The 214,165-nt window shown below is 37.4% G+C and overlaps 1 protein-coding gene and 1 non-coding gene across 3 annotated transcripts; one reads left to right on the top strand and one right to left on the bottom strand.

Annotated features, from left to right (window-relative positions):
* Positions 1–30,237: 30,237 nt before the first annotated feature.
* Positions 30,238–150,329, bottom strand: SPRED1 (sprouty related EVH1 domain containing 1). Of its 2 annotated transcripts, none has more exons than XM_027083842.1 (7): positions 149,865–150,329; positions 100,946–101,120; positions 78,811–78,979; positions 76,399–76,448; positions 61,077–61,229; positions 38,095–38,196; positions 30,238–35,979 (listed from the first exon to the last, which is right to left on the bottom strand). In XM_027083842.1, exons 2-7 carry the CDS (start codon positions 101,087–101,089, stop codon positions 35,329–35,331), a joined length of 1,269 nt encoding a protein of 422 aa, XP_026939643.1. In that variant the 5' UTR covers positions 101,090–101,120; positions 149,865–150,329; the 3' UTR covers positions 30,238–35,328. The 2 variants fall into 2 exon arrangements, with proteins under 2 accessions (XP_026939643.1, XP_026939642.1); XM_027083841.1 differs by having other exon boundaries at positions 148,991–150,328.
* LOC113608157 (small nucleolar RNA SNORA70) lies at positions 130,003–130,137 on the top strand. The gene has a single exon (XR_003428227.1). It is a non-coding gene; the product is annotated as a small nucleolar RNA SNORA70 (small nucleolar RNA).
* Positions 150,330–214,165: the final 63,836 nt, after the last annotated feature.

The following is a 214,165-nucleotide window of genomic DNA, read 5'->3' as shown; positions in this document are numbered from 1 at the left end:
GGGCCCAGCCGCTCCGCGGCATGTGGGATCTTCCCGGACCGGGGCACAAACCCGTGTCCCCTGCATTGGCAGGCGGACTCTCAACCACTGCGCCACCAGGGAAGCCCTCATCTTTTTTTTAAATTTGCATTTTTCTTCTGACACAGTTGAAATTATACCATAAAATGGATGGTAAATATTTGGCAGGTATCACACCATTCCCTACCCTGACCCCCATCCCACCCCAAACAACAACATCCCATGTCCACTTTTGTTCACACCATTCTTTCCCACTCAGCCCAGATGTGGCCTCAAAGTTTATCTGGAAAAAACCCACAAAAACAAAAACGAAAACAGCCACTCACAATCAGTTCAAGTTGACACACAGCATAAAACTACATACAATTTCTATACTATTCATCCTTATGACTCCTACATTTCGCCAGGTTGTTAAAAACCTTTTAAAACATTAGTTTTAAGACAGAGTAACTTTTCCATTTCCTAAAGATAATCATTTAAGTTATTTACAATATTTTACTATAATGAATAGTACAGAGCTATTTTTATATAGTAGATAATGCTGTAATAACATAAATTTTATCCTTTTTTTCCTTAATATAGATTCCAATAGAGAGCATACATGTCAGACCATCTATATCACAACTTCCCCAATATGCAGTTTTTTCGTTTTCACTTATTTCTCAGACAGCTGCATTTGTTGTCGGGGGGTATGCAGGAAGGAGAGGTCTGGACTGATGTAATGGGGAGGGCGGATGCCTCTCCCTTACTCCTGATGTCACAGGTGGAACACTCCTGGCTCCTTTCCCATCCCTTCACTCACTTCCCCCGGGTGAGTGGAGCAGTGACTTATCTGTTCAGCAAGTTGAGCCTAAAAACTAGTCATGTTTGGGATTGTCTCATCCTTTCTGAGCCAAGCCTGCCTTCAGGCAGCGTCTGTTCTGCTCAGCCCCTCCAGGCTGGATGTTTACAAGACAGATACCGATGTCGGGGAGACATCTGTGGGTACAGCTATCTAGTCCTAGGGTTCAGTTAGGAAAGCCAGTAGTCCATAGAGATAAGGCACATCCTCCAATATGAACTATAGCAACAACATAAGGGAATATTTTGGCCCATCTCCCCAAGTTCTGATTATTTCTAAATCAGTGCAGAACTTGGGCAGATAAGATGTGTGCTGTTTACCCCCAACCCTCAATAAGCTGGAATAGTTATAGGAATTTTCATATTTTCCAAACTCTAACATATTTTAAACTATTTTTGCACTTTTATATACAGTTGTGCTTTGTATAAGCTTACTCATTTACAACCATTTAGCTTCAAAATGTTGGCAGTTTTGCTACATTTTCATCGGGTATTTTGTTTTACAAGTGAAAATTCTGCAGCCAGCCTGGGTGCCATTTCTCTGTAGGTAATTTTTCCCCTGCGTAAACATTTTTAAATCATTGTTAAGCTTTTTAAGAGTTTTTTAAAATGTGGACCAATTTTAAAGTCTTTATTGAGTTTGTTACAATATTGCTTCTGTTTTATGTTTTGGCTTTTTGCCCACAAGGCATGTGGGATCTTAGCTCCCTGACCAGGAATCACACCCGGACCCCCCTGCATTGGAAGGCGAAGTCTTAACCATTGGACCGCCAGGGAAGTTCTGTACTGTTAGTTTTTTTAAAACATTCAGGTTATGCCTAAAGATGATTCTCTTTTCACTGATTTTGCCTGGAATGTGGTAAACTAGTTCCATGTACATATATTTATTTAATTTTTAAGCTTAGGAAATTTATCTTTGATCAAGTTTGTACTCCAATTGTCCTTGTTTTTTAATCTTTGTTTTTGTTTTGTGACCAGAAGCCTCTATTACTGCAGGAATAGATCTCTACTCCTGTCCCATCAATCATCTTCTCTCTCATTTTCATCTCTTTGTCCTCCCTGCATTTTCAAGAATCTTCTCAAATTTGTTTTCCATGTCTCTGATTCAACTTTTACCATGTTAACCCTGCTCCATCCTGCTTCTATTTTTGTGCTGGGCACATATGTGAACAGTAAATGTTTCCTGAGTAAATAACGAATGATTACTATGGAATTTTTACTTTCTCTGTTTGTTCTCTTTTCTCCTTTCATGTACTTCTTTTCATTTAGTGCCAGTGTTTTTTCATGTCAGCTACATTCTCTCTCTAGTTTTTGTTCCCATTTCATAGAGGCATGTCTTTCTGCAGTCTAGGGGCACACCAAATGATTTTCTCCTGGTTCGTATGATAAACCATTTTTCAGAGGTTTGTCCTTTCTCTGAATCTTTCTTCCTCTTATCGATTCTTGGCAATACTTTTCTCCATGGGCCCACATGTTACTCTCTCTTCTCATCCTAGAGTGAGGTGAGCTCCATTCAAATCTTGTGTTGGCTAATACATACATAGAATGCATGCTTTCCACCTGACCCCGCTCCAAGTGGGATGGTTTGAGTCACCTTCTCAGATCTGATGTCCGTGTATGAGTTGATGCACACAGTTTTCAGCTAGTTGCCAGTTTCTAGCATTCACTTTAGATTTCATCTAATAGGGATATGCTGGAATGAAACAGGCTCTTGCCCTGCCCCATTGCATGACTCTCAGATGCTCTGAACAGATGGAGTTTATAAAGCACGACAGTCCCCATGCGCCGACAATGCTTCCTGACTGCTCCCACCGCAGCACTTTACTTGTGGGAATCAAACCTCCCAGGATGAAATTCGGTCCTCTCTTACTTCCTGCCCAGTTGTTTCCTGAAAGTGTTTTATTCTGCTGAATACAGAAAAAAGAGGTACAGATGGGAAACCGGGACAACACTAGCTGCTTCAAGGGAAAGTGCCAACACAGGAGAGGGAAGACTCCATTTTTTTTCATTTGGTTCAAATCTTCTAATTCTGAATGACAGACAAAAAGGTGGGTCCACCCATGTTTGTTCTGGTTGGGACAGCACGGAATAGATCACCAGTCATTTTTTCCAAATCAGCTTCTTGGGCTTTATAATTGTTGTAAAAATCTTTCAGATTCTGGCCCTGGGTTGACTAGTGGTCAACCAATGTTTGGGGATGGTTTTCAAAGCAGGCTTCTAAAGTCAGAAAGGCTTCCGTCTGCCCCCCGCTTCTCTACTCACCAGCTCTTTGACCTTTGGAAAGATGCTTTGTATCTCCAAGCCTGCTATCCTCGTATGTAAAATGGGGATGATATAGTATCCACTCTATCAGTATGTTGTCAGAAATAATTGGGTTAAGCATCTGTCATAGAGTAAATGCAGATACTCCTAGCACTGTTGTTTTTAGTGCTATTTTAAGTTTTCATTTTTATCTGCATAGGTATTAACAAATAATTTTTATTTTTATTATGTAATTATTGAGTATTCATTTTATAACATTTGGAAAATATTGTCAAGCAAAAAGAAAAACAAAATTAAATCACCTAGACTCCTACCATCCAGAAGAACCACCTGGACATTTTGCATGTTTTTTCCATTTTCTTACCATGAGTGTGTGGTTGGGGGAGGCATGGGTGTGTGTGAAGAAAAGCAAGCTAATACTATTTTCTAACCTATTCTTTCACTGTTTTCCACAAACATGCTCCATGTTGCAAACTATTCTCTGACATTACTTCCAATGGCTGCGTAATATGCCACTGTATGGATATGTCAAAATTTATTTTATTTAACCTATCATTGGACATTCAGAACTCTGAAAATTATTTTATTACTATCAACACAGAGATGGACATTCTAATAAATAAACTTTTTCTCTTCATCTATGTTCATTTTCTTAAATAAATTCCTGGAAGTGGAAGTGTTAGGTCAAATGATGTTTCTTACATATTGCCAAATTGCCTGCTACAAAGTTCACAGCATTTGCCAGTTTGTACCACCTTCAACAGCACAAAAATGATAACTTTTTAAATGTAATTATTAGTGAGAAGGAACGTTTTAGTCAGTTTATTGGTAATTTAAGTTTCTTTTCCTTTTTTCTATGTGTTACCTACTTGTGATTTTCAAGTTTTTTAATGAAGCATTTGTTTCACTGACTTTTAAGGGAACTCTTTATTTAATAAGCATTTTAATCCTTTATCAGTATTTCTTTATCTATGAAGAAATATATTTATTAAATGTTTAGTATAATTCACTGGTGATGTTATACTGACCTGTAGTTTTCTTTGTGGAAATATTTATAATTATGGATTCAATTTCCTCACTAGATATAGATTTTTAGATCTTCTCATTCTTTTTTTTATCAGTTTTGGTAAATTATGTTTTTCTAGCAATTTGTGCACTTCATCTAAAATTTCAAATTATTTGCCAGAAAAACATTTATAATATCCTCTTTTATCTTTTTAATTTACATGTATTGATGTTCCTTTTTTTTTCATTCCTACCGTTAGTAACTTGTGATATCTCTCTTTTTCCCTTGATTGCCAGGAGACTATCCATTTTCTTAGTCTCTTTGCTTTTACATGTGTGTGTTTGTATTGGTAGCGTACTGATTTACAAAAATTTTATTCTGTTATGTAAATCTATCTTTCTTTCTCTGTGATTACTCTTCCCTCTCATAATCAGACAAATATTATATGTATTTTCTTTCAGTTATTTTTAATTTCTTCTGTGGTTGTTATTATGTTAACATTTTTAAATAAAAATAATTTAGGCACATATTTAAAGAAAATGTACCAAACAGTTCAGAAAGGTATAATATGAAAAGTTCAGTTCTCTCTCTCTTCACCCCCATTCCCAGTCTCACTTCTCAGAACTCGTATAATAAGTTCTATGCATACCTCCAGAATATATTTCTGCATGGGCCAGCATGTGTGTGTATGCACTACATATAATTATTTTAACACATTTTGGAACAGACAGTTCTAAACACTATACATATATTCCAAACATTCTATACATGTATTCACATGTTGTTATTGTTAGATATCTGCTTTCAAGAATAATGATTAGGGCTTCCCTGGTGGCGCAGTAGTTGAGAGTCCACCTGCCGATGCAGGGGACACGGGTTCGTGCCCCGGTCCGGGAAGATCCCACATGTCGCGGAGCGGCTGGGCCCGTGAGCCATGGCCGCTGAGCCTGCGCGAACGGAGCATGTGCTCCGCAACGGCAGAGGCCACAACAGTGAAAGGGGCCCACGTACCACTAAAAAATAAAAAATAAATAAAAAATAATGATTATGTCCTTCTAAATTTGTGATTTTCAAACTTTAACATGTATCAGAATCACCTGCCAGGTTTATTAAAACACAGACTGCTGGTGCTACTCCCAGTTTCTGACTCACTAAGTTCTGGGGAGGGGCCCAATATTTTGCATTTTAACAAGTTCCTTAGTGTTGCTGATCTTGCTGGTCTGAGACCACTCTTTAAGGATCACTGCTCTCATTGATTATTTCAAAGTCCCAGAGTAAAGCCCTCCATTCAAGCGTATTTAATGAAGAAGAATGGAACCCCATGAATGGGAGCAGTCACTGGTATGGCAGGACCCACTCAGGAATTCCGTCTTCTGGGGCTGCCAGCCAGCCCCTTTTCCACACAGACACCACTTTCAAAATTGACATCCTGTTGATTAATCAAGTGCTAATACGTTTCCAGAGAGACCTGAATTTAAGCCATTATTGTATGTGACCACATGTGTGTGGCTCACAGGACACGTGGCCCATCTTCAGAGGCTGCCTGTGTGCCAAGTGCAGTCCTCAGCCCTGCACCAGCATCACGCTTATTTGAGACACGGATTCCCGCTCCAGTCCTGAGAATCTGGAGCTCCTGGGATCTGCATTTTTAAAAAGCACCCAAGGCAATTTTTATGCACCCTTGCATTTTCTAACTCTGATCTGGGGAATGGAGATGTCAAGACCACTAGGGAAAAAGTTGTTAAGGAAGCCTCTGGAAGCAGGGCACGGCACAACAAAAAGGAAAAAAAAACTGAAACAGGAGTGCCTCCCAGAGCCGAATGCCATTTATTAGTCACCTCCTGTGTACCCAGCACTCTAACACTTCATCTGCATCGCCCCCTTTTATGCTCACAATACTACGGTAAGAATGAGGATGCAGAGTTGAAGGAAGAAGAACAAGGAAGTGGTGGCACTGAGATTTGAACCCAATGCCTGTGTTCTTTTTCTATTCCATACCATACCCTTCACCATTTCACCTGAGTGAAGCAGGAGGTAGGTGAGGGTGCTCCCACGCAGGTAGTGTCCTTTGAGTGGGGATGTGAGGATAGTGGCAGAATTTTTGGTGCTCCTTACATGGATGTGCCCGGTGATAAAGAGGATAGGAATGGCTGAGTCACTGGTGAATCTGGGGATACAGAGAGCCACCGTGAATGATAAGAGCTCAAGTAGAGTTTTCAGTCTGAAATGCTCAATTTGGCCATTGGCAATGCCTCATTTCTCAGACAACTATTCAGTCAACCATCCTGTGAGTCATCATCCCAAAAAAATGAGTGTGATTATGGAAACCCACCAGGCACCGAGAACAGGAAAGCATTGGGAGTCTGGGAAGGCCCCAGACTAACATTGCCAAGATCTCCTTCCTTCTGATTTTTAAATCCATGTGTGCTTCTTGGAAAATTTAATCCACATGTTTTGGGATCATTTACACTTAACCCATCAAAATGTAGTTTTATTAGAGCCATTTGATGTCTAAGAAGCTCGATGTGCTTTCTCCTTCTTTCTTTCTTGAATATAAACCTCTAAAAGCATTCTTTCCCACCCCTAGCCCCAACTTCTAAAGCTGGAATTTATATTTTGTCAATAAAAACTAGCCTAGAACCTGAAAACAGGCAACCTCAGGCCTAACCTAGCCTATGAAAAGTTACAAATATCTTCTCTCATTTCCCAGAAAAGGCCCCTAGCAGCTGTGGGAAGAAAGCCTACCATCCTGCAGATTCCACCTCCTCCACAGACAGCCTTCTGCCTGGCAGGGGAACACAAGATGTATTCCAGACCCTTGTTTTTAATTCAAAGAGAGCTTTGCCCACTTTTCTCAGGGTAGCATTCTGGAAGCCCAGTTTAGTGATTCATTCCAGTGAAATCCACAGGATACCAAACCATGGTGAAGAGACTCTAAACTGTTTCCATCTCACTCCCATGGAAGTATTTCTCTGAAAAGAGCATCCCAGCCTCTGCCAAATGCTAATCACCCAGAGCCTCTTCAGGGACACCTGAAATAGAAAATAGTGAGCATTATACACAGCACACTTCCAAGTAGGGAAAGAATAATTATATCCAAGTCCATTGTTTGTTATTTATTTCATATGCTCTATTCCCCTTTTGCTTTGCTAGGTTGGTTGCAATTTGATACAGTTTTTCCAACTTGGGGCTACCATTAAATTACTTACTAGCTTCTAGACTTTGTTTTCTGTAGTCCTTCAAAAGCAAACCCCAATCCATCCAGGGTGAATTGCTCCCTGGCATGAGATTTCTTTTTTACTTTTCTTTTTTTTTTTTTTTTTTTGGCCATGCCGTGCAGCATGAGCAATCTTAGTTCCCCCACCAGGGATCAAACTTGTGCCCCCTGCCGTGGAAGCGTGGCGTCTTATCCACTGGACCACCAGGGAAGTCCCGAGATTTCATTTTAAGTTAAGAGGCATAAATTGATATAAAACAGTATGGCAATTCCTCAAGAAATTAAACATGGAATTACCATGCAATCTAGCCATTCTATTTCTGGATATATGTCCAAAAAATGACAGAGTCTTGAAAAGATATTTATACATCAATGTTTACAGCTGCATTATTCACAGAAGCCAAATGGTGGAAGCAACCCCAAGTACCCATTGACAGATAAACAGATAAACAAAATATGGTATATATACATTTACAATGGAATGCTACAACACAGAGGAACTTGAGGACATCATGCTAAGTGAAATAAACCATCCACAAAGGGGACAATTACTGTCTAATATCACTTACATGAGGTACCTAGAGTAGACAAATTCATACACACAGAAAGTAGAATGAGGTTGCCAGAGGCTGGAGGCGAAGGCGAATGGGGAGTTATTCTTTAATGGATAGAGAGTTTCAGTTTTGCAAGATGAAAAGAGTTCTGGAGATGGACAGTGCTGATGGTTGCACAATAATGCGAATGGACTTAATGCCACTGAATTATACCCTTTAAAATGGTTAGGATGGTAAATTTTATGTTACGTCTATTTTACCATGATTAAAAAAAAAAGAATAGGTTGACCCCAAGCATGTGAAGAGTGGTAGACTTGAGGCTATTTTGCAACTCATCAGCATCCACCTTGGGAAGTTTAATCTTGTTTTGTCCTTGACCTTGGAATCGTTTTTGATTGGCTAAAAACACTAATGGATTCCATGGTCTTTTATTGTCTCTTAATTGCTATTATCTCTGCTGCTTAGCTTTAATATTAATTCAGAACTGGTAAGGTCTTATTGAGACACTGACTTTGAGAAGTAATCAGTTGAATAGTTCATTTTTTCTCCCAAAGCCTGAGGGATAATAAAGCCTTCTAGAATAGGGTGACAGGGTGAAGCTAAGTATTAAATTGTATCCCTCAAAACCCAAGAAAAATGGTCCAAAAATAAGTAAAATCAAGTGATAAATATAGGAATACAAACTCATGCTATATTCTTTAAAAGTGGTGACTAGAAAAGATATCCCATGAAGTTATACAGTGATCTATGTCAATTATTTCTCAATAAAACTGGAGAAAAAGGAAGGTAGCCGTAGACAATATGTAAAGAAACAAACATGCCTCTGTTCCAATAAAATTTTATTTACTTACTACATAATTTATGACTTTATGTATGTATTTACAGGTGGTGGGTGGGCCTGATTTGTTTGGCTTACAAGCTATAGTTTGCCAACCTCTGGTCTAGAAGAACTGAATTCTCTAGACTCTAAATCCTGTCCTCTGTTCTCTGGGCTAAGTTACAAATAAATTTAAAAAATATATATGAACTCTGGAAGTCTCCACACTAATTGGCTTGTGATCAAAAATGGGATTCAAAAGGAAGAAATGCACCATCCATGAACCAGAGCTTCCCTGCCCCATCCATCTCCATCTGGATCTACAAATGATAGGGGTGGTGTTTTCAGATCACTCTGTTCTGTGACATAGATACCATTAACATAGCACATCCTAACTGTAAATACACATGACCTCTAAGTCAAGTTGGAAAGGGGGCAGGGGGAGGAAGGAAAGATGTTTCTCGGAAACTCTTTTCTTTTCTTTCTTTTTTTTAAATTCAAACAGAAAGTCACAAAAATTATAATCATCCTCATCAGTTCACTCAGTCCCATGTAATTAATTTCTTTTTCATCTTGATCTTTTGTTGGCACTTGTATGAATTCATCAGTTTTCCATTAGAGTTCTGAAAATGCTTATTCATTCAGTTCAGCAGCATAGTCAGTTACCAGAAACCTGTACTTGTCAGAGTCTTTTCCATGAATTTGGAAACTCTTTTCAAAAGAAGACATTATCACACATTGTCCTGGACAGAATTGTTTTTAAGTCAGTCTTTTGGTTTTACATACTTCAGAAGAAATTTGATGTTCCAATTAATCTTGGTTAGTACATTAATCGACCAATATAAATAAAAGTTAGTAAAGATAATAATATCTAACATTTCATGAGCCTTAAGTTCCAGACAGGCATCCTGATACAACATGTAGTATCATATTGAATCTTGGCAAAATCTCAGTCTCCCAGAATGTATGGAGCAGCTATTTGAGGACTCTGGAAGGTAAATGGTAGCAGGTGGGATGAGGAAGAAAACCAGATTAAAATGACCACCATACTGGCGATGTTTACCACTTTTTTCCCTCTCTGGTATCCCCAGGGCCTGAACTCAAGGCAGCCTGGAACTCAGAAGTGGACATTGGTGTGAACAGAGTTACAGGAAAAGACCTCTAGATCTGGATTTGGAGCAGAAAGGGAACTCCTAAAGCTCAGAGAGGATGCAGAGGTCCCCCTCCCTCTATTTCCCTTCTATTTTCCTATGTCTGCAATCCCACGGCAGCACTGCAGAGGCTGCAATTCAACTGGAGCCAGACTTTGAGAGATGGGAGCCTTCCTGTCCAGTGGGTGGAGCTGTGATCCCAAGACAGTGGGGCGAACCTGGCTGCCTGTGTTTTTATCTCTCTCTCCAATCTTCCACCCCTTGGCCCTGTGGACAATACAGTGGTGCAACTAAAGCCACAGCATTCTGGCCAGAGGACCAAAGAGGGGAGCCCAGGGAACCAAAAACTACAGGAAAATTGCAGAGAGGAATAAGCTCAGGAAAGTGAACCCATAAAGTTTTTTTGTGAACTACCGGGCTCACCTTCTTGTTCTTACGTGGGTCTGATCCTAATGGGCATACCAAAAGCTTGGAAAACTGAACTAACGATAGACCACTGCCCAGGTTGCAGACTGACTACTAGGTGGTGCACATGCCGGCAAGTGGGCAGGCCTGCCCATAAAGAAATAGCAGGAGGGAGTTTTTCCCATTATGGAACTGTTCTGTATCCTGATTGTGGTGGTAACACAAATCTGTGGCGGTATTAACATTCATAACACTGTACACCAAAAAGAAAGCCAACAACAACAAAAAGCAATTTTGCATGATAATTTAAAAAACAGAATCAACAACAACAAAGTAAGTCACAGTGAGACAGTGTACCTCTCACATTTCTTAGATGTGTCAGAATTGACTCACGCTAACTTAGGCAGAAGAGGGTTAAATCTGAAGACTATTGATTGGCTCACAGAATTGACAGGAAGGGCAAAGAACAAGGACTGGCAACGTGATACTACAGAAGTCTCTGGTAGCACTGGGTGTTCAGTTCTGCCACAGACACTCATGTCTACCTGCTCCTTTGGCTGCCATAGAGATTCCCAGGATGGGCAGGGGGGCAACTGTAAACAGGAGAGGTGGTCAGATGTCAGGTGGCAAAAATAATTAAATAAAATACTATTGTTAGCCCCTCCTGCAGATAACTAGTTAAGCACAGTTTCTACAACTTCCTTGAGTTCATGCAATTTTACCAGGACTCAAAACTTGTGCTGCCAGAAACCACACAACAATGGCTGAGAATCTCTCCAACTGCAGGAGAGCTTTGTGGAAACAATGTTGCCTGTCTAAAAGCAAAGAGGAGAAGTAATTTGAAGCAGAAATTCCAACTTCCTCCTGGCTCTGCAATTCAAGGGAATGCTAACCCAGCTGTTTGTTTTTCTTTTTAACAGTTTGTTTTGTCTTTGAAATATAAACACTGAATTTTTTAGTATGTGCACTGCCTCTGATATATTCCCTAGAGCAGTAGCATTCGAGCTTTTTTGTTCACATACCCATCAGCAAATATTTTTGAGCATTGCCCCTAATAATATATGTAAGTTTATTTATAAGTTATATATACTACGATATTTATATATTTTGTGCATTCTAACCAACATCTTAAAAAACATGAAATAATATTTTAAAATAACATTTATTAAAACAATACAAAATCATTTTGTATTTCATTAAGACATTATTAATGTGAGCAATGGTACTGAATATGCTTCGAATATCTGATCCTAAAGTCAGCTTTTATACTTGATTTAACGGAAGCTATATTTACAAAGATATGTAAATCCAAATGAAAGAAGTACATTATTGGCTATGTTTATTAAACTATGGTTCGTATTATTTAAACTTCATCTACCAGTTTACAAAAGGGTTTTTTGGGGGGGAGAAGGGGGAAATCTGGTTAGTAAATTTCCATTTCTCCTGCTGTTGGGCAAACAATTGGAAAATGTTGCATTTTTGTATTTTTAACAAATGACTTCAAGACTCACTGAAAATTTTTTTTTAGCGAGAAAAATTTTAATAGGTTAGAAAACCATAAGAATTCTAGTTTTTAATGGCTGTGCAACTGCGAGATTTTAGAAGTGTTGACCTGATATCATTTGCAACAACAAAATCTTGAGATGATGGAAATGTTTTTCAAACATTCCTTTTCAAAATTCTCCATAGCACAAATTTCTTTTGAAAGGTGGTTCTTTGCTTACTGTTAAATATCACCTTTTACCTTGTAGGAATAGATCAAGAATGCTAATTTAAAAAAATATATGCTAGCGAGCATGCTATCAGTATGGCATCAGAGAAAACATCAGCAAATTTTGTACACTTCATCTTTCATAAAGCAAATCTCATACTTCATAGTTCCCTTTCAATGGAATTCTGCTTCCAGTTTTGGTGGACTAGGTTGTTTCAGAGCTACTTCCCCATTTATATCAACTAGAAAAATTAAACAAAAAAATTTTTAAATGTGTTTGCTACACTGTTGATGGGAATGTAAGTTGGTGCAGCCACTATGGAAAACAGTATGGACGTTCCTCAGAAAACTAAAAATAAAACTACCATATGACCCAGCAATCCCACTTCTGGGCATATATCCAGACAAAACTCTAATCCAAAAAGATAAATGCACCCCCATGTTCATAGCAGCACTATTCACAATAGCCAAGACACGGGAACAACCTAAACGTCCATAGACAGATGAATGAATAAAGAAGATGTGGTACATATATACAATGGAATACTACTCAGCCATAAAAAAGTACAAAATAATGCCATTTGCAGCAACATGGATGCAACTAGAGATTATCATACTAAGTGAAGTAAGTCAGAAAGAGAAAGACAAATACCATATGATATCACTTATATGTGGAATCTAAAATATGACACAAAGGAACCTATCTACAAAACAGAAACAGACTCACGGTCATAGCGAACAGACTTGTGGTTGCCAAGGGGAAAGAGGCTGGTGGAGGGATGGAGTGGGAGGCTGGGGTTAGCAGATGTAAGCTCTTATATATAGAAGGGCTAAACAACAACAAGGTCCTACTATATAGCATGGAGAACTATATTCAGTATCCTATGATAAACCATAATGGAAAAGAATACTACAAAAAAGAATGTATTATATATAATTGAATCACTTTGTTGTACAGCAGAAATGAACACAACATTGTAAATCAACTATACTTCAATTTAAAAAAAATGTGTTTGGAAGTATTAGAGAGCTACTAAGGTGGTGGGAAATTGTGGATCAAGATCCAAGAGAGAGGTGAGCCCAGAGAGGTAAGCCCAACATTTAGTGCTGCCTTTCCCCTCTAGGCAATTGCCAGTCTAAAAAATAATGGCTGAAAGCCTAAATAAGCTTTTAACAGATTTACAGGACTAGGGAAACAAAAATCAGAGAAGGAGCCCTGGTAGGTAGATAGATAACCAGATACAGAAATATAGATGTAAATGTATATCTCCGTATGCATATAGCTACATATATTCCTGAGGTTGTCCACTGAGAAGGTCTGTGAGCAACACCTCAATAACAGTGAAGCACTTACTGCCCAGATCTTGATCTCTAAGTACCATCCTCCACTAATAGGTACTACAGCTTAGTGGAGAAATGGCAGGTTACAGGGAAAGTACAAGATGAGCCTGGAACATCTGTTGTGCCAGAAAGTAAAAAAGTGCTCAGAAATTGATGGGGACATGTCAAAGGCACAGAAGGTGGTGTGAAAGGGCTGACACTGGCCAAATCTGGGACAATAGAGTATCAAAATAAATGATGATAAGGTGTCATAACTCTTTGAAAAACCATGAGTCCACACTTAACATAATGAAGTAAATAATAAACAAATGTGGGGAAGAGAAAGCTTCACCTTACGGTGGAATGTCAACAATGTAGAAAGGGATGTTAAAACCAGTGGGGGAAAGTCCGATGACTTTGATGAATGAATAAATAAATGGTAGTATACCACCACCACCACCAACACCAACAACAGAAGGACAATATTGGGGAAGCCAAACTACTTGAGTTCCTACTGACAAGAACAGGACAATGGGAACATCAATAAAGATAATGATGTGTAAAGGATTAAAACATGTCAAATATGTTAAATCCAGGAGTCCCTGGATTTAAAAAATACTCAAAAAAATCTCATTCACTGCTTCTGAAGGATTCTAGAAACCACCTCACTATTTTGAAAACTGATAAGTGAAATGAAAGAATCAAGCATTTATCTTGCCTGTCCTGTATGACCTAGCTACCAAATAGTTGCTGAGAGAACTTCCCTTTTATGGAGAATCTCACTTCACAAATGAAGAAGGAACAAAGGAGTTAGAAAAGCATCATTTTGTGCCCCCCTAATGAATTAATGGTACCAGATAGAACACTGTTGGCTGATGATATCACAAAAAGAAAGAAAAACAACCACACATTACGCATCTCCTAGCAGAAGCATAACCCACCACCCATGAAGTCATCTCACCAAAAACAAACAGCAAAACAAAACCCTGCATCTGACCAAGACTCTTGACTCAATTTCCAATTTACAGAAAATACCAAGAATAATATATACTGAGATATCTTATATCACCACAAAGATGTGATCAGTAAAATCCAGACTGTGGAAAACTACAAAACAACATTTCTTCAACAAAAAATTGCAAGGCAGAAAAAAGAAAAGAAATTAAAAGAGACTTAAGAGACATATCAACTAATCGCAACATATGGACTTTATTTGGGTCCTGATTCAAACAAGCAAACTTAAAATTATGACACAAACAAGAAGATATGAACATCAACTTGGATATTTGTTGGTATTAAGGAATTACTATTAACTGTTTTTAACTGTTTGTGATAATAGTATTACTTATATTTTTATAGGAGTCCTTATCTTTTAGAGACACATACTGAAATGTTTACAGATGAAATGATACAGATTCAACCCAATCCTTTTAGAATTTCCTTTAGAATACTTGATGTGGGGGAGAAAGTTAAGGTATATATAGGTAAGATTAGCTCTGAGCTGAAAATTGTTGAAGATGGGTATTTTGTATATTGAATGTTTATCTTATTCTTCTTATTCCATCTACTTTGTATAGATTTGAAATTTTTCATAAGAAAACTTTTTTTTCAAAATTAGCGTGCTGTCTCAAATACAAGGCCTCCACATATGCTGTTCATGGGGCATCGACCAGGCTAAGAGGACAAATGGGGACAGAAGTCCAGCCCTGGCCTTTCTTGCCAAGCCATTTGCCTTGGAGGGCAGGGGCATCAGCAGGAAGAAGGAACGTGTATTTTTTTAATGTTTCACTTAGAAGCCATTTTGTATTCATAATGAGAAATCCTTTTTTTTTTTTTTTGGTTGCACTGCACCACATGTGGGATCTTAGTTCCCCAACCAGGGATCTAACAGGCGCCCCCTGCACTGGAAGGGCAAAGTCTTATTAACCACTGGACCACCAGGGAAGTCCCGAGAAATCATCCTTTTAAAAATTTGCATAAAGGCGACTATCAGAGGATTCTTGTTGGGGGTTGCATTCAAGAGCTAGGATCACTGAGCATAACCTCTAATTTGGAGAAATGCAATGGAGCTATAAGAGCAGCTCAGATACCACCAGCAGAAGCAGGGAAAACCAGATGAGAGAGAACAGCACCAACCCCATTTTTCCAAGGAGCAGCAGCTGCATCAGGAGGAAAAGGGGACCTAGTTTGCACAAACTCACGGCCACTAGGAGGTGCAGAAGACTCACTGCAGCCTCAGTGACAGGAGGAGATAAAAGGCATTTAGTTCCAGTAAGTGCTTTGGATGAGGTTCAAAGCATCCACCTTGCAATTATCTTCAAGCCTGTGTCCCTAAGGTGCGGGTAGCCTCAGGAAACACAGGCCTACAGAACACAAGCGCACACACCACCCTGCCCCAAAGCATTCATAAATTCTTACAGTCCCAGGATGCTGGCTAATATCCCACGGGTGACTATTCATCGATTCTGGCCAGCTGTGTGAACCTGTATATCCCGAGGTCATTAGGCAACTAAACACCAGGAGTCCCTTTCAAAATGGTGATTGGCTTTGCTTCAGTCACTATGATTTCAATGGCTAAAAAATGTATTTAAATTGCAGGTGATCAGCTGCTTGGAAGGCAGCCTCATCACGTTGCAGCACACGCAGCATCCTTCTCGCCGCCCCCGCTTCCACTCAAGCACAGCCCTCGGCCTCCCACACATTCCCACAGCCGCGCGTGCACAGAGAGAAGAAATGCCGGTTCTCAGACGAGCCGCATGGGGAGCCTGACTCCTGGGTTTCCTCCCTGGTGATTTCCCGACTTGGCTTCTGCAGGAAGCAGAGCTGCTTTTCTCCCAGAGGAGGCCAAATGTCATAAGAGAGGAAAAGGCTGCTGGCAACAAAGGGGCCCCCGAATGAGAGAGCAGGGGAAAGGTTGGACCTAAGATCCTGCACAGATCATTTTACCGGAATGGAGAGAGAAAAATGAAGGTTTTTCTAAAGCTGATTCATGTACTCCAGACCCTTCTTGTCCTCATGCCTCTGCATTCCTTCCTGGATTCTGCCCCCCCGCCCCCGTGTATATCCCTTCATTGCTAGTTCTGGAAATCAGTGATAGGTTAGCATGCTGCTCATCCCATGTTGTCACCTAGCAACGTGATGTTCATAAATAGCCACAATCAGCTCTTCTCCAAAAACGGCTAAAACTTCTTTTAAAGACATCAGGAAAAATGCTTAGCTCTTTCCGAGCTGGTGTGAAATAGTCCCTTGTCTCAGCCCTCCTATTCCCAGTCTTCCTCTTCCCATTCTCAGTTTGACCTCCCAGCATGTTTACTGTTTATACTGTCTTTTTTTTCAAATGCACATTTCCTTCTACAGGGTCACATAACATCTGTTCATGTAAAAGCCTCCCAGTAGTTCTGTGGACTTTATTCGGCTCAAAAACAACCCAAAAGCCAAAAACATTCCTGCTTAATCCACATCCCTTGCACTTTAGAATAATTCAAACTAAAAGTCGTAGAATACTAAGGCTGAGAAAGAACTACTTCAGGTAAGTTAAGATCTTACCAATCAGAAAAGAGTTTTATACTTTTATTTAAAAGTTTAAATATACAAGAACAAAAAGTGTCCCTTTAACTAGGCCAACATCTAGCAAACATTAATTAACTCAAAAATCCAACATACATATTTCGGTCATCTACTATAGTTCAAATACTGTTCCGGGTGATGACACAAAGATGAATAAGGTTATGTCATTTAAGGGTTCACAAGGTAGTGGGAAATGGTATGAAATTCTCATTGCAAATGGACTAAACAGCATTCAGGACAAGCCCCAGACTTTGAAGTGTTACCACTACAATTGTAGTTGTTAAAGACGGAGAGTCACAGATGAACAACCTTCATATAGAAATCATGAGGACTGAGCAAAATGCCAGCATTTTTTAGTAGAATGGAGTCTCAGGGTCATGGCTGGAGCAAGGGGATGCATGCTGGTGCCATGCACTGTACTGTGATGGGAGAACTGTGAAGTTTAGGAGGGAGAGGAGTCTTATTTGGGCTATGTTAAGTTTGAGATGTCTAGTAGATGTCCATTTCCATCAGTCAGGCAAAAAGCAGACACACACTCAAACTGGAGCACTGAGGAGAGTTGACTAAAGGGACTATTATAAGAGCAGGGGCAAGGAGACCAACAAGTGGTGGGGAAACTCCCTGGACAAGCCACAGCACAGAACAGTGACTGTGACCAGCTCCAGGACTAACAGGACAAGGGGAGGAAGGGCAGGCTTATCAGAAGCCAGAAAAGATAGTGGTAGCTGGTGAGCAGGCAAAGAGGAAGACAAGGCAATGCCTGCCCCACCTCCTCTCCTTCCTATCTATCACTGATGCCTCCCATTGGGAAAGACAGCTTGGTGATGCTGCGCATAATGGTCAGCCTTGCAGGGCTCAGTACAGATGGGAGGAGAGTGAAGCTGGAAGGGGAAATGGAAAATATCCAGCACCACATCCAAATGGAGAGGTTAACTTTTTTTTTTTTTTTTTTTTTTTTTTGGTTATGCAAGTTTGGGAGTTAGGGGAGAGGTTGAAATCAGAGATACAAATTTGGGAGCCCTTCAGTTAACAGATGGTAACTAGAGCCATGTTTCCGGCTGAGATCACTCAGAGAAGATAAAAGGGCCAAGGGCCAAGACCAGGGACACAATTTAGTCGCTTAGCAGAGGAGGAGGAGCTAGCAAAGGAGCCTGAAAAGGAGAACCAAGAGTCTACTCCTTTCTGCGATAACCAGAAAGGAGTATTCCTAGAGCTAAAGCAAAAAAGTTTCAAGAAAGAAGGAAGGGTTGGCCTAGTGTCCTGAATGAAGCTGAGAGGTTGAGAAGGAGTCTCTTTCATATAGAGATAAAAGGACAAGCACAAGTGTAATCATTCTGTTGAATAAGCAGGACTTTAAAGGTACAGCAAAAACAAACTTTAATCTCTTTCTCACAGTTGCCTTGATAATTCTTTTGAGAGGGCTGATTTTGTTTCACCAACATAGATGCAATTTAAGCCAGGCCCATGATTTTTCTGGTCACTCTCAGATTAATGACTTATTCATGGCTTCCTGAATTTTCTTTCTGTTGGTTTTCAGACCTGGAAGGGCCCTTAGAGCTCAGGGACCAATGGGTGGATGCCCTCTGTCCATGTAGGACCTCCATACACAAACATGCAGAACCACTCCTGGGCACCAGGGGACACAGGTGTGTCTTACCTCATCTACAGCACTTCTCATTTCCCCTCCCAGTGTTCACTCTGCACTCGAGTTACCTGCAATGCCAAGTATGAAATGATCTCAGTGCCCCTCTAGGTGGTTATTGTCTACAATGAAAACAGATCTAATAACTTGGAGTGTTCTGGTCCGGGGGTACTTGGGCCTCAGGGGAGGACCAGGGGAAGAGGGCAATGCTTAATACTATTCATTTATTTCAAAAATATTTATTGAGCTCTCACTTTGCTAGGTGCTAGAAATTCAAATGATGGAACAAAAATAAACACAGCTCCCGATCTCATGGGAATTACAGTTTATGATTTATCAAACAATCGCACAAATAAATGTCAAGGGCGTGCAGGAAGCCACGAGAGAGTGTAACCAGTCAGGGAGTCTGGGGAAAGCTTTCCTGAGGAAATGATGCCAGGGCTTCTTGAAAGTTGAATAGGAATTCATCAGGGGAGGAGACTTGTGGGAGCTGTCAGGTTTAGGAATGCCTGAGCAAAGGTCTTGTGGCAAGAGGGAGCTTGGTCTGAAAGAAAGCCTGAATGTCTGGAGCCCTAGAGGCCAAGGGGGCTGTAGAGTGCACATGGCAGTATTAAGGGGCTGTGCTTTTGTCCTAGGGCCAATGGGGAGCCATGGAAGGGATCTGAGCAGGGGAGGCCCTCCCTCTGACTTGAAGAGTAGGGAAGGGACTGGGGGAGATGGGCCAGGGCACAGATGGATATGGGTGGAACAGACTAATGGTGACGAGAGGCAATGGCAGCTTGGACCAAGGAGGTGGTGCTGAGCAGTGGCCCTGGCAGTGGGAATGCAGGAGAGGGTGGGTCCAGAAGAGTGCTGAGTTTCTAGCTTGCAGACTGGTCAGATGGTGACGATGATCACTGATTCATGAAGCAAAGAAAGGGCAGAAGACCATAAACAATGTGAGGATCATTCTGTTCTTTATACCATCTCTCAATAGAACCTGCTTTCAGCCATTTCTCTCCTTTGTGGACTATCATTAGTATGAAATAATCACCAATTCTGTTAAGGAGATAGCAAGCTACTGAATGCAGTGTTTCACTCTTCAATGTGGGCCGCACTTCTCACAAAATGCATAGACATTTCCAAAGCACATTCACATCCAGCATTTTATTTTATCCTCACCAAAATCTCATCAGTTCCCCTACTCATCCTTATTTAAAGATCAGCGCTTTCACAATCTTGATCCAATTGTGGTGTGTATTTCTGGGCACATCATCAAAAACCTGCAGCTGCTAAATCCATTATGAAATCTTAGAATCTCAGAGGTTTAAGGGAACATTAGCTCTCAGTTACTTCTAAACCACTCATTTTGCTGAGGCTCAAAGAGCTAGCTAGAGGCAGAGTCAGGGTTATAGTCAAACAAAACAAACACAAAACAAGTAATACTCCCAATCACTGATAGTTACATTATTACTTTCTTATAGGGTTTTTATACACGGGAAACTCAAGACTCACCTAAAAGTGTCCCCATCACGCTCATGGGACAACCCAGTTCTGCTGACAAGCAGTCCGCATCAATCAGCGAAAGGTGTCGTGCTCCATACTATGTGATACACTTTCTCAATTGCCTTCTCTCAGAAAGCTGCCCCAGCTCTGACAGAGGCCCCCAAAGCGGGAGACGGTGAATCAGAAATGCCTGCTCTAGCAGAGGCCCAGGGTAGTTCTTTGAAGACGCACTAGGGTATTGTCAGTTGGGTGGTTGCCTGGAACTCACTGGTTGGGGGATTTGAGGACAAGAGGACTGCTAAAGGGAGAGGAGATAATGAGTGTTGTGGTGGTACTAAAATAAACAAACCAGCAAACAAACCAAGCTTCACATATATAAAATCAACGCCCAAACTTTTCTATGAGTCTTTTACCCTTCAAGCTTGCTCTTGATGTTTATTTGAATCTGATTTGTTCAGCAGGAAAATGCTGAAGGCAAGAAATGAGAGATTTCCAAACAGAGGGTTTGCCCCAAACTTAAATCCAGTCCCTCACCCTCAGGACTGCCTGCCTCTGTCTTGGGTCACTCTTCAACAAACGTCCCTTAAGAACTCTCAGTGCTAGGCATTGTGCGAGGGTCTGGGGACTTGATACAAACATGGAAAAGATACTCTCCCTGTACTTAAGGGGATGACAGTCTAGCAGGGGGCAAAGACTCAGAACTAGATATCACCGTACAAAGATAAGTGCTGCAGAAGTTACCAGGAAAGATTGTTGGGGAATGTTGGGGGGACCATCACAAAGGAGATGACATGAAGTTTTGAGGAGTACATATAATTTGAAAGGCAGCCAAGGGCATTCCAGGAAGAGGAAATAGAGTGTGCAAAGGGCATAGAAACATGGAAGCGCTAGGGAGAAATTGTCAGGTGATGGCAGGAGATAAGGGACCAGAAGCAATCCACTGCAATGTAGTCTATATATGCTCAGGGTCTTGGCACATAGTAGAAGCTCATTTTGCTACAGTCACACTGAGGAACAAGAAACTTCAAATTCTCAGTGGTTTGCAATAATGAAGGTGATTTGTCACTCATGTTACATATCAGCAATGAACCAGCTGGGGTTCAGCAGCTCTGTGGCTCTGAGGTTCTACCCCAGGTTGCAGGTGGACTGTGTGCAAACTCCACATCTCCCCATTCTAGGACTCAGGTAGAGCAGCAGCCCCTCTAGGAGGTGCACTATTCTCATGGCAGAGGGCATATCTCTAAAAGCTTCTGTTTAGAACCCACACTCACATCTCCATTGGCCCAAGCAAGCCAGGTGGCCAAGCCAAAGGAATGGGGAAGTATAATAGGAAGGCAATAACAAGGATGATGATGTAAAATTCTCTTCCAGGGGAGGGAACAGATGATTGGAAATGATACTGCAATGATTGAGAGGGAGCAAAGAAGAGGCTATTGTAGTAATAAAAAGTAATGGCAGTGGTTCAGTTACTTACTGCTGCATAACAAATCATCCCCAAATGTAGTGGTTTAGGCACAACAGTCATTTTAGTATTGCCCATGGTTTCTGTGGGTCTAGAATTCAAGAAGGGCTCAGCTGGACGGTTCTGGTTTGGAAGTTTATAATGCACTTGCAATGGGAGTTTGGGGACGGAGGGATGGCTGGGACGGGAGACTGGATCTGCGCTCTCCCATGGACTCTCCATGTCAGTGGGTTTGTGCATTCTCACAACATGGTGACTCCAGGGCACCCAGACTGCTTATATGATAACTGAAGGCTTCAAAGTTGAGTATTCCAGTCAACAGTGCAAAAGCTGCATCATCTGTTTTGATCTAGCTTGGGGAATCACACCAGAGTAGAGATCAACAAACCTTCTCTATAAAGGCCCAGAGAGTAAATGTTTTAGGCTTTATGAGCCACACGGTCTCTGCCACAACTACTCATAACCACTCAACTTGGCCATTGTAGCATGAAAGCAGCTACAGTCAATTAAATGAGCATGGCTATGTTCCAAGAACACTTAATTTATGGACAATGAAATCTGAATTTCACATAATTTTCACGTGTTGTGAAATATTATTCTCTTGATTTTTTTTTCAACCATTTAAAAATGTAAAGAACACTCTTAGCTTGCAGGCTGTATGAGAACAGGCATCAGGGCAGACTTGCACAGGCTATGGTTTACCAACCCCTGCTCTACCAGAGAGATATCTAGTTGGGTATGTCCACTGGCAGTCGGAAACACAAGTTTTATACTCATGAGAAATGTCTGAGCCAGAGTTATAGAGTTGGGTGTCACCTGCACAAGGGTGGCAGCTGAAGCCCCCCAAACCAATGGGATTTCCCCAGAAATGGGCACTGAGTGGGAAGTCAAGTTATCTCAGGGTGGAATCTTTGGGACTACAGCAATCAAGGGGTGATTTGAGGAGACAATGAAGAAAGGCCAGAGGAGGACCAGAGCCCAGACCCCATTTCACCTTTTACCTCAACTCTAAATGTCAATCTTCTTGTCCTCACCTCCCTTCCCTTTTCCCAACCCTAATCCCCACCCCCAGGCACTACTCTCAAAGTCAGAGGTAGAGAACAAGGTATTTAACACTTGAAATTGGAGATTTTTTCACCCTCCCTTCTGTCCATTCATTCATGCACAAAACAAAATAACTTTATTTGTGAAATCATACGTCATTTAAATACTAGGTGTCATTACTGCATTTTAAAGATTTTCTTAAAGAAAGCTGGCATAATAGATTTTTATGAACCATAATAATTTACCAAATAGAGAAACAGACCAACAAATTTAACCATATGGGTTAGTATTTGAAAACATTATTATCTGCATCTTACTGACTGAGAAGGAAAATAAATTTCTCTAAAGGAGACACTAAATTGAAGCCTTTTGTAAAGAGACTGAAAGTTGCTTAACTACATTTTCTCCACTTCTTTAGTCTTTCAAGAATCTGTTTAGAATTTCTTCGGAGAAGAGACCTTAACCCTGGGTAAATAATTGAAGTAATGAATGTATTTTTTATTCAATGTTGGGGGGCGGGGAATGATAGATCTCTTGGCACATGAAAGGTCTGTGCAGGACGCGCAATAATATTCAATGAGCAAGGTATTAGAAGTGAGTTCAGATAATTTTGTGAGTTGAGGCCAGGTTAAAAGTGACAGAAAAGCAGAAGTAGCATTGTCATGATGCAGCTCAAAAGAAGCAAGGCAAAAGCAACCCAATCACATGACAAGCTCTGAGAGGATAGATTTCTAACCGTGGTGAGGTGGGAACGTGTGGGTTGGTGGGGGGACCCTCAGGGACCTTTCTGTGATTCATTTATACAGTTTCCACATAGCCAATCATTCATTTATTTAGCAAATACTGAGCGAACTTCTAAGCAGAGATACAAGTCAAAATGAAGAGTACTCTGTGGGGTTGAAGTATAAACAACATTTAAATAGCATTCAGTCTTTGCCCAGTGGAAATTATACTTTGTTAGTGAAGATTCCTCATGTGCTTGAAAGGATGGCTCTGGATTGCAAACATAAAATTTTCTATTGACCCCCCTTCCTTTGAGATTAGTGAAGCTAGAAGCCCAGCCTAAGGAAACTGTAATTTCAAAGCCCTTTGCTTGTGGTGCCGACAGCCAATGATCAGGAGGTTGGCACCTTTATTTAAGAAAACAACTTAATGGGGTTTCCCTGGTGGCTCGGTGGTTGAAGTCCGCCTGCCGATGCAGGGGGCACAGGTTCATGTCCCGGTCCGGGAAGATCCCACATGCCACGGAGCGGCTGTGCCCGTGAGCCATGGCCGCTGAGCCTGCACGTCTGGAGCCTGTGCTCCACAACAGGAGAGGCCACAACAGTGAGAGGCTCGTGTACCACAAAAAAAAAAAAAAGAAAGAAAACAACTTAATGAGTGTTTCTGTTTTGTAAATTAGGTCCTGGGGCCCAGTGTGGAGAACTATAGCTTCCAGTCTAATAATGTAAGGCTATCTCCTTGAAGGATAGGGGAAATCTTTGCATAATTCTGTTCTGCTATTTCAGAGCTTACCTTAGAATTTGTAGTATAAATATTTATGTCTGTCTTCATGTGATAACATTTCACGTATAATCTAAGGACTTTGCAATTCCATTTCTCTCCTCCTAGCTTTTGTGCTATTGTCATACATTTTATTTCTACATCTGTTATATACCACACACTACATTGTTTTTATTATTAGTTACACCGTCAATATTCTTGTAAAAAGAATTAAATATGAGTAAAGCATTTATTTGATCATGTAGTTACTACTTCTGGTGCTCTTCATTCCTTTGTTTATACCCAGATTTCCATCTGGTATCATTTTCATTCTGGCTGAAAGACTTTTTGCATTTATTACAGTGTAGGTCTGCTAGTAATGAATTCTTTCAGCTTTCATATAACTGAACTCTCTTTATTTCAGCTTTGCTTTTGAAATATATTTTTGTTGGATATAGAATGCTGATCTTGTTTATTTGTCCTTGTTTATTTGATCCAATTTTGCCAAAAGTTTATCGACTTTATTAGCTTTTTCAAAACCAACTTTTGGCTCTATTGATCCTCTATATTGCATGTTTTCTAGTTTATTAAATTCCAACCTTATCTTCCGTAAAAATTTTAATAAACAGAAACCTCAGTTAAAGAGAGTCAGGAGACCAGAAGGGGGCACTCTCATGTCCTGTGGTGAGGGCAGAGCCCAACAAGAAGAATGAACCCTCTTCTTTCCAGGCAAGGACTCAGCCAATGAAAAGGCATGGACTCTACCTCTTTCAACTTCCTTTTCCTCTCTGTAACATTGTTCTCCTTCCCTTGCCATGCAGGACATGCACGTGGCCAACAATGGTTCCAGACCCTGAATTACAATTCTCGGCCGATCCCAAATAAATTCATTTTTGCAGGAGAAATATCTGGCAGTCTATTTATCTCAGGTCAACTCTTCTTGTTCTCTTCCTTTATAAACTTCCTTCATCTTTATTACACTATTTTTCTAACTTTTCATATTGGCTTTTTAGTAGCTCATTAGTTTTATCACTTTCTTCTTTTCTAATATTAGAATTTAAAGCTATAAATTTCTCTCCAAGTATTGCTTTAGCTGCATCTTTCATGCTTTGATATTTATTTTTATTTTTGTTCTGCTCTAAAGAATCTTAAATTTTTATTTTAAGTAACCACAAGCTATTTAGAAGTGTGATTTTAATGTTCCTTATATATATATATTTCTACTTATCTTTCTGTTTCCTAACTTCATTGAGATCAGAGATCTGTTTTTGACCGAATTTGTTTTCTGGCCCAATATATAGTCAATTTTTATAAATCTTCTAAATGTGTTTGAAAACAAAGTATGTTCTGCAATTTGGGGGTACAATATGTATTCATTAGATGAAGCTTATTTATTATGTAATTAATCCTATGAGCCCCATAAAAGGTCAAGGCAAAATAATTTATATACTAATTTTATATCTCTAAATTTGATTGCTCCTCAAATCTATATTCATATATTTAAGTCCCTAGTCAACTTCTCCACTGCAAATAGTCACTGCAAATGTGATACAGCCTCCCCACCCCCACCCCCAAGACTTGCTCCTTTCCCAGGCTTGTCTATATCAACATTTCTCCAGATTTAAGCCCCCAAATTATTCTCTTCTACTGATTCCCTTCTCCCACCCACCCCATTTAATCTATTAGGAAATCCTTTTGATGTCTCCTCCAAAACATATGTAAATTTTGTCCACTTCTTTTCATCCTTGCTATCTCTACCCTGATCCAAACAAGAGTAACTCACAAAGACTAACAGTCTCTCAGTTGGCCTTCCTCCTTTCTGTTTTGCCTCCCTCCTCCCCAATCAGTTCTCCGTACAGTTCTCAGAGTAATCTTTTAGAATTGTAAATTATAAAATGTCATCCCCCACTTAAAACCCTTCAATTATTTCCTCTCATACTTAAAATAAAATAAAAACTCCTTACCTTGGTTTAAAAAGCCTATGTGATCTGGCTTCTGACATTCTCCCCATGCTCACTCTGTTCCTGTTCTGCTCTTCTAGCTCATCCTGTAACCCATAAAGCTTGTTCCCAGCTCAGGGCCTGCATTAGACAGGATGGGGATAGGTTATGCTACTGTAAGACACAATCCCCAAATCACACAAAGTAACCCGAGGGGCTAGGTCATTCTCTAAGACAACTGTTGTCCATGAGAAGACTCAATAATTCAGGCTGCCTCAGTCTTGAGGTTCTACCATCTCAATATGTGGCCTTACCCATGATTGTTATGGTAGAGGAAGGGGGTACTAGAGGGTCTTCTGTCAGCCTGGAAATTATTTATATTACTTCATCTCACAGTCTGTTTTCCAGAACTTGTCCATAAGCCCACCCACCTGCAAGATAGTGGGGAAGTGTGTACTCCTGTGTGCCAAGAAGAAACAAGTCAGATATGAATACCAAAGTCTCTACCACAGGACTGCTCCCTCTTCCTGGGATGCACTTTCCTCTAATTTTCACATGGCTGGCTCCCTATTGACACTTGGATTTCATCTCAAAAGCCACTTTCTTAGGCTGTCATTGGCCACCCAGGTATATAACTTTCAACTCTCTGATTTAGTTGTTTGTTCATTGAATACACTCTCTCCGACCTAGAATATAGGCTCCATGAAAGCTGGTAACTTGTCTTGCTCATCCTGGAATTGCCTTAATAAATATTTGCTGAATAATTTAATAATTATTCAAAAAAGTAAATCTGATCATGGCATCCTCCTCCCGTTAATGGATTTTTATAATCATCAGGATAAAGTTTAAACTTTCTGGTAAGACATATGAGTCTTCATAATATAATGTCTGATTACCTTTCATTCATCCCCAGGGACTGCCACTGGGGATATGGCAGTAAACTTAGAATCTTTAGCTTCATATCTTGGCATGACTCTTTCCTGTACTCAGTGTTAGACAAAGTCACATAAACAACCTAAGACAGCTAACAAAGTTCTGCTTCTTCAGATAGATACTCTTTTAAAGTTTAGGATTTATTTAGTGAGGATGGGGACAGATTAATGGTCTACTGATACAAACTGTACACAGAAAGTGATTCACTTTGTAATTGCTTTCACTGGCTAAAGTTGAATCAACACTCTAAAATGATTCAGGAAAATGCTTATCACTTAGCTAAATTACGCTTATCATTTAGTTAAATACTAAATTATGTCACTGAAACAAAATAAAACAAAACAAACAACCCCAAAGCACCATGGACTTAAAGGTTTATTCCTTACTTGGGTGAAGTCCAGAGAAGTTCAGGTGGTCCTCCTCCATCATGTTACACCAGCTACACATGACTTCCAAGAAATCCTTAGCAGGGCAAGAGACAAACGAGGCCCACTGGTCTTAATTGCCTTGCCCCAACACTTCACTACCCCTCAAATCATCTGGCTAGAATTAGTCTTATGGCCTCAACCCATCCCCAGGGGAAGCTTGGAGATGTAGAGAAGCACATGGATACTGGATCAGCACTAACAATCTCTGCTTTAATCAGTTCATCAGTTATTCCTTTGATCCTTTCTATCCACACTAAGAACACAATCAATCCATTCCCAAGTGAGACAACATAAAGTACCTTCTTAGTGTTGTAACCAGCTTAATGTCCTGGATCTCCATATGACCTATGTACTTCTCTTCTTTGAGACATGTTTCTTCTCCATATATCTAGTAGTCAATTGATCTGCTCCTCCCTCTAACACATCCAATATACAATGCTGAAGCAAGAATGGGCTAATTAAAATAAAAACTCTCATTTGACAAGAGAAAGGAATAGTAGACATAAAGCAATAAATAAATCTATTAATCATTAAAAAAAATAGGCCACAGAGCAGCCAGATCATGAAATGTCTCTGTTCAAAACCTTCCAGTGGATTTTTATCACCCTCAGAATAAAATCTGAACTCCTCCCCCTGCCTTACAAGGCCCTGAGATCTGGTGCCTGGTACTCTGTGACTTGCCCTCCTTTCATGAGCTTCCTCACTCTGCCACCTCTAGTCACACTAGCCTCTTTGCTGTTCAACAAGCCAACCTCCTTCCTCTTCAGACCCTTTGCATTTGCTCTTCCTTCAACCTGGATAGTTCTTTTCCTACTTAAAATTTACATGGCCTTCCCTTACTACTCTACGTGAAATGGCACCTCCCAAACATCCTTTAAATAGTTGGCATTACCTGGAGATGTAACATTCAAAAGAGGAAGAAATCTGTACCACGATGGCTATTTCTGACATTGCTTTAGGGAAAAATGAGGTGTAAAAAGAAAACCTTTTGACTATGGGCTCACCTGATTATGGATTCCAAAGGTGTCCACTAACAGACTTCTCTTTCGCCCAGACTCTCAGAAAACCACCATCACAAGAAACAATAGACAACAAGCTTATATTACTGAAAAAAAGGGAATGGGTGTAAGGAAAGGGGAATATAGTTTAAAATTTATCATTTCTCTATGTTTGCACTCGATAGTTCAAGTTGCTCTTAACTCCCTCGTTGGTTCTAGGTGCTGAAGTATTCTTTCAAGTCACCACCATTCGATTCCTCAATCCCACACAAACCACTTCTTTTGTCTAAATCTGGGGATATCTCAACCTGAAGATCTCAATTTATCACCATTTTGTTGCAGTCTAGAGTACTTTCACCTTCCAGTCATATTTACTATCTTTTGTTAAAAATAAAGATGTTCAAGTGACTCAATGCCTAAGCCTCAACATCAGTAGTGTGAGATGACTTAAGGGAAAATGAGAAACTAAGATAATAACCAGGTTGCTGGCTCAGACTACTGGATGTACAGTGGTATCACCATCTAACAAGGCAGAGAAGAGAAAAAAGGTTTAAGGAATGGGGGAAATAAGTTTTGGACTTACTGAATTTGAGATGCATGCAAGAGATGCACTGTAGGAAGTTGGATGTATGGGTTTAAAGTACAGGCTGTGTTTCTATATAAGTTAATGACCTTAACACTAATATCTTAACCTCTTTGGACCTGTTTCTAAATTTGTAAAATAAGGGTGTTATATTGATCTCTAAGGGGCCTTCCAGTCCTAAAATGTCAGTGAACTCATTTTTTTCAGTAATCTTAAATAATTTGGTTTGGATTCCTATTTCTTTCTTAGAACTTTGGGGTTTCATGCTATCCATATATTTTACTTTGATAATTTAACAAGAACTATTAACTAGCTGGGAGCTTATACAATCATACAACCTTGTTTTCTCTTAAATTTTAAGAGAGAGTGAAACACTGTGGATTCCTCTACTGATGAAAGACACACATTTAAGCTTGCTGGTCATTCTTGGTAAGAATATAAAAATGAATTATAATACACTATTGAAATTTCTTCTCCATGAATTCTTCTCTTCATAGATTTGGAGAAGTTGGAGACATTATTCCTATAACAGGGGAGAAAAAAAAATTGAGAGCACAAAAGGGGTTTATGTTTGACAAGTAATATCCATAAGATCTCCTGTATCACATTTTTAAAAGAAAGTATCTTACAATTTGACAATGCAAAATTAGTAAGTAATGGAAATGAAAGCTAAACAGGTCTCAGTTTTATCATGCAGAAAGAATCTTACTTCAGTATTAGAAATTCTGGAATTCTTCCTGTCCTACTTCTTTCCAAACTGTACACAGAATCTTGGTTATTGTATTATTTCTAAGTTAAAATTAAGTTTGAGAAGTGGGGACAGTAAACTCATCAATCTGACACGTGTGTAAGTAGCAGCCCTGATACTAAATGCAACTCTGGTTTAAAGACAGGCTTTGTCTTTAAAGGCTTTGTACTTCACAGAATAATCATACTGTTCAACTTAAATAAAATTTCATTTTAACAGAACAATATGATTATTCTATGAAGTACATCCGTGACTCTTATAACAAAACACAAAACTGCATTGTGACTAAAAGCATGGGCTTTGGAGTAAGACAATTTGGTTCAATCCCGATACCTCTAATGTGATCTTGGGGATAGTTTTTAACCTCTTGAAACCTAAACCTCTTCTTTAAGTAAAATGAGGATAATACTTACATTATATGGTTATTTGAGGACTGTAAGTGATCATTTAAAAACATAAAATAAAGACTGCTAGACAAAAGAAAACACCATTTCAACTATGATTTTGTTAGACTTTTATTATACATTTTTTTAGCCATTATTTTAAGGATACCTCTAAAACTGCAAATCTTAAGAGTAGTTGGTTTTAAAGTTGACTCCAACTTCCATATTATTAATGCTGATGTTTTTTAAGGACTACTGTGTGCATGACACTATATTGACAGCCAAGCAGAAACCCTAGTTTCAATTTCTCTCGTGTAAAAACTATTCTACTTACTCGTGGGTATTAACTTGATGTGAAGAACATAAAGTAAATTTCTGAAAACCTGTAAATAAACACATAAGACTAACATTTCATAATTCATGGTAAAGGTATAAACAGTTAATTCTTGATTTTTCAAATAAATACAACTGTAATATAAGTAATTCAAAAGTTATTCTGGTGTTGAAATACATTATGATTTTTCAGTACTGTCCTAATAATTTTTCATTTAGATTAATTTTGCTTATATTACAAGTTAAGTGAAACTCTGATACCAAAAAAAAAAAAAAAAAAAGAGTAAGAGTAGTGGGTTAAAAATTTCCCACACATCATTTAAGGCAGTTAATCCAGACTTCGTTGTAACATGTTCCCAAACCAAATAATGTATCAGGTAACAAACTATAAAAAAAAATCTGGATACAATCAAGGGTGAATAAATAAGTCATTAAAATGAACTATACATGACCTTTTGGTTAAAAATACACCTTAAAAAATTATGATCAAAAGCTTCCATTTCTACTACTGCTTTCTGCTTTAGTAATTATTATCTCTTATGTGATAGTTTGTTATCTCTAGAAGAGTAAGAAAAAGTCCTTTTATATTTCATGATAGGTTTAATCAGGTAATTAAAACAAATTCTTATGATATCATCTGATATGTCCAATTACATGGGTATGATGTAACAAAAACAGTTACAAACTTATATATGCGTATTTACATTATATATCCAAAACTATCAAGCTAGTCAACTATATCTAAGGAGATACATTATGACATGAGTTAAACAATTTTTCATTGCTTATTGGAAAGAATGCAGTCAAGCTTTTAATGGAAATAATATACAAGTGAGGCACTTTTGAGGTCAAAAATAGAAAGCAAATGATACTACATACTGGCAATGTTCACAAAAATCTCTATGTGTATCTTTAATACAAAGGCTTTTCAACTAGATTATTCTTGAAAAATTTCAAAACTAGCAACTTATGCAATTTAAGGAGCTTTCAGGAACAATGGCTAACATCAGTGTTTCAAAGCATATCAAAGTTTTATAACCACCTGGCTGCTAGGCAAACAGTACCTTAATAACTTAAAGCCTCCCCCACCTTATTTTTTGGTTTATATAAATTATCTCAGGTTGTGATTTCTTTGTTTTGACTTACTGCAAAACACCTTATGGTGCTATTATTGTGGAGTACAGACCAATTTTTTTTTTTTAAGTGTAACAATGATGCAAGTTTCTAGTGCTTCCCCTTATACTTAGAAATGTGATCTTGGAAATCAAATTAAGAATAAGAATATTTAGTTAAGAATCTATGTTTTCCAGGTAACTAAAGTTTTCAAAGTTTCATGTAGAAAAATGTTACACTTGTTTAATATATCTTTAGGCTAAAATAAAAAACCCAATCTTACACACATATTCCAAAGTGTATCACAAAACCTAAAGTAAATTTCAACAAAATAAACATCCTTAAGATTCTTTAAATCTGGAGGAAAGTACGTATTTCCTGTATTTCTGAGACATATAGGTATTAAGAAACATCTCTGTAGTGTTCCTTTAAGGGGCACTGGGGAGAGAAAAAGAAAAGACAAGACTTACCCAAGATATCAGATGGCACTATACACATGAATTGAAAGTGCATTTGTATTACTTCAAAAGTTCATTTTAGGCACTGCTGAATAACCAATGAAAATAGGTAGTTTTAAGTTTCCCCCTTTAAATTTTAACCCCTGCCCAACATTATCCCAGAGACACACACACTCTCTGAAGTTGTCATGATGAAATACAGTGATGTTTATTTTTTCTAAAAAATTCTCCCTGACTGGTAATGGGAGGAAAAGTAAGAATACCATTTTGGTAATGGCTTTTGCAAGTTGAAAGAATTGGTTCTATAAATGCTTCGGCACATTAAGTTTGATTGCCAGTTCCAAATATCGATAAATATTTTAAAACAGGATATGTAAGAAAAAAGTGCTTAAAATCTTTCAACAAGACACATTAGGGAAAAGATTGGTTTTACAGTTCCTTTGAGATATTTCTTATTCCTGCTTTCTCCATTTGGAGGTGGCCACCACTTAAATAGCCCTTTACTGGTAGTAATGATGAATGAACCCTGTCAGATCCCAATTGCCACCTCACGTATGGTCTATAAATCATCCAGTAGGTGGTGCTGAAGTTACATACCTCATATTTCTTCCGAAATCAAATGACTCCCCTGTCAATTCAGGAGACAAATCATTTAAGGATTATCAATTCTGAACAAGCCATCAGACGAAAAGTCTTTCTTGTCATGCCATCTAGATGATTTCATTTTCAATATTTACTATTACTTAAGCAGTTTTGTTTAGCCATTTGCTTCTACTACCAGATTAAAACCAAAGAGAAAGGTTTTAGAGGACAAGCCAATTGGCAGTGATCCATATCTGTATGCAGAACAAGAAAATGTTCCTGAATATACCTATACACGTTTAAGAATGAGAAATTTAACCTAAGAATTCACATAAGAATTCTAATTTACTCAAGAGAAAATTTCCACATAGGGATTCAGGTAACATTATATTATCAGTTAGTCTTCTAGACTGATTTGGAACCTGGGTGTGTTAAACTATAAAGATCCAAGGTAAAATAAAAACCATTTCATGACCATAGTTTTTAATGAAGAAACTTGTTTAAAACTGTAAAGGAAAAATGGGGATGGGACGGAAAAATCTTAGCAGCAAAGTGGTTAAACAAATTGAAAATATTAATGCACAAACATTAAAATATTAAAGCATATATGTTGCATATAAAATACAGTACAGGACCAGGAGTTGCACTATACTGATTAGTGCTCAACAGAAGAAATGATTAAATTTGTTCTTCCCAGAAGTATATACACAGTTCATTTCCACAGCATTTTCCTATATAGCCAGCAAGTTATTTTCTTCAGTTGTTCACACCTGATCAAACCTGAATTATAAACTCAGCACTTACAAATACGAAAATTATTCACAAGGAAAACCAGTATTTCCATTTTACCAATAAAAAGTAATTTTGAAAGTTAACAGTCTATTCTAGGAAACCAAGTTTAGCTGAAAACTTCAGGGATGAAGATCATCTGGTGTAGCAGCTTCCAAATATATAAACAGTAAAAATAAGACTTAAAACTGCTGCTACGGTATCATGTTTTGGACTTAGTTCATCCAATTAATTTTTAGTACAAAACTAGAAATAACCTCTTCTTCATAACATCTATAGTTATCAATATATTTTTCTTCTTTTCAATGTGAAATAATACTTTAAGATGATCTATATACACAATGTTGTCAGTTCAAGCTGTCATATAAATATAAATGCTTTCTTAAAAAAAGTATTTTACAGACAGATAGTGTTATATACATTGTTCAGTTTGATCTGGGGCAAAAGAAGAAAGCTAACACAAGCTTAAGTGTGATATGTAAAAAGAATGATTACATAAATGACATTTAAAAACCTGCATAGAAAATGAGCTTCTAACAGTAGTGTGATTTTAATTTTTATCACTTCTGAAACTTCAAGCCATTAAAAAAAGGCACACTTCTCAACTTTTCCCTTTAAGGGAATGTTCTTAAGGAACCCCTTACTTGGTTAGAGTTTTAATGTAACACTTAAAAAAAAAAAAAAAAAAAAGACAATTTGACCCCAAAGTACTTCAAACAATTTGCTAGAACATTTATCCAACTACTTTGTAAATAAAACATCCAGTAAGACAATGCTCTGCAAAAGAAATAAATTTATATGTACAAGATATTTCATTCACAATACTGGATTAAATACTTTCTTGGGATAGTTTAGCACATCCTTTACATAAAATAATTTTGCTTTTGGCCAGTTTAAATAAAATAAAATGCAACTGAGAAAAGTTATCATTGTTATGTGATAATAAGCACTGAGAATTAAGCTAAAAAGTTAGTAACACAGCTGAACATATTCTGGTTTAGCAGAATGATAAGTGGAAATCTCAGGAGGAAACTGTTTTACTTACTCTAACTATCCAGTTACACTTTTCACCTTGTAAAACATTTGTAAATGCAATATAATTTTTTGAAGGAGGAAACTCTGAAAGAAAACAACTTGCTGGTTGAATACCACAAAAAACAAAACAACAACCCAAAGCCTTACTTTTTTCTATAATGTTTACTCAGTCTCTTTTTATATAAAAATAAGTGTTATGTTCCCATCATAACATTAGACAATTACATCTGTGCTTTAAAAAAAAGTTGGTCACTCAAGGCTATTAGAATATTTTTTAAGGATTTTAGATTACCAGAATGTACAGATATAACTCAATATAAACTGTAGCCAAAGGAAATGACAATGAAAATATCAAATCATTCACATGGAACCAAAATGTTATTAACTAGATAAGTAAAATATTCAAAATATAATGGAATGTGACAGTAGATATATGTACATCTACTTCAGAACTAGGAAGGGGAGGAAAAGTTTAATATGTAATAACTCGTACCTTATATTTAGTTAAATATAAACATTTGTTATTTATACATAAAACTGCTTTCAAAAAACAACTAATAAATGATTTAGTTGCACTTGTTTTACTTCTTACAGTTCCCAAGTGTTAACTTTTTTTAGATTGAAATCAACTGTCCCCTAGTGCACTTTAAGTTTATATCTTAATGAATTCAAACCTTTAAAAGTCCCATCACCTAATGCATAAATATACAAAAATGCCAAAAAACTAACCCCTTTTAGTTGGATCATATTTATGCTCACTTTATATAGCCAATAACCAGAAATGGTTTCCTTTTGCAAATATTCTTTAGAACCTGCAACAAAACATGCCATGCACTCCAGGGAAAAAGTTAGGCATGGCTAGCATTTGTGAAATGCCAAGAACTGATGAGTTCTGCTTCCTCCACGTGTGGCCCCAATGATACCAGGCAAGATTTCATAATGCTTGCCAAAAGCTTCCACAAATCCAAGTTAGCTAATTCCTGGACACAAAGATTTTAAGCTCATTTTGGCACTGGATGCTTTCATCCAGCAGCTTTATGTTTCCCACCACAGCACCCACACGCCTCACCACAACGATGGCACATTCTCAAAGGGACGTAGCAGCACATACATGGTACAATGAAAGACAAAGCTACTAGGGCTAACCATCGTAAGCAGAACTTGTCATCGCTAGTGTCACATGAACAGGGATCAGAAAAATCTCCCTCTGAGTCTGACATACAATGATACAACATGCTCTCTGCACAGAGCATGCAACTAACTTGATATATGCATCTTTTAATAGGGTCTGGAGCATCCTGACATTTTCCCCTGCCATTTTCTTCATGATTGAACCTTTCTTGGCAGTATACGCAGCGAGAACGTTCACCATCTTCTTTTCTTCGTTTTGACTTCTTAAATTTTAATGAGGAAGGCTGTGTCTTAAATACCACAGAGTCTTTGAGTGAACTTAACTTAGTCTCATCCCCACAAGAGTACAGATAGTCTGATTTTTTACTGTCTGGTTTAGAAAACTGAATACTGGAGTCAGTATCATCTCTCTCCAAGTCACTTTTCCACATGTCAGGATGTCTGTAGTCTGCATAGCGACGTATTAAGATATCGCGAGGGTTTATTCTGACAATCTCATCCTCATCTTGAAAGCTGACATGTCGGATTGATTTCAAAGGGACCTAAAAAGATGAAAATTGCAATAATGACTGTGAAGGTTAATTTTATGTGCCAACTTGGCTGGGCCACAGTGCCCAGATATTTGGCTAACATTATTTTACATGTTTAAGTGAAGATGTTTCTTGGACGAGATAAACATTTCAATGGGTAGACCATAAGTGTAGTAGATTATCCTCCATGACGTAGGTGGCTTTCATCCCATCAGTTGAAGGCTTTATTAGTACAAAGACTGACCTTGCTGGAACAAGAAAGAATTCTACCAGCAGTCTGCCTTTGGATACAGACTACAGCTCTTCCCTAGGTCTCAAGCCTGACAGCCTACCCTGCAGATTTTGAATATGTACCTCTACCATCACATGAGCCAATTCCTTAAAATAAGTCTCTTTCTCTTTATATATATAGATCTCTCTTGTTGGTTCTGCTTCTCTGGAGAACCCTGACTCATACAGATTTTAGTACCAAGGTGTAGGATGTTGTGCTAACAAACATCTAAAAATGTAGCAGTGCCTTTGGAACTGGGTAATGGGTAGGGGCTGAAAGAGTTTTGAGGTGCATGTTATAAAAAGGCTAGGTAGCTTTGAAGAGACTTGGTAGAAACAAGAACATTAAAGGTGCTTCTGGTGAGGGCTTGGATGGAAATGAGGAACATACTGTCGACACCAGAGGACAGTTGGTCCTTGTTATAAAGTGGCAAAGACTGCAGGTGAATTGTGTTCTAGGCTCTTGTGGGAGGCAGAATTTGTGAGTGATGGACTTGGATATTTAGCATAAATTTACAAGCAAAGTGCTGAGGGTGCAGCCTACTTCCTCCTTGCTGCTTATACTACAATATGAGAAGGAAGTGATTAATTGAAATAGTAATTTTTAAAACAAAAATGAACCAGAAGTTGAAGAGCAAGGAAATTCTCAGGAAGATGCTATCACTGATGGCCAAGGGGATGGGGTCACCTCCCTCATGAGCCCAGAGGAATTCTGCCTCAGGATGAATCAAACTTTGAGTTCACTTACACTTGAGTTAGATGGTATTTAGATGAGACTTGGGACCTAGAGGTGATGTTAGAAAGGGTTAAGTTTTTTGGGGTGTTGTGATGGGGTGAATGTATTTTGCATGTGAGAAGAGGGACCAGAGGGTGGAACGTTATAGGCTGAATTGCGTCCCCCCAAATCCATATGTTGATGCCCCAATCCCAGTATGTCAGAATATGACTGCATTTGGAAATAGGGCCTTTTAAAAAGGTGATTAAAGTATAAGGCCCTTAGGGTAGGTCTTAATCCAATTTGATTGGTATCCTTATAAGAAGAAGAAATTTGGACAGAAAGAGAGAGAGACCAGAGATGTGGGTGCACAGAGGGAAAAAAACACAGCCAGAAGGTGACCATTGGCAAGCCAAGGAGAAAGGCCACAGAAGAAACCAAATGCATCAACACCTTGAACTGGGACTTCCAGTTTCCAGAACTGTGAGCAAATAAATGTTTGTTGTTTAAGCCACTCTGTCTGTGGTATTTTGTTATGACAGCCCTGGCAAACTAATACGAAGACATACGTGTTCATAGGTTGGCTATACAAGTCTCTGAAAATGACTTAAAACACATCACACTCTCTCATCCTTCTGGGTAGCCTGTTTCCTTGAGGCCAGGGAGAAAAGTAAATTTTTCAGGCATAAATCAAAATGACGCTTCCCTTCACCCATATAAGTGGGCTTCTAGTAGTCACATTTATATCTTCTAGTGCCAGTCCCTGGACACAGTGACTACTTTATAAGTAAGCACATGAATCCACGTTGGGGCAGACTTCTATTCCACATATATTTGGAATTGTGGCTAAAAAAATTCCACGTCTGGACTAAAGGTGGAGTGATGGATGCAGACCATTATACTACAACATACGATTCCTATTGGTGATAAGTATATTGACAATCCCCCAGACTCAAACCAGAAATTTGGAGGGAATTTAAGTAATGGGGTTTAGAAGTATATATAAACAAATAGAAAATTTATACACTAAAAAACAATTCTAGTACAACTCAACTATATGGAGAATTAGAAAGACTGGAAAATTTCACTTACATGTTAATTAGTTACATTCCAAATCAGAAGATAAAACTAAGATTACTTACCTTATTTTGGGACTTTAGGCTTCCACATTCCTTGGGTATTTGCCGCTGTACATATTCTATACTTCTGCCCTGAATGTCTAGGCCTGGATGACTGAACATTATCTAAAATACAAACAATTTCTACTTAAGTGACAAAAGAATGCATTCCTTATTTTTAATAAAACTATATATGTGTATTCCAAAACTTCATAATCTATTAGCAGTAAGGGTTTTCAAAATAGTTTTAACAAAAAGCATTACTTGAGTCATCCTATTTATTATTTAAACTTAGGTCTTTCCTTATACATTTAAAATTTAATTTAAAAAGTAATACAGACTTCTGGTTTCTGTTTTGGCATATAAGGAGCTTGGAAGCTGCCATTCTGTTGTAACAAGTAAAAAAGCTGAACAACAACAAAAAATATCCACAACTCCTCTTAGATCTATGAGAGAAGAGGACACAGGGCAAACCCCACCCCTATGACTGCAGAGAGAGCAAAAAAAAGGGAGTCACTGCTTACCAGAGCAGAGACTCATGAGTGAAAATCACCATGGAAACCAGTGGGGGGGGGGATATCTCAACTGTAATTGACAAATTGCTGGAGGCTCAGGATGGACAACTCTGACAGTTAAAAAAACTCCTGGTTGGGGGTGGGGACAGTCATTGTGATGCCCCCAAACTCTTGTGAGTTTACCTCTAGGAGATCAACCAGGTTCCCACAATAAGTATCAGAAAAAGCCGAACATGCTTCCAGCAGGGGAGTGGAGAAGGAACCAATACCAAATGTGCCAGAACACTGTTCTTAACAAGGCCTGTCCTCAGGAGAAACTAGTTAAGGAGGGTCTGACCTACTGTGGTATTATCAGAGTCTGTTTGATCTGGAGGAGGGGATATACCCAACACTAGTCAACTCTAACCATCTGACACACCTAAAGGGAGAGAAAAAATGGATAAATAATTGTGATATTCACAATCCTGAGGGAAAGGCTCAGACTAAAAGACTGAGACCTAATCACAACCATAGAATACTTCCTCTTCCTATACACTTTACCACCACATCACTAAAGGCTTATTTACAGCAGTTCCTTTTACCCAGCACATCATGTCTAGCAATCAAGAAAAATGAGAAAAAAACATACCAAAAGACAAAAATACATTTTGAAATGACAGAACAAGCATCAGAACCAGATATGGCAGGGATATTGGAATCAGCAGACTAGGAATTTAAAACAACTATGATTAATATGCTAAGACTCCAATGTTTAAAGTAGATAGCGTACAAGAACAAAAGAGCAATGCAAGCAGAGAAATAGAAATCCTAATAAAGAATACCGCTCCCTGCAAAAAAATCTAGAGATCAAAAGTACTAAGAATACCTGTGATGAGCTTAGTAGACTGGACACGGCTGAGGAAAAAACCCTCTGAGCTTGAGGATTAAGCAACAGAAATCTCCAAAATTGAAAGAAAAGATAACAAAGACTGAAAAAAAAAAAGACTATTCAAGAACTGTGGGACAATTACAAAAGGTGTAACATACACAAAACAGAAAGAACAGATGAAGAAAGAGTGAAAGGAACAAAAGAAATATATGAAATAATAATGACTGAGAATTTACCCAAATTAATGTCAGATGTCCAATCACATATCCAAGAAGCTCAGAGAACAGCAAGCAGGAAAATGGAGGAAAGGAAAAAGGAGGAAAAAAAAAAAAAAAAGCACCTAAACATATCATTTTCAAACTATAAAAAAATCAAAGATAAAGAAAAAAATCCTGAAAGATGCCAGAGGAAAAAATATTTTACTTATAAAGAGTAATTACATCTGACTTCTTTGCAGAAACCATGCAAGCAAGAAGAGTGAAGTGAAATAGTTAAAGTGGTAAGAGAAAAAGTCTGCCAACCTAGAATTATGTACCCTGCAAAATTATCCTTCAGAAGTGAAGGAGACTGGTGGGAATGTATTGGTGCAACCACTGTGGAAAAGAGTATGGAGGTTTCGCAAAATACTAAAAATAGAACTACCATATGACCCAGCAATTCCACTTCTGGGTATATATCTGAAAGAAACATGAACACTAATTTGAAAAGATACATGCACCCCAATGTTTATAGCAGCATTATTTACAATTGCCAAGATATGGAAGCAACCTAAGTGTCCATCAACAGATGAATGGATAAGACGTGGTGTGTATAAACACACACACGCACACACAAATACACAATGGAATATTACTCATCCATAAAAAGAAAGAAATTTTCACCTTTCCAACAACACAGATGGACTTGGAGGGTATTTCACTAAGTGAAGTCAGACAGAGAAAGAAAAATACTCTATGATACCACTTGCATGTGAAATCTAAAAAATACAACAAACTATTGAATATAACAAAAAAGAAACAGACTCTCAGATACAGAGAACAAATTAGTGGTTATCAGTGGGTAGAGGGAAGAGGGGAGGGGCAACATGGGGGTAGGGGATTAAGAGAGACAAGCTATCATGTAAAAGAAAAATTAAATCTAAAAATAAACATTAAAAAAATGTGCAAGAAACATAAAGACTTTCTTAAGCAAAATAAAATGGAGGAAATTTGTTGCTGGTAGACCTGCCTTATAAGAAATGTTAACAGAGGTTCTTTAGAGAGAAGGAAAATAATATAGGTCAGAAACTTGGATCTACATGAGAATGCAAGAGCAGTTAAGAAGAAATAAGTGAAAATAAAATAAAACTTTTAAGTTTCTCATTCTTAACTGAGCTAACAGAAGTTTGTTCAAAAAAATAGCAACAGTGGGGGACCTCCCCAGCGGTCCAGTGGTTAAGAATCCATGCTTCCGGACTTCCCTGGTGGCGCAGTGGTTGAGAGTCTGCCTGCCAATGCAGGGGACACGGGTTGGTGCCCCAGTCTGGGAGGATCCCACATGCCGTGGAGCGGCTGGGCCCGTGAGCCATGGTCAGGGAACTAAGGTCCTGCATGCCAAGCAGCGTGGCCAAAAACAAAAACAGCAACAGTGTACTTGATCATGTATGATTATGCACATATTTACATACATATGCATATATATATATATAAAATAAGATGACTGACAGCAATGATGCAAGTGTTAGGAGGAATTAGGATTATGGTTATTATAAAGTACTCCCACTCACTGTAAAGTGGTTTAGTGTTGTTAGAGTAAAAGTAAATGGCTGGAGAAAAATACAACACACTAATACTAACCAAAAGAAAGCAGGAGTTCCTACATTAATTTCAGACAGAGCAGACTTCAAAACAAGGAAAGTTATCAGTGATAAAGAAGGCATTATATAATGATAAAGGGGTTAATTCCCCAAGAAGACATAACAATCCTCATTGTGTATGTGTTTAACAACACAGCATCAAATTATGTGAGGCAAAAACTGATAGAACCTGAAGGAAACGGATACACCCATTATCATAGCTGGAGACTTCAACATCCCTCTCTATCAGAAATGAACAGACTGATGTCTTGAGAACCAAAAGTAACTTTACAATCTCTGCATCATACCTGGAATCCATCCTTCTTGGCTTCTTCTGGCTCACTACTGGATCTTCCGCATGAAGCAGACCCAATTTTCTGTGGGTCTGAAATTTCACCAGGGGTTTGCTTTTACCATGTGTCCTAGGGTTCTGTCTGTTCATTTTTTTGGTTGTTGTTGTTTTTCTTTCTTCCTTTTTTTTCTGAGTTATGTGGCTGGGACGGTCTTGGTACTCTGGCTGGGTGTTGGGCCTGAGCCTCCATGGTGGGAGTACTGAGTCCAGGACACTGGACAACCAGAAACCTCCCGGCCCCACATAATATCAATCAGCAAGAGCTCTCTCAGAGATCTTCATCTCAACACTAAGACCCAGCTTCACCCAATGGCCAGCAAGCTCCAGTGCTGGATGCCCCATGCCAAACAACTAGCAAGACAGGAACACAACCCCACCCATGAGCAGAGAGGCTGCCTAAAGTCATACTAAGTTCATGGACACTCCAAAACACACAACGAGCTGCAGCCCTGCCCACCAGAAGGACAAGAAACAGCTCCACCCACCAGAACACAGGCACCAGTCCCCTCCACCAGGAAGCCTACACAAGCCACTGAACCAACCTCACCCACTGGGGCATACAGCAAAAAATAACAGGAAATATGAACCTGCAGCCTGTGAAAAGGAGACCCCAAACACAATAAATTAAACAAAATGAGAAAACAGAGAAATATGCAGCAGATGAAGAAGGTAAAAACCCACCAGACCAAACAACTGAAGAGGAAATAGGCAGTCTACCTGAAAAAGAATTCAGAATAATGATAGTAAAGATGATTCAAAATCTTGGAAATAGAATAGAGAAAATACAAGAAATGTTTAACAAGGACCTAGAAGAACTAAAAAGCAAACAAAGAATGATGAACAACACAATAAGTAAAATTAAAAATACTCTAGAAGGAATCAATACCAGAATAACTGAGGCAGAAGAACGGATAAGTGACCTGGAAGATAGAATAGTGGAAATAACTACCGCAGAGCAGAATAAAGAAAAAAGAATGAAAAGAATTGAGGACAGTCTCAGAGACCTCTGGGACAACAGTAAATGAACCAATATTTGATTATAGGGGTCTCAAAAGAAGAGAAAAAGAAAGGGTCTGAGAAAATATTTGAAGATATTATAGTTGAAAACTTCCCAACATGGGAAAGGAAAGAGTCAATCAAGTACAGGAAGTGCAGAGAGTCCCATACAGGATAAAGCCAAGGAGAAACATGAAAAGACACATATTAATCAAACTATCAAAAAACAAATTCAAAGAAAAAATATTAAAAGCAGCAAGGGAAAAGCAACAAATAACATACAAGGGAATCTCCATAAGATTAACAGCTGATCTTTCAGCAGAAACTCTCCAAGCCAGAAGGGAGTGGTAGGACATATTAAAGTGATGAAAGGGAAAAACCTACAACAAAGATTACTCTACACAGCAAGGATCTCATTCAGGTTCAACAGAGAAATTAAAACCTTTACAGACAAGCAAAAGTTAGGAGAATTCAGCACCACAAAACCAGCTTTACAAAAAATGCTAAAGGAACTTCTCTAGGCAGGAAAAACAAGAGAAGGAAAAGACCTACAAAAACAAACCCAAAACAATTAAGAAAACAGTAACAGGAACATACATATTGATAATTAACTTCAATGTAAAGGATTAAATGTTCCCACCAAAAGACACAGACTAGCTGAATGAATACAAAAACAAGACCCACATGTATGCTGTCTACAAGAGACCACTTCAGACCTAGGGACACATACAGACTGAAAGTGAGGGGATGGAAAAAGGTATTCCATGAAAATGGAAATCAAAAGAAAGCTGAAGTAGCAATACTCATATCAGACAAAACAGACTTTAAAATAAAGACTATTACAAGAGACAAAGAAGGACACTACATAATGATCAAGGGATCAATCCAAGAAGAAGATATAACAATTGTGAATATTTATGTACCCAACATAGGAGCACATCAATACATAAGGCAAACACTAACAGCCATAAAAGGGGGAATCAACAGTAACAATAATAGTAGGGGACTTTTAACACGCACCCCACTTTCACCAAAGGACAGATCATCCAAAATGAAAATAAAAAAGGAAACACAAGCTTTAAAAGACACATTAGACCAGACAGACTTAATTGATATTTATAGGACATTCCATCCAAAAACAACAGAATACAGTTTCTACTTAACTGCTCATAGAACATTCTCCAGGATAGATCATATCTTGGGTCACAAATCAAGCCTCCGTAAGTTTAAGAAAACTGCAATAGTAAAAAGTATCTTTTCCAACCACAGTGCTATGAGACGAGATATCAATTACAGGGAAAAAACTGTAAAAAATATAAACACATGGAGGCTAAACAATACTCTACTAAATAACCAAGAGATCACTGAAGAAGTCAAAGAGGAAACCAAAAAATACCTAGAAACAAATGACAATGAAAACCAGATGGCCCAAAACCTATCGGATGCAGCAAAAGCAGTTCTAAGACAGACATTTATAACAATACAATCCTACCTCAAGAAACAATAAAAATCTCAAATAAACAACCTAAACTTACACCTAAAGCAATTAGAGAAAGAAGAACAAAAATCCCCCCGAAAGTTAGCAGAAGGAAAGAAATCATAAACATCAGATCAGAAATAAATGAAAAAGAAAAGAAGGAAACAATAGCAAAGATCAATAAAACTAAAAAAGCTGGTTCTTTGAGAAGATAAACAAAACTGATAAACCATTAGCCAGACTCATCAAGAAAAAAAGGGAGAAAAATCAAATCAACAGAATTAGAAATGCAAAAGGAGAAGTAACAACTGAAAGTGCAGAAATACAAAGGATCATGAGAGACTACCACAAGCAACTATATGCCAATAAAATGGACAACCTGGAAGAAATGAACAAATTCTTAGAAAAGCATAACCTTCTGAAACTGAGCCAGGAAGAAATAGAAAATACGAAGAGACCAATCACAAGTACTGAAACTGAAACTGATTAAGAATCTTCCAACAAACAAAAGCCCAGGACCAGACAGCTTCACAGGTGAATTCTATTAAACATTTAGAGAAGAGCTAACACCCACCCTTCTCACACTCTTCCAAGACATAGCAGAGGGGGGAACACTCCCAAATTCATCCTACAAGGCCACCATCACCCTGATACCCAAACCAGACAAAGATGTCACAAAGAAAGAAAACTGCAGGCCAATATCACTGATGAACATAGATGCAAAAATCCTCAACAAAGTACTTGCAAACAGAATCCAGCACGTTAAAAGGACCATACACCATGATCAAGTGGGGTTTATCCCAGGAATGCAAGGATTCTTCAATATATGCAAATCGATCAATGTGATACACCATATTAACAAACTGAGGATAAAAACAGTATGATCATCTCAACAGATGCAGAAAAAGCTTTTGACAAAAATTCAAAACCCATTTATGATAAAAACTCTCCAGAAAGTGGGCATAGAGGGAACCTACCTCAACATAATAAAGGCTATATATGACAAACCCACAGCCAACAGCATTCTCAATGGTGAAAAACTGAAACCATTTCCTCTAAGATCAGGAACAAGACAAGGTTGCCTACTCTCACCACTATTATTCAACATGGTTTCGGAAGTTTTAGCCACAGCAATCAGAGAAGAAAAAGAAATAAAAGGAATCAAAATTCAAAAAGAAGAAGTAAAACTGTCACTGTTTGCAGATGACATGAAAGTATACATAGAGAACCCTAAAGATGCTACCAGAAAACTATCAGAGATAATCAATGGATTTGGTAAAGTAACAGGATACAAAATTAATGCACAGAAATCTCTGGCATTCCTATACACTAATGATGAAAAATCTGAAAAAGAAATTAAGGAAACAATCCCATTTACCACTGCAACAAAGAGAGTAAAATACCTAGGAATAAACCTACCTAAGGAGACAAAAGACCTGTATGCAGAAAACTGTAAGACACTGATGAAAGAAATTAAAGAGGATACAAACAGCTAGAGAGATATACCATGTTCTTGGATTGGAAGAATCAACCTTGTGAAAATGACTATACTACTACCCAAAGCAATCTACAGATTAAATGTAATCCCTAGCAAGCTACCAATGGCATTTTTCACAGAACTAGAACAAAAAATTTTACAATATGTATGGAAACACAAAAGACCCCAAATAGCCAAAGCAATCCTGAGAAAGAAAAATGGAGACGGAGGAATCAGGCTCCCTGACTTCACACTATACTACAAAGGTACAGTAATCAAGACAGTATGGTTGGTACTGGCTCAAAAACAGAAATATAGATCAATGGAACAGGATAGAAAGCCCAGAGAAATCCATGCACACATGGTCACCTTATCTTTGAGAAAGGAGGCAAGGATAAACAATAGAGAAAAGATAGCCTCTTCAATAAGTGGTGCTGGGAAAACAGGACAGCTACATGTAAAAGAATGAAATTAGAACACTCCCTAACACCATACACAAAAATAAACTCAAAATGGAGTAAAGACCTAAATGTAAGGCCAGACACTATAAAACTCTTAGAGGGAAACATAGGCAGAACACTCTATGACATAAATCACAGCAAGATCCTTTTTGACCCACCTCCTAGAGAAATGGAAATAAAAACAGAAATGATCAAATGGGACCTAATGAAACTTAAAAGCTTTTGCACAGCAAAGGAAACCATAAACAAGACCAAAAGACAACCCTCAGAATGGGAGAAAATATTTGCAAATGAAGCAATTGACAAAGGATTAATCTCCAAAATATACAAGCAGCTCATGCAGCTCAATATCAAAAAAACAAACAACCCAATCCAAAAATGGGCAGACCTAAATAGACATTTCTCCAAAGAAGATATACAGATTGCCAAAAAACACATGAAAGGATGCTCAACATCACTAATCATTAGAGAAATGCAAATCAAAACCACAATGAGGTATCACCTCACACCGGTGAGAATGGCCATCATCCAAAAATCTCCAAACAATAAATGCTGGAGAGGGTGTGGAGAAATGGGAACCCTCTTGCACTGTTGGTGGGAATGTAAATTGATATAGCCACTAGAGAACAGTTTGGAGGTTCCTTAAAAAACTAAAAATGTAATTACCATATGATCCAGCAATCCCACTACTGGGCGTATACCCTTAGAAAACCATAATTCAAAAGGAGACATGTACCACAATGTTCATTGCAGCACTATTTACAATAGCCAGGAAATGGAAGCAACCTAAGTGTCCGTCGACAGATGAATGGATAAAGAAGATGTGGCACATATATATAATGGAGTATTACTTGGCTATAAAAAGAAATGAAATTGAGTTATTTGCAGTGAGGTGGATGGACCTAGAGTCTGTCATACAGAGTGAAATAACTCAGAAAGAGAAAAACAAATACCGTATGCTATCACATATATATGGAACCTAAAAAAAAAAAGTGCTTCTGATGAACATAGAGGCAGGACAGGAATAAAGACACAGACGTAGAGAATGGACTTGAGGACCTGGGGAGTGGGTAGGGTAAGCTGGGATGAAGTAAAAGAGTAGCACTGACATATATACACTACCAAAGGTAAAACAGGTAGCTAGTGGGAAGCAGCTGCATAGCACAGGGAGATCAGCTCGGTGCTCTGACCACCTAGAGGTGTGGGATAGGGAGGGTGGGAGGGAGGTGTAAGAGGGAGGGGATATGGGGATATATGTATACATATAACTGATTCATTTTGTTATACAGCAGAAACTAACACAACATTGTAAAGCAATTATACTCCAATAAAGATGCTAAAAAACAATAAAGAAATGAACAGATTCAGCAAGCAGAGAATCAGTAAGGACACAGGTGAACTAAACAACACCTTCAATCAAGTGGATATAATTGACATCTGAAGACTACTTCATCCAACAACAGCAGAATACACATTTTTGCAAGCTTACATGGAAACTTAAGCAAGGTAGATCACATTCTTGAACATAAAACAAACCTTAACAAATTTAAAAGAGTAGAAATCATACAATGTCCATTCTCAGACTACAAAGGAATTAACGTATAAGTCAGTAACAGAAGGATATCTGGAAAATCACCAAATAAGTGGAAGTTAAACAACACACTTCTAAATAACGCATGGGTCAAAGAAGAAATATCAACAGAAATTAAAAATTATTTTGAAATAAATAGAAATGAAAACACAACTTATCAAATGTTGTGGGATACAGCAATAGTAGTGCATAGAGGGAAATTTATAGCATTAAATATATTAGGAAAGAATATCTAAAATCAATAATATAAGTTTCTACCTTAGAAAACTAGGAAAAGATTCAATCCACAGCAAGGAAAAGAAATAATAAGAATTAGAGTAGAAATCAATGAAACTGAAAGCAGGAAATCAACAGAGAATATTAATTAAACCAAAAGCTGGTTCTTTAAAAAGATCTGCAAAACTGATAAGTCTCTAGTCAGGACAACTAAGAGAAAAAAAAAAGAGGACATAAATCACTAACTATCAGAAAGGAAAGAGGAGGTATCACTACAGATTCCATGAACATTTAAAAGGATAATAAAGGAATGCTATGAACAACTCTACATCCACTAATCTGATAACCTAGATGAAATGTATCTATTCCTTGAAAGGCACAATCTGCCAAAACTCACACAAGAAGAAGAAAACAATCTGAATAGGTCTATATCTATTAAAGAAGTTGAATGGATAATTAATAACCTTCCAAAATAGAAAGCACACAGATCCAGCTGGGGTTTACTGGTGAATACCACAAAGCTTTAAGTAAGAAATTATACCAATTCTCTCCAATCTCTTTCAGAAGACAGAAAACAGAAAATACTTCCTAACTCATTCCAAGAGGTCAGCATTATCTTAATCCTAAAACCAGACAAAAACATTACCAAAAAGGAAAACAAACAAAAATACAGACATCTCAAATAAACACTGATGCAAAAATCCTCAACAAAATATTAGCTCATTGAATCCAACAATGTATAGAAAGAATTATACATCACGACCAAGTGGATTCAACCCCACTATGCAAGGCTGGTTTAACATTAAAATATCTATTAATGTAACACATCAAATCACATGATCTTATCGATATATTGTGAAAAAGTATTTGACAAAATCCAACACCCATTCATGATAAAAACTCTGTAAATTGGGAACAGTGGAGAACTTCTTCAACTTATAAAGAATATCTACAGAAACCCTGAAACTAATATAATTAATGGTGAGAAACTTTTAGTTTTCCCACTAAGATCAGGTACAAGGAGGCAAGGATGTCCCTTCTCTCACCATTCCTTTTCAACATCATACTGGAATTTCTAGCTAATGCAGTAAGACAAGAAAAAGACATAAACAGTATACAGATTGAGAAGAAATAAAGCTGTCCATGTTCACAGATGACATGATCATCTATATAGAAAATTTGAAAGAATCAACAAAATAACTCCTGCATCTAATAAATGATTTATAGTAAAGTTGCAGGATACAAGGCTTATACACAAAAGACAATCACTTTTCTATAAAACAACAATGAACAAGGGATTTCCCTGGTGGTCCAGGGGTTAAGACTCTGTGCTTCCACTGCAGGGGGCAAAGGTTTGATTCCTGGTCAGGGAACTAAGATTCCACATGCTATATGGTACGGCAAAAACAAACAAACAAACCAGAAGTGGAATTTGAAATTAAAAACCATTTACGTTAGCATCCCCCAAAATGAAATACTTAAGGCATAAATCTAACAAAATACGTACAAGATCTGTATGAGGAAAACTATCAAACTCTGATGAATGAAATCAAAGAAATAAATACAGATAATCCATGTTTGTAAATTGGAAGATTCAAGGCTGTCACATGTCAGTTTTTCCCCAGCTGGCCTATAGATTCAATGCAATCCCAATTAATATCCCAGCAAGTTATTTTGTGGATATTAACAAAATGGTTCTAAAGTTTACATAGACAGGCAAAAGACCCAGAATACCAAACACAGTACTGAGGGAGAATAAAAGTTAGAGGACTGACATTATCTGACTTCAAGATCTTCTATAAAGCTACACTAAGAAAGACGGTGGGGTACCAGCAAAAAAATAGGTCAGTGGAACAGAATAGAGGACTTCGGTTATGGCAGTGACTTTTAAGATATATCAAAGACTCATGAAAGAAAGCATTGATAAGCTGGGCCTCATTAAAATTAAAAACATCTACTCTGAAAAATAAAATGTCAAGAGAATGAGAAGACAAGTCACAGAGTAAGAGAAAATATTGTAAAAGATACCTGATAAAGGACTGATACCTATAATGTACAAAAACCTCTTTTTTTCTTTATATGTGTCATATTTTTCATTCATAGGTTTCTTCTTTAGATAAAATATACAAAGAACTATTAAAAAATCAACAATAAGAAAATAAACAACCTGATTTAAAAATGTGCCAAGGACCTCAACAGACACTTCCCCAAGGAAGATATACAGATGGCAAATCAGCATATTAAAAGATGCTCCACGCCATAAGTCACCAGGGAAATGCAAGTTAAAAATATGAGATACCACTACACACCCAGTAGCATGGCCAGTATCCAGAACACTGACAACACCAAGTGCTGGGGAGGACACGGAGCAACAGGAAACCTCATTCATTACTGATGGGAATGCAAAATGGTACAGCCACTTGGGAAAACAATTTGGCAGTTTCTTATAAAACTAAGCATACTCTTCCCATATGATCCAGCAAATTGTGCTCCTTGGTATTTACCCGAGGGAATCAAAAACATGTCCACACAAAAACCTGCACACAAATGTTTACAGCAGCCTTATTTATAATTGCTAAAACTTGGAAGAAACTAAGTTTGTTTATCTATTCAGTAGGCTCAATGGATACACAAACAGTGGTATATCCAGACAATGGAATATTACGCAGTATTGAAAAAAAAAAGACATGAAAAAACCTTACGTGCATATTACTAAGTGAAAGGTTACATACTGTATGATTCCAACTATATGACATTCTGGTAAAGGTAAAACTATGGAGACAGTAAAAAGATCAGTGGTTGCCAGGATCTGTGTTTGGGAGAAGGGAGAGGTAAGGAGGGAAGAACAGGCAGAGAACAGAGGATTTTTAGGTCAGTGAAAAAAGTCTATATGATACTATAATGATGGACACATATCATTATATATTTGTCCAAATCCACAGAATGCACAACACCAAGAATGAACCCTACTGTAAACTATGCACTTTGGGTGATTATATGATGTATCAATGTAGGTTCACCAACTGTAACAAATGTACCACTCAGGTGGTACTTACCACTTTTTGGCCACATATTTAATTTACACACACATGCAAGTGTGCGTATGTGTTTATACATATAGCTTTACCTAATTCTTTTAATAGCAGCTTAGTATTCCATTGAATGGATGACTTAATTTAACTAGTCTTATTTATATATATATAGGCTTTTCCCCACCTTTTGCTCTTACAAACAATACTGCATAAATTATCCTTATACATATTTATCTTTAATACACATGTCCAAGTGTATCTGTATCAGAAATTGCTAAAAGTAAAAATGCTGGATTAAAAAGTTTGTATGCTTCAATTCAAACAGCAATTTAAATGGATATATCCAACTCGAACCACCTACTCAGTATTAGTAGTGTCTTAAACAGGAAAGAAAGTTTAATAAAAATAGTTAATGACTGAAGAGGTTATCTCATTCCTGGCCTTGTTTCCTGCAGTTTTGAATTTTACTTTCATTAGCACTTTAATCACATGGTAGGAACATAAAGAGAAACAGAAGTATTTCAATTTTAATTATGTTGTAGGACTAAAGGACTGATGTGGGATGAAGTAAGATTTCTGGATTACTTTTTTTTTTTTAAAGATCTTTATTTTTGGCTGCATTGGGTCTTCACTGCTGCATGCAGGCTTTCTCTAGTGGCGGCGAGCTTGTGCTACTCTTCTTTGCAGTGCGCAGGCTTCTCATTGTGGTGGCTTCTCCTGTTGTGGAGCATAGGCTCTAGGTGCTTGGGCTTCAGTAGTTGTGGCTCGTGGGCTCTAGGGCACAGGCTGGATTACTTTTGCATGATTATAACCTCTCCAATGTTTTTTTTTTTTTTCATTTTTATTGGAGTATAATTGACTTACAATGTGTGTTAGTTTCACATGTACAGCAAAGTGAATCAGTTATACATATACATATATCCACTCTTTTTTTTAAAGTGTATTTTTGACTCATTTTGGGTCTTTGTTGCTGTGCGCAGGCTCTCTCTAGTTGCGGCGAGCAGGGGCCACTCTTAATCGTGGTGTGTGGGCTTCTCACTGCGGTGGCCTCTCTTGTTACGGAGCATGGGTTCTGAGTGCGCAGGCTTCAGTAGTTGTGGCCTGTGGGCTCAGTAGTTGTGGCTCGCAAGCTCTAGAGCGCAGGCTCAGTGGTTGTGGCGCACAGGCTTAGCTGCTCTGAGGCATGTGGGATCTTCCTGGACCAGGGCTCGAACCTGTGTTCCCTGCATTGGCAGGCGGATTCTTAACCACTGTGCCACCAGGGAAGCCCCACATATCCACTCTTTTAAAAGATATATGATATCTTTTCATGAAGAAAATACAAAGCTTTATTGAGCACTATAGATGAGCTAAATAGAAGGATATATTATATATTCATGGAAAAGAAGGCTAAATTCTTCCCCAAACTAATATACAGATTCAGTGCAATTCAAATACAGACTGCAGATGGATTTTTCAACAAACTTGATAAGCTAATTCTAATTTTTTTTTTTTTGGCCACACCCCATGGCATGTGGGATCCTAGTTCCCCAACGAGGGATTGAACCCACACCCCCTGCACTGGAAGGTGGAGTCTTAACCACTGGATCACTGGGGAAGTCCCAAGCTAATTCTAAATTCTGTGCAAGAGTAAACAGCTCCCCCACCCACCAAAAAAAAAGAGAAGAAGAAAAAAGTGGTAGATGCACTTGCTCTACAGATATTAAGACTTGCTATAGAGTTAAAACTTCCTATAGTAAAGAAGACAAGTGGCACTGGTGCCAGGACAAACAGACCAACAGATAAGAGAGACCAGAAATAGAAACTTGATATATGACAGATACGGCACTGCCTATCAGTAGGGGGAAGGATCCAATAAGTGGTGCTGTTAACAATCAGTAATCCATATGGAAAAAATAAAAGTGGAACAAAAATCAGTTTGTTTTATGAACAAAACTGCAAAACTTTTAGAATAAAATCAAGAGAAAAATCTTTCAGATAAGGGTGGGGAGGAGTTTTTAAAAACACCACCATGAAAAGAATGATAAATTCAATTGTATTAAATTTTGGAACATCTGTTCACCAAAACACCATAAAAAGAGTGAAAAACCACCATAAACTAGGAGATACTGGCCAAAAATAAAATTCAAAAAGAAGTGTCACTGAAAATTTTATTACTCAATAACAAGTTATATAAGAGTATATGGTTAAAATTAGTTTGTAATGGAATATTCAGCGTTATTTCTCTAACCTCTCAAATGCTCAAAATATCTCTCTTATAGTCACAGAACACATGAATCTTATAGACTAATTTGCCCAAGAGCCTTTTTATAGCACATCAATATCAAAGGCCCATTTCTGTACACCCTAAAGAAACTCTTGCACAAGAATAGCTGAGGGGCAAGGAAGTTTGTACTAGCAGTATGCCTAATATCAAAAATATGGAAACAACTAAAATATCTACTGGCAGAAGAAAAAGAAGTGGTAGAATTACCAAGAAAAGCATAAGAATGCTAATAAGCAAACACAGTCCAAGGTAAAGGTCACCTCTAGGATGAAGGCAAGGGAACAGGATTGGAGGTGCTCTTTTTTAAAAGTTTTTTGCTTTCTCAGGTATTCATTACATGTATTATTTTCTATGTATTAAATACATCATAAAACTTTGATTGTAAGACCATAATACATGTGGTCTTATTCATCTGCAGTGAAATGACCTCCAGGAACTTGAAAGTAAGCGAAATTGAGTAAAAGGACTATAATGGCCTCCAGGCCTACTAGATTTAACTAAAACCTGAGAGCACTAGCAGTTTGAAAGAATGTACCTAATCCATCAAAAGGATTTAAGTACTCCACCGAAGCATAGAAAATGAGCCAAAGACAAACACTGACAATACCTGTTTAAGCACTGCTAGAGGGAAAAACCTAAACTAATGTTAGGTGAGAATTCTCCATGGGTCTCACGTCTGCAGATACAGTGAGTAGAGGTACTATCTGCCTTTGCTTCAGACTATCTTTTCAAAGATGTGTGAACAGGGAAACCCTTGAAAGATATAGTATCTCTCCTTTGAAGTTAGGTTTGTTTAGTTAACGAGTATAACAAAGACACTGTGTCCCCTCCTGGCAAAAGTCAGGCAGGATTATCGCCCATTATAAAAGACTGGGGTTCCCCAAAACTCAGGGTTCCAATACTGGGATGCAAACCCACTGAGTGTGCAATATTCACCTGAGCAGCTTAGCACCACCCCCATGGGACTTGGGAAGCAAGGGGAACTGACACAAACATGAAGCTCATGCTACTCTATTGTGCTGTGAGTAACAGTCCTTTGTCTCTGACCTAGCAGTCTTATGTCTTCTGGCAGCATTCATATAACTTGCTAGCTAGGGTTAAATCTCACACTCTTCATATTTCTTGACAGCAACGAAGTAGTCTAGTCCTTTTGGTAAGGCTATTCCTCTGATGTAGGATGCTTCCAAGGTGATGCTGTTAGCATTTATTCATCTATTCTTTCATTCAACAAATATTTACTGGGTGCTTAATCTATCTTAGGAACTTCTAGATTCCTGAACGTATCAGTGAACAAACAAAAAAAGTACAAATAGGAGACAAATTATAATCAGGAAATAAGTGTTATTAACAAAAGTAAAATAGCATAAGGATACAGTGATGGAAGGGTTGGTATTTCATTTAGAGTGCTCAGGGAAGGCTTCACAGAAGAGGTGACCTGAAGTAAGGAGCAAGCTCCAGGAGCATCTGGAGGAAGAGTGTTCCAGATAAAAGGAAGAGCAGATGCAAAGCCCCTGAGGCATAGATATTCTTAATATACTTAAAACATAGGAGGTCGAGGTATTAAGGAGCTTGTGAGTGAGAAAGAATAGAAAATAAATCTGGAGAAGCCACGAACAAAATCATGCACAGCTCTGTAAAACCTCTGTATGTTGTTCTAAATAGAATGTTAGACTTTTATAAAGTTTTGAACACATTTGATTTGTATCTTTTTAAAGGATCACTTTGGTTACTGTGTGAACAGATTATTAGAGTGGATGGGAAGGATAAGAGTGGAAGTAGGGAAATTAGAAGACTATAGCAGTAAGAAATGATGAACGTCTGAGAAATATACTTTGAATGTAGTGCTTACAGGATTGCTGATTGACTGCTGATATCTACAGTATGAGATTGAGAGAGGAACGAGTCAGGATAGCTTCAAGTTTCTGCCCTGAGCAAATGTATAAGTGATATACCATTTACTTATATGGGAAACACTGGCATTAGACTTAATTAGAGTGGAGGAAGGGGGATAATCCTAACTGAAGTTCCAATTATGGGAGGACCAGAGAGGCTGAATGAATACATGCTATTAGCCTGGTACTTGCCCAGGTCATTACGATAAATCCCCACCAACGTACATAGCCTGAGAATATATGTTTCTTGCGACCTTAAGTAACCTAATTAATCGTATCTATTGGCAGGGAACCTTTCACAATCTGTGTCTAACTTGAATATTTCAAACTATATTTATTTATTTGCTGTGGTATGGCTGTATTGGGACTTGCTGGAAGAAAAATTCCCAGATGATCCAGAAGGTTTTTTATTTTCTCTTTACCCCCTGCCCCCATATTCAAGTTTTTAAGATAAAAACAATTAAATTTTAGGTTTATCCAAGAATGCGAGGGCACACACTGCTGAACTGATCAAGTCTGAATTTCATTAACCTTCTACCTCCTTTTTAATAAATCTGTAGTTCTACCTAAACTTCTCTTCAGTCTAGAAAAATGAAGTAATTCCTCTTTCAGTGTAATTCCTGTGTCCTTGATAGTCTCCTTTGGGTCTTTATCAATTATTCTCTCTGTCCCAAATCTTTAACTTCTCACTTTCTTTAACCCTTCAAATTTTAAACATATTTATTTCCTTGGCCCTCCACCTTCTAGCTCCACCTGCTGTCTAAAGGAAGGCCTCTGTAGTCAAACTTTTGAAAGGAGCTCAGACAAAAAGAAAAAAGTTGTTTCTTCTACTGTCATGAATGCCTCCTAATCCCACTGAAACTATGCTAGGGGTATCAATTACATTTACAGAGATGAATCCAGGATTCATCCAGGTCCTTTATTGGACCATGTAATTGCAATACATTAATTAACTACTCCTTCACTTACCTTTTTAACTCTCCTTCTCAGGCTTCTGAGACATTATTGCCCTTTCCTAGTTCTCCTATCTGTGTGACTGTTCTTCTTCAACACCCTGTCTTTTAACATTTAGTGATCCTCAGTGTTCCAGCTTTGAATACTATTCTTCTTACAAAGTAATTCAAACTTCTCTCATAGTTTTAATTTCCATCGTTAGATAATGACTCCCAACTTTAAGTTCAGTCCATATCTCTCCTTGAGCCTCAGATTTAGAAACAATATTTGAAGAGACAATGGTGGAGAAATTTCTAAATCTGTTCAAAGATATCAGCCAGATTCAAAAAGCTCTATAAACCCAATAAAAAAACCTAGTACCTAGGCATAGCATAATAAAACAGCGAAAAGCCAAAGATAGACAGCATTTCTCAATAGCAACGATGGAAAAGTGTAGACAATGGTGTGACATCTTTTAAAGTGGTGAAAGAAAATAAATGATAACTTAGAATGTGACAGTCAGCAAAACATCCTTCAAATATGGAGGAAATAAAAGATGTTTCCAGAAAAACGACAACGAAGATTCACCAACAGCAATAAGCAGCCAATGATCCTACATGGTAGTATGGTAATAAACAAGGGATTAAAGAACAGCCAAAAGCATAAGTAGATGGATAAACTGAAATCAATGTTGACTGTTTAAAATATTATTTTGGGAGGTTATAAATACATACACACAGAATGAATTTCATGACAACAACAACACAAACGGTAAATGAAGAAGAGATAAATGGCATTAAGGTATTGTAGGATCCATGCATTTTCCAGAAGTGGTTTAAAAAACAATCAATTTAGGGTAGATTCTAAGGAGTTAACAATGCGTATTGTGACCTCTACGATTACAATAAAAGCACTGAACTGTATTATTAATTATCTAATAAAAAGAAAAATTAAGTAGTTAAATATACCTGAATAAGGCAAGTGGAGGAAATAATGGACAAAGAAAAATGGGGCAAACAGAAAACAAGTAAGATGGTAGATTTATACTATATCAATAATTGCAGTAAAAGTAAGGAGACAAAATACTCTAAAACACAAAAACACCCTGAGAAAAAAACGAAACCCAACTGCATATGGTTTAAAAGAGACATCTTATATATGACATATAAATGTTGAAAGTACAAGGATGGGAAAACACACACTGTGTAAACGTTAGCCAAAAGAAAATATCAGACATAGTAGACTTTTAGGCAAAAAGTATTACCAGAGATAAGGAAGGATATTTCATAATGACAAGAGAGTCAATTCAACATAAAGGTATGACAATTATAAAATGACAAGCAATAGCCTCAAAATATATAAAGTAAATAACTGATGGAATTAAAACAAGATGATTCTACCATCAAAGTTGGAGATTTTTAAACATACCTTGCTCAGTTACTGACAAGCAGATTTTTTTAAAGTTAATAAGGATAACAAACCTGACCTAAATATACAGAAAGAACACTACACACAACATCTAAGAATATGAAGTCTTTTCAAGTGCACATGGCACACGGACCTTATGTTGAGTCATTAAATAAGCCTCAACAAATGTTAATGAATGAAATCATTCAGAGTATATTCTTAGAATATCTGCAATAAAAAGAAAAGTAGAAAACCCCAAATGTTTAAAAATCAATCCATTTCTGAATAATAATGAAAATATGGCATATCATCATTTTGCCAGTGACTAATGTCAGAAGCAGGGTAGTACACAGCAATTGACTGCACTATTCATTCAACTTCTAGTATGTTTGAAATTTTCCATAAAAAAGGAATAAAAACCAAAATCCTGTAAAAAGACTTTCTAAAAAGAATTAGAAAATCAGCATAGTCCTGTATCTGTTAAAGAAATCGATCTGTAGCTCAAAATCATCTGATAAAGAAAATTCTGGGCTCAGATGGCTTCACCAGGAAATTCTACCAAACATTTAAGAAAAACAACAAATTTTAAACTTTTCCACAAACTGCAAGAAAGAAACACTGCCCAATTTGTTCCATGGAGTTAGCATACCTTGATTACAACACCTGCCTGGGATTTTATGGGAAAAGAAAATTATATGCCAATCTCTTCCATGAACACAGACATAAGAATCCTAGATAAAATATTATTAAACCCAATTTTATGTGTGCATATGTTTATATGTGTATGTATAATGAGTATTATATGGCAACCAAGATGGGTTTATTCCAAGACTGCAAGGTTGCAAACCAATTATTACAATTTACCAATCAACAGAATCAACAAGGAAAAATATTAGAATCATCTCAATTACTGCAGAAGCATGTCATAAAAAACTTAGTAATGTGGGAATAATAGATAATACCTTAATCTGTTAAAAGGATCTATGAAAACATACAGCAAATATCATAGTTAATGATGAATGCAATGAATATAGAAAGCTTTCCCCTGAGATAAGGAACAAAATAAGAAAGTCAATCCCCCCTGCACTAGAAGTCCTAGCCAGTGTGACAAGAAACAGACATTTAAAAAATTTACAGATTTTAAGTAAAGAGTTAATAAATTAGTTTAACAATGTCTCTGGATATAAGGTCAATTTACAAAATATACTTATAATAATTAATAACTAAATAAACTTACAAAAATTAAATACCTAAGAATAAATCTAACAAAAGATAAATGAATGAATTTACCATTTCATGGATTAGAAGATTCAGTATTGTCAAGATGTTAACTTCCTCCAAATTAATTTATGAATGCAATACAATGTCAATCAAAATTCTAGGAGTTTTGTGGAAATTGATAAGCTGACTCTAAAATTTACATAGGTCCAAGAACAACAAGATCTTAAAGGACAAAGCTGGGGGACATAACTCCCAGATCCCAGAAATATTATATAACTACTGTTATTTTAAAAGTGTGGTACCAGTATAAAAATAGACAAATAGGCTAAGGGAACAGAACAGAGAATAGAAATAGATCCACACACATACAGTCACATGACAAAGCTGAAAATGCAATGCACTTGTTTCAGAAAGCATAGATTTTTTACTATATGGTGCTGGATCACTGGCTATCCAGATTTGGGGGTTGTGGTGCAGGGAGGGAACCCTTGACCTCCTAATCTTATACCACTTACAAAAATCAAACATGAAAGAAAAAATAATAAAGTTTCTAAAAGACAACATAAAATATCTTCATGGCTTGGTGAGGATACTCAAAGATTTCTTATACATGACACAAAAAGCACTAACCACAGAGGAAATGATCACTAAATCACTCTTCTATTAAAATTAAGAACTCTTATTCAGCAAAAGACATTATTAAGAGAGTAAAAAGACCACCAGAGAGAAGATATCTGCAATATATATATCCAACAAAGGACTTATTTCCAAAATAAACAAAAAGAAAATGGCTATAAATCAACTCAATATTAGATGTGCAAAATACTTGAATAGATGCTTTACAAAAGAGAATTTCTAAATGGTCAATAAGCATATAAAATGCTTATAAATATGCATATATGCATATAAAATGGTCAATAAGCATATAAAAAAAGGTGCTCAGGGCTTCCCTGGTGGCGCAGTGGTTGAGAGTCCGCCTGACGATGCAGGGGGCACGGGTTCGTGCCCCGGCCCGGGAAGATCCCACATGCCACGGAGCAGCTGGGCCCATGAGCCATGGCCGCTGAGCCTGAGTGTCCGGAGCCTGTGCTCCGCAATGGGAGAGGCCACAACAGTGAGAGGCCCGTGTACCAAAAAAAAAAAAAGGTGCTCAACAGCAGTAGTAATCAGGAAAGTATAAACTAAAATCACAATAAAATACTACTTTACTTCCACTAAGTGACTAAATTGGGGAAAAAAAGGGGGAGGGGGGAAAGGGGGGGTGCAATACCAAGTATTCAGGAAAATTCCCACGACTAGTGGGAATGTAAACCTGGTACAACGCTTTGGATTTTTTTGTTTGTAAGTAAAAGTGACACTCCATAAAAATGCACTGTGTTTAATCTGTGGTTCCTTGTGTCTTCTGGCACATGAATGTGTACCCAGGTTTGCGAAACAAACAAGATTTAAGCCCAAGGTGGTTTGCAGGACATAAAACCCCGACAGTCTGGCTCTTGTTCTCTTTGCCTCTCTTTTTCACCCTCCATGTTGTTTTCCCCCTAGATCATGCATACCTCTGCTCATACTGTTCCCTGCTATGGACTAAATGTTTGTGTCACCCCTGCCCCCCCCAAATTATATGAAACCCAAACCCCCAATGTGATGCTATTTGGAGATGGGGTCTTCAGGAGGTAATTAGGTCATGAAGGGTGTGGTCCTGGTAGGATTAGTGCCCTTTATAAGAGACACCAGAGAGCTTGCTCACTTGGGCGTTCTCTGGCACTGAGACAAAGCAGCTGTCTGTAATCCAAGAAGAGAGCCCTCACTAGGAATCAACCATGCTGGCACCCTAACCTTGGGACTTCCAAGCCTTCAGAACTGTGAGGAAAAAAACCTGTTATTTAACCCACCCAGTTTATGGTATTTTGTTATGGCAGACTATGCTGACTAAAATTCCCTCTGTTTAAAACATTCATTCCCTCGCTCCTCCTGTGTTTTCCCCCCCAATTTTCATCACCAGCCCCACCCTCTTCAATTAGTTAACAATTTTTCTCATCCTTGAAAAGTTCAGGTGTATCTTAAGAAAAAACACAAACTCTCATCTTCCACAACGACTTCAATACCCCTATCCTGTGCTCCCAATCACTATGAGCACGTATCTATTACGCCATCATAAACTCTTTTAGAACAGAAACTATGGTTTATATTCCTTGTATCCCTCTACTGGATAATGAAAATGTAACTAACACCTTTTCCCCTTTATCATCAAAAAATTTAAAGTCAAATTTATGACTCAATTATTAAACCTGTTTAGGACATTATGACATATATGTATTGTCTCATTCCAGATTTGATTCATTATAAATCTTATTCTCCTGGGTTTCTGTTGTTCTTTGACTGGTAAAGGGCAGATGGTCCTAATGTTCTCATCTAACACATCCGATTTCTATAAATATGAATAATATATTGAAAAATATTTATTTTCTCACCTGATTGGCTTGGCTTTGCAGGTAGACTCTTCTGGCATTCAGATCTTCAAAGGGAGAAGGTCTTGAGCTTCTGTAAGGCTCACTGGTTATAACTGTCTCTTGTTGGAAGAGATGATCTTTCACTAGAGAACTGGAAGTATCCTCTTCAGCTGCCTAATGGGAACAATCCCCAAATCATTAGTTACCAGAATGTAAAAAACAACAACAAAATAAGATACCTTTACTCTAACAAAAATTTAGCAAATCAGTAAGTATGTACCACGACCAACAATGTGTATGGCAATTCCCCAAACTCAAATGTGCGTTAGGAAGCCATGTCAAAATAAAATAATATGAATTAAAAAAAAAAATCAACTTTATAAGCAAAATGGACTTTCTTAAAAAAAAAACATAGGAAGAATTAGAAGGCTATCCATGCCAAGTGAGAAAGATATCTAATTACAATAAAGCTGTTAATTATAACTAAAAGTGATATATGTACACAGAAAATGAAGAAATTATGAGGAAAAAATACAAATCAATAAAATTGTTACTTTGCAAGTTTTTTTAAAGAACTTTTTTCTTTTTACACAGTACCAAGGATTGTGCTGTGTGATACGAGGGATCGAAGAAGGAAGACAGTAGTCCACGTAATTTTAAAAGTAACTGAATGAGTGAATTAATTAATTAGCCTGAACTTGCTGATTATTTAGAAGGATTCAAACCATATACAAGACTCAGTGAAGGAGATATGCTCAATCAATGACAGTCACTAACAAAATGCTTTTGGAATTTCATAAACAATATTTCTGTGAAATAAATGTTGAATAAGTGAAACTTAGCACATTACAAAACAGAAAGTCCTGAAAAGGTTTTGTTTCTTTTTTTTATTTTTGTAAGAAATGAGATAACTCTTTGCTATTATTTTTCCCGTTAGTATATAATTATTTGGGAAGAAAAAGTGACAGCCAACTAAAATTACAGAAATACCTTTACTGGCTCACTCTAAAGTAATTTAGAGTAATCATTATAGGGCTAATAATTTTAAAGGTACAAACATTTACAAGCTTTTTTATAAAAATAAAAAACATTAAAATTTGGTATTACTTCTAATATTAAGCAATAAAGTTCATAAAAGTTATTAAAATTTGGTATTACTTCTAATATTAAGCAATAAAGTTCATAAAAGTTATAGCTAAGATATTATAAATTTATAAATGCATGTTCTGGTCCTTGCTCTGAAACAAAGAAGCTTTGTGACATTTAATTTTTCTGGAACTCAGTTTTTTCAATTAAATAATTATAATACCTATACTGTTTTATGACATGGATTGTCATAAGGATTTAGTGAGATGGTAATATATGTGAAAATGCTCTGAAAACTAAAAGCTGTTATTTTATCAGGAAGCAATTAAACTTTAAAAAATGTATCTGAGAGTCTATTGTCACTTAAAACTACATGTGTCAAACCCAGTTAATTGCTATTTTTAGCTAATTTTCCTAATAGTTGTATCAATGTGTTATGACAGTTAATGCTTAGTTATTGGAAAGGAGGTGGCTAAATAATGGTATTCAGCAAACATTCTTTCAAAATTAATGATCAAAATTGGGGAGAGTAAAAAGAATTCAGGAAGCATATTTATTTGTTCCAGGGAGTTTTCAAAATAAATGACCCAAGTAATTGTCAAAAATCATAAGCAAACTGAACAGAAGAAAACAACAATAACAACAACAAGGTTTAGAGAAAGGGCCTAGGTTGGAACCTTGTCTTATCCAACTTGGGTATGAAATTTAAGCAATTAACTTCTCTAAATCACAGCTCCTTTTTATTATAAACTGGGTATAGTATTTGTATTAAAAATCTCAGGGTTAGTTGAGATACTCAAGAGATTAAAAACTATAAACAAGCATAAACTGTATTAGTAGTGATCATAAAGTAATTATGCTTTTAATGGTGACAACTATTTTGATCAGGTTGTCTTTACTGTATTCTAATCTAACTGAGAAGTCATTTAAGAATTGTAAAATATAATAAAGCTTACTTAAAAATCTGTATCTTAACAAATACAAAATGTTTACATGACCCAGTGTTTTACTGTACTGACTGAGGTTAATTCTACTTACATTAAACAGTAATAAATTTCATTTTGATTAAAAATAAATACATTATTTTTTAAAGGGAAATATCAAAAGTATTGTTTCATTATTAAACAAATAAAATGTGTATAGTATTTGGGTAATAAATGATTTAGTTCAACTTAAAAATGCTTACCAAAATACCTGGAATTAACCTATTAATTAGAAATACTGGGACTTCCCTGGTGGCGCAGTGGATGAGACTCTGCGCTCCCAGTGCAAAGGGTCCAGGTTCAATCTAGATCCTACATGCATGCCACAACTAAGAGTTCCCATACCACAAAGAAGGAGCCCATGAGCCGCAACTAAGACATGATGCCATCAAATAAATAAATAAATATTTTTTAAAAAAAGAAATATTTCATACTACACAGTGAATTTATAACTATACACCTAAATGTGTCTCAGCTAATAAAATAACTAAAACATCTTTCAGGTGTCTGATATGGTAAAAATAAACAAACCAACCCTCACTGTTTGAAAATGTAGAGTCTACAATCTATAATAAGGGACATATTATACATGAATTGTGAGAAACTAACATTTTTAGAGAATCCTAAACAGGAAAAGACCATTTTCCTACTACCTATGTCTCTTTCAGCAAGTTTAAATTTAGGTGTATATTAAGTTGACAAAGTATTAAAAAAAGTGGTGATAAGGAAAATGGTCATTCTCATTCACTGCTTATTCTATACACAGGAGGAAAATCCGGACCAACCATTTCTGAAAAGCAATTTTAGTAAAATGTATCAAAAGCTTTTAAAACATTCACACATTCTGACCACTTATTCAATCTAGTAAAGAAAAAAATTGTACTAAATGGAAAGAGCTTTAGGCACAAAATATTTTTCTCAGAATTTTTTTAATAGTAAAAATGAAGAAATAACCTTAATGTCCTAAATTAAGGGAATGGTTATGTAAATTATGGTATGCCCACTTAATGGAATGAGTGGTCATTTGAAATCAGGTTTATGAATAATACTTACTTTGTGGAGAAATGTTTAATGTTAAACAATCAGTATATAAAATTTTATTTATAGTATTATAACCATAAAAAGATGAAAGGTTAAAAGGATATAAAATGAATGTTAATATTATTCCTTGATGGTATGATTATGAATGATTTTCCAATTTTTCTAGAGCTTATTTACGTTTATAAGGGCGATTTCTTTTAAAATCTAGGTATATACTTTCCCCTCTTCTTTTGATATAGAGTCATAATATTTAAAAATACAATACAATTATATTCTATCAAAATAGTCAAGTAATTCAACTGACTAATGAACCAGTCACTTGCTTTTTGGCATAAGTAGATTCCTCCCTCCACCCCCCCGCCACTCTGTATTTGAGATAATAAACTGAGACATTGTTCATCCCTTGCCCTAAACCCTTCTGGATTCATGCAGAATATCTCTTTTGGTCAGTAAAATAAAATAATTTTCTAAACAAGCTAATCTTCTGAGTGTCTTTCAAATCCATTTTCTCTTTTCCATATCCACTTACCTACTCTCTTAATGCAAGCTCTCATATCCTTTTTTGCCTCTCTTATTTTAGGTTTCTAAGTGATCTCCTTGTTTCCAGTCTTGTGAAAAGGCTAGGCGTGCAAATCTGTTGGTTTTTCTACTCAGAACCCTTCTAAGGTATCCAATTATCAAAGCTCTATTGGGGAATCCTGTACACACTGGAGAATAGAGGGCCGAGAATCATTATTGTCTGAGGAACGCTTTCAAGATACATAATTTACACAATCCATAGAAATGGGCTCTCTCACCCCAGAAGCACTGAGGTACAAGATAAAGTCCAATTTTATTTCACAGGGAAAAGAAACAGACAACAAATACATGAAAAGAAGATGATGGACTTCAATTAAAGACTTAAAAATGTGATGACAATTTTTTATACGGACTAGAAAAGATGGAAAATATAATAATACTCAACACTGGCAAGGGTATGGAGAAACAGGGTATTTTGCACTGTTGGTGGGAGTGCATTTTTTCTTTGAGAACGTGATCGTATATACAGATACATACACACACAAATAATCATCGTAGCACTCTTTTTAACAAAAAAAGAAAAGGAGAAAACATCCTATGGCTGTATCAGCACAGGACTGGTTAAAAAATTATGGTATACATATATGATAGAATTCTAAAAGCCATTAAAAAGATCTGTATGCAGTACTCACAAGATATTGCTAAATGAAAAAAAGCTAGGGACAGAACTGTCAGTATGACATGATCCTATCTGTCAAATTGATAGGATGGATGAATAGGTATTTTAAAATTTTATCAGTTTAAGGAAGGATATACACCAAACCACTGATATTTCCCTTAGGAAATATTTTATATAAAGGACTATAGACATAATAATATAAAGGTAATAAAGTGAATATGTGTATACTTATCACCCAACTTAAGAAAGAGAAATAACCAAGACAACAAATAATATATTATCAAGACAACAAATAATAGCATCCCCCACCTCTACCACTTGGATAGGTAAATATTATCTTGAAGTAGTTTATTTTACAATTTCTTACTGTTCTTTACAGCTTTACCACATAAGTATTATTCCTAAACAATATTTAGTTCTAGATGCTTCTGAATTTTATTTGACTGATATCATGCTATTTGGGACATTTTGGAACTTGCTTTTTTTGCTCATTTTTTTTCATGAAACTTATTCATGTTGATATATGTAGCAATAGCTCACTCATTTTCACTTCTTTGTAGTGATGATAGCTAACACCTATTAAGCATTTTCTATGTAGCAGACATTGTCTCAAGTACTTTACATGGGTTAACTCATTTCATCCTCACAACAACCCTTTGAGCTAGTTATAGCATTATTATCTCTCTATTCCACAGGAAGAAACTAAAGCTCAAAGACATTATGTAACTTGCCTAAGATAAAACACTTAATTTTTTGCTCTTTCAAACAAGGGTGCTAAGAACATTCTTCTACAGGCCTCATGATACATATATACAAGAATTTTTCTGGTACATATCCAGGGGTGGAAATGCTAGATTATAAGATACACGTATGCTCTGATTTATAAAATAAAAATTATTTTCCAAGGTGGTTTTAACAATTCATATATCCACAAGCAATGTTCTATATTCTCACTAAGACTAGGCATTATCACAACTTTCACTCTTATTTATGGATATGCTATTTAATTTCTATGATAATGGACTAGTCTTACTAAAAATTACATAGTGTTTTCTTTTCATGAACAAGAAATTTTGAGAATGAACAAAAGAACTAACAAATGAATGCATAGGTTTGTTGCTTTACCATGGCTCCTACTCTACTGTTTCATCATCTCTTTTTGCTTCAGATGTACTGTTTCTCTCCAGTACTGTCTAACATTTCACACTTCTGATTCTTTGTACATGTCATTTCCTCTGCCCACAAAGACTATCTTCAATTTTTCCACTAGAAAAACTCCTTTTTAGAGTTTGGGATTAACATATACACACTACTATATATAAAACAGATAATCAACAAGGACCTACTATATAGCACAGGGAACTCTACTCAATATTCTGTAATAACCTATATGGGAAAAGAATCTGAAAAAGAATGAATGTATGTATATGTATAACTGGATCACTTTGCTGTACACCTGAAACTAACACAACGTAAATCAACCATACTCCAATATAAAATAAAAATTAAAAAAAAGAACTCCTTAACATCAGCCATAAACGCCTCAAAAAGTCTGTTAATCCACTCCAAAGTTACTCCCTCCTCTGAACTTCCTCAAAAATACTTATATCTATCACCCTATATTCTAAGTGTTCTCTTATTTGTATTTTTCCCGTGAGCCAGTAATGACTTTCCCTCTGTTTTATTCCTAGAGCTTAGAACTATACCTGACACACAGTGAGTACCCTATAAATAATCAGTGATATGCAAATAACCACAAGTCAGATCACATTATATTAATATAGACCCTTGGGAGTAACTTTGGCAATAGAAAAAAATGTAGAAAAAGAACTCCTTAAACAACAATGAAAAGTCTTCACCCACAAAAGAAATAATTTTAATAACTGTTAAAAGTTCAAATTACACAAAAAATTCTTCACACACCCCCCCCCGTATGGAATAGCACCTATTATTATTTGACATGTATCTTTCTAGACTTAACATATATATATATATATATATATATATATGTATGTATGTTTATAGTCTATGTATAATTTGATTCCATTTATATATTTAGGTCTATCCATGTAGTGCTTTCTTTTACCACAAAACATACCATGAACCTCTCCCTGTGTCAATATATAAAGGTGTACCCTGTGCTTCAAAATGGTTGCAAAGAAGTTCAATATTTGTATATGTTATGTATTCTGTAGGCAAAACTCTAATTAGGGGCATTTAAATAGCTTCCAATTTTTTGGTCATATACATTTCAACACACCTCCTGATAAATACATCTTGGTGCACTGGTAGTATTATTTCCTTAGGATTAATTCCCATTAATACTAGAGAGTATAAGCTACCCTCTAGCAAACTTATGTGCCCTTTGAAAACCTCTCAAGAAAGACTATTTCCTCACATCTCTACCCACACTGGGCCTTATCATTTAACTATCTCTGCCAAACTCATATAAGAAAAAAATTTTAATTGTTATTTTATAAAAAAGATTATTTGTACCATTTCCATTATTAAAATTAATAGTAGCCAAAACATTTTTTAAAACTTGGATCAGACTGAGTAAAAAGTATTCTGGCTTAGTCAAACTTGAATGTTTTTTACTGAATTAAAACTCTTTAAAGGTAACAATTACTATGGGAAAAGGGGTGTAATCTCAAGTTAGGTGGTGGAAAATGCCAAAAAATCTTCCACAAGAGCAGAAAATCTAATGCATGATACGCACAAAGGATGTACATACATTTGCATGAGCTCCAGCTTTTAAAAAGTTGTCTATAGCAGTAATATACATCCACATTCAATGCTTTTAGTACTGTGCTGGCATTGGCTCATCTGTATTACCTAAAAAGTAAACCATGCCAATATTTCATGTACAGTGGAAATCTGTTCCACTCTCAGAGGCTGGTATAATAATTATTCTTCTATGGTTGCTCAGAGATTGTTTAGCTTTTTATTTCTCCAAGACTATTACAGCAATTTTGTGTGTAGAGGCAAAAGGATGCAGTATAAAGTAATAAAATAATTCTAGCTGTAGTTCTCTTTCAGAACATAAGTCTAGATGACAGCTGTAGAGAAAATAAATACAGATTTTGCTTTTCTCCTTCCTTTGTCCCTTCTCTCTATATTAATTCTGAGGCAGAGAAAACAGCATTGTTCTGTAAACTTTTTAAAATGTATGATTCCCAATAAACCATATAGTGCGAAAAAACCTCAGTCTATCAGTTGTTCCAAACTTTCATTCTTGTAGTTGTATTATCACGAATCACAGGTTTGAATGTGTGACTGGGTCATACTCAACAAGAGAAGTTTTAAATAATTATATTATTAGTTTACTTTAGCATGATGAAAAAATTTTAGATGTTCTTTGATAAAGAAATCTTATATTCTAGCATTGCATATGTTAAAAATGCTATCAAAGCTATTGTTTTGGTATTTAAAACTATACAAATTATGCAAATTTAGAAAGCACAGAAAAGGAAAAAAATGACTAACAATTCTACAAGCCCAACAAAATCACTATTTACACTTTGATGTAGCACCCAGCAGCAATGCATTTTATATTTGACCACCAATGTCTCCTATTCTGTTTGCTAGATTTCTTTAGTTACTTTTTATTAGTTTAAGAATAAACTAAACCTTGAATTTTCAATTTTGCATGTCTATGAGCTTTGTCTAAAAATACTAATAGCATATATAGTATTTTGTTTAGGCAACCTGAACACAGTAATCAGTGATGAAATAATATGGAAGGCATACGAGAAAAGTACCAACATATAATGTCCAGCAAAAACAAAAAAGAAAAACAAGTCCTCCACCTTATTAATCAACAGAAACTACACTTTAAATGAAAAGTAAGTTTGGCTTAAATGTGGTATTAGGTTTTCAGGGATTGTTTATTGTCTGCAAATCTGTTTTTTAGTTAATAGGCAGGCAATAGTTGCATAGTTTCTGCTAACTATATAAATCTTTAGACAATCCTTTAATTGGTAAATCTATTTCTAGGATTTTATCCTAAGGTCACATTCAGAAGTACCAACAAAAATTAATGTACAAGACTGTGGAAAGTAAAGTAAATGTTCAACGAAACATGAATGGTTAAATAAACTGTAGTATAGTTACACAATATAATGGCAAAATTCAAAGACTCTGAAATCAGACTGTGTGGGTTCAAATTTTATGATTTGTACTACTTAAATTCCAACCACCACTATCACTACCATTACCAATACAAACAAAAATCAAAAACACAATCCAAATGGAGAAGAGACTGATTCTGATGGTACTTTTAAAAAGAAGTATGTGTTTGAATATAACATGCAAGAACAAAGGAAAACTTAAGCAGAAGAACCCAAAATCTTAATAGCAATTACCACTAGGTAGGGATAAATGATTCCTGATTTCTTCTTTATAATTTTCTAACTAACCAAATATCCTACATGAAGATTAGTTTAAGAGTCAAGGAAAAATTAAACAGTGACAAAATATTATGCAAAAAGATTATATAGAGTTTTTTTACTCCCTTATTAGATAATTAAACTCAATCTAAAATATATAAAGGTTACAGGAACTTAACTATAAGGTAGGATGGTGAGAGATCACAGTAATATAAAATCCATTTTGCTAGCTAAATAAAGCTCTATCCATTAACTTAGTTTTCAGATATAGAGCCTTATTAAAATGTTACTACCTCTGAAAATGAGTACATGAACAATTCATAGCGCCCTTGACTAAAGCAAATGACTTTGAACAATAAATGTAAATCACAATCCTTTTAATCATTTGGCTCAAAAATGACCTTAGTTAATTCTAAAAAAGAGTAAGTTAGTCAAGTATTTCTCAGTGGCGAAGAGAAAATATGATACCTTTTCACTTCAGATCAATTAGGTGTCACCTTTCTTCTGCCCCAAAGCATGGAATCTGAGATCTTTTCCTCTTATAATCACAAACCAATCGTGAGGTGAGTTTTATGGGTTTTGTTAGCAATCTAGCCTATCTGAACAATAAGAACTGTTACGACTAACAACTCTGGTTGGAAAAACACTGTAAAAATAATCTTAAAGCAAATGTAAGCTAACATTAAAAAAAAAAAACAACACCCCACCTAACTGGCTCATTAAAATACTTAAATAAAGAAACCAAATGAAAAGAACATTCATACCTTACTGCTGCTTGGTTTTTTTTTCCTTTTAACTCCTTAATTTTGAAGATTTTTCCTTAAAAAACCTTTCCTACCAACTATGTATATGGTCAAAATTGTACTAAACATCAGGGATAAAAGATGAGCAAGATATGATTTTAAATCCAAATAATGATGTTATAAAACCTTTCAAAGACAAGTATGAAATAGAAAGGTAAATACCTTTCTGATGATTTATGATACTGATAAAGATACTGAATTGCTGAAAGCTGAAAGTTATCTACCAGCAAATAATCAAATGTTTAGCATAGTTATTGGAACAGAACAGGTGCTCAAATATTTACTGAATGAATTAATAAGTACTCAAAATGGAGAGGATTTCCACTCTGATATTTAAAGTCTTAAAGACATTTATGATCTAACTAACAGTCATTACTTCCTTGGGGTTAAAATAATTAGAGAATGGGTTATTCTTTTAAAGCCATTTTAGTTTTCTTTGCAAATAATCACTAATAAAGTAAACCTGACATAACCACTATCATAAACTACAGTCAACTTGCACTCAAGATAATTTCAAAATGTTTATGTATGTCAAGCCCATAGGTGGTTTACAAAACAATAACGTACTTTGTTCCTAATAAAGTGGTTAACTGAATTAGAATACTTTATAACCTCCAATACATTCCAAAATAAGAATGATGTATGTGAAAACTTTAGCATATCATGAAATAAATGGTACTAAAGTAAACTTAAGAGTTTTCTTTGGCAGTTTAATTCTGTAAGTTGATTCTTTTTTAAAAATTTCACATTTTGCTAGCATCTCAGTATCCCCCAGCCCCTTTTGGTATAATTAAGGTTAATATATTATACATACATAATCGGGCTCAGAATTTTTTAAACTAATAAGAACTGTGTTTTTTTTACCTGAACATACTTTTAGTTGTAAAGGGGCTATAAAACCAAGATATAATACAATCTTCTATTGAAAAATGGAATTTAACCTAAGCTAGATGTATCATCTAAAAAAGTTGAGAATGGGAGCAAGATAAAATGAACATGACTATAAATGTTAGCTTTCATTCTACTCATCTTCCTTTTCTGCTTATGTATTGGTTAGCTGTTGGTGCATAACCACCAATTACTACAAAACTGCAGCTTCAAAGAACATTTACTACCTCATAGTTTCTTTGAGTAAGAAATTTGGGAGCAACTTAGCTGAATGGTGTTCCATAAGTACAGTTCCTCTCATTGTGAGGACCCATGAACTGAACAGACAAATTATCTGCCCTACACACAACCAAAATACAATGGTAGGACAGGCAAAGGATAACTGTTATAAAACTTCTGGTTCAGAATAAGAGAAAATGGAGTCACTGATCCAAAGTAATTCTGTAATCAAGGTGGGAACACGTTAGAAGTTCCTTGAATATGGGAATAATTCTCCATAGCTCTTGGCTCTGTCCTTTGAGATTTTGGTTCTATTTCTGAGTTATCTTTCCGTTTTATGAAAGGAAGTCCATGTTTACATGTAAAATGTTTTTCAACCTGCTTCTTGCCAGTAAAATTCTGGGGATCCAAGGGGCCGCTCCTCAGACTGGTAATATTTCTACCAATTAACTCTTTTGAAAACTTTGTGGGTCTCTTGGGAATCTTACTGGGATTCACACACTGTTAGACAAAAAGCACAGTCACAATTCTGAGACAAACTCTTCTCTACTTTAAATTTCTGCTGAGGACATACTTAATCTGCTTTAAGCCCTCTTACTTTGATTGAAAGGTTCTCTAAGGCTCACATTACATCTTTCTGAGGTTTTAACAAAGGATTTTATAGTCACACCACTGGCTTCATCTTTAGACAAACCTATTCTGAGAGTGCCCAGGATATGATCTTTGCCTGGAAGCCATTTCCTAATTTTAGCATAGTTTGACATATTGAGAGGATGAGAATTTTCCAAACCACCAAGTCCTGGTTCTTTTTGTTTGCTTAGGAGCCCTTCCTGAGCCTATTTCTCCCATCCACTGCTTTACCATAACCAGAAGTAGTACATTTTCTACTTCACTTATTACTACAGGTGACAGTGTTGCTAAACTTTCTGCTACTATATAACAGTGATTTCCTTTCTTTCAGTTTCCAATATGGTGTTCTTCATTTTCATTTAAGACCTCATCAGCAGTCTCCTCAAAGGCTTAACTTTAAGCTTCTATCTACTGTCCCCAAGTTCAAATTATATACCACATTTTGAAGTATTTGTTATGGCAGCACCACATTATTATGGGTAGCAAAATCTCTATTAGTAACCAATTACCCCAAACCTAGAGGCTTAAAATGAAATTTGTTATTTTACAGTTTCTGTAGGTCATGCATTCAGGAACAGCTTAATGAGGTGGTTCCACCTCACAGTCCCTAGGGAAGTTACAGTTAAAACATCAACCATGACTGCAGTCATCTGATGGCTCATTTGGGGGTGAATGACTTGCATCCAAGATGGCTCATTAACATGTTTATTGTCACAAAACTTCAGTTCCTCACCACAAGCACATCTCCATAGAGTTGCTTGAGTGTCCCCATGACATGGCAGTTGGCATCCTCCAGTACAGGGGATCTAAGAGAGCCAGAAAGAAGCTGCAATACCTTTTATGGCCTACCTTTGGAAGTCATATTCTTGTCATTTCTACCATATACTCCTTATTAAAAAACAACCCAGTAAGTATAGCGCCCACTCAAGGGGAGGAGAATAAGATTCCACCAAAAGGAATATAATTTAAGAATCTATTTTTAAAACACCACAGTAAGTAAAAACCAAGAACTAAAACTTGATATAAAAATTGCTCTTAGTGAAATTACACTTACATGGAAGCCTATTTTAGAGTCTCTAGTGACAATGCACATTTTCTATTTTATTATGAAAATAAATACCAAGCAAGTGCTTCAGTGTATAATGAAGCTAAAATATAAATAACTCTTTTAGGTGTGTGTGTGTACGTGTGTGTGTGTGTGGGAGAGAGAGAGAGAGAGAGAGAGAGAGAGAGAGAGAGAGAGAGAGAGAGAGAGAGAGAGAGAGAGAGAGAGAGAGAGAGAGAGTGTGTGTGTGTGTGTGTGTGTGTGTGTGTGTGTGTGTGTGTGTGTGTGTGTGTGTGTAACCTGTTGGACTGGGGGCAGTGGAGAGACCTTACTATGAAGCAGAGATCCCAAGGAGCTAAAAACAGATTAACTACTTGTTGCTTTGGTTATACAATAATTCTCTTTACTAGCCATTGATGGCAATATGCACAAAGTCTTGCAAACAATTAAGTCCTGTAAAAGTTTTTCCTCTATACAGTGCTATATATAGAAATGAAGTAAAACCAAAGCAGAATGTTAAAAGATTCTTTTTAAAGTTGAATTTTAACCAAATTTACTCTCTTCACAGGGAGCAATTCAGAAAATGTTTCCCCATTTCCAGCTCCATATTCTCATTGATACCAGAACAGAACTTTAGGAAACACTTAACTATAAAAAGTATACTTATTTTGCATTTTATTATTTATTTCTTATACCTAATTAACTGAAACTGAGTTTTTAAAATAATAATTAACCATCAAGAAAATAAATTCATATATTATTAAATGTATAATAAATATATATTAAATGTATAATAAATATACATTAAATATAAAATTAAATTATTAAAATAGATTCATATATTAAAACACAAATAAGAACTCTTAAATGTACAATAAGAACTCTTAAATGTACAAATAAGAACTCTTAAATGTACAATAAGGATAATGGGTTAGGATACATCTATTGAAAACAAATTAGATAGACACAAAAAAGATGAAAAATTGTAAACTTGAAAAAACATTTAAGGTCACAAAATATCATTATGTATTTAAGTGAAAAAAAAAGCTACAGAATAATGATATCATAGTAACACATGTGTACCCATTTATTTGTCCAGAAAAAAACTCAGAGGCTATATTTAAAAATACGTATGGGACTTCCCTGGTGGTCCAGTGGCTAAGACTCTGTGCTCCCAATGCAGGGGGCCCGGGTTCGATCCCTGGGCAGGGAACTAGATCCCACATGCTGCAACTAAGACTTTGCATGCCGCAACTAAAGATCCCATGTGCCGCAACTAAAGATCCTGCATGCAGCAACGAAGATCCTACACGTGGCAACAAAGATCTTGCGTGCTGCAGCTAAGACCTGAAGCAACCAAATAAATAAATAAATATTTTAAAAAATATGTATGATGGCTATCATGGATGGTAGCATATCTATGTTTTATTTTTTGAACTTTACTATATTTCTCAAATTTTCAGAAATAAAAACCATTTTTATTTTCTGATTATAAATGTACATAAAACATTTTGCCATGTCCTTTAGGTGATGACTATTTTTACAATAATATGAATAACTGATTATTAATACAAGGTATACATATAAATTTGGGTTCTTTCACTATTCTCCTAAAAGTATTAATACTTTCGGAAATTAAAAGTACTAAAAAGAAAGCCATATAGCTCAGAATCCCACAATCCAAAAGTAACAAATTTAACATTTTAGCTGAGTAACAATGGGTGACAACACCATATAATTATCTGTTTTTACTACTCAATACACTGCAAGTAAATTAATAATAAAAATTTTAGTGGTCGCATGACAAAGATACCTTAATTAATTCAACAATTTCCATTCCATTTAGATAGCTTATTTTTTATTATCAATATTTCATACGCACATCCCCAAAAATCTGTGTATACAAATTTTTTGTGTATCTCTATTTCCTTAAATTGATTCACTGGATTAACAGGTATGAATATTTATTTTTTTTTTTAAAGATTTTTTTTTTTAATGTGGACCAATTTTAAAGCCTTTATTGAATTTGTTACCATACTGCTTCTGCTTTATGTTTTGGCTTTTTGGCCACAAGGTATGTGGGATCTTAGCTCCCCGACCAGGGATCGAACCTGAAACATTGGAAGGGAAAGTCTTAACCATTGGACCACCAGGGAAGTCCTGTTTCCCTTTTTAAGGCTTTTAAATACATTATTACCAAACTGTTTTCTAAAAAGAATCTACCAATCTATATTTTCTAGCAGAGCATCAATCTGTCAACCTCATGGAAAGACACAGTCTGGGGTAATATTAATTTTTAAATCTTTGATAATTTCATAACTAATAAATGTTAATTTATACTACCTGCTGATTACTAGTGATATAAAACAGAAGGGTGTCCATATGCTTATTCATAATTTGAAATTACTTTTCTACGAATTTTTAATACAAGTACCTTGCCTATGCGGTGGGGTATCTGTGATGGTTAATTTTATGTCAACTTGGCTAGGCGATGGTGGCAAGTGGTTTGGTCAAACACCAGTCTAACTATTGTGAATGTAATTTTCATATGTGACTAACATCTAAATCAGAGACTCAGAGTAAAGGAGATTATCCTCCATAAAGTGGGTGGACTCATTCTGGAAAGACTTAAAGAAAAGACTGACGTCCCCCAAGGAGGAAGGAAGTCTGCCTTGAGACTGCCTTCTGACTCAAGAGCAAAACATCAACTCCTGCCAGAACTTCTGGGATGCCTGCCTACCTGCTTACTCTGTGAATTTCGGACTGGCCAGTTCCCACAGTCACATGAGTCAATTCCTTAAACAAACAAACCGAACAAAACCAAGTCCTCTTTACACATATTAATAAATACATACATATATATGTATGTGTATATATATATATATATATATATATATACACACACATACACACATTCTATTGGTTCTGTTTCCCTGTATTTCCTGACAAATACAGTGACCAGAAATTTCTTAAGAATTTATATGAATTGTTTATTTATTAAGGCTAGTGATTTCCTCCACAACCTTTATGTCTAGAAATTCCTTTTAATCCAAACTACTTACTTGTAAGTTGTCTTCTGCTCCTTCAGTTTCATTTTTAAGTGCTGGGCATCCTAAGAAAACGGGTAAAAGTTAATTAAGCATAGAATTTTTGTTTTAGATTTTAGTATTGCTGACTCATTGATAATACCACTATGATACTGTAGAAGACTAATCAGAGATCATTCTGGACTGCCTGGCAACCAGTCAGATGTTGGTCACTCATACTTGCCCCTCTGTTAGACAGAGAATAAAGCAATTGTTTTCCTCTTCTACAGGTAAATTTCCAGTTACTTACTTAAAGAGGTGTTTTCTGTGAAAGTACGCTATCTCTGGCAAGCCCTGCCTCTGATTTCTCTCAAATACTGAAACTGCCAGGAAAAGTATATGCCCCACACTCTTCTGGTGTTTAGGTAATACCCACGTGATTTATTCAATTTTTCTAAGTACTCTGACCCAGGAAACAGTATTTAGTACCCCCAACTAGGATTTTAGTAGCTTTAATAAGGCAAAAAAATGAGCCTTAATCCACTGTTGATAGTCAATAGCCAATTGTTGCTATTGACTTTTGTGTACCAATGCCTCTATGTAAGTTTTCATGGCGTTCAAGAATGCCTTTAGTTCCAATAAATTAATAAGGAAGGATTTACCTTAGCAAAGTATTCTGACTTTATGCTACCCTTGTGACATAGCTATCATGGAGATGAAGAGAAAGCTGCCCTATGGAAAGGGTGCATAGTTTATTCTTACTGTCATGGGAGGCTCAGTAAGAAAATGGGATTGCTGAAAACCTATACAGTGGCTGATAATAATGCTAACCAGTATGTTTTCAAAAATGTTCAAGAACAATGAGACAGGCTGAGTACTGTAGCCTATTCTACCTGGCTAGGTGTTTGTAAGCTTCTCATTAATTTTCTTTTAAAAGGTTAAACCCAATCTATCTGATTCTAGTGACAGAAGTATGTTCCTATGGGGGTATGAATGTGGGCATAAAAGTATTCATAACTAAATATTCCAGCAACCATGGATAATGATTTTCTTTTTAAACCACTGGTTCTTCAACACTAACAAAATATTAGAATTAACTGGGAAACTTTAAAAAAAATTATACTGATGCCAGAACACAGTCTCAAACCAATAATGTCAGAATCTCTGAGGGGTGAGGCATTGGGCATCATAAATTTTTTTATTTTTAAGTTTCTTGCAGTGGTTTGAGCTCGACAACTACTACTCGAGAATCTGAAGATCCATACTCATCTTGCCCCTCCCTAAATTCATGATATATAATCATCTGACAATTCCTCACCACATTTGAAATGAACAGGAACTTAAAAAAAAAAAAGGAATGCCTCAGCACCACTCTCCAGGCAGTTTGATTCAAGTGAGCTGGAGTGGGGACCAATTATGCTGTTTCAAAAGGCTCCCAGGTGATTCAAATGTGCAGGGAACAATGAGAACACTGATATAGGAAGAATTTATGGGTTCTTGTACTAAAAATGAGTGCTATCATTTCATGGAATTTTTTTCTGAATCAGAAATCAAAGATTGTTTGTTTACCAAATTCTAGTCTTTTAAAGTAGTTAAATACATTATTTAACTTCAGTTTCACCCACTTAGCAATACATATTTGTACTAAGCATTTCCACGTTCTTGCCTATGGTTTGTCTCGTAATTAGTTTATTTCTTCTGATTTTCCTACTAAAATGCCATCTTCAAAATATATGAGTCACAATGTTGTCAACACATTTTCATTCAGTTATGTTGTATAAGAAGGTTATTTCTACTAATAGAGATAATGTTTCTTCTTAATTAGAAAAGCAAATCAAATCTTAGTTATGACTTCTTTGGGGGAAAGAAATGGGTTTTAACGTGATTTCTTTTTGTTTAATTAAGCACAGGCCAGTCTTACATGTAAATATTCTTTCTCCCTTTAAAACCTGCAAGCTTTAGAGTTAATGATCTTAACAGATTGGTAAGATATACAAAGGGATAGATTGGGTTGAGGTCTCTGCCAATCCTTATTAATGAAATCAGATAAAGCAGTAAGGAAGGTTTTGCCACAGAATAACTGGAGTTGACATATATTTGATTATTACAAATTTTCTCTTTATAATTACCAAAACAAGGATGTGAGTAACATACTCACGAAGGATTTTCAAACTTCTACCTGACTGCTGCCCTCTTCTTTGAGCTCTTATTTTTAAAACTTTCAAATTATCTGAAGTGTGCTCTTGATGGGCTCTTCAAGATAATACATGTAACTGGTATATACTGTGATGTGACAAACATAAAACAGATTAAGCAGCCCATTATTTTATCTTCACCTACAGTCAGCTTTCAAAGCCTAATCTCATATCACAAAAGCTGACTTGCTTGAAGTCACTTCTACTACATATAACTGATAAACAAATTAAGAAAAGAGTCAAAATAACCTACCTTGAGAAATATCCTCTATAGCTCTTCGAATGCCTCTATCAAAAGCCCTAGCATCAGCAGGACTTTGAAAGGTAAGACCAAATTTCTTGTCATCAATCTTCCAGTGGTGAAATGTTGGAGTGACCTTATTGTAAATGAGGTCTTTTTTAAGCATACATTCCAAAACCACCTGCCAAAAGTTAAATGCCAAAATTACTATACATATATCAAATGCATCTAATGTAGCTCTTAAATACAAAGGTAGGTGAGAAAAGAGCTGTTATATTTTAATAAAAGCACTCCCAACCCATTAATACAGAGGTCTTGCTACTTAATCTACTCACAAAGTCACTCAATACAGAAATTAAGATGGGATTAAAGAAGATTCTGGGAAGATGGCAGGAGGCAAGAAGCACCAGGAATCTGTCTCCCTACCTAAACAAAACTGACTGGCAGAATCTGTCTGCTGTGACTATGTTAGAACTCTATAGAGTCTGTTGAAAGCTTTTAACTTCCAGGGAAGACATGGACAGTAAATTGCAGTTAATTTTGTCTATTTCAGGTAGTAGCACAGTAGTAGCACCTCCTTCATCCCAACTCCCAGCCATAGGGCAGGGAGCCCTGCACGTGCAAATTACAGAAGCCATGGTAGGTAAAAAGGACCTTATCCTCCAAGTATCAGGGATCGGTGCTCTCATCACTAATTGCTGCTTCTGATCACAGAGGTGCAGACAAGGAGGAGGGTAGCCATTTGCCACTGTTGTATCTTCCCTCATTGTTGCAAGTTCCTCTGCATCAGAATGAAGTGACTTCCAAGGTATTTAAAAAGCCAGCTCCCTTTTTTATCTGTCATTTACCACTTTTTCCCATGATGGGAGCCAGACACTGAAGACTAGGACATTCAAAAATAACTACATATACAGGAAGAATTAGAAAGTGACTATGCATATCCAGGGAAAGGCTCATCAGAAAAGACATGAAAAAACCTTAAATTTACACCTCAGGCTGATCCTTGGCACAGAGACAACCTACAACAATCAAAAAAACAAAAACAAAAAACAATAACAAAAATTAGGAAACTCCAAGGAAGGGAATAATCTGATTTCCATATTACCATATTCCAAGTTACCATATTATGATTTAAATGTCCAGTGTTCAACAGAAAAATCCCAAAGCATTCAAAGATTCTCCATATCTTATTTAGTTCTTTGAGCATCTTTACAACAGTTTTTTTTAATAAGTCTTTGTCTAATGATCTGCTGTTGGGTCTCTTCTGGGACATTTTCTGTTGATTTCTTTTTGTTTCTCTCAGTAGGTCATATAGCAAAGTATGACATAAAACAATGTATGAACAAAATGGAAATAACAATAAAGAGGTAGAAAATCTAAAAAGAAACTAAGAAATTCTGAAGCTGAAAAGTAAATAACTAAAATGAAAACTCCAATTAGAGGGATTCAAAAGCAGATTTGAGTAGGCACAAAAAATAAACAGTGAACTGGAAGATAGGACAACAGAAATTAGAGTCTGAGGAGCAGAAAGGAAAAAGACTGAAGAAACACAAACAGAGTCTAAGAGACCTACGGGCAGCATCAAGAGGACCAACATACACATCGTGGGAACTAGAAGAACAAGAAAGGGGCAGAGAGAATATGTGAAGAAAGAATGGTTGAAAACTCCCCAAATTTTATGAAAGTCATGAACATAAACATCCAAGAAGCTCAACAAACTTTGAATAGGATGAACTCAACAGGCCACACAGAGACACAAAGATTCTTCAAATTAGCAAGAGAGAAGTGAATTATCACATATAAGGAATCCTCAATAAGAACGTCAGCAGATTTCTCTTCAGAAATTTTTGAGGCTAGAAGATAGTGGGTGGACATATTCAAAGTGCTGAAAGAAAAAGCTGTCAACCAAGAATTCTATATTTGGCAAAAATATCCTTCAAAAGTAACGAAGAAATTAAGCCATTTCCAGATAAACAAAAGCTAAGGGAGTTTGTTTCCACTAGATCTGCCCTGCAAAAAATGCAAAAGGGAGACCTACACGGTGAAATAAAATGACATAAGAAAGTAAATTTAAGCCATATAAAGAAATAAAGGTAAATACAACAGCAATTATAAAAGCAATATTTTTAACATTGGTTTGAAACTCCATTTTATGTTTTCTATAAAATTTGAGAGACTATTACATTTAAAGAAAACAATGAATTATTCGTGTAAAAGCTAAGTATTGCTGTAACTGTGGTGTATAACTCCAAATATTGTTTTCTACAAAATTTGAGAGACTAATAAATTTAAAAGAAGTATTAATTTATGTTTCTGGGCAAACAGTGTATAAAGATGTAATTTATCAACAAATGAAAGGGGTGAGGTCAAAGCTGTAAAGAAACAGTTTTTGTATGTTATTGAAGTTAAGCTAGTTTAAATCCCAATTAGAGTGTTATAACTTTAGGATGTTAAGTGCAACCTCCATGGTAACCACAAAGAAAATAGCTATAGAATATAAATAAAAGGAAATTAGAAAGGAATTTAAACATTTTGTTACGATCAACTAAACACAAAGGAAGATACGAATGCAGGAAATGAGGGAGAAAAGGCTACTAGGGACATACAAAGACAGCAAAATCACAGAAGTCCCTCCTTATCAGCAATTACTTTAAACGTAAATGGATTTAACTGTCCAACCAAATGACAGAGATTGGCAGAGCAAATAAAAGCACGACCAAAGACACAAACAGGTTGAAAGTGAAAGGATGGAAAAAAACATTCCATGCAAAGAGCAACCAAAAGGGATCAGGGGTGGCTATACTAATATCAGACAAAATAGACTTTAAATAAAAAAGGACATTATAATAAAAATATTATATATTAATAAATGGTTCAATAGGGCAAAAAGATACAACAATAAACATTTAGGTACTTAGTAACAGACCATCAAAATATATAAAGCAAAAATTGACACAACTGAAGGGAGAAACACAGTTCTACAGTAATAGTTGGAGATGTCAATACCTCACTCACATAATCAACAGAAGAACCAGACAGAATATAAAGATATAGAGAATTTAACATAGTAAACCAACTAGACCAAACAGACATATACAAAACACTCTACTTAGCAACAGAACACACATTTTTCTGAAGTGCACATGGGATATTTTTCAGGACAGACCATGTTAGGCCACAAATTAATCTCAATATAATAAAAAATATGGATATCATACAAAGTATCTTTGGCCACAATAAGATGAAATTAAAAATCAATAACAAAAGGAAAACTGGAAAATTTTTAAAATTTTGGGAATTAACCAACTGATCAAAGAAGAAATCACAAGGGAAATTACAAAATACTTAGAGAGCGAAAACACAACATATCAAAACTTATAGCACACAGTGAAAGCAGTACTAAGGGGAAAATTTAGAAACACCTGCATTAAAAAAAAAAGAAAGAAAAATCTTAAATCAACAACATAACTTTACAATTTAAGGAACTAGAAAAGAAGAACAAACTAAACTCAAACCTAGCAGAAGAAAGGAAATAATAATGATGAGGGCAGAAACAAATTAGAGAACAGAAAAATAATAGAGAAAATCAATGAATCCAACACTTGGTTCTTCAAAAAGATTTTAATAAGTCCTTTAGCTAGAAGGACTAAGAAGAAAAAGAGAGAAGATGCAAATTGACACAAATTATAAAAATCAGAAATGAAAGTGGAGACATTACCATCAATTCTACAGAAATAAAAAGCATTATAAGAGAGTACTATGAACAATTGTACACCAACAAGTCAGATAACCTAGATTTAACAGACAAATTACTAGAAACATAAAACAGACCAAGACTAAATCAGAAATAAATAGAAAATTTGAATAGATGTATAGCTAGTAAGTAGACTGGATCAGTAATTAAATGTCTCTCAATAAAGAAAAACCCTGGACCTGATGGCTTCACTGGTGAATTATATCAAACATTTAAAGAACTAATACCAATACTTCAAACTTTCCCAAAAGTTTGAAGGAGTAAACACTTCCTAACTCATTCTATGAGGACAGCATTGTGCTGATACCAAAGCCAAAGACATTACAAGAAAACTATGTATCAATATCCTTTATGAATACTGATGTAAAAAATCCTCAACAAATGAATGCAAGGATGGTTTAAACACATGAAAACTGATCAATGTAATATCCTACTTGAACAGAATAAAGGGGAAAAAAATCCACATGATCATCGCAATTGATGCAGAAAAAGCACTTAACAAAATTCAACATCTTTTCATGATAAAAATACCTAACAAGAACTAGAAGGAAACTACCTCAACATATTTGACAACAGTGCCAAGACCATTCAGTGGAAGAAAGGAAAGTCTTTTCAACAAATGGTACTGGGAAACTGGATGTGCACAGGCAAAAGAATGAAGTTGGACCCTTATCTAACACCACAGGCAATAATTAACTCAAAATGTATCAAGGACCCTAAGAAGACCTAAAACGATAAAACTCCTAGAAGAAAACATAGGGCAAAAAATGTCATATGTCAATGTCAATGTCATTTGATGACATTGGATTTAGCAATGTTTTATTGGATATGACACCAAAGGCACAGGTAACAAAAGAAAAAATAATGGTGCACTACTAATCACTTCTTCCCAATTCCACATGCAGTGACGTTATATTGACTGAAAACTACCACGGTGGGAGTATGTTAAGCTATAAAGCATTTCCTCTCTCCAATCCCCCCGCCCTCCCCCACCAAAAGCTGATTGTTAAATTCTACCAGCCTGTCACTGAATATCTGTGATAGTTAAGTCTTGTTATTCTGAAATAAGTAACAAAGAAGGTAACAAAATAATGTCCTGCTTGCTTACAGGCAAAGTGTGTTAGCACCTGGCATTTAACAAAGATTTAACTATCTGTTGCAACAACCATTTTGCAATAATACTAATAAAATTCATAATTATATTAGGTTTTGGAATTCAAGAAGTTAAAATTGGCATTATGGATTACTGCAACATATTTACTGTATTCATAAACAGTGGGAAAGAGATATGTATTTTAGAAGACTGCTAAATTGCAATTGTTAAAAAAGAGAAGGACATAAAAAAATGGAGTTTGGTCCTACAGTCATTATTACATGAAAATGTCACTAAATTAATCTTTAATACATGAAAATATTGCTGAATTAGCTCCTCTGTGAAACTTCCCAAAGTTGTTTTCCAACTATTATCTGTTAGATAAATAAAATTTCAACGTGATCTATACTCATCTATACCACTTATTTACAAATGGCCATCTATTTTTTTATAGAGGTTCCAAAAACACATAGAAAAATAAATTTTTAAAATGAGCTTTAAAATCCACTGAGGAAATGGTAAGGATAATGAACTAGTTCTTTTTTTTTTGCGGTACGCGGGCCTCTCACTGTTGTGGCCTTTCCCGTTGCGGAGCACAGGCTCCGGACGCGCAGGCTCAGCGGCCATGGCTCACTGGCCCAGCCGCTCCGTGGCATGTGGGATCTTCCCGGACTGGGGCACGAACCCGTGTCCCCTGCAACAGCAGGTGGACTCTCAACCACTGCGCCACCAGGGAAGCCCTGAACTAGTTCTTTGACTCATACAAGTACCTATGCAAGAATGTGTTCCACCTAAAGTCATACAAATACTGAGGTTGCACATCATACACATCATGTTGGTACAAAAACAAAATGTCACCTAATTATGAAGTAGATGTCAATTTATGTTATTAACTTTTATCTACAAAGTAACATTAGGAAATAAAATATATCTTACTGTTCATAGTATGTATTTAACGTACCATTAAAAATAATTATCATTTAGGAAAAGGCTACTATGGCAGTAGCTCTTCTGAATTTAGGAATAGGTAATGAGAAAGAAAAGTGCAGGTAATCTACTGACATAACCACTCACCATCTTTGCAGATAATTTAAAAACTATGCTTCCTAGAACATTCTGCATCACTCAGCATTTACATAATTATCAAAGCCTCCATATCTAGGGCATAATAATTTCTCATCTAAGTCACACAATATATTAAAAAGTTGTTCCGCTTCTGACTTTAAGTAGCATTTAAAAAATAAATGCATTCTCATCACACTAAAGACAATATAAATCACACCTTTATTAAGTAATAGGGATAACAACTGTCCATCTCAAATTTTTTAAAAAGATCAATGAGATTAAAAAGGTGTTAAAAAAAAAAAAGTAGTTAAAAGGATGTCTCATAAGGCTTCTACCTACCATGTGATCAATACTAAATCTGCATTCCAGAAAAAACAGAAATAATTTTAAGAGCTAGAAGGATTCTTAAAAGTTAGTGAATTATGCTGCCTCCCATTTCCACTGCCTCTTCTCAACTATATCAGAACAATGTGCTCTGACTTTAGTTCACTGCAGTTTTCACTGTATTAATTCTGTATCTTAAGATCACAGTAATATTAACAGTAACAGGCATACAGGAAGCAGATTCAAAGTTTACCATATCTATGATTGGAATAACTAGCAAACAAACTGTAGAAAATGGCAATTACATTTTTGCCAAGAGATTACGATCAACCAATCCAGCACTGCCAGGTGAATTATTTATGCTGTTGGAAAAATAAGGTACCCTGATAAATTACTTCTGGCCAGTAGGGAGTTATATCTATTAATTACCAATAAAGTAAAGTAACAGGTGTTCTTCAGGCCTGAAGTGGTTACATCTCTCCCAGAATACAAGACCTGCACTCACTCTTAGAACTTTTTTACAAGAGAAGATCTAGTACAAAATGAAATGAATAATTTTAATTTCTGTTAAGACTACCCTAAAAGCAACTGCCAGAAGCCATTAAAAGTATAACCGTAAAAATAGTCTGTAAACAGCTGTCAAACTTGAAACACATCTCTAGCTAATTCTAATTATTAATTGACTATACTTTCCGGGGTTAAGGAGTGATGTGAATTTCATCAGACCTCCATAGTAACCATGAAGGACATGTATAAATTAGAGAAAGATAAATTTGAAAGTAGACTAGTGGCACTGCCCTTATTTCTACCCTAAAGAAGACAGGTTATATATTAAATTAATAAGCAGAAAAGATATTGAGTGTAAATAACAACTGTAAAGTGAATATTAAGTGTAAGAGTGACTCAACAAGAATAACTACAAAAGAATATGCTGCCAAAATAACTTGACATCAATAACCCCTAATGGATCCACTAAGCACGTGGCTAGTTAACGAAGAAGAAATTAAAGAGTCATGTTTTATAATCAGTACTAGAATATTTTGAACTTTTGGATCATCTACAAGTGTACTGGGATTAGAAAAGAATCACTATTTATTATAAACTATAAAAAAGAATAATGGAAAAAAATTTAACTAGAAAAAGCAACAACAAATTCAAAAGCACTTAAATGTTTTTATACTGACACCTCTAAAAGAAAAAATTTCAGACTTTTACATACCAATATACCTGACTAGGTTTGAGTAGAATATAGTCACTGCAAACAGACTGACTGGAACCACCTTTAGGAAGGGGACTATACCAAAGGGAGAATATTAAGGAGTATTTGGCAGAACAGCTTTACATTTTAATATTATAGACTCTAAATAGGTCTAAGTTGCTTACGACATACAAGTCTTTTCTAGCTAGATAAATACTTTTGGAACCATGATTAATAAGATCTTGAAGTCTTTTGAGATAGTGGTAACAAAAAGAACGAATATTCTTTGTCTTTCTTCTAAAAAGGTTAAATAGATATTATGAAAGAACAAACAGATGCACAGGTGAACTCTGAATTTAAGGAAAGCGAAACTACTATTAGCATAAATATATTAAAATCTATATAGACCAAGGGAGTCAGGGAACAGAAGTGGTTTCCTTACAGTACCAAGCTAAGAGTTAAAAGAGAAAGGAAAAGAAGAAAGATGGTTAATGAGAATGGATATTCTTCACATGAGTAAAAAATTTCCAAAATAAAATAATTAAGATATGAATAACAGAAGGAACAGGAACAGTACACATACACTTCCCAAGAAGAAAAATGTTATTAAAGCGTAAGAGGAATTTTGGTATAGAAATTAATTAAGCTTGTGGGTTCTACAGCTTAGAATAGCTGGGTCCCATCTACTCTCCACCACTCATTACCCATCTGACTTGAGAATTAAATAAGGCAATACATACAGAGAACTCAAATAGTGTCTGACAACAGAGTAGATCTTCAATACATACTAGTAGCAGTGGTGATTTTGGTCACAAGGTGATGCCACTAGCCCATAATAGTACAGTTGCTATGAAAGCCTGAGAGGTCAGTATTTACTTTTTTGAGTATGGGAGGGGGAGGAGTTTGAATGATAAATAAAGGTACTCAGGACCTCAAAGAGCTTATGAATAGATTCCGTGAAGCTTAAGTTATTTGATTCTAAAGACAGTGAAAACATAATCTCCAATGCTTTTCCTTCTTCTGAAAGAAATTCTAGGATATATTACAGAGAAAAAATTACAGAGAAAAAAAGTGGGGGAGGGGACACCACAGTTACTAAATAACTAAAACTTCTGAAGATATATTCCAAGTTATTTTGGGAAATATAGAGCAAATTACTGGACTGTTTGTCAGAAGAATTTAAAATAGACCAAGCCAAAAATGGGTATAAGTACATTTCTGTTTCACTAATAACAACTAATAATTTGGGAGAGCAAAGTTAAAAATGTACTTTCAAACTACTATGTAACTTTATTATAGATGCTACCTTACAAGTAGGTAATTACATGTTTACAAAAAGTATTATCTAAGATGTAGTAATAGGTGGTAACTAGACAAATTACTTTAGTAACTTTCTGAAATACCTTTGAATCAAGGAAAAAACATTTCATTTTTGAAATAAAAACTCCATATTCAAGTTAAATTACTTGATAACCAAAATCAATAATTGGTATCTCAAATAGTTGCCTTGTATTATGAACTTTAGTTTTCTGGATGACATAAAAACTATTATCTTTTATAAAGGACACCACTGCATTCTATGAAATATGAAACTATATTGTTATCAAATAACACATTTTTACTAATTATCTAGTAATAAAAATTTGTGTTCAAAGCTGGATTCTGAGATGAATAAGATTTTAGAAAAAATTTTAAAAGTAACAGAAGGAACAGTGGTAGTGTTTCTTCTCAAATAATAACAGTTCAGCTACCACAAAAGGAAGGGAGGGAGCCAATAGTTTAAAAATATGTCTATGTCGTGAAAGAAAGACTGAGGAACTGCTCCAGATTAAAGGAGCATAAAGACACATGACAGCTAAATGCTACATGATCTTGTACTGAGAGAACAAAAATGTTGTAAGAACATTATTAGAACAGTTGGTGAAACTGGAATATGGACTAAAGTACTACATTTATGTTAAATTTCCTAAATAGGATAATTATACCGTGACTACATAATCAAAACTGAAGGCAGAGCGAAGATTTAGAAAGTAATCAAGAGTACAGTGTGGGACTTCCCTGGTGGTCCAGTGGGTAAGACTCTGTGCTCCCAATGCAGGGGGCCCAGGTTCGATCCCTGGTTGGGGAACTAGATCCCACATGCATGCTGCAACTAAGAGTTCACATTCCGCAACTAAGAAGACTGCATGCTGCAAGTAAGAGTCCACATGCCACAAGGAAGGTCCCACGTACCGCAACTAAGACCCGGCACAGACAAAATAAATAAATAATAAAATAAATATTAAAAAACGAAGAATACAATACAATGTAAGGTTTTATGACCTCAAATTTGAAAATCTAAGTGAAATAGCAATTTCCTAGAAAAATTATAACTTACCAAAACTGATTGAAAATAGAAAACCATTAGAAACCTGTAACCATTAAAGAAACTGGATCAGTAGAAAATGATAGTGAAAGGCGACAAGGTGAGGGAACAGGAGATGAGATACAAAACAGAGGAGGGAACTGTCACAATTAGGATACTGCTCTAACTCCTGGTGGCAAATTCTTAGGCACAGGCAATATGCCCCTGCTTCTTTACTTGGCTCTTTCCCAAGTCCCCACAGGCTGTCAGAACTCTGAATTGCTAGAATAAAACTAAATAAGCTTAAACAATTCTCTTCACCCTCAACTGGGTCTGCATAATTTGGAGAGGGGCCTGTACAATTCTGATGGAATCAATCTCAGTGATCTAAGAATTTAACAGCCATGAACCTTTATTAACTGACTTACACAGCAATATCTATGTAACAAAAAACCATTTAGAAACACAAGAATATCCAAAAACATAATGATAGTTGTAGATCTTCAGCCTTTAAATTGAAGCAAACACACACACAAAAAGGATACATAAGATTTGAATAATTTAGTAAATAAGGTTAAACTTTATAAATTCAAACCTTTATATTACAGTGAATTGAAGTCTTTCAAAAGGTTATGGATGTTGGAACAAGGAAGGATCTCAAATCAATAATTGAAGTTCCTACCTCAAGAAACTAGAAAAAGGAGAGCAAAATAAACCCAAAGCAAGATGAAGGAAGAAAATATCAAATAATAGAAATGAACAGAAATAGAAATTGAAAATAGATGGGGGGGAAACTCAATGAAACAAAAAGCTGGTCTAAAAAAAAAGCAAGAAAATTGATAAATCTCTAGTAAGATTGACAAATTAAAAATGAATACACAAATCACCAATTTTAGGAATGAGACGGGATATTACTAAAGATCCTTGTAGCCTTTAAAACAGTACTTGAGATACTAAAAACAACTTTACACTCAAATTAGACAGCTTAGAAGAAATGGACCAATTCTTTGAAAATCACATTATTATCAAAACTCAACCAAGATAAAATAGATAAACCTAAACAGTTCTGTAACCATTAAAGACGCTGATTTTGTAATTTAAAAGCTCTCAAAAAGAGATCACTCTTGGGAATTCCCTGGCAGTCCAGCAGTTAAGACTCCACACTTTCACTGCCAAGGGCCCGGGGTTTGATCCCTGGTCAGGGAACTAAGACCCCACAAGCTGCAGGGCGTGGCCAAAAAAGAAAAAGAAAAAAAAAAAGAGAGAGAGAGAGAGAGAGAGAGATCTCTATACTGAGATGGTTTCACTGGAGAATTCTACCAAATATTATCAGAGGAACTAACATCAATTTAACACAAACTCTTTCAGAAAACAGAAGAGGAGGGAATACTACCCAATTCATTTTATGAGGCCACCAATATCTTGATACCAACACCATACAAAGACAGTACCAAAAAAAGAGAAAACTACAGACCAGTATCTCTCATGAATTTAAACACAAAACTTCTCCAAAAATAGTAGCATATCAAACCCAACAATATACAAAAAGATTACACACCATGATCAAGTGGGACTTATTCCAGGAATACAAGGCTGGGTCAACATTAAAAAAATCAATCAGTGTAATCTATATCAACAAGCTAAAGATGTGATCATATCAACTGACACAGAAAAAACCTTTGACAAATTCCAACACCCATTCATAATAAAAAATTATCAGCAACTCAATAAAAATCATCTATAGGGACTTCCCTGGTGGCACAGTGGTTAAGAATCCACCTGCCAATGCAGGGGATACGGGTTCAATCCCTGGTACGAAAAGATCCCACATGCCGCGAAGCAACTAAGCCTGTGTGCTACAACTACTGAGCCTGCGCTCTAGAGCCCACAAGCCACAACTACTGAAGCCTGTGCACCTACTGAAGCCCGCACACCTAGAGCCCATGGTCTGCAACAAGAGAAGCCACCGCAATGAAAAACCTACACACTGCAATGAAGAGTAGCCCCCGCTTGCCGCAACTAGAGAAAGCCTGCGCACAACAATGAAGACCCAACGCAGCCAAAAACCAAAAAAAAATCATCTATAAAAAAACTCTATAGCTAACATCATACTCAAGGGTGAAAGACTGAATATGTTTCCGTTAAAATCTGAATGAGACAAGGATGTCCACTATGACCATTCTTATTCAACACAGAACTTAAAGTTCTAGCCACTGCAATAAGGAAAAAAAAAGAAATAAAAGGTATACAGATTGAAAAGGAAGAAATAAAGCTTTTCATATTTGTAGATGACATGATTGTCTACATTAGAAAATCCCAGGGAATCTACCACAAAACCTCACAGTTCAGCAAGGTAACAGGATGCAAGATCAACACACGAAAATTAATTGAATTTCTATACACATACAATGAGCATGCACTAACCAAAATTATAAACACAATATTATCTACAATTGCTCCAAGAAAAATTAAACACTTAGGTATACGCTTAACAAAACATATCCTTAGGAGATATACATTGAAAATTATAAAATGCTAATGAAAGAATTCAAAGACCTAAACTGGAGACATACCACATTCATGGACTGGAAGATTCAACACAGTAAATATGTCAATTCTCCCCAATTGACCAACAGGTTTAATACAATTCTTGTCAAAATCCAGTAAAGATTTTTGTTGACATAGACAAGATCATTCTAAAATTTATATGGAAAGGCACAAACCCTAGAATAGCTGAAATAATATTGAAAAAGAAGAATAAAATGGGAGAAATCACTTTACCCACTATTTGGACTTACAATACAGCTACAGTAAAACAGTATGTGATACCTATTGCGGGACAGACAGAGCAATGGAACAAAATGGAGAACCTACATAAAAATGCTTAACTGATTTTTTAAGAGTACAAAAGTAATTTAATGAAATGACAACTTTTTCAACAAGTGGTTCTGGAAAAAATTGGACATTTGTAGGCAAAAGAACTGAACCTTGACCTAAGTATCACACCTGATATAAAAATTATTTAAAATGGACCACAGACTTAAATATAAAATATAAAACTATAAAACTTAAAATAGGATAAATCTTCAGGACGCAGGATTAGGGAAAGTGTTCACGAACTTGACACCTAAAATGTGATCCATGAAAGGAAGAACTGATAAAGTGAACTTCATCAATTTAAAACTCTGCTCTGCAAAATATCCCGTGAAGGTTAAAAAGACAATCTGTAGACTGGGAGAAAATATTTAGAAACCATATATCCTGAAAAGGACTAGTATCTAAAATTTAAAAAAAACTTTCAAAACTCAACAGCAAAAAAAAACTAACAATCTAATGAGAAAACAGGAAAAGGACACAAACAGATATTTCACCAAAGAAGATACAAATAAGCACATAAAAAGATATTCAACCTTAGCCATTAGGGAAATGGAAATTAAAACTACAACGAGCTACCACTACACACGTATCAACATGACTAAAATAAAAAATACTGACTACACAAATGCAGGCAAGAATCCCTAGAAACTGGATTGCTCATACACTGCTGGTAGAAATTTAACATGGTACAGCCACCCAGGAAGAAAGTCTAGCAGTTTCTTATGAAACTCAGCATAAAACTACCATACAACCCAGCAACTGTACTCTTGGTCATCTATCCCAGAGAAAAGTCAGCACCCAGATCTAGGACTTCCAAGTCTCCAGAACTGTGAGAAAATAAATTTCTGCTGTTTAAATCAGCCAGTCTGTTGTGTTTTGTTATGGCAGCCTGAGCAGACTGATACAAGAAGTCTAAATCATACCATCACAGTGTACACCTTAAACTTAAAAACAAAGAAGCCTAGTACACAGAAGGCTCTCAAACAGCTGTTGATTAATTAAAAGAATAATATCAATCAACCAATCAACTAAAAGCATGCTACATTCAGATTATAATTTAGTAAGGAAATATTTAGAAAACTATTAAGTAAGGTCAATAATTTGAGATCAAAGATTTTGGGCTTTAGCTATTAGGGAGGCTATTATCCATTATAATAGTTTAGTGGCAATGGGAATGTAATGGAAAGGTTGTGAAATATATCACAATCAGGTATAAAAGGGAAAGATGAAGCCAAGATAATCATGATGAACCTGATAGACTAGATCAACCAGTATAAATCAATAACTAAAGAATGAAATGTTAGTTCAAAACAACTGAATAATAAGTATTAAGCTGACATTTTCTAAAAAGAGGAAATAATAGCAACCAGGAAGGTAATATGGGTTACATTCTAAATCTTAATTTTCAGGAAACCGCTCACACACACACAAACACAGGAAACCGCTAACATCCCCCCCGCCACACACAGAGCTATTTTTTGCTCCAAAAGAAAGAGAATAGAAATGCAGCAGGCAGGTTTTTTTCCCCTTCAAGGAATATTAGTAGTATTAAAGAATGAACTATTTTAAAACTGCTGGGAGAAAGTCACAAAATTCATGGTTGTACAGAAAAGTAATTAATAGTATAATTTATTATCTTTTCAATGGATTGACCCTAAAATGGACAGGTGATTCTAAACTAGATGAATGTTATTATTATTAGCATTTCTTTCAATTACAGTCCTTCACAGCAAAACTGGTTTGCCCAAGGTGCTTCCTCTAACTCAATTTTCCTATTTGTCCATCTGTGAGTTACCTGTGACAATAAAAGGGAAATTGTTTCTGCCATTATTATTTCCTCAGGACTAGCAAGCTGTATGTACACATTCTCTATTCCACATACAACTTGTAGTATACTATCTTTATAGTATTTAATTAATGTAAAAGAGGGGCTAGCATTTCTCTAAGTTCAATGCATGCTTTTAGTGAACGATGAGTAACTCAGTAAGGCAACATCATGGAAGTGTTGTCTTTGGGAAACAGGTAGATAGATTCAAGGAAGTAAGAGTCAGATTATACGAGTTTATTGTGGTGAAATTAAGGAGATGAAATTGTATTTAGGAATTTTGGGGGAACTACTAAAGGAATATGAGACCCAAGCTTTAGAAAGTTCAGTATTGTAAGCAATATAAAAGTTAGAGAGAGGTGAAAACTGGGCCTTGAACAAATATTAGAAACCTTATCTGCAATAATACAGACAAGACTGAAGAGGGGTAGAGATGAAAAGGATGAAACAGAATCAAGAATAAAGAAGACCTGATTGAATAAATGGAGGAATCACTCATACCTAGGTTTATGACTATTTTTTTCTATCTATCTATCTAGTTATGACTGTGTTGGGTCTTCGTTGCTGTGCGCAGGCTTTCTCTAGTTGTGGTGAGCGGGGGCTAGTCTTTGTTTCGGTGCGCAGGCTTCTCATTGCAGTGGCTTCTCTTGTTGTGGAGCACGGGCTCTAAGTGCGCAGGCTTCAGTAGCTGCGGCACACGGGCTTCAGTAGTTGTGGGTCACGGGCTCCAGAGTGGAAGTTCAGTAGTTGTGGCACGTGGGCTTAGTTGCTCCATGGCATGTGGGATCTTCCGAGACCAGGGCTCAAGCCCATGTCCGCTGCAGTGGCAGGCAATCGGATTCTTACCCACTGTGCTACCGGGGAAGCCCTCTGACTATTATTGATGCATACTTTGATATCATTCACCAAATCCATGAAAAGTCCAAGATCTTATACAGTGTAGCATAAGAATTTAAGTAAGAATATAGATTTATCCTACTTTAAGAATACTGAAGATTTAAAAATCTGAACATATAAACTAAAATATAAGGCCTTGTTCATTATAGAAATCTTTATTCAAATGTTACCTAGATCTTCTCAGTAAGGTCTTCCTTGGTTATTCTAAGTAAAACTTTAACTAACCTCCCCACAAAAAATCCCCTACACTCTTTTTTCCCCAGCACTTAATACTTTCTAATATTATGTATAGCATAATATTCATTTACTTATTTATTTATGGTAGTATTTCTCTGGCCCTCACCACAATGTATGTTCCCTTAGGAATGGGGATTTCTGTCTTTGTCCATTTACATATCCCCAGTGCCTAGAACAGCAAATATCTAGCAAATAGTAGATGCTCAATAAATATTTGTTGCATGAAAGACTCACCTTTAAATACTGAATTTTCCCTTTTAACAATGGGTATTCAACAAAGTTCCTTTAGTGTAAGGTAAGATTAAAACTCAGCAACAGGGGCTTCCCTGGTGGTGAAGTGGTTAAGAATCCGCCTGCCAATGCAGGGGACACGGGTTCAATCCCTGGTCCGGGAAGATCCCACATGCCATGGAGCAACTAAGCCCATGTGCCACAACTACTGACCCACATGCCACAACTACTGAAACCCGTGCTCCTAGAGCCCATGCTCCACAGCAAGAAAAGCCACAGCAATGAGAAGCCCGTGCACTGCAACAAAGAGTATCCCCCACTCGCCACAACTAGAGAAAGCCCGCACGCAGCAACGAAGATCCAATGCAGCCAAAAATAAATAAATAAAACAAATAAATTTTTTAAAAAAACAACTCAGCAACATATTTTCCACTGAAATATCAATGAAAGAGCGGTTTAAATGACTGATAAGGAAAATTCAGATTGGATTTAAAAAGAAAATAATAAAAGATACTAAATATAATAAAAGAATTAAAGAATAATAATAATAAAATAATAATAAAGATAATAAAAGAAGCCAGAAGGAATCTAGTGAAATGAGTGGCACAGATAATAGAGTAAGCATCAAACTGTACAGCAAGGGATGGGAAATAAAATAGAAATGACAGGAAATTGTAAAACTCCTCAAATGGAAAAGTTCTGGTAACAACCAGATCCAGGAAAGTAGCCTGCTGAAATGAAGACCAGAAGGTCAGGCCATGCAAAGAAAAGTAGCCAAGAATGATGATGAGGCTCAGATGTGGAAAAGTTGGCATTTAGAAGGAATTGCTAAGATCAGTAGATGAAAATAAAAGCTAAAGGATGGTGTTCTGAATGGTACAGAGTATCAGTAAAAAAAAGTCTATATGTGGGTTATATAGTAACATTCTGTGAGGGGAACAAGGAACAACAAAAATGCTGACACTACCTCTACTCCCACTCCCACTTATTTCCCAACTCTGTGATATTATGGTGAACAGGAAAACCAGTATCTTTCAAGAGACAGAGCTGCTGAGTCCTAAGGGTAATGCCAGTTAACAGAATTGGTTTTTTAGTGGAGGAAGAGTACTGTAGAAGGACTGATGTTTCACAATAGAATAATTCACAGAGGCACAGTGGGAAAGGCTAAGCAGAAAATTGTTCTGTACTTTATAAAGTTCAATCCAAGGCAGAAAGATATTTCCCTGGTCTTTTGGGGTTTCCCATGGTGGAAAGGAGGATGAGTCTCATTTTTAATAAAGCTACTGCTATGCTATAGTCATTTTATTTTCTTCTTTAAAAATACTCGAGTTTTGCTTTAGGCTCTAATAACTGTAAAGAAACTCCATTTTAGAAATGTATCTTTTTAAACAACAGAACTATTATCTCATAGGCATTTTAATTTTTATAAACCACTTTTATCCACAACCTAATTACTTATTAATCCAAAACAACAATCCCTTAATCTCTTTGGCAACTTCCTAAACTTGATATCTCCTGCTTTTTCCTTTCTTTGTTTCAATTATTATACTTAGTATAAACTCTAAGTTTATAATGATAGCTATAAGTTTGCTTTGACATTGAACAGTGCCTTTTTCTATTTTCCACAGAACATCTTAAGTACAGAGGTTGTGGTTGTAAGTCTTACTGTATCTTTCTATGTAGCCCACTCGATTTTTGTCATCTCTTAGCACACAATATGCTTTAAAAAGCACAATAACATTGATTAGTAAATTTACAGTATTTTATTGTCCTACAATAAAAGCTTAAGAATGGCTAATTTAGATCCCCACAGTTATTAAAAACTTTGTTTAGTAGTAAATATTTTAGCAAAAATTTAATATCATTATTGAAAGTTTATTCAGGTACTTATAAAGACTTTAAAAGTGTATTATAGTTCAGTATTTTAGATTTTCCTATCACATACAATTCAACTAAAAATGATCAAATAATTTAACATATACATATGGTAAGATGACAAAATGTTTGCCTATAAAATAGCAATGTCACACCAATAGAGAAGAGCCACTACAGAAAAATGAATGCAAAAGAGAAAGTTTCTATCATGGGGATCTGAAGCACTACAGTAAAGATTATTTATACAAATTAACAGTTAAGTTTTAGTTAGCATTTTAAAAAATGTGATCCAAGATAACACTAATTTATATTAAAGAATTAAAGGGAGAAATCAAAGCTATAAAGATTTAGAAGGAAATGGATGATGCAACTCATACATATCAAGAAAAGGGGTTCTGAGAAGCTATCCTTGTCAAAGACCATTCCATACATCCCTAAGTATCTGGGAGAAAGTACTTTCATTATCTTGGGCTACAACACCAAAGCCTGGTGTTTTTTCAATTTCTCCTGAATTATCAATAAAGTATGAAAGCCAATTACATAAAGCAGTGCTTTCCAACTTATTTCTCAGGCATACTCAGAAAAATAACAATTATAAGGCAACCAGAAAAGAGAAGGAGCCTAGTGGTTAAGAGGCAAAGAGACTTGGAGGCTCCAGCCACTTTTACCTATTCATGGCACATAGCTTGGGAAGCTCTAATTTAGATTAGCAACTTGGGAAATAAACTCTACCTTTGTAAGTATCACAAAAACAAGCAAGTTATAGGTAAGCATCAGAGGAAATAATTTCAGGTCACTCTGAATGAATGAATACTGAGCAAATTATACAAAATACCACCTTCTTGAAAAATCCTCATCAGCCTGCTCTTGATTTGTGCTCCCTTTCTTATCAAAAAAAAAAAAAAAGAGTGAAATATAACCCTCTGGGAAGTGTAACAAGACATTTTTAGTACAAGTACTTGTAAATCTAAGACTGGAAAAATCTTCTACTAAATGCTTCGTTCACTCTTCAGAAAAGCCATCTTTCATCTTCACTACTGTAACTAGTATTTTGACTATTATAAGCCCTCTTTAAAATATTATCTAGGGCTTCCCTGGTGGCGCAGTGGTTGAGAGTCCGCCTGCCGATGCAGGGGACACGGGTTCGTGGCCCAGTCCGGGAGGATCCCACGTGCCGTGGAGTGGCTGGGCCCGTGAGCCATGGCCGCTGGGCCTGCGCGTCCGGAGCATGTGCTCTGCAGCGGGAGAGGCCACAGCAGTGAGAGGCCCGCGTACCGCAAAAAATATATATATATATTATCTAGTATTTCTTTATTAGCTACACAAGTGGCTATAGGTACCTCATTACTAATTATCCATTCTTTCTTAAAGGACACAAGTTTTTTCCTGAGGTATGAGGGGTAGGTATCTCACTTCATTTCTAGAATTCATCCAAGGTAGAGGACTCTAAGATGTGACCCACAGACAAAATGGGTAGAGAACACAGTTTGTAGCACTATCTTTTACATGATTAACTATTACATAGGAACAATATTAAAGTTCAGTTTACTCATCAAGAAGGATATTAAAGAAAACTATCATTAACTTTGTAAACTTATAGATTCAACAGTCACAGTGTACACCTGTTTTATATTACTAGAACCCAGAAAAATGGATTAAAATAAAGCCAATCAATAAAAAATATCTATAGAAATGGACATTAATGACCCCAAATGCGGTGATAATGTAAAAGAATAATACTTCAATTCTGTAATTGCTTCAGAAGTATCTTAGAAGTGTATTATGCAGCAGAAGGGGCCAATTAATCTGCTTATTTCAATGTCACTGTCCCATTTGTCTTGAGACTTCACAAGACTGCTATTTTCAATTTATGGCCATGCATTATTGCCTCTGCCTTTGATCATACAATTTCCCCATAACCTAAAATGCTTTATTATAACTATTCCCTACAAGAATTAAGACAATCCTCCAATTGAAAGTAATGTTTCCTTTATGTCTACACTGAGATATATTTATCATTCCTGTTTCACAAATAACAAGCTTCCTCAAGGAGAAATGGTTAAGTGAAACAACCGTTTTGATTCCTAGGTCAGTGCTTCTATCAAAAGAACCTATTTTCTTGTTAGTCTATTACGATTCTACACCTTAGGATTAAGTTAAGGCCCTTTTTTATGTCTCACATTAGGAAGTAAGTTTGTATTATGTCCAAATCCCAGGCTTACTCTCTCTAAGCTTATGTCAAAGCCACACTCTGAGCAACCACCTAAAACATTAATCTGAGCTTATCTCTGACCAGCCTCACTCCTAGTGATGCAGATTTGGTTCCTTATTTAATTTTCCTCAAGTAAACTGTCCATGCTCATCAATATAGCCAACAGAGTAGTCCCTTGGTATCCACAGGGGATTAGTTCCAGGACCCAGCCCCCACTGATACTAAAATCTGCAGATGCTCAAGTCCTTACATAAAATGGCATAGTATTTGCATATAACCCACACATCCTCCCTCCCATATACTTTAAGTCATCTCTAAATTATTTATAATACCTAATACAAAGTAAATGCTATGTAAATAGTTGGCAGCACAAGGAAAATTCAGGTTTTGCTTTTTAGAACTTTCTGTAATTTCTTTTCCAAATATTTTCCATCTGGGTTGGTTGAATCCAGAGATGTGAAACCCATGGATACGTAGGGTCGACTGTGTTGTTTCACTCTGATATTTTACCTCTTTTTCACATCTAGGTCATCTTTTCCTTGTTCTTATGCTTTTTCTAGCAAGCTTTTTTTTCTCCCTTTCTCCATCTTTGACTTCTTTCTTCTCTTTTTCCATCTTTACTATTAAAAAATGCCTTAGATTGTCACTATTTTATTCAGTTTCTAAAATCTACAACTTCTTCTCCAACACTCGCCAATTATCAACAGCTCAGACAAAAAGCACTACACTCCAGGACAGGTCACCATAGGCTCTCTCTTAGAAGTCTACAAGCCATATTTTAAATAAGCATCAGTATATGTTAGCTACCATGTTATCCAAGGCCAGAACCACATTTAAATATTTAAACTTTTAGAGATGACATGTTAAATTTATCATCTATACTTCTGACTTCAAATGGGGTTTCCTAGTCCTAAAACCACATTCTGGTTAATTGAGATACACAGTAGTAAATCCTAAACTCACAAAAAATTAGAGTTAGAAGGTTTTCAAGACGATTTAGGAAAACTCTCCAGTTAACTGAGACAGAAACTGGAGCACAGACAAGTTAGGCAACTTTTAAAATTACTGAAATAATTCAATAGTAAAAAATATCCAGAAACCAAGAACCAAAATTAAAAGTAGTATAAAATGTTCATGTATAAAAGAATTATTCAACACTTAATACACATTTTCAATAGAAATAATACTATAGATGCTGAATGAGCTCACAAACTAATCCACAGATATATAGTTAAAGGGAATAACAGTTATGTTCAAGAGTCTTGGAAATTTTGGGCACTTTTATTCTCTTTTTGCTTCTAAGTTGTATGCTCTCTGCTTAATGCAGGAATGACATTAACATTACTCAGCTTTTTAGATATGATTTGTTTTTGGCTCACAAATGAAATAAAAGAGAAAGAGCTTTCTACACTAATTAAGAGAGAGTAGACGTCTAACATTATCAAAGGTTAGATTCAAATTTTTAAATATATGAATGTAAGAAAACACTTGTCTGGGTGGAAGATAGTAGAGTTAAAACCTAGGATGGCCACCAGGTAGTCATATGATGAGCCTAGATTGATAGGGGATGAAGAGAAACAATCTGAGAACACAAGAGTCTAGGATAGGGGCCAGCAAAATGTTTCTATAAGGGGCCAGATATTTACAGTCTCTGTTGCAACTACTCAACTCTGTCATTGCAGCCAGAGACAAAATGTAAACAGATCAGCTTGGCTATGTTCCAATAAAACTTTACTTATGGACATAGAAATTTGAATTTCATATAATTTTCATGTTCATAAAATTATTACTCTTTGATTTTTTCCAGTCATTTCAAAATGTAAAAACCATTCTTAACTCATGGGCTGTACAAAAACACATGACAGGCCTGGATGTGGCCTGTGGACTATAGTGCCAACCTCCAGTCTAGGCAACAGTGGGGAGAAGGGGAAGATGGTGCACCTGGGTTAATAACTAGGGGGACTATTCATGAATGTTATTGCATTAAACCTAACAGAAAAGCAGCTCCCCTCTAACACATGCACATTAACGTCAGTCCCAGCTGCAAAGAAACAGGCATATTTTGCTGTCTTTAACTTTAAAAGAGCTACAGAAACAATCATTGATCCTGGACAAAAATAATTTTCATAAATAATAGTATATTAATCATAATTTTAAACAGAAAATTCATTCTATAGAATTTTTAAATTATAGCAATAGATGCATTATTCATTACCATTTTGTCCCTGAGTCGCTCTCCACGGATAAAAAAGTCAGCACAGCCATTCTCTTCCTGGTGAGGGACTTTGAAGACAGTGACGCAGCTTAGTCCACTCCCTCCAAGTGGTAACCATCCACCACTTGAGTCATCCCGGGTCATCACCACAGCTCGCACTCGTGCATAACTATTACTAAAATAGATGCAAAGATTAGAAGTTAGCTTTTCCATAAACAAAAAACAGCCAAGGTGTCAGTCTTGCTTGAGAAACCAAAGACCACATCAATTACTTCCATGACAGTCCACAGACAGTAACCTGATTGAAAAAGATCAAAAACCACAGAGTAACTGACTTAAAGGTTAACTTATTTTGAAGACCAATCTCACAATAAAAGACTACAGATCGATTATTTCAATTCATCATTTGAGTAGTTCAAGCACATCTGATTGCCATGGAACATGTAACAAAGGATCCCAGAGACAAACACGGTCGAACTACAGTCTGCCATCACGTTTATCTAATATACGTCCACCTCCTACAATATAAACAGGACAAATTACTGCTGTATCTTAGCACATTTAATTGTGACATCTGTATGTTTCTAACATATTTGAAATATAAGTAAAATGCTGAAACAAACATGTTTATTAGCTCAGACACATTTTTGATTATTTCTAACACCTGGGAATCTAAATCACAAATATATATAAACATGTTTTATTTTAGTAAGTTATCAGATAAATTGTTCTTTCATGCCCTCTTTTTGGCAGACTATTCTTAAGAGAGACCATATTCTAATTCCATTTAGAATCATTTCCCAGTATTAGCCACAACAATTTTTTACATAAAATCTAAGTAATGTTTCATATACTAATGTTCTAGATAACTGACATCTCAGCATTTTAGTTGTAAAACTTTTAATAATTATTAATGAAATCCTTTCTAAAAGTGGTATACCTTGCTGACTTCTTAGAAAATTACACTGAATATAACTTAAACATGTCTTGGTTATTACTACTATCAACTGAGGTTCAATGTAACAATTATGTGCTACTTATTGTCTCTGCACATTCTAAGTGTTAAGTTGCCAGTTGTCATTTCTGTTGTCAGAGTGCTTGTGTGAGATCTACCCCTTGCTTTTTTTCTACTTTACTCTACACATAAGGCATATTGATATTAAATATAAAGTTCAACAAATTCTGACAAATTACACATCTGTACAACCAACATGATAATCAAGATACAGAACTCCAGAAAATTCCCTGAAGCCTCCCTCCCATCAAATAGGTAACCTAGGTAACACTGCTATCCCCGGTTTCTAATATATACATTAGTTTTGCCTGTTATGGGCCTTCACATAAATGGAATCAAATAGAATCACGACTTGTACCCTTTTTGTCTCACTTCTTTCACTCATTACGCTGTTGTATTAGTACTTCATTCTTTTTTTACCACTAAGCAGAGTCCTCTCACTGAATAAATATATCACAATTCATTTATTCTTTCTTATGTTGATGGGCATTTGAAATGTTCCTAGCTGTTGGCTATTATGAATAAAGCTGTTATAAACATTCTTGTATAAGTCTTTTGTAGACGTATGTTTTCATTTCTCTTTAATAATTACCTAGGAATGGAATTGATGAGTCATAGGGTAGTAGGTTTACCTATATAAGAAACTAACAAACTGTTTTCCAAAGTGATTGGACCATTATACATTCCCATCAACAATGTATGATAGTTTCAGTTACTCCTCATCTGTGCCAACACTTGTTGTTTTCAGTTTTTTAAACTTTACTCATTGTAGTAAGTATATAAGTGGTAACCCACTGTGATTTTTATATCCATTTTCCATGATGGATGCATGATGTTGTGCGTTTTTTTCATATGCTGATTGGTCACATTTATATGCCTTCTTTTTAAGTCTTTTTTTTCTTTTTTTCTCTGCCATACCGTGTGGCACACGGGATCTTAGTTCCCCAACCAGGAATCAAACCCATGCTCCCTGCAGTGGAAGTGCAGAGTCTTAACCACCGTACCGCCAGGGAAGTCCCAGTCTTTTATTTTTTATTGTGCTGTCTTTTATTATTGATTTTTAGAAGTTCTTCATATAGTCTCGACACAAGTCTTCGGCCAGAGAGTTGTATACTTTTAAAGCTGCACTGTGTTGTTGGTAAGGAGTCTAAAGTCAAACTTTATTAAGTTGGATCCTAGCTCAGCAATGTACCTACATGTCCTTGAGAAAGTTACAATACCTACCTTTAATAAACGTAAACAATGCCTGACACATAAACACTATGTAAGTGTTATTATAAGTTAATTATTACTACAACAAAGAATTTAAAATTGAAGTAGTTGTCATACTGGTAATTCAAAGCCAGGGAGGAGCTGGGAAAAAATAAAATTTACAAGGTCAAACAAAATCCTCTATTACTAGGGTCAAAATAATTCTTTGTATAGAAGTTCTGAAAGTCTTTAGATTTACAGACGACTATTCTGTCTAAGCTTTTTATTATTCAGTTGTTTAGAGGCTCTGATTCTTGCCTGGGGCCAATTCTTACCAATCTTCAGTTCAGAAAACTGACCAGAGGAGTTATGGGTGCATAAAAACTGGGCTGAGGTAGATACCAAATTGGAATCCTCCTTCCGGGAGGAGCTGGAACAAGTTACCTCTACTATAAATAAACATGACATGCATCCCAAGAAGCTGGAGAAGATTACAGTGGAAACCATCTTGGAGGGATAGAAGTAATAGTAAATGAAGGTCATTTGGTTTATTAAGAGTTTAAATCTAAGTATATACCAGAAACATGGCACATAACTTAGACATATTAGGCTCAGATTAAATATGTGTGAATTGAACTCATGCATGTAAAGCTCAGCACATTTGAAGTTCAGTGAAGTTACGAAGTCATTAAGGTAGAACTTCGGTCAAAACCAAAATTCAAGTTCCCCATAATTATTTAAGTGTTTATTTTACTCTAGGATCCTGACTCTTCCTTCTCACTTAATTATGTAGTAAATTAGAAAATTTAAGAATTTTATACTAGATTCTACAAGACTGGGGAGACCCAAAGAGGAAAATAACCCCATTTAGAAGCTCAGTGTATATTTTAACTTCAGAGTGCAGCAGCAGTTATCCTCTTTAGAGCATATGGACTCTTATTTTATCATCTTTGAATATTACTAATTCTCACTTACAATTTGTATAATGCTTCTTAGGCATATTTTGTATTTTTAAAATATAAAACTGCTTAAGCAAGAGTATTAGAAAATACACGAAAACCCTAGTAATTTTAAAAGTTATTTTATGATGGTGATATTAGAATATTTTCCCTTCATTTTTCAGTTTCTCCAAAAATTATTTTATAATTAATATTTATAAATTAAAAGTAATTTAAATAAATTAAAAACACATTTTAACTATATCTTGGCTTTACTCAAAATACTGTAGAAACTTTAGAATGTTACTTTTAACAGTGCAGGAATATGTTTTAAACAAAAGTATCCCTAACGTAATCCTCCTCACCACTCCAATTTCTTTTTTTCTGTTTTATGAAAGTACCACCTAGAAGAGATGTGTTGCCCTTTTAGGAAAATTGAATAAAATAAAGATTTCCTTACTGGAAGAATAAGGTTGCCTGATTCATTGTTCACCTTAATACAACAAAAGAGGTTTTAAAGCTGGCCAATAATTTATATAAACTGTTTTTTGAATCTTGTGTTTTCAACCATACCAAATATATAACTGCTTCCCTTAACTATTCAAGTTGATCCTTTAAACTTTAAGGTATTCTAGAAGCTTATGTAAATAAATTTGTACTCCCTATACCACAGCCTTCATTAGTTTAGAATTTAACAACTCAGCTTTCAACTTTAAGCTCTAAGACTAGAATACTTAACACAAAAATTTTCAAGTTGTTTAATGTGGGGTTTTTTTTGAAAGACCTTCCTTCCTGCCAAGGTTAAACTTTTCACCTGTGCTTTTAATCTCATAACTTCCTTGCCTTCAAATGTCTTCTTTCCCCAAATAAAAACAGTAACTCTTGTCTAAAAACATACAACCACTCCCAAAGACATTAGTGGCAGCTCTTATAAACTTTGTTATACTCTGCTTTGTAGCATTATTAAAATCTGTAATTATAATCCCCTACTTAGATAAAAATGACTTAAGAGCAAGGAACGAAATCATAGTCTCCTACTTAAAATAACAACAAATGTTTTTTCCTGATCATGTGGACAATAGATGCCCATTCTAGTAAATGTGGAAAATAAAGAAAAATAGTATTTGCCATCATGGAATTAAAATTTAAGAATTTGTAGGATTTTTTACTCTCTCTGGGTATCATGTTTGCAATCTATTAGTCTCTAAGACAACAGCTATGTTTATATAATGACAATGTACTCTTATTGTCAAAAACTCAGCATTTCATTCTTGGTCTTCTTTAAAATAGCTGAAAGGCACTTGTTCCCAGTAATTTATCTAAAAAGTCGAAGAGGATGTGGAGAAAAGGGAACCCTTGTATACTGTTGGTAGGGATGTAAACTGGTGCAGCCACGATGGAAAACAGTATGGAGGTTCCTCAAAAAACTAAACATAGAACTACCATATAATCCAGCAATTCCACCCCTGGGTATATACCTGGAAAAAATGAAAACACTTATTCGAAAAGATACATGCAGCCCAATGTTCATAGCAGCACTGTTTACAATAGCCAAGACACAGAAGCAACCCAAGTGTGCCTGTCAACATATGACTGGATTAAGAAGATGTAGTATATATACAGTGTGTGTCTATATATAGAGAGAAGAAATAAGAACAGAGAGAAAAGGGAAGAAAAACAAAGGAAAGGTATTTTAGATGCTACTGAAACTGTGATTAAAGCACAGTTACCTACCTCCTATGAAGAAAATACATATATGGCTAAAAACTTATATTTGAACACAATTCTGGGGATTCACACTCCCCTCCAAGAGGTTCACAAACCTGAGATTAAGAACATTTAATCCCTAGGGCAAAGCTGCTCTGCAATAGGTTTTTAGGTACTATAATTTACAGATTTATCAAGATGATAATTCCTTGCAAATGTGTTATCTGAATGCTGGTTAAGAAGAGTTACATCACATTCTCTTAAGTAGACCACAAAATTATACTTCCAAGTGAATGAAATATGTTAAGTAATATTCAGAAAATGAAAATGAAACCAAAATAAGAGCAATTAAAGTAGAGAAGAGAGGCAGAAGAGGAGGTCAGAATCAGAGAGTTGAAAATGCTACACTACTTGGCTTTGAAGATGGAAGAAGGGTCGTGAGACAAGAATACGGGTTTCTAGAAGCCGGAAAAGGCAGGGAAATGAATTCTTCCCTAGATTTTCCAGGAAGAATGCAGCTCTACGAATAACTTGATTTTAGCCCACTGAGATCCATTTGGACTTCTGACCTTCAGACTACAATATAATAAATTTGTATTATTTTAAGCCACTAAGTTTGTAGTGATTTGTTACAGTAGCAACAGGAAACAATACAAAAGATGAGGGAAAAACCTTGAGGATATGAAAGCAATCCATATACAGGAGGCAAAGATAACTATTTTCCATTTCTAACTACAACTGTACCAAAACAAAATAGCCCAAAATACCCTCAAAGAACAACAACAAAAAAGAGAAGATACTTAGAATTCCTTAAGATTTGTTCAGTACAATGAGAATTTATGATATTTTCCCATAGAGGGATATTTACAGTGACAAAACATCCTATGTTCTCTACAGTATATTTTAACTAAACATTACCATCCAAAATGTTAAACATTATTACAGAGACTGGGTATAAAAAAAGGAAGCATTTAATAGAAGTAATTTATGATATAGCACCTCACAGTGTAAGTACTTACTTGCTTTCTAAGCTATAAAGAAGCAGATGATATTTAGAAGATAGCCACATTAGGACTATTCACTTATCCAGTAAGCATTTATTTATATGCTTCACACATAAACAAAATTTAAAAGTTATGGTTCTTCCCTATAGAAGCTCACAAGTTAGTGGGCAAAGATATATTAACACAAATTGGGAGTACAGGAGAGGAAATGACTAATATTCATATTTGATGTGGATTTTGAACAGCAGTATATCAGGTAGAAAAAGGCAAAGGACGCTCCATGGAGGGAGCATGACACAAGTATGTCATGTTTAAGGACGAATATTAAGTTCAAAAGAAGATGGCAGGCATAAGCAGGAGAAGGGTAAGAAATGAAATAATACTTAACTTACTGGACCTTACTGTATCAAGCCTTGCACACCACGAACAAAGTTAGTACTCTAATTTATCACAATAAAGAGACCACAGGGTGACAAAAGCAAGGGAGTAGAATACTCTGACTTGTGTTTTAACAGAACTTCACTGCATCAACCCCAATGAGATGGGTTATTTCTTCATTTTACAGATATGGAAAGTAAGGAATTAGTTTAATTAGAAAGATAAAGGTCTTGAAATACTCCTTCTGTACTGGCAACTTTTTTTTTTTGGCTGAGTTGGGTCTTCACTGCTGCACGTGGGCTTTCTCTAGTTGTGGCGAGCGGGGGCTACTCTTTGTTGCGGTGCATGGGCTTCTCATTGCAGTGGATTCTCTTGTTGCGGAGCACAGGCTCTAGGCACGCAGGCTTCAGTAGTTGCAGCACGCGGCCTCAGTAGTTGCAGCACACAGGCTTCAGCACTTGTGTCACTAGGCTCAGTAGTTGTGGCTCACTGGCTCTAGAGTGCAGGTTCAGTAGTTGTGGCGCACGGGCTTAGTTGCTCCGCGGCACGTGGGATCTTCCCAGACCAGGGCTCGAACCCATGTCCCCTGCATTGGCAGGCAGATTCTTAACCACTGTGCCACCAGGGAAGTCCCTGTACTGGCAACTTTTAAAACTATAACACTTATTATTTTCCATGCAGCAGTCATCAATCTAAAGCACCACATGGCAGTTAATAATACTGTGTTTAATAGCAAGTCAGATTTCCTAGATTCCAAAGGCAGTTGAATCACTTAAAAGTTAAAATCTTGAGCAAATTAAACTCTCTGTACCCTCATTTTCCTGATTTGTAAAATGGGGATAATAACTGCATCTACTGCAGGGTTTGAGAACTAAATGAGGAAATTATGCAAAGTGCTTATTAGCATTGTACCTGGCTCACAGTTAGGTACTCAATAAATGTTACCACTATATGGACTTTATATAATAAACTAACTCTATGATGTTACAATATCTGCATTCTGAAATGGCCTAAATTCGCCTCATTCTGTATTTATGATAGTTTTATATAACAAACTGAGGAGACAGCCCCCCATCAGAACTTTTTACTTTTAGTAAAAATTTTTAACCACAGCTAAGTATCAGCATCAGTTATCAAAATATTCCACAAACTGCTTACATGATGGAAACATTTACATCTAACCAAGTCATAGGCATCTGGGAAGTCTCCCACAAGAATGAAAACATAAAACTAAAATCTGAAGAATAAAGAGGTATTCACAAAATATTCCTTTAAAATCAACCATTCTAGTTTCTGCTAAACAGTATCATCAACCTGCCAAAGTAGTTTAAAATTTTAACACTTAGTATGTCCCTGCCTTCTGGCATGACTACTGTCCATGTCTTAGTATGCCCCCAACTCCTTGACTACCAGCACCGATCTTATGAAGTTTTCTAGTCTATGTCAGAAGAGCTGATATAAATAAAAGTATTCACTGTCAGTAAGAGATCAGAATGTAGAAGACACGGAACCAACATTAATACTAGAGTTCATAATGAGATAAAAACGTTAGAATAAAATATGGTAAGTTTTAGAATAAACTTGTAGTAGAAAAGGCTTAAGATCCAGAGGCCATTAAAAAATAAAAAGATAAATTCAACTATACAAAACACATTCCTGCATAGTAAAAAAAAAACCCGTAAAGTTAAAAAAAAAAGTAACAAATTGAGAAAAAATGTACAGCAATATGTATTAGCCTTCTATTGCTGCTATAACAAATTACTGAAAACTTAGTGGCATAAAACAACACAAATTTACACAGTTCTATGAGCTGGAAGTCCAAAGGGCTTCACAAGGCTAAAATCAAGGTGCTGGCACTGTTGCATTCCTTTTAGGAGGCCGTAGAAGAGAATGGGTTTCCTTGTCTTTTCCAAATCCTACAAGTCATCCACATTCCCTAGTTTGTGGCCTTCTTCCATCTTCAAAGCCAGGAATATTTTTTTCTCTCTGACCCTTCTGCTATAGTCACATCTCTCTCTGACTGCAGTCCCAAGGTCAGGAAAGGTTCTCCAATTTTAAGGATTTGTGTGATTCAATTGGGCCCATCCAGATAATCCAGGATAATCATCCCATATCAAAGCTCATAACCTTAATCACCTCTGCAAAGTCCTAACATATTCACAGGTTCTGAGGATGAGGGCAAGGACATCTTTGAGGTACGGGTGTTTGGGGGAGGAGGATCAACACACTGTTCTAACAGAAAACAAGCACAGTACTTCCTTAAAAATAACTTCAAAAACAATAAGAAAAAAAATCAACAACCCAGAATAAAATAGGCAAAGTTCATGAACAAAATTCACAGAAGAAAAATATAGGTGCCATGAAATACATAAATCAAAAACCCCTAACTTTATTCAAAATACGAGGACTGCAAATTAAAGACCATTATTCATTTATCAGATTGGCAAATACCAAGAAATTAGTTAACACAGAAGTTGGTGAGGAGTACGGAAGTACGTTTGGAAGGTTATTTGGAAATATCTATCAAAACTTAAGATGTACATATTTTGTGACTCAGCAAATGCTACTTCTACCCATTTTCTTTTACATGTATGAAATTAAACCTTTATAAGCAAAGTTTAAAGAAAAATGTTGTTTTTAACAGAAAAAAAGGATGAAAGCAACCTAAAGAAGACTCAATAGGAAACTAGTAAAATTATGGAACACCTATTCAATGCAATATTATGTAGCCATGATAAAAATAAGGAAGCTCTTTACATTGTCAAAGTAAGCTGATCTCTAAGTTCTATTAAGTTTTTTTTTTTAAAGGTACGTATGTATGTTTAGTATGCAACCATTTGTGGCAAAAAACACATTCACACATATGCTTGTATATGAATAGAATCTTTACATAATAAAACTGGTAACTGTTTCTCTAGCAAGGGGAAATGAGACAGAGGTACAAGGGTAATTTTCCTTTCATTAAATAACCTTTTATATTTTTTGAATTTTGTACCATGTGTATGTATTACCCATTCAAAAATACATTTACCGAACTCTTATACATACACACACACTCCCTGAAGGGCTATGATCTCAAAACAGTATTTGTCTAACAGGAGCTAGCACTTGCCATTAACAGTACAATGATGACTATTTTGCAGAATGCAGATTGATCTGAACAGCCTTGTTCCCTCCCTGATGTCAAAAGCTGCTACACCGTGCACCCCTCCCATCAACCTGAGAGAGGCAATACCTCTGGTCTGTTTCCACCTGTTTACAATTTATAGTTCTCTCCAGTCATACACACACACTTGTTCAAACATAAGGACTGGCATCCCAGCTCTCTCGACATACTTCTAAGAACATCCCACAAATCATATCATATGCATGTATTCCTTTGAAAGATGTTGGGCTCATTTTACTACACTTAAAGTAGTTGCTCTGTATAAGGGCAGAAAGCAAATAAGGTATTACCTGAAGAAAGCTGGATATTCTCATACTGGATATACAAAAAATAGGCATGGCCTAAGAGAGGAAATATAAACTCAGAAGGTGGACAGTCAGGAGAAAGGATTCCAGAGTCCTCTCACACCTTAGAACAAGGTTTCAAGAAGGAAAGGTATGCTTGAGGGGTTCCTGGGTGGTAGGAGAAAAATGATTTCTACCCTTTGAAAGCAGACATGTTTAGCAGAGAGGTATTCCTACAGATGCCAAGGTGAACATGGACAATCTCTAAATTACAACAATTATCTAGTTTTATTTATTACTCTCCAGAAAGTCTTTCCTGATGCCTATCATTGGGCTAGATATCTTTTGTAAATGCTTCCATCATGTAAAGTGTGAGCAGGAGACTCAAATAACTGATATTTGATGGTTAGCTGTGGTTGATAATTCTTATTTAAAGCAAAAAGGAAACAGTGCTCTCTTTTTCTGATTTAGGTTAGGTACATTATATCCTCATGAGTATTGCTATGTAGTTATATGAGAAGTTCCTTTTTACCAAGTAGGAAGAAGGCACAGTAGTTTATTACTCTAGTTTCTCAGGGTCTTTAGTAAATTTATTCTGCCTGATTTTATCTGTGCCACCAGAGATATTAATGAAAAAATTGTAGGTTTATGCCTGAGATGAAGTAATAATCTTTTGACTGTATCAGGGTAATGGCAAGAACATTCAGTGAGAGATCACTGTTCTCTCTGGTCAGGGAACAGACTCAGGGAAATTCAATTGACAGTACTGAAGAGGGAATTCTTTCACTGTCAATATGAGATGTTTTCGCTAATGAAGCCAAAAGAATCCCTTACATTTAATATCTACAACTTCTGAATATGTTGCCAACCCCTTCTATATGGTTCTGTACATGTTACCTTATTTTTAGTAGAGGTGAAGGGCACTCACTTTTTTAAATGCACCTGCATGCAAGTATTTAGAGTGCAGCTTTGCCCATGCTAAGAATGCATATAACATCTTGGCATTTAATGGCAAGGAACTGAGGAATAACAAGGGTAAGCTGCCAACCCTGCAAATCTAGGATGCCAATTCTTCAGGGGTCAGGCCACAAGCTGAGGATGCTAAAGATATGGAATCAGTGGCAGGGACCCAGATTAATCAGCAAAATAATCTCCTGAGAAAAAGAAAGTATCTCCACATTCAATATTAAAAATCACCAACATCTGAGAGTACGGGTTATGGCTAACACTTGAAGATAAGTCCTATGAGTACCTCCATAAAATAGGCATTTAATAAATATGTGTACAACTGAATCCAGAAATATAAAAGAAAATCCAATGAAGCAGCATGAAGACTTCTCAGCTCTTCTTATACCTATCAAGAGTGTTCAGTGGTTCTTACAATACCTATCAAGAGAAAAGTAGACAGCACGAGGTGGCTTGAACACTTAATCAAATGATAATCGAGTCAAAATTTAGGAGCCTTCAGTGATGGAGGTATATAAATACACAATGTTAATAACACTATCCTATAGAAGGAAGTTTATAGAGTTCCTCTGAAAATGCCACATTAGTCTGGGAATAGAAAGTACAATGGTAAATAGCTAATCCTAACTGTGCAATTGTGGGACCTTTGAACATTTTTTTCCTTCCAAATTCAACATAAATGGATTCAGTTTTCACTGAAAATTCAATACCCTACAGCAGTGCTGTCCAATCGAAATACAACGCAAGCCAAATACATAATCTTCAACTTTCCAGTAGTTAGAGTAAAAAAGTAAAGAGGAGGATGGCCGTGAAAATGGTAGAAAAAGGAGCTCTAAGAGCCCATCCCACAACACAAATACTAAAAAAGGAAAAGAACAAAAATTCCCAGGCAACTTTGTCAGAACTCTAGAAAACAGCCAAAGGTTTACAGTGATGAAGCAAATCCTAAATCAAAAGGCAACTTTAAAGTGGTAGGAAAGCTTTGTGGCACTTTTACTTGCCAGTGGTCTAACCTCACTTCCCACCCCTGCCTCAGCAGTGGTCTTGTTTTTTTAAAATAAATTTATTTATTTATTTATTTTTGGCTGTGTTGGGTCTTCGTTGCTGCACGTGGGCTTTCTCTAGTTGCGGTGAGCAGGGGCTACTCTTCGTTGCAGTGTGTGGGCTTCTCACTGCGGTGGCTTCTCTTGTTGTGGAGCACGGGGTCCAGGCACACAGGCTTCAGTAGTTGGGGCACACAGGCTCAGTAGTTGTGGCACACGGGCTTAGCTGCTCTGCAGCACGTGGGAACTTCCCAGACCAGGGCTCAAACCCATGTCCCCTGCATTAGCAGGCAGATTCTTAACCACTGCACCACCAGGGAAGTTTCCATCAGCAATGGTCTTAAAGATGACAGTCTGCATTCTCAGTATGGGATCCTGGTCCCTGGTTCCAGAGAGAGCACAGCAGACCTTAGTCTCAAAGAATCCTGTCTGGAGCTATGTGAAGGACTGACACAAGGCGTTTGCATTCCTCAAACACATCGGAAGACAAATGAATGACCAGCTGCTGCTGGGGGCAAAATATCACAATGAGGCCAACAATAGATGTACCAAAAGCTTGGGAGGAAAAGCTGGGGAGACAGTTTTTCTAGGGAATTAAGAAGCCATATGCATACCCAGGGCAGAACACATGTTAAGAAAAGTTCTGGGAAGACCCGAAGTTTTCATCTAGGCTCAGCACGAGCAGGAAGTAATGGGTAAGGCAAAGTTGTAAACGGCTTGTCTAAGCATTAAAGGAGTGCCATGATACAGAGATAATCTGCAAAGAACCGGAGAGTTTTCCTTCCTTCCTCCCTCCCTCCCTCTCTCTTTTTTTAAACTCCTGGTGTTTAAGAAAATCTTTGTCAAAACACAAAAGGATCACAGGCAACAAGAACAGAGACTTCAGAGACCACACGTGGCAAAGAATAAAGACTTTACAAAAATAGTTTAGAAAAACAACCTAACAACCACAGCCCACAGCCAGCAACAAAACAAACCCTGAAGAATGGGAAGAATACAAGTTCCAGAGTTATCACATTAAAATATTCAAACTTCTCAATTTTCAACAAAAATTTATGAAATATGAAGAGAAACATGAAAGTATGGCCCATTCACAGATGAAGTTAATCAAAGCTATCCCTGATGAAGCAGAGATACTGGACTTACTACACAAACATTTTAAGTCAACTGTCTTAAATATACTCAAAGAGGTAAAGGAAACCAGGAAAACAATGTATGAGCAAATAGAAAATATCAATAAAGAAACGGAAATTACAAAAAGGAACCAATATTACTCAGCCGTAAAAAGGAACGAAATTGGGTCATTTGTAGAGATGTGGATGGACCTAGAGACTGTCATACAGAGTGAAGTAAGTCAGAAAGAGAAAAACAAATATTGTATATTAACGCATACATGTGGAATCTAGAAAAATGGTACAGATGAACCAGTCTGCAAGGCAGAAATAGACACAGATGTAGAGAACAAACATATGGACACCAAAGGGGGAAAGTGGGGTGTGTGTGTGTGTGTGATGAATTGGGAGATTGGGATTGACATCTATACACTGAAGTGTATAAAATGGATAACTAATAAGAACCTGCTATATAAAAAATAAAATAAAACAAAATTCAAAAAAAAAATAGTAGCCAAATAGAAATTTGGGAGCTGGTAAGTACAGTACCTGAAATGAAAACTTCATTAAAAAGTTTCAATAGCAGATTTGAGCAAGCAGAAGAATCAGTGAGCTTAAAGATATGTCAACTGAAATGACCCAATCTTAGGTGCAGAAAGAAAAATGAATGAGAAAAAATGAGCAGAGCCTAAGAAATCTGTGGGATGCTATCAAATGTACCAATGTATGTGTAATGGGGGGGCTCAGGAGAGAAGAGAAAGGGGCAGAAAGAATATCTGAAGTGGCCAGAAAACTTTCCAAATTTGATAAAGATATAAATCTACACATCCAAGAAGTCAAACTCCAAAATGGATAAACAAAGAGATAGAAACTGGAGTTGTTGAAAGACAAAGAATCTTGAAAGCAGTGAAAGAAAAGCTACTCGTCATATACAAGGGAATCTCAATAAGATTAACAGCCGACTTATAGCAAACAATGGAGGCCAGAGGCAGTGGGATGACATATTTCAGGTGCTGAAAGAAAAAAAAATGTCAACCAATCTATACATAGCAGAAGTACCCTTCAAAAATGAAAAAGAAATTAAGACATTCTCAGATAACTAAAGGGCTGAGGGAGTTTGCCTCTATCCTTTGGGATGAAATTAAAGGACACTAGATAGTAACTCAAAGCCATATGAAGAAATAAAGAACTCTGGTAAGGGTTATTACATAGGTAAATATAAAGCTATTATTATTGTATTTTTGGTTTTTAACTTCTCTTTTTGTCTACAGTAATAATAAATCTGTATTAATGGGCCCATTAATGTATAAAGATGTAAACTGTGACAATAACAATATAAAAGGGAGTGGAGATGAACAGAAGCAGAGCCTTTATAGGCTATTAAAGCTAAGCTAGTATCAATTTAAACTATATCAACTTATATACTGTCTATAAGACACTGACTTTACATCCAAAACTACAAACAGGTTGAAAATGAAAAGATGAGAACAGTATTCCATAAAACAAGAGAGCTGGGATGAATATATTAATATTATTATAAGAAACAGAGGTCATTATATATTGATAAAAGGGTCAATTCGTGAAGAAGAAGATGTAACACTTATAAACATATAAGAGTCCCAAACTATATGAAGTAAACACTGACAAAACTGAAGGGAGAAACAGACCTACAGTAATAGTTGGAGACTTTAATACCCACCATACTTTTAATAACGAATACAACATCATCTAATAAAAAAAGAATAAAGTACTGACGTGCTGCAACATGGTACCTCACAAATATGCTAAATGAAAAAAAAATGCCATACACAAAGGTCACATACTGGCATGATTTCATTTATATGAAATACCTAAAATAGGCAAATCTATAGACAGAAAATAGATTGGTGGTTGCCAGGGGATTAGGGGTATGGTAAAGTTTTGAAAAACTGCTTAATGGATATGGGTTTGGTTTTTTGGGGGGGCGGGGGGCTACACAGCTTGCGGGATCTTAATTCCCTGACCAGGGATTGAACCAGTGCTCTCAGCAGTGAAAGCACAGAGTCCTAACCACTGCACAGCCAGGGAATTCCCATGGGTCTGTGGTTTTTTTAGGGTGATGAAATTTTTGGAACTACACAGAGATGGGGGTTGCACAGCAATATGAATGTACTAAATGCCACTAAGCTGTATGCTTTAAATGGTTAAATTTATGTTAGATATGAATTTCATCTCAATTTTTAAAAAGTGAACGCAGGTGGAATTAATGTTAATAGTATACTTTAATCCATTATATCCAACATATTTAAATAGATAATACAAAATAATCAATGAGGTATTTTATATTTTTTTCATACTAAGTCTTTGAAATTTGGTGCACATTTTACAAATACAGCATATGTCAATTCTGATTAGTGCTCAATAGTCATATGTAGCTAACAGCTACCATACTGGCCAGGGAATCTTATTAAAAGATTATAAAAATAAGTTGTCAGGTGAGCATATATTGAAAGAAGACATTCTTAAAATCTGGAATACTTACTTTCTATCTTACAACACTTGTAGGTAATCTCCAGTGCTTTCTCTTTTTTATAACTCGAAGTAGCCACCAAAGAAATAAATATATGCATAATCCTACCTTCGACCATATTTTCTCCCCTGGAATGGTCTTTACAGCTAGGTAAAAGACCACCACTTAACTCTTATCTTGTCCTTTAGAGACTATAAAGGCTTCTCCTTCTGGTGAATTCAATGTATTCATCACATCTTTCAGGCAGTTATTACCCTTTTGATTCCTCTAACATTATCTTCTATTATTCAACTTCCAATTCTCCAATTTATCACATCTTAAACTTCCCTGCCCACCTGTATGTAGTGCCTCGTATACAGCAAGAACTTAACATTCAACATCTTCCTGTTCCACCGTAACTCTCTCCCTACTACAACTAATAAATAATATTTCATATGCAGGTAATGATGATACCAAAAGGACACCTGCAACATCCTCGTAGCAATTCAGGGGCTATTCTTTAGCTCCTTAATTGATAGTTCAGTTATGAGGGGATGAAACCCCATGCGTATGAAATCATGAATGCATGGAAACACTCCTGGCTTAAAAGCCCCACATTCCATACAAGAGTCAAAATATCTCGTAACAAACAGTCCATGGACATAGCTCCTTGAACTCCTGGCAAGGGATATACCCAAGTAAACAAATACACCACGTTCAGGGCAGAGCAAAGCTCTGGCTTTCCACCAGGTATATATATTTAGTTCATTCACAATCCTCTCCATGCAGATGCCGTTTACCAATCAGCAATGTTGCCTACTAACACAACTGACATTCTATCTTCATCAGGATTCCAGACGACCAGAGCTTAACCCAAAGTCATTTTCCATAAAGGAGAATAGATTTGGTTAGGTCTTTATTATGTAAAACAGAGTAACTGCTAAGTAGATGGGGACACATTTACATACATACATAAGGAGGTGCTCGCTCAATGTAAGTCAGTTTATTAATATCAACAATCAGAATATGGATATTACCTAATTATATGTAACTTATTCATTGTAATAATATTCTGTTTAAAGTTTCTTATGTATGTATTTGTAATAATGAGTTGTAAATATGAAAACATTGCTGCTTTCAACAAGTAAAATATCCTCCAGCAACATCTCAACTAAAATGTCACTGACAGAGGCAGAAAGATATTCTAGTCACACCTTATTTAAAAAGTGGACTGCGACAGAACATTTAGAAATAGCATCAGATATGTATCCGGAGTTGTGGGGACAGAGAGCAGGTGAGGAAGTTTATGAGAACTGCCAGCCAATTTGTGCTGGCAGAGTAGATTTTAAAAGTGGGAAGACAGGACATATGCTCCTCCGAATCAAGCCTTCTGAGAAGAAAGTGTGGCAGCTGCCAATTAACCACAGGAAAAGGGATCCCTTTGGGGATCAAAACAAAGACATTCTCTTGATAACATTTCTCCAGTTAGACTAAAATAACTAAGATTCAATTTCAGAACTAGTTTTTTTTCCTTACAGTGAGATTTCTTTAACTCCTCAATTATTCCATACCCGATTACATAGATGGTAAGTGACAGAGCAAAGATTCAAACAAAGGTCTGAATAGAAAGCCTATGCTTTTTATCACTGTTACAACCAAGCAAATGCATGGTTGATACAACTCACTGATATTCTGGTATTCACGTTTATATGTATTCACTTACTCAAAAATAAAATATTTTAATCTTTCTCCACAGTTCCAAGAAGCTGTTGGATTCTTATAAAGTTAAAAAGTAATCTCTCTTGCATGTGTACATGCACACGCATGCACATGCACGCACACACACACACAGACACACACACCCCTGCCCGCATGTGGACATGACATACAAATGTCTATGTGGTACATTTAGCAGGATCCCTGCTATTGAGTTGCTTGAAGTGTACTGACAAGGCTTCAAACCAAAAGGGTTTTCATTTTAAACAAAACTGACTTCATTTTAAAGTTGACTCTGGTTAAGCTTCCTTATTTATCTCCCCCCAACCCAATTAGCTCTAGGTATGCAAAATCCTTATAGTTGCAGCAGAGAATGCCTCTTCTTATAGCTCAAAAGTCGTGGAATTGAGTCTCATGTCTCTGATTTGTCTGCCCTGAACTAATCACACCCATGGAGGGTCAACCCACTCAAGCCAAAAGGCCTAAAAGTGAAGGAATGACTTCCCCCAAGAAAAGTACTTTTCCTTGGTACTTTTTAATTGCACCTTTTAACAGAAGAATAATCAAGGTATACTTGGCATACTAAAACAATAGATGACCATTACAATATTGAAGAAGGTAATATGGGCTTGAATTCAAGATAAGGTAAAAAATTAATCAAAATGGGCTACACATCATGAAAGTGGACATACAAGTATGCAATAAAAGTTATTCTTGCTTGAGCTGGAAGATTACTGAAGACAACAAAAATGAATTACACTAAATAGGAATGCTACTGGTGAAGGCCTTGCGTATTCAAAAGGGAACTATTCTAAGCTTCTGTGTAGGGAGGATGTAATTAAATTGATATCCAAGAGTAATTATATTGAAAAATACGATCAGGAAACCTTGGAATATTCAGGAAGCAGAGCGAGAAAGGCAGCTAGGAAAGATGTTATTTGAATCCAAATGCTATTTCAATAATGAAACCTGGGAAAGCAGCAGTATCTTTACAGATAGAAGTTCAAGGTAGAATCCTCAATCCTCCTTTTAAACAAAACTCATAACAAATATTATGAAAATAAGGAGAGGATACAAAAAATACAGTAGTCAAAGATAACCTCCAATACTGTAAGCTTGTAAAGATTCAGTCCAGTGGTAGAACACAGTGTAAATGATGCAGAAAAGAATCTATCGTTATCTAGAATAAGAGTCGTCATCGATTGTGGTAAGAACACTCAAAGGAATTAACTAAAAAGCCATGGGGAGCATAAGTAATTCAACAGTCCCTAGCACATAATAGATATTTGATAAAAAATAAGATATATGGATGAATGGACTGGATGTCTTTTACAAGCCATATATCATATTAAACAGAAAGTATCCAAAGATGAATAAGACACAGTCCCTGTTCTCAAAGAAATCACAATACACTAACTTGAATAAGTAATAAGGGCAATAATTTTTTTTAATTACCATTAATTCTGGTAATGGAAGATTCAAAAATGAAACAGAAGCCTGTAAAAAAAAGAAAAGTAGAATATACTGAGACTGAGCTTTGGGAGAAATACTCCTCCTTTTAAGGAGGAAGAGAGGAGTCAGTGATAGGGGTCAGAGTACTTAAGATCAGTAGGAAAATTTGAGGAATACAGTGTAATGAAAACCAGGACAACGATTTGTCTTAAAATGCAAAAGAGAAGCCTAGTTTATTGGAAACATGATTTGAAAGCAAAAGTACTAATGGATTGATACAATAAATGTAGAACACTCATTTCTCCAGCAATAGAGAATAAAGTAATAATTAAGATTCTGCTAGTATCTTTTTGTTAAACAAATCATTTTAAGTAAGACTGTCTGTTAGAAAGGAATTAATAGCTATATATCAATGTTTGAATTTTCTATCTCTTCTCATTTCACAGAAGACTCAGCCTATAAAGATACCTCTAATAGTATCTTAGGTCTTAACGCAAAGGTTAAAAACAAACATAAATGAACAAAAATAGTAAAGTGCTTATAATACTTGTAGTGGTGGGGACTGTGGCCATCTAAAGCGAATATGTAACACTCCATTCTAGCAGCTGCCTTGCAGGAATGCAAGCTCAGTATTACGAGAATGTTTTGATCTTTTTAGAGAACCTGGAAATCCTGCCTATATGAAGTCCCCTGACTTCTTAAATACTGGCTCATTTATATGTGGACCGGCTTCACCTGCAGTTTTCATCTTTTGTTTTAAATAAATAATGAATCTTTAGTTCAACCGAAATAAAAATTGTTTTTATCCACTTTAACCACTGCATTCCTCTCTTTTTAACTAAAACACTATGCAATAAACATAGCATTTGGCATCTCCTACACAATGCGAGAAATACGAAACAACAATTAACCAATTAGTACTTTATCCTTAATTCCCTAAACTAAATGTCACTTTAATACATTTTTTCATTTCAAAGTGCTGAATACACTTTGCTCTTAAACACGAAACACAAAACATGTAAAATCCCAACAAATTCATTTAATAATGACCACATGAGTGACCAGGAATCATGGCCAAACTTGCTCCAGATAAAAATTCCACTGGTTCAGAGGTTCTTAAACTCATGTCCAAGGGTTGGCTCATTCTGTGAGTATTATCTGGAGAACTTTAAAAAAACACAGGCTGCCAAGGTCTACTGGTCTACTCCCTTGATTCCTAAAGGATGAGGCTTAGGAAAGCTGTATTTTAAATTTCTTAGAGTCCTGACATGTAGCTATATTTAGGAATAACTACTTATTCAGAATATTAATAAACTATAAAACTAATCTAATTTTGAATACATTAGAACTGAAAATCTGTCACTATAAATTCTACTTAGAATAATTTATTTCCTATCACTTCAGGCAATATAGTCAGACAGGTTACTCTAGTATTAGGCCTTAGATAATCTTAAAAACTAAAGTTCCAAAGGAAAGCACTAACTCAAGAATTCAACAGTCAGAACTAAAATACTGAGTTAAAATATCTTGGCAATCTAAAGTCCTTTAATAGCTCCTTAGCATGACTTACAAAACAACACCTCTCTGACTACCTCTCTCCAACCATAACAGCATTCTTTCCACGCTTTAAACAGTCTCCCTCTACCCCAGGTCCTCTGCACTTACTTGGAGACTCCCCTGAGATATTCTATTGGCTTCCTCCTTAAGCATTAGATAACATGAATCCTCCTCAAATTAGATTCACCCAATCTAAACTAGCCCCAACATCCAGCTTCCCTCCACCCATATCTATTACACTCTATTTCTTTTCCTGGTTTTCTTTTCCTCATAATGCTTATGACTATCTGAAATTATCTTATTTACTTCTTTCTTTCTTTTTTTTAAAGATTTTTTTTTCACATGGACCATTTTTAAAGTCTTTATTGAATTTGTGACATATTGCTTCTGTTTTACGTTTTGGTTTTTTGGCCCCGAGGGATGTGGAATCTTAGCTCCCCGACCAGGGATCGAACCCGAACCCCCTGCATTGGAAGGCAAAGTCTTAACCACTAGACTACCAGGGAAGTCCCTTATTTACTTATTTCTTTAGGTATTTATTTTCTGTCTCCTATTAATAGGACTTATGTTCCATGTGAGCAGGGACACTGTTTTCTTTGCTCACTAGAATGTTATCTGAGATATAGTAAGTGCTCAATATGTATGTAATTGTTGAATAAATGAACAGAAAAACATACAAACCCCCCCAATTTTACTTCTAACTTAAATGTGCACATTGATAAACCTCTATGAAGACAATAAAATGTTTTATACAATTTTTAGTACTAAGTAAGATTAAAATAGGAAATTTCCCTTAGCTTCCTCTACCTTCCTCCTCTGAGCTCCCTTCCTCCAGAAACGTCATTCCCCTGTACCCTTGTGGTCAAGTAATTTTGACTTGAGGCACGTAAGCCTAAGAGCCTCCGAAACCAACTCTAATGACACTGAGAGTTGCAAGCAAGTACATTCTTACAATCCTAGCAAAACCCAAAAGATATAAAATTTGTCTCAACTATGTGTCATTCAGGGAAGACTACCTCAGATCTCAGAGTGATTTGTCTACCCAGGAAATAAGTACACTCTGGATCCAATGAGAGCTGAAGGATGAACAGAGGTAAATTAGAAAGAAGGGGAACAGTGAAGGAAGGGATAGAGTGGTTTTCTTGATAGAAGACTACTTTATGCAAAGGGCACTTTTTTCTTCAAGGAGTTCACCATCTAAATTGCATTATTAAATAGCATGAGAAACAATACAAATAGCAACATAATAATGTGCACTATAAATAAAAATACATAGAAACAGAGCAGGAGCAGAGTTTTAAATATAAATTTGATAAATTTAATAAAGTAGGATGATACTATTTTTACATAGTTTGCAGCCCAAGATTCAAATGCTGAAAAGGGAACTAATCTGGGAATGAAGAAACACTGTTTCAGAAAAACTTAACTACCTTCAACAATGCTTTAAAAAAATTTTTTTTAATTCAACATTAATTCTTGAAAATATTCTTGGTAAAGAAATATTAGAAAAATACTTCCCTAACATGGTAAAAGCTATTAAAAACTCAATGATTATTACATACCTCTAAGTGAAACACCTGAGATGCTTCTATTATAGCCAGTTATAGGACATTACTGAGGAAGTTAAAAAAATTAATATTGCAGTTATATGATTAAAGAGGAGTGAGGAAGGAAAAGAGAAATGAAATACAAATATTGATTTAAAAATTATCCTTATTTGTAGATCATATGATTGCTTATCTAAAAAAACACAAGCAGAGACTTCCCTGGTAGTCCAGGGGTAAAGAATCCACCTTCCAGTGCAGGGGACGTGGGTTCTATCCCTGGTCGGGGAACTAAGATCCCACATGCTGCAGGGCAACTAAGCCCACACACCACAACTAGAGAGCCCGCGTGCCACAAACTACAGAGCCCACATGCCACAACCAGAGAGAAGCCTGAGCGCCACAACTACAGAGAAGCCAGCACACCACAACGAAGAGCTTGCATGCCACAATGAAAGATCCCGCATGCCACAATAAAGATCTCACGTGTCGCAAGTAAGACCCGACATAGCCCACCCCTCCAAAAAAACAAGCAAATTTGTTAGAAAAATAAGGAAGACTTTCTGTTTCCAGACCAGCCCATACGAAGCTTGGAAGCCACCAATCTATGCTAACAACAAGTAAAAAGCTGAACAAACTTAAAAATCAACAACACTTCTTAGGTCCATAAGAGAAGTGAGGTCACAGGGCAAACCACTGCCCTCAAACTTGGAAAGCCAGGCAGATGAATACAGAGAATGACAATTTATTGGAACAGAAACGCAAGAGCAGAGAGCTCTTTGGGAAACAGTGCTGGGGTAGGGGAACCTAAGCTATAACTGATGAATTGCTGGAGGCTCAGTGTGGACAATTCTGAGATTAAAAACTCTAAGGGGACCCAGTCATCGAAATGCCCCCCACTTTTGTGAGTTTTACCTCTTGGTACTCTACCAAGTTCTCACAGTAAATATCAGAGAAAAATCCCGTCATATTTCTAGAAGGGGGAAAGGAAGCATTCTGAAATACATGGAGCACACTGTTCTTAACAAAGTTTGCCCTTGGGAGAAATTATTTAACCAGTCTAACCTCCTAAAGTTGTATCAGAACCTAACTGACCTAAGAGAAGGTAAATAAATACCCAGCTACAGCCCACTCCAGCCATCTTGTCCTACCTAAGAGGGGTGAGGGAGAAACAAAGAAGCATTTGAGAAGTTCACAGTCCAGAGACATAGGATCACAAAAGACTAAGTTCTGGAGACCAAATGTTCAGCAATGTTATTGTAATTAACAATACTGTATTATATACTTGAAGTTTGCTAACGGTACATTTTAACTGTTTTACCACCAAAAAGAAAAAGGAAAGAAAATAAAAAAGATAACTATATGCTGTGATAAATATGTTAATTACACTGACTGTGGTGACTATTTCATAATATATGTGAATATCAACACCAAACTGTACATCTTAAGTATAACCAATTTTTATTTGTCAATTATAACTCATTAAAGCTGGAGGAAAAGAAGACCTAATAATAGAACTATAAAACACTTCCCTACCGCCCTCACATTTTACCACCACATTATTAAAGGCCTATTTACAGCAGTTCCTTTCAGCCAATACATCATGTCCGGCTATCAAGAAAAAATTACAAGGCATACTAAAAGGTAACAAACACAATTTAAAGAGACAGAGCATTAGAACCAAACTCAGATATGACAGAGATGTTGGCATTATCAAACCAAGAATTTAAAACAACTGTGATTAATACGCTACACCATCAAGAGTAATCCCTAATGTAAACTATGGACTCTGAGTAATAATGATATATCATCAACATAGATTCATCAACTGTAACAAATGTACCATTCTAGTGGGGGATGTTGACGATGGTAGCAGATAGGCATGTGTTTGCACAGGCAGTATGTGGGAAATCTGTACCTTCCACTCAATTTTGCTGTGAACCTAAAACTTCTCTACAAAAATAAAGTCTGTTAAAAAAAAAAAAGAAGTGCAGTGTAGCAGTTGGATATAAGAAATAATTAAAAAATTAACTGGCTTTCTTATTTACCAGTGAATTAAGAAATTACAATACAAAAAGAGCCAATCTACAATAAAAAAAATATAAAATTACTAAACTAAAATGTGTAGGATCAATATAAAGAAATCTGTAAAACTTTAATGAAGAGGATAAAGGACCTGAGTGAATAAAAGGACATTTTATTGTATGTTTTCTAAAGATGATAATTCTATGTAAATTCTGTTTATTTGTTGGAAATTCAGTTTAAAATATCAGTGGACTTTTTTGGGGAAAAAGAAGGTAACAAAAAAAAAGTGTCTAAGTATATTTAGAAGCCAAGAACATTTGAGTGATCTTTTAAAAACATAAGTCAGGTCACATGACTCTTGCTCAAAACCCTGCAAGAGCTACATATTTCATTCATGGTAAGAGGCTAAGCCCTAAGACTCAGTTTTAGAGAAATAAAAAGATAAAATGTGAATAATACACCTTAAAAAAAAAACCTGGAAAACTTCACAACATGATGTCATCACGGCTATCCCTTAGTAGCAGAGTTAGAGGTTACCTTTATTCTCTTCTTTTATAATCACAAAAACAATAAAAGTTACCAAAATGAAACAAAGCAATTCAAGGTCTAATAATAAACATTTAATAGCAAACATTTACGTAGCTCTTACCATATGCCTAATCTATTTGGGACTTATCTTTAATTCTGATGATAACCCTGCAAAATGGTGTTATTCTATATTACAGATAAGGAAACTAAAGTTTCAAGAGGTTAAGTAACTTACGTCACTTGGAAGTGACTGAGCAAGGATTTAAAACCCATGCTGTTCTAGTTCTGCTCCACAACTTATAGCTGTTACTAGAAAGTAAAAAAAAAAGTCGCTCTTTACCTCCAGCTTCATTTATGTTAAAGTAAGAATAGTATTTGGAATAAATATTCTTTATCAGTTATATTTTCCATTTTTCTACAATTTTATAAGTCTAAATATAAGGTCAGAGCATCTACTTAAAAAAATGATTCCACAATCATGACTCCCCCTTCTGCAGAGAAACAAGTCTCAAATCTGTAATCCTAATTTCACAAAGTAAACATGTCCACCCTGACAACATACCCTTTATATAAAGCCCAATACCACTCCATCCCCTGACCCCCAAAATGTTCAGCAACCTAGTATACCTCATGGAAATCCACTAAAACTTAGGAGATGCTTTTCAATTATGAGCAACATTGGATTTAAATCAGCATCGTGGTCCTCATACACAGTAGTTTAAAAAAACAAAACAAAAACAGCATGCCAGTAAGGCTCCTACTAACCTACAAGCCACGGTCCTCATGTGAAATTAAAAACAGGGAATGGTGAAATAAAACAACCATCGCCAAACTTTAATCATCAAGTTAAACAACCATCACCAAATTTTAATCATCAAACAAATTATAATCTATAAACTTTCATTTTAAAATCTGTAATAAGTACAAGATTATAGTTAAGATATAGAGAATATATTTCCCATTAGTATTAGGAAATAGGCATAGATAAGAATTTTCAAGTGTTTCTAATATCCAAAAACTCAAACCAGTCTAATACCACTTATCTATCTAGGTCAGCAGCTTTTATATCAGACACAGCTTGAGCAGAATAAGGAATGCTTAATGAACATGTAGTAAAATCACACCTATTTCCAAAAAGATGTATACATGGGAACATGTATGATCTCAGTAATGCTGGCGAAAACATCAAGGAGTGAAAGCTTTTTCATTCCACAGATAAAATTCATATAGATATTCCACAGATAAATTTAAAACAGCCACAAAAACATACTTTCTTTGCCCTATAAGAGCCCATAGCATCTACTAAAGAGGAAGGTATGTTGAAATGGGTAGGAACTTTACATTTAAAATTTTCAGGAACTTCCTATAAGTGAACATGAATTGAGTATGTGTGCTTTCCTTTAAACCAAAAGATTAACAGATGATTTTTTCATCATCCATACATCTCAAACTGTGAGGTACTTCTCCAAAGGTATGCATTTTATTTTTATACAGAAAAATGTGCATTTCAGAAGGTCGAAACTTCAAATCAGAGTGGTGTACTAAGTGTATAAAAATTAAAAAGCATAGAACTTTTAAGCAGTTATAAGGAACCTGAAAGACATAGACTAATACAACACACAACACAGGTTAAAGAAAAGATCCATTTTGAAAAGATCCACACTGATGATCATAATTCTTTTTAACTCAGTTTGAAAATAACAAGTTGAGAAACTCCCAACTTCACAAGACAGTCCATTCCATTATTAGCCAACTCACATCATTAGGAAGTTGTCTTTTTCATAAAACAAAAATTTACATCCCCACCCTTTAACCTCCATCTGGTTTTATTCTCAGGAATAAGAGAATCTAAGTTTACTCCAAATATTTTATGAGGTTTTTAATCATCTGGAGATAGCTAACATTTTTTGCTGATCAACTCTTCCCAAGCTCAACATGACAAGTTCCTATGACTCTTCCTCATCTAACCTAGTTTCGAAATATCTCATCATACTGGTAGATTATGAATTTGTCACAATGGCTATGTGTGTGTGGGAAAAGAATAAATAACAACTTTTTAGATATGGATGTTAGGTGATGGGCTAAGCTCACTCACTAGGCAAAGCAGTTCACTGCTTTCTCCTTCAATGTGCCATCCATTTTACAGCCACATTCCTGAATGATGGTCAAGAGTTCACATTCTAAGTAGTCCTTTTAGTTGTAAGAGATGCTAAATAATTTGCACTTACTCGTTCTCGTTTGGTTTTGCAAACAGTTGGTTTTGCTTACAAAACAAAATGTAGTTTGCTGGTCCACATACAGACTCATTAACTTCCTGAATACAGTGCCCAACCAGATGTCCTAAATAACTGAGGCTAAAATATCACATTTTTCATCTCATCTATTTTTAGATAAAATAGATTTAGTAGCCTAACTCAATTATAATTACCATCACAAAAACAATAATGGATTTTTTAAAAACCTGGGACAAAGACAGTCGATTAACAGTGATTAACTTTGGATGATAAGAATCTACATGACTGTTACCTTCTTTGCATCTTTTACTTTTCTAAAAATTAAATAAACAACTCACCCACAAGCTAAATAAACTATTTCTTACCAAGATCCTGCTGACTAGCATGAGGATCTGAACTGTGATTTCAGAGATGCTTTTTCATTTACCTGTTGTTCCTATTAATGAAGGGATTCTGATTAAAATCCCTTTAAAATCCCTTTAAAAAGGCAAATCAGATATTTCTCTTCCAACTTACATTAGCTATATTTTAGGCATTACTGTTGATTACTGGTATCAATGATTCCTAAAACTAAAGAAGAGGATGACATCCCTAAATAAATTATTTCCCTTTACAGATACAGGGGAAAAAATCTACTGTGGAAAACACACAGAATTAACAGTCAAAAATCAAAGTTTCCACTGAGACTGATTAAAATCCAACTGTAACATTTTGGGCAAACTATTTTATCATTCCAGGCCTTAATACCCTCATCCAAAAAACTTAAAGAGACAAGATGCTATTTAATCGAAATCCTTTCTCATTCTAAATTTCTTTGATTCCATGAACTATCCAAGACATGTAAAACTATCCCAGGTAGTCCATCATAAATATTTGTCAATTAATACTTAGTATTTATTCTACAGTATGAACTTTTAAAGTTTCTTTGCAACGAATTACTTACTTCTACTACTACTACTACTATTAATAGCTAACACTTCAGTACTTGCTATTTACACAGTTCAATGTTTTACATGGATTACATTTAATCCTCACAATAGTCTTCCAAAACATATAATTATTATCCTCATTTTACAGACATGATTTACAAAAGTCCAAGATCACAAAACTGGTAAGTGACAGAACTAGGCTTCCAATCTTGGCAGAATGAACTCAAAATCCCCCATGGAGGTATACAGAATAAACTTGTTCATCAAACCCTCAACATGACAACTAACAGACACTCTGAAAGCGTGAATACATATATAACAGAAACAGTACTTCACACAGTAGGCAGTATAAAACTTGGATTTAAAACCACTTTATAATATTTATTAAACTTTATGATCTTAGGCAAATCACTTAAGTCTCTTTGCTTACATGGAATATGGGAAAAATAGTATCGACTCAAGAAGCTACTGTAAGAATTAAAAGCAACAACATAAAATGCTTACGTAAGTGTGCTTAGCAAACAGATATCATATATGGTTGCATAATATTACTAAATTAAGTGGCAATGTATTAAAAGGAGGCACATAAATATTATATATTAATCTAAATACGATATATTCATTTAGCATAATTTATATATAATATATAAATCAGCCATTTGGATTCATGGATAATGAATCAACTTATTTTATTTTTCTTCAGCTAAGACAGCAAAAGAGATGATTTATTGTACACATGTTACATTCTCAGCCACAACTGAGAACAGAACTAGTCCAGAATATCACAGGTCCAGGGCAAAGGACCAATAGGGGACCGTTTTGATACGAGCAAGGTGGGTCTCTCGAAAGTGGGTGAAGCGATCATAATGGCCATGGATGTTCCAGATTCGTTGAGACATCTTCTAGACAGGAGGCAGGCAGTCTGACAATTTGTACCAGCTTGCCTGGCCCCTGGCTGCCCTTTGTTTCTGTTCCCGTGGCCTCCACGGGTACGAGTTTACTTGGACCTCTGCCTCACCTTTCTCCTTTTGCGCTTCAGCCTGCACATGCATTTCTTCCTCCACTTTGCTCTCATGGGGCGGAGGTTTCTCAGAAGATGGCGCTAAGGCCGAGAGCCATGGATAATTAATCAATTTACAATAGCCATACCACCTACCTCAACCCCTTAACTATTGAGGGGAAAAAAAAATGCCACATAGTAAACATTCTCAGCACAATGTCCTCCCAAAACATATACTCAAATACTACCAATGTCTAGCATACTGCCTTAACCATAGCAAGAATATAATATTTTTGGGACTGTAATGACTACTTTATGTTTTGAAACAGCTATACCTATTATAATGTTTAATAATTTTCTTGAATATTACGAACTAAAGTGTGCCCTGTCCGTGCCAGGAAAGACAAATAACAGAATTAACAGAAAAGACAAATGTAAGGAAGGAATTACAGTGATATAGGAGAGTAAGTAGAAAGAACCCGGACTTTGGACAGAGAAGGCCTGAGTTTATGTCCCAACTATATCTCTTTTACCTGGCTGTTATGAACAAGACTTTTAACTTTCAGCTTAGTTTTCTTCATCTGTAAAATGGGGTTAGTATCACCAGCATCACCCTAATGCCAATAAGCACACCTACCACTCACATAATAGTTTCTAAATATAATTCTCCAATAAAAGAAACCAGAGTTCCTTGGATAAATAGGATGACTCTACAGCTGTGGCAGGGAAAATACGAAATGAGCCTAGAACATCTTGTGAAGCCAAAAAGGAAGTGCTCATCTGCAGTCAATTAAGCCGACCGCGCCCTTTTCCCCATGGGGGCCCCGTGTGCAATGGCTGCAAACAGCAGCCTCCTCGGTAGTGTATGCAGCCTGTTGCCTCTATGGGTTGCCCAAACGGACCTTGGAGACAGCCCTTTCCAGTGGCCATTCATGACTGGCATGCTGTCCCAGTCTAGGCTCCAGACAGGTGTTCATGGTGCCTTTGGAAAGCCCCAGGGCACAGTGGCCAGGGTCCTCATTGGCCAAGTCATCGTGTCCATCCGCACCAAGCTGCAGAGCAAGGAGCATGTGATTGAGGCCTTCTGCAGGGCCAAGTTCAAGTTCCCTGGCTGCCAGAAGATCCATATCTCCAAGAAGTAGGGATTTACTAAGTTGACTGCAGATGAATTTGAAAACAGGGTAGCAGAAAAGTGGCTCATCCCGGATGGGTGTGGGGTCAAATACATGCCTAATTGTGGCCCCTGGACAAATGGTGGGCCCTGCATTCATGACAGCCTTAACAGTGTCCCCTCCTTGCTCATGCCCACCAATAAATCCTACTTCCCTGTCAAAAAACAAAAAAAAAAAATTTTAAACAAACAAACAAAAGGAAAACAAAAAGGAAGTGCTCAAAAAATGAAGGAACATGTCAAAAGGCACAGAAGCCAACTTGATGGGGCTCCCAATGGCCAAATCTGGGACAACAGAGCATCAAAATAATGACAGCAATGGACTATTGTCCATACTAATAGAAATAAATAATAAATAAATAAATGGTGGGGAGAAGAGAAAGCTTATCTATAGAATTCCAATTAATAAAGGTGAAAGGAATAATGGAAACAAAATCACCAATTTGGCAAACATCACAATATTTGTTACAGACAAGACTCATAAACAGACATTAAAAATAGTGAGCAAATGTATAATAGGAAACAGGATATTTACATAATCTCCAAGTATCACCCCCCAGAAGATGCTTATTACACAAAGGATCTACCATTTGAGAAACTGGCAGGCATCATCTTAACCAAATGATCAAAGTTCGTATCATCAGTATGGGATATATCACCATCACAGACCTCCTAAAGCATGAGGACACCTTCACTCTATAGTATTGTTGCCCAAAATGTTTAACTTCAATTTAATCAAGACTGAGCATCAAATGCAAACTGAAGAACATTCCATAAAATACCTGGCCAGTACTCTTCAAAAAAGTTTCAAAATTATGAAAGAAAACACCGAAGAGCTATTCCAGATTAAAGGAGGCTAAGGAGACATGAATACTTAATACAATATGCAAAGTTGGACTGTATCCTGAACTAGAAAAAGGACATTATGGAACTGATGAAACTTGAAGTAAGGTCAGTAGATAATATTACATCGATGTTAATTTCCTGATTCGGCTATGTAAGATACTAAAATTTTGGGAAGCCAGTTGAAGAATATATGGATATTCTTTGGATATTTTTTCCTACTTTTTTGTAGGAAAAAATTATTTTGTAGGTCTAAAATTATTTCAAAGTGAGATTATATAAACACACATGAATTTCTGAAGAAACACAGCAATGTGCGGAAGACTAGCTTATACCTGTTTTACCAATAACTGTCACATATCTTTGAGCAGCTCTTTAGTATATAATAGTGAAAAAATTCTCAAGATTATGTAGGCTGGTAAGAGGCAATGACAGACCTACATATTCATGTAATCCCTTCAGTGCTTCTACCTTGACATCTCTGCCCATAAAATCTCCAATTTTTGATACAAATAATTAAGAGGAAACAGAAAAATTACAGTAGGTTCACGACAAGTTATGTGAGGAGTTTGGAACCACAACCGTGTACTTCACCTAAAATGCCCCTTAGTCTTCCTATCAGAAATTTAGGCAGTCTGAACCATTTATCTGTCTTTGAACGACACATCTCATGCTCTTACACTAAAGCCTGACCCAACTGGGCTAAACAATTACAAATTACTCATTTCAAAGCTCTTGCTAGTCAGACATGATTTTTTAAAAAGAAAAGACTAAAATCATTCACATCCTATAAATAAACGTTAATATATAGAACTTTATAATATATAAAGTCTAAAGTTATAAAAAGACTGAGTTCACAGTAATCATCTACCCTTAGCTCTAAGTTGTTAAGACACTAAATCTTTTGCCTTTCTTACACAATCTATCCTACTTCAAAGTGAACTGAAAGACAAGACTATAGCTACTTTGTCAGATCACAAGACTACTGAACTATACACCAAGTTACACATAACATGTAAACATGTCTCTTCAAATGAAGTAATTTTTACTTTCAATGTTTTTCCTCACTCTTCTGGGACAACTGTATTTTCCCCTAGCAGAGAATCAAGTCCTTCATTACCAAAGAACCAATAATGTATTTCTAAAAGCAGATTGAGAACTCTGTGAAGGCAAAGACCCAGATTTTACTCATCTACATCCCCAAAGCCTATAGGCTTAACACCTGGGATCTCAAAAAGGTTAGTTTCCAATCCTTTCTCTGGCATATAAGAAAGGCTCAATAAACGTTTATTGTAGCTGTTTCATTCAGTATCAACACTAATGACTGTGCCAAACCTAAGAGCAATGTAAAATCCAGAAGAAGGACTAAATCTGACTAATAAGAAATGCTGCAACATTCTGATCTCCATCTGTTTGGCTGCTTCTATCAGCCTACCACTCCAACACACGTGTGATTGATCCTTTAGGGCCCACTGCACCGAAAACATTTAACTACCACTAAATGTGCAGCACACACATAACAGATTTGAATTAACAGACTTTTCTTTACTGAAACAGTTCTAAATACTATTTTTACAGAACCTAAACACTTAAACATCTGCGGTTTAGATAATACCCTACTTTGTCAAGATATATGGATAATTAGGTGTATATTATTGGGTCTAGAATTTTGTCATTCAACATTAAGCAAATAACTTGTCATCTATCACTACAATTAGAATTTTAAAATAACACTTCATCTTAACTCAGTACCTACAAGGTAAAACAAAACATCTACCAAGCATCTAGCAGATTACGAAGATGATTGGCTTAATAAATAAACTACCTCAAGAACAATACCTACAAATGTTAAAGGAAACAATTTCATTCAGTACAAGAGATGTACATACAAAAGCCTATGTGGAGATGAGTATACATTCATGTCCACGCCAGAATTTTTTTTAACTACTTAATAGATTAAAAAGATTCTATTAAAAAATAAAGAATTAACTTTAAATAAAATTATACAGTGAAATAAAGTACACTAAACTGTTTCACATTTTAATATTTAAAAAGAGAAAATGTGAATAAGATTACCCTGAAATTATGAAATATATAGGAGATTATGTCAAATTACAAAATACTAGAGCCAAAAATGCTAGATATCATCTGAGCCATCTTACTTGTTCTAGGAAACTCAGGTTTTCTAAGAAATTGCTTTTTAAAGGAAGACTATACAATGGACAATACACAATAATATAAGGAAAGAATATCACTATCACAAGCACATAAAGGCCAAGAAATTGATGGGGATAGGGGAAAAAGGAAAGAGGTGAATGCACAGATATGCATTTGGAGACGTAAAATATCACAACATTTCAGAGGCTGGACTCTGCATCCCTACCTAACCAAGCTTGAATCCTAACAGTCATTTACTAACTAACCTCATCATGCCTCAATTTCCTCATCTATAAAATGGATGTAACAGTACCCAATAGAGTGGTTGTGGGATTTTAAGAATTTATTAATTCATATAAGCACTGAGAACAGTGTCTGGCACATAGTAAGCAATCAAAAAATTTTAGCAAATGTCATTATCTGCTATAAAAATACAGTTTTTATACCCATTCTCTTACATTGCCAGTAGGAGTACAAATTGGAACTATGCGGGGACACAGTTTGGCATTACCTTATAAACTTGAAAATTTACAACATAACTTAAATCCAACTATTTTACTCCTAAATATATATTAAAGAGAACCTTTAGCATATATGCATCAGAAGCATATTACAAACATGTTCACAGTGGTAATGTTCATGATAGGAAATAACTGAAAATAACTCAAATATCCTTAGACAACAGATTGTCTATATTGTGGTAATGTCACACAATGGAATCTTATACGTCAGGGCAAATGAACAAAAAACTATAGCAAAAAGAATGGATACATCTTACTATTACTGAGTGTAAAAAAAAAAATCAAGTTCAGGAGTTGATATTTACATAAGTATATTCCTTTTAGAGAGTTCAAATATATATGGTAAAGTTTTTTTAATAGGAAATAAATGGTAAATACACAACTCAGGATAGAGTAACCTCTAAGAAGAGATAAAAGGAATATAACAGAAGCACAATAGGTACATTTTAGTAATCATCACTGTCCTGATTCTTGGATTGTACTGTGAGTGGGTATTTGCCAATTAAATAAAAAAGTAAAACTACTAGACTACAGAGGTCCATATATAGACCAATGATGACAGTATGAACCAAGATAATGATTAGTCTAATTCTGTGCACCAAAGGTTTTTTAAAAAAGAATTGAGAGTTAATTGTAACCTGCTTTGGAATGAAGGGTCAAATGACATAATTCATGTTTGACACGCAGCAAAATGCTTAATACACATTAGCTACTATCTAAAATGGTATAATTTATTACAGAATAAAACACATTTTAAGATTTAAAATCTCTTCTCACTCTAAACCAACCTCTTTCCCACCTCCTAAAGCAGAAACCATCCCTACAAAAGACAGAGACCTGATCAGCAAACTAGTGGCACAGCAGGGCTCCTGATTCCCTACCAATCCAATTCTCCTTCCACTAGATCAGTATGTCACAAACTCAATTTTGTTTTGATAGTCATGACCTTCATTACTTTTTTGCTTTATATGTGTACCATATATATTATCCAAAAAATGTTGTTCCTAAAAGGAAAGGTTTTAATCACAACAGCCAATTAAAAAAAAAAAACTATCACAAGCCATAAATAGATGGTAACCATAAAATTTAATATAGTAAAAGCCAAACAGTATTGGCTTATCTACCAGAGACTGAGGTTGACATCACTCCTTCCTTATTCAAAAACAACAACAGGGCTTCCCTGGTGGCGCAGTGGTTGAGAGTCTGCCTGCCGATGCAGGGGACGCGGGTTCGTGCCCTGGTCTGGGAAGATCCCACATGCCGCTGAGCAGCTAGGCCCGTGAGCCATGGCCGCTGAGCCTACGCGTCCGGAGCCTGTGCTCCGCAACGGGAGAGGCCACAACAGTAAGAGGCCCGCGTACCGCCAAAACAAACAAAAAACAACAAACATACAAAAAATAAAATTTAATTTAATTAAGATGCAAAACGTATTTAGAAAGGAGTAACTTGTCAATTTAATGCCACATCTGTGAAACAACTGAAATTACCTTACATACCAGGGGCAAGTTCCATACTTTGGAAAATGCTGCACTTCCTCTAGCTACCCCCTATTTAAAAGATTAGAATTTTTTTCAGCAAACTGGCTAAGATTGAATAGAGACCATGTCATTGGTTTCAAAAATTTGCTGGGACTGAAGGGTTAGAAACACTCAGGATATGCACTATCTGATAAAGGAATCATTAGCATGTGGCAATTTAAATTAAAATTTTAGTTCCTCAGTCCTTCAAGCCACATTTCAAGTACTCATAAGCCAAACAGCCACACAGGAGCATCATACTGGACAGCACAAACAGAACATTTCCTTCACCACAGAAACTTCTATTGGAAACACTGCTTTAGATTCTCAAAGAACTCCGATAAGGCCCAAATGGTAGCAAATGGAAATAAGGAAAATTTCAGCAGAGGGAAAAAAAAAAGTATTTCAATAAAGTAATAGAAACATTTGGAAAGAACTGAGAGACAGTGAATTAAAACCTAGTGGTAAAAATATATTTTCTACAATTGCTTTATAATGATTTCAAAGGCTGGAGATGTACAGAAGCAGGCAGGAATCCCATCCCAACTAAGATAGTAAGGTTATTACTTCAACTGAGGAAAAGACTTAAATACTTAGAAAATAAGGTAAGAGACTGCAGTCGTATCTGAAGGCATACTGGCAAATAGCGCTTATTGTGTACCAAACACTGCTTTAATATATGAGCTTATGAAAACTCTTATAATTACCTTACCTTCATTAATAAAGAAATAAGGAAAGCATGCTCAAATAATGGACAGAATATCAACAGTAACTACCTTTCAAAAACAGTGGGGCTTGTATAACCAATTCTCATTTACCATCCCCGATCACTTTAAAGCGTTTAGGATCTCCCCCATCCCACTTCAGGTTCTCAACATTCCTGTGAACTTGTTTTACTGAAAACAATATTTTAAAAGGGCACTTTCCAGTGCATTTAATACACAGTTTGATTTTAACTATGTAGATATTTCACAAAGCTTCTCGATATATAGGTTACATAACCTATGTAGATATTTTGCATTACTTCTCAATATGTAGGTTATATAATCTTTAATTTAGCTATATTCCTTAGATGTACAATCCCCTTCAGTTCCCCAAACAGGCCCAGACATTTCAATTCTGAGGTGTAGGTTCATTTTCCTCAGCTTTCCTCCTCTCCCTAAGGTTTTGCTAGAACTTTTTCTTTTTCTGCCTTCTGCCTCACCTCTTTTTTTCCCCCCAATCCTCTAGAAAACACTACCTTTCCCTGTGAGTAAATCAAAATTCATACATACATAAATCCATTTTTATACAATTTTCAGGCAAAAAGTAATTTATGGATGAGAAAAGATTACTGTCTTCATTAGCACAGATGCTTAGACACTAGAAGATTTGCTCTAAGTCACATAAGTAAATGGCAAAACTGAGACTAGAATCTGAGTTTTTCTTTCTTTTCTACACAGCTTTGCAGATTTCTTTGTGTGCCAATTAGCATAATTTTATTCTTTCTGACCCAGGTAATTCACTATCTATATAAATCGTATGATCTACATGAAGTTTTTAGAGAAACAACAAATTTTAAATTTCAAATCCTTCCTATATATTTCTTGCCTTTATAAAACTTTTAATGAGTGCAAAAAGGAAAATTTCTTCTATGAGTAATTTCCAGTTGTCTTCCAAGTTTTCTACAATGTGATTATATTGTTTTTGTACTTCAAAAAGTTTCTATTAATGTTTGCTGGATTCATACATTCCTACTTTTTGTTTGAAAATGGCAGCTGCTATAATTACAGTGCACAATCATGACTTACCCTTGAGCAACACCCTAATGTACCCAAAATGCTGCCTCTCACCAGAGTACACATTCTCCCAGGAATGTGTCATACAAGTTAGAGACATATAATGCCATAGGATATAAATACGTAAAGACTGCATGGTTAAGAGTTCTTTTTTTCCCAATATAAATGACTAAAAACATTTCATATTGAAAATGCAACTCTATTATTGATTAAAATGCAATATTCACATGATATCTTTGTGATAGTTTACTAGATTTCAAAATAATTATACAATCTTACAGGCTGCTTTGGGATACACTCCCTTAACATTCGGGGCACTTCGGTGCCCCGAAAGAAATCTGAGAAGCAATGACGTAAGGCTTATTATCTATAATCTAGTTACAGCAATTCAAATCTGAATTCCCCTACAATGCCTCACAACTCAACCTTGAAATGCACTCCCCCTGAGAATCCTATACCTTTTCATATTATCTCCTTCATGAAATAATAAGCTGAACATAAATGTAAATCTTTGGTACCAATAAGGAGATACACCCTTAGAGGACAATATCCCATATAACGCACTGTAGTTCAGAACTGGGTACTTTTAACTACAAGGGTCTTTACCAGCATTAACTTCTTACACAGAATAAAATATTCTGTAATATATAATTCTAGTCTACAGAATACAGAAGTCAGCCTATGTCATCACAGTAAGTCTAAGTTGTTTTACAAAAGGTTTTGTGTGTGTGTGTATGAATGCATGTATGTATGTATGTACACTGTCAAACAGTATAAAGTATTTGTTACTGTTACAGTCGAGAGTTTAAAAGCTACTGTTTCAGGGTACAGGCTTTGGAGTCTTCACCAGCTATGTAATCTTTGCTAAGCTATTCAACTTTCCTAAGCCCCAGCTTCCTCATCTTTGTAAATGGTGGTAATAATAGTAATAACACTTAAAAGAGTTGTTATGAAGACTAATTCTATCAAATGATTTTAAGACAATGCTGGTAATAACTCAAATATTATCTATCATTTAATTACATACTGGGAGCTATGTAAAAAAACCCGCAAGGTACTAAAGAACAAAAATGGAATCTAAGAAATATGAGAATGTCATATATAAATAATCCACAACAGAAAAAATACAAATTTTTGGAAGCAGCATTTCATAACCAGAATTTTTAAAAAGCCACTTATATTCTTTGACGTAATTATTTCACTCCTGTAAATTCATCCTAAGAAATTAATTGAACAGAAAAAAAACAATTATATGCAGAAAGGATGCCCATTACAATGTTACTTATAAGAGCTGGACACCTGAAGTGTTCACTAAGAAGAAAACAGCTATGTAAACTTATGGTACAACCTGATGAACTATTATAGGCATTAAAATAATGATTACTAAAAAACTATGTATAAGCATAGAAATTCTTTAAGTATATCCAGTGAAAATAAATATTCATACATACACTATTAAAACAAGTAAAATATATTTGTATGGAACTAGAAGCAACTGAAAACTATGCTGGGTTTTTAATTGATTTTGTTCTTTCTTTGATGTAATTATTGCTCCTTGTCCTCCCCAAAACAAAGAAAAGTCAGCATCTTGGTTCATTCAGGTTGCAATAACAAAATACGACAGACTGGGTAGCTAATAAACAACAGAAATTTATTTTTAACAGTTCTGGAGGCTGACAAGTTCAAGATCGAGGTGCCAGCATGGCTGGGTATGGGCCTTCTTCCTGGTTCATAGCTAGGGACTTTTCACATGGTGCAAGGGGCTAGGGATCTCTGTGGAATCTCCATCCTCATGATTTAAGCACCTCCTAAAGACCCCACCTCATTATACCATTGTCTTTGGAGGTCAGGATTTCAACATGAGTTTGGTGGGGAAACAAACATTCAGACAGTAAGAGTCAGTTAAAAGGATTCAGCTCAGTTTTCCTCCTCCTAAGTACCTAGCTAAATCTATCTGAAACGGCGTAAATGCAAAAATGGGACTAGAAGTTAGCCATAATCAAACGACTTTTATTTGATGTATGCTGGGGCCTAGTACACATTACACAGTTTCAGACTCAACAATAATAGGGTCTATATAAAATCAGATACATTCTTTTTCTTTTGGCTGACTTAGAAGCTAAGTTTGGCTCTCTCCAGAAGTATCAAGATGAAAAACTGCTAAGGAAAACTAAGATGATTAGAGAGGTCACCTTGTCTTATTCATTCATCTCCTGTCTCTCCCCTTCCTTTTTGAAAAAATCATAATGCAGAGTTGAAGAATATCTTAATTTGATATGCTACTTATTAAAGTTATTTGCTATATTTTCTTAACCTTTACTAAGTTAATTAAGTTTGGATTTTTAGATCAAATAATTCTCAAGAGAAAAAGCATATACATTTTTCGTCATCGTATTTTTAAGTTCCTGATTTACATTCATTCAAGATCTTGATTTGTAAACCAAGTTTCAGTAATTACGCATCTAAGGCTGTTATTTTTGAATTAACAAGTGATACAGTTTCAGAATAATAATTCTAAACATCAGGCTAAATCAAAATATAAACAAATTTTTCCTTTAGCTGTTGATGACTATAAAATGAACTAAACATAAGCTTACAGACCTTTAGCTGTCCAAATTAAAGTCGGCACTAAACCACAAGCAATGAACTTCTAGCTAGCAGATCTAGCCTATCTCACCTATTAACAGGGATCCTAGTTGATTATAGTTGCGAAAAATTAAATGTCTAAATCTTTAATAACCTGAAAAAAAAATTCCTCTCCCCTTCTCCCATGAAAGTAGATTTTTTTCCCTCCATATAATCTGAAACCTCCTTCATTCGACTCTGAGAAAGATGGCTTTTCCCTGAAATTGATGGAGAGACATCAAATCTACTCATATGTACTTCCAAAATGTGCTCAGGTATTAAAATTGCTTTAAAAATGTTCATAATATAGATTTAAATTATTTTTTTGCTTGTTGGAATGTTTAAATTTTAAGTTTTTCTGAAAAGCAGCTTTTTAACATTTAAACTGAAATACAATTTTTCCAGCAGATCAATAATCCTTTTTTAAAAGTAACCCTACCTTCAGGCTAAATGAAAATGAGCACTGATTATTTCATGAACATAGTACCTTTCTTCTCAAGAACTAAAAGTTATTTTTAATATTCTCTTATCTCTAATCAAAAAATGTTATTGGGAGGGGAGGTTACGTGTTATCTTAACATGGCTCTGAAGTAGGGCCATGTTATCCTGGTTTTACAGATGGAGAATCAAGCACAAAGACAGGTTACATGATTTGCCAAAGTCTTAATGGGATAGTCAGTAGTAACCACAGGATCATGTTAATTATGAACACCATGTTAATTGTAGAAATTTAATTAGTGAATTTTGTTTCGAAAAGGCCTTTCTAACCACATTAGGATTGGAATACACAAAAAATACAAAACATTCTGTCAAAGACATATAATTTATTTGGATAAAGCCCTACAAAATCAGTCAACATCTTGATCAGCCTCTCAGAAAACGAAGTTCTTAATAAAATCCAAATCTGGATAATTTATTCATATGTCTGTCTTCCTCTCTATTTCCTAATTCCCAACACCCCTCATTCTTGGTAGGACCATTATTACATGAGATCCTATTCATTTCCAATACTCTCAAACTCCTCCAGGCTAAGCCCTTCCCTTTTCTTATCCTCCTCCCCTTGACATACTCCTTTTCAATTTCCAATCCCAAAACCCTTACTCCTGTCTCTTTAAATTGCAGGGGCAGATGTCAGTATTCATACTCCCACTCTAAGCAGCTCATCCTACACACTTATAAAATACACTGGCGCTGGCTCAGGATTCCTCTCCACCTCAACTTCTGATACCAACCCAGCAACTTGAACAGCCACAGTGGTGACCTTTTTAAATCCTAACAGATCCTGGTTCCTCTACTTTTAACAACCTGTTCCTACTTTAATCTTCCCTCATATGTTACCACTCTGGAGCCTGTGTTCTTTGATCAAAATCTATCTTTCGATTTTCCCCACTTCCACTCTACATGCTCTTTAACTTTACCAAAACTTGCAGTCCCTCAAAACAGCTGTCACTTCTACTTGTCTACCTATCACTTCAAACTTAGTTTTTTTCTTCAAAATCCAGTCTGGCCATTAAATATATGATATAGTGTAGTATAAATACAGTGCAATTTGAATCTCAGTTCTAACGCTTACTCCCTTGCGTGGCTGTGGGCAAGTTACTAAACCTCTCTTAAGTCTCAGTTATCTCATCTGTAAACTATGGATAACACTTGGCTCACATGGTCATTAGAAGGATTAAATCTACAACAGTATCTGACACAAGCAGTACAACAGTTGCAAGACTCCGCTTTCCTGGGCCTTGCTCTCCCAATTACCCACCTTTCCTTAAATCTCTTTTTCTCTTCCTCGCCACTACTGACATCATCTCATCCAACAAATAATCTCAACTATTAACACTTCCCCCTAAATTTATGTAATCTTACTTTTTGCTGTCTCCACTTCATCACTTCCCATTTTGTCTTCAATACTTTCTCTCCTACCTCTCAAGATTTTTCTTTTGTTGTCTCTTCTCACTCTCCCTTGAAAACACTCCTGATTCTCCCTATTCATTTTTCTATTACTATTTAATACTCTCCTTGGTCAATTTTCCACTTCAACTACAGGCATACTTGGGAGACACTGCAGGTTTGGTTTAGACCACTGAAATAACTTTTATGCTTGTTTGGGGTTTTTTCCCATCTTCTTGGAATGCCCTTCCTCTTTCCATTGCCCTCTTCTCTGGCTGACTCCTAAATGCCATCTCTTTTCTGAAGGCTTCCTTCATACAACTCCCACTATGCCACCCACCAAAGGTAGAATTACTTTCTTCTTAAGCCTTGAAGAACTTCATAAGCAGAGCACTCACCACATTTCAGAGGGATCTAGTTCCCTTGCTGGATAGTGAAAGCAGTTATCAGGTTTTACTTACCTTTGTATCTCCGGGGCTAAAGAAAAGTCAAGTGCCCAGTAGGCAGTCAAATGTCACTGAACTGAAATTCTTGAAGAAAATCCAGAAAAACTAAGAAATCCATATATATAATTCAGCAACTAAAATTCTGAAATGTTTTTACATATTACTAAGGGGGCAAACCCAGAATTGATCCCTAATCCCAATCTCAGAATATCAATGTAATTCACAACAGAACAGTAAAAAATGTTTGGTGATTTTATGCCGAAGTTAACCATTAACATTCTGATGTGGTAAAAGTTACAATAACTTTGAAAAAGCAGCATCAAAGTCACATTTCACTAAATTCCATCTAAATTTCGGTAATGCAACTACTGGATACCAACACATTAACAAATACGGTGTATTTGTGAAAGTAATCTCTAACCAAGGGAATAGACAAACAAAATGTGTCTAATCATAAGAAACAGTACCATTATATACTACCAGGAGAACAATTACATTCTGCATTCCAAGTCATAATGGCCTTTATCTAAACTATACTCCCTGTTTTACAGATAACATTTAGAAATAAAATGATAAAACTGGTATTAGATTAAAATTTAATTTCCAATTACTCTTAAATTTACCAAAGCTTATTCTTCATACTCTAAATATAGAAAATGCCTTCCAAGGTAATTTTAAAATTTCAGATACAAAGTAATTTATGTAGTCAATCCTGTATTTATGAGCTACATGAATGATTAAATGTGGATTTCAGAAATACAAAGAAAATCACTTAGGATTCTTGAACTAAAAGCAACACTAAAAGTTGATAAAATCCAACACTCTCATTTTAAATCAGAAAAATTAAAAGTCTAAATCTTCTAGGAAGCAGAAAAATAATACAAATCCATATTTATGAACAATTATAAATCTATAAATTATGGACATTCACTTCCATATTATAAGCAGAGACTGAATGACAATCTGGCATTTAAGATTGTATCATTTCTCTTCCTTAATCTTCAAATGTGACAAACTACATTGATTTTCTCATGTTGACATTTTTGCAATCTCACGATAAACTCGGTTTTACTGTGAGGCTTTGTTGTTTTTAGTTCACTGAATTGGGTTTAATTTGCTACTTTTTGAAAATTCTCAGACAGTATCTCTCAATATTTCCTCTCCATTACCTCTTCTTTTGCAACCCTTAGCTGTAACTTGGACTTGTTCATCTTATCGTCCGTGTTTCTTAATCTTCCTATTTTATAATCTCTATCTTTGGGTTCAGTCTTTAGGGCCTCAGTCATAGCGGGAGACTTTAGCTTTTTGTGCCATGGACCTCTTCAGCAGTCTGGTGAAGCCAATGGCCCCCTTTCTCAGAATATTAAAGGCTTAAAACAAACTACATAAAATTACAAAAGAAATCAATTATATTGAAATAATTATCAAAATATTTTTAATTTTGGTGCTTGCTTTGGCAGCACATATACTAAAATATTAATTTTGATATAGTAATGTTTTTGTACTAACATATTAAAATACAAGCTCTAGCAATGGCTTAATAACTATAATAATTTCAAACTAGTGATGACCGTAAGTGCTATTTCAAGATATCTGTAACAACTGAACAGCAATTGTACTGTAAGAAAGAAAAAAATCTGATTTCTATTGGTGTTATGGGTTGAATTGAATCTCTCCAAAAAAGATGTTGGGTCCTAACCCCCAGTACCACAGAATGTGACCTTATTTGGAAGAGGGTCACTGCAGATGTAATTAGTTAAGAGAAGGTCATACTGGAGTTGAGTGTGCTCCTAATCCAGCAGTGTCCTTATGAGAAGATGGGCATGACACACACGTGGTACTTTGTTACAGCAGCCCTAGGAAACTAATACAGTTGCTGTCACAAGTACCTCTGATGCTGCTATGCTTTGCTGGTATTTTCTTCAATTATGAAAGTAAACAAGTTTCAGTTAGAGATTAGTAAAAACACTCTGAATTCTAAGACTCTTATGTCTAAATCAATTTAACACCTCAGTCTGAGATCCATTACTAATAAACTATGCTTTAGCAAAAATAATGAACTATGTTTAAACAAAAATACACCAATAAGTTTGTCTGTTTTCCATTTCAAACCATTCTGAGTGCCACAAAAACAACATCTTGGGGATTTGTAGTAACTTTGGTACTGGACTCTAAAATGAGATGCAGCTATGACACACAACTTGAGATAAACAGCAAATTCAACTTAAATGTTAAAGAATGAAAAAATTCATTGTCTGAGTTAATTTGTTGCACTGAATAAATGTGAAATTATCCTTTAGTATTAGATTAACATAATTTGTATGAATAACCAAATGAGAAGATTTACTTTTGACACTTCTAGGCCAGTAAGTAAAGCATGAGGGCTGGTATCTTGTTAATATATTCCTCTCAGAACCACTCAAATTGATGTTTAAGCCCAATAGCCTTTTGTTTACTTATTCATCCAGAGACCATATTTATTTAAAAGAAAAAAAAAAAGAGCACTACAAAGTTCTCCATCTGTGATGTATATATATTATCAAAGACACATGGCTATTAAATTAAGCTCAAAATGAGAAAGTCTTAAAAGATTATGAATGCACCAACTGTTTCCAAATTTATCTTGTTTCTTCAAAATTCATGCTTCTACTTCATAATACTACAAGATCTCTACTGGAAGTCTTTCATTTGCTTAAATATGTCAAAATCAACAATCTAATAAAATTGACCAATTAACAAATATGTATGTTACAAGTCTAGTGACTTGCATTGTGTCTATCACTGTATTACTTTAGGGTAATTTAGCACAAGAAGGGCCCATAATGATGCTTAGTTCAAATTCCTTGATTTACAAGTGAGCAAACTGAGGGCCACAAAGGCTGTCACTTGCCCAGAATCACAGAATAAATTAGTGACGGTGAGGACAGAAATGCATCTCCCAATTCCAAGCCCAATGTTCTTTATATTATACCATACTGCATAAAAGTTGGTAAGAGTTAAATTATCTGCAGATGCCTTTTGTATGATCATTTTAATTCTGCTTATATTTAAAAACAGTCCAATTGCCCCAAAACAACCTAACAAGTTTTTTGAAAACTCAATTTTATTTTATTATCCATCCTTAAAAGTAGGAACATGATCTCACTTCCACCTTCAAAATTGGCAAAATTTTTTTCAAAGAGAACTGGACAGACATTTCAAGGCATAAGCACTCTCACACACTGTTTCTTTTCTAGAGGGCAATTTAGCAGAAAAAATAAAACAACTTAAAATTTGCATCTTTTACTCCACTCCTAGACTATTTCAAGGAAAAAGTAATAAATTTGGATGAAGACAGAACTCAGGATCAAATGCAGCATTGTTCAGAAACAAGAGACATAGTAGACTGATTAAAACTAATATATGTTATACAGTGAATATAATGTAGGCATTAAAAATTATGTTTTAGGAAATATTTAATGACACAGGAAAATGTTCACAATATGTTAAGGTATGATAGTACCTACTATGCAATTCTACTCTGTTGAAGCTACATGTATATACATAAATTACATAATACATGTGTAAAGCATTTATCACATATTTTTATTCTTGGCACATAGTAAAAATCCAATAAATGAATATGATTCATCATCAACATCACAGAAAAGGTAAAGTTTGATTATATGTCAAATGTTAAGACTTATTAAATAAATAAATATTTGTTTAATAAATAATTACTTACTTTAAAGACCATTTTGTACATTATTTGAAATGAACTATTACTCTTGCATGGAGGAATTTTTTTTTTTTTTAATGGCACTTTTAATGCAGTTCCAGTTCCTACTGAAGGTCAGAGAAGAAAAGCAGACTTTCACCAACCCTTCCCCAAGTTTGGCACTGCATAAGACAAAGTGTTACAGACTTATAATATGATCCTTCAGTAATTCTTGATTAATTATATACCCACAGTCAACCTCTGAGAACTATTTCTCTCTCTACACAGAACTCTAATTTCAAATAAGCATGTACTAGAGGATTTCACAATGAGGCCTCTAGAGGCCTTACTGGATTTTACCACAATGGCTATCTAGAAAAGGTTAACAGTTTGCCAAGATATTGGTGATTTTCACTCTTTTTAAAGGTCGAAATCGGGTGGAAAAACATTCGAGTGTTAAGAACAGTCTCTACTTTAAGTAAATACCTTTTGATTGTGGATTTAAAAAAAGAGAGAAAAGCAAAAGGAAAAAATAAACATAAGGCCCAAATAAAATCCATATTACAGGGCAGTTTTAAACTATGCTAAGGCTTTAAGGGCATCTACAATAATACCTCTCTTGTTTCTTCATAATATGTATGATTGTATATAATAAATTGCCATTTCAAAACATTACTATATATATGAAAGACGAAATATGTAAGTTATCGGGATAAAGTCTACATTCCGAAGAAGTTCACTCTTTGTGATTTAGCTATTACACAAACAATGCGGGCTGTAATAAAACTGATTATCAGATGAACACATCACTTTCTAAAATAAAAAAAATTTTAAAGTAACACCTCCAAGAGTTTGTCCCCATGAAGAGTTAACATCTCATGGCAAAAAATTATACGCTAAAACATATTATTCTTGACCTACCAAAATTAACATAACAAAGCCCCTAGTAGGGAAAAATTTACTAATAAACCAGGATAAATCTGTGAAAACAGAATTCTAAAAGTCTGGGTGAGTGAGATAATTTCCAAACTGTCCCATACTAAATACATTAAAAAAAATTTTTTTTTTAAAAGGCAATCCTACCAGTAAATATTGCCCTTAGGTGTTTCAAATATCAAAATCTTTGGACTTAAACCACCGGGAATATTTATTCATTTTTAGTGTAAAAGTGGTATCATCCACTGATAATCACTACACCGAAAAACCTGTACTCTCAATTTGTCCATGACAAGTATTTGAAAAAGAGCTCACTTAAAAACTGTATTTCACAGGTGTGTCAATTCACATTCCCATATTAGCGTTTCTAATTAGCTGCACCCAAAAAGGAGGTATTCAATATTTTACTTTAAATATAGTAATTAGTCCTCTCCCATCTCCAAAATAGAACTTGACATTTTAATCCAGGCTACTTTCTTAAAAGAAGACGGCAGCAAAAATTATCGTCATTCTGTTCGGATTTTTAGCAGTTTTTCTCCTAACTAAGCGCTGAGATACTTCTTGATCTCTCTCAAAGTAGGTCTAATCTGCGGAAGGCAGTGAGACAGTGTACTGCACTGTGAATGGACAGCCAGGTATTTTATGAATGGAGGCGATCACGTGATCCCAGCACCTCCCCGAACTGATATTTCCCACATAACTGTGTCAACATTCTGAGAACAGGGGTAGTTGTTTGTGTGGGCGTCTATTTTTGAATTTAACCTATAACTTCGAATTCTCCTTACTTTCTGAACTCAAAAATCTACATGAATACAGACAGTTGAGCTTCGAATTTTTTCCTTGGGAAATCCTTTCAAGATGTCCAAGGTGATGGATGTTTAATTATTTTTTTATGAATGAAGAGTGTGCTATGCAAATGAGGGCGATTCACAAAAAGAGAGAGAACATGGCGGCCACTTCTGCTTGTAGACTGCACTGACACTGCAGCAATCCACCTTCTCCCACCCCCGCTCATCAGAAGAGTGTGTTGAGGGGTGGGGGGACGCTGCTTGGCATTTCTCAAGCTATTTTATGTTAAACAAGCCTAGACCTTGGACTTTAAAGTTTTCTCAGAAAGGTCTGATCCGAGGAATGCACTTTACTTAAAGGAATGCGTCCTAGGACTAGTCCTAACTCACTTAACCATTTCCAACCCTCCGAAGATAAAACTTGAATTTAATTACAAGAAAACGGACACAAATATTCGCATGGAATTAAACCCCGTCTCAATAGGAAACTGTTGCCGCACCATTATTCCTCCAGTCAGCTGTTATGTTAAAGCAAAATATTTAAAAGGCAAAGTATTTCGTTTGGAAAACGTAAGGACAGCCCAAATAAACAAAAACTTAAGCCGGGACGCTCTACAAGTTAATGAATGAAGTCATCAACATGTTCAGCAATGTAAACAGTGTTAAATCAACGTAAACGGTGTGTTTCAATATAGCTGAAAGATAAAAATTAGCCTATAAAATTCTTTTATGCTAATAAAGACAAATCCAGTATTCGCAAAGGCAAAATAGAATAGTTCAACATCTCCCACACTCCAGGTGTCCTTAATGCTATTAAATTATAAAAATGTTTCCCTGGCCCCATTTTTTACAAGAATCTTACAGGTCATAAGTTTAAAAAGGGCGGGGGGGAGGGGGGAAGGCTTAATCGGTATTTAAGAGTCACTGACTCATCGAATTAAGATTCAAGAGCAGTTTGCTGCAAGAGGTGCTCCCACACATTAGTTTCCAAGTGAAATAGCTATAAAGGAGTATGGACGGATATTCAAGGTATGTTGACTGGTGTGCTAACGTGAAAAAGGACAGGTCAGAGGTCTTCCAGGCACTGGGGTTATTTCTACCCCGACTCCATCCATCTACATTATTCCATCTAATGGACATACAATTGCCATTCCAGCCCAACTCCAGCCCAACATTCAATACCTTCTCCCAGAAAAAAGCAACTAAATACTGGGGGTGGGGGTGGGGGTCGGGGGTTGCTGCCATTAAATAAAATGGCTAAGGAAATCAAATGTTTCCTCCAGAACAGAATGCACTCAACTCTCCAGGATTGCAAACACCCAAGTCTCCGAGGGGGTCTGGGGAGGTGCCGGGGAAGAATGGGGGGTGGGGGGGAAGTAATCTAGATCTGTGAGGTGCTTACTCGTTGTCAGAAGTCGCCGTCTCCTCGCTCATCTTTCCCTCACCGTGATCCGATCTGGAGATGGAGGAGCAACAGCAGGCGGAGGAGCAGCAGCAGCACCGAGGGGCAGGAGGCAGCGGCGGCCGGGGGGGCGCGGGGGCAGCGGCTCAGGGGCCTCACCATGGTGGATGCCTCACCCGGAACGGTGCCCCCCCAGCCGGGAACCCCGGCCACCCCCGCAGGGGGGTGGCGGCGACAACCTCCGCCGTGGCGACCCCAGCCTCTTCCCCCGCCTCAGCGCCCAACCAAGAGATCCGATGAGGCCGGGGAGGATTGGGAGCGAAGGAAAAAAGGAAGGGGGTTGTGAAGGCAGACTGGAGAGCGGCTCCTCCGGCCACTGGGGTGGAGCGCCGCGGGGTCCGGCCAGGAAGGAGCGAGCAGGCGGGCGCGCGGGCGGAGAACCCAGGAGCAGAGGCGGCGCTTCCCTCAGGGATGCGGCGAGGAGGAAGCAGGGCTCCGCTCGGTGGGGGCCGGCGGGGGGGTGCCGAGCCCAGGCTCCGGGCGGCGGCGGCGCGGTCCTGCCGGAGCCCACCCCACCATCTCCCGCCTCGCCGCCGGCTGCCCGCTCAGCCCCCGGCGGCGACCGGGCCGGTCCTTCGGGACTAGCAGAAGCGGGCGAGGGGCCTCACGGCGACGGATTCCTCCAGACACGCTCCGGCCGGAACGACTCCAGAGGGGGGAGGAGGGGGCGGCGGGGCGCGTGTGAGGCAGGGGCGAGCGAACCAATCGTCCGCACCCGGGCCGGAGAAGAGCGGCGCGCCCGAGGGGCAGGGTCCCGAGAAGAGGCGGGAGAGCGAGGAGAGCGACCGCGAGCCCCCCACCAGCCAGTGCCCACCAGCAGCTCGGCGGGCCAGCTCCTCACGCTCGCCAGAGGGGAGCCGCTAGGGGGGCGGCGGAAGCGCTCACGCCGCCCGCTCCTTCCGCCGCCGCCGCCGCTGCCCGAACCGGGGGGCGCCCGCGGGAGAAGGAGGCGAAGTAGTCCCTGGTGATTTCTCCGGGACGCCGGCTTCCCGGAGGGCCAGAGCGGGTACGGACTGGGCTTGCCGAGCGGGGTGCCCGGACTGAGAGGGCGTGTGGGTAGGAGGACTAAAAGCTTCGGCCTCCGGGCGAATCACTGCAACTCGAAGTCGTGTGCAGCATAGCAAGTTTCAGGAAAGTAGTTCCCTCCTCCCTTCATTTCCCAAATCGTTGTCGAGCCTCCGAGCGGGGAGAGGAGGAGGGAGGCGGAGGGATACGCAGGCACGGCGCTCATGTGCGTGCGCGCGCTCCAAACTCTTGGCACGCCGCGAAAGGGGGCGGGGGTGGGAGCTGCACGGGGATCAGCTCGGAAGGTTGCATTGTTGCGGCGCGATGCTCCCCGTTACTCGCTTTGGAATATCCGGGTTGTTTGAACGGAGAGGCTAGAATGACAGTGTGCTCCAGGAGGAAACTGGAGGCTGCTGTGTTCTGTGTGTGTGTGTGTGTGTGTGTGTGTGTTTTCCTTGCAAAGAATGGAATTGGCATGAGTTCATCTTTAGTTGGTGGGGGTTGGAGAGAGGGACTGTACAAAGAGAGCTCCGCCTGCTGTCCCTCTGGTTGCACTGCTGCAGTCTCCTAGCTGCGTGCACACGGGGGGGGGGGGGGGGGAGAGTGTGTGTGTGTGTGTGTGTGTGCGTGCGTGTGTGTGCGTGTGTGTGCGTGTGTGTGTTGGACAGCGAGAAAGAGTTTTAATACCTTGGATTCTTACCGCGCAAGGGGTATGCTGTGCGGGGCATTCATCTCTGAAAGCTAGACTGGTTGTTAATGGAGAACGACTTCCATTGAGCCCTGGGTAGGCGTGTTACATGAATCTGGCGCAGCCAGAAGCACAGGAAATAACTCCCGCTGCGAGTGAGGTTGCATAACTATAGCGCAGAAGATGCCTCTGTGGCACGCACGAACTGCTCTAAACGGAGGCGGGACGATTATTCAATAGGCAGCTGCAGCGTTTGCATTGTTAGAGGACAATGTATGCATTCAGTTCAAAAGGTTTTTGTACAGAAACCTGCTGGGGTTGCGGGCCGGAGTCTAGGGTCTGCGGGACCAGAAGACTCAGCTCCTGTCTCTGCAAATGCTATTATCTCTTCTCTACCTAGAAAGCCAGCCTATACATCATCAGGCCTGGCGGACTGAGTCACAGGTTTCTGACGCATCTCCCGAGATATCAGTCTAGCTCTGTGTGCAGTGCTTTCTCTTCATTCTCAGGTTTGTGAGACCTGAGAATGAGGGTTCCTGCTCCTGCCACCTTGAGGGGTAGAACAATTCCTGAGGAAGAAGAAAGTGGGAGAACTCCCGAACGAGCCAGCACTCCTCTTTTGCCATCTCCAGAAAGTTTCAGGATTACTGTTCTCGGGAGCTCTACACTAGCTTGTTAACAGTGTTTTGGACATAGTAGGTGTTTAATAAATGTTTGAGGAATAAATGAAGGAGTTTAGTCAGTCTGCCCAAAAATCCGTACTGTTGATTTGCGAGGTTTCTTTATGTAACTCTTGCTTCCTGCCTCGAAGCAGAATTATCCTTTTTGAGAGCAAGGAAGGGGCAGTGTTGGTGAAAGAAAGAGGTAAGGGGCTCCTCCATAGTCAGAGGTTACCTCTGAACCTGCGTTTTTGGTCTTGTTCCTGCAAAGAACTTGTAACTGGGAGTGTTGGTACTACCCTGCTCTCCTTCCAGTACTCACCACTTTGCCTGCTCAGATTTGAATCAAGTTCCATCAGTTGTAATTTGTGTTCTAGACAATTTGTGTTCCAGGCAAGTTACTTAAACTCTGTGCCTGTGTAAATGGGGATAATAGTACCTAACTCCTAGAAATGCTGTACTGATTAATGAGGTGATGATATACAGAAAGCACTTAGAACAGACTAGGAGCTCAATGTGTCACTCTTACCATGATTTGGTAAAACGGAGATAATAATAAACTCCATGACAAGGTGGTGGCAGTTGCTCTGAAGGTTCAATGTGAAGCATTCAGTAGCCTTGTTCATCCATTCAACAAATAACCATCAGTTTTCTTCCATGTACCACTTTTGCTAGACACATGGCCTGGTCCCTAGTAAGCCATCAATAAATCATAGCTCTCAGAGTTATTATGGGTAAGTAAGTACAAGGAAAGTTGGGTCACTTGCAAAGGCCTCCTTTTCTTTTGAAGAAAATTCATATCTGTTTGAGGTTCAAGTGCATCAGGAAAAGTATCAATTACAAATTTTGAGAGAAGATATGAAAACCATCTTGGCTGTCTTGTGCAAGGCACTGTGCTGGCTACTTGTACACATATTGCTTACCTAAAGGGACAAGGTATGATCAACAGCTCGAATTGATGCTTTCCAAATCGCTCCCAGTCCCATGACCAAGACACAGTCATCATCCATTCACTGCCTTTGGTGTTCCCCAGGCCATTCTCAGGACAATTTTGTGCCCTTCTTTAAAGGGTGAATTTGTAGCTCTCTCCTCTCACCCAGTTGTTGAAGATCTTACCAACTTTAAAAGAAAAATTGTCTTTGAATGGCCAGAGCTCTTAGTCTTCTACCCTGAAACCATCAGAAATGGTCCTACAATGAAGCTCAGAGCCCAGGGGTCTTCTAGTCTGACTTTCTATCAGCAGCTGCCCTGGTCTATCCCAGTGTCTGGACCTTAAGAGGTACAAGAGACATAACAACAATGCAATGTGTGTTATGCCTTATTTGGATCCTGAGTTAAACAAGTATTTTAAAATTTGAGGAGGAATCAGACTCCCTGACTTCAGACTATACTACAAAGCTATAGTAATCAAGACAATATGGTACTGACACAAAAACAGAAATATAGATCAATGGAACAGGATAGAAAGCTCAGAGGTAAACCCACGCACCTATGGTCAACTAATCTATGACAAAGGAGGCAAGGATATACAATGGAGAAAAGACAGTCTCTTCAGTAAGTGGTGCTGGGAAAACAGGACAGCTACATGTAAAAGGATGAAATTAGAATACTCCCTAACACCATACACAAAAATAAACTCAAAATGGATTAAAGACCTAAATGTAAGACTGGACACTATAAAACTCTTAGAGGAAAACATAGGAAGAACACTCTTTGACATAAATCACCGCAAGATCTTTTTTGACCCACCTCCTAGGGTAATGGAAATAAAAACAAAAATAAATAAATGGGACCTAATGCAACTTAAAAGCTTTTGCACAGCAAAGGAAACTATAAACAAGAAGAAAAGGCAACCCTCAGAATGGGAGAAAATATTTGCACACAAATCAATGGACAAAGGATTAATCTCCAAAATATATAAACAGTTCATGCAGCTCAATATCAAAAAAAGAAACAACTCCATCAAAAAATGGGCAGAAGACCTAAATAGACATTTCTCCAAAGAAGACATACATATGGCCAAAAGGGACATGAAAAGGTGCTCAACATCACTAGTTATTAGAGAAATGCAAAGCAAAACTACAATGAGGTATCATGTAACACTGGTTAGAATGGGCATCATCAGAAAATCTACAAATAAATGCTGGAGAGGGTGTGGAGAAAAGGGAACCCTCTTGCATTGTTAGTGGGAATGTAAATTGGTACAGCTACTATGAAGAACAGTATGGAGGTTCCTTAAAAAACTAAAAATAGAATTACCATATGACCCAGCAATCCCACTACTGGGCATATACCCAAAGAAAACCATAATTCAAAAAGACACATGCACCCCAGTGTTCATTGCAGCACTATTTACAATAGCCAGGTCATGGAAGCAACCTAAATGCCCATTGACAGACGAATGGATAAAGAAGATGTGGTACATATATACAATGGAATATTTCTCAGCCATAAAAAGGAACAAAATTGGGTCATTTGTAGAGACATGGATGGACCTAGAGACAGTTATATAGAGTGAAGTGAAAAGAAAAGAGAAAAATAAAAAGAAAGAAAAACAAATATCATATATTAACACAAATATGTGGAATTTAGAAAATTGGTACAGATGAACCGGTTTGCAAGGCAGAAATAGAGACACAGATGTAGAGAAAAAACATATGGACACCACGGGGGGAAAGCAGGGTGGGAGGAGGTGGGATGAATTGGGAGATTGGGATCGACATATATACACTAATATGTATAAAATAGATAACTAATAAGAACCTGCTGTATAGCACAGGAAACTCTACTTCACTTTGCTGTACAGTAGAAACTAACACATTGTAAAACAACTATACCTCAATTAAAAAAAAAAAGAAAAAATCTATCTTAAAAAAAAATAAAATTTGAGATAATTGGAGAAACATACACTAAGTGGAAATTGATGATTATAAAAAATTGGTGTTGTGGTGTTGTGAAAGTCCTTATCTTTCAGAAATACATACTGAAATATTTACAAGTGAATGACATAATATCTAAGATTTGCTTCAAAATAATCCAGTGGGGTCAGGAGTGGAGAGAAGTAGGTAGGGATTTAGATGAAACAAGATTGTTTATTCTGTACTATTTTATATATTTAAAAGTTTCCATAATAAAAAGGTTTTTTAAGTACACTGCAAGTACTGCTTTAATGCAGATTCCTAGGCGCCACTCCAGAGATTGTGATCAGCAGATCAGCAATGGGACCAAGAAATCTGCTTTTTCAGAAGCATGCTAGGTACTAGGTCCTTCTTAGCCCTTCACAGGCTTCTCCCTCTTTCCTTGCAACTATTTGTGTCATCCCAGCTCTGAACACATCCCTGAGAGCTCATTCCAGCAGAACACAAAAAAGTGCAGTCCAAAGTACATCTCAGACTAAGGTAGGTACTGGCCAAGGCCAAAGGGCTGGTTTAGCTAGGGAAGGTAGATCCAGTAAGACTTGATAAGCCACGTGAGAAGATATAGATCACAATTTCACCCAAGTTCCAACTTCATTCAGCTGGTATAGCTACCAGTGAGCACTAGTCAGGAAGGATTCTATGGCCATGTCAGGGGTCAGCAGGGCACGGGACACTTGTATTTGCTCAGTTGTGTTTTCTCAGGTGGGTCTTAGGAAAGAGGCTGGTCACAATTGCTGGTGCTCACAGGTGGCTCTCAGTACTATTGTCCTCAGCTTTAGGAATTAGCCACAGCCACTTAACCTGTTATAGATGATTAATTATCAAAAGCATGCAAGAACCAACAGCACAATTGCCAGCTAGTTGCCAGTATAGGATGCCATGAAAATTAAGGTACAAATGTGTTCTGGGTTCTATGTGTGTGTCAGACCAGGGTTCATAAGCATAGCAAAGGTAGCCTGTTTTCATGGAGTGACTGACAGACAGCATGTAGCACTCCAAGGCTTTCTCCCTCTTTGCAGACCACTTGGTCCATACTGATTATCTTTCTTATGTACTCAGAATTTGTCTTCAACAAGTTCTTTTTTTTTTTTTGCCTTCACTGTTTTATACTTGTATTGATAATCCTCTCTCTCTGTCTCTCTCTCTCTCTTTTCCTAATCAACTTTTTTGAGTTCATGTTTAAGTGGCTTGAAGGCAGAGGCTGCATTTCATATTTTTTGCTGTTCTCTTTAGCAGTGATTTCAAGTAATGGAGGCTTTTCAAATATTATGCAAAGGCCTTATGTATGTATGAAAATGATGCTGTGTTGACTGACACTGTGATGGAAATCAGGAGTCCCTTCTGGCTTCCTATTGTGACTTCAACACTGCTGCAGTTCAGCATTTCACACACTCTGTCCCTTGCACTAATAAGCTCTCAGCAGATATTTGTATTCTTGGAAAGCCAAAAGGAGACAGCCATGGCAACATTTGAGGTTCTAACAGTACATAAAATATATGTACACATTTCTATTTCTAAACTTACTCTTAACATTACCCCTTAGCAGATGTTATTAAAATTTTGTATTTTGTGTTTTAAAACTGTAGTTAATGTGTACCTAGATCAAAGGGGACTCTTTCTTCATGCTGTACTTTGTTTAATGAATGTTTTGGGGTATTTTTGGGTTTTTTGTGCTTTTTTTTTTTAGTGTAACCAGTCTCTTGGCTAATGAGCTCTGCCTCTCAGTGGAATTACTAAATGGTAACCATGTTTCTAAATAGTTTCCTTGCCTCTGGCATGAGTCTGTTTCTCCATCACTAGGGTTTCTATGTTCTTCCAAACTAATACAAAGTATTAAAGGATAAGTATGCTATTTTATTTTTCTCCCAAAGGACCGCAATTGTTGCCCTGGTAGTATCCGGCGAGTGTGAAATCAGTTTACGTTTAATGCTATAACTGCCTTTTACAGGAAGTTTCCACAAGATTACAACCAGTACAAGGGAAATGAGCCGTCTGCGATTTCCTTTCTTTTCAGTATAATCTTAGCAGGGAGGATGCTTACCAGGCCCCACGCTACTAAATAAAGCACTCCTCCCTTACCATCATTCTCCCAAATGGCTTTGGAATGCCCGTTCCTTGAAGGTTACACCCCGTTACAACAAAAATGAAGGATTGAATATGCGTTACATAACATTTCCAAGGTCATGTGCATGCAACACAAGTTCAGTACAACAAAAGAGTCTGAGCAGTTCCTTGGATTCTGTTTTAAATATGGCATTTCACTTCCCTTTTAGTGAGTAATAAATAATTAGCCATTGCATAGGGCTTTAAAACTTACAGTGTCCTTCAAGAACTTACCTTCCTAACACCCTTGCCCACTAGGTATTATCAACTCCAATTTACAGAGAGAATTAGAACTGAAGATCAGAGAGGTTAGGTGACTTGCCAGAGGTCACACGTTAGTGAGGATGTAGCTAGAGGTGAAACTCAAATTTTCTCCTTCATGGGACTTCTCTGGATGTTCAGTGGTTAAGACTCTGCACTTCCAATGCAGGGGATGCAGGTTCCATCCACAGTCGGGGAACTGAGATCCCACATGCCATCTGGCATGGCCAAAAACTTAAAAAAAAAAAAAAAAAAAAATTTCTCCTTCAAAAGGCCGCATATGTGTGTGTTTATGTGTATTATATGGAACTTTTCAAAGGCAGAATCCTTCGTGGGATATTCTTTCTATTTCAAGTCAGTATTACTGTAGATGATGACTTGGCAGGAGAACTCTCCTTTAGATAAAGGGAGTATTGAATTCCCTGGCTGTTTTATCAACTGCCTTCTGTGGGCGTCAGGTTGTAAATTCTCTTATACTATCAGTTCTCAGAATGTGATCTGAACACTTCTGGGGTCTCCTTTGCAGATTGGTAGCTAATTCTAGAGCCTTGATAGGAAGACTACTTCCATCAGAAGGCAAAAACATCTGATTGTCTTTTGGTGATCCCAGCAGCTTTGATGATCATGGAAGCTACTAGCCATACGTGGCTGTTTCAATTTAAATTAATTAAATTCAATAAGATTAAAAATTTACTGCTCAGTTACACTAGCTACATTTCAAGTACTCAATAGCCACAGATGGTTAGTGGCTACTATATTGGACAGTTCAGATAGAGAACATTTCTTTCATCACAGAAAGTTCTTTGGGGCACTTTCACATGCAGATATACTACCTGTAACCAACACAGGTAGTTATCTTGTTATTAATATAGACATCTAGCAATAATTATGTTCTCAAATATGTTATTATCGGTTTGAACTGAGGCACTGTATTCCCTCTTTTCATCTTAATATGTCTTCATTTACAGCAGAAACTAACACATTGTAAAGCAATTTTACTCCAATAAAAAAAAAAATGTCTTCATTGCCCTCAACTAAAGGTAAAAGGGAGGATAATTTCATAATTAAAGTCTTTGATAAACCCACAGAAGATCTCTATATTGGGATCTCTCTATATTGGGAAGATCTCTATACTGATTCACTGATCTATTTCTTTTATAAAAATGCTTTAAATGCTCATGTTTAATACCATAAATCCTTGCTACTCAAAGCAGCATAGCTCCACCTGGGAACTTGTTAGAATGCGGACTCTTGGGCTCCACCCCAGCCCTACTGTATCCTAATTTGCATTTTAACAAGATCCCCAGGTAATTCATCTGCACACTAAAGCTTAAGAAGTCCTGCTGAAGACTTCTTTCTAATTATGGGACTTTCCTAACCTTAACTAGGTCTGTTGTTCTTCAGGATTTTGTATAAAAGTAAAATATTCCTTTTATAAAAGTAAAATTTTCCCATTATTTCCAACCCTTTTACCTGGCCCCCCAAAGAGGATTTTTGTTCCTGTTTTCTTTTAGCCTCTTCTTTCTGGTCTAGGATTTAGACCACCCAGCACCTTATCTCCGCTTCTATCTAGATTAAGCCTACTGTGCACTCTGAGCCCCTTGCAGTCCTGGGACTCTGCCAGAGGACTGACTGTGCTCTTGAGGTCTGCCCCTTTCCTCCCCCCATCCCTGTTTCCCTCTTTTCTCTCAAATCTTCCTACTTTCCTAAAAAACATTCTTTTTTTAGGCAAGTTGGGGTACTCTCTGTTTCTAAGCTGAAGGTTCCCTCCTTTCCCCACTCTGCAACATCACACTTTAATTGGAATTCATTACACTTTATTAGGCATGTGTGAACCCTGCTGGTTCTACACAACCCACTCAGGGAGTCTTAAAACTTTGCATTGTCCTAACTTCTATTTGCTCTACTATAATCTAAAAACAAACTTAAGACCCTGTGTTTACATATAACATTGGCCCTTCCAGCCCTCCATCTATGTTGGCAATGTGTGTGTGTGTGTGTGTACACACATATATAATATATAGTTTAATAGTTATAATTCAAAGAATATAGAAGTTTAGGCGATAGTGATAGAAGGAACGAGAGCTATAGAGGAAATGTCAGTCTTAGAGGGAAAAGATAGCAGTTACTTTTGTTATCTGCTTTGTATAACATCTTGTGTTATCTAAGTGTTTCCTTTTGGTTTTCCATGTCTTCCTAGATATATTGTGAGATTTTGGAGAGCAGTAAAAAGGCTGTTGCAATGGTCTACATAAGAAAAAAATTAGGGCACTTGTCAGGGGCTAGAGAGAAGAGAATGGATACAAACAGCAATGCATGTTGGTTACAGAATATTCAGGACTACTTTAGGTTCTGGGAGCGAACCTGCTTTTCAGAAACTTACAGTCTAGCTAGGAAGACATGGAAAACCAAAAGGAAGCACTTAGAAAATACAAGATGTTATATGAACAAATGTCGTGGCAAGTAATAAAAATAACTGCTGTTGTTTCCCTCTAATGACAATAACCTTATTAGCATCCCCAAATATATCCCTTTTGGAATCCTATGATAACATCTTTAGTATCTTTGTATGATAAAATCTAAAGTATACACCATGTGCTGTGTTTAAAAATTATTAGATACTGAAAACTTCAGTTCCAGTGACATCTGGCCAGTCCTTACATCACCAGAAAGAGATGCTTTCATTCTCCATAAGATTCAAAATCCTAAGAAGACACAGACTTTCCTTCATACTAGAGAATGCCGCCCTCAGCTCTACAGCTCTTTATCAGGAAGCCCTAAAACACTTCACACCCTTATTATCTTCTGGGTCTTAGCCAATCTTTGTTTATTTCAAGTTGGCTTCCTTGGTTGGGTCATCCCAGTCTTCCTTCTGGGTCCCCTGCCAACCTGTGCCAAGTACTTTGAACAGTTTCTCTTTACTAACTTACTGTCCTGGCTTATTTGAAGTACATCCCCTGCTAGTTTCCATAGAGCTTTTAGAATTGATTTGGTAAAATGAAATTGTTTTCTACAGTCCTACACTATTTGGTCTAGTCTACATCTTAGAAATGAGTTACTCTTGACAGTCCCATGACATTATTGTTAATTACATATTTGTTTAATGTCTATATTTAGTTATTCATCGTTTCCAAGTTTTTATAAAACCTCAGTATTCATGTGTATCAAATTACTTTTGTATAATAACTTATAAAGTGAGCTCTCTGATAGGTCAGACAGCTGTCTCTGGAGCTCCTATCCATTCAAATGTATAAATGATATTAGAAATTATGCCAAACTTTCACTCAAATTCATAAGTTCTATATTTATGTATGATTCCAGTTTATTTTATACTTTTCACATATCTACAATGTCAAATTTCCTTGGAAATCACTTGAAATGTAACTTATTTAATTCTAACAATAATTGTTTCTTGGTTTTTTATTCTTTTTCATCACCTTCACTTCTGATATTGATCTTCTTTTATAAAACCAAAAGTACTCAGTAAAGGATAGAAAGAAGCTTCAGAAAAACTATCATCAGAAATCATTGGAGAGTGGTGTTACATCCACCTCTCAAAAGATCCATCTTTAATAAACACACAAAAGCTGTCTATACCAGAAGTATTAATTAATTGATTGATTATTTTATATGCCAGGCAAAGTACTAGAGATGAAATTAAAGCAGTACTTGATTTCAAAGAACCCATGTCTGGTGAAGATATAAGTTGGTAAATCACCATGGTAAGTGCTATTAAGAGTTACAAGTAAAGTGCTAGAGGAACAACTGGTTTTTGCTTCACTTAAAATAGAGGATTGACAGTAGGTGAGTACTTAGGGGAGAAAAAATTAGTGTTCTTCCTTTTGTGTAGGGAAAAATCAGTTCTTCCCTACTATGTTTCTCTCCTGTGTGTCTCTGTTACTTTTACACAGAACACTTCACTTTTTTTTTTTTTTTTTTTGGTGGTACGCGTGCCTCTCACCGTTGTGGCCTCCCCCGTTGCGGAGCACAGGCTCCGGATGCGCAGGCTCAGCGGTCATGGCTCACGGGCCCAGCCGCTCCGCGGCATGTAGGATCTTCCTGGACCGGGGCACGAACCCGTGTCCCCTGCATTGGCAGGCGGACTCTCAACCACCACGCCACCAGGGAAGCCCAAACACTTCACTTTTGATTACCAAACACGTAGTGGTTTTTCCCCGCCCCCCACACCAAGCGACGCCAGGTGCATGTCCTACAATTTAACTCAATTCTGCCACCATCTACCTGGAGGTAGCATCAAATTTCATAGGTTAAGGCCTCAGTCCCATAAGACTGCCCCCCCAACTTCATATGCCAGTTACAAGCCCAGGTTATCACCTAGGCTTCTGACCAATAGGCTATAGATGGGAGGTTCCAAAGGCCCCTCCTCAGGTTTAATTTGCTAGAGCGGCTCACCAAATTAGGGAAGTATTTACTCATGTTTACCAGTTTATTATAAAAGGATATGATAAAGGATAAAGATGAACCTCTAGATAGAAGCAATGTGTAGGGCAAGGTATGGGGAAAGGGGTAGAGATTCCATGTGTTCACCAGCCCAAAAGCTCTCTGAACCCCCTACTATTGGCATTTTATGAAGGCTTCCTCACATAGGCATGATCAATTATTAACTCAGTTTCTACTTCCCTCTCCCCTCTCTGGAAGATAAGGGATGGGGCCAAAAATTCTAAGCTTCTGATCATGGCTTGTCCCCCATCCAGAAGCCCACCCAGAGTCACCTTATTAGAACAAAAGATGCTCCCAGCTCTGTTATCACTTAGGAATTTACAAGAGTTTTAGGAGCTCTGTGTCAGGGATGGGGGTCAAAGACAAATACTAGAACAAGAGATGGTCCTAGTATTCTTCTTTCTTTCTTTTTTAAACATCTTTATTGGAGTAATATTGCTTCACAATGTTGTGTTAGTTTCTGCTATATAACAAAGTGAATCGGCTATATGTATACGTATATCTCCATATCCCTTCCCTATTGTGTCTCCCTCCCACTCTCCTTTTTAACTTTTTTTTTGGCTGTGTTGGGTCTTCATTGCTGCACACGGGCTTTCTCTAGTTGCGGCGAGCAGGGGCTACTCTTGGTTGCGGTGTGCGGGCTTCTCATTGCAGTGGCTTCTCTTGTTGCAGAGCATGGGCTCCAGGCGCATGGACTTCTGTAGATGTGGCTCGCAGGCTCTACTCAGGAGAAGTAGTTGTGGTGCGTGGGCTTAGTTGCTCTGTGGCACGTGGGATCTTCCCGGACCAGGGACTGAACCCATGTCCCCTGCATTGGCAGGCAGATTCTTACTCACTGCGCCACCAGGGAAGCCCCCTTCCACCCTCCTTATACCACCCCTCTAGGTGGTCGCAAAGCACCCAGCTGATCTCCCTGTGCCATGCAGCTGCTTCCCACTAGCTATCTATATTACATTTGGTAGTGTATATATGTCAATGTTACTCTCTCACTTTGTCCCAGCTTACCCTTTCCCCTCCCCATGTCCTCAAGTCCATTCTCTATGTCTGCGTCTTTATTCCTATCCTGCCCCTACGTTCTTCAGAACCATTTTTTTTAGATTCCATATATATGTGTTAGCATACGGTATTTGTTTTTCTCTTTCTGACTTAACTTTGCTCTGTATGACAGACTCTAGGTCCATCCACCTCACTACAAATAACTCAATTTTGTTTCTTTTTATGGCTGAGTAATATTCCATTGTATATATGTGCCACATCTTCTTTATCCATTCATCTGTCCATGGACATTTAGGTTGCTTCCATGTCCTGGCTATTGTAAATAGTGCTACAATGAACATTGTGGTACATGACTCTTTGAATTATGGTTTTCACAGGGTATATGCCCAGAGTGGGATTGCTGGGTTGTATGGTAATTCTATTTTTAATTTTTTAAGGAACCTCCATACTGTTCTCCATAGTGGCTGTATCAACTTACATTCCCACCAACAATGCAAGAGGGCTCCCTTTTCTCCACACCCTCTCCAGCATTTATTGTTTGTAGACTTTTTGATGATGGCCATTCTGACCCGTGTGAGGTGACACCTCATTGTAGTTTTGATTTGCATTTCTCTAATGATTAGTGATGTTGAGCATCTTTTCATGTGTTTGTTGGCAATCTGTATATCTTCTGTGGAGAAATGTCTATTTAGGTCTTCTGCCCATTTTTGGATTGGGTTGTTTGTTTTTTAATATTGAGCTGCATGAGCTGCTTGTATATATTGAAGATTAATCCTTTGTCAGTTGCTTTGTTTGCAAATATTTTCTCCCATTCTGAGGGTTGTCTTTTCATCTTGTTTATGGTTTCCTTTGCTGTGCAAAAGCTTTTAAGTTTCATTAGGTCCCATTTGTTTATTTTTGTTTTTATTTCCATTTCTCTAGGAGGTGGGTCAAAAAGGATCTTGCGGTGATATATGTCCTAGAGTGCTCTGCCTATGTTTTCCTCTAAGAGTTTGATAGTTTCTGGCCTTACATTTAGGTCTTTACTCCATTTTGAGTTTATTTTTATGTATGGTGTTAGGAAGTGTTCTAATTTCATTCTTTTACATGTAGCTGTCCAGTTTTCCCAGCACCACTTATTGAAGATGCTGTCTTTTCTCCACTGTGTACTCTTGCCTTCTTTATCAAAGATAAGGTGACCATATGTGCATGAGTTTATCTCTGGGCTTTCTATCTTGTTCCATTGATCTATATTTCTGTTTTTGAGCCAGTACCATATTGCCTTGATTACTGTAGCTTTGTAGTATAGTCTGAAGTCAGGGCATCTGATTCCTTCAGCTCTGCTTTTTTTCCCTCAAGACTGCTATGGCTATTCGGGGTCTTTTGTGTCTCCATACAAATTTTAAGATTTTTTTGTTCTAGTTCTGTAAAAAATGTCATTGGTAATTTGATAGGGATTGCATTGAATCTGTAGATTGCTTTGGGTAGTATAGTCATTTTCACAATATTGATTCTTCCAATCGAAGTACATGGTATATCTCTCCATCTGTTTGTATCATCTTTAATTTCTTTCATTAGTGTCTTATAGTTTTCTGCATACAGGTCTTTTGTCTCCTTAGGCAGGTTTATTTCTAGGTATTTTATTCTTTTTGTTGCAATGGTAAATGGGAGTGTCCTTATTTTCTCTTTCAGATTTTTCATCATTAGTGTATAGGAATGCAAGAAATTTCTACGCATTAATATTGTATCCTGCAACTTCACCAAATTCATTGATTAGCTCTAGTAGTTTTCTGGTAGCATCTTTAGGATTCTCTATGTATAGGATCATGTCATCTGCAAACAGTGACAATTTTACTTCTTTTCCAATTTTGATTCCTTTTATTTCTTTTTCTTCTCTGATTGCTATGGCTAAAACTTCCAAAACTCTGTTGAATAATAGTGGTGAGAGTGGGCAAACTTGTATTGTTCCTGATCTTAGAGGAAATGGTTTCAGTTTTTCACCATTGACAACAATGTTGGCTGTGGGTTTGTCATATATGGCCTTTATTATGTTGAGGTAGGTTCCCTCTATGGCCACTTTCTGGAGAGTTTTTATCATAATTGGGTGTTGAATTTTGTTGAAAGCTTTTTCTTCATCTATTGAGATGATCATATGGTTTTTATCCTTTAATTTGTTAATATGGCATATCACATTGATTGATTTGCATATATTGAAGAATCCTTGCATTCCTGGGATAAACCCCACTTGATCATGGTGTACGATCCTTTTCATGTGCTGTTGGATTCTGTTTGCTAGTATTTTCTTGAGGATTTTTGCATCTATGTTCTTCAGAGATATTGGCCTGTAGTTTTCTTTTTTTGTGACATCTTTGTCTGGTTTCAGTATCAGGGTGATGGTGGCCTCGTAGGATGCATTTGAGAGTATTCCTCCCTCTGCTATATCTTGGAAGAGTTTGAAAAGGATAGGTGTTAGGTCTTCTCTAAATGTTTGATAGAATTCACCTGTGAAGCCATCTGGTCCTGGGCTTTTGTTTGTTGGAAGATTCTCAATCACAGTTTGAATTTCAGTACTTGTGATTGGTCTCTTCATATTTTCTATTTCTTCCTGGTTCAGTATCAGAAGGTTGTTCTTTTCTAAGAATTTATCCATTTCTTCCAGGTTGTCCATTTTATTGGCATATAGTTGCTTGTAGTAATCTCTCATGATCCTTTGTATTTCTGCAGTGTCAGTTGTTACTTCTTTTTTATTTCTAATTCTGTTGATCTGAGCATTCTCCCTTTTTTTCTTGATGGGTCTGGCTAATGGTTTATCAATTTTGTTTATCTTTTCAAAGAACCAGCTTTTAGTTTTATTGATCTTTGCTATTGTTTCCTTCATTTCTTTTTCATTTATTTCTGATCTGATCTTTATGATTTCTTTCCTTCTGCTAACTTTGGGGGTTTTTTGTTCTTCTTTCTCTAATTGCTTTAGGTGTAAGGTTAGGTTGTTTATTTGGGATTTTTCTTGTTTTTTGAGGTAGGATTGTATTGCTATAAACTTCCCTCTTAGAACTGCTTTTGCTGTATCCCAAAGGTTTTGGGTCATCGTGTTTTCATTGTCATTTGTTTCTAGGTACTTTTTTATTTCCTATTTGATTTCTTCAGTGATCTCTTAGTTGTTTAGTAGCATATTGTTTAGCCTCCATGTGTTTGTATTTTTACAGTTTTTTTCCTGTAATTGATATCTAGTCTCATAGCATTGTGGTCGGAAAAGATACTTGATACAATTTCAGTTTCTTAAATTCACCAAGGATTGATTTGTGACCCAAGATATGATTTATCCTGGAGAATGTTCCATAAGCACTTAAGAAGAAAGTGTATTCTGTTGTTTTTGGATGGAATGTCCTATAAATATCAATTAAGTCCATCTTGTTTAATGTGTCATTTAAAACTTGTGTTTCCTTATTTATTTTCATTTTGGATGATCTGTCCATTGGTGAAAGTGGGGTGTTCAAGTCCCCTACTATGATTGTGTTACTGTCGATTTCCCCTTTTATGGCTGTTAGTATTTGCCTTATGTATTGAGGTGCTCCTATGCTGGGTGCATAAGTATTTACAATTGTTATATCTTCTTCTTTGATTGATCCTTTGATTATGTAGTGTGCTTCTTTGTCTCTTGTAATAGTCTTTATTTTAAAGTCTATTTTGTCTGATATAAGTATTGCTACTCCAGCTTTCCTTTGATTTCCATTTGCATGGAGTATCTTTTTCCATCCCCTCACTTTCAGTCTGTATGTGTCCCTAGGTCTGTACTGCATCTCCTGTAGACAGCATATATACAGGTCTTGTTTTTGTATCCATTCAGCCAGTCTGTGTCTTTTGGTTGGAGCATTTAATCCATTTACATTTAAGGTAATATTCAATATGTATGTTCCTATTACCATTTTCTTAATTGTTTTGGGTTTGTTTTTGTAGGTCTTTTCCTTCTCTTGTTTTTCCTGCCTAGAGAAGTTCATTTAGCATTTGTTGTAAAGCTGGTTTGGTGGTGCTGAATTCTCTCAGCTTTTGCTTGTCTGTAAAGGTTTTAATTTCTCCATCGAGTCTGAATGAGATCCTTGCTGGGTAGAGTAATCTTGGTTGTAGGTTTTTCCCTTTCATCACTTTAAATATGTCCTGCCACTCCCTTCTTGCTTGCAGAGTTTCTGCTGAAAGATCAGGTGTTAACCTTATGGGGATTCTCTTGTATGTTATTTGTTGCTTTTCCCTTGCTGCTTTTAATATTTTTTCTTTGTATTTGATTTTTGATAGTTTGATTAATATGTGTCTTGGTGTGTTTCTCTTTGGGTTTATCCTGTATAGTACTCTCTGTGCTTCCTGGACTTGATTATTTCCTTTCCCATGTTAGGGAAGCTTTTGACTATAGTCTCTTCAAATATTTTCTCAGATCCTTTCTTTTCCTCTTTTTCTTCTGGGACCCCTATAATTCGAATGCTTGTGCGTTCAATGTTGTCCCAGAAGTCTCTGAGACTGTCCTCAATTCTTTTCATTTTTTTCCCCTTATTCTGCTCTGCGGTAGTTATTTCCAGCATTTTATCTTCCAGGTCACTTATCCGTTCTTCTGCCTCAGTTATTCTGCTATTGATTCCTTCGAGAGTATCTTTAGTTTCAGTAACTGTGTTGTTCATCACTGTTTTCTCTTTAGTTCTTCTAGATCCTTTTTAAATGTTTCTTGTATTTTCTCCATTCTGTTTCCGAGATTTTGGATCATCTTTACTATCATTACTCTGAATTCTTTTTCAGGTAGGTTGCCTATTTTGCCTTCATTTTTTGTCGTTTCTTTTTTTTTTTTTTTGGATGTGTGGTGCTGTATTCCTGTCTTACTGGTTGTTTGACCTGAGACATCCAGCACTGGATTTTGAAGGCAGTTGGATAGAGCCAGGTCTTGGTGCTGAGATGAGAACCTCTGGTTGGCCTCACTGTGAGTTATATTCCCTGGGGTCTGAGGTTCTCTTTTAGTCTAGTAGTTTGGACTTGGAACTTCCACCACAGGAGCTTGGGCCTGACCTCCGGCCTGGGAAGCAAGATCCCAGAAGCTTCGTGGTGCAGAAAAGAAGAAAAGAAAAGAAAAGAAAAGAAAAGGAAAAGAAAAGAAAAGGAAAGGAAAGAAAAGGAAAGGAAAGGAAAGGAAAGGAAAGGAAAGGAAAGAAAGAAGGAAGGAAGGAAAGAAAGAAAGAGAGAAAGAAAGAAAGAAAGCAGCACAATGTCAAAGAATAAAATCAAAATAAAATTAGAGGGCTTCCCTGGTGGTGCAGTGGTTGAGAGTGCACCTGCCAATGCAGGGGACACGGGTTCGTGCCCTGGTCCAGGAAGATCCCACATGCCGCGGAGCGGCTGGGCCAGCGAACCATGGCCGCTGAGCCTGTGCGTCCGGAGCCTATGCTCTGCAACGGGAGAGGCCACAACAGTGAGAGGCCCACGTACCGCAAAATAAATAAATAAAATAAAATAAAATAAAATTAGATATAAAAGAATCAACAACAATGAATCAACAAGGTAAAACAGGATCCCACTCTAAAAGAGGAAAAAAGAAGAAGAAGAAAACCCTTGGCTATGGGCAGGGGTGGAACTTAAGCAGGGGCAGGGTTTAGGGTGGGGTGGGACCTAGGCAGGTGGGGGGGGGGGGGAAGTTTGAGTGTGGGGCGGGGCGTAGGCTCAGGATCCCTGTAGCCACAAAAGGCCCTGGGGGCTTGGCCTAGGCTGGGCGACGTTCAAGCGTGGGGTGGGGCCTCTGCTTAGGACCTGCATAGAAGGGGAGAGGCAGCATGTAGAAAGGAGGACCTTTGGAGTGTGGAGTTCCAGAGTTTGGAGGTAGGGCCCTGAGTGAGGGTGTGTGGGTGGGGTTTAGGCCCAGCGCCGTTGGAGGGGGTCTCCGAGTGTAGAGGTAGGGCCCTGGGTGGGGGTATGGGGGTGGGGCTTGGGTTCTGTGCAGCAGGAGGGAGGCTCCAACGGCAGAGGATTAGGCCCGGGAGCCCAGCAGGCTTCCTGGTGCCTACGTGGACAGGGAAGGCACTGGCCGTGTTCCCTTCTATTCATTTGTGCCCCTCCCCCACCGTCTCCCCCAGGGTCTCCCCCATAGCCACTAGACCCCTACACGTGGGTGGGTCCCACTGGGTTTGTGAACTCCTCCCCTCCCCCAGCCACCCCTCAGGAGTGCTGGTCCTGGAAGTCCAGCCTTTAGTTTTTTCTCCCCCTTCCCTCCTTCCCACTCCCTCAGGACTGTGCAGCTGGAGGGGGCCTTGGTGGCCAGAGGATCAGGCCCGGGATCTCAGCAGGCTCCCAGGGACCCAAGTGGGCAGGGGAAACCTGGCTACGCTCCCTTTTGACCCTCTGCCCTCCCAGTGGTTCCCCAATTTCCCCCTTCAGGTATGGGATCCCTTCCCCTCCCCCAGCCACCCCTCAGGGGACCCAGTCCCGTCCCTCCTCCACTTCTCCTCCCCCTTCACTCCCCTCATGCCCCACGTCCTTCCTGGTCACTGGGGGTTCCTCCCCTCCCCTTAGGTGTCCATGGTCCCCCACCAGTGCCTGGTAGTTGCCCTAGTTGTGAGGAGACGCGAATTCCGCGTCCTCCTAGTACACCATCTTGACTCCACCCTGGTCCTAGTGTTCTTGCCATTTAGGAAATTACAAGAGTTTTAGGAGCTCTATGTCAGGGATGGGGGTCAAAGGCAAATACTAGAACAAGAGGTGGTCTTAGTGTTCTTATAATTTAGGAAATTACAAGAGTTTCAGGAGCTCTATGTCAGGGATGGGGGTCAGAGACAAATACTAGAACAAGAGATGGTCCTAGTGTTCTTATCATTTAGGAAATTACAAGGGTTTTATGCACTCTGGGCCAGGAACCAGGGGCAGAGACCAATATATATCTAATATATGTAGATCGATCTATCTATCTATCTATCTATCTATCTATCTATCTATCTATCTTTTTTTCCCTATTCACATTGAGTTACTGTAAAACATTATTGTGAAGAAACATAGGCAAGAACAATGAACTGGAAAACGATCCTTAAAAATGTCATTACCCATGTGTTCAAGGAGAGTGTGAAAAGAAAAAAAAAATGCTGATGGTTTTTATTTGTATAATTTCTACCTCCAAAGGGACAATTGGAGCTAAGAGAGATTTGATAAATTGTTCTTTTTTGTACATTTTTATATAACAATAAGGTCAGAATGCTGAAGATGAAGGCCCATGAGGATAAAGCTCTTATAGCCACTCCCCAAACTTCAGCCTATTTAAATATTTCACCTCTTTCACTAATACCTACCTTCACTTTCCCTGGGAGAATGTCTGTTCGATACCACCCAGTAACCTAATAGATGTCTAAGTAGGGGGCTTGATTGCTTACAATTCTGTTTTCTGGGAGTTATTTATTGTATAGGTGATTTTGGTTTATTTCAGCAGTCTACTAATTAGTACCTAAATACTCTGAGAAAAGAATCTTTTACATAATGCACTTTGTTTTGATTCCCAACTCAACAACTGTCTGTGGCTGCTTTTTGTGTACTAAATGCCCAAGGCTGCTTCTCATGTCATCCACCCCAAGGTAGTTTTCACTGAGCCTTCCATTTCTCTCATCTCTTCTGAATGCATGCAAAAATTCTATACTTTTTGTTTTATTTATTTTATTCCAAAAAATGTTCTTAGATTCCTACTGTATATCACATTAAGGAAATGGGGGCTTTACTTTCTAAGATTTCTTTTATCTTCTCAAAATGTCTAGTATTGTACCCTCAACAGTGTTGACAGAAGTTACCTGTTGCCTCTCCAAAATTTGAAGGAAGCTCATGTGAAGGTGGGTCATCACGCACCTTGTGCAATTCAGAACTATAAATTTAAAAGGCACAAAATGATATCAAGATGAAGAAATCCCAAGACTTTATCAGCTACCTCAAATCAGATATATCAGAGTTGAACATTTATATGGCCTTTTCCATATATCACCCCAGTAATCCTCAAGTGCTACTAAACTGCCTTTTTTGGTTCAGTTTTAAATTAATCAAAACAAGTGCTCCTGTAAAAACTTAGAACTCTGTAGAAGAAAAGTACAGAGTAAAAGTGAGGACTCCAATCTCACTTGCCTAAAGGTGACCACTATTAACAGTTTAGAATATATAATTTCAGATCCTTTTCTATGTATTTACAGACATACACAAATAGTGAACACAAGTTTTACATATTATTCTACTTCTTTTTTAACATGCCAAGTACATTTTCGACAGTAGAGTTCATTCTTGTAAATGATTATATGGTATTTTATAATGTGAGTATACTATAATTTATCTGTTTCTCTCTATAAATGGATATCATTGTTTGTAGATTTTGATTTTTCTGCTAGAAACAATGCTTTGATGAACATTTTTTTTTTTTTTTTTGCGATACGCGGGCCTCTCACTGTTGTGGCCTCTCCCGTTGTGGAGCACAGGCTCCGGACGCGCAGGCTCAGCGGCCATGGCTCACCAGCCCAGCCGCTCCGCGGCACGTGGGATCTTCCCAGACCGGGGCACAAACCCGTGTCGCCTGCATTGGCAGGCGGACTCTCAACCACTGCGCCACCAGGGAAGCCCTAATGAACATCTTTGTACACTTATTTTGAGCTTAAAAGTGAAGAGTTCTCTTGGAAAGATTTATATTAATGAAATTACAAGGTCAAAGAGAACGAATATTTTAAATAATGAAAAATAATACCAAATTGTCTTCCAAAAATGCTCTTCCATTTTTTTAATCAATTATTTTCTCACCAATAGTGTATGAGAGTACCCTTTTCTCTATACTCTCACTCAAAGTGGATATTAACAATCTCTTTTAGATTAGCTCAGTGCTTTGTGACCACCTAGAGGGGTGGGATAAGGAGGGTGGGAGGGAAGCGCAAGAAGGAGCACATATGGTGACATATGTATACATATAGCTGATTCACTTTGTTATACAGCAGAAACTGACACAACATTGCAAAGCAGTTATACTCCAATAAAGATGTTTAAAAAAAAAAATCTTTTAATTTTTGCCAGTCTAGTACCACCCAACATGGTATCTTATTGCTGTTTTATTTTGCCTTTCTCTAATCATTAGGTTTAATTTTATTCACGTTTCTTCAGTGAATTTCCTAATCCAACTGTTTCTCATTAATTTCTATATGCCTCAGTTTCCTTAGCTGTTCCCCTTAGCTGAATATTGTTGTGAAGTAACTGTTATGAAAATACTCATTTATTAATGAGTATTTTCTTCTGCGTGGGTCACTATCTTTTCTAAGAAAAATAATAGATAAAAAAATAAAAATACAGCTGACTCTTGAAAAACGCTGGGGTTAGGGACACCAACCCACTCAGTAGAAAACCTGTGTATAACTTCACAGTCGGGCCTCCAAATTGAAAGTTCCGCATCCACAGATTCAATCAACCTGATTGTGTAGTACTGTAGTGTTTATTATTTTAAAAAATCCACTTATAAGTGGACTGACACAGTTCAAACCTGTGTTGTTCAAAGATCAACTAGGGCTTTTCAAAATTTTCATTCCTGTATTTGGTATTCTATTTTTGTTTATGTACTTTAAAAATTTGCTTTTTCTCCAGTCACATGGCAACACTGTATACATTGTATTTCAACTAGCAATAACAATACATATACTTCAGGGAGAAATTCAGTGGAACTACGTATGTTCTATTACTATAAAATGTACCTTTGTCCATAGTGTTCCCCTAGCACAGGTTCCCTAGCACAAAGGTATTAAATAAAACCAGCATTATTTCAAAAAGTGTTATGAGACAGAAACGTAACTTTATCCTCTATATTAGACCGGTAATATAGCATAACCCTCTCAATAAATACATATGGGCAGATGTTCCTGGAATCTTACATAAAAGTGTGGTACTATGTATATGGCCCAGAATTGCCAAAGTGATCCTGACGAAAAAGAACAAAGCTGGGGCATAACCCTTCCAGACTTCAGACTATATTACAAAGCTACAATAATCAAAACACTGTGGTATTGGCACAAAAAACAGACTTAGAGATCAATGGAACAGAATAGAGAGCACAGAAATAAACCCACGCACCTATGGTCAATTAATCTATAACAAAGGAAGCAATAATATAAAATGGAGAAAGCAAGTGGTGTTGGGAAAGCTGGACAGGCTCACGTAATTCAATGAAATTAGAACAATCTCTCACACCATATACAAAAATAAACTCAGAATGGTTTAAAGACCTAAGTATAAGACATGACACCATAAAACTCCTAGAAGAGAACATAGGCAAAACATTCTCAGACATAAATAGTAGTAATATTTTTTTGATCAGTCTCCCAAGGCAAAAGAAATAAAAGCAAAAATAAACAAATGGAACCCAATCAAACTCAAAAGCTTTTTCACAGCAAAGGAAATCATCAACAAAACAAAAAGACAACCTAAAGAATGAGAAAAAATATTTGCAAATGATGCAACCAACAAGGGCTTAATTTCCAAAATATACAAACAGCTCATACAACTCAATATAAAAACAAACAAACAAACAACCTAATCAAAAAATTGGCAGAAGACCTAAATAGATGTTTCTCCAAAGAATACATACACATGGCCAACGGGTATATGAACAGATGCTCAATTACATTACTAATTATTAGAGAAATGCAAATCAAAACCACAATGAAATATCACATCACATTGGTCAGAATGGCCATCATCAAAAAGTCTACAAATAATAAATGCCAGAGAGGGTGTGGAGAAAAGGGAACCCTCCTATACTGTTAATGGGAATGTAAATTGATGCAGCCCCTACGGAAAACAGTATGGAGGTTCCTTAAAAAACTAAAAATAGAGCTACCATGTGATCCAGTAATCCCCCTCCAAGGCATATATCCAGAAAAGATGAAAACTCTAATTCAAAAAGATACATGCACCCCATTGTTCATAGCAGCATTGTTTATAATAGCCAGGACATGGAAACAATCCAAGTGCCCATCAACAGGTGATTGGGGGCTTCGCTGGTGGTGCAGTGGTTGAGAATCCATCTGCCAATGCAGGGGACACAGGTTCGAGCCCTAGTCCAGGAAGATCCCACATGCCACGGAGCAACTAAGCCTGTGCACCACAACTACTGAGCCTGTGCTCTAGCGCCCATGAGCCACAACTACTGAGCCTTTGCACCACAGCTACTGAAGCCCGCGTGCCTAGAGCCCGTGCTCCGCAACAAGAGAAGCCACCGCAATGAGAAGCCCACGCACCACAACAAAGATCCAATGCAGCCAAAAATAAATATTTTTTTAAAAAAAGTTATCCAAAAGATAAACTTAAAAAAACAAAAAAAAAAAAAACCCAGGTGATTGGCATAAGAAAGATATATATATATATATATATATATATATATATATACACACAATGGAATATTACTCAGCCATAAAAAAGAATGAAATATTGCCATTTGCAGCAACATGAATGAAACTAGAGATTATTATACTGTATGGTATCACTTATACATGGAATCTAAAAATAATACAAATGACTCTATATACAAAACAGAAACAGACTCACAGACAAAGAAAACAAATGGTTACTAAAGGGGAGAGGGAGGGAGGGAGGGATGAAGAGGAGTATGGGATTAACAGATTAAAAACTACTATACATACAATAGATAAGCAACAAGGATTTACTGTATAGCACAGGAAATTATATGTAATATCTTATAATAACCTATTCTGGAATATAATCTGAAAAAAAAAAACCCAACTGAGTCACTTTGCTGTTCACCTGAAATTAACACAATATTGTTAATCAACTATACTTTAATTTTAAAAAAAAGTGTGATACATTCTTCCTTGGTAGAGGACATGAAGATAATCATAATAGCTAACATATATTGGGTGCTTACTGCATGCCAGGCTCTGTTCCATGTGCTTCACATGTGTTAATACAAATTTCATCATGAGATAGGTAGTTATCATCTCCATTTTAGTTATGAGGAAATGAAACCACATAAGTTAAATAACTTGCTTGAGTAGGTCTTACAGCAAGAAAGTGGCAGAGCCTTGATTCAAACTCAGGCTAACTGGTTCAAGAGCCCTACTCACAGCCACACTGCTGGGCTTACATGAACCGTGTTTGGTTAAAATAGTAACATGGAAAAGGAACTATAAGAAGAAGGACATGGACAAGGAGAGAAAAGAAGGAAGTGAGGGGTAAGAGGACAAGAAAGAAAAAATAATAAAGCTGAAGGACAAAAAGAAGATGGAGATAGGAAAGAAAGAAATGGGGAAAATTGCCCTCTGACCCTCTCATGCCATCAACCCAGTGGCCAACTAAACAGGGCTCACATCAGCACCAATGAAATGCACTGCATTGTGGGCTTGGTGTTCCTCATGCTCTCTAGCCTTTGGCTCAGCCACTCTTTCCACCCACATCCAGACATACTTCTTTCATCTTGGGAACACTGTCCTGGCATCTCCCTTGCTGTGCTTCAAAGATTCACAAAAATTGTAGAGATGTGGATTCTTATAAAGAAAGATGGGATTGACTGTAGTCCATCATATGATTTGTGTTTTTAGGTGTAACACAAGCTGGTGGCCAAATATTTACAAAGTGTGCCCTTAAAAAATTCTAGAAAAAACATTGAGAAATTTGGATTTTGATTTCACGTTCTCCCTGATTCATTAGACTCAATCTTGAGCACAGTAGAAAAGATAATGGGGATTATTCTCTGACAGTGGTTCTCAACTAGGGGTGGTTTTCCCCCCACCCAGAGAACATTTGGTGATGTCCAGACACATTTTTGGTTATCACAACTGGAATGGGGGAAGGGGAAGGGATTATACCACTGACATCTAGTGGGAAGAGGCCAGGGATGCTACTAAGAACAGCCCCTTGCATTGAAGAACTATCCAGCTCAAAATGTCAACAGTACCAATGTTGAGAGCCCCTGGTAGGTAAGGCAACACTACCCAGGTCAGGTTGAAATTCCTCTCTGGCGGCATGGGAATTTGTCCCCTAAGGAAAATACAGAGGTAATTGGAACTTTTCTTTCCAGCCAAACTCTATCTTTTCCTTCCAACTCCTTCCTGTCTGGCCTAAGGCCAGGCCATTCATGAAAAAAAAAAAAAAAAAATTGGTGCAAAACAGAAATAGTATAAAGGTCCAAGCCAAAATATTTGGGTGCAATTTCTTGCCAGAGTTTTCTACCTCAGGTCATGAAATATTTTGCAGAAGGATTTTGTGAATGATGTTATTTGGGTGTTTCTTTATAAAGCCATGGATTTAAATGAAACTGAGCAGGTATTGTTGGGATAATGATAAAAGAAAAGAAAGGAAAACCTTTATTCTACTGAATCTATCTAAGGAATAATTATTACTCAGTAATTAGTATTACCCAAATACTAGGATATTTGGATGAATATTCCTTATCTTAAGATAACGTACTTTACAGGTTTGATTAGTCCCTTTTTATGTGTTGATTAATGATAATGTGATATATTTAGAGAGTCTAAGAAAATGAGTATTTAATAATATATTTGAGATTTATATGCTATATAAAATTTTATGTACCAGATACTCTGCTTAAACCTATGTACATTGTCTCATGTAAACCTCATATACCCATTTAGCAGATGTAGAAACTGAAGTCTCAAAAAGGTGAACTTATCTGCCCAAACTTACAGCTAGTAAGAAGTATATCAGAATTTGAATTCATGTTCTCTGACTCCGACCAAATCTAGCATTATTTTACAACATGATTCTCCTTATCTCATTATACCTGCTCCCAAGATCATTCAAAGAATGAACTATAGCCCTATTGGTAATGTTTAAATACAGCATCAAATAAATCAATGTAAAAATTATATATATGTGTGTGTTTTATATATATATAATTGTATATATATGTATGTGTGTGTGTGTGTATATATATATATATATATATATATATATATATATATATATATATATATGTTATGTTCATTATAAAACACTCCAAAATAAAATTTTAAAAATAAATGAGATAAAAAACAAGTGAAAGTAACAGTTATAAAATTGTATTCCTGTACCCCAATGGATCATCATTTGTATACTTCCTGGGGTTTTCTCACCACTTTGGAGACCACTAGAGCAATGGGGTCAGTTCTTCTTTGCTATATGTGTTAACTAAGAGACCTGGTCTATTAGTGCGTCTTCAGAGACTCCATTTAGAAATGACTTTTTGTCAGATCAATATTAGATACCAAACCCAGTTCAGATCTACATTTAAAACCAAGTGACACAACTTGAAAATAACAGGAGAATAGTATGTTCATTCATGAGAGAAGAACATGAAGAGTATGGCGGGAAGGGGACTTCTGCCCCATTATCATCACCAAGATAAAAGTACAGTGTGAACTGTTGGTGGAAATGTAAATTGGTGCAGCCACTGTGGAAAACGGTCTGGAGGTTTCTCAAAAACTAAAAATAGAGCTACCATATGATCCAGCAATTCCACTCCTGGGTATATATCTGAAAAAAACAAAAACACTAATTTGAAAAGATACATGCACCCCAGTGTTCATAGCAGCTTATTTACAATAGCCAAGACATGGAAGTAAACTAAGTGTCTATCAACAGATAAATGGATAAAGAAAATGTCATATATATATATATATATACACATATATATATGTATAAACACACACACATATACACAATGGAATACTACTTAGCCATAAAAAAGGAATGAAATTTTGCCATTTGTGGCAACATGGATGGACTTGGAGGGCATTTTGCTCAGTGAAATAAGTCAGACAGAGAAAGACAAATACTGAATGTTAGCACTTATAGGTGGAATCTAAAAAATACAACAAGCTAGTGAATATAACAAAAAAGAAGCAGGCTCACAGATACAGAGACCAAACTCGTGGATACCAGTGGGGAGAGGGAAGGAGGGAGAGGCAATATAGGAGCAGGGGACTAAGAGGTACAAACTATTCGGCATAAAATAAGCTACAAGGATATTTTGAACAATACGGGGAATATAGCCCATATTTTATAATAACTATAAATGGTGTATAATCTTTAAAAATTGTGAATCACTATATTGTACACCTGTAAATTATATAATATTGCACATCAACTGTACTTCAATTAAAAATATATATATATATATGGAGAGAGAGAGAGTGAGTATGGCAAAGCAGATCCACAGCACACAAGATCAAAAGCTTCCCAACACTTCATAACGAAGAACTTTATCTCAGAGTCCCAAGGAAATAGGCTTACAGTTCTTCTCCAGTGCTTCTTCTATAATAATCACTCAATAAAGTACATACTAGGGTCAGTGAAAATGTAAAACTATTCTACTACAGAGGAAGGAAATCTTGGGGACATGAATTATATGCAAGAAGGCAAATTCTAAACATACCATTTAGTTACTTTATTTAATTTGACTTAAGATGTCACTAAAGCGTCTATAATTTTCTCCACTTTCACTTCTTACCAATACCCATGCTTCTACACTTTGTGCACACAGAACTCTGTATTAGGCCTGGGATTAAGGTCAGGTGAACAAAACATCAAAATTCTAAATTATCACAGAGAAGTTTGGTTTTTAGCTTTCTTGGGATTGTGGAAATAATATCCATTCTGTCTTGTTTCTCCATGACTTACCTTCACATTTAGTCAAGACAAGACTTCATTTAATTCCCTGATGTCTGAGTGAAAATATTCCTTTGATCCCCACTCCAGGAAATCTCCCATCAGCAGAACATCTTCTTGTTTTCATGTCTGCTCTGGTTAAATTGCTTCCTGTCAAAGTATAATGTTCCTATCTGGCTATGCTGCAGGCGTCATTGTCCTTAGAATCTTCAACTTTTTAGAAATGAAAGAGATATCAGAATATATTGGATATAATTTTTCATCTCAATTAATAGATGATTTAATGGCTACATGTCCTATTTAATTTTTAAAAATGGGGAATTTAATGTGAGAATTCTCAGGCATCTAATTACATAAAGGACAAGAATGCATTGGGCCTCGGGGTCGTGGATTTAAAAGTTGTTTCTGTCATTCTGCTGTACTTCTGTGTCTGCTTCTTTTTTCTGTCTATTGGCTATTTCTACCACTCATATCAAATTGAGGAAGCTGGCCACAAACCAGATGTAGGTTTGTAGACTCTCAATTGCATCAGTGTCGGCCACCAAAAGGAGGCTGATATTAATTTTTTGGTTCCAGTTCTGAAATTCCTTGTGAAAAAAACTAATATGGGCCCCACTGGATCAATCAACATTATCCATGGGCAGGGTTGGAGTTTATGAATTTGGTGATTAGTAGTGTGGTACCACTGTAACCATATAGATGATGGAGTTGAAGAGGGTATGTGGCAGAATAAAGTATCTGTATCTACCATGAAATACTTTAATCCAAGCCTTACATGATGAAAATGTAAGATGATGAAAATGAGGCTCAGAAAAGTAGGTGGACCAAGGCTAGGAAGAGAGCTAGAAGTGGATTCCAGGTTTCCTGAGTGCCAGGCTTGTGTTCTCTTATTCAACAGACATTTACCAAGCATTCACTACGTGCCAGAACTGCTGCTTTCAGGTGATCAGGGTGGTTACAACAGTGAACAGCCATGGAAGTTCTTGTCCTCACTCTACTGCTTCTTAGATCAAACAGATTGTCTTCTGATCACCCTTCTTCTAAGGACCCTAGTTTGTTGTTTTTGTTTTTTTAAATCACTGCCCCTAATCTTCCTGATTGAAAACTCAAGAAAATATCCCATTCTCTCTGCCTCGTCATTGCTTTCCCACATGCCAACTGATTCTGATATTAGCTTTTCTAAAATCCACACAAAGAGTGATTGCTCTGAGACACACCCAGTCATAAGATACATATTTAACATACACAAGGCTTTCAAAGGGGTAGATGTTTTCATCGTATAGCAGGCACATTGTAAGTAGAGAGAAAAAAACACCTTTAGCTAGTAGTTACAATGCCCCATTTACTACTTTTCCTCAAGGGAGGAACATTTATATGTACAATTGCAAATTCTTTGGGAATGGCAAGAAGGAAAGAATATATAGGAATAGACAGTACATCGAGTCTTGGTCTGTAGCCAGACCACAGTTTCCATTTGCCAGCTCTGTGACCTTCAGAAGTTCACTTAACTTCTCTGTGCCTTAGTTTTCTGATTTATAAAATAAGAACGGGGACTAGATAATCTCTATTGAAATTATTTATAATTTCTAATCTTACTATGTTCTGAAAAAGACTGGAGAAGACAATGAAAAATAAAATCCATTCCAGTTTCAAAATTCCACACTTTCATGATAGCAAGTGGTTTCCCTCTGCTTTGAAAAGGTGAAATAGTGCTTGCATTTTACCGTTTCTACACAGATCCTAAATGATCTAATTTATGTTAATTAAATCAGCCAGATTTATTTGAAAACAAGATGACTTTGTTTCCCAGTGCTAGCATTATAATGGATTGCTGCTGTGATTTTAAAAATATCTATTTAGGTAGCCAAAAACATCTCACACTGGTGTTACATGGAAAAATACCATCCCTCCAAATGGTTTCTTTTGCCCCTTCCCATGTTAGAAGGCTAAGATGTGGTATGAATATATAATTCATAACACAGAGTTCTCCACACATTTCATTCCATGAAAATCTAAGAAAAGAGCAATGGAGAGGAAAGGCATTTCATTTTTGTTCACTGGATGTCTCCAGTATGCCTACCTGATTAGTTTTTTTAGGCCTGCTTTAATTCCATTACCTGGACACATAGGTCAGTACATATTTTTTTGGTCTGATATCAGAACACTTTCTTATTAAATGCTATTTAAAAAAATTATCTTGGATCCAGCATTTCCACACTGCCTTGCATTCCCTTGACTACTGGAGATGGCTGTGCCTTGATGGGCCCTGGAAGGGACAGCATGTGAAATGTGCCAGTTCCCAGAAAACAGCATACAGTCTCTGTGGCCGGATTCTGGATAGGCATTCCTGGAAGCAACCACTCAGGAGTGCTACTTTTAGCAACAATAGCAGCTAAGATATGATGAACGAGTCAGAACATTGTGCTGTATCTTTTCTAAGTCTCTTGAATGAACCACTGTTTGTGGGTGCTTACTGAGCTGATAGCTGAACACTAGTCTTCATGGAACATAACCGTTAGTGTTTTCCCACTCAAAAGTCACCACAGAGCAAACCTTCTGGAGTGTCATCTTGGCAATGGGCATGAACCTTAAAAATCCACATAACTTATCTGAGTAACTCTACCTCTTAAGAATTTGTCCTAAGGAAATAAGTGTGTAGTGCAGTGGCTGATACATAGGAAACATGCAATAAATGTTAGCTGTTATGATAAAGAAAGTTATCACAGCATGATTTATAATGGTGGAAACTTAGATTAAGCCTAAATGCACAAGACAAGGAGATTGATGAAATAAATGGTATATGTTTATATAATATACTACTTGGCAGCCCTTAAAAAGTATGTCAGCGGGTTCCAAATTTCGGTGTGCATCAGAATTGCCCAAGGAACCTGTTAAAAATAAAGTTTCCCAGGTCACATCTAAACTATTCTAACAATAACTGGAAACTTCAATAGGTAAGACAGAAGTTAGGCTTCAATAGGTAAGACAGAAGTTAGTTTTATAGCAGGAATATTAATTTTGCTTAAAGTATTATTATTTATGTCAAAGACCTGGAGACTTTTCTTAACCAGTCTATTGCACAAATAATACATCTGTTTTTAAAGGACCCATTTAAATCCTTCAGGTCATTGAAAACAGGCCTGACTTGAAGCTATATCTCATTCAATGAAATTTTCTTTAAATGGGCATCACTATAAAATGTCTTTTTTCCAGTCCTCCAAATTATGTAATCCTCTTCTAGATAGATAGATAGATAGATATCTCTTTAATAAATGAATAACATTTTCCTTCAAGAGCAACAGTCCATTTGGGGAAGAATTTCATACCTGGGACTCTCTTTGAATCTGCCTTCTCTGTGTGTGTTTTCATAACATCTGTATTGGAATGAAATGTAGTTGGAAGGCTGTGGTTGAGTATGAAAGCATTTAAATATCACCTCTGAAGGTTGCTTCAGCCCCAAGATAAACAACTGTTTATCTGTAGTTCCTTTTTTGCTCAAAGAAATACACACAGTAAGAAAATGGCCAACAGTGTTAAACTAATTAAACAAGGCCATTAGACTGAGGTGTCTTTCTTTTTTCTTTTTTGGTCTCACTGTGCATGTAACATCTTAGTTCTCCAACCAGGGATCGAACCCATGCCCCCTGCAGTGGAAGTGTGGAGTCTTAACCACTGGACTGCCAGGGAAGTCTCTGAGGTGGCTTTAATGCTTTAGTAGCTCCTGTAAGCAAACCAAAACTTAAGCTGGAATGCCTCAAGGTTAAGAAAAGGAAACCTAAGGACGACCGACCACAAACAGCCAACTTGGCTTTCCCAAATAAGGCAAACACTTAAGTTACAGCCAATCAAATAATTTCTTTACTTTGCTTCTGCCTTTTCTCTAGAAAAGTCTTTCCACTAGCTCTTTTGGTGACGCATTCCTAACCACTTCCGGTTTGTCTCTGCCTGATTTGAATCAGTTTTTGCTCAAACTCTTAAAAATGTGATATGCCTCTGTCCTCTGTTTATCTTGCAACAACGGGATGTGTTTTTTTCCTTGTGAACCATTACTTCAAAGATCAATATAATAGATTGTATTAACACTGGCGATTCCAAGGTATTCCTATTTTCGGAGATATTCCTTGCTGTTTATCATTATTGTTCCAAGCCATGGAGCTGACCCATCGGCTGACCCATCATCACTCAGTGAGTGCCGATAGTTTTAGGAAGAGCGTTAAAGTCCTAATTTCTTATTCCTTCCCACACAACAACTTCCCTAATAGCAGCATTTTACAATTATGTAATGCTTACCTGCACTAGGCACTGCTCTCATCACTTCACGGAGGTATTTACATATTTAGTTCTCACCCGTAAGGTGGTACACCATGATTCATCCCCGTTTTACAGATGAAGGAATCTCACCCCAGGAAGGTTGAGGCACTTGCTCAAGGTCATACAGTCACACACACATAATCCACAAGGCTTTGAACCCAAGCATTCTGAGAGTCTTTGCATGCAACCTCTAAGCCCCAGTCTTAGGTGTACTACCTACGGCTGACTTTTGCTTCCACTACTGGAGAACCTATGGGTGGAGGAGAGAATGCAAAGTGGTAGCAGCAAGTGCCTCAGGGCCAAAAAAAGGGAGAGCTCTGAAGGCTGTAAAGTGGAACTGTGAGAAGAGAAGGGTCAGAAATTCTGCTCCCTTGGAAAAGGTATTTCATTTTTCTGAACCTCAGTTTCCTATTCTGTAAAAAGCTGATGATAATACCACATTCATTGGGTCCCTCTAGTGAAATAAGATAATGGATGCACTTTATTCACAGAGAAACCTTAGCTGCCACCTACCCCCACCCCCAGTGAAAGGCAAACAAAGAAACTTGAGATCTTTGAATTAACTAAATTGAAAAGACAGAGCTCTGAGTAGACTTTCCTTAGGAATGGAAAACAAAACAAAGCAACAAAACAAAAACTTAAAAATATCTGGCATTTGTAAACACTAATTTCTGTAATTTCAAATGTTCTTCTTACTTCTCTCTTCATTTTTTTTTTTAAAACTTTCTCTCCTCCCCTTCTTTCTCCTCCCTGTTCATTTTTCCCTTTGTTTCTTAGTAGAATACTTTTTGGAAACTTCCAGCTTTGATTCAGCTAAAAGGAAAGAAGAATAAGTTTCTACTGTGGCCAGAAATCTATGGAAAGCTGAGTACCCTGAGGGACACCCCAGCTGCAAAACAAAAGCACAAAAAAAGCTGGCTGAGCTGGGAGATGAATGTTCTAGAGGGAGGAAGAATGGGGATGATTAAAAATTGCAGATTCCTTCCAGTCTGGGATTGACTTTCCTAAGTTCTACTTTGCTTGTATAGTTGGTTTATTTTACTAGAAAGTGGTCCTTTGCGTAGACCATCTTATATTACCTTTTGTATTCCTGTAGACTCATTTAAGTTGTTTCAGGCACATGTGTCTCATTTGCCATCCAAATTGCTGGTTGGAATAGCAAAATGCATCTTTTTCTTTGGTTCTAACTCTGTATGTAAACAGGAAAGAACTGTGCTTTGGGGTCAAAGAGCCCTGGGTTGAACTTCAGCTCCCTACTTATTAGATCACCTTGGGCAAATTATTTAACTTCTTTAACTTTCTTCATTTGGAAAGTGGGCATAAGAATAGTAACAGCCATGTGGGTTTGTTTGAGATAATACATGTAAAGCACTAGCACAGGAGTGGAGCCCAAGAACTATTCATTATATGGTAGCTCTAATGATTATTTTTCAGTCTATTTTTCTTTCTCCCACAAACGCCTAAGTACTCAGTTTAGGAAGATTTTGTCAGGTGAACTATATGAATGATAAAAAAGATATACCATTAGTCAGGGCAAAAGATATATCATAATAAAAGGCTTACTTCTTTCCAGGGGTGTGAAGAGTTTTCATGTTCTATAAAACCAGAAGGGACTTCCCCGGTGGCGCAGTGGTTAAGAATCCACCTGCCAATGCAGGGGACACGGGTTCGATCACTGGCCCAGGAAGATCCCACATGCCGCAGAGCAACTAAGCCCGTGAGCCACAACTACTGAGTCTGTGCTATAGATCCTGTGAGCCACAACTACTGAGACTGCATGCCACAACTACTGAAGCCCGCACACCTAGAGCCCGTGCTCCGCAGCAAGAGAAGCCACGGCAATGAGAAGCCTGCGCACCGCAACGAAGAGTAGCCCCCACTCGCCACAACTAGAGAAAGCCCGCATGCAGCAACAAAGACCCAACGCAGCCAAAAATAAATAAATAAAATAGAAAACCAGAAAAAGAAACATAGAGACATGAAAGTAAATACAAAGTGATATCCTTCATAGTTGTCATCATGGTTAAGATATCTTATTCACATAAATAATTTTTCTTTTGGCCTCACCGCACGGCTTGTGGGATCTTAGTTCCCCAACCAGGGATGGAACCCGGGGCCCTAGCAGTGGAGGTGCAGAGTCCTAACCACTGGACCGGGAATTCCCTACATAAATAATTTTTGATTGTATTAACTATACTAGTAGAATGCCATATTATTTGATAAGTAAAAAAAAACAAAACAAAACAGGGCTTGGTTTCCATGAAACCAAAAATACTAATTTAAAACAGAACAATTCAGTTCAGTCTTAAAGATTAAAAGAATACTTAGATTCCTCCCCCTGAATTAGCAGGTTTTGGGGTGGATGAGGCTACCTAGCAGGTACCTTTCTGCCTCTAAGTGACTTGTTAATATTTTATATATTATGAAATAACAAGTCACTTAGAATTAAAATAACTATTTTTATGCATATGCCATGCATGAGGCACCTGGGATTAAAACATGAGCAAGCCACACCTGTAACCTTGGAAAATAAAGATGATTGCAAATGTATTAAGTTTACCTGGAAATTGTGCTTCTGAGGAATGCGGTTGTGCTTTTTTGTGCTTATTACAAGGCTAGAGCGGGATCAATCTGATCATTCCTATCGTATCCTGGTTGTAGAACTCTGTGTCCATATGTATTTCCCAGGTTGCTGGTTTACTAGGTTAGGCGGATCTTTATTTTCCATCTTGTGAATGACACTCAAAATTTATGCCCCAGAGTCAGAAGCTTGGGTGAGCCATTTGCTAGGGCCCTGAAAACCACCTTTCTCTGTCACACAAGCAGTTGTTGTAATCAAATTGGCTCCATGCCTAGAGCAAGCTGTGTGACTCAGTGACAGTTGCAATCAGAGCATGGAGTTGGAGACAAAGAAGTCACAGATCAGGAAATCACAGTGACGATGGCCAGTTGGGATTGGATGGTTTTATACGAGTGGAGATTTTTTTGTTAAAGAATTTTTTTCTTTAAATATCATTCATCAAAGACACATTTAATCCTGTTACTTTTGCATGAGATTTAAAAAAATTTTTGTCCTAGTAATACTCTGTTCAACACTGCAAGTGATTCTATACTAAGGGAGAGCTCCAAATATTGTAACAACCATTCAGCATTTCCAGTGATTTTAGATCCATGCTTGGTAAGGGTATATATGCCTACTCTCACTTGAATTAGATCCCCCCCCCCTTTTTTTTTTTTGCGGTACGCGGGCCTCTCACTGTTGTGGCCTCTCCCGTTGCGGAGCACAGGCTCCAGACGCGCAGGCTCAGCGGCCATGGCTCACGGGCCTAGCCGCTGCGCGGCATGTGGGATCTTCCCAGACCGGGGCACGAACCCGTGTCCCCTGCATCGGCAGGCGGACTCTCAACCACTGCGCCACCAGGGAAGCCCTAGATCCCCCTTTTTAAAAAAATATTTATTTATTTATTTGGCTGTGCTGGTCTTAGTTGTGGCACTTGGGATCTAGTTCCCTGACCAGGGATCGAACCCGGGCCCCCAGCATTGGGAGTGCGGAGTCTTAACCACTGGACCATCAGGGAAGTCCCTAGATCCACTTTTTTTTTTTGCGGTACGCGGGCCTCTCACTGTTGTGGTCTCTCCTGTTGCGGAGCACAGGCTCCGGACGCGCAGGCTCAGCGGCCATGGCTCACGGGCCCGGCCACTACCACGGCATGTGGGATCTTCCCAGACCGGGGCACGAACCCGCGTCCCCTGAATCGGCAGGCGGACTCTCAACCACTGCGCCACCAGGGAAGCCCCTTAGATCCATCCACCCCAGGCTAGATCCAATTCAATCTAGGGAAGAGAGAATTAATTTCCAAGCGAATTCTTAAATCAGAAGTTCTCAAATGCTTTGAAATTCACAACATGTATAGTTTGTTGAAAAATGGTCAAGCATTTAACTTTTATATCTCTCAATCTAATTATTAATTATTATAAATGTACATGACAAATGATAATAAAGATATAAATTTGTAACTATTGGTCAACTTTAAGGGGAAGGTGTAAAAAATTGAGGAAGGACAAATAAGGGTGGGAAGTTGTGGTGGTCACAATTATTTATTATTTTTTTTCTTTTTATAATATCAGTTATATAGGTGGAGATACTCTGGTGTCACCAGAGGCATCATCCTTAATTTTGGTTGGGTAGAACTGCTGTCCTACAGGGTAAGGATGAGTATAACTTGGAAACAATAACAGAGAAAGGTGCTGGATTCTGAAATTATACCTTCACATAAACTTCAAATATTGGACGTAGGGGAGCAACTCTTTCACATTGTACTTGATATGCTCTTGCTTTTACAGCATCTCAACATGGAATACTAGGATTCTGTATGAGGCAGATTGCAAAAGCCATTGAAAAAAGGCCTGGGGAATTGTGATACAATTTCAGACAGATGTAATTGTATGAAGATTAGCCCACATCACCCCAACATGAATAGATATTACTTGGGGAAAGAATTGGACAGACCACTGTGTGTGATTTAGTTGACCAAATTCCTGAAATGAACAGACTTGTATGTTTGGATCACGATGTATGTGTGAGTAGATCTACATATATAGATCCACTATGTGTGATTGGATCACTATGTCAGGATCTCCCACCTCAAGAAATGTATACAATAATAAAACCATAATTCAAAAAGATACATGCATCCTTATGTTCATAGCAGCACTATTCACAATAGCCAAGACATGGAAACAACCTAAATGTCCATCAACAGATGAATGGATAAAGACGATGTGGTGCATATATGCAATGGAATACTACTCAGCCAAAAAAAATGAAATAATGCCATTTGCAGCAACATGGATGCAACTAGAGATTACCATACTAAGTGAAGTAAGTCAGAAAGAGAAAGACAAATATTTACCATATGATATCACTTATATGTGGAATCTGAAAGATGACACAAATGAACCTATCTACAAAACAGAAACAGACTCACAGACATAGAGAACAGACTTGTGGTTACCAAGGGGGAGAGGCTGGGGGAGGAAAGGATTGGGAGTTTGGGATTAGCAGATGCAAACTAGTATATATAAGATGGATAAACAACAAGGTCCTACTATATAGCACAGGGAACTATATTCACTATCCTGTGATAAACCATAATGGAAAAGAATATAAAAAGGAATGTGTATATATATATGTATGACTGAATCACTTTGCTGTACAGCAGAAGTTAACACAACATTGTAAATCAACAATACTTCAGTTAAAAGAAAGAAAGAAATGTATACAATAATAGATTTTTTAATTTTTCTTCTTTCCCCAAAGAATTTTGTTTTTGTAATGGGTCATTGTTTGAATGTGGAAATTTTGTATTTTTTAGGAAAATACCTGTCTGCATGGAGCAATGCCTGTCTGTGGAAATAACTGTCATCAATATCATCTGCAGAATGGTCATTCAACAAATATTTGTTGAGGACCTATTATGTTCTAGGTGCTTCTCCTGGGTCTTGGGATACAATGATGAACGAAACAGAGATGCCTGACCTCATGGAATTTACATTTTAGTGTGAGATGACTGACAATAAATGCCAAACTTGATAAAGAAGTATATAGTATGGAAAAATAAAGCAATACAGCAGCGTAAAGGGAATCAGGAGTGCTGGGGGGAGAGTGTTGCAATCTTTAACAGAGTGATCAGGCTAGGCCTCATTGAGAAGGTAACATGTGAGCAAAGACTCAAAGGAAGTGAGAGTCAGACACGCAGCTTCTATAGGAAGAGCGTTTCTAGGAAGAGGGAACAGTGAGTGCAAAGGTCCTAAGGTCAGTATTTTTCACAAGGCTCTCTGTCTTCTTTATCCAAGGAGAATGGCATTCTACTCATGGAGAGGATATTGTATTCCACTTTATGGGACTGGGAGAGAGAGACACTTTTTCCCAGCTTTCTATTCAAGGTTCATAACCCCTAATGCCTCAAACATCTGTGATTTTTGGCTCAGAAAGTGACTATGACCAGTCTTGGCCATATTTTATGGCTCTCGCCTGCCTCCTTGAACATGTATAGCATAGGGAACCAACTCAATTACGGGTATTAATTTTTTTTTCTGTTAGACTAAACAGCTTGGGAGGGAACAATTGTTGCTAACCATCTGTATTTGTCAACTATAAGATGAATGTACAGTAAGGATAATTGTTGTCTCCCCAGAAATTGAACTGGTGAATTTGACAGCATCATAACTACATAGTAAATGAATGGTATGGGACACACAGACACACAGGCGCACACACACACACACAGACACACATTTTCACTATGTGACATTTTGCTCCAAAACCTATTCTCTGAAGATATAAGTGGCTTCCAGGTAAAATTTGAGAGATATAAATAAACATTTCTTTTATTTTTTTTAATTTTTGAATTTTATTATATTTTTTTATACAGCAGGTTCTTATTAGTTATCCATTTTATACATATTAGTGTATACATGTCAATTCCAATTAGGAAATTCATCACCCTGCCGCTCTCCCCGCCTTGGTGTCCATACGTTTGTTCTCTACATCTATGTCTCAATTTCTGCCCTGCAAACCGGTTCATCTGTACCATTTTTCTAGGTTCCACATAGATGCATTAATATACAATATTTGTTTTTCTCTTTCTGACTTACTTCCCTCTGTATAACAGTCTCTAGATTCATCCACATCTCTACAAATGACCCAATTTCATTCCTTTTTATGGCTGAGAAATATTCCATTGTATATATGTACCACATCTTTATCCATTCATCTGTCAATGGGCATTTAGGTGGCTTCATGACCTGGCTATTGTAAATAGGGCTGCAATGAACATTGGGGTGCATGTGTCTTTTTGAATTATAAATAAACATTTCATAACATCTTTAAAAAATATAAAATGAAGGAAAAAAAAAAACCCTATTCTTTGGTATTCTTCAAAGTACATGTGTTGTACCTTATTGACCAAATAGTCAATAAGGAATTTTAGATGCAAAATATGCTCTTTCATACCATATGATAAACTCTAAAATAAACCATTTCTGTGGCATTGTGACAAACTGGGACCCTGCATATATAGCATGTACACACGTATATATGTGTATGCACGTGTGCACATACACGTATAAGGTAAAAAAAAAAAAGATATTCATTCCAGTGTAGGAAATGTAAATAAAAGTAAAATAAATGCACACATATCCCTTACCCAGACAAAAATACATTATTAAGCCCTCCACAGAGATCATTAACAAATGTTTATTAGGGACCTACTGTTGGTGGATACTGTGGCAAGGGTCTTGTTCCATTGCAGAACTTGTTCCAAACAGAATCAATTCTGCTTCTGGGGGAGCCCCATATAACAATAGCAACTGTAACCACCATCATGTGCTGAGTGCTTATTACTTCCAAGCAATGTGCCAAGTGCATGTACTTGCATTATTGTATTACTGCAATATTGCATCATTCAACCCTACTCAGGACTATTACTATCAACAGATGAGAAAAGAAGGGCTCAAAGAAGTTAAGAAACTTGTGCAAGACCTCAGAGCTAGTAAATTCTAGATCCAGGATTTGAAACCAGGTATTGTTTCTAAGGCCAATAGGCTTCACCCCTGAGGTATGTTGCTTGAAAAGGGTCTAAGAAATAGTGTGAGAATACTGGAGTCAGAGGACACCCAGGCTTAAATCTTATTTCTGTCTCTTATGTGGCCACAGACAAGGTATTTAACCTTTGAGACTCAAAGGTTAGTAGTATAGACACTAATATCTATACTATAGTATCTATAGTACTATAGTATCTATAAGTATCTATAGTTACTGATATCTATAGTACTAGTATCTAATGGTGTAGATAATATTATCTTCTTTCCCAAATTGTCATAAGATTAGAGATAATGTGTGCCTGCCACATGGTCACTATTCAATAAATGACAGTTTGATTTAACTGTTATCTCTGAGTTTAATCAGAGTCATCAAGGAAGAATGCTGAATGCTATGTCTAACTCAGAGAGCACCTGACTTTTCCTTTTCTCATTAACCAGGGCTTCCAGTTGGCTACTTGATAACTTGTCCCTAGAATCAAGTGTAACCATTTCTAAAGGAAAGAAGACCAGGGAGTACATGCTCCTTTTGCACAACTTGGAAAAGGAAGCCCATTTATTTAATTTACACCAGAGCTTTTGGTATAAAGTCTTCCGCTGGAGGAAACAGCCAACAAGTTAATATCCCAAAGAGAAAGAAACAATTTAGCCAATTCATGAACTAAGGCTGTAGTTACAGTATACACTTTTAGCCAAAGAGAGTAATTTGTTAGCTTAATTAACACCAAGGTTACTAGAGAAAGTGCTGTTTAAGGATAAGTCAAACCATAAATTATAAACTTGAAATTCAGAGATTGGGATGCTCAGAGATGTTAGGATTTACATAGGGGACTTTGCAATAAAGACAGAAAATCAAGCCTGAAACAAGTTATTATCCTGAACTATAGAAGTATAAACAGGATCCTAATTAATGAGTATTATAGTAATTTTTTAAGGAAATAATATGGTAACAGAGCTGGAAGGGATTTTAGAGCTCATTTATTCACACTCCTCTTTCTTTTTGTTTTTTTAGGTGTGGAAACCGAAAACTGAAGAAAGAAAGGAAATGCTGTGGTCAGTTCCATACACTACAGTAAAATATGTCTCATCTTGATTTTCTCCTGGATGAGGTGATAGGGCTTAGTGAAAAGCATAGTTTGTAAAGGTTCTTAAAGTCAGGGGCCATGCTAAGTTTAGATTTCGTTCTTGCTTATGTAATTTTCCTTGTGTTTTCAATTATTTATACAAATATATTATTTATATATGTCTGGAACTTGTGCTTTTAGCACTCAATAAGCAGGAATAATTTATACGACTACGGAGTGCTTCCTGTCCTTACCTTTCAGAGCCTGTTCTTTTGCATTGTTAATTAATTGTTATAGTTCAGCCTTGGGCAACTTCCTTTCCCAGCAGTCTTGTCGTAATACATAACTAGCCAGAGAGAGCTGTGTTAGGATCTACCTTTATCTTCATACTCGGATTCTGAAATCCAGGTTAATGATCCTGTTAGCTATTTCCCTAGTACAGCCAACTACTGGGGAGGCGGGGCGGGGGCAGGGTGCGGTCATAGCATGACCCAGCAGATCACGTGTCTTCAGCAGAGGAGAACATACTGAAAGAGAAAACAGGCTGCCAGTCCTAAACTGAATTTGTCTCTGCTTCAAGTTTCTTCTTTACCTCTGCGTTTTGTTGCTGTTATTTGGTTTCTTAAAAATCAAGTTTTTGGGCTTCCCTCGTGGCGCAGTGGTTGAGAGTCCGCCTGCCGATGCAGGGGACACGGGTTCGTGCCCCGGGCCGGGTAGATCCCACATGCCGCGGAGCGGCTGGGCCCGTGAGCCATGGCCGCTGAGCCTGCGCGTCCGGAGCCTGTGCTCCGCGAGAGGCCCGCGTACCGCAAAACAAACAAACAAACAAAATCAAGTTCTTGACATACTCTTTCCTCTACCGTCCCTCATCCCCTTTTTTCCTTCTGCTGCCTTGCATTGACCTCAAGTACCTACATCATCCTGGCTCATGGCCACAGGTCTGGATTCTACCACCAGAAATGATTCCTGATTTTTGCCTCTTTCCCTACACTGCTCACTTCCCAGTGTCTGACCCTCCTCGTCCACGGTTCTCACCTTGCCTTGGATTTATGAGGTTCTTGCTCTGTAACCCACAGGAATGAGTGACAATTGCTGAGAAGAGCCAATACGCAGGTACCCCAGATTGGCTCGGATGTCAAGAGGACTCGGCAGGTCTGGGGCTGGGCAAGGTGGCAGCACAGCCCCTGCTGTGCCCCTTTCCTTCACTGCCTCCTCAGCATTTTCCAGAGCAAATGGAAAGAGGTCCTTGGTTGTTTCTCCCTGAGCCTGAAGGATTAGCTCTCTAATCAGTTTTTGGAAGAGTAAATACAGTGAGATACACAAACTTTCCCTCCATGGAAAGGCAAGACAAAGGTGAGATAGGCTGTCTTTTTCTGCTACTGTCACTCAAAGGCATGAGGCCCTTGCTCAGGCCCTAGAGCAAGGTCTTTCCCAGATTCCATCTCTTTGATGGAATCACCAGGTAAACAGCCCACTCACAGGCCATTTAATCTGAAGGCAAGAAACTACCTTACCATACTCTTGGGTATTTGTGAGGATGTAGACCAAATACACCATTGAATTGACAAGAGAGGATTACTGTGATATAAACAAAATAATTCTTAGGAAAAAGGGCCATTGAGTAAAATTTCTGTTTCCTTTTCTCAGCATTGTCAGCAATTTGTTTTCTGCTTCACAGTATGGTACATTGTGGTCAATCATAATATTAGGTGTCACAATACACTGAATGAAGGCTTGATGGGTGGATGAACGAGCATCTCAGTGAAAGATGTGAAACTCTCGAGACCTGAGATTGTTCATACTGGGAACTCCTTTTGGTACCTTCTATACGTATCGGGAGCCCTGACAGCATCTTTAAAGGCTTAAGGAATTCACCTGGGGATGCACCTAGTGCCATGAGACTGACTGGCGGCAGCATCGGCTGCCTGGAGCCTCCTTTTGGGGGCTATTTGTTCTCTAGCATACTTCCGTGGATAGACGCCAGAAGGTTCTGGTGTACTGTGGGGCCAACTAGGTGGCCAGGGAACTCCACCCAATCCTAGCTGATTAGGCCAAGTAGGCAGTAGTTAACTGTGTTAAAGGTGAAGGAGAGGATTCTGAGAAAGATACTATAAATGCCCCGGGGCAGAGAGTTGTCATAAATTCATCTGGCTTCAAAGTGTGTGTTAGCTCCATATTTAAAACATCTTAAATGTTCAGAGTGACTTGTCTTTATTGTAAACAATGCAAAAAGTACAGATGAATGACAGTACTGCCCCCACCTGTGTGACACCCTATTCCCACACCTCGACTAAGCACAGCTAGGAGTTTCTTGTTTATCTTTTCAGGAGTGTTTAATGCATGGATAACTGGTATATCGAATGGGCTAGACTAAATGGGGTGAAATAAAAAAAAAGTAGCTTTCTTCTTCCCCTAAGCCAAGCCCTTCAAACTCTACAGATCTTTCTGCACAGCCCTGGGACCATACATCAGGCAGATCCTGTAGCTTTTCCAAATATGTCTAGATGTTAAAAAACAGTCTGTTATTTTTAAATGTATTTAAAAGGGCAATCTGATCAAAATCGAAAGTTCCTTCTTATATCTAGTTTAAAATCTCTCACTCTTCCTGGGGCTTAGGCCTGAGCCTGGTTCAGAAACCTGCAGGGAGAAAGAGGAGTGTGCAATGCGGCTTTTCACCCTCCTGCACTGTGCTCTTCTACTCCTCTGGATCCGGCACTGAACCCTGCTGCCCTGGCCCCTCTAGCACCGGACTGCAGAGGTGGATCAGAGGTAGAGGACAGGCCTTGCTCAACGCGTGCTTTGTAATCAGAAATCTAAGCCCTCCGGGTGGTGGATACCTAGCGCTGGCTTTTTTTTACATGGGGTGGTTCTGTGAGTTTTTCAGAGACTCCCTCTGCCCAATCAGGGACTCTGCTCTCTGTTCTCTGAACTGTTCCTGTTGTGGGAGATGCTCTCTCTCAGCCTCACCTCTCACAACTCTCCTTCAAGAGCAGTCTTAAGATTCCTGTCCTGGGTTTCCCTGGTGGCGCAGTGGTTGAGAGTCCGCCTGCCGATGCAGGGGTCACGGGTTCGTGCCCCGGTCCGGGAAGATCCCACATGCCGCGGAGCGGCTGGGCCCGTGAGCCATGGTCGCTGAGCCTGCGCGTCCGGAGCCATGCTCCGCAATGGGAGAGGCCACAATAGTGAGAGGCCCGCGTACCACAAAAAAAAAAAAAAAAAAAAAAAGATTCCTGTCCTTTCTCCGAAGGTTTCTGCTGGGGTTATCTTGCCCCAGCCGTCAGAGGTCTGGGGCAAGATCTTTCCAAGATGGCACTAGCCTGGCTAACTTCCAGATGGCTTAGCCCATGGGAAAATTTGGCATCGTTGCCCCAACAAACCCTGGAAAAATGGCCACTCCCACTGCAGCTCGCTGTCATTGCTCTGCTATTACAGGTCATTCCAGGCAACCTTTGGCTTTTAGCCTTCTCAAGGCAGGAGGCAGGCACCCCATTCTGTGCCCCTGAGTTCCAGGGAACACAGATTAAGTGCACCCAAGAGCTCTCTCACCGCGTTCTGTTGCAAGAACAGCATGGAGGGATCCCTCTGAATTTTTACAGATTAGCAAGCAATAAGGTGGGGGAGATGCTTTTTTCACTCTGGTGAGCCTCCCATTCTTTCTTAGGTTTTCTCTTTCTTTCTCTCTTCTTGGCACTCCATTCAGCCTCCTCATGAGGGAGGGAACCCCATGGAACTGTAATGTCATCGGGCCAATGGCACCGCCTTTTCTTCCTCACTCTGATCATCCTCTAACATCCTTTCCGAGACTGAAGGTGGGTGATGAGCTAAGAGTTGAAGTAGAAGGTTTTGTTTACCTTTTAGCAAGTTCTGAATGAGTAATAATATATCTCTGTTTAAAATATGGGGGAACATGTTGCTTACTATTATTAATGGTGAAACCTCAGCCCAGATTCTGATACAACAGGAAGTACATTTAAGCAACACACACACATATACACACACACACATCTCTAAATACTATAGATCCTTTCTTAACCTCAAATGGAAGTATACCATGTTTATTGTTCTAGAGCTTGTTTTCTTAAGAATAAATCTTCAACAACTTGTATTGTCAGTACAATTCACTAGAGTATTGCATCACCGATTTCCAGATTTCTGTTATGACAAACAATACTAAAGCAGAGTCTTTGTATACTTTTGGGAGCATATCTGCAGAATAAATTCCTAGAAGAAGAATCACTTGGAATTCAAAGGTAAAATTTGAATATAGGGCTTCCCTGGTGGCGCAGTGGTTAAGAATCTGCCTGCCAATGCAGGGGACACAGGTTCGAGCCCTGGTCCGGGAAGGTCCCACATGCCTGGAGCAACTAAGCCCGTGAGCCACAACCACTGAGCCTGTGCTCTGCAACAAGAGAAGCCGCTGCAATGAGAAGCCTGCGCACTGCAATAAAGAGTAGCCCCTGCTCGCCGCAACTAGAGAAAAGCCCGCGCACAGCAACAAAGGCCCAATGCAGCCAAAAATAAATAAATAAATTTATTAAAAAATTTTTTTGAATATATGTTGCCAATTTGCCAACCTTTTATCAGTTTTCACTCTATTAGATGTGGAATGCCAAATGTATGCATTATATATATATATATATATACACATATATATATACCTATATGTATGACTTTGGTTTATATTTCTTTAGTTATGAGCATGGTGGAACATCTTTCTGTACATTTATTGGTCTTTTGAATCTTTTTTCTGAGTTGCCTGTTCATTTCCTTTGCACATTTTTGTATTCATAATTTTCATACTGGTTTTTTAAAGAGGACCTGGTATGTTGAGGACATTTGCCTTGTTCTGACATGTGAAATGAAACATTGCCTCCTGTTCTTCTTTGATACATTGACCCTGTGTGTATCTTTAATTTTTTCCTGTAAAGAAGTTTTCCAATTTTATGTAGTAATCTCATCAGTTTTTTCCTTTGTGGCATCTGGATTTCACGACATCCTTAGAAAGGCTCCAAAGTTCTAAAAATATTCACACATTTTGTGCTCGCTTCGGCAGCACATACACGAAAAATATTCACCCATTTTCTTCTAGTGTTTTCACAGCATCATATTTTTACATTTAAATTATTGATCCTTGTGGAATATATTTTGGGGTAAAGTGTGAGCATTTTTACGTCTAACAAAGCAAACTTTTTACTTCCTAGACTTTTCTAACTTCTCTTTCTCTTATTCACATCACTGAATGAAAATCTAAGTTTTACTCAGAGTCCTCTTTTAAACACAGAGCTTCTCACATAGTTAAACACAAAGGCAAATTAAAAAGACAAAAACAGGACTTCCCTGGTGGTGCAGTGGTTAAGAATCTGACTGCACACGGGTTCGAGCCCTGGTCCGGAAAGATCCCACATGCCGCAGAGCAGCTAAGCCCGTGAGCCACAACTACTGAGCCCGCGTGCCACAACTACTGAAGCCCACGTGCCTAGAGCCTGTGCTCTGCAACAAGAGAAGCCCGCGCACCACAATGAAGAGTAGTCCCTGCTTGCCACAACTAGAGAAAGCCCGTGCACAGCAACAAAGACCCAACGCAGGTGAAAAAAAAAAAAGGCAAAAACATTTTTGCTTTAAATTCTGCCTACTGCCTACTTTCTAGGATTCTTAGCCTGACTTCTTTGGGCATTGGTCTCTTGGACTAGTGATTATTTTCATGGCAGTTACAATGTATTTTCAAATCCAGTGGTAAGAGAGGTAAGAATATTTGCTCCTCCCCATTTTTACAGTGGATGCCAGGAGAGGGGAGGTAACAGGCCCAAGGTCACAGAGCAATTCAGGGTGGTGAAATCCAAGGTTCCAAGCCATCTAGCCTGTTGTAGTAATCAACAGACCTCATGTACAAAGCACAGGTAGAAAGAATTCTTCTGATTGCATCATTCACTAAATTATATAATCCACAACAAAAGCAGCCAGAGGGCAGTGGACAGGGTAAAGCTTAGCTCATTGAAATGTGCAGATGTTTCAGTGAATTGGGAAAACGGCCTGCTCATAGAGATCATATATAATATTTGACAATGTGAGTCAGCCTTGGGCATTATTCAAGGTTAATCTTATCCCCTTAATGAAATAGCTGATTGTTTTGACTTGTTCTCCTCTGCCTGTTCCAAGTTGCCTGACAGTGTTACAGAGACAGTCTTGCTGGTCTGAAGCTCTATGCTCAAATGCTGAATTATGGAGTCCATTAAGAAATTCAGAAGATCTGTTTGGAGAGGCAGGAATCCAGTAAAGCTTCTAATTTTTCCATAATGACTGATGGATTTAGAGCACTCTTAGGGGGTGGCTGTATAATGCTAAGTGTTTAGTGTGTGCCAGCTTTGTCACCTTGCATGAACTCTGTAACTACCTTTTATTCCAACCTCATCTTCTCAGGCTGCCTCTGAGGGAAGGAGAATTTCTGACTTTGGAAGTTGGAAGAGACTAGAGAGAAGGTGGGCAGAAGAGGGGGGAGGCACCAAAGAAAACCTGCCTGTGTCTTAAGTATCTGGCAGATTCCCTGCTTTAGTTTCATAGGTCATTGGATTTCTTCCAGAAATGTTGTTTTGCAAAGGGTGTGTGGAGTAGTCTAGGCCCTCTGGTGAATAAGATACTCCTTTCCAGCAACAGGATATGGGAGAGTTCAGCCCCAGGAAGATCACTGTATCCAAAATGGTGGGGAGAAGTCGGAAATGGTCTCTGTCTGACCAGCTGCTATTTTCTCTAAATTCAAGTGGCTCTGGGGATTGGCCCCAGCACCTCATAATACTGGGAGACTGTGTTTAATCCCAGGTGCCTGAAGTTCTTCAGTTAGTCTGTGGTTTGTGTGGTCAGTGCTGACAGCACCAGCTCAGTTGGAGTTACAGGCAGCGACTGTGCTTGTCACAGAAATGGTTCATTCCTTGATGTGCTTTCAAGTGCTGTGTCCTATGAATCCTGTTGGCAAGAAAACCATCCTCCACCCTAGCACTTAGGTAATAAATATGGCTTGAGAAGCAGCCAAAAATGCATATGTTTTCTGTGCTGTGAGATTCCTTCTTGAAAGGGAAAAGCTCTTCTGAATGTTATGCACAAAAGATTCTATTAATTAGGAGAACTTATAATGTTTCCCTATAGAATAAAGAAAAAAGAATAGCCTGTGTTGCTACTCCACTGGTTCCTTGGTTGGACAAAGTTTATTGCTCTTGCTTCTAGGAAAGAAATTGCCACTCTGACCCCTTGGTTGTCTCTCTTCTCCTCGCACTGTGCACACACAACTATTCATTAATGTCAACAAGACATATGAGTGCATATCCAGTGGGGTGGAGGCAAGGGGACTAGATCCCAAAGTCAACATCTTTGCAATACAGTCCAAGATGAAAATGATTGAAGTCCCATTAGTCTTCAATGACTAACAGAAAACAAAGAGCATTCAGGACACAAGTTAAAGAAGAAGCAAAAGATTAAAAAAATTTTCTCCCTGGGCTTCCCTGGTGGCGCAGTGGTTGAGAGTCCACCTGCCGATGCAGGGGACACGGGTTGGTGCCCCGGTCCGGGAAGATCCCACATGCCGCGGAGCAGCTGGGCCCGTGAGCCATGGCCGCTGAGCCTGCGCGTCCGGAGCCTGTGCTCCGCAACGGGAGAGGCCACAACGGTGAGAGGCCCACGTACCGCAAAAAGAAAAAAAAAAATTTTTTTCCCCCTGAATTGTGTTCAGATATGCACCAGATTCTAAAACATTTGAAGTCAAACTTACCCCCAGTTTAGTAGGATAGGGTCCTCAGAGCTCACTTGGAAACAGAATTTCTAGAAAGAATTTTAAGCTTCCAGGAAGCTGAAGGAGAAAAGAGCAGCCACCCAGGCAGAAACCAGGTGTTGAAGATTCTGAAACACACATGAGGGAATATAGTCAGAGGAGGAGATGTGTGTTGGGTGATGGAGCTAGGAAGGTGCCTTCGTGTCCCTGAGGAGACAGAGGGATTTCTTAGCTCCTTTCTGCCTTGGTGAGTCTGTGGCTACACTGAGGAGGTTTCCTAAGAGGATTTAGTCTTAATTCTAAGAACAATGTCTTCAGACCCTCTTCTTATTTAGAGGAAAGGTACACTCCTTTTATCCCTGTTTCATTGGCACTGTGTAGTCTGTGTGCCCCTTCACATTTACACCCCACTCTTCTCCACACTGAGCCCTATGAGTCTGATGTCTATGGACTAAACCACCTGGGCTCCCTTGCCTCTGGCTTCCTTCTGGGTTTGGCTGATGGGAGGCACTGGCAAAGGAGGAAGAGGGCAGCAGGAAAGAGAGGTGGACCTACCTATTCCCCGTCATCCTTCCTGCCAGGCCTCTGGTTATCATTGGTCGTGTTCTTCTAGAAAAGGCCACCACTCCTGTTGGGACCCTTTCCTACAATACACATCTCACTGGGATCCAGCAACCACTCCCTCCCCTGGCCTAGGGTTGCTGGTGGTGTCCTTCTCTTGCTAGCCCAGGGATGCTTCACCGTCCTTTGCTGATTTTTCTTGACTACAATTATTCTTTTACACTCTTTGTTTTCTTCTAAAATGATGACGTTACCTCTGTCCATAACAGCAAGTCTGCTTAGAACAGATAGCAAGCAGCCAGCCCCTGATCTGGGTCCAAACAGTTATATCTTAGAGTGCTGTGGGTTCCGGTAGTCGTTCTCCCTTTGGAGATGTGGTTCCCAGGCCCCCGTGTTGAACTGTCACTCTGAGCTGTGCTTTGCCTCCATCCTCTGGCCATGCTAGCTGTTAAGTGGCAACCTTGGCCTATCTGCTCTGACTCTTTCTTGCTTTGGATAATTTAAGTAAGTGCTTCCTATGAGGCAGGTCCTGTACCAAGCTCTTTACCTATATCCTTTATTTAATCTTCATAATGCATAGTCACCATCTTTATCCTCATTTCACAAAAGAGAAGACTGAAACTCAGAAAAAGTCCCTAAAGGTCACACAGCTGGGAAGAGCCGGGATTCAAATCCTGTTCTGCTCTAAACCAATAAGCTCTGCACTCGCTGATCCTCTGGTTCTCAGAGCTCACTATACATGCAGGCCGCATTTCTATGCACACTGGTGCTTCCCTTGTGTTTTCTCAACCATGGGGCCTTCTAGCTATTCAGATTGCTCTAGATTTCGAGTCCTGGCCCATCTCCTGGTCCTTACAGTTAGGAATGTGATCTCTGTCTGCTTCTGCTAGGGCTGCCATAACAAAATTCAACAGAGTAGGCAGCTTCAACAACAGACATTTGTATCTCACGGTTCTGGAGGCTGGGGAGTCCAAAATCAAGGTGCTGGCCTGATAGGTTTCATTCTGAGGCTTCTTCTCTTGGTTTAACACACCATTTCTGTGTGTTCACGTGGCCTCTTTCTACGTGCATACACAGAGAGAGATTTCTGTTGTCTGTTCTTCTTATAGGGCACCAAGTCCAGAGGATTAGGGCATCATACCTAGGACATCATACCTAGGACATACCTAGGGCATCATACCTAGGACCTCATACCTAGGACATACCTAGGGCATCATACCTAGGACCTCACTTAACCTTTATTACCTCCCTAAAAGCTATATCTACAGATACAGGGCTTCAACATATGAGTCTGGGGGAGATACAATGCAGACCATAATAGCCTCTCCCCCTTGGAACCTGGACTTAGCATTGATTCCTGATCCATCATGTCAAAAAACAAAAGTCGGACCCTCTGTGGTAGGAAAAAAGTCCTTTTCTCTCATAATACAAGGTAATAACATTTTCTCAATTCTTACAAACAAGTGTAAACTTGTTAAAACAAATATGCCAGGATTCGGAAATATCTTTTAAATCGAACTCAGTTTAAACTATACACATACGAGGACCTTGACAGATTATTTACAATTAGAGCATCCTATCCAAACTTCAGGTAGAGCAACATCACATCATCCTAGTAAGACGTGGTCTGTGTCATACATAATCATTCTATGTTGAATTTACACATTTCTGAAGTGACCAGGGTTTACTTCTACAATGTGAGGAGGGTGTGGAAATAAGAGCTGACAGTCATGGATAAAAATTGATTGGAGGTGTTTCATTAAGGGAAGGAAAAAAAGGAAAGCTGTGATGGGGGAGGGATGGGGGTGAATGAAATGTTTGTCCTTTGACAAGTATTTACTGTGACAAACGACAGGATTGAAAAAAAGTGGTCCCATAAGCAGTTCACCTCCCTTTTCTCTTCCTCTGCCTTTCTACTCCCTTAAGTCTGATTGGTTTCTTTGCTTCTGCTCAGTTCTACCTCTATAGAAGAACAGAGATTTGCTATCTACAGTGGTCTAAGTTGGCGTTAGCTAGTTCCTAAAGTAAAGATGGTACTTGGTGATGAAGACTCTGCAAATTTCAGGTTGTCTCAACTTCTAAATAACCAGCTAATCTGGTGGAAATACTGTAGCTCTCTAAAAGAGCAATTTATCACTTTGTCTGGTAAAAGAAAATCAGTATATTTTTACACAGAGAAAAAAGTTATAGAACATTATTTAGAACAATTTGCCATTTATATATTTCTTTAAGTTGGTGTGTGTAGTTATATGGTATGTGTCAACATAGATGAGTCTTTGTGTTTTGTTTTGTTATCATGTATACTATAGAAAGGAAATCTAAGTGACACTAGTGGTGCTGGCTGTTGGGGTGAGGACACACCTCAGAGCAGGCTGTCCAAACCATTTTTGTTTCTTCAAAGTTCTGGCTGTGTTTTGAACTGAGAGGGTAATAGAAAGAAGGAAAGAGTTTGGGGGTTCTGAACAGTAACAGATCTGGGGCCACTAGCTCCTGGGGTATGTGAGGCAAAAATCCTTCCTGAGACACACTAATAAGATATTTAATACACCAGTGTGTCCTCATATTACTGGTGTGGAAAATCCTGGTCTATCATCACTCTGATCTTTTCAGGAAGCAGAGTCCACAATCTGTCTCAGACACCCCTTTTCGTTTGCATTTCTCTCAATATCATACAGATCCCCATAACTCCAATCACTTAGGCTACGTCTAAGCCCATTGTCTTTTGTTCTATCTAGAGTGAAACTAAAAATCAGCCGGTCTGCAGAATGATTCTTAACACTGAAAACTTTCTCTTCCCTTTATTAAATATGCTGCCCCTCTTTGAATTATAAAAGGACAAAGAAAGAAAACAAAAAATGGGTGTGGCATTAGATGGAATGTCTTCAGAGAGTCCCTAATACCCTCTGAATTCTCTGACTTTTACCTCTTGTTTACCTTCTTGAATAAGGGGATATATGAACAAAAAACCAGAGCCTGCCATTTTTTTCCTCATGAGCAGAAGGGAGGGGTTTTGTGAATTAAAAAGTCAAATGCTAATGCCATGGGGAAATTATGACTTGGTATCACAAACGCAGTCAGTGTGGTTAGACTATAATGCATAGCTCCAATTTCTTCACACAAGCACGAAAGTATCACAGGGAAGCTACTTATGAGAAGTCTTTTTTTTTTCCTTCCTTTTCTTTTTTAATGAGAATGTGGGGGAAGAGTTTCAGCTCTTAGATGTTGGTCTTTATAACTTCCTTGTCGAAACTGTGAAGTTTTAAAGTTAATATTTTCCTTAGGGAATTTCCTTGACAAGCTAAACAGTTCTTGCCTTAATCTTCCAAGGTGGGAAACTCTTAAGAGGGGAGGTCCCTCGGCTATACCTCTTCCTGGAACATCTCACCACCCCACTCTGGAACGTGGGACGTTTGGGGCCTGTGGTAGGTGGGAATCCTGGGGAACACAAAGCCCATTGTGTCTCTTCTAAAACTTTGCTTTGTCTGTTCAGAAACTGTCTCAATTGAGCTGGCACCCCAGCACAGAGATGCCATGAGAATCTATGGAAATAAATACACTTGGGAGTAGATCCCAAGGATACTAGGATTAAGCATTTTACTCTTCAAAAACCAGAAGGGTCAAAACCTCACTCATTCACCTGTACCAATAGGCACTTTTGATGGTGAATTTTATGTGTCAACTTGACTAGGCCATGGTATCCAGATATTTGCTCAAAAGTTATTTCAGATGTTTCTGTAAAGATGCTTTTCAGATGAGATCAACATTTAAGTCTGTAGATGTTGAATAACGCAGATCACCCTCCATAATGTGGGTGGGCCTCATCCAATCAGTTGAAGGCCTTAATAGAAAAAAGAAAGAGGGAATTCTGTCAATAGGTGGTCTTTGGACTCAAACAGCAACTCTACACTGGGCCTTTCCTACAGATTTTGGATTTGCCAAGCTTCCACAATTGTATGAACCAATTATTTAAAATCTCTTTCTCTCTCTGTCTCTCTCTCTCTCTCGTTGCAAGGCCTTTGCACATGTTGATCTCTCTGCCTGGAACACAACTCCCCCCAAGTACCCCCAACTCTGCTTAACTCATGCTTCCTCATCCTTCAGACTTCACTCAACATCACTCACTTAAGGAAGCCTCCCTGGTTCCCTGGATGAGGTTGATATGCTCTCAAAGCAGCAGGTACCTTTCCTTTGTAGCACTTATCATTTGGTAACTCTACCTTTTTACTTTTATTTAGGTCATTATCAGATTCAAGCTTGTCTACCTGACTGTAGACTTCACCAGGGTGGGGACTGTATCTGCAGTTCCAATGCTTATGTGTTTGGCACATAGAAAATACCCGCCGCCCCCAGTGTTTATTGAATACATGAGTGAATCCTAACCACTTGAACCTCTTATAAATGAAGTGTTATTTTCACAGATTAGTAGTTGAGGGTACTAAGGTCCATTAATATGCCCTTGGTCACACAGTGGTAAAACTGATATTCCACCCTAGGTCTGTTGACTCAGAGCCCATGCACTTTCCACCACACCAATCTGCCTTTCTCAGCAGCCTGCAGAAACCAAGGGCAAAATGATTTAAAGGAAACAGTCCGATCTGTGAACTTCCCTTATTGCTTCATCTCTAAAAACACACCCCAATTCTTGACACCACTAAGAGAAATGAGAAATCTGTGTGTTTTAGATTGGAAACAAACAGAGTAATTGTCTGGAAATCGGGGTACCTATTGCCTCTCAATAATCAGCATCAGAGTGAAGCATATCACTTGAAGGTGAGAGTAAGCATGTGAAGAATTTCTTTAGTTCCAGATTTTAGAGGGTGAAAAAAATCGCACGAAGGAGAGAATCAGACAAAATGTATAATATTTTCATGCTTCATAAAAATGGAGATTAAAATCACATATCTCAAATTTTTACACAACTCAAAAGTGTTTTAGATATAATTCTAAAGGATCAAAGCAATTGATTTTAATTGGTTCCTGAATAGCAATACTAAACTCAGTCCTGGTTGTCAGGTAGATAATCCCATTTCATTTTAGAAACAACAGCTTAAGAATTGTGCAACCTTCCTTGGTTATCATGTAATAAGCAGACAGCTCAGACAGGGAGGCTTGCAAAAATCTAATCAAAACGGCCTTACAATACTGTCTCCTGAATTTCAGACCCACAGGGCAGTTTCACAGCCAAGTCTGAAAGACTTGAAAAAACAGGGTTAGATGGGAAGTGCTGACACAAGCCCGGCAGAGAGAATGGCCTCACTATATTGCTGCAACAATCTGAGGGGAAAAAAAAGAATATATTTTTGGTGTGCATTAATCTTTTTTTTTAAACATCTTTATTGGAGTATAATTGCTTTACAATGTTGTGTTAATTTCTGCTGTATAACAAAGTGAATCAGTTATATGTATACATATATCTCCATATCCCCTCCCTCTTGCGCCTCCCTCCCACCCTCCCTAGGTGTGCATTAATCTTCAAGCTGCTTCTACGTGACTTGAGAACATGTCCCCGAAACCGACATAATTTGGCCATGTAAATTGTGTGTACATTCCTAGTGAATAGGGCCCTTGATCACATTCCTACCAATTATGCTGTTCTCAAAAAGATCAGAACTAAGTCCTAACATGTTAAGAATGCTCAGGGGAGAAAAACCCAACAACAGTGGAGAATTTTGCTTCTCTACTATAAAAATAGAAGGAGGGACTTATGGCAACAGCAAGTTAAGACTTTTTCAGGCAACTTCTACTGAGGCAAAGTAAACTGATAGACACATTATTAGGTGAGCTTAGGGTTAACTTGATGGCAAAGGACCTCAGGTACTCTAGGAAAAATCATTTTGGTAATACCTGTACTTCCACAGGACTTGGTTCTTCTCTCTTGGCATTTATCTTACTTTGGGCTGAATAACAGACATTTGCGTTTTTGCTTTATTCTCCATATCTGCACTCCCACCCCCAGTCCCCAGTTGAGTTGCTAGAGGACCAGAAAGATGTTTCATTCCTCTTTTAATTCCACATAGTACTCAGTAAACTGCAGTGAACATAGCAAACGCGAAATACCCATTAACTGACTTCAATACTGTTTAGGAACTGGCGAACTGTACAATGTGAGATGTGGGCAGAGATGAATCCTGGCAGATAAAATAATGACAACACTTGAAATTGACAGAGCCACCTGAGCCTGAGATTCTCTGTGTGTTTTACTATTAGCCTCTTGAACACTAGTGCTCTTACCCTGGACCAGGTCACCTGTCAAACCAAACTGGCAGCATTATTTTTCCTTTAAAGGAGCACTTAGAGCCGTGGGTAGCAGTGGTCACCATCTCTACAGTTTGGTAAACTTAATTTGAATCCCAGTTTTGCCTTTTCCTGGTTGTGTGACCTTGGGAAAATTTCTTCATCTCTTTAAGGGAAATGGTCTAGACAAATTCCAAATTCCTGTGGCTGGCAGGTGTTCCATGTGATTGTAGCACGTATTTGTGTGGGCGAGCTGGGTTCATTGAAAGGCACCAGGACAAGACTATTTGGAAGCCATAATCCATCTCTTGGGCACAGCAGGGAGTATTGAGAAGAGTGAAGCTTGGAGTTTGGTCTACAACTTTGGCATTATTTGTTATCCTAATTTTATCTGGGAAAGTACAATAGAGACTAGCAATCCAGACTGCTACGTCTGGATCTGGAAACCCTTCTTATACCTCGAAGGTTTATGGCAATTCTGCACATGCACTGTCTATAATCCTGAAACTCTACTACTGAGGCTGCTGTTGGGAATTCCAGTATTATCTCTATGCCCTTGAACTGTAAGAGAGCTGTGGAAACCCCCAGATGTTTCTTCCTCCATGTTGACCCATGATAGGAAATTACCATGCTATATACCCTTCTAGGCTTTTTAGGATTGGGGAAAGGGAATTAACTGACATTTCTGAGAAGTCCATGTGAGGCATTCTAAAAGTCTGAGGTTTCATATTAGATCCTGGCATCTCACATCCTAAGTTGTACCCTATGCAGTTTAGCATTCTGTATGTATTGACAGAGTTGATAAAGTGTCACCAGTGGCACTTTAGATGTGGCGGTTGCTCCTGGGAAGATATTATCCTCATTTTATAGACTTAAAAAGGAGACTTTGGAGTGAACCTTCTTGCCCAAGGCCATGTAAAGTGTGTATAGCAGAGGCAGGAGTCTCAGGATTTTAAGTCTAATTGGTTTGATGTTTCTGAAAAGTCTTTTTGGGATTGGAAAGTGAAGAAACTGCAACATGGCAGAGGCTTCCCATTTTTTACTCTTTCTGAAATGGGTGGCATCATCTGACTCTCTTAAAGTAAGTGTACTTTAAAAAAAAAATTAATGGGAATTGTTATTACAAAGGATGCAGCATTTTAACAACACTGCATGATTTAGTGAATCATTTCAGAGATTACTTACATAACAGGGATTTCCCTCCAGCCATACCAGTCATGGGATAGAGCTGGGATGTCCTACTGCAGCAAATTGATTTTCTGTTCCCCTTGCCCGTGCCCTGTGGGAACTACCAACTCAGTCCATCCTTCCCTCTGCTCAGACAGCAGAGGGGAATCCCTGGGGAATGAGTGCCCTAGGACCTGCAGGCTCTCCTACACATTTCATCTCTGTGTCTCGCAACGCCAGTGTTTCCTGACCCAGCCACTGGCCACAGACTGTATGCCAGTCTTGTCTGCCCCGTCTCCCATGCCTAAACATTCCATGTGCTAACACAGAATGCTTTTCTCTTTTTTATTTCCAGCAGATGTGGCCATTTTCTCTGCTACAGAAGGCGCGGAGGATGACTGACCCTCCGGGCAAGGGTCTCTCTTACGGACTCTTCTCTTCTTGCCTCCCACATCAGCTACTCCCGCCCAGCTCTCCTCCTGAGGAGTGAGGTCCCTAAGAACCACACAGGTCTGGCCTCCTTTCTTTCCTTTGGGGAAGGGAGATGGGGGCAGGTGGCTTTTGCGACATTTGCTTGAAAGGGGAGGAATCCAGAATATCAGTACACAACATAAGGAAATTATTCAGATATATTTTTAACCTTAACTCTGGTTCCTTATGAAGTTTTTGTTCTGTTTTTAATTAACAGATTTTATTTTTTAGAAAAGTTTTAAGTTTACAGAAAATTGAGTAGCTAGTACAGAGAGTTGCCATATACCACCTCCCCTACTCTGTGAGGTTGGAAGTGCTCAGTTTTGCAATTCATGATTTGCTGAAAGAATAAATGCAATCTTGCAAGTAAGTACAACATTTCTAACCTGCTGAGGCATTGAAAGACATGCAGGGAAGTGAATAAAATCAGCATTCTAAGTAGATCTTTTATCATCTTGGCCCACAGGTTATTTACAAAGGCAAATTACTAAATGTCCTAATTGCAGAGCATTTTCAATTATTCAAATACAAAGTACAAGTAGTGAAGAATGTTTATTTTATAGCTTGACATCCTTTTTTTTTTTTCATTTAAAGAGGTCTCATATAATTGAGTAGTATTCTAACAATAATTGGTAGAATAATTTCTAATTGCTTATCTCCTTTTTCAGTTGCTTCTTTTCGGGGTTCCCATTCTAGTGCAGCCCGTTTATCCAGAACCACAAATTGATTCTTAAAAGCTACCTGCGGTTGAAGTATGGAGCAGAGTGGGAGCTCCATTAACTGTGTATGGTTTCATCTTTCTGCAGCTAAATCCCTAAAGCCTTTAAAGGACCAGGGAGTTTGAAGTTTTCTCTAATGATCTAGTAATGGTTGAAAAAGCTTGTTGAAAAGGTTGTAAATATTTGTTGACTGATGGTCAACAGGGAAAAAAAAGGCTTTTACTCCTCCACAGTGGCTGAGAGGAGGGTGAGGGAGGAAGCTTTTATATACCCATTTGAGTTTGGCTTTTTAATTTCTCATGCTTTGAGGTCCTAGACATACACTTCAAGAACAGACCTCTTCTTTCACCTTCAAAAAGGGAAAAAGTTAGAATAAAACAGTGTTCTTAAGTTTTGCACTATAACCCAGAGAAATGTACGTAGATAGTTACCTAGTTGAACAAGGCTAAGCACAGCTCCTCATGAATAAGAACGAACTTTTAGTTTCAATCCACTGAAGGGAGATGGAGTAGGTGGAGTAGGCAGCTACCGATGTCGTGAGATGTGAACATTACCGAAAGACTTGCCTGCATAAAAATATCTTTCCCCTGGGTCTATCCTAGATACTTAAAGGCAGCCAGCTCTTGGAACTGCTTGTCTGGATAAAGGCATTGCCTCCATTAGATGCCATTAAAATACATATCTATTCCTTGGGAAAGGTAAATGTTAACACATTAGGAAAGATTAGAGTGTATCTATGTGAACTTTTAATTCTGAGACAATTGCAGTTTTGCATGCAGTTGGAAGAAATAATACAGAGAGATCCTGTATACCCTTCACCCATAACCTGCACAATAGCACAACCAGGAAATGGACGTTGATACAATCTGCAGACCTTATTCAGATTTCTCCAGTCTCACATATACTTATTTGTGTATGTGTGTTTAGCTCTATACAATTTTATCACATGTATGGATTGGTGTAGCCATCACCATAGTCAAGATACAGAAAATACAAGAGGACACACTGGTCAGAATGGCCATCATTAAAAAATCTACAAATAACAAATGCTGGAGATGGTGTGGAGAAAAGGAAACCTTCCTATATTGTTGGTGGGAATGTAAATTGGTGCAGCCACTATGGAAAACAGTATGGAGATTCCTCAAGAAACTAAAAATAGAGTTGCCATATGATCCAGCAATCTCACTCCTGGGTGTATATCTGGACAAAACCATAATTTGAAAAGATACATGGACCCCAATATTCACAGCAGCACTATTCACAATAGCCAAGACATGGAAACAACCTAAATGTCCATCAACAGATGAATGGATAAAGAAGATATGGTAATATATACAATGGAATACTAAGCCATAAAAAAGAATGGATGGATCTACAGATTATCATACTAAGTGAAGTAAGTCAGACAGAGAAAGATAAATACCACATGATAACACATATATGGAATCTATTATAAAATATGACACTAACTTATCTATGAAACAGAAACAGACTTACAGACATAGAGAATAGACTGGTGGTTGCCAAGGGGGAGGGCAGTGAGGGAGGGATAGATTGGGAGTTTGGGATTAGCAGATACAAACTATTATATATAGGATGGATAAATGACAAGGTCCTACTGTGTAGCACAGGGAACTCTTCAATATCCTATGATAAACCATAATGGAAAAGAATATGAAAAAGAATGTATATGTATGTGTAACTGAATCATTTTGCTGTACAGCAGAAATTAACACACCATTGTAAATCAACTATACTTTAATAAAATAAATTTTTTTAACATCTTTATTGGAGTATAATTGCTTTACAATGGTGTGTTAGTTTCTGCTTTATAACAAAGTGAATCAGTTATACATATACATATGTTCCCATAACTCTTCCCTCTTGTGTCTCCCTCCCTCCCATCCTCTCTGTCTCACCCCTCTAGGTGGTCACAAAGCACTGAGCTGATCTCCCTGTGCTATGTGGCTGCTTCCCACTAGCTATCTATTTTACATTTGGTAGTGTATCTATGTCCATGCCACTCTCCCACTTCGTCCCAGCTTACTCTTCCCCCTCCCCATATCCTCAAGTCCATTCTCTAGTAGGTCTGTGTCTTTATTCCCATCTTACCCCAAGAACCCCATGAAAGGTTCTTCATGACCTTTTTTTTTTCTTAGATTCCATATATATGTGTTAGCATATGGTATTTGTTTTTCTCTTTCTGACTTACTTCACTCTGTATGACAGACTCTAGGTCCACCCACCTCACTACAAATAACTCAATTTCGTTTCTTTTTATGGCTGAGTAATATTCCATTGTATATATGTGCCACATCTTCTTTATCCACTCATCCGATGATGGGCACTTAGGTTGTTTCCATCTCTGGGCTATTGTAAATAGAGCTGCAATGAATATTTTGGTACATGACTCTTTTTGACTTATGGTTTTCTCAGGGTATATGCCCAGTAGTGGGATTTCTGGGTTGTATGGTAATTCTGTTTTTAGTTTTTTAAGGAACCTCCATACTGTTCTCCATAGTGGCTGTATCACTTTGCATTCCCACCAACAGGGCAAGAGTGTTCCCTTTTCTCCACACCCTCTCCAGCATTTATTGTTTCTAGATTTTTTTTTTTTTGCGGTACGCAGGCCTCTCACTGTTGTGGTCTCTCCCGTTGCGGAGCACAGGCTCCGGACGCGCAGGCTCAGCGGCCATGGCTCACCGGCCCAGCCGCTCCGCGGCATGTGGGATCTTCCCGGACTGGGGCACGAACCCGTGTCCCCTGCATCGGGAGGCGGACTTTCAACCACTGCGCCACCAGGGAAGCCCTGTTTCTAGATTTTTTTGATGATGGCCATTCTGACCGGTGTGAGATGATATCTCATTGTAGTTTTGATTTGCATTTTTCTAATGATTAATGATGTTGAGCATTCTTTCATGTGTTTGTTGGCAATCTGTATATCTTCTTTGGAGAAATGTCTATTTAGGTCTTCTGCCCATTTTTGGATTGGGTTGTTTGTTTTTTTGTTATTAAGCTGCATGAGCTGCTTGTAAATTTTGGAGATTAATCCTTTGTCAGTTGCTTCATTTGCAAATATTTTCTCCCATTCTGAGGGTTGTCTTTTGGTCTTGAATAAAATAAACTAAAAAAAAAAACCTAAAAAAAACCCCAAAAAACAAAAGAAGATAAAAGATCTGTCACAAGGTCCATTGGCAGCTCCAGAGCAAAGGTTTCCCACTAGAGGAGTCCTACACTGGGCAGAACTGGCCCAGCTGTAGTTCTCCTTCCTTGCTCAGTCACTATTGGGAACAGCCTATAGGGAGTGTGGTCTCAGCATAAACATTAGGGCTGATTTAGAGCTGTGGCCGCTGGAGGCTGGAAGCCAACTCCATTCCTTGCAGAAGGTTCTTTCTTGACAGGAGATCTGATGGGCATATCGCTCTGACTGCCACGACCACCTTTTTTTGTCTTTTATGGTACTGACATTTTTGACCAATGGTCTTCCCTCTCCTTTATTTTTAATAGTACATTCTTCATTTGGGGTTGGTCTGATGCTTAATCCAGTGTGTGTTTTTTTTGTTTGTTTTTTTCACGGTACGCGGGCCTCTCACTGTTGCGGCCTCTCCTGCTGCGGAGCACAGGCTCCGGACGCGCAGGCTCAGCGGCCATGGCTCACGGGCCCAGCCGCTCTGCGGCATGTGGGATCTTCCCGGACCGGGGCACGAACCCGCGTCCCCTGCATCGGCAGGCAGACTCTCAACCACTGCGCCACCAGGGAAGCCCAACCCAGTGTTTTTTAAACATTTTTTCACAGACCCTTTTATTGATGATTAGCATCCCTTTGAACTGCTACTCTATAGAACAAACTTTGGGAAACTGCTCAAGTAGATGTTGCTGTGGGACATGATTTTTCCCCCTCTTTTGTCTAGTGGTCACCTCTTCTTTTAGCGTGCACGCTCTCCAGTGTTTCAGGTGGTCATGCTCTCTTCCCACGACACGCCATGTGCCATGTATCTTTCTGCCACTATACCTACCAGACAGGCTGTCATCAACTGACTTGTCTATAACTCCTTTGAACTCATGTAGAATATGTTCAACCAATGAATGTACGGAGTACTGCACCATTTCCAAAGGGGAATATTTCTAGCAATTCTAATAATATTACCTAAATTTTATTTATATAGAACCAAAATATTAAGGGCAAATAATTTGGACAATTCAAAGAAACAAGAGGGGAGAATATAATACAAGATGAGAGAATATAGCATATCCTCTTACACTCTGGTATCAAAAGTCTTATTAATGAGAATTCTTTAAAAGTTTTGTTGTTGTTGTTACTTATTTTTTATTGAAGTGTAGTTGATTTAGTGTTTCAGATGTAAAGTGATTCAGTTACATATATATGTGTATATATATATACTATTTTTCAGATTCTTTTCCATTATAGGTTATTATAAGATGTTGAATATAGTTCCCTGAGCTATATACAGTAGGTCCTTGTTGTTTATCTTTAAGGCGTTTTTATAGCACATCTCTTAACGGCTATAAATTTAGTCCTATGAAGATGCCATTTGGAGGCAGAAGCTCCAGTACTGTTGGTGAGATTTGAGTCCTGAGAATTTATATCCTGGATTCAGAATTGGAATGAAGCATATGAGTGTCCCGGGCAGACTAAAACTTTGGCACCCCTACAAATCAACTTTCTTTAAATATTTAAATATTTATGTGCAGGAGAGTCTGAGCACTACAGGGGGAAAGTGTAGAAGAAAGACGACTGGAAGCAGAGCTCGGCCTATTCTTTTAAGGTCCAAGCACTTTAGTGCTGTCCCTGAATTCACAATACACCATTCAGCAATCAGACACCCTGAAGTTAACCTGACCCACCTCCTTAGAAAATGGGCCTTAAACATTCCCCTTGGGAGGCCTCACACCGCATCCTAGCGCTTGCCTTATCCAAGTATTTCTTTAAGCCACATATTTCAATCTTCCTGAGAAAATTTCTGTAAGTACAATGGTCTCCCACTCATTACTCAGCAGCAAAGGTTGATTGCTCCCTAGTGTGTTGACTCCCTGGCTGGCAGTCCCTTCATGTGACTTTGATTGAACTTGGGGAATGGAGAGACATCACCTTGACACCTGAATTTCTACTTCTTATTTATCCTTTGTTATAGGTACAGATATTGATCTCCATTTTCATTTTAAGATAATTACCTACTGTAATACATGTATTGAGCTGTAAGATTTGTGTCCTTGATATACTTTGATAAAATAATTACCTACTGCCCCTTAAAACTTAGACTACCCATGGACAGAATGGATGGCTGATTATGGGATAAAATTTAAAAAAAAATTAATTTTATATTGGAGTATAGCTGATTAGCAATGTTGTGTTAGTTTCAGGTGTACAGCAAAGTGATTCAGTTACAGATACGTGTACATGTATCTATTCTTTTTCAAATTCTTTTCCCATTTAGGCTATTACAGAATATTGAGCAGAGTTCCCTGTGCTACACAGTAGGTCCTTGTTGGTTATCAGTTTTAAATACACCAATGTGTACATGGTATATTTGATGGAAAATGGAAAACTCTATTTGGTTAAAATACGTTTTCTACTGACTTACCTCTAATTTTTAACTTATTTAACTGTAAAAGAAATATAAGTATTACTCATCATTGGGTAAAAGTAGAAAATTCAAGTAAGCAAAAATAATAAAAATTAAAATAATCCCAAAACATCTGCCAGAGGCTTTATAACACATTTTGGTGGATATCCTTCCGGGGTTTTCCTGGAAGAATATGCATATGAAAAACTTTATACATAAGAAAAATATATTTACAAAGACCAGATGGCTCTCTATATTATGCTATATAACCTACTTTTTATATTTCATATTATCAAAGAATTTCTACACCATTAAATATATATTTAATTTATTGTTTTAAAGATTTGTATATTATCCCATTATGTGAATTCCTTGCCATTATTTCACTAACTGGATATACTCTACTGTATTTAACAATTCCCCTACTTTTAGATATTCAGATTATTTCTAAATTTTCATCATGATAAGTAACATGGTGGTAAACATCTACATTACACACATCTTTGGGTTCAATGATTTACCTGGCATATATTCCCAGAAGTCTAATTGGCAGGTCAAAAGATTTTCACTCTTTTAAGGCTTTTGCTAAGTAGTGCTGATTCTTGTTACTGTTTTTTTGCAGTCCAAGGATCTATGTCCCCAGAAGATCTTAATAACAAATAGTTAAACTGGAAGGAATAACTAATTAACCAATTAATCATGACCAGTAGAACAAATTGGCTTCAGGACTCTGAGAAGGGGGGTGAACAACCTAGAAGGTCATGTAGTTTTTTATATGGAGAATATTAAAGAAACCTTCTTAGCAGACCAGAAGAACAGGGTGAGTAGCTATCATGGTAGTCTGTGTTGTTAAGTGTGGACAGAGCAGGAATGAGAACTAACAGGAGGGGTGTGTGTGTGTGTGTGTGTGTGTGTGTGTGTGTGTGTGTGTGTGTG

Source organism: Aethalodelphis obliquidens, unplaced genomic scaffold (assembly GCF_003676395.1).
Source record: "Aethalodelphis obliquidens isolate GAN/ISIS:26980383/991018 unplaced genomic scaffold, ASM367639v1 scaffold51, whole genome shotgun sequence".
In the NCBI taxonomy this organism is placed as follows: domain Eukaryota; kingdom Metazoa; phylum Chordata; class Mammalia; order Artiodactyla; family Delphinidae; genus Aethalodelphis; species Aethalodelphis obliquidens.
The sequence above is the reverse complement of the archived record's forward strand: the minus strand, read 5'-3'. Positions and strand labels throughout refer to the sequence as shown.

What these genes read in the sequence shown, in the direction of transcription:
- SPRED1 (XM_027083841.1), bottom strand. Translation starts at nt 149,022, where the DNA reads ATGAGCGAGGAGACGGCGACTTCTGACAACGA. An exon ending in ACGGCGACTTCTGACAACGA is followed by an intron (nt 101,121 to 148,990) that starts GTAAGCACCTCA and finishes CATCTATTTTAG; the next exon opens with TAATAGTTATGCACGAGTGC. An exon ending in GAGCAGAAGACAACTTACAA is followed by an intron (nt 61,230 to 76,398) that starts GTAAGTAGTTTG and finishes TGTTCCCATTAG; the next exon opens with GCAGCTGAAGAGGATACTTC.